We start from the raw sequence: 288358 nt of genomic DNA on the forward strand, positions 1-288358 counted from the left end.
AGTGGCGTGCCATTTGTTCAGCCAGGAAGTTCCCAAGGAGCAGCAGCAGTGACGAAGCTCAGGGTCAAGGAGGGCATCGCCTACAGGTAGATCTGTGGCTCACACCTTAATTAATCTACTGTCCGTGATGCCAGGCTTCCCATTCATCCCCTCACATGCGCAAAGGCGCACGTCAAGCATATGGCCACCCGCTCCAGCACTCCCCGCCCATCCCATAATGCAGTTTGCGTTGGTGTGGCAGCTCGGGATGCATCCCTGACGACGATAGGAAGTGACACACACCAAACTCGGTGTGTCCCCCAGCCAGCTCCGGTGGCTCGGGGCCTGTCAATTCCAGCTCCATCAGTGGCACTGGCTCAATGGCAGTGCCTGTGACACATGTCACAAAGTTTTAAATGTCTGCTCTTTTCAGCAGGATGGCTGGGCGCGCGCCGCAGCCAGGGGAAGGATGACATTTTGTGTCGTGCGGGGGGGAACTCGTTGTGGCTCCCCTCTTCCTGCCTCCTCCGGCTGTCAGCCCCAGTTTCCTCTGAGCATATCAAAACACAGACAAATAAACCTTGTCATTTTGAAACGCCGGCACTAGTGACCAGGCTCCTGAACGGCATGTCAGCTGGAATATGGTCACACAGTCCTGGAAGAAGTCCTGTGTATAAGCACATGCAAGCATGCACGCATACTCTCACGCACACACAATCTTGTAAATGTTTAAGTGAATACAAAGAAAGATATAAACAGATAGAGACATAGTGGACAAACATTGCATGAGGCTATCTCTGACCTTTTGTTCATCTGTCTGTGTATGATTGACACGCGGGATTGAAACTCAACATGGTTTCTTTCAAATCCCAAATACAGCAATACATGGTTCACTCAGCTACTTCATGTCTAAAGAAGTGCGTAATGTAATCAAGCCTCACCACTTGCCATGAGGTCCACCAGCCAGTCTTTTTAACTACTTTAACAGGTGTAGTGACGAGTAACAGGGCTATTAAAATGCTGATTGGCTATATTGATTGGCTCACATGAGAAAATATTAATGTGATGGAGATTTGATCATTAGGAAACAGAGTATTGTGGTGGCAGAAGGAACTAATGTGAAAGCACCAGAGTACCTTAAGCTTTGTATCAATCTGACAAGAGACACATGTTAGTTAAACCCTTTAATCATTTGAAGACATCCAGCTAATACAATTTTAGCTCTAGCCTGAGAACTTGAATAAGATGTTGAAAAATGGTCACACTTGTTGTGATAAGGCATTAAATATCATCATAAACAGTGCAAAACCATGACGATAATATAAAAGCATTAAAAAGTAACATGTAAAAAACAATCTGAACTAGTCATTGTGAAATCTTAGATTTTGTAATGCATCACAATGCAAATGTTGAGGGGAATGTTTCAGTATTAAGCAGAAGGTTACACAGAGAGAAAGGCAAACAGCACAAGATAATGTCACTATAATATTCCACAAAGATATACCTAGAATGCACAATAGCTCATAAGTGCTCTTCATTAAAGCTGACACTGGAATGTTTTTGACTTTAAAATCTGCATTTGATACATCTCGTCCATAAAATTACACATGCCAACATATTCACACAAGCAACAGAAACTCATTAAATCATTGCTCGGACTAAGAGACACAAGATAAAACTGATTCACTAAAATCCATCCGACAAAAAACAGACAAGCTTTCTTCCATAAACTGAACACACTGATCATGCCTCAAGTTTGGACTGAAAATCTGAGGAATGTTTAACCGGGCTGTATAAACCTTTGTCTGTCAAATTCTTTGCAACATCTTAATGTTTTAAACAGCAGTAAGATGTGTGTGAGAGTGTGTGTGTGTAAAAATGAATGAGAGAGATGAGTCCATGTCAGGCCCCAGGTGTGTGACCGTCACCCCTTTCACCCTTGATTAGTGGCGGCAGTGGATGGGTGATCCATCATGGCTGTCAAAGAATAGGATGCAATTGGCTGGGTCTGTTTGTCACTGACTGTGTGTGTGAGGGATAGAGAGAGGGAGAGGGGAGAGAGAGAGAGAGAGAGAGAGAGAGAGAGAGAGAGAGAGAGAGAGAGAGAGAGAGAGAGAGAGAGAGAGACGCGCCCTTGCGTGTGTGTTGTGTGTGTCTGGTGTTGTGCGGTCGCTGATGCTTACAGGCAGTCATGTCAGTGGGAGTGTCATCTCTGACTCTGACTCTAAGCTGGAAGCAGGGAGACAGAGGCAGACCAGCTCAGCAGAGGAGGCTGCATCTATGAGGCTCGAATATGAACTTTACTAACTTAAAAAAAAAAAATTCCCCTTCCATAACCATAACACCAAGTTTAAATTTTTTTTTTTTTTTTCTAGTGAGGAGATGAGGTGACTCAAGTGTCACCAGTGGTTTGAATAAATAGGAGACCGGTTTGATCCTCTCTCCGTCTGGTAACGTCCATTGTCATTCACATCCCTCTTCACGCCTGACCAGCTGTCCATCAGAGCTGATCATTTCGGATGAATCTGTTTCCTTCTGAGTGCTTGCCGTAGTAGACGTAGCGACACTTGGTCAATACCCCTAAAAACATAATGAGAGAAAGTCAGGTGAGGTGCTGGTGGTACATGCAGGATTAAAAATAAATAAGACAACATTTATTGTTAAAAACAGAGAACAATAACTTGAATGTATTCACCTCCTTTACAGCATTTAGCACTTGAGACTAAAAGTGTGTTCAGACTGCCGGTGACAACAGGTTACAAGTCACTTTCATTGGAAGCCGGCGTTATGAAGGTCCAAACCGACACTTGTTGCTGCATGACGGGCTACAACTGCCTTCAGCGCTTCCATGATGCGGTGAAGCATCAACCAATGATATGCTTTTTTTTTTACTGAAACTTTAACCAAAAAAATGTAGCAGAGGGTGGTCGTGACTGAGGGAGCATCAGTGATGTAACATGCATTTTTAAACACACAATGGCTAGCTGTGGTAGAGTGTTATTAAGCTAGCTGATGCTAAATATTGTAAATGAATGAAACAATGATGGTGATGACGAACGATAGCTATCTCCACAAGTGCTCTCGACTGACCATGATCCATGCTGGCAGACGTCAACGAGCGCTTGAGCAGCAGTTCAGCTGTGACTCAGTGAAAGCGTAGCTGGCCATGCTTGGTCATTTTGTAGCTTTGTGACTCCTCTATCTGGACTGTTTGACTGCGTTGACAACTGGCTTCATTTATGTATGTGCCGCATCAATATGCAGTGACCATTTGTGACTGGATTTGTGTCTTCGAATATTTCAGCAAGAGACAGACAAACTCGCATCTCGGCATTCACTGATCAGTAATTTCTTAAACATAGAAATTTGAGCCATGTTCACAGTTCCCAAAATGTAGGGCGGAAGCCTCACAAGGAATCACAAGATAAATGTGAGGGGTTGCCAGCTGATCAGCAGGAAGGCAGAAACAAAGAAAGATATTTTTTGCGATACAAGTTTCTTCCTCTTTTTAAAAAAATTCCAATTAAACAAACTTGTTGAAAACGGACAGCAATAACACAAACATAAAAGAAGTGCTTTGTTTAATGGGGTCATGAGCCGAAAAGGTTGCTAAAGGCCTGTGTTAAACGGTTCTAACTGAAAATACAGGCCTCTTTGATTGCTGTGAATGTGTGGAAATTGTGGAAATGCATGATGTGATGAGGCTTTTCCTCGTGGAAAATGAAAGACGAGAGTTTGTAGCAACAAACAGCAGCCAGGAAGTTCAGTTACATTGTAACTACTAGTAATGTACAGCACACCCACACACACGCTGAACCATCACGGCAAGCAATTATTCAACCATCAGCAGGCACGGGTGTGGCAAGCCCATGTGTGTTCGCTTGTAACAAGATAATGCACATCATTTCTGGAGTTGAGATGCAATATCTTGCCACTAAATGAACAGTGTTTCATTCGATTAACTTGCTGGAAAAGCCTGATCAAGAGCAGACTAATGCTTTGGAGAGGACTTTGGTTTTCTCTTATTATCTCCAGTTAAGGGGAGGAAGTAGAAATGGAGTAGTTCTCCTGATTTTAACTGAGATTAAACAGCTAAAACTAGTCATACTAGCAAAAGAAAGTCAGAGTCAGTATGCTATAATAGTTCATCACAACTAAGGAAAATACCTGGAATTATTCTATCAGAGAGGCTTATATATGTCTTGTATCTATTTTATAGTAGTAGTTTTATAGTATGAACAGCGTAAGTTCAGCTAAGGTCAGCTCCTGGAGTTACATTTACAGAAATCATTAACCTGAATGCTGAAAAAGAAGCCACCGAAAACACCGCAGAGGATAAAACCAAGATGGCCAGCAGTGCTTTCTTGTTGTAATGAGAGAAGCTGCTGGCCAGGGAGAGGGCTGCCCAGCTCTGGCTTTGATGTCACAGCGCTCCCACTGCCACTTGATGAATGTGGTGGGCTGCAGCTTGGTGTCACCTCTCACCAAATGAGGCAAGGACAAGTGGCATTAGTGCCGTCAATGATCCTCTGACAGCAGAACAGATACAGCTTTCGCCAGGCTTTTTAAATAGACATCAAGTGCATTATAGGAGGAGGAGGAGGGGGCCGGACCAGAGACAGGGCAGGAAAGGAGAGACTTATGGGAAAGGCGGTGTCGCAGAGGGATGAGGGGTGCTCCGAGCACTAAGTCCAATCACATAATCCAAAGAGACATTGTCAAGGGCGGGAAGAGAATGGCAACTAAGTGACAGAAAGCAGAGACAGGGACAGAGATACTGGTGCCATATTAGTGCCAAGCATATTCTGATGCCACCCTCAATTCTAACCAAACCTGACACATCGCTCTCTTTCCCCCACTCTCTCTGACTCTTCAAAGTAGGCTCTACCAAGTCACACACACACACACACGCGCATATACGCAGATGTACACACAAAAACACACACCAGTCCCTCGCAGCAGTAGTGGGTGTTCTGTCAGGCGGAGGAGCAGTACAGCAGCAGCAGCAGCAGCAGCAGCAGCAGCAGCAGCAGCAGCAGCAGCAGCAGCAGCAGTGGCGGCGGCGGCTCCAGCAGCAGCCCACAGGCCCGAGGACAAGCTCAGTCAATCTAAATCTGGACTTTGTAGTGGAGCAGTGCTCATTTCCCCTCATAGCCCAGCTACTTGAGGTGATCCAAACACTGAAGTGTGAGGAGCTGTCACCTCCGATAAAATCCGGGACCAGCTCCATGCCTGCCTGTTCCCCCGGTGTGTGAGGGATACATATACGTGTGTGTCTGTGTGCGCATGTGTGTGTATGTGCTTCTCTGACAGTGAGGAGGTTGGGGCAGGAGGGGGAATTCCAGCTGCCGTGATTCGCCTGGGGATATAGGTGCCACGGCTGGAGACTGGGCTTGACACCACAGGACTTGGGGTGTCTCACAGCGCTCTGATCACATGGGCGCCGGGGCCTTTCACATATTCACAGCTTACCCGGCGAGAAACTCACTCTCTCCAGGACTGGGGCCCTTAAAGAGATTACCCACTCAGGTTCCAGAAGCAAGGCTCCTATAAGACATTACCTGGAGGGGATATATTTGTAGGTTGCAACCAAAGCCTTTCAGAGATAACCTTCACAGATGAAGGAACTAAAGCTAAAGGCCCCTCAAGCCTTCACACTCTGCTGAGCTCGCCACTAGCCCGTGGGGACTGAGAAGGATTGGAGGGGAACACATTCTGAGATTCTAAAGCACCAATCAGAAAGCTCTGGCGATGTGTGACCTGTAACTCTCCAACAGCACTTTAAAAAAAAAAAAAAAAAAAAAAAAAAAAAAAAAAAGAAGCCATATCTGCGATCAAAGGAGAAGAGGAAGAGTAAATTAAGGGAATGAGCAGAAGAAAGAACAGGGATGAGGTCTGGTTCCCATTGGGTGAAGAAGTGCGCGAATGCATCTTTTAATTTCCTGTGCAACCTGGCTCAAGCTCCAGATACATTTCAGCATTACATGAAGTAGTGTGCTTTGTGCATAAACACATTCCAGTTGACTGCATTCCCTTCACAGCGAGAGTTCGCTCTTATTACGAGACAAACCAGGAGAAAGATGGGGCGGATGGAGATAGAGCAGGGAATAACTAAGCCACACTCACTCTTACATAACGCCTTCTGAGGCCATGCTCACGCCTGTGGGGTTCCGCCTGATGAACTGATACTTAATAACAAGTGGTACAGTGCCAAACCCAGTAGTCTACAATATCCTCTGTGTATCCTAAGCCACGGATGAGCACACTTGAATCAACACCCACATTCTCAACCATATACACATTATCGTGAACCCATACACACTTTCACCTCATGCACACAAACACAACACGCAGTGAGAACAGTGTGGGAGCAGCCATTAAAGTGACACATTAACAAGTGATGTGGAGGCTAATGTTTCCATCATGCCCTGGTGGAGGAACAATCAGGCCTTTGTTCTGCATATGTAACACAGCACCTTGTTGTTTTTAAGGGGAGTAGCTAACCCTCTTGTCTTTATTAAAGGGATGTACAGTCTGTATCTTGCATCTTCCTCTTGGTTAATGCTGCAGTGTGAGCTCATCGTCAAACAGTCTGGTCTTTTCAGAGCTGATTACCCAAAGCATGTGTCCTCTCTACGGGGGCTTGATGGGCCACTCTGCCACACTGTGAGTAAGCCAGCTGTACAAAGCCTCCTATGTACAGTGCTCTGCTCTGAAATCAACACATATGGCAACATTTTCTTTTTCTACTGAATATATAATTTTCTTTAGTAAGTATAAGCAATAATGGTCGGACAGAAATCAGCTCTATAAATTACTAAGACCACTGAACCAATACCTACAGACAAACAACTGAGGACTCCTTACTCGAGGTCTGTCAATGGTGCATTCAGTGATACTTTACTGTCTTGTTGTTGATCAATACAGTGTAAGTCACTCAGTGCTTCCTGAGACGTCAAGGAGTCTGGTTGCAGCAGTTTAGCTCACACTCTTGGTTCTGACGGACATACTTCTGTTTCCTGGGCATCTAAGCAGATTTACTGTATATCTCCTAAAAATGTGCTTTCCACTGGATATTCAATTTTCAAGGACACTTAGAATTTAGTAGAAAGACTGTCTAATACCATCCAATGACAGAAAGCAGGAGTCCTGTCTCTTTCAGCTAGCCTCTGTTCCTCTAGCCTTAGTGCATTTGTTCATAGGTGGCTTCTTTTTGGCAAAGCTGAAATGTCAATGGGTGAAAGTAAGTGAACATCAATTACCAGTAATGGTGGTAACTGATGGCGGGGGTTGTGAGTTAGGAAAGTTAGGCTGCGGATGGGCGAGATATGACACACTGGATTCGTTTGATGGATGTCAAGTCGATGGGTCCATTTTCTATGGAGAGCAGGAGAAGCAGCTGCACGGTGCATGATGGCCAGCCGACATAAATGAACTCGCATAAACATGACTCAACCTCAACTTGATGCAAATGACCCGGTCCAGCACAACAGATCAGGAAAAATCTGACTGAACTGTCAAACTAGGCACTGCTGGTTCTGTCACTGCATTGTCTATTTTTCACTTAAAACATTCATAGAGAGATTTCTGAAGTGTAATGTTTCATTGTAATCAGAAAGTTCTATATTCAGGAGAACTACTACTACCTGGTGGACATCCAGGTATTTTTCTACCTTGACACACATTTCTGCAAGTTAAAAAAAAAAAAAGTCAAGTCAAGGTACAATCATCTTAAAAATTACAGTGATGGCCTCTGCTTGTCCGAGTGCACCTGCAGGGATTCTTAGCCATATTAGCTCACACAGCCTGCTTAAAAACTGTATTTAATCATAACACACACAATTGTGCGCACACACACACACACACACACACACACACACACACACACACACACACACACACACACACACACACACACACACACACACACACACACACACACACACACAGACACTTAAAAGAACGAGAAAGAGTCAGAGAGAGAAGGAAGATGGAGTGGGTTTAATGATTGTTCCCTGCATACAATCAGCTTGACTCTTTTCAAGGGCCATCAATATGTCACAGAAAGACACATCCGACGGATGTAGCTTTTAACATCAAGGTTATCTATTCGCAGCATGAATCCACTCCCTCCACTCCTAGTTTCTTGTCCTGCCCCCTTTTCACATCTATCCTCCCCTCTCGTCTCAACTGCTTCCACTCTGTCTTTCTCCCTCTCCTCACACTTAACTCTCTTATTTGCTCTCTTTGAGCCCTCTCTCTCAGTTCTCTTGTTTGCTCTATTTTTTTTTGCCTCCTCTCCTTTTCTGTCCCACCCTCTAGTTTGGCCACTTAGCCAACAATTCCATCAGTGCTGCTATCCATCAAAGAAATAATGCAATGAGGAAAAAAAGCCAATTAACAAGGCAATTACACTTTCTGTATTATCTGCAAGGGCTGAAATAACAGTGCCGGGCAGGTGGGGGATGGGGTCAGATGGAGCTGGGGGCAGGCATCCATAAGAGTTGGTGCAAGAGTGACTTATGAGCTTGGGGCGTAGGCTGCTGTGAGCCAGGGCTATTATTGTGGACACAATCCATCTCCGGCTGTCCTTTTATCAGTTCAGCCCAACGTCATGAGATGGAGTCGCCACCTCCTCTCTATAGGGAGGCCTGCAGATAGATAACCCCCCTGCGTCCCATAAACCAACAGCCAGTGGACTGTGATTCAGCCTACTGAGAGGCGGGCTGGCACACACAGCACACATGGAGAGAAATGGAATTGTTTCACTTAGCATTGGTATGCTGGATACGTGTGTCAGCGTGTGTGTGTGTGTGTGTGTGTGTGTGTGTGTGTGTGTGTGTGTGTGTGTGTGTGCTAATTTCTATATTTTTATTATTCTATTTAATTGAATATGCATTTACTCTGTGCTTGATTTCACAGAATCAGGATGTTTGAGGCCAATCAAATGCCCACTGAAAACAATTATGCGACTAAAGCTGGGGTCAATTTGGCTAAAAAATGCCAGGAGAAATGGAATGTAAGGCCTTGTTAATGCGGGACATATTTGCTTCATTTCCACACGCCATGCAGCAGTACAGTCCTTACAGTAAAAGGCACCACAGAAACACTGGAATAAACTGTGAAAACTGGCTCGACTGACTTTGCTCTCAAAGCAGGCAAAGCAACAACATCCAATGTTCTCTTTGTAAAAACAACGCTGACAGTTTGTTGTACTTTCCTTCTTCCAGGATCAGCTAAATCGTCTAATTTCCTAAACGTCTTTACGGTATATGAAAATGGTCAAAACACCGCTCTCTTACTAAATATGCATTTCTGCTGAGTCAAAAATAGCCACCTACTGTGTATTTTTTCAGTATTTCAGGGAAGCTCGCAATGAGCAAACTGAGAAATCATGCTCTGCTCTGTGAGAACAAATCTTAACAGATATACGACCCACAGTTCCAGACCAGCTGGGACACTTACTGTACCAATTTATCCATTAAAATTTTAACATTTTCCACCAGTTGATTTACGTTTTTTTCTGGTGTAGTTTTTCATACTAAAAACAGTGTATGCTATGTTTTGTTTAAAAAAACCACACAATTTACACATTTCTTCTTCTTCTATAGGCGGTGACAAAGAAAACATTGTCACTTCAAACAGTGGCGTAGAATTATGCTTCTGCTGTGATGCTACTTGTCTTATTTTCCATCAATATGTCATACAAGTGATGAGCTGTTTTATTGCATTGAAAAGTAGAGCTGGTGAAAAATGTTGAGAAAGGCTTAAGTTCATGTAACACATTGCATATGTGCAAGTGTGTGGGAGTGAAGGAGAGGTTGTAGAGCAAGAGGGAACATCAATTAAGTAAAACACACTGATGGCACAAGCATGAGGTCCGTGTTATTATCATTTTTATGATGCACATTTCTCACAAAAGGGAAGGCTACATATGACATGTTGGAACTAAATCCATCCTTCCTCCATCTTTATTCTACTAATAGACTCCTCTGTCAATTAGTTATGCATTTTAACAACTGAGATGTCCCCTGTCTCTCTTGGGTCTCAAACAAAACTCCTGTGTGTAACTTTGAAAATGAAAGTGACATTTGTTCTCTCCCAATAAAAAATATTTAGTCCATTAAACATGAATAGCTGTCATTATGATGCATGCCCTGGGCTCAGGCCTTCCCTGTTCCCCTCCTGGCTGTTTACTGCAGCCAAACAACTGCAGCGCCTGCATGTTCTCAACTTCAGTGTATTGATTAAACTTTTAAATAGCTGCCATATAACCCTGGGACATCAGGAAGATTAATTTGCGTCAATGTTCATCTGTAATTCATTAGCCATTTATACTCTCCACATCCACACAGGCTATCAGGGAAATGCGCCCCATTTTTCACCCAGGCAGAGGCTGGGGAGAAGGCAGAGAGGAAGAGGGATGGAAGGAGGGCAGGAGAGACAGGAAGGAGCGGATTATACTGCCTACAACGCAAGAACTACTCTAACGAGGCATCGCAAGGCATGCAGGACAGTAAAACATCCAGTAGCTTTGCACAAACACTAAAAAAATACATGTTTAAATACAGGACATTGTGCAATTTCAGATTAAAGCAAAGGCACCCACCTATGAGCTATCAGCTAATGAAATGATTAGAAATTCTGGTAACAGTGTTGGCTTAACAAGCCCCCACAATGAAATGCCTGTCCATCACAGTGGAGAAAGACAACATAACTCTTTCTCTCTTGACACTTGATGAGGCTTGGACGTCAGACTTTCCAAATACTTCTCACCAGGCAGCCCGGCGTGTTGTATACTTCCTGTCAGTCACTCAGTGGTTGGTCTGTCACCCATTCAAACATCATGTTTCTCCACCGCAGTATATATACGAACACACAATGTATACAAACACATTGTTGAGCTTTAATTCTGCGTGATGTATTTTTGCTTCCGCTGTTGCAGGGCAAACTTTCAATAGGTGTTTGTTTGGGACTTCATAGTTCGGTGTGGGGTGTTAAATTATTGGGGTGGAAGAGTCCAAGATCGGGGATCGAAAGAGAGAGGAGGAGAGATTTAAGAACTGCGTGCATGACTCAGATAAAAACAACACACACACACACACATACATACACACACACGCACACACACAGAGGGCCAACAAAGGATGAAAAAATGTGAGGGGTGGGAGAGAGAGAGAGAGAGAGAGAGAGAGAGAGAGAGAGAGAGAGAGAGAGAGAGAGAGTCTGTGTGTGTGTGTGTGTGTGTGTGTGTGTGTGCAGGAGATGGAGAGTTGAAAGATGTGCTGTTGCCACAGGCTGATAGGCTGTCAGGGGAAGGTTGCTGGGTCGTGGCTCAACCAGCTCTGATCAATACCAGGTTGATTTTGCCACATGATTCTCCTTAATGCAACAATTACACATTCTGTATGTTTTTAGACGCTTCAGGAACTGAGAGCTACTATTATAGAACAGGATATGTGTGAGATTAGGGTCAACATTGATAGAATAAACATAAACCAAATGAATGTGAGGAGGAAAACATATAAATCAATAATCAGACATGCGATGGAGTGCACACTTTATGTTTTGAGCTTATCGGCAACATTGGTGGGAGTATGAAAAATAGCACTCCATCACTGTCAGTTCACTAAATGGCCTTAATCAAACACTTTAAATTGAGGATGGCATTATTCATTGATGGGTGAATTACAGTTAGAAGCAGATGAATGCCTATCAGTCTTTGTACTTCCAACTTATGAGGATGAGAAGGAAATTGAATTCTGGGGCACATAAATTTTGACTGAAGAACGAGATTACCGTTGTGGGGGGTCTAATGAAAAAAAAATGGTGGAATTAATTTCAGTGACATTTATTCCACATACAGCCAGGAGAGAACAGTGGTTACAGTAGCTCTGGAGTCTGAAGATAAGAGGGGGGTGGTTTAAGGTGGGGGACACTTTACAAAGTCCTAAGTCCCCTTGGAGCGCCTTTCTCGAGACATCCTCTAGCCAAGGCGCTGACAACACAGACCCTGCATGTGAAAAAAACAAAAACCCTCCTGTAAGCGCAATAACGACAAGCTGGTTATTTATGGCTGGAGTTATTGAAAGGGTTCGTCTCCCCTTAAGGGCACATGAAACCACTAATGATGCCAGTAATCATAAGCGCTCATTTTCTCCGTCAACATGTGGATCACAAATCACCACGCATGCACACCGCACACCCTGACACTGATCGATTGTGTTCTTCATTACACCCAGGATTTCTAATTAAAAGAAAAGCACAGATAAGTGGTTCAAACCTCTGACCGAAATGGAAAGAAAAAGTGAAAATCGCAATTAGAGGTTTGGCTGTGTTCAGTAATGGTGCTGTTAATAAGAGCGGCTGGTGAGTCACTCAATGAAGGTTTAATCACTGGGACAGGATTCAATAACAAAAGAGCATAATATTAATCACCAGAGAGTGATAACTTCACTGTTCATCTCTTTGACATTGGAGGAAGGGATGAATTAATGATGCTCTCCATCCGAACACATTAAATAATAATTATCAGGCAAAACAGCATGAAAGGGACTGCATAATGAACCCCATTGTCAGGTCAATTACAACCACATAAAACTGTTCAAAGGGAAGTAGCTTGTTACCAGATAGCCATACTAGAAAGGACAGCAGTGGCTTTATCAGTGGAAGGTGTTGGGCAACCTATTCCCTCTGATATCAGGGTTTAAAATGTGTTGAGGGGTTGAAATATAGTTTATACTTGGAGGGCACCGAAACTCTGTCTGGCTGAACAAGCCTACTGTAAAAAGCCAGAAGCGTTCATCGAGGCATTCAGTGAGGAAAGCATCAAAAATTGGTTAGCAAAAGATAAGTGACATGACAATGACAGTGTTTTGCCGGCTCTGAAGCAATGTCAGTCGCTAAGTGCCATGTTAACTAAACTCAACTACACAGACAATGATGGACTTCACGGATCAGTGGACAAAATGGCACCTCGCTACCTGTCAGTGGCAATTTCCATCAAATCAAAGATGGCCAACAAAATTTGGCCATGGAAGGAACTGCTGCTGGAGTTACACACATGCATAAAAACATGCACAGATAATACAGGTGCACATCGTGCAGCATTTTCTTCCTTCATCACACCATAAAATTGACAATGGTTGTTTCACAAAGGTCTCGCCCTTCACTCAGCAGCAGGCACATCAGGTTGTCCTCTAGCTTCTCTCTTTGAGTTAGACATCAATTACTGCATGGCCGCTACCACTCTGAGACACTCTCTTAAACAAACAGCCTGGCAACCTTCAGCGTGACACATATCAATACTAATCTGACGTCTTGCTCCACAGTCGCTCCCCTCAGACCCCGGCTGGCTGCACCTGCCTGACCGGAGTGCCCTAGGTTGGCTGTACTCCTTCACACTTCCTTCCCCTGCAGACATCCAACACTTATTACTCCCCATCCTGGCCCTGCTAACTGACTGGCCTGTCTGGGCCACACGGGGACCCCATTATTAGAGTCATTTCAGTGCCCATCCTGACGCCTGTTAGGCAGTTCTCTACCTGGGGCTCCTGCTCCCTGCCTGCCCGACTGAGTGCCTGGCCAGCCAAACAGTGATTGGACATGACATGGTGACAGAAAACAGGGTAGAAGGGCAATAGAAATAAAAGAACAGAGTGATGCAGACAGAGATGGGGAAAGAGGAAGGTGGGTATGTTAGCCAGGGCCCTCATGGCGTAGGGTGTGCCCATCAACACGGATGAGCGTTAGCCAAGAGCTGCATGTCACAATGATGGAGAGGCTGGATCACTCACATCAGAGCTTCATCTGACTGGAAGATATCAATCTCCAGACCTAATCCAAAAGGACATGGTAAAATATCCTTTAACATTGCTCTCCCACCCTGCCTTTGTGTGTCCCCTGCTCCCGTCTCTCTCGCAGCTGAAAACGTGCGTAACCTTCATCGTTGGACCTCAATCGACCACACTCATTTTCACATCTCATTTCCTCTGTCTCTAGCACTGACAGTCAAATTATGATGGACAAAACAGTACCTTGAGATATTGCATTTAGCACAATTTGTCATTTCGTGTGACAAGGAAAAGGAAAAGGAAAAGGAAAAAAGTACAGATGACTACACAGGTGCACCGTGGTGATCAGAGTTTCTTCCTTTATGCTTTGAAACAAAAACATGAAGTGAATTTCACGTATCTTGTTCTTTTTACAAAAACATGTGTCTCGTACTGCATGGGTGATGTGGTAGGCGAAAATTATGATATGAGCATAAACTGTTAGCATTTACAGATTATTTTGTAAATCTTTTGACCGAGGTAAGAAAGTAAGAAGTGTGCTTTCTTTTTTTGGGGGTTGTTTTATTCTAGGTGGAGCATTTGGAAATCATGACATTGGGGTGACACACATGTACAGTACGCACACATGTACAGTATGTTGATTGATCAGTGCATCTGTGAATATAAACATGCGTATACAATGTGTATATGCGCACTAATTCCTGTAATTGCTACTTACGTCGGCTATCTGTTTGACAAGATGTAGTTTAATGCATTCATTTATTCATACATACTGCATACACAGCATGCGTGTACATAAAGCATGTATATATTGGTACTACATTGATATATTGCCTAAGGACGGCAGTTGAAAACTGGCAAAAACTTGCACATTTATGGAAACACTGATTAACGTGTATGGTTCTTGTACACAAGAACCATGTTTGTGTGATTACTGGTAAAATGATTTCCAGTTGTTCTAAAGTGCATTTGGCCAAAAATATAAGACTGATGTGATGAAAAATGTACTCTTTGCGACATCACGTGCTGCTCAAAATTATGGTTGTGCCAAACGACATGCCGTCATTTCCTGTCAGCATTTAAACTGATGAACCCACGGTAGCCAATCAGGTGTGAGGCACAGGTGATGATAGGTTTGTGTTGCGTGGAATATTTCATGTCCCTCTGGCCTCCCAGTGCCCCATCCAGACGGATGGCTCCACTGTAACTCTACTCCTCTTAATTAATATGACATATCCCCTGTTCATATGCAGAAAGTGAGGGAGGGGACAGAAAGATGAAGGTATGAGGGAATGATTAACTGTGGATCTGTCCCCCTCGTGTAAGAAATGATCTCGCCTCTCCAGCTCTCCCCAGTCCTCCCTCCTCCTCCTCCCTTCATTTCCGTCTCTCTCACTCTCCCTTCTCAGTGTCTCTCTTTGGCTCACTTCATTTCTTTCTGCACCCTCCCCTCTCTTTTGCCTTATCTCTGTCTCCCTCTCTCTCCCTCCCTTCCTCCCCGGCCTCTCTTCTCTCCTCTCCTTTCCCCTCTGACACTCTCGGACTGTCCCCAGCCCCCTGCACATCTACTGACAGGTAGAATAATAACGCTCGTACATCACTGCCCCGAAAAGTCCAATAACCTAAATCTTCACTTGCCACACACCCCGGGACTCAATTACTTTATTGACATGTAATCTTCATAAGGGGAGAAATATTGAGCATGTAAGGTCAGCCGGTTATGAAGACATATTATCATATTATCTGCATGAGGGTTGTAGGGGCTAGGACCTGACAAAGCTAATTATAATGGTACATGTTTCAGAGCTCAGAGCGTATTATCTGCTTGGCTGCTTGGTTGAGCCACAGCTGAGGTATAGAGGAGAAGGGGATGAGATTTCAAACCTAATAGGGGCTGGATGTCATCTCAGGGCATGGGAATTAATGAAGCCAAATATTATCGACTGCACATCACAGCGCTAATATCCTTGATTTGTTCGTTGTATTTGTCAGGATTACCTCGCCATAGTCTAATGGCTAACAGCACATCACAATACAAGCTGACTGAGGAGGCAATTTCTAAAACTTTATGATAAAAAAAGAAGCTATCCCTCCAAGTATTGTGTAAAAAGTACAAATAAGCTGTTCGTGCTGTAGCTTGAGCAGTTCCTCAGCCAATATGTCACAGCAGGTTAGGGATGGCAGGAAGGACAGATGCCCATGGCTGTGTTATCGCTTCTCTCCCAAGGTTATTGTAATATCATCCTTTCAGCTATTACAATCTACCACCTTCTGCATAAAACAAAACAATAAAACAGGCGATGGTACAACATATGTGTATTCACGTCAAAATCAACTTCTTTTTTTTTCCATGAGGGTATAAAGCAAAGGAAGAAAAATATAGCCAAGCTTGTTATTTAAGCCAGAACATTATGGCTCAGAGGGCACAAAACAAACAGCTGGCTAGCCCTGAGACATTGCATCTCAGGGTCATAGAGTGTAAACAAAGAATCCCACTGCTAGACATGTGAACATGTTCATTTCACTTTGTCTAATATCATGCCCTCTTCCCCACTTCTCTGTTATCCAACTGTCCAAATCCTTCGCTCAGAACTGCTGCTGCAGAAGATGCCTAAAACGGTGAGAGCGGTCAGCCAGTGCTGCCAAAGGTTATGTGTTAACGCTTGCTAATGGTGTCAAATGGAGAGACATATTTTAGCTTTCTTTCAAGGGTCTCCAGGCACTCAACACTGCAAAGAATGGAAATTCTCTATTTACTTGCACTTTAAAAAAAAAAGTTTAAAAGTTTTCAGGTTTTTAATGAAATTTTACCGTACTCAGTCTTTCTGTTCCCCTGCATTTTTTAATAAAGCACGTGTATTGCAGCAGTTCATAACAGTTAGCTCATACGCTCAACAAACACATACTGCATACAAATGCATAATCAAAGAATTACATCTTTCCGAGCAGATATGATACGGTTTGATGGCTACCAATTCTGAAGGTTTAGTTTTGGATGCGTGTTTGTCCTGAGGGAGGGGAATGAAGCAAACAGACTTTTAAATCACAACAATCTGGGATAAATTCATGTGTTTGACCAAAATGACTCAGTCAATCCAATCATCTTGCGCTGCAGCGACATAACATGCCAGAAACTATCTACAAATCAAATTATGATGGTGAAATAACTTGTCCGCTCGCATTATCATGACAGAGAAACCTGCTCCGTTTGTTTAAAGTGACTTAATCAGCAAATCAAAGTGACAGATTAAAAGGTTGTTTTGGACTTCCTAGCATTTCAGTGACCTCGCTCTTTTCATTCTGGTTGAGCTGGATTGTTGATGCCAGTACAAACCGTAAAAGATTGGCTCCTTCCTGTGACTGAGGCGCCTCTTTATTTTTTAAGAGATAAAATGCATGTCAGTTCAACAAAATCCCTCTGAAACTCATATCCAGTTGACCTTATGGACTTTAAGGCAGGACTGGACAAGCTGACCCATAAAATTCACGACACCAAACAGATAGTGTTTGGTTCGGCTCATTCAGTTGGATAGTGAATGTGAAAGTAAAGAGATGCTCAGATCCATAGGACTGGAATCCCAGCACATGGGATAATGGCCTCCTCACAGCCCGACGCAATGAATAATCTAAATGGCACTTAATGTGAGCTATGCTGATACTCTGACAATAGTTTGTGTTCAGACATCACAGCTTAGTGTCTCCCAATTGTATATTGATGCCGAGGCAGTTGACAATAAATCACTGGATTCACCAGTGAGTGAGAAAACAGTTTAGACAATGGCCCAATGGAGCTTGCGGTAATTGACAGATGAGTTCAGCTCTTTCCACCACAATAGCTTTGGAGCATTGAGGATACCTGGGAATGAGTGTGTCTGCGTGTGAGTGTCTGATGTTTCAGGACCCACAATACTCTGGAGAAATCGTATTTACAGTCATTCCCACTTTGAAAGGCTGCACTACAGTCTTGACACTATCCTTGACAAGTTTATGCATTACCATGTTTTAGTAATTTAGTAACATCTGCACATCTGCATTGTTGCCTTGAAGAGAATAACTACTGGCTCAATACGATGTACTGTCAAACTCACTTGAGAATGTTCATAGAGCTTACTCAGACCCTCGGGAAATTTCCAGGTATCCTAATTTGAACAGTAGTATAATACCTAAAACTGCTTTGACACCAAAATTAGCCTTGCTGTGTTTTTTTTCTGGGGTCTCTCATTTGATGTCATGAACTTGTGAGAAAACAGGCAAGGCAGAGGCAATATTATGGTGGTTACTCCTTTACATCTTATGAGATGGTGATGAGATGGAAACAGAGTGTGACAAGTTGACAATTCTGTCTGATACTAGGAAATATTTATGCGCAAACGTCCGGGAATTGCACCGAAAAAAAGTCAATTCAAACTGAAGACAAAAGCCAGATGTTAGTGGGCATTAGGGTTAGGGTTTTTTGTCCAGTGTGACTAAAGGCTTAAGAGAGAACACCAATGGGTCTTTTCATAGTTTCTGACATCACTCCTATGCATTCAGTTCAATTAAATTTTATTTATATCACGCCAAATCACAACAGAAATGATCTCAGGACTCTTTCCATATAGAGTAGGTCAAGACCATTCTCAACAGTTCCATCAAGAGCAAGCACTTGGTGACAGTGGCCAGGAAAAGCTTTCCTTTAACAGCAGAAACCTCAAACTGAACCAGGCTCTGGGTGGATGATAGTAACATTATACTCATCAAGTTAATGGCGGAGATCTGTGAATGTGGCAGCCATACTAAAAACAAGTCTGACAGGGCAAGAAACAACTTTCTAGAGAAGAAAATGAGAGCAACCAGTAAAATTATGAGCCATAGTGTTTACTGTAAACATCCATCACATTTGCCAGACCAACTTCCCGGATCAACGTTGATCTACTGTACCTGTTGGTACCTGAAGAGACTTCCTTTGCAATGACGGATAATTACCAACATTTTAGGCTGGCTCACTTCGAGTTTCACCTCCAAAAAATGGTTTCGCTAATCTGCCTAAACTGTTGGCCTGTTTCAAAGCTGTCACTGCATAACTGCTCATGATTTTGGCTCTGTTGTTGTGTTGCTGTGCTCCCAGACACCATCAGAAATATTGGACATAACTAAAAAAGTAAAACTGGGATCATCCCTGGTCTGATACTTGAATGTATGTGAAATTATGATCCAGCACCTGGAGTTTCAGATTCTTCCAGGACTGATGTGTGCTGTCATTCATCTTCTGATGCAAAATACCAACAGGCATTGGTGATTTGTCTATGTGAGGAGAGTAGACCTACAGCATGTCAGCATCCTAGCTTTGGCGCATGAATTTTGTGCCTCTGGCTTTATTGTACATTTCTATAAACTGTGGTGTAAACCTTTGCCTAAGTATAATGATATGCATATGTAAGCACTGGCTCCACGTGGCATGCATATGTGGATGCGTGTGTGCATGTCGGTTTATACTATATAAACACATTTATCTTCATGTTTGTGTTTATATTCTGTACGACACAGCTAACCAGGGAAGGTAGCTGTTTCAGTGTGTGATTTGCCACTTGGAGCCTGTCCTTTAACAGGCCACTTTATGTTGCCATGTAAATTATCACTGGTAGCTCCTTTTCTCACTGCATATTAGTGAATCCATGGCATGTATAGCTCTGTTACGATCATGCCTGACAGAAAGGTTTAGTGATGTAGCACAGCTGTTAAGCCATGCAGAATGTGTTGTCACCCAGCATGATAAACTGGCCACCGAGTGAATTGGAATCTAATTTGTTGGAGCCATTAACCAGACTAGCATTAAGGCATGTTTTCATCTTGAATGATTACTGCGTGAGATCAGTTACCGTAGAATTACGATCTACAGTCTACTCAAAAAATAATTTATTAAAAACACTCTGATTGAGATATATGATCCTACATAAACCAATGAGACAAATATAGTAAGTACTGCATCTAATTGTGTGAACTTGCTGTATCATACATATCTAAAATAAGAGACATTTTGTATTTTTGTGTTTCATCCCTGGTAACATACAATAATTACAAAGCTACAAGGACTTATTGAGGTCTGATCCTGCCTCCTTTAGCATGACAAGTTGTCCAGCATCTGCCAGCATGTTAGTAGCTATTCATCAGAATGAAGGGTAGCGAGCCCCCTCACATAGACAGACTCCGCCTGCTCACCGAGCAATTTGTTTCAAGGGGTACTGACACAGAAGAAAACTGGTGGACCCAACATCCATCCTGCTGTAAAAATATCCAAAACCATCTGGCAGCTAACCCCCATCTTAAATTACTAAGATGGACTCCCACCTTTGGGAACCATGAAGGCAACAGAAACCTGCTCCAACTTCTGACTGAAAGTATGGCTGCAAAGCACAAGGCCGCATCTCACTTGTCTCGAACCACAACTACAAATCATGGTAGAAAATGAATAACAGCATGGCTGCATTAGCAATACCAGAATTTCAGAGCTGATTCTAGCAGTAAGACCTATCCACTTTGGCTGATTTATGTCCTGCTACTTTCCTGAAAATGACCAGTGCAACTGGGAAGTAGACCAAGGTCCAGAGCACCAGCGGTATGTTTTTCCAAGAGGGCTGGGCCAGCTTGGCAGAAACTCATGTCCTTGTCTATCAGTCTGACACGTTCGGAGCGGAAGCCAACATATTGCTTCAAACTTGTGTCTCTTTGTGCCTGAGCAAGTTGAAACGGGTGAGTCCAGTTGGGTTTGTGTCACCATAAATAACTAAGGTTTGTCTGCAATGGTCACGGACGGTAAAGATTTAGGAGGCTACATATTTTCCTGCTGCTGAGGAAATGGTTCAAAGTTTGTGGTAATCATCATATTTCAGTGGTGATGGATGGAGGAGTTCAAAAGTATGACCATAAGCTTTCAGGCTCAGTGTTCAAAATGCTCAATGGTCATTATTAAGTTATATACAGTAGCATTCAAAAAATACAGCATGGATTTGTGCAGTGACTTTAGCTTCATAGGTAGAAAATGTCTAATTTGATCTATGAACTCTTTGTGGCATCATAATGAACCTGCTTGGATCACTTCAGTCAAAACAATTCCAGCATACTTGACTGTGAAACATGCCTTATTAAGGCAGAATATCACAGGGAGAAATATTGACTTTTATGCTACGATTAAGAAGAACTAACAAACAAATATCTTAGAGTAGCTCAAAAGCTGACAGTTGTATCTTTTCACTTTAAGTTTTTGCTGTGTACATCCAACATCAGTTTAAGAACTCAAGACACTCAGGAGACTCTCTCAGCTACATCAAACAGCGAGGTAAAAACAATAGTGTCACTGACATATCCCCAAACCCAGCACAAACAGAATTATTCACACACTGTGAAAGGAGTGCCATCCGATAACGGAGAGATAATGACACTTGGTGGAAGGCAGCTTTCTCAAAGCAGTTTAGAGCTGGCATGTCAGAGTACGGCAGTTAAGCCTGTCATGGAAGTTGAGGAGGTTATCCTGGCATTTTAATCTGGCTTGCTTCTGAAGGAGAAAACGTAGAGGTGATTTCTAGGGCTAGTAATAACAAGGACAGGCCTGCATCCAAAAATGAGCTCTCATCACTTTGGATGCGGACAGTGCAGTGTTATGTGAAGTCGCGGTGAAGGATTGCAGGCCCAGTTTGCCTCGTCCCCTCTCCCCTCATCCATCTCCATAGGCCGCCTTTAATGGATATTCATGTTGCTGAGCCAATCCACTCCTGGGAGGAATAATATCACATCATCTGACTCGCATAAAGGAAATACAGCCTGTCCTCTTACACACGGAGTATATACCACTGTGAGGTGCTGTGATATGCAGCAGGAGCTGCCTCCCCGAAGAGGAGATTGATGTAACTGTGACTGAATTTTCAGGTTCTTGTTCATTCAATACAAGTCCGGGTAAGTGAAATGTATTATGGAACAGGTTTAGCAATTAGTGTCCTGTTTTTGTCTGTTGGATCACACACATACCACGAAAGCAGGTGCTTACACTCACACATGGACACACACAAAATAGATTTTCTTTATCTTTTTTTTTTTTTTTTTTTGTATTTTTCTTTTCTTTTTTCCCTCTTAGAGCAAAATGACCAAACAGGGATCAGTGTGTATAATAGATTAAGAAAGCATGCTTACTCACAGTAGAAGTAATACTTAGGATATTGACTTAAATAAAATGGATAATACCATGATGTAAAAATACTTCAATACAAGTCAAAATCCAGCATTCAAATATTAGCTTAAGTAAAAGTACATAAGTAGTATCAGCAATAAGTACACATACGCATCAAAAGCATACACACTAGTACCATTCAGAGCCTTAAACACATATTCAAAAAGACCATCTTTTGTGGTTGTAATTTTTGTGGCTATATGTGGAGGAAAAGTTTACACAGGGTCATTAGAAACTAATCTTACACACTTCATCAGCTTACAAACTGGCAAACGTCGCAAAGAAATAAAACCTTCATGCAGTGACGAGTGCTTGGGAAACATTTTTATGAACTCAGTGCCCGGGAAGAAGGCCACGTCTTTACTTTGTCAATTCACCTCGTAGAGTTTGGTGCAGAGGCTCACTCAACACGATCTCATGGTATATAGCTGGCAGTGAGATCTGTATATATCATTCTCATGACAATATTTCATCATCTGTCATTTCTCAATGCTGAACGCACGCATTGTGTATAGTTTAGTTTATCATAAAAACTTTATAGAAAGCAGCCCTGCAAATGCTACTCTGGACCAGTGTGGAGGAAAAGCTTACACTTTGTTCTTTCCATATGCCTCATTTTAGTTGTTTGGGGGCCAGTACAAGTCTTTGTGTTTAAGAGTGATGTTTATCAGGGGACAGATCCTGCTGGTATAATCATTACGAGTCTGAGTGAAATGTCTTGCAGAGCACGTACACATGTGTCTAATGGGAAACGTCAAAGGTGCTCTGTCTTTTCTCAGCGCCTTCCAGAGAGGACATTTCCATACTCGTGGAACATGCCGAGGTAGTCCAAACCAGGATGGGAAGATTATCGGCGGAAAGATGAGAGCTTTCATTCTAACGACAGAGTGACATCAAACAAAAAGAACAGAATCAGTGCTAAGACGAGCACGGGGAACATCTCAGGAGTAAAGAAACAGATGTCTGATGTAATATACCAATTAATTTAACAAACAATTCCATAGCCAGTAGCACATGTTCCCTTTAAAGAACAGGACTTTATGAAAAGTTAATATTTGTATTCACAACACCATCTGATCCATGCAGTTATAAATAATTTAATCAACCCTGGTTATTATACAAGCAACAATAAACAGACATTGGGGAACTGCATATCGGTTTTGATGCAGTAACATTTTTTAAAGCTGCCAAATTAATTTTTAGCTTTACTAAGTGCGCCGTGTGAAGAACATTAAGTCATCAGTCAAACCAACAACCTTTCCCTTCATATTGACAACAGCTAAGTTTCAGCACTAGCAGTTTAGTCATCCATTAGTCATGTATTCCATCCAGATGTCTGATGGAGGAAAGGAGGGGAGGAGGAGATAGCAGCAGGTGTAGATCTCTCTGAGCCCAGCTGAGCTCTAAAAGGCAGTGCTTAGCACCCACAGCTCCGTCATCTGGCCTCTCCCCTGTCTCCGCCAGCCTTTCGACAGCCCATTCCTCATCATTTACCCCTTTTTGGCAAAGCCCAGAGCCCTTCTAATGGGCCACTCTGAATGCTTCCAGATGTTTGTTTATTTGTTGTGCAGCAACTATAAAACAGTTTACTCTTAGTTTGGATCTTTTCCCATTGCTTCATTTTTTGGGGGGCTGAGAGAGGTAGGAGGAGTGTAGCAGGAGCTGCGGTGCAGATAACCCTGACATGTAATGAAAGCGAACCGCCAAACAAATGTGAGACACCCCACGAGTGTCATTAGGAAAGAGGGGTTTTTTTTTTTGCTTTGAAGGCTGCTTTCCTCCTGGGATTTTAATAACAGTTGTGCACCATTTAAGATACATACATACAAAGTAGCTGGAAGCAGGCCCAGAACAACAAGATTAAAAGGGCCCAAGGCTCATACTGTAAGGCAGATTTCAGGCATTTTTCCTTGTCTGTTTACTCTGCTTGTACAAAGATATCCCTTTCATTTAGTGCTGTCATTGCTGAGGGATGGCCTACTCAAATTTAATCTGATACCTGTAAAAAAGCAGTTACTAGAGCCTGGCCTATTTATTGAAATATACGGCGGAAATGAAAGGTATTTCATTAAAATCTCCTCTGTGCACATGGATATATCAATCAAGTCTGAAGCATCTTCTTTACATACTTCTGATATATAGTTATAATTAGATCTATGAAATAAACTTGTGACTCTCACTTCAAAATGTGTCATCCTAAGAAAGTGACAAGCTGGCAATAAATAACCCAGCATATTGTTCTGCATATTGACATGATAAATCATCATGGTAAGGCACAAGAGCGTGGTACGTCAGTAGCTGTGGCTTAATAGTGCGGTGTGGACCAGGCTTCATGAAAACACACAGTACTTAAGGCTGGGACTCCATTTTGGCCTGTTGGATTTAGAGTTGAGTTGACAGTTGGACCAGCACTGAGAGTCAGAGCCAAGGTGACAGTAGTGGAGGATCCTCAGGCCCCTCTGCCAGACTATATACTCCACTCCACTCTGTGTCACGCCTTCACTAAGACACACTGGAGGCCCCACCATCCCTCACTTTGTCTTTTGTCTTGCTTTCTCTTGTTTTCAAGTTACCTTCTTTAGCTGTTTAATGGTGCTCCTCTTACTGACTTTTCCTCCCTCCTTTGTCCTCCCCTTTTCACTCCGTCTATCCATCTGTTGTCAGATCTGCTCCATGAAATCTTGATTTAGATTTCGCTAACACAACAGCACATATTTCCCTTTCCTCCCTCCTCTCCCTCCTGCTCTTCTCCTTCCTGCCTTGTTTTGCTCTGTCTCCTCCAGGTTGACTCCTCCGCCAACCAAGCTTACACAAGCTTATCCTGGAGTTCTGTCCTTGGTTTCCACCCCTCTCTCCCTGGGCAGTGACCTGCCAGCGCTGCCCTCCTCTGGGATCTCAAAGCTGCTGTAATTACCTCTGGCACCCAGGCTCTGGGGCTTCCACACAGGTGACACAGTGGGGGGTGGGGGTGGGTGCAGAGGGTTGAAAGGAAGAAAGGGAGGTTCTTTCTGTGCAGCCGACAGGGCGATGTCAGAAGTGCTGCTGATCTGCCTGCTACTGCAGGAGTCAGGAAAAAAAAAAAAAAAAAACTATACGGCCTCCCTTGAACCCTCATTAAAAAAGGCTACTTCATTAACCCTTACAAAATCCACTGTCCCAATCAGTGTGTACTGTGTATCGTGTACTTAAAAACACTTCACTATGTTCACGGTCTGATTCAATATATTTTTCCTTTTATCTCATGCACTGAGTGTAATTTCTCAGCATTATGGTACAAAACAAAAGCAATACTTCACAGACAAAAAAACAACAAAAACAAGCAGCACAGCATCGCCAGAGCATCTCTCATTTCCAGCAGATTTTGAACAAACCTGCATAGTGAATTGTTTAATTTACCATGCGTATTGAAATGGGAGTGTTGCACTGAACTCCATAAAATCCCGCAGTATATTGTTTCACCCCTATTGTTTATATCCTGAATTTAACTCAGTAAATGCTCAGTTGTTTGGAATTACTGTCTGAAAAATGTCGTCTGTTGCTTTGCCACAGCTTTGTTCTCTTTGAAAGAGAAGTTACTGTGACCGTCTCTACCACATAAAGAACACTCAAGTATTTTTAAGAAGTATAAATAAAAGAAAAAAAATCAAAGACCTAGGGTAGGGGCTGGAGGCAGGGACATAAAGAGGAGGTGAAGGGCGAAGATGAGGGCTGTGTTATCTAAGACTGCAGCGCTGCATCATAAAAATAACAAATAGAGACTGTCGCCGCTGCTCAGATCTTAGACGGAGGGGAAAATATTTCATGTGTCAGATCCCCTCACCTTTAAATGGGCTGTTCTTAGCCAGGTCTGATTTTGACAAAGCACGGGGCACTTCCTGTCCCTACATCCGGTGAAAGCTGCCACCGTCCACACTTTCATGACATAGATCTGTCCTTGGCACCATAAACGGAGGGTAGAGATATGTTGCGTCACCATAGTGGTGGTCAACCTGCCACACGTGTTTTGCATTGTGAAGACAGTGATGAATGTTTCAGGTATAAGATCTGCAGGGCGGGGGGTTCAGGAACTACCCCTGAGATAAGTGGCCATTGTTTTGAAAAGCCTATGATGGTTTTGGCCGACTCGGTCAGTCGAAACTGTCAATTGCACATTCAAAAAACAGTCTCAAGATGTGACCACACTTAATCTTTTTTGTTTAGCCAGAAAGAAACCCTACATTTGAGTAGCGTGAAATTTGGTGAGCAGTTTCATTTTGTTAGCCTGTGTGGCATTTCCAGTAAATGGTTACAATGCTACTTTTACAATGTACTGACATCTATTGTGTGAAATTATCTTCACTTGCTTCATGTTAATGCAATTGAGTGACTCTTAAGACAGCCAATGAAACATATTTAAGTAGTCCAAGAGCACAAACTGACTAAATACTACACATGGACTTTATGTTTACATGCACACATAATATTCTTTTTGACTTTGATTCGGTTTAATGGAGCATTTTCCATTTAAGACACGTGGGATACATTGATATCATTTGGGTTTAAGGAGCGTTCTTTGGAAACGTCTACAATGCATCTGGTTTTTACTGCAGTTTGTGACACATGGCCTCTTGCCTGTTGATAGTCAGCTCTGTGGACTGCCTAGCCAACAGTTTGCAGGGCTGGGGTGGAGATGCATGCACAAAAGAAAAGCCAAATTTTTTAATCGGAAGGAGATATACACCTACTTTTAACCTTTATGAAAGACTTGGATATCAACAGGTTTTTGGATAGGTGTAAATATCACAACGTCGACCTTTTCAAGAAGGTGGCTGAGAGAGGGAGGCTGTGTTTGTTAATCGGAGTATGTATAGCTGCATGCAAAAGGGAATATTAGCAATGTAAACAGCATTTTGTTTTGTATAATCATAACACATGGGGGGCTGTGTAATAAAAAAGACTATATAGACGTTTACTAAAACCCCAGCTGGGTATCTTTTGAATGATTTTGATGCATTCTTACTACAGTGTTTGATGTTGAGAAGTTGCTGCACAATTACATCTACTGACAACACAGGGTCAACATGAGGCCTAATCAATGTCTAGCATCAACAGATCAAGGATGTTTCATCTTGTTTATGCACTGTGTGCTCCCACGCACACATTCAGATCAGAGTTAACCTAGATTACTCTGATTTATTAGCACTATGAACGCATCACACAGATGAGATGAGATCAATAAGAACAGATAACCTAACTTCAACTCAATCTCAAGGTCAATAGATTCCCACTCTCTGTAGCCGTTCGGGTTATGACTTATATTTACATAATCCATGTGCCCCGGTTATGATTGAATGTATGAGAATATATCTTGCTTCTTGTTTATTTTGAGGAATATCTGAACAGATGTGTGTACGTACCACCTGACTCAAGTCCAAAGGTCTTTTCCTTACCTTTGTGGTTCCTGGCGTCTCTGGATCCTTGGGGTAGAGGAGTGTAGGGCAGAGATTGACCCTCAGGTCCAGGCTCATTATGTGACTAGAGAAAGGAAACATACAAATAGAATCAGTATTTAGAGGGGGAAAAAAAGGTCTGACAAGTTTTCAAATGACAACTACCGCAGCTGACTGTGAGCGCCATAAATCCTTTGGGATTGCTGCAGGAAATGTTGGAAACACTGCTCATGTTTTATGACATAATGTGGCAGGTCATGTTTTATTGCTTCTCGCATGCTAAGGAGCTACATTCCTGGCTTTGATGAACTGATCTACAACCCGGCTCAGGAGGAGAAGTCTTAACCTTCACTCAGCCATGACCTCCTGCAGTGGTCAACTCAAGGGTAGACGTCGCTCACTCTGATCAGCCAAATGTAGCGTGGTTATGTGAGGGTAGCCTGGCAGTTGGTACAAAATGACTTCTCTACACTGGCTTTAAAGCTACCTGGCTATCGTATTTAATAACACATTATTGAAATATGTGGTAAAATGTGCATGGATTGCTGGCTGCACAACTAGAATGAGCCATTGATTGTAGGCACAGTCAGAGGTTCAGGCTAAACAAGTGTGACAAATGCTGCTGTGAGACAAAGAGAAAACAGAGGTCTGAATCTCAGAGCATGTTCCCAAACAGGTCAAGAGTTTCTTGTGTTGTTGTTCTTTGGTGCACTTTCAAGGTCCAAAACATCCTCTTCCTTCCCTTAGCCTTTTAGCTGGTGGAGCAGGCAGTTTATCATGACACAGCGATATCTGATGCCTTTGCAGAAATACTTTCCTTTCCTGCAGGAAGGAATTCACTGGGCCTTTAATCATAGCAAGAGACTCAACTGACAAATACATATTAGAGATGGTTTGGAGCTCCATTTTTCCCCACTTTTATTGTTGTTCCTCTACATGCCCATGCATAACCTTGAGAAATGGAATGGTCTGCACTGTTAAATGGAACCATATTCTTCATGGGCAAAGAGAGCACGGTGAATTGAAAACGATCACATAATGTGCTTTCAGATAGCATCTCTGAAAGGCATTAAGGTCTGGCCAGCATGTGTCTCACATTACACCAAAGGGGAAAATGGCAAAATAAGCTTATTTTGAGACCTCACTACATATATGCTGGTGGACCATGCTTTCGAAAGAAACAGCCTGGAATAGAAATATTGTTTTGACAGCAGACCTGCTGCTCTCAGCCTCTGGAGTGGCTGAAACCTGTTAAGAAATATCACAGATCACTCCCAGCTTGTATGCTGCATGGAATGTGTAATACACGAAGTAAAACAACCCAAAATAAGAACATACTGTACTCAGTGAAAACTGACATGTCCCATTTGAGGAAAAACAATCAGGTAGCCGTACTTTATATTTTCTTTCACTACAGCTGCAGCAAAATAGATAGTGGAAAGGGCCAATGAGAGACCCTGAATCAATATTCTCACTACACCTCTTATCTACAAAAAAGTGTCTTTATTGCCCTGATTATGCACTTTGCCATTTGGTTTTGGGTATATAATTGATATTGGCTGTCATAACAGACACACAAAGAGTCTGTCTGTGACAATTATTACAGGCTATCAGAGCAGCTCAAGCATTAAGACAAGAATTGTGAGTCCTCTTTATGTGATCTACCTCCATGGTCGTCTCAGCCACCACACCGCGCCTCTGCTTGCCTCATTTCCTGGCCCGCTTGAAAGATCACAAGCCTGGGCCTCTTCTAGCCCGCTTGGCCCCCAAAAGCCCCTCCTAATCCTGCTGCTTGCCCACAATTAATCTTCCTAGTTGCCACATTATTAACAGCACCACCCACAGACTATGTTAGGGGTGTGTTGGAGGAGATGGAGGAGACGGGGGACTGCTGGGGTTCGCTGGATACTGGATAGAGCCTCGGGCTGCCTCCACACCCTGGTTTTGGTCTTGTGGGACGTTCGTCACCTTGCTTTCAGTATCACCACCCACCCAGTCCCCATGCTATGCATGACACCACCTCTTCACCTCCTCAGTATCATGGCTGCTGATCAAACACCCAACCCATTCAACATCTGTGGTTGTCACTTCCTGTCCTATCCAGCGCAACCATTGTACCCCACCCACAGAACATCAATCAGCCAGCTTTCCCGTGCCCTGATCCTCCCTTTTCTCCTCTCAGACCTTCTTGTGTACCCCTCCACATGTGTACTCTTTCACTTTAGCCAATGACCTGTCCAGAGGATAAGAAAGCAGCAATGCTTCTGAGGAGAAAGCATGTGGAACAAATGAAGTGAAATTTCTCTTTTTGTTCTGGCTTTAAGAGGGCCGATGGATTGATGACTTCGACTATTTTAAGTTTCATACAAAAGAGCTACAGAGAAATAATAAAAATATTACAGCTACTATCACATGCATGCAGGGACTGAAATAAATTTTCAAAATAATATCCGATGATAAATTAATAATTGATATTTAACTCTTTTTTAGTTACTAGATAATAACTGGAGAACACAGTTCTGGGTATGTTGATTATGGCATGGTATTACTAGTCCTAGGAGCTTGATAGGACCTCCAACAATAAAGTGACAGAATTTCCTGCTTTCCTTCATTTATTGCACAATATAGAAGCATTATACATGCTGAACACAGTGTTTGTTCATACAAAGCTAAGCCCCCTAAGGTCTAGAATGACAAAAATACAAAAATAAAAAGGTAATGATCGTCTCATGATGTCCTCGCACATTGCATCCCTTTTGTGTTTCCAAAACAGGCGCTTTATCGCTCCTACTTTCTTAATTCCCCCTTTTCTGCATGCTTTCTCTCTCTCCGTCTCCCTCGCTTTCTAAAGTTGTACCTACACTGAACAGAGGGAGGTGCTGCTGTGTCGTATATTTAAGATGCTCCTGGAACCCCTTTTCCTCTCTCCCTCTCTCTCAGTCTCTCTGCTGTCCAGATTAGTCTGCTCATCAAGCTGAGCATTGTTTTAATTTGCTAGGCCCGGGGCATATGCTGAGTGTTCACATCATTATTGTCTCTGTGCAATGTGAGTTATCACCACAGCTTATGATAATGCGGCACAAATTTACAGGCTGGGGAGCACCATGGATTCTGTGATAATAAAGGGTGGACAGAGGGGAGTGGAGAGAGGGAGAGAGAAATGAAGAAAGTGTGCATGTGTGTGTGTGTGTGTGTGTGTGTGTGTGTGTGTGTGTGTGTGTGTGTGTGTGTGTGAGAGAGAGAGAGAGAGAGAGAGAGAGAGAGAGAGAGAGAAATGGGTGGTGGCAGAGAGGGGAAGCTCTGTTGGATGTCATTATGAAAGATGATTCCCGTACTGGATAATATATCACACCAGTGCTGTCTGTCTTCTCCTTTTCTGTGTTGCTATGCGAATAAATGCTGATAAACCCAGAGGCAATAGTGATTATTACTTCCAACATATCACCATGAGAGAGGGGAGCAGGAGGAGAGAGACAGGGGAGGGATGGAAAGACAAGAACAGCAAAACACAAAGACAGCCACATGGAGCACATAACCACCTCCACAGTGGGGTTCCTGAAAATACGAGATACCGAGAAGTGAGTCGGGGAAGGTTGACACATATCTGGGTGTTTTTCAGATGCAACTGCAACAAAGTTTACAAAGTTTTGCAAGCTTGGCTGTCAATTTCAAATCTAGATGGGTGTTATATTACAGGACATTACTCTGACATCAACTGATCTGGAGACATTTCACTAGAATGTGATTATGATCTTGGCTGCCAGGGTGTGATGTACAAAAGTGCATCAAATAACAGTTTGGCCCTGTGTTGCACACACTGTTTCCCTCTCTTGCAGCCTGGCTCTAAGTTCTCACCCTGACCAGCTCATCTTGACACAGGTGGTTCCTGCTTTGCCTCACCTCTCCTCCCTCCTTAAGACTGACCAGCAATACAATCTAATTACAGCCGCGCTACAGAGGGAGACCAGTGTAAACACCAGCCCTTTTTATCTCCTTATACATCTGGACAAGTAGACAAAGTGCTAAAAGGAAATAAATGTGGCCTGACAGCCACATCAAAGAGTTCAGCCAGAGGCTTACTGCTACTTAGGGCACAGGAATGTTGTTGCTAAGCATCAGCCCGCAACCTATCAGGGTGCAAAGAGGGCCCTGTCCTGCCTTAGAGAGGGAAAAGGGGAAAAGAGAGAAACGAAGAGGAGAGAGGGGGAGGGAGGGCGAGGGGAGGGGGGCTGACATTGAGGGGAGGCTAGGGACTCAAGGAGATTTTTGTAGCTTAAAGCAATTGTTGGAAGAAACAAGCCTTCTGTTTTGTTTTCTCTTGACACCATTTCTGCTTTTTGTGCTTGCAAAAGACATGTATAAAAATGTCTTTTGATATGTTTTCTCTTTGGGTCTATATCAAAATATTTCTTTTGTGTCTGTGCATGGAACTTTTTTCACGTCTTGTCTCTGTAAACTGGTGCTGCCTTCTGATCATGTTAGAGATCAGAGGAGACACAACTTGTGAACTTATTTGAGTCAACATTTAATGCTGGCATGACACGTTTATTTCTTCACTAGATAGAATTTTTTTATGATTCATGTCTCGTACTTCTGAAGTTAGGGGTTACGAACAATACAACACTTTTCCAAATAAACAATGAAAAAGGGAATAAGTAGCACCAGCTTGCAGTGTCTTACAGCATGTAATGGCAATGATAAAATGAGAAATGCTCCAATTCGCTGCCTAATATATATGCACACACAGGATGGAAAAAAAACAAAAAAACACTTGTGCTGGCTGAGGTGAAATCTTTTAGAAGCATTTTTCACAACCTGCATGGCGGAAGGTAGAAGAGTTGTTTAGTCATCGATATCCTTTTTTTTCCATATATATCAGGCCTTAACGAGTGCTGCTTACTGGACTAGAGAAACATGTTTTAAATCGCCGTTGTGCACATGAAAAGTATTAATCCTGTTTTCTTAGGTAATGGCAGGGGGAAGAACATTTGATGTAATGGTGCCTGCACTTGTGGGTAGTACAGCAGTCTTTTGCTCAGCGGGAAGACTGCTGAGCGTGTGTTTAATGATTTACCAGTTCTACTCCAATGAACTTGCTCTGAGTAAATGTATCATATGATCACTGATCACAAGAACAACCGTTCAGACGTTTCACTCGGGGCACGAGGCACACGGAGCGAACCAGCAACAGTGAACATCGCCGTTTTGTGTACGGCTCAGCGTCAGACAGGCAAAGGTTCAGTGCTGCTGGACGTTAATCATCCGTAGCGATGACTCATAGATGGTAATAAGGCTGTATTTGTTTTTAGGTTGAAATTTAAGAAGCCATTCGACCTTTTCTTTGAGTGTCTTGCAGAGTAAGTGTAGGTGATTCAAAGCGGAAATGTAAGCCTACATTACAGGTACACAGCGCAATTAGCTTGAGGCTATTTCTTATTTTGGTCTGGTATGACCTTTCCATCGGTACTGCTTCTGAAGCTGCAAAGTTACAAAGAATCAAAAAAGTTGAATATATTAGTTAAAACAATGATTAAATATCTCATTCAAACTTTTACACAAAGCATAACTGATTGTTTTATATATTTTCATAAGTACAAACAATTTCTTTTATCTCTAAAACAGGAGAAAAAAGGATGATGTGAACATTCTGATCTACCTGTGACAAAAATCATTTTTGTCAGAGTTTTGCCTTATTTAACTGGTGTGAAAAGAAATATTTTCATCTTTCCCCGCACAAACTGTGAACTACACAAACACACACGTACACAAAACCACAGCGAGCAAGGAGTGTGACATATCATGAGGCTTTCTGTTCTGATTAGGGGCTGTAGCTAACGTCAGGGCTGTTTTCTAGAGTGTTGGATGTTTAATAATTGAAGACTCTGAGAGCGGGCCTGTCACACCGGCTTGTCTAGAATGTTTCCTATGCAATTAGACGCCGAGAGACATTTGAAGAGGACCCACAAAAAGAGGCACAAAAAGTGACACGTGAACTTAAAGGAAATTAGCTCTTCACACGAGTGAAATGTGAAGGTTACTTAGCAATGCTTAACTCAGACTGCGGCTGTGTGAAGTGTGTGTTTGACTCAGCCTCGCTACGAAGATACGAAGACTGCGATTTTCTTTACTTTGAGCCGGCTTCAGTCAGTAAGATCACAGAGGGAATGAAAACTAATTTTGACTCAAGGCATACGGGAAGAAAAAAGAGGAGGAAAAAAAAAAAAAAAACCTGAGATGTGTCGAAATAATGAGATCTCTTGATGTTTTCTGGGAAGATATGGGATGATGCAGACAGATGCGCAACTCACATCTTCACCCAAGGACACAAACACACACACACGGAACATTTAATCACAACCTCAAAACACACAAATTTGAATGTGTGCGTGCACTCACGTTAAAAAGCTCACACACACAGACCCGCTCACATTAAAAGAATGCATGAAACACTGATGCACGTGTACTTACACACTCACTTAGGTTCATGCACAGACACAGACTGATTAGTTGATTAGCTCACATGCAGACTTGTATGATGTAAATACAACACAACCACAGTCACCCAAATGTAAGAACTCAGACCTCAGCTCAAAATGTTCAGTGGTATGAAGATTAGAAAAATAATAATTTGGCCTTTTTCTTTGTGTTTTTACACCTAGTTTTGAACTACAGCACATATTTCAAGATGAATAAACAACACTAAAAACATATGTACTGATAATAATTAAGCTATATTATGTCTGTTGGAAAATATTACATGCCGATCTGTAAACACAGATCATTAATAAGCTCCCTATTAATCTCTGCTCACCGCCAAACCCCTGACAACCTTTCACAAGAAATTTCCACCATCCACATCTCTGAGTTCCACGTCGCAATGATAACACTGTCATCCTCCACACCTATCATAAGTCACGGGCAAACGACTCAGATCCTCCGTCGCGAGACAGAACCCTCTGCGGGCCTGTAAGCTGTATCATTACACCATGTCATCTTTATGGCACGGAGCAAAGCCCAGCTCTCTAATTACACTCTGCCTACTCCATTTACCCAGACAGGGACAGAGCAGCAGGCAAACAATGCATTAAAAATGGAGTGCCTCCCCCTGCTCTATGGATGCCCGTGTTGTTCTGCCGGTGGCCGTCGTTGTCCCCTGGTTGTTGTTGTTGTTGTTTCTCTAAAAGCTGTGGAGGGGAGATAGCAGAGGGCCCACGCCACTGCGCCTTCCCCTTCGTGACTTCCCCACCTCCTCTCGTCTTCAACCCTTTCCTCAGAAGGACTTATGAAGGTGAGTGGCTATGTGACAGGCCAGGAATAAAAGAGACAAACCAGGGATAAAAATTAAATAAAAAGTAGCTGTCTTAAACAGTAATTGCACTCCTTTGCTGAGCATGCTTTCAGATATATAAACCTGATTTACTGTCGGCGTTGCTGCCACAAATCAGAGGGCCCTCTGAGAAACACTCGTGCTATGAAATTGTTTAATCTCATCAAGTTCTGCTTTCACAGCAGGCCATAAATCACATAGTCTTTGTTATCATAGACCTCCATGAGCGCCTCTGAGGCAGGCAATGGATCGTGGGTATATATAATCTTGACTGCACAAACAGCAGGGTCTGAGCAGCCTGAAATACTTTCATATTAGCCGCGGTGCAGCTGGCGGAACACAAGCGCCCTGATGGATATCTCATTTCCTGCACTCTGCATCTATTTCGAGCAAATTATTACTGCATAAATTTCTTGTCAACAGAAACGGCCAATTAATTAAGTTAAAAATGCACTCGTGATCACATCAACACACCAAACAGGGGAGCCGGGGCAATTTTCCACTAAGTGAATTTACCGCAGGGGTCACTGTAATGAATGATTTTAAACTTTGTCATAAAGTCGCAGACAGGCCAATATCTACACAGGAGCTGCGGCGCGGGCTACCCCGCGACATATTTGCATGAAGCATATTTATGTGAAAATGCTGGAGGACGACAGCCGGGTCGAGGAAATAAAGTTTACAACTAGGAAACAAAATGTCCGCCACCCTCTGCCTCTCCTGTATTTCATCAAAGACACGCAAGACGGATTGGATAGAGATCATAGAAGCACCTTTGCCATTTAAGATACAACGTATACGCATTTAACGGAGCTCGCAATCTGAATGAATTATTCATAATGTATGAGGGGTTGGGTGTTTGTGGGGGTGGGGGTGCGGCGGTTGTTTATTCAGCTTGGGCCGTTTATCAGACAGTGAGGATCCCACGGCGGGGATGAGCTCGGAGATTTATCTGTGTTTGGGCTCCAAAGCAGATAAATCAAGGGGTGTAATCATGCTCTGAGTGGCCCAGCTGTGACCCCGTGGTGAACTAATGACACAGGGATATCTAAGCCCCTTTTCCTGTTTCTGGGTTAGGCCCTTAGGTTAGTCCCCCGTCAGACACGAAGCTAAAGAAAGACACGGCCGCACAGAGAAACCAAGGGGAAACTTAAGGCCCTTCATGTCCCTTTGTCCTGTTTACACAACAGCGCCAGGCAGGATTGTTCACCCACAACTAAAAATAACAGTGTCAGAACAAAGCAACGGCAGAAGGCTACTGTATAACAATGTTTGCTCAAACAATAGCAATGAGTATCGATTGCAAGCATACACGTAGCGAGTTCACGAGCTGCTATTCACAACAGTCAATGTAAAAGATACTGCTGTTTGGCTGTGGATGTCTCCCGTTCCCTCCCAGAGCAAAGGCTTTCTCCTGGACTGAGCCTGCTCTGATTTATCATGTCTTCTGCTAGCAGGCTGTCCGCTGATTAAGCCAGTGGAACTTTGTTTCACTCTCCTCTCTCTTTAATCTGTCTCTCAGCGAGATAAATTAGCCAGTGCCGTGCCAGCTCCTGCTCTCTTTACCTCCCCTCCCTCTCTTCCTCTCTCTCTCTCTCTGCTCTTCCCTCTGTTTATCTTTTCTGTCTGTCACACATTGAGAAGAGAGCAGACACATCTGCTCCTGCGCCGCTGCAGGAGATAGGGCCGGGCTACATCCCTGGTCAGATTTAGCTAAGAGGGTCTGTGAGTGAGAGCGAGTGTGTTTTTCCTCTCTTTTTCTCTCCTTGACAACATTCTGTCAAACAATCTCCCTCTCCTTTGCCGGGCTTATGCTCTTTGTTGTTAGCTAATAAATCAGGGAGTATTTATGATCTGCAATCCCTATTCTTAGTCTTTTAATGGCGACACGTTTGTGGGTGAATTAAAGCTGGGTTTTATTCACTAGGCTGTGGGCCAAAGTGAGGCCTGGGTGCCTCTGTCTGTGAATGTTTTCCCTTCTCCACTCTTGCCCGGGTGGTAAATCACACTCATTGTCAGGCAGTGCTAAGTTAGTATGCGTCATTGGGGAGAGCAGGAAGCACTGGGCATAATTCTGTCCATCAGTTTAATTTATTGTATCGGTAGCTTTGTAATCTCCGCCCCATAAATTATAGGGGCTGACAGACAAGAATTTGGTTTTAAAGGCAGCGTTCATCAGGATTTTGGCCGGCTATGTTCTTTATTTTTCTGTCAGCTTACTGCTCTCATACTCAGCCATGAAAAGAATTAAAACCTCCACAGTACCGTGCCATATCCTATGCTATTTCTCCAACTGGAATCAGATGTAATATTTTTGTCAGGCTATGATTTATAAGACTATTAAGGGTGCTTGTTAGAAATGTGAAAAGAGTCAAAAAAAAAAAAAAAAAGAGGAAGAAAGACAGAGAAGAGGGGGTTCGAGGACATGACCTTGTTTGGAGGTTTTATTTCAGGTGAAATATAAAACCCAATACAAGGGCACTGCTGCAGCATCTGCTTTGCAGATAGTGCACTTGGCTCCCCTTCCATGCCAGTGAATATAAATCAGGCGAGGCATCTCAATGCTAGGCCTGACTTCTAGAGGCCAACAAATCTTTAGCATGAGATTAAGGCCTCAGTGGAGTCATCTATCTTTGGGTGATAGAGGAAAATATCAGAGCACTCTATGGGCAATATGGTTTCACTGAGTCAGGACTGATGTGCAGTAGAATGTACAGAATGCCATGTGTAATGGTCTAACAATTCATTATCCTCATACACTGAATTGCTTTCCACAGTGAGGCTGACTAGATGGTTGCAATCAGAAAAAAGCGGCCAAATCAAAAACCATTAGCTAATTATTTTAGATAAACAACTAGAAATAAAAAAAACAATACTGAAATATAATACATCTCTTCATAAGGAAATGAGGAGAACACTGCTAGGAATATAATTACCCCGTTGTATTTTCTGCAGTAAGTAAGCAGGACAAATATACTGAACTCATAAGACATGTGTTACGGGTATTTTCATTTAATTGTAGTAAATCTAAACGGTGTCAGCTGCTATGTGTCGACAACAAAGACAGCAGACCAAAGCAAAGCTGCCAATTATCCTATAAAACATGCATACCTTCCAAAGCATGGGTCTCCTTTGTGGGTTTAACCTACCAAAGGCGACGGGCGGTTTACAAGATGCTCGCTCAGTGGATACAATTGTGCTTAGCATAAAAGGGAACACAGACTGTGAAGACCTAACAATGAACCATATCTCCCTGTAGCCTTTTCAACGCGCTGCATTTACATATCAAGCCACTAGCCTGATATGTAAACACATTCCATCAGATGCCGCCATCGCAGCCAATGAGAGCCATTTCGATCCTCCTATAGCTCACACACTGTGTAGCATCAGACAAAGGGAGAGAGGCCTGAAAGAGACATCTCATGTCATCACCCAAGAGAGATAATGGAATTGTTATACATCCTTGATCACAGACACTCTCACGGCATCTTGCTCTCTTTTTCACTTATTCTTTGTCTCAGTGCTCTTAAAGTCTCTCTATCGCTCTCGCTCTCTCACAAGTGCACGCACACACACACACACACACACACACACACACACAGAGCACACGAGTGAAAAATTCCAGCACACTTCAGTGCGATAGCTCCTCTTCTCTTTCAGGGTTTCATCTCAATAGCTTTTTTATCTGAGGACTTCAATTTGCAAGCCTAGCTGGAAGGCAGCTCCTCCTGATATGTTAATTGCAGGGTACTTAAGCGCTAAAAGATTAACATAAAACCCTTTGGAAACAAGCTAATAGTTTATGATAATTCGTGCATGGCCTTTGTCTGTCTATCATTACATTGCCTCTAGCGGTAATTTTATCAAGGGGCTGTAAAATATCATTTAAACAAGTTCACTTTCAGATAATTAATAGTAGAAACTGTACTATTCAATTGAGCCACACTGGCACCATTAACAATATGGCAACTAAGCTATAATTAAAGTATTTTATTTTATTAACCTATTCATAACGTTGTGTAAATGATGACACAGAGACACAGACAGGCCTTTTTTTTTTCTTTTTTTTTTCCCGCCGAAGCACTGTCACCAGGGCAATTACAGGCACCCAGGGTTGTCTCCTCAGTTAGCAGAGCTGATTGAAGCTTTTAAATTAGCAGGTGGGTGCATGGCTAGCATACCTCCCACACGCAGAGAGACACGGCACACATGCAGGAGTCGTGCACACCAGCGCGAGGAATCTGCTGAGCTGACAGATTGGAATTTGTGCTGTTTGCCAGGGCCGTGAGATTTAGATTGAGACAAAGGTTTTAACCTGGATTTGAACCTGCGCTGGGTGAGATGAAAAGATTCAAAGAGAAGAGAGGGAGAAGATCACAGGGGAATGATCTCCCTCGGGATAACCTTACTGAAATACTGCCATGCTGTGTGGTGTGGGGTGACAGCGGGTCCTCTTGATTCAAAAATAAAGAATCTAGCATTAAAACTCTCATAAATTAGCCAAGCAGCTGTTAGAAAAGTCAACTCTCAAACCATAGCACTCACACATCCATCGCCGTCTGAAATATTTGAGCACGACCGTGTAGGACGTGTGTGACGGCTGATGCGGGCGCGCTTGTACAATGCATGTACGCTGTACTTGTCTGTGAATGTATGTGTGTTTGATAGAGACACATTGGCCCCTTCACACACATGCGCATGCACAAACACACTTCCAGACACACCATCCCTCTCATGAATAATACAAAAACCCCTTTCACCAAACAGCTCAAATAGCTATTCATTCATCTGCATACCTGGAGCCTTGCAAAATGATTGGCCCGCCATTACTGCTGGAAAAAAAAAAGAGAAATGTTCCCCAAACAATTTGCTTCAAAATGTGACAGGAATGATTCTGTTCTTTTCAACGACAGAGACAGGCCCCTGTGCATAATGATGTTAGCGTAATGGGGTGACAGATAGACTGGGAGACCATGACATTAGCATGAGAGACGCACCAGTGAGCAGCCGCTCAACTGTGGTCTCAGAGGGCCCTCAAACATACACTCTCAACATCGTTTGTCTCACAGCCCTATGAGCCTGACAAATGAAGACGCGCCATGTTTTATGCCAAGCAATATACCATTCCACTTTAGCAAACACACGACTTAATGACAGAGGGGGACCCGTCTCTGCATTACACAAACCCACTATCTCTTGTCTTATTAGTGAAGAATAACCGCGTTCAAGGTTGGATGGAGAGCAGGGACACGGTCTCTGCCTTAAGGATATGAGATGACAACATTTACAATTAAAAGATACAGAAGTTAGATGAATTGAATAATGAGAAGCAGTAACCAATTATGTCTTTGGATGGACTCTTTGAACAGGTTACGCGCTGAAAGTTGCCTGAATCTACAGCTTTGCTCGGTCGAGATCTGACCTACAGTAAAAGCTATTTCCAGGCCTAATAAACTTCAGGCAGGCGTGACAGTCAGGTGGAGAGGACCACTGCAGGGCTTTGCATCTTTATCAGTGTGACAAATTCACAACCCCACCTTTCCAAATTAAAATTACAGCCACAATTTTTGTTTTACCGGGTGTGGAGAGACATGGGAAGATGTTGGAAGGCCAATCAGCAGCACACACTGAGAACTGCACTCCTCTGAAATCTAATCTGAGAAACCAGAACATGGCTATATTTTTTCCACATGGCCTTTACCAGTGCGGCTAACTGTCAGAGTCTGTTAAGGCAGGCTAACAATATTTTTTTATGAAACTGCAGAAGCATCTCAAAGTGAGGGGAATGTAATCATATGTTCATAAGAAGCGATGCGCAGCATATAACATGCTGTCAAAATGTAGATGCTGCAGACATGAGCCACAGCCTAAAAATGGCAGAGGTCTGACAGGCCCGCCGTCCACGGCACGACACTGTCGAAGGCTGAATGCCTCCTGTAAACATTTATCTTCCCTGTGAGTGTATGTCTGTGTGTGGTGCGGCCCGGCGACAGGAGCTTCTCTGAGGCTTTATCTGCGGGATGACAAGACAACCTGTAATATACGAGCATCTGGAGCTCCTCTTCAAACACAGCCTTATCTCACGCCAAACATTCCCTGAGGCCAGAGCAGAGCAAGACTGGCCCAGACCAGACCAGACAGGACCTCACACCGTCTCACCGTATCCCACCCAACCCGTGAGTCGAGCGCACAAGCTGGGAGCAGTCCATCAAAGTGCATGTGCGTGTGTTTACAGCCGGCGTTCTATGAGCGCAGCCTCGACAGCTGAGAACAACAGTGTGACATTATAGTGACGGAAATCATCTGCTCAGAGTTTTTCTTCCGTCCTGCTAATCGGGCTAGAGGTTAATGGCGTTGCACTCAACACAAATGGACACGATCCCTCTTCATCCACTGACTTAAACATAACTGTTGAGACTGGAACTAAACACCGATCACTCATGTTGCTGTTTGGAGGAATTTATTTTACATCAATCTTAAGATAAATAGTGAAGGCCATTACAGATCTTTCAGAGGGCAACTTGAATGAGCTGCATGCTATCACTTTCAAAGTGACTGATAGCCACATTCACTGGTTGTTAGAAAATCTTTAAAACAACTTTATCAAGACCACTGGGCTGTTATACAACTGGTCAAAAAAAAATAAAAAAATAAAAATCACACAGAACCACTCCCTTAAAAGCCACGTTTCCACCCAAAGTACCATGAACTTCTAGTCCCAGGAACCACTTTTCGAGGAACTACAAGGTTCCTTCAGCCAGCTGTTTTTCTGTTTTTTTTCCACAAAGATTGAGCAAATAAGTCAGCTGACGGCTAAAAAACGGCTAATTTCACACATTATTTTACTTTCCAACTCCCTCATCCTCAGTATAAATGCTCAGTGAGACCCGGGCTTTAGCATTGGTCCATCTGTCACAAGTCCATGTTGACGCGTCAAAGCATCATGAACAAAAACCAAACTGGTGTGTGGCTGCAGATTTTTAACAATGCTGGCTGAAATAAAATGCTGCGAATACTCAACCAGTCAGAAATGCCCTGCACCATAGCACCCCACCCCCAAAAGTTCCTGTACTTCTGGAAAGTACTAGTCCTTGGCTAAAAAGGTGGCTAAATTGCATCTTACATGCTTAAAACATTGCAAACATTAAAATCAAGTAAAGCGAGTTCGGTTGCCCTGAGCAGTGTCTCGCTTTCAACAAAATCGCTCTGGTGTTTGGTGAAGAAAGTGTGTGAAGAGAAAGCAGCCCAGTTAGGAAGCTCCATTCTTTTCTCTGTGTTGTGTGCCCCGCTCAGACCGCTGCCTTCAGCCAGCCTATGGGGGGGAAGCAGACATGCCCCTCTCTGGGGCCTGTACATACGGCCTGTGCCTCACTTCAAAGAGAGGCCATAAGGGCAGCGTACTCCCCCTCCAACTCAGATCCATTCGGCTCACAGCTGATTCCTCTATGTGTGTGAATGTTTATGTGTGTCTCACTTTGACTCTCTCTAGGCCCCTCTAGCTTTCATTTCAGACCGCTTTCTATCCTCTCGTCTTTTTGGTTTTTTTTTTCTATCTGGAAGATGGATAAAGGAAGACGTGGATGTACAACCCATAGCTTGTGTATGGGTGAGTGCGTTTGTGTGTCTTTCTTTGATGTCTGATAATGAAGGGCAATACTGTGCAATCTCTAAACACGCTGTCGCACAAACCCTCGTCATGATTCACAGCTTAACGCAAAGCATACTGCTAATGCAATGAAACCGGAGCGCTCAGCAAAAATCACAACAAAGGGCTGTATCGCCGACCTCCGCGTACCTTGTGACCCATGAACAACACTGGTGTGAAAACGACAAAAAGAAACAGAGGGAGGACGGAGTGTGTGAGAGAGACAGAGGAAGTGCATTTGAAAAGGAGAGTGAATGCTGGGGAGAGCAGCTGAGCTCAGTGGCCGTGGCACAGGGAGGTCTGGCCTTTACAAATCCCTTCTTTTTTGATCTCTTCATCCAGATGAAAGAGCAGCGGCGGGCAGGATTACGCAGGACAATCACACTCTCTCCCCAAACCATGACTTGATCGGCTTTTACGAGGGCCCTAATCATTTTCAATTAAGCATATTTTCTGACATCCTGTAATAGCTGTGGCGCTGCTCTTAAACTCTCGCGCCGGCCCAGCGCTCCCCTGCAGCCCCCTGCTTGCTAAGCCCCTCATTCTCAGACAGCGTGCCTGTAGTGTCTGCTGACAATCTGAAAGGGCCTGGACTGCAACTTGTTGTTAAGGTGCCAAATAACCCATTTACCAGATGCTTGACAAGGATGTTATTTGGTTTGCTTTGACTGAATGTGCTTTTGTGTCAGCAAAGCATTAAATTAGTGCTGTTTGTTTGTGGAAGTCCCCTGGGACCATCCTCAGTTTCAATGGTATTTGTGTTTTTCTCCTGTTTTTTTTGGTGGGAGCTCCTTTTGGTGTGATAATCAATACCTAATCCAACAAGCATAAGGCACACAAGGAATTACTGTGTACTAACGCCCTTTTTGCAAATCCACTGGTTCACAAAATGATTAATCCTGACATTCAGCATGGTAAAAGTGCATGACAACCTCTTCAAATACAGCCTCTTAAGAAATAAACTGTACTTGTAATGTCAAAATGATTTCATCCATGACAGCTCAGTTGCCCTCTGTTCATTCACCTGGTGCTTAAATCCAGTCAAACCTCAGATCCACGTCTCTCATGAGGGACTCCAGGTCTCAGGGACTTGACTGGAGAGACAGCACCATTAGGCCCTGGACCAGCCGCAACCCTGACAACCACTCACAGCTGGCAATGCCCGGCAGATGACCGGGTCTCCTTTTCTTCAGTTTAGTCAGAGAGAAGCGAAACAAATGTCCATCACTCACTCACTCAGCACCCAGCAGGGTGGCTAGCATTATTTTGAGGATGAACAAGTAGGGATGGAGAGACAGAGGAACAATAGCATTCAGTCTGAAGTGAACTGGGTTAGATTTGACAGTGTGGGAGCTGGTAGCTTCCACTCAGATGTTACAGGATGATCTGAAAAGTTATCAGAATCAAAAGGATGATGCATATTTTCAAATGAAAGATTAAATATCTGGCAAACCCAAAGCACTCTGATTAAAGAACTAAGGTATCCCTGCTAATTAGATGCTCTCACTAATACAGCCATCCCCAATCCATGCCCAGTACCATACTACACACTGTACTGTCTTTAATCACTATTTTCTTGGTCAAGGGCACTGACAGGAGAATTAACCCCACGTGCATGTTTTTGATGGCGAGGGAAACTGGAGCACCCGCAGGAAACCCACACAAACACGGGGAGAACATGCAACCTCCTCACAGAAATCAAACCCAGGACCTCCTCACTGTGAGACGACGGTACTAACCACTGAGCCACCGTGCTGCCCAAATACTAATTTTCGGTATTTTTCTTGCAGTAGGTATAAAAGAAAGCACTGTACTGTTTTGTAGGAACAGAAAATGATGTAAGACGTGCCCCTGATGCATGCCCCAAATTAATACTTGTACCTTGTACACAGTATGTGCTATAGTAACGACTAATGTATATAACTCCTAATATAACAACATTACTATAATATACACTAACTACTGCAGTTACATACTGACTACAAAAACAATATACTATAATGTTTTGTACTAACAGGAAATAATACAATACATGAACTGATAAATGTCAATCAAACTGCAGTTTGACTGACAGCTGGACTTCATAAAGAGAAAGCAACATGTTTTCCAAAGATTTTAAACAAATGCTTTGTTTTTCTGAGGCTTTCTGTCCAGTAGCTGTCTCACAACCGTCCATCTTTGGAGCTGTGAGGAGCTCCTCCCTTTCCTGTCTGCACAGCATTGTAGTTTACAACTAAATATAGGCGAAATTAAGCATTTTTATCAACATGCATGCTGACTTTCGATGTATTTAGTTTTGTCACTTTTCCAGAACTCACTGCATACTCAAAATCTGCTTAAAAGAGCGTGTAGTAAGCAACTGGGACACAGTTAATGACTTTAGGACAACATTGAAACACACAGGCAAAATGTTTTACAAAGATTTAATACTTAATTAGCACTGATCGTGATTAATTCATTTGTTCCGCCTGTGAGCAACTTCTCAATGTTGTTCGACATTGCATTATGGAACAACTGTGCCCTCAACACCGGCGTTGAATTATTATGTGTCATTATTATTGGGACGGAGCTTAAAAAGTAAACCTTGCAAACCTGTTTCAAACCTCACCCCAAACATAAACACTTTCCCGTCAGCACCTTCAAAACATTCCCATTACTGTTGATGTGTAAAGTTAATGAAAAACATTCTGTCTCACAGGCATGCACACACAAACACACGTGCACACACCGGCAGACACACACACACACACACACACACACACACACACACACACACACACACACACACACACACACACACACACACACACACACACACACACACACACACACACACACACACACACACACACACACACAGACATTGATCTAGCATAGTTTTGAGTCATGTCTGTCTGCCAGTGACTGTCTGTCATTATCAGCTTTGATAATGTCTAATAGTGTCTTCAACAGAGAACCCTACCAGGATGAGTTTGTTTCTCCAGCTCTCTGCAGCTCATTGGCTGGGGCCTCTACTTCTAATCACCTTTCATTACAGCCTTCTGATCCCCAGCTTTCCTTTGTGCGCCGCACTTCGTCGTCTTTATTTTCCGCTCTAATTGCATGTGAGAGATGCCCCCTTTGATTCTGCCTGCATGCCAAAGTGCTATCAGGGAGAGAGTGTCGAAAAGTGTCATGCGTGTCTGTCTGCTTGGAGGATGAGGGAGCCGCATATTCACCTGCTGAGGACAAACCCGTTTTCTCCCCAAGATATGACGCATCTATCACCAGCTCAGAGGATATCAGCGCTGTCTGTCAACATAATAGCAAAGGGTAGGGGGTAACAGGATTGGAGAGGGGAGGGGTGAAAGGAAAAACATGGAGATAGGTGCTTTGAATTGCGCACTTGTAGCAAAGCACTCAGCTGTGTGTGTGTGTGTGTGTGTGTGTGTGTGTGTGTGTGTGTGTGTGTGTGTGTGTGTGTGTGTGTGTGTGTGTGTGTGTGTGTGTGTGCTTTATTTTCTGAGCAACGTGATGCACCAGCCTTGTCAAGTGTGGCTTGTTTTCTTTTTGTTTTTTTTAACCCATTCTCTTTTAATTCTTGTCCAAAATATTAATAAAAAACACTGACTTTTCTCCTCTACCTTTTTTTTTTTCTTTTTCAAATGCCATCATTTGTTGCTGTTCCGTGGAGGTTGTGTACCCACCATGTTAGGCTTGTTCACTGTCAGCGTTTAACCTTTTCAATATGATGTCTTGAGGACCTTTGGTGGCCACTGTACGGTTATAGAAAGGCTTACCGTCTGCAGGTTTTATATCTTCTGAAAGAACTCATTAAATGTCCCCCTCAGAGCAGGAAAATACACTGAACATGAGACACAATTAGACAATTCTGTGGCTCACCCTTTGAGGAAGTATCACTCTAACAAGGGTTTTATTTTGGTAACAAATTCACGGAGGGGCCCTTGAGTGGCCTGATATCTGTTCATTGTTAAGCTAGTGTTCCAGGATGTGGAGACCGGAGCAGGAGAGACACAGAAGACCTCACTCTGATGGAATCTAATCAAGAGTTGTCCTACCATATTACAACTGACTTAAGCTCTATCTTTCCTCCCGGTTAAGTCTCACTCACTCTGAATCAAAATAACCAGGGAGACAGAGACGAGGAGGGAAAGCGAGACAGGGAGAGGGAAGATTAGGAGATGGTGGGGGAAAAAACCACACTGAAATGGAAGACTACTTCCGGCTCCAATTTCGGCATATGCCAGGGCGAGCTGCAGAAAGATAAATGAGCTCTCCAGTACCAAGAGGAAACTGATTCTTTATCTGGCATGGCACTATTTACTGACATTAAGAATGATAATATCAATCAGCAAGCTGTCAGCAACCCAAGTGGCCTGTGAGGAGAACAAAGGTGCCACTGTCTCTCCTTTGATGCGTTTACAAGGAGATGTTGATGTACCTGCCATTCAGGTGCAAATAATGTCATCGCCACACACCCGGATCAGGACCTGCTGCTCCACCTTGGTGATGAGTAAAACTGCCCAGGGGCCTTTCCCAAAGCTAGCGTTCATAGCTGGGAAAAATAAACCTGACGGGTTAATGAGCTAGCAATCAACACAACAAGAGGAGCACCGGAGCACCAACAAGTCTGCACTCCTCGTTTCCCTGTGAAATATAGCTTTGGGTAACAGATTTTTTTTCTACCTTTAGTGGTGATGAGCGAGAGAAAACACATGGCAACAGCATCAGGGAAGCGTCTGTGTAATTACTTTTGGCCATCTTTCAAACCTTTCTCTCTCAGGAGAGAGATGTGTGACAACATATGACAAGAAAGCCAACAGGCTTTCCATACAGAATAATGGAATCCATCATCACTGAGGCAGACACACCTGTCTGGCTTTGAGAACAATGCCACACTGCCTATTTATTAGGTGCCAGAAAAGTTTATGTTTGTTCGGTGACAGTGACAGCAACTTGATCCTTTTCATTTTTGGAAGGGGGATCTCAAGCTTTGGGGAAAGGAGGGAGGAGGGGAAAGTCTGACTCACATATTTTCTTCTCTCGGTGGTGCACAGTGAGTTCTCTTTCTTCCTGATAGCTGTCTGCTAAGAAGTCAAAAGACAAATAACAAAGACTGTCATTCTCCAGGAGGCTTTCACTAATTCTTTTTTTCCCCTCGCCACAAAATGATAGATATTATATCCTTTTGACACTTCAAGTCCAGCGCCATCTCAATCTTTCTTGGATTTGCAAGATGCAGAATTGCGTAGCAAAGCAGGGACTGAGTTAATTATTCATAATGGTTTTATATCTGTACCCAGCATGAACATCACTGATTAATAATAGGAAAACAGACTTCATGACTGGCAGCCGCTGCCAGAACCATGTCACACAACATTACTATGAAATTTTGAGGTACATTACTATGAAATTCTACCACATAATGACACCTGCAATTTTCATTAACATCTAACTGAGAATAAATAATTACTTGTTTAAGCAAGCGCGTATGTTTACTAAACATTTGATGGTTGTTTTGAGACAAACATTAGTTCGATCAATTTTTTCAGTGTTTTTTCATCAGGCAATTTTCATACAACAGGTTTTTAAAAAAGGCAAGCTCTAATTCAAAGTATCAAAATATACTTCTAAGATCAAGACAATTAGATTGAGCCATACAGTTTGTTGTTTGGGCATGGCTGCTCAGTGGGCTATCACTTCAGTCTGACTGTCAGCCAGCCCTGTTGACAGAACAGGGCTGGCTGTCATCTTAACAGTTAATAATTAGGCTTCCTCCTGCCACAAAACAGAGTGCCACGGTGACAAAAGCCAATGGCAACTGAGGTGGCGGCTTGGCTGCCGCATTATAAATAGTCTGACCGGATGATTAATGAGAGGGGCCACTGAGCTAAAGCAGCAATCTCGCACACAGACAAAGGCTGCCTGCACAGCTGCCTGCACACAAAAAAAATTAAACAAAACACAACAAGACAAGCCCTGTCCCCGCATAGAAACAAGAATTGAGGCAGAGTGGCAGGGAAAGTGGAAACATGCCAAGTAAATAAATTATTGAATTTCGACCGACAGCGTATGAAGACTTTATTTAACCTCTAAGCGCTTTTGGGGGGATCCTCATTAACATTTTGACACACTCGGTTGAATGGCGGGGTCAGGCAGGTTCCAGGGGGAAGTTCAGGAGTGACAGGCAAATTCTTTTGTGATGATCGTGGAGTAGACATGGGAGAAAATGTGAGAAAAAAAAAAAGAACAGAGAGCCTTAGATAATTCAGGAATTTGAGAAGATTGAATTTTTGCCAACGTAAGCCACGTCGAAATCTAATTTGTTTAGAAGAGATCTTTAGTTGGCAAACAAAGGTTGGCTGAGGAGGATTCTGTGGCAGCACAGGGGCCGCTCTCAGATCCACACAGAAATCCTGGCAATGTGTATTATTCTTGGTAAAATCAGGCAAATTCAAAATAAATGCAAGTTCTAGGAAAAGTTTAGGTGTTGTCAACTCAAACTTAAAAGGCTGATAATGTCACATTCCATAGAGTAAAACCACCAAAACCAAATGATAAAATCTTGTCGGCTTGTTTCCTTTAAACATTTCGGCTCCGTTCGTTTTGAGCCGTATTTTTGTCCCTGTTCCCGTCACCTGCCTTCATGTCACTCCACAGTAATAAGGGTTGAGCACTTCTACTGTTAATGTTACCCTTTACCATTTTCAAATTACACTCATCAAAGCAGACATGCCAAATCAATCAAAGCGTGATAGCGAATGGATAACAACAATGACAACAGTGACAAATATCTGTTTTTCTCTGGAGGCAAAGTTCCACAAACAAACATGGATGCTCTATTCCTCCACCGGCCAACAATTATCTTGAATATTTGGATGTACGGTTGCTCCAAGCAGGTTTTCCATTTGATGGGCCTTATTCTTCCCCTCCACTTTGCTGTGCTCAGCTGGCAGGGCTCTCAGTCGTCACAACATCTCCTTTTAATGCCCCTGACAGGGGGTTATTTGCTCCCATATATGTTTTCTCTCCAATTACACCATGGCAGGCTGCAGGCTGCCAAGCCACGCTGCTGAGATGCTGATGGTCACCTCTTTGACTAGTCCTTCCTGCCTCCTGCACTATATTTTTCATCTTTTTAGATTCTATTAGAGAGGAGGACACTCTCATTTGTCTGTCCTTGGCCCAAAGTGTTGTTTAACACCTGACAAGCAGCAGCACCACAATGCCAACTACTATTTGGTGAGAAAGGTAATATTGGACTCCTATTCTCAATTTTTCCTTCAAGGTGTATGTCTGCTAAGAATACGGTATGAACATTTTAAAATAAGAGTATAGAAATATGCTGAAGAAAAAAGATTCTGCACATTCAACCCGTCTGTAACACTGACAAAGAGTGTTTCTAGTCCAAATAATTGTCCGGACAAACAAAGCAGCTGCAGTATCACGAGCAGGGGGATTTTAATTACCACACACTTTCTTTATTATGTCAAAGTGCTTCCACTTGAATATTTAATGCAAAGCACAACACTAATCACCACCAAAACACATTAATTAGAATAATTTGCTTGATTTTTGTGTCTGCTTACTGCAATCAGGGTGATCAAAGTCAAAGTAAAATGATACCAAGGGACTGATTCTCAAATATACACGATGCAAACCCTCTGAATCAATAGAGCAAAACAGACAGCATTTGTGAGTATAGCTTTAAGCTAAGTGGGATGCCAAATGCAAAGGCTGCCATTGATACCACAATGAAAAATGCATGATTTCAGAGAGAGAGTGCTCTTTTATCTACCAGGCAAGATCAATAGTGGGAAGGGGTTATGGAATCAAAGTTGTTTTGCTGATGCAGTAGTTAACTGACACTCTTAAAAACATCTGAACACAATTTGAGAGAACAAAGCGTGCTAAAAGACAATTGGAGGAGAGTAAGGTGAAGTTCTGGGGGTTGATAAACTTTCTTTTCACATTCAGGAAGGCGATATCAAACACTGAGTGTACAGGGCAACAGAAGTCAGATTCATTTACCACTGACAAGCTCTCTGCAGGATCACTGATATATTCCTTTGTTTCTTGGCTTGAACCGCAGTAACATAAAAATAAAAACCACAATAGTAACGACCACAAACTCTAAATCAACAAGACGCTGTACTTGTTTTTATCAGGAAGACATTCTTCTGTTACTTGTGAAACAATGACCCTCTAATCATCCATTAAATTAGACTACTGTAGAGCTGTCAAACAAATTCTCTCTTAAAAAATAATACCAAAAATGGACCAAATACAGTGTGACAATTGCAAGTCCTTCCTCTTGCCCTACTAAAAGTATCAATGGATTTTCATTTCCGCCAGGTGTAGGGTAGTTCATGGGTGTATCTGTGTGCAGCTAATCTCACATACGACATAATCTCACACACCGTTTGCTCTCATATTGGCGGTAATCTTTGAAAAACCTGCTTTATTGACTGTTCTGTTTTATACTGCCATTGACTGCTGATTCTTTGCTCGTCTCGAAGTTAACATTTTACATCACCGGTGTTCTGGAAGGTGCCACGTCGTCTCCCGTTTATTCCACTACTCTCATGCGTATTTGCTGCCCTGCACTCCCTGTTCTCCACCCACATGTCCACAAACACACCTGGTGGGGATCTGCATTCCACTGAGTGCGCTCGTCTAGTTTCAATACACAGAACATAAATCTGACAATGTTAATTCCGAAGCAATCCTGCCTGCGCTGGACTAAAATAATTCATACGGCCCACCCCCACACAACATCTGAACATTGATTTCAACATGACGCTGACAGAGCTAATTATTCTGTAACTCAAGCCTTGCCTCTGTCCTGACCTTTGCGTTGCAAGTGGACTGAGGAAGAGCCAGCAGCTTTCAGCAGAGGCTTGGGGCTGTCTGGCCTGAGTATGTGACAAGAGATGGACAGAGGAGAGAGAGACAGAGACAGAGACAGAGAGAGAGAGAGAGAGAGAGAGAGAGAGAGAGAGAGAGAGAGAGAGAGAGAGAGAGAGAGAGAGAGAGAGAGAGGTCACAGAATAGAGATATAAAGACACAAGAGAGCGAGACAGAGGAGAGCAAAGGAGACACAAGAGAGAGGGAAACATGAGACAGAGAGAGACAGAGAGAGACAGAGAGAGAGAGAGAGAGAGAGCGAGAGAGAGAGAGAGAGAGAGAGAGAGAGAGAGAGAGAGAGAGAGAGAGATGACAGTGAGAGACTGACTGACAGACAGAGGATTCGTCACAGGCAAAGAGTGAAGGCTCTGGCCACAGAGGGACCTGGTGAGAAAGCTAACAGATAGCAATCTGAGTTATCACTCTGTGGCACGGCTAACAGCTAGCAGCTACCCTGTCACCGCTGCCTAAACAAGCCCAGTGTTTTCATCTCCATATACACAACGCGGCACTCTGTCTTTTCTTCTGATGGAGATAAGATGTATAAATTATGAGCAGCTGACAAAGTCTACTCCAGCGCCCCCGGCGTCTCATCAATCACTAGCCTGTGTGTCAGCAGGTAACTGACGTGGCCCCCGGAGGCACAGCCCCCTCTTTAGGTGTGTGAGTGTTTCTGTGTGCAAAAAAGAATGTGTGTTTGCAACTGTGCAATTGGGCTTTTGTACATGTCTGAGTATTGTGTATGTGTGTGTGTGTGTGTGTGTGTGTGTGTGTGTGTGTGTGTGTGTGTGTGTGTGTGCATGTGCTATGTGAGAAGGTTGTGTGAACAGCTGATTCAGTCTTAACTCCACGCTGTAAGAGACAAAAAAGAAAAAGAAACGCACACAACCTGCACACACCAGTCAGACAAAAACAACTCCTGAGTGTGTGTGTATGTGAACTCAAGGTTTTACTGTTATACCTTGGGGTTATCTGATGTGCTGATGTATTCCAAAGAGAAACCTAAATGTTAAAAAGAAGGAGAAGCGTGAAGGACTGAAATAGGGAACAAAAAAACCGTGAAACCAGGAGCTGACTTGCTGGGTGGAGTCCTAGAGGCCTTAGACGTCCAGTGGCAGACCACCCGGTATGATTATTGGTATTAACAACTTTCCATGAACCACAGTTTCCCCCGTCTACAAACAAAACATGGTCTAGGCCTTTGGTTGTGAGGGAAGCCATGACAGATATACGGGCAAAAATACACTGAAGCTGCATTTTCAAGCTACAGAACTCCTATTTATTTTGCATTACAAATGGCAACACTTGAGCGTTTAACACATCATTGCTAAAGTAAGCAACATAATTACACTGTGTCAGCATAATTACAAGCTATGAGTTGTTGGTGTCTGATTTCACATCATTCCCATTTACAGGCCAATCACGGTCTTTTCTCCACTCACGTTTACCAGAATTAGAGCTTTATTTCATTGCAATAATTACAAGCTGCAGTGTCCAAACAGTGTGGATTACATGGCAATTACGCAGCGTTAATGAAAATGATAGCAAATAAAATAATATTTGAAATTTGGGGATTTTGTACCACTGATTTGCTTTTGCTGCAGCTTGTAAATTTTTTGCCTCTAGCATCCATATGATAATGAGCCTGTTTTAGTTCATACTGAATTTCCATTCAAGGACAGTTTATGTGTGGAGAAAATACTTAGAAATAACTGCATTCAATGAAACATTCATTCCTCTCGGACTGAAAAGGTACATAACCTCGAACCACACCACTGCAAAATTACACAATGTTTGTGTACACGGCCCAAAGCAGGTAGTGTTTGCTCGCGCACACAGTATCGATCCGCTGTCTTGAAGTGAAGTTCAAGAAGGAGAGCGAAGCAGAAAATTTTGACTCCCCATGGGGACGGGAGAAACAGCTCCTCATCTCAGCACCAAAGAGAAGGAGGGCTGTCATGTTCTGTGTGATGAGCTGAAAGACTAGAGGCGGCCTGGAGCAGCGGGGTATTCCTTCCCCCCATAAACAAACCTCCAAAAACAAACAGTTCCACCCCACCGAGAAGGAGATGGGACAGCGAGACAAGAGGGAGGGCCAGACAGGTGTCAGGGAAGAGTGACATCTGTGACAGAGGGCACTCCGAGAGAGGCTGGAGGAGATGAGAGGGGGAGCTGAAGACATGGGTGTCTTCATGAAGGGAAGATCAGACTTGTCGTCTCCCTCTTTCTGGCCTGCTGGTTTGGTTTGGATTCTAGGCTAGGACGTCATATTTTGATCACCCTGATATCTCATGAATTATGTACCATACGCCATTAACATTAGTTAGAACCATCACGGTATCAATGATACCATTGTTTCGAGGGGGGTCAAGTCCTGAGACACATTATCTTTGAAAACCCTTCTAGAGGGAAAGAAAGAAGATGTCTGGAATTCAGCTGACAAAAGCACTCAGTTGTCCTGAAATCTGATGAGTCTGACAGGATGTGAGCCCATCTGATCCACTGCTGTCTCAATATTCCCTTACAGGAGGGGGAGATAGGACGGACAGGCTGCTCCTCACCGCGCTTTTAGCACAGGTGTGATGAAAGTCAGAGCCGCCGCAGCTCGGCCCGCCTCTCGGATTACCCCGAACACGTCTGGTGACGGACGCTGCCAGTTGGCAGGCAAAACGCTGGGAAGTGATGCCCGTCGTACCCTACCCATCTGCCTGCTGCATGGAAACAGCATATCAGGTGATCCCGGGGGATCCGTATTATCATATCATATTAAATGTCTGGGCTATGGGTTACAGTTGTACGTCTTAACAAAATGAAAGATACATCGTAGAGAATGGCACAAAGTGGGCTGGTGATACAAGGTCAACGCTGTCAGTCTGACAGACAAATGGTGATAAAGAGAAATAGAGATCCACTGTCTGTCCGAATGGCTTTGTTTGCCACCCACTACCGAAGTACAGCACTTCCTGTACTCACTTAATCAGACGTGATGAAATGACAAACCTTTGTTCCGCGCTGCCTGGAGAAGTTATCCTTGAAACAAAATATGTGTTACTAATTGTGACTTACAGTACATCTCACAGGATATCTTATTACAGATCTCTGCAGCTCATTGGCTCTGACTGAATTTCTTAAGTATAGTACAGTGCATAGATGTCAGACCTATTCTGGGAAGTGGCATTAAGAAGTCTGTCAGCTCGCAACTGAACGCCAACTGCAAATGGAAAATGAATGAAACTGTCAGAGGTCAGAACGCCTTTGATAACCACTGAAAGATGCAAATAATTTGACACCAAACAAAAAAAGAAATGTGACCGCAATACTTTTTGTTTTACCATATAAAGGATTCAGATATTGTACTTTAATCAGGCGATTAAGCAGATGGAAGCTTGTAACTTCACTAAGCTCTCAAAGATGATAAATTCTTTGCAGATTGGTGACACTGAAGCATTGTGGCATTAAGGATCTTCACCCACTTCACTGCCCATCTGTGCCCTGCGCCAATCCTTCACAGCCCTCTCCAACACTCCCATGAATGACAGAGGAATGCTATTTGAGTGTCACTTGACCCCTCTGCTCCCGGAGTGACCTCTGCTGCACCCTGGGCAGCATTCACTCTTTCACATATTTCCACTGCTAACCAAGAATGTCTCCCTCTCCTCCTCTGTCTCAACGTAATTTCCTCTTTGCCTCTGTCCAGTTCTCCCATCGTCCTGTTTCCTGTCTCCTCCCTTTATTCTCTGTCTATTCAAAAAGAGAAAAACCTCTCCACCAGTAAAAAAAAACACACGGATGAGTGGCTATTCAGAGTGTGATTGTTGTGAAAAGGGGGCTGTTGTGTTTGTGAGATGGCAGAGATTGTGTGGATTTTGGACACATGCATATGAGAGGTGCATAGTCTAAGGGCACACTTCAAACTTATATACAAACAGACAGGCTAAGCTGTCTCTCAAGTCTTTCGAAAGCAACGTGAGAGGCAGCACAAAACAAAATGTGATGCGGAATTCACATCGAGCCTGTTATGCAAACTTTTGACTGCCTGAACATTTGGCCCAGATGCAATAAAGTCTTTATTTATTTGCCTTTGCACAAGTTCGGTGCTCTTTAAAAATCTACCGTGTTCACTATCAACCATCCCAGAACAATCCAACTCAAAACATAAGGTCTTCCTTAGGCTAAACGCGTGTGGTGCTGATATTATTGAAACAGTACGTTCCCTCTCTGTCACTCAAATGTGAGGCTCCTGACAGACTAAGCCCTTAATGCACCAGATTTGACTGGTTAATCCTGTGAAAAACCATCCTTTCTGTTCCTCAGGTGGAAAGGTCGCACAGCGAGACCTGTCTTCCTTCAACCTACAGTATTTCTCCTGTCTTAGCCTCCAACCTAAACATGCTCTAGCCCTCATCATTGGCCTCTCTCACCCCTCCTCAGCCGTCTACCCACCCGCATGCATAAGCTACAAAGCTGGAGGTGTCAAGACTACCTGTCTCAACAGCACCCCCCTTGCCTGACCTGCGGATAGCCCTCAGGGACATTAATTATAGAGTAGTCTGACTTGTTGAGAGGGAAGAGACAGACAGACAGACAGACAGACAGACAGACAGACAGAGACAGAGAGAGAGAGGGAGAGAGAGAGACACAGAGTGAAAGATAGAGGGAGCAGAAAAAGATAAATGCAGAGATGTTGTTACAGAAGCTGTCACCTCCTAATCATGTCATCCTGCTGTACAGAGGTGATGCTGAGGCTTTACTTGATCGGGTTTCCCATTCACCACCAGGGCTGGTGGTGTTGGAGGATGTGGAGGGCCAATGTAGAATGGTAACACTAAATTTCCCACAGGGTTCAAATTGTAAACTATCTATGGCCAAACCTGACGATGTCCCAAAACTCACCGGGATGCTAGTCGAGAGATTTTAATCTTGAGCTGCTCTGTCCTGCCTGCTGAGCTCAGACTGTCCCTGTCATCTAAAATTTGAAATATACATCAGCTCGTCCTTTCACATACCAGAGTCAGATCATTGAGTACGCGCAGTGGCTGTTTACACAAGGTGAGGATAAAACGTTGCATAGCTGCTGTTTCTGTTTGAGGACCACTTAAAAGGAACACACAACATAAGATTTTCTGGGTGTGCGATGCTGTGCTTGCAGGCAAAAAACATGGATCTATGATATAAAAATGACACTTCTGCATGTTTTAAAGATACCGTGTGGACAGCAGTGTCTCGTCCTCAAGCGCGGATAGACACTGAGCTGCCACCGCGTGATCAGAGCAATCTGTCCAAACAAATGGAGGCTTCTCTTGCGGATTACCGTGTTAGATTAGAGAGACTCTTGGTCATTTGATTCCCGACTGTCTCGACAGCTCCCATTTCTAATGGACCGAGTGGGATTTCACAAATCGCGAAACAGGGAGAGGTCAACGTGTTTGAAGGTTACCCCTGTCGGGGGAATCAAAATAAATAACGTTCAGGTGTGCTGTTCTCTGTCAGGTGAGTGTCTTAATGATGCCAAGTTAACACATACTAAATAACAGTGTCTTCCTACGCACTGACAGCCTCAGAAATAATTGACCAGCGTGCTCCAAACTGAGACGCAGTAGGCAGAGAATTCAATCCTGCAGCTGACAGAACCCATTGAGCATGTCACTAGATTTTGCATTATACACAAAGCAATGTCAGGTCAGGGATGCGGCCTCCTGCTAGTTATTTGCGATTGCATCTCTGAGGGTAAATTACCTGGCTCTCCATAATATGGTCTAGTTAACTAATTTCCTGACAGCACGCTGCCTCATAAGAAAAGTCTCAGATTTACTGCCTGTCAAAAACATGATGGACTGTTTTTTTTGCCTCTTTTCTTTCCTCCAAATGCTTGGCAGCCTCTCAACCAAGAGCTCATATTCAATATCCTCTCTCAGTGTGCCGAGGACATCTCTAATTCCAGACAAAGACGTTACGGCTGAAAATGAACAAAAAAGAAACATAACCTTATTATGTTTGAAGGCTACCAGCCGTGTGTCATTTCATCCACAAGTTCCCATGCAAAAAATTACTGCTGGGGGGGTTGTAAAGCGATGTAGCATGGTTCTAAGGCTCTTAGCAAGGAAACAGGGAAATCCATTATCCATTATCCTGTCGACCTCTGCACATTGACAAGAATACACATACAGTATATGGTGTCCTGTCATTTTGTTGTTATACATGTGTAAATCACTCACTTTCTGTCAGAAAAGAGGCTTTGACAACAAAACCTCACCTCACCAACGGGGTCACGGGGAAACCGAATCCCACCGCAGACAAAGCATAGTTTTACCTGCAAGAGCACGGCCTGCCACTGATAGCGACAAAGATGACAATAGCTCAGTGATGGTGTGAAGACTGCCTTCAAGCTATACCGTGCGGGGGGAACAATACAGCCGAGCAGAATTCCCCCACCGCACACGCACCACCACCACGGAGCTCCACAGCGTCTGTTTTAAAGTTCACAATGCAGCGCCAAGGTCTGCCTACCCTTTCTTTCCTCCCCGTCTCTTTTTATACGTGTTCCCATTCAGCTGGACGGTGTGGCCTATCATCGTCTCGACAATGACAGTAGGTGGAAACGCTAGCTTTCATTACACAAAGTATAAATAGTGTAATCTATCAGCCCTGCCAATCAGGATGATTGATTATGGGCTGTCAGGGAGGAGAGTGACACATTAGAAAAGTTTGGTTAACAATGCCTGTAGCTGGTGCGGGGCTGCTGCCACCCAGCCCAGTGATTAATGTGTTGTCAGCCTGTAATCCCACACCCACGCTTAATGAGGCAAGAATTTATCATCTCGGCAGAGTGGCAGATGTCAGGGGGAAAGGAATCCAAGTGGCTGGAAACAATATACTTTTTCTAGCCTGCGCTTGACATGTCTGACAAGCTCTAAAAACCACAAAGAAGGTCTGTGTAAGCACAAACTTCAGTGGAGGGACTTTCGGCTCTGGCTTCGTCCTCCGCTGCATGCTCATGAAAGTCACTGCTGAAAGAAGACTCTATCTCCTTTAACACTGTACCGAGGAACAGACACAACTGGTATAATGGATTAAAGCTCAAATGATCCGGCGAACTGAGGGACTTTGTGCATACTTGAGGAGAAATACATTTACAGAGCCACACAAATCAACTACAACTTTCCCTGTGGTCCCCACGGTGAATCATAAACAAAAGTGACACTTCGGTATAGACTGTATCTGCCTCATCTAGCATAGATTTTAAGCTCTAACGTTCATTAACTTTTTTTTTCAACAGCATATCAACATCTGCACGTCATAAACAACAACAACTTTACTTGAATTATCTGATAAAAATCTGAAGGCGAATTAAAGCGAGGCTGCCTCCAGAGGGTGCACATGACAATCAGCTTCAAAGTAAATGGTAAATGCGAGTGCTGAAATAGTGATTAATGTGTACTGTCAACATCAACTAAAAGAGACAGGCAAAGAAATAACTGATCTCTTTGAGAGATTTAAAGTTTTGGCACATTTCTGTGGAAACACCCGTTGGGGTAGGGGTTGAGAAAGAAAAACGGATTTTTTTTTTTGTGATTTTTTTTTTTTTACTCAGAGCGCGGAAAACCCTAAGCCAGCTGTCTCTCATTAGGCTAGCAGCATCTTCCTGTCACCAAAGAGACCAACAGGGAGGATTAGCTCTGATTGGACTGATAGGCCAACGCACTGGGACGCCGCACTATGTAATAGCTAAAAGCATCATTTGATAAGAAGCATAATTGAAGAGATGCCTTAGTGGCTATCACGTTGTTGCTTCAGTACATGTGCAGGGATTGTGGAGTTTTGCAACCCCATGGCATGCAATGAAAGGAGCATAATGACAGTGAGACCTGTGTGCAGAATTAGTTTTACGTGCGTCTAAAAAAAATTAAAAGTGCAGAATGATACTGGAAGGTGGAAGTGTGTTATTTCCCTGTACTTTTCTAAGTCTAAAAGGAACATTGAAAATAGCAGAATTATTATAAAACTTGGCCCTTCCCAAAGGCTTATAAAGGATATAGTTGGAGCAGTATGTGTAAAAAGCAAAGGCTTTGTAGCTTGCCAATCCCAGGCACTCAAAATTATTACACTAATAAAACCCTAACAAAGACTTACATTTTACAGATATAAAAAGAGAAAAGTTAGGTGAACGATGGCATGATTTGTCAAAGTTTAGGAAAACTTTATATCAAAATGGGAGAGGGAGACATCTCATTATTGCTGGCCAGCCTTGGCCTGTTTTCTGACAGGCCTCAAACTCCACTGCTAAACACAAGAGACGTCGAGACAACAAATGCTTCACCACAAAGGCGTTCCTTCTCTGTACTGGATGCCAGCAGAAGGAGAGGAAAATCAGTTAATGCGACGCGGCCACTTCGGTGTCTCATAAAAGCCCTTACAAAAACACATGTTTGTTTTTATGCTCTGCATTTTTGCCAAAAATGAATAATACATCTATCATTTTTGCTTGCGAGAGTGACGTGACACTCGGGTCACGCACCCCATGTCTCCAGGCTTTGAAAGAGGCAATAAATCAATCTTGGCACTATTACTTACAATTAATTGTGCTTTAAAGTTTTACAGTGTGTTTATGATATGCAGGGCCTGGATGATTTATGTGGACAGTGTGAGTCACTCCCTCTAATTGCTGTTGTTTTCCCGGCTTATGACCCCTGCGTGACCTCGCATATTAAGCTGCCAGAGCGCTCCGAACCGGGCCTGTCGCACCGGTCCAAACAATGCACAGGCTTATGCTTCAGCAATCCAAAAATGTAATAATAAATAAATAAAACGAAGTGAAACATTTACAGAAAAATACACACATGGAGGCAAACACCACTGACAGATACTGACAGACACACATACCTGAGAGAATGAACACGCAGCTCCCTGGAAATATCTGACACAAACACGCAGGGTATTTCATCTATCACACAAACTAAACATGTCCAAAGAATTATAAACAGCTGTTTTAACATTTTGAATATGTTTTCATTAAAAGACGGAGCACAGCGGTGCCACAATGATGCAATAAACAGATAACGAGACGTTATGTGAGAGAATGGACATGATCTGAAGGCAAGCAGATCACAATATGTCAGTGGGTTTATTTGTCATTTGTCATTTGTTTGTCATTTGAACATAAAGCAGACAGGCACTCAGTTTGGTTACATTTAGCCAACGACTCCTACTCGATCCGCAGCACTGTCCTTATACGACCTACTGTGTGTATAATGAATCGGGAATGTGTCATAAAAGAAAGGTGAAAAATCACGCTTCTGTACGTACAACGGCTGGTGCAAATACAGAATGTAGCAGAGAGCGAAGAGCGGTAATAAACTTGCTTCCACAGCAATCTGTTGGGTTACATTTCCTTCCCCTGTTGAAAACCATATTCTCTGAGTTTTCTCTGAGGACACATTTGTTCAGTAAAATGATTCAGCAAACCCACTGAAGGCACATTCACAAAGCGCTATATTGCATGCTGTTTGTTATGTTTGAGAGCTTCGGGGAACTCATAACTCTCAAGCACAGAGATGAACGTGGCACCGTAATTTACAGGGTACATTTGAGACTTGAAAAGGAAGCAAAACAACCAACCTATAGCAAAATGCCTCCTCTTTTTCCGGCGTTGCATTGCAAAAAAACAGCCACAATCATGCATCACATAATGCACAATCGCGAGTCTAAAACCATGCAGTCTATCTTCGATTTGGACTGCTCCCTTCTGCGCAAACTTAAAATGAACTGCTGTCTGCTGCAGAGTAAAACAGGTTAGTGTCTGGGGAAGAAAAAACAGAACTGAAAAGATCCACTTGAGGACTTTCCTGGCTCTGTCACTGTCAATTCCCCTGAAGAACCGTTACCCTGTGTGCAGAGGCTCATGGGACCCCGGAGCTGGCTCAAGCCACCCTGCAATGCAGTCTGCTTTACATTATACGCAGAAGGATGTGGGGAAGAAAAACTTGTGTTCATGCTAGAAAATCAAGTCAAATACTTCGTCCAGGCAAAATCTAAGTGACATCCGAGGAACATTTATACCCGCTGACGTAGCTACCAAGCTGTGCTTAGTGAGGGGGACCATGGAGTTACTTCATTCACTGTGAAACACTCTTAAACATGTGGCAAGGAGTAAATGTTATTCTACTAGTTAAATTTGCTATGCACTTTTTTTTTTTTTTTAAGCGGTGCTTGGGATCTGAAAACAGAATGTGCTGTCACAGTGTTTTGATAGACATGGCCAGTTTAACCCAAGGGTTCGACGGCATAATGTGGGCTCCGTGGCGGTGTGGAGGGAGGTTGAGGAACCGAGCCAAAAAGTACCACATGTATTTTCCGAAAGCAGCCCAACACAGTCCAAATGGCTCTGCGTGGTTTAACGCCATTTCATTCCATGACCTCTAAGTCCTCAAAGAGAATTATCACATTATAGCATTCCAACACACCCAATTTCCCAAAATACAGCTCAAGGCCTTTCCACTCTGACTCTGCTTAGTGTTGTGGTTTTGGGAAAACACTTCAATCGTCCCCGCTGTTTTTTTTTTCTTGTTTGTTTACTTCAGGTATTTATAGATATTTTCTCTCTCTTTCTCTTGTCTTTTTCATTTTGCATCTGTTTCTGTCCAACTGCTTGTCCTTTCCACTCAGAAATGCAATATAGCAAAAAAAAAACCAAAGGAGAAAATTACCCCCCTTTTGGGTTTGAAGCAAGCGGTGAAACATACAGACATGTCAGGGACAGCTCATCGTCACCCACTTACGGTGTCATGCCCACTAATGCATGAAGACACAAAATAACAATTAAAGAAGGGACAAAATTATCCACAGCATGTGAACATGGGTTTCTTATTTGAGTACAATTCTTTGTTTTCTTCTTCGTCACAATGCGTGTCCTTGCAGGGAAGGTTATACTCTGTGACCTGAAGCTGTACACTTTTCTAAAGGATACAAACTTTTTTGTTAATTCTGCACTCGCACATGTCGTCGCAGGCTTGCGTGTGTGCATGCGTCGGTCTCTTTTCCCGCAAACGACCGGGTATTGACTGTCTGGTTGTGATTTAGGCAACACGGAAAACATTTGAAATGTACGAAAAGTTATGGTGTTCGGATTGTGCTAAAGACCATAACTGTTTTATCAGAACCATGTGGCGTCGCTCAGCGCCATGCCATAATGGCATGATTGAAAAGGAGTTAAAACTGTGGTCGCAATCCACTCCGATATGACTCAAGAGGGGTCTCCAAAGTTCAGCGCTGTCTCATTCATAGCAAGTCCATTAACTATTCCAACACGCACATCATGCAATGGGAATGATCTGATAGAAAAGGCGCTCTTTCTTCAGATTTATGCTGTCATAAGTGGGCATGTATCACCGTAACCCTGCTGCAGTTGCTGCCGTTTCTATGGTTTCAATTTATCTACTGTAAACAGCAGGAAGGAGATTTGTCATATAAGGGAAAGAGGAAGAATTATTGTGTGTAGAGGAAAAAAAGTTTAAAAGATTGAGCCAGATTCGAGTAATTTAATAATAAAAAAAACCTTTTAGATCATGTCTGTGGTCCTATATTTTTTTTCCTCCAATTCTTGCACTAATTGAGACTCAAATGGCGGCACAAGCGACAGCGAGACAGCTAATTACCATCTTTTGTAATGAAGCAAATGGCAGACACTGTACCACGAGCTACTGTTATGAGCAACACCCTGCTGTACCTGACATAAAAGCAAACACAAATATCTAATTATGCCATCATCTCTCCTCGCTTTCCCGTTCTGTTGCAGACGTTTCATTAATTGGTGGCCTGCACTATTGGTCAGCTTACAATCACTCTGATGATGTGGACAATTAGAGCCGGGAGGTACTCATGGCTCATCAAGTCTGTGGTAGTTGACACATCACATCTCATCTAACTCAAAACAAATGTTGTGGAAATGCTGCTGCTGTGACATCCCAGGGCCCAGACATGGGATGTGTCCAGGCAAAAAACTCTCTTCACTGTGTGGACTCAAACACCGCTAATGATAAGGAACTGCGGATAGAGCAGCAGAAGTATGTTCAGGCGTACAAAATACTGTGTGCAGTGGGGGGTAGACGCCTTTTCATCAAAGCTGTAACCTTTTACTTTGCATAGAGAATAAATAATCATATACAGCAGGTTCAAAGACACAAAGACACAAAAACACACACATCATGTCAGCTAGAATCAGTGATTATCTCTCCTTTCATCTAAGGCTGTGGCGACAAAGGCAAACATTTCTTTTTCACTGACAAGCTATGTAAATAATATCTTATAAAGTGACTTTACCCTGCCAAAAAGCATTGTAGAGGTCCTTAGTTTCTTTTTATATAAAGTGGATGAACAGTGTTTTCATTCCACTTTTCTCCAGCTACCAAACATGCCAGACTGAGGTTAAATTATTTCAGTGTTTTGCTTTCTCGCTTGCCACTTGCATGAAGAATCAAGAACAAAGCATAGCATGAACTGACACTGAAAGAGTACACTATCTTAGCTGATTGTCTGAAACAATAAATATTTTGTTTTCCTCGTGCACTTTTAAACCCAACATCGACTCACATGCTTCTGATTTGTCATTGGATGCCTTTGCTCCTGCTACTCTGGATCCATTTTTACCTCCCAGGCTCACTGTCAGAGCCCCAGAGACCTTGAAACGACAAAGCTTAGCTGATCCAAACAGTAAATATTTCATGACCTTACAATTACATGAAATCAAATCTAGGCAAAAGCCGTTCATTTATATTGCATTATCAAAGGGGTAGAAGAAGGGAAAAAAAAGGGGGTGAAAAGGGTTGAAGTGGTTGTATCTATGCACCTCCCGAACTCTAATTAGTCTGTGTGGCCCAAAACAACAGAGGGAGGAATAAGTGCACGGGCTCGGGATAATTAAGTGATTGTGAGCGGCATGTACGTGAGCTGTCACTCCAATCGCCAGCCATGTCACACTTGGCAACACAACCGCGACCGGACAGCCGGCCGTCGTCTTTGATCTGGGGCTCATGCATACGGAATCAGGTCAGGCCGTGGTCACACACATTTACACACAGGCGCTCGCATACGACTCACACATGCACACTTGAAGCGATAGTAAAGAGACACTCTTTACAAAGGGCCACAGTGCTAGGACCTCTGCAAAGGGAGACTGACAGTCAGGCATGCACAGGAAGAAAGGGAGGATAAAGGAAAAGAATAGGAAAGGGAAGAAAGGGATGAATGTGACAAATCCACTCAAGACTTCAGAGGGACTACTACTTAAAACAGTGTTTAAAAAAAACAAAAAAACAAAAAAGAGCTTAACTTACAGCTTCTGACTTGGGTTTGACCACTTTCATGAATGCTCCTCTTTCCTGTGCCTCCATCACTTCTTTTTTGGTTACTTTCCTGGTGTCCAGAAACTTCAGCCTGGGCAACTTGTGCAGAACAAAGTGCCTAAGAGGAAACAACAGTTCAGCTTCAGCTGTGGCGTACTGTACGGCCACCTTGAAAGGTCTCCTTTTAGGCCTGTTCTTGACAAAGAGACAAACAGAGAATCTGAGGAAGTCTGTTAACAGTGATACACTAATCAAACTGACACACATTCTAATATGTAAATGCACGCATCAACAAAACTTGAAAAGAAGCCGTGTTTACTGAGATTTAATGGTGATGCAGATTTAATGGTGATATTTTTCTTGTATGTAATAACCTTCAAAGCTGATAAGAATAAGTACGACATATAAATAGCACGAAAGGAGATACAACCCGTCTGCCAGAGCTGTCATTCTGGCAGCATCACAGATATCTCTCTAAGCTTTCAGACACACTCTGTCTTTCATTGGGAGGGAGAGAAACGTCAAAAGATAATGGCTGGAATACATAGATGACAACAGATCCTTTCACAGGCAGGCAGGGATAGAGGAACCAGTATGTCAGGGCTGAGCTGGTAGCCAAAAAGAACGTGCATGCAGCACCTAAGTGGAGGGTGAGAAAGGACGGGGGATATGGGCACAGACACGACCTGTGCGCAAAGAGCCGTGACAAATTGATGATGGCGATGGCGATGGCAATGAGGGGAGATGGCAAAGCCCGTGTCAAGTTTTCAACACCTGAGGATTATAAGGAGGGGATACAGGGATCACATTTAGACTGACGTGGAGCAGAAAATACCTCAAGATGAAGGAAGAAAAACATCTGATAGAATTTGAAAGAAAAATGAAATAGCGTGTTTAACAGCTGAAACAAATGATTAAAACACGAAATGTATCAAATGGCCCGAAATGACATCTTATTGGAACAATATTATAAGGTGAAATGACCTGCTCCTAACCCCTAATAAAGGCTCCTTTTTTGATGAGAGCTCCAGCTCTCAAATCCAAGAGGCCACAGTCCCATCCTGTGTCTCCCTCTCTGCAAAAGGACTTTGTTCGGGGCATTTCCATGATGAAATGTGAAGATGCCCTTGGGAGGCACGCAGAGAGGTCATTCTCCATAGGTAACCTACCATCACAGGGTCAGAGCAGATGACAAGGCTCTGTCAGCCAGTAGGGATATTAATGATTCAACTCAACCAAAGAGGGAGGAGGAGAGCACAGGGGGGTTAGGAGGGGGGGGTGACAGGAAAAAAAAGGCTCATACACTTTATTTAGCAATAGCAAGCATGTTACAACAATAGGATTTGTGCCGTCCTTGGAAGTGGTTGTTGCAGAGCAAGCTCTTAAAGATTTCCTAATACTTCCCTTAAAGGATTTTTAGAAAGAGGAGTATATTTAAACCCATGTAAATAGTGATTATTTTTTGGAAAATGTGTTAACTGTACTGTACTTTTCCTGTAAATTCCAAATACATGGACAGACAAATCTTAGATTTTTGCTCAGCTGACCTGCTCAGCACTTACTCTGGTAAAATAACATTAACTGGAAATATGTGAAAGCACATCAGCTGACTGCCATTTCCATTTTCCTTGTAATTATTACCAAATTACATAATCTCTTCCAGGAACCTTCCAAAGTCATCACATTGACATACCAGTTCCTTTCTGGGACGATATTGGAAAACTATTCGTTCAACCTTTATTTCACCTCGAACACTAACATACAGAATAATAACTTGTTATCAAGAAGATAATCAATAAATAAATACTAAGCTTTAAACTATGGGACCAATAAAATAAAATGCGAACAAACAATCATTATACTTAGCATTACAGCTATGAAAGATAACATAAAAACCTTTAAATATTAACATTTGTAGACATTGTGGGTAATTATTATGCAGCTGCATTTGTGCATTTAAAAAAAAAAAAAAGTTGAGTGAACATTAAGTACAGGTGGGGCACCTCAGGGACAAGCTCTTTGATCTGCCACGAATGGAGATCTGACAGACTGATAACTTTCCTCGAGATAAGAGGTTAAAATGTCACATAAAAATACGTTAATCTTTATACATCATGGCGGCTGAGAGAAAAGACAAGAGGTTGAATTACATCTATTGTCACAACATTTCCAGAGTTCCTCAAACATACAGTTTTCAATAAACTATTCGCTGCATAATCAGTAACCACTGTGAGCATATAATATTACAGCTTCAAACTCTTGTGTTATTGTAATACTACAAACGGCCTCTGAGCGCACGCCTGGTCGGCTAAGAACAGGGCAACATTTAACCTCCCCGCAGACGACACAGCACTGTGTGAATGACTACTATGTTTCTATGTCATTGCACTAATTGGGGCACCGATGCAACGCACCAGGGTATTTCACTTGAGAGACCAAGAGCTCCCGAGGCATTGGGCTGGGTATTTATTGCCCAAGGCCAGTGCTGTCACGACCTGCATACAGCCTAACCTTGTCAGACATGAAATCTGCATCACGCTCAAATTGATGTTTTACTATGTGACACATTATGAATATTACATTACAGGACCCTAGACGTTGTCAGTCAAAACCCAACAGCTTTCCTCACCAGTAAGATAAGCATGCGAGGAGAGGGGGAAAGGGGGAGAAGGAAAAAGTGAAGGAGGGGGGGCAAAAAGAGAGAAGAAAGATTATTCAAGAAAGGCATGGGTGGTAAATGATTAATAGGCAACACAGAGTCAGAAACAAGCACTTAGGGCTAAAACAGACAAAAGAGAGTATGCTTTTCGCCTTTTATCGCATTTCATGTAAAGGACCCTGACAAATGGTGGTCATATTGCATGGCTTGAGGCCTAGCTTGATGTTTAATGCATCATCTGCTCTGGTAAGGCAGGGTAGTAAACACTCATTTGTGGTGGTGACTAGTCACACATGAAATCCATTTTGCAAACTGGAGTGTAGAGGGGGCCAGTTGACAAAGCTTTTAGAGTGATGTGGTTGAATCCACAGTCTGTTTGTGAAATGTAAGGGCTGGATGTTAAAAAAAAAGGAACATCTCCAAATCCATTACACACAAAAAGCTATCATTTTGAACAGTATCAAAACCGTCTGACTGAATATATAAACACGCACATTATCTGTCTGTCTGTCTGTCTGTCTGTCTGTCTGTCTGTCTGTCTGTCTGTCTGTCTGTCTGTCTGTCTGTCTGTCTGTCTGTCTGTCTGTCTGTCTGTCTGTCTGTCAGAGGTCAGAGTAATATCTATTCCTTATTTATGCGTGACATCACAACACAGTTCATGTAGTAGCAGACCTGTATCTCTGGTAGTCGTCCTCGTCCTTATCCGGGCTGACCAGCTGGTTGGGGCAGGCCTCATTTCCCAGCAGGCTTAGGTACTCCAGCGATGGGGTCACATCAGCCAAGTGCTCAAGCAGGGCCTCGATATCAGTCAGGTGTCAAAGGGCGGATGTCAAGGACCTAGCGCTGTTAATTACATTAGCATTTACTACCCGCAAAGCCCCTCCCGGGCCCGTCTGCCCTAAACACGTCACTGTCAAATTTACCGAGGTGCTCAAAGGGGCCAGTCACTGGCTTTGTGAGACTGGGCAGACAGAGGGGCAATTTAAGGTGCAGGCTTTGGCATATAGTAGTGACACAATTTGGCTGCTGCTCTCCCTCCCTTTCTCTCGATCGCTTTCATTTCCTAGGTGGCCGGGTGCAGAACAGTGACAAAATGATGGATGCCCTGTGGTTCAAACAGTCCGTGCTTCCCAGAGCCGTGCTGTGGAAAACTTTTGCGAAACGTGGAAAAAACAAACAGCCCCAAAAGCAGCCACATTCATCACTAATACATTCACTCGGAAAATTGAGCCCCAAAGTGTCAAAATACAACTGCACTAATGCAGTGCTTGAGCTTTAAAATGGCACTGTGCCACGACAGGATGTACATAATTGGCCTATTAGCATGTGCCGACCACTTCACAACCAAACTCAGCACACAGTCCCAGACGCACACTTCAAGGAGCCCCAGTTTTAATGTTGACTCTGGAAGTGTGTGTGTGTGTGTGTGTGTGTGTGTGTGAGAGAGAGAGTGAGCATCGTTACCCAGTAGGATCTGCATAACCAGAGGAAAACAGGACACATTGCTAAACCTGTTCTGAAGCTGAGAGGGGAAGTTCACACATTTCTGACTGATCATAAACAGCCTCGCAATGTGTCTATGTCTTGAATTTAGGGTGGCTGTGCAGAGCTCTGGTTTTAATGTGTTTACTTTGGGTGCTAGAGCAATGGGGCCGTTCTAATCAATGAGCCAAAATGTGAGCGCGCTCTAGTGTGTTTAGTGGCGAATTAAATCGTTTCATGTTGTTTCACTGAAGTAAAGCAGTGTAATAAAGCACCATGCAACAGATGCAAATGTGAAAAATCTCCTCTATAATTTAAAATAATTGATATATCCAAATAGCAAACACATTACGCCGCATTCTACCTCATTCTTGGGATGTATTTTTAATCCAACACTTTTTATTCTGTTTGAAATGTAAAAAAAAAACACACATCTGTTATGTTGACTCTAAAATGTGACTCCACTAGAGGTCCCTGTGGTTCAAAAACTCATCCTGTGTGGAGCTCTGTGACAGCCAAGTTCCTCTACTCTCTCTTGCAACACACAGTCCTCCTGCTAAACCAGGACATTAAAAACTGGTTCTTTGGGACAATAAGCAAAACAAACTGCTCATGCTGACACTGATGTGTGTTATCTGCGCCTGCGTAGGAGCCTGCAAATCAAAACGAGAAAGGGGCTGAGGGATTAGTTTGAAAGGATATTTGGTTCTTATTGAGTGTTAGGGTGTGGAGGTTGGGTAACCTGGGTAACCGGAGGTCATTTCCAAGCAGATTGTTGTCAACGACCAGCTCTTCCAGCTCAGTGAACATTTTGAGGCCTGCCAGTGACCTGCAATGATAAGGCAACAGGAAAACTGTTATGGCTCTAAATCTGGTCAGCCGTTATTGTACAGAAATAAATATTTCAGCCTCCCTCTTTCATACGCCTGGCGAGTTTGGGTCTAGGCCTGTCAGGGAAGTGAATGACAAGAATTAGTGGTGCTGAGCTCCCCTGGCATGGTGAGGCATCCTTCAGCGGCTGGCAGGATGAGGGATGGGGGTCACTTGTGAGTAGCCAGGATTCAAAACAAAAGGCTTCAGAAATGCGGCGGGCAGGATGAATTTGTCAATGTCTTGTGCCTTGAGGCGCCCAGTTTCGCCTGACCCTAACCCTCCATTCCCAAGACAAATCACTCTGTCACAGTTCACCTTCACTCCCCAGACACAAATTTAACTTGTCATCCATCATTTTCACAGAGGAACCGGAATACACTCGCAATCACAGATGGAATGGAAGGGAAACTTTCTTTGCAACCGTGCCACGATAGGGGTTAGTGTTGGGATTTTAACATCAAAGGATGTTCTTTTTGTTGTTGTTTTTTTTTTTTTTTTTTTGGGAGGAAAGAATCCTGCCTTTCCGCTCCTTTTTATGACACACGGCAAAGAGAGGTGAAGGGTCATCTCGGCTCCTTCCTTCTCACACACACGCACATTCACACAGGCATAAAAATGATGGAGGGTGGCGTGAGGAGTAATGTTAGGGCCCTGCAAAGTTCAAGTCATGGAAGGTGCACAAACGCAATGTGTGTGTTGTCTAATCCTTCACACCGTCAACATGCCATGTTAAAGTGTCCTGGGTGACTTCATTGACATTTAAATCTGCCAGAACTTGACGCAGACAGTATACTTCTCAGGATCTGTTTCTCAACCTACTGTACCCAACAGGTATTTTTTTTTTATCAAATATATCTGACTATCCAAGCTCTACATTTTCATAATTCTACATTAAATGTGAAGCACGGCATGTTTCTGGTTTTTAAACCAGACAGATAACCTTGACATGAGGTTACGTAAATATAAATTCCAGTGAACGGTGTCACCTTGCGGCATGACAAACTCAAGGTACAGTGAGGTCTAAACAGCCGCAGCCTGAACTATTGCTCCTCCCTGGATCTGCCTTGTGTCAATGGCTGCTATAATCCACACAAACGTTGAGCTATGTAAATATAACACCTTTATCTTGACAATCTGCAAATGGGTGGCAAGGAGCAGAGAGCAGTGTCAGGGCAGGGCATGATGTACAGTCACATTCATTATGAAAACTTAAGTATGCACTGGCAAAGGAAGCAGGAAAAGACAATTATTTGTAATATAATGTGTAAAAAAAAATACAGTTGGATCTATTATGAACTTGTCAGTGAGTGCTTTTATTACATACTCTTAGTTAGCCAAGTGGATGTGCGGAGTGGACACACCGGCAGCAACTCTGAACTACAAAGCGAAAGGATGAACTATCTTCTCAGGCAGAAAACGACACATCAGCAACTCTTTGTGGACTTGCAAGTGAGGCGGACTGAGCTGCTGCATTTCAAAAGATGTCAACATTTTGCAAACATGCACGCTTAATACCAAGGGCAACAGCTGACAGCACCTAGCCGGCGTGCTGGCAAAGCTGCGAGCTGACAACCTCTTATCAGGTCTGATTAATGCATTGACAAGATGGATGAATGGAGAGATGTGCCAGTTTTATGAAATCCTACTCCTCTGTTTGCTTGGTGTTTTCCCCCATGGTGCTTCTCATTTACGAAAGCAAAAATGCCCATTAAGGTAGTACACTTACTATAGAGCACTGTGCTCTAGAACTACCTACTCTATAATGCTGCCATAAATTTCAGATGTATGTATTTATTTTTACTCTCTGGACATTTATCTTTGATTTAAAAAATTAGCTAGCTCAAACCACCAAAACAATGTTGCGTCTGTGTTGCTCGACTTTCTGAAAATGACATAAAATATGTGAGTAGATGTTTGGTAACATAGGCATGACTGGGCTGCTGGCCCAAACTTGCAATTAGAAAACAATTGTAAATCTTTCAGCGCAGTCACTGCGTGTGCACTGACAGGGAATTCAGTACAACATGCAATTAATCTGTGAGTATAATCTTTAGGTTAGGCACAACCGCTTACCGCATTGGACAAACATTGCATTTTCTGTGAGCTTGCTAACTAACGATTGCCACCTGTAAGTGTGCATGCGTGCGCGTGTGTGATTGTGTGTGCGTATGATGGGCTGCAGTCCTGTGGGTTATGTTATTAGCTGCTCGGTTAAAGGGAGCCTCGTGGCACAGGAGGGAGCCTTATTAATTGTTGTTTTCATGTCACCACTGCTGCGTGCACTGGCTGATTTAATCAGTTAAATTCACAGCCAGGGGAGAGCCACTGAGTCCCATCTAGCATTAACTACAGTGCATGGATTGAACTCCTAATACTCTCCAGCTTTCTGTGCTCCCTCTGCAGATTTCCATAGCTGGTTTCATTACTTTTTATAAGCTTTCTTGTTTTAATGTGCGGCTTGGAAAACTAACAAAGTTTAAGCAGTGCAGTAAAAGTACTTCACTTGTAAAAAAAAAAAAAAGGAAAAAAACAGCTTTGCTTTTAACAAAACTAATGAGCATAATTAAGTCTCAATGCAATACAGATTTGGGAAATGGCAAACACGGGGAAAACACGCATGCAACACAAACATTTTACAAGAAATATACATAAATACTGTTTTTCTAATGTTAACATTTTATTATGTAATTCACCTCAAAAAAATGCTGCAATGATAGTGATAATGAAAATGCACTGTAATGCATCTTTAGCTCTGCTGCAGTGGTAGATGTTGGAATTTCACTGATATACTGCTACTACTACTACTACATCTGCCAGTCTGATTTGAGATGATGCTGTCAGTTTGTTCATGTACGTCATTAAGTTATGAAAAAAGAATGAATGTGAATATGGAAAACAATTTACTCTCACATCATGCTGCATCACCTTATTGTTTGTATTTACAAAAAACATGATTTCTATAGAAACATGTGATCAAACATGTTCTCTTAAACCTCTAACAAAGGAGAGAGAGAGGGAGAGAGAGAGAGGGAGAGAGAGGGAGAGAGGCGGTAGCTTTAACGAGGTGAGGCGATGAATCCCCTCCTTGTTAAGATAATTATGATCAGCCTCATTGTCAGAGCTAATACTTCACACGGACTGTCTTTACGCTTTGACTACCACTTAGCCTGTGTAAGCTCGCCATCATACATCATGTGGCCCTGTGTGCATCAGAATGTGTGCTTTTGGGCTTACATAAGTAGCGCATGTATGTGTTGAAATCTTCATTATCTGCGAAGACCCCCTCTCCCGAATGCACACAGCACACATACTAATATTCAGCTGGAGCGGCGAGTCAGCACAGGAAGCAAAGGAGGATGTGAGAAAGCAGACAAGGACACTGGAGAGGAGACAGTGACCCAGAGAGCAGCCCTGCCAGATCAATACACTAATACTAATGCAGACATAGTGATTGATAAACCGCTGCTGACAACAGAGGAAAGAAAACCCTCGACCATTATTGGCTGAAATGTCAGTCACTCCTGCCAATGGTGTGCGCCAGTGTCATGTCAGATATCCTCAGGCAACACGTGGAAAATAGAGAACGGCAGCACTGGCTCTTTCACATGTGTTACACAGTCCCCCTCCTTATGTCTGCTGCTTTTGAAACTGTCGCCTAAATGAATCACAGAGGTCTGCAATTTTTAGAAACTTGGAAGATGACAGGTCAAATGTGGAGTTTGTCTGAGTCATATATTACCGAGCTATAATGTAAAACAACCTCAAAGCCGGCGTTATTACTGAAATGGTGATAGAGATCACAGAGGCAACATCCCTGCAGCTAGCACTGCATTACTGAAAAAGATACTGAGTCTAATGTAAATTAAAAAAACACACACACACACACAAAGACGTTGAAAAGCTGGAGAGCCTTCGCAGCTGCAATCCACGATTAAAGGGCTGATGTCCTCTCAAGGATCGCAGTGGTGCAGAAAAGCACTGTTATTCTAAGCGGTGGGCCAGAGCTGCAGTGACAGTCATAACGACGTCGTGTTCAGAAGGCAACAGATAAATGTTTGATGAATTGACCAATACTGGGGCCATGATGGCCTTCATATGTGCATAATGGACTATTCAGAGCACACTTCAGATTGCCTGCCAGGATAAGGTACCGTAATGAATGGGAAAAGGAACTGGACCTGGGAAACCCAGTATGTGGACTGGCTTTAATAAACTTAATAAGAAAGGTGAATGGAGGGATGGCTGGGAAGAGAGGGAGGCAGGAGGGACAATAGAGAGCTATTGAGCCTAAAATAGTCAAGAAATATCCTTGTGGTTCTTGCCACTCTGTACACAGCAACATATCTCTAAATCTTAATTAGTAATTCAATAAATTATCCATATTCCCAAATCCTAAAGTCTCACAGTAAGGTTCCACTGAGAGGACACTGACAGAACAGCTTCCAGTACAAATTTCATCCCACAACCACAATTGGTGCAGTTGTAATGCTAAACTGTTTACTGACATGCTAAAGAAGAAAAAAAATGAAGTAGGAAGAGATTTATTTCACCCAATTTTCAGATTTCCTCTTGTATAAAAAAACAAAAACACGTTAAATGCGATACTAAATGGGTAGAACCGATGTTTTTGTAGGGTAAGAACGAGGTGGCGAGTGTGAAAGGTGAACATGTGGTCACAGTTTTGTGACTATAATGCAAAAACTGAGGATAAAACACAACCTATTAATACTCAGTCTCAATCATTTCAACACAGCTGTATTTCATCAGTCTAACCCACAACAGACACACAAATTAACATCAAAAAATACCAAAATACAGCATAAAAACACTATCAGGATTAGCTCACGGTAAATAAGATGACATTATCTGTAAGGCAAATTAATGCCCTGCAACCCCTCAAGCCCCCCGCCTCCCTCCTACCACCTCCACACAGTGCTGATCAGGTCTGTTCCAGCACTCTTCCCTCCAGCTACAGTTTATGGCCTATGTGCGTCTCCGTACATGCATCTGTGATGGCGATGGTGAATTAGACTGTCATTATCTGTCTCTATCTCCCCCACAGCTCTCCCTTTCTCACCCCCTATCTGCCTCACATTTAGACAGTCACTGCTCAGTGTGGCACTCCCCTCTCTGTATTGCCAGGCCTCAGGTGGCAGTCATTTAAAGATCACACGTCCAGGACACACACACAGCCCTCCCTGAATGCATGTCAATTCACACATGGGAAGGGGATTACACGTCTCCTCCTAGGCAGCTGCAAATTACTATTAATGGTGATGCAAATCATTAGAGTACGTTTGGCGCCGCCAGCGAGCCTCTTCTTTATGTGGGTTCACTCTTAATCTGTTTTGAATATTGCGCTATGCTTGCTCCTGACAGCCGATGTGTAAAAGCATCACTAGCTACAAAGCTGTCAATTGGAGGTGGCGTGCCAGATTGAACTTTACACAGGGTTACATCATTTGCAAAACAAAAATATATTTTTAGAGAGCATAAACAAAGTCAAGCAAGAAGAAATCTGTGAAATATAATTAGCAAAGTTCTTTGTTGATGAAGAAGTTAAATATCACCGCTCATTACTTCATGCTATATGAGGTTATTATGTGAGAAGCGCAAATTAAATTGTTGAAAACGTCTACACCATGGCGCGTCTGTCGAACGTTTAAAGCTAGCTCCTGTGTGTTTGAATGATAACGCCGGTGTGGCTCCTGCGGTGTCTGAGTTATAGACTACCCCTGTGGATATTCCTGCTGAGTGTGTGAGGTTAATATTCTCTCTCAATGTCATTAGCGCTGGAAGAGGAGCTGAGAGCACTGTGAATCAGACAGAGACTGATCCTGTCAATTCTCACACACGCGCACACACACACACACACACACACACACACACACACACACACACACACACACACACACACACACACACACACACACACACACACACACACACACACACACACACACACACACACACACACACACAAAGAGCCAGGGCCAGACAAAATCAAAGCCACTGTACTGAGGTCAGCAGCACCTGGCCTCATGCTTCCCCTTGCATCTGCAATCCTGTCTGATTAATGACCCTGGATCAACCCTGGCCAAGGGATAAGGACTTGACAGACATTCCTGTCAGGCCCAGCCTCATAAGCCTTGCTTGACCCTGGTTTGGCCCGGGATGAAGACTAAGCTCCAACAATGACCCGATTGGGAGGTAGGAGAGAGTTGCCTCTTCGCTGGTAACAACAGACGAGGAGAGATCACTGCAGAAAGGTGGACGTCTCTTTTAAAAGTTTCAGGGAGCGAGGTTTGTTACGTGGCCAGACAGAATGACAGCTGCTTCCCATGTACAACACTAAATTGTACACTGTGAAATACATCATCAGAGAAGGGAGGCGAGCGGTACGCCGGTGAAGCCGAGCTCCTTCACAGCCGATACAACACTTCCCTCATGTAGAGCCCGGCCCGCGCTCACAGTACGGCCATGCGTCTTGTGATTGTTTGTACTGAAAGATTAGTTGTCTATCCACATGACAAACACCCTCCTCTCTCAGTGAGCGGGAGCTGAAAATCAATTCACTGATGGCATCTCAGCCAGTGAGGACATCAATGCGGCACAAACAAGCACACGCAAGCTCTCATGCATGCTGCACAGGCTCACACATCTTTAAGTGTGTATAATACTGGAGAATTACACTGACAGGGTCAATCAGCCAAGGCATACTGCGATGAGTACGCTTCCCATTAAACACCGCGTTTTAGCGAATGAAAGAGTGCACGAAAATACAGTGGATGTATACAGAATATGTAACAGGAAATGAACTCATGTACTCTCGCAATAAAATAAAGAAACCATTAAATAATAGATGATGTGATCTGTGAGGAAGAATCCCTCAGTGCCCTGTCTGCCTGTTCGCTCTGTCATTACAGTGTTCAGGCTCAGTGCTTGTCAACATTTCCCTGAGAGGGGGAGCCATCCCGCATTACGTTTGAGTGAGTTCAACTGTCAACTGCCAGCCATTTGTATGCCTCAGCATCCACCTAATAGCAAATAATCACTACCCCGCGCTCTCTTCATGGCAAATGATCGATGTTGTCTTGAAGTCTGATGGATGACCCTGCCACAGTGATGTCCAGGCATGCATTAAAAACCACCTCTATGAAATGCCTGTCAGTCTGATGAAGCGGCGCGCGCAGAATCACACGCGTGTGCACATACCGGCTGAGGAATGCACGCACACAGATAAAGGCGAAAGCGAGCGAAGTGAGGGAAAGCCGTGATTCAGTTCAACAACAACAAGGGAAAAAAAGTTAATTTCTTTATATTAGTGGAAAATTTTATAATGTGACGGGACCTGTGGTGTGATTGGTAGACAGCATTACTAGAGGTAGACTGCTCAAGTACCACCTGGGAAGCCTCTTTTCCTCCTCTCACCCCCTCTCCCTCCTTCCCTCTCTGTAACACACAAACAGCTCCCTATTACCCCTCAGTGTTCAGATTAAAATGCACAGCACCACAATCTTTGATCTCCCACTTGCTGACACAAATCCTTTCAAGCCTCAACATTTTCCTGCAAAGGTAATTAGTGCTAATTAAAAAGTTTCGAAAGCAGTCTACGGCTGCTGCTGTTGATACTGCCGCTGCTGGTGCTCGGGCGCGCCCTCCGTCAGATCACCCATCTACCCCCTCCGCGGGTCTTCCGAATGTGTGTGTCAGCTGTGTTCCTGCCTCTTTTCTGCAGAGGCTCCCATAACTAGACGACAGCAGTCAGCCTCGAACGTTTGTAGAAGCAGGATGAAATCTGGAAGCCCAGTAAGGGGTCTAACCGGTGGTTCTTCCCCCCTGACAAACCTGTGCTCTGCAGGAGAACATGTAATGACACATGTAACAAATACAAATCTCACAAATAGAACAGGTGTAGTCTTTAATTGGGATATCCTAGCTTGGGGGGGCTTGTAAACATGGAGTAATTAACTTGATAAGGGATTCAATTTGCTGAAAATATCACTGCAGAGAAACATACCATTTAGTATCGGCCGTGATTTGCATAACGATAACAAATGCAAAGACTCCAAATCCTTGTGGCATAATGAATAAACACAGTCATGATTAAAGAACTTCCTGTTTGGTGTGATTCCAATAATTTGAGATGAAGATATAACTTGAGCGGCCCAACACTGCTATCATTCATTCACCGGCCTGCCTTATTGCTTTCATCAAGCCATTATTATGATATAATTAGCTGCCTTTCCAGCATATTATTAAGTGGCTTGCTGAGTGTCAGGTACTGAAGCATCTCAGAAATCACACACACACACGCACACACAAAGCAATATGGTTCCACAATGTTTCAAAAAGATAATTACATAATCTCAGCATGGAGAGCACACAGAAAAGTGATAATTAGACAAGTATTCCTGCCAATTAAAGTATCAAGCCTTGTGTTTTTTTCCTGCGTGATACAGAGCTTGCTGAACTTCCATAATACGATTATCCTGGCCATGTAAAATCAACATAAAGATATCAATACAGCTGTGCGTTAAACCTACATGTATGTTTTCAGAGAAGCTCGTAACACTGTTTACTAAAAGCTGGAAGCTCTAAAGCTTGCATGTTGAGCTTCTTCAAGACAAAAATAAAAGCCAGGAGTATGTCTTGGCTCTAATAAGCCTATTAATAGGCTTAATGATTGACATGTAGGTGGTGCCAACAAGAAAAAGCACAGTAACAACAAAGTTATTGATTTGACCTTTGGGATAGTTCCTTCGTTCATCGTTGTTGTTTTTGCCTTGTCTTACACCTCGGAAGGAGATAATAGAACATGTCACCGCACAAGGCAGTTTGAAACTGAATGCCATCATTTTAATTTAAATGTTACATTCTCGGTGACATCTCTGTCAATGCATAATTGGCACTGGATGTACATATTTATCATTCAGCGAGAGACACTCAAAGACACCGACAGATATTTTACTTTGATGGGATGACAGTCAGATGTGGAAAAAAATAGCACTGCAAATCAACTGTCGCGCTGTCAGTTAAGCTTTTTGTCACAAACTTGCACATAAACATGCATGATTAGAAACGGCAAACGAGCTGTAGGCTGGAATCAGTGTTCTTGCTCCAGAAGTGTGTAAATAGGCTTATTTGATGCAAGTAGCGGGAATAAAATTCAGAAGACAGACTTGGAAGAAAATCATAGTAAATGATGGACACTTACTGGGAGAGCACCCTTTAGAGTGTGACAAACTTCACATCAAAGTGCAATTATTTATCATGTTACCTCGCATTTGAAAGCAAGGTACACACTCCCCAAAAGTTACATATTGCAAAAACAAGTTGGATATTTATATTAAGAGTCTGTAAAGATAGAAAAAAAGCTATAACCTAAGATGTAGTGATGCATATGCACACAGCCTTGAAAACATCTTTAACAACGGAGAGCAGACAACCTTGTTGCTCCAGCAGTCTCTGTTTACTGAAGATGGCCTTTCTGTAGTTTCCTGACATGACAGCTTGAAGGGAGGTATGTGATAGCCTATCTGCCCAGTGTAAACTACAGTGCAGCTTCCTGAGATGGAGAAAAAAAAAGAATAAATCCCTCCCACTCTCTCTCACTTTCTCCCCTCCCCGCCCCTCTCCGTGTCTTACCGCTGGCCCATTACCTTTACAGAGTGAGGCTCATTAAAGAAGGCAAGTTGAGTCAAATCTTTCTGTAATTCAGCAGAGGTGAATTGCTGTCAACATCATTAACCGTCATTTCTCCAACTCACTTCAGTACTTATGAAGTGTTCTTTATTGTGTAATGATCCAGATCTCTTCTCTAAATCGGCCCTCTTCAAAGGCCCTGGAGGACATACCACCCATGCAGCCGACTGACATGCTGGAGGGGCCAGATTAAACGTGGCTCCATCATTACGTTCCTCTTTGTGCTTAAACGGATCCAGCATTTCATCCTGAGCGTCAGCTAGCAGGACCCGTTCCTCTGGAGGAGTAGAGCGGAAGTGATCAGTGGAGCCAAAGGAGAGGGGGTAGTGCTTTTCAAACATGGCTGTCTTATCTATGTAGAGCCATATTTTTTACTAATAATGCATCATTTTCAATTTGGTTTGCTGCATCACAAAGCCAAAATTCTGCCAATAACCCTCTCCCCCCTTTTTCTGTTTTTTAAAACTGTTTACTGATAGTTCACTGATCTCATAAGGCCATTGGTCAGGCTGGCTCCATGGCTAATTACAGTGAGAGCTGCCCTGCTTGTCATGCTAGATGTCCTCTGAGCCCTGTCTTAAGAGAAGCCTCCTTTGTGCCTGCGCCATTGTGTGTCCCCTAGTGCTCAGTATCATGCTATGAGATGTCCTCCAGGCCTTGTGTTGGGGGAAGCCTCTTTTGTGCATGCACCATTGTGTGCCCCCAGTGCTGAACCCCCTGCTAGGTAGGAACACAGACAAAGTGCAGCAGGGGGATGCTTCTCAGGGCCGTAAGACCTACAGTAAATCTTCAAACAATTTAGACAAACAAAAACGGCTGCTGTGCTGCGGTGAGAGTAGACAAGGAAAAGCAGATGAATAAGCAACATCAATTACTGGGGCTTTGACCTGCAAGCCCCCACACCATGGCACACATTTCACACCAAATCGCCCCAGATTGAAGTTGACATTGCTGGAGTGGAAACACTGACCCCTCACAAGGCTAGAGCTTCAAACTTAAGAGCAGAGAAAGGCAGGGGGGACTGACAAACTACATAGACCAAGGCCAACGTGGAAGGGAAACAAGGAGGAGGGGTATGAATAAAAAAAAAGAAAACCCACACGCATAATAGGTCCTAGTTTGTTTCAAAGTGAGACAAAATGGCTCAATTTGAGCACTTAGGGCATCGAATTGGCCCAGCTGAGGTACAAGAGGAACATGCGAGGGGACAACCGCATCAGGCCACTGATAAGGAGCCTATAAGAGGAACAAAGCTGGATGTCCAACAGGCTTACCAGTGAACCTGAGTGGGACTGGACCCTCTTTAAAGCTTGTTTTAGCCTTCCAGCTTTACCCCCAAAAAGTGCCGCTTCCCCTGAAGCCTTTTTACTCAGGCACATAAAGCCCCCCCTCTACTTTGTAAGCTTGGACAAAGGCAAAATAAACACATGGGTCACATTTGTTCAACACATAGTACACTGCTCTAATAAAAAAGTTCCTCAAAGACCCTTTTCAAGGAACGAGATATCGCTTTAAGTGTTATCTCTTACTTTCCAATTGTGCACTTCAAAAAAAAAAAAAAAGAAAGAGAAAAAGAGTCTTTTTCATTATCACTCAGATTGAAACACCAAGAAAAAGAGTGTCTCCAAAGGTGAGAAAAGATCATGCAATCCTATCACAGTTTGTCAATACAGTGTTAATTAATCTAATAACAAACTGCTGTGGAAAACATGTCCCAAACTGACTAGAAGACATGTAGTCTCGCAGCAGCATAGCAGCACATTGACACATTTGGGGGCATCAGGCTCTGGATAGAGACAGTCCTAACAATCTCCCAATTAGCCGGGGGGAAAGCAGAAAATATGTCTCAGGTTCACGGAGCAAGCGTGAAACTTAATAATATGACATGGCATACAAAAACAGAGCATGTCTTTTTATAGCCACATGTGAAAATGAAGCAAAAATAAAAGAAAAGGAACAAGGAGGAAAAGGTGCTTGTCTTGCTACTTAAAAAAAAAAAAGGTTTTAAGGGTCTTTCTATTTGATAGTGGATTTAAGTGACATGATAAATGACACACTGAAGCAAGAAAAAACATGAGAGGAACAAATGTAGAATTTATTAAAGGACAGGAAAGGGGACCATCTCGTATCGGGAACAACAACTTGAAAGAACTTGAAACCAGTTCAGTGTTTGCAGTAGATCACGTGTACGCTCATATAAAAACCCTTTGCTCTGTATTAATTTGAGATCAACTGTCAGACTAAAACGCATTCAACTCTGCTCGTACATACAACCCAAAAATTCACTTCACTTTTCCAGTTAGTGCAGAATACTGCAGAATTGGCAATACTGAAAGGTTAAAATGTACATTAAATTCCCACTCTTGATAATTTCCAGTTTAATAATGTGAACATTATGGAGGTCATTAGCAAATCTAATGAAAGCCTAAAACCAATTTTGCCTCCACGAAACCATGACACACTGACAGACGGACAAGGCGGTCTGTCAGACAGAGCAAAGCATTATTCACAAAGAACATAAAATCCTAACATTATCACAAACTATTTAACCCCTTTGAAAGCTCCACGTGCTCGACTAATGTATAGGACTCAAGCGTGAGCACCTGTTTCAAACAATGGAGCCTTTCGCATCTTTTCCCCCCACGATCACAGACATTCAAACAGAATGATAATGGAGCCTATGCCAGTCAGTCAGTCAGCTGTCTTTGCAAATGGAAATCCAGAGAAAGGTGGAGATGGGAATCATTTTATCTAGTTGACACACATTACAACGGAGAATTTCAAAAGAGTAAGATGGAAGCTCTCAGGTCAATTATGGTGTCATGGCTGTCAGCTTGCGATGAAATATATACCTTTGAAGAACACTTTACTCGAGGGATGAGGTAAAAAAGGATGGCAAGACGTACTGTTTAACCCAGAGACCATATAAGAATATCAGAGATGATGGAGTAAAACGTGGCATGATAATGGACCATTTTTACTGAGCACACTTTGTCAAGAGGGACAGACTTACACCCACCTTCTGAAGGGTAGTATCAGGGAATATTATTCTGGTGACCAACGCTGATTAATGGCATCAGCTGAAACAAAGTGCTTGGTCATTAATGAAGTCATTAAGATAACGGGGGAAAGGTGATTTACAATACATATTTTAAGTCAGACAGTAGTTCAACCAGACGGCGCTCAGTTTTTTAAGAATTTTAGTAAAATTAAGCTGGCTAAATAACCACGCTTAGCCATTGAAAAGTCATTTGAATAAGGTTTCAGATACACACACACACACACACACACACACACACACACACACACACACACACACACACACACACACACACACACACACACACACACACACACACACACACACACAAACTTAGTGTTTCCTCAGTCCCTTTTTATTCCAGCCTCCAAATGTAAATGTCCTCACTCTCTGTTCAAGATATAAAATACTAACCTTGAGACAGTGAATGACAGAGGGAATTATGGGTAATTGTAGTGTCAGAAAGGGAGACAGCTGTATGATGAGATTCTGTGTCATTTAGACAATCAGAAACTTAAGAGGCAGTGTGACACATTTCTCCCCCACCATCCGACAGGGCTCCTGACATGGCTGGTGATAATTTCCAGGAGAGAGAAAAGGAGAGGCAGAAAAAAGTGAGCGGAGAGAGCACAAATGAAAATGGAAGTCACAGAAAGAAAGGTGTGATTTCTCCTCTTCCGTATGCAGCGTGGGCCAAGTGATAGCCTGTGTGCTGCATTCATTGCTCGAATCAAGACGAAATATCCCCTTACATGTCAACCTGCCAGCCAGATAAGAGGTGTCTGAAGCTCTGTATGAGATTAATACTTCCCATCCAGAGAAGCCACAGGATGTGAAGGGGGACTTTTGATCTGTGTGGTGAAGCCACTTCAACAACAGTACAAGACTAACCACTGAAGATACATACTTCCTACGGAGGTCAGATATGTGCATGGACAAGCATTGACACATACACAAAACCGCCCTGTGGTATATGTGAACCGCAAACGGAAAATAACAACATTAAGCGTAGTTGTCAGTTTCCACACGTTCACTCGGGCCATAACGAATAGCAGATAAATGAAAGGATGAAGTGCCTGTCAACATAATGAATTCAATAAAAGCAACATTGTCTGCTTTGTCACATTTCAAAAGCGGTGACGTGTAATTACTGTTATTTGTAGAAATAGCCTTCATTATCATCAGTGAGGGCCCTTCCGTTCCAACCACTGGAAAGTAGCTCAACAACCGTTAAATGGAAATATGCTATGATATTGCAGCCTTGTGTAAGAAGTAAAATGTTATATAGAATTACACAGTGGAAAATAGCTTGAGAATACAAAGTTAGTGTGGCTCTATAAAGCTAAATATCAGATAGGAGTAAAGTGTCAGATGACTTGGTCCAAACTGTACATTTTTAGCATGCATTCACCCCCATGTATGGTCGACGTTTTATATGGTCTTTGGAGGGTCTTTGCAAGCTAAGTAGAACTGTTGCTTTCTGGTGCTAATACATTTTGATTTCCACTCCACAATGGACTTGCTAATTGTTTGTTAGGCTACAGCGTAAAGGCTACACAAGCAATTACAACAGCGATCTCTCAAAAGTGAAAACAACTTTAAATCCCATGCAAACGTCTGCTGAATTCCAAGCATACGTTAGAAAACAACAGCAATACCAGATTCAAAACAATGACAATAAAAGGAACTGAATCATGATATAAACAGAGAGATCCACAGAAGTCCCAAACCTGTATTCAGCTAGAAATAATGAGTGGGGTGATGAATTATGAGAATTAATCAATTGTGCTAAATTGGTTAAAACACAATTTAACAGAGACCTGGATACCTGGTACCTTTGTTTCAGCTTGTGGGGATTTCTGTTCTTAACCACGTTATCATCTAACCTGATTTTAGGCTGACGCATGTAAACATCACAGCTCTATTAGACTAATGTAGTTAAGATAGTAAGATTGCGAGAGAAGGCCAGATTTATGCATCTCCATCAGGGTGGCTGCGTTGCTCCTGCAGAGGTACAGTAGCTACATTTACAGTATTTAGTCTATGAAAGCGGTTCATAGATACTGCATGTGGACAAGAGCTGTGATTGGTCAACTTGAGGTGCTTGTGTTTCATTATTGTCTGTCCATGTACATTTATCTTTGTTCCTATCACTGATGTAGCTGTGAAGTCACAACTGTTTTGTTTTGCACCAATAAGAAAAAGAAAGATAGAAAGAAAACAACAAGGAAAATGTTTAAGATGGGCAAAGTAACCACCTCAGTTACACTAAGCAAAACAATGTTTTGGTATCTAGGAGTCGTTTACAGGGAAAATTCAGTGAAATTATTGAGCTCAATCATGAAGAGTTTAATGTAAGAGAATAATGTAAACATGGGATTTTCTAAACTTGCTATTAAAGCAATTTCCAGTTCACATTTTCCCATTTAGCTCTCCACAAAAAACTCAAGGACACAGTAAAACATAATTATTTCGGATACATAATGAACGCACAACGTGGACCGATAGCGTATGCCATTCATCATTCATTAATTCTTATGTCAAAAGCATCAATGGAGACACCTGTCTGACCACTGATGAAAATAAGACTTTTTGCCGTCTGATGGCCCCAGTTACCTTTCAGGTGCATGCATGTTCCATCCTTCCATGACACGTTCACAGGTGCATTTAATGCAGACAAAAAATAATAGTAATACTAATTGTACCATTATTAGTGGAAGCAAGTATTTAGGACACACTTTTAGATTCACTTCATTCATATGTACTGTATGTGGCAGACTATTGTATCTACAGGTATCAAACCACAGGTGGACAGGAATACAGTCAGAGGGTGTCAAATGTGAGTACGTACAGTTACCAACGGTAACAAGAACAGAGAGAGAAAAGCAGACACCACTGTTGGGATATAATGGTTGTTATGAGTCAGGACACACTATTTTATTAAGACAAACATGCTGCTTAATGAGGCCCTTTATGCTAAAACCAGCTGTGTAATTATGTACAGGAATATACTATGAAGCAGTTATTACTAAGGCACTGACATGCAATTGATCTTAGAATAGCAAGAGCCAATTTCAGCAAAAAATGGATTTTAAGACCAAACAAAGGCCTACAAAATATCATCTGACAGTGTGATCTGTTACATTATAATAATCAACATCATCGCCCTCACCATTGTTATTAAAATCACTGAAGTATCTTTAAAAAAAAAAAAGAAAGAAACAGACTACAGGGTCAACTTCACTGTCAAAACCCAAACGTCTGAAGCCCAACACAAAGAGCTGCTGTGGTGAGAGGACAGATAATGCTCTGAGCAGAGAGAGAGAGAGAGAGAGTCCTTCTTTCTTTTCTCCCCGTTTCATTCCCTGCTATTTTTTCTTCCCTCCGTTCTGCAGTTGTGTGTCCTGACCTTGCAGCTTCTATGGCCCATCCATCTTGGGCTGCTTAGCCATTTCGCTGGCTTCATACTGCGCAGATTAACACAATTCATCACCACAATCATCCTCCATTCATCACCCTTTCCAATGAATGTTTTGACATCCAGTTAATTTTCTGCTGATGATTTATCAAATTATAATTACCATGCTCTGAAGGGCTCATTTATTATGTTGATACATGATAATGATGCCAAAGTGGATTGAATTTTAAGTAAGTTCTCCCTGCGATTATAACATATGCGTTATTGTGAATAATGCTGTGCGATTTGATTCTTTACAGCCTAATGACAGTCCTAATGTTATAAAAATCAATGCGAAAAAAAAAAAGGAGACAAAGTGAGACTGTTAATTCAATTTTTTTACAGAACAAATTGTTTGGCTGGGGTGCAGCAAGCATGAAAAAGTTCAATTAGATTCACAGCTCCCATCTTGGATGCTCAGTAATTAAAGAGTGCACTAATTCAATCAGGGGGTAGGACTCTGGCAGAGGGAGTTAGGCTGTTTCTTAATAGGTTATAGGTTATTTCTCACATACTGCCCTCATAGGCACTTCATTAGCCTTCTGCTTTACAATTCACTCAGCTTTTCAGCCTCATTATTATCCAGGTTTATTAAAATCCAATGGCTGCCTATCTGTTTCTATTACTGAGAGCTGACCAGCCTAATGCACTGGGTCACTGTTAAGGGCAAACACACTAACTGCTGTTTATGAGCAGTGAAAGAGGAAAAGTATCGGCTATTGAAGTTGTGTTTTTCCTGCATCTGTATTAGCAAACAGTGTTAGGATCATAAGTAGGCTAGAGTGACCTTAGGAAAGCTTAAACACATATCCAGTTGCCCTCAACAATAGCCTTCTTCCATATGATGGATGATTAAATCTTTTCAACAGAGCAGTGAATTCAACAGGGCAAAATTGGATTTCATTTGGTCAGATTTTTTTCCCCCTTCTGTCACCGCTACTGTTTTTTTTTTTCTTCCTTACAAGTTCTGCACAGGCGCTGGCATTTGATCCTTCGACCTATGCTTCGACGTCCAAGCTAAATCACCGGCCAAAAGATGGAGGCGGTTTGCGCCGAGCTGCAGTGCATTCTGGGGCACAGGCAACCAGCTCAGGGAGATGAGGGCTTAGGAGGTGTTAAAGGTTATTGAATGCTGGAGAATTCTCCTGGCGGCGGAAGCATTGTTTACAGCTATCTATTTTTTTGACTCTTTGCCCTTGGGCTGCGGCCCATAAACAGAGCTGCTATCCTCCACACCCCGGCTAGTGGAGAGTGCAGAGCATAATTGTGAGTCCCCCTTGGATGTCCCAAAAGTGAAAGATGTGTCTGGTAAGTGAGAGAGGTCAAACACGAGCATGGATATTTATTACATGCACTGCAACCAGATGGAGGCGGCCCATCCATCAAGCAGAGCTGTCACGCTGGTCACAAACGTTTCCCATAAAGACACCCCCACCACCCCCACCACCAACCCCTCGCTGCCTCTCGCTCTTGCTCTGTGAAAACAGGAGGTCCTTCCGCATGGGAGGAAAGAGAAAGAAGAGAGTGTGAAAGAGCAAGGAGACTTGTTTTGCACAGTTATGAACTTTATGACCAGCATCCCCAGTTTGACAGCCTTTCCATGACTCCATTGGCTTCACCATGTTTCCCTCATTAGCGCTTTCTCTCTCATTCTCTGAACTGGACTTAGCCTATTTTGTAGCAATAACTTTTACCAATACTGCTGTGACCGGCCTTGTGGACAGTCAGAAAGGGCAGGATGGGAAGGCATGCAGCCAGGCAGCTTAGGCAGATATTAAAGGAGTAGAAGGGGGAGCAGTGGAAGGGCGTTTCTGACACTTGCTCCCTCATTCATCAGGCCCTCATAGGCCCGTCGGTGACAATGAAAAGATTTCACAATACAGCCACGGCAGAAACTCATTCTGGCCCTCATCCATCATGCTCAGCCCGCTAGCCGTTCCACTGACCTAATCTGTGATGCCTCGCTGCCTGCGCCCCGTTCCTTAAAGGCAGGCTTCATTACTGTGAGGGAGAGCCGGAGATAGAGGCCAGGGGCAAAGGGCCAGGAGAAAAAGGGGCCGGGTAGTCAGATACACACTGAGACTTAAGGTGCATAAAACACTGAGACAGCCAACTGTCATGATCACCCACTTCCTACAGCAAAGAGAACTGCAGTGCCCATTGTCACAGATGATACTGGCCTTTGGAGAAAAAAATACGAATATAACAGAGAAGTGGGGTGGAACTGCCGGTCAATTTAGTCTGATTAACTCTGAAAACAATCTCGCTGTCATGGAAATGTCCATCTAACAGCCTTCCTTCCATCCATCAATCAAGTCATTAGACAGCTTGTTACTGTCACAAACAATTTCCAAGTTGACGACTGATAGAACTACAATCAGATATGCCAAACTCACAGAGGCAGTTAAGCAGAGTTTGCTTGAGATGCAATCGCTGCCTGACGTTGAAACAGATACCATTTTCATTCTGACCCTTGTTCTCCCTCCCCTACATCTGCAGTCTGTTGTGCTCCCTCCTCTGGACTGCCAAATGTTACTTAACCAAAAAGGGGTTGGACAGAAGGAGGCTGTCTTCCTGACCCTGGACCTGCTATTATGGAGCTTTATTCCCTAAACCCCTGCTCTGGGTCTGAGGCCAAACTACGCTGGCAGCTCTCCCTCTTATCTCTCTAACTGGTCCGTCCCCAGACCCTGTTGCCCGCTGCCTAATGGAGCCTGTCTCTGCACCCAGGGACAAATTCAATCAAGGCCCTCACTAAACATCTTCAAATAACATTGCTTTAGCTCTGAGGGAAAGTGAACATCGTTGCTTTTGAAATCAAGCGTCTCGGCAGCCGTGCTATTACCGCACGGCCAACACAAGAGATAGAGGAAGACTCTTTGGTCTTTCAAGCAGCATGACACTGTAGCTGTCCAAAGGCATCTAACTCCATGCTAAGCTTTAAAACAGTAAAAACACTACAGTTAAACTACTTAAATATGGATGCATACACATATACATTCACACATGTTCAGTGTCTCTCCATTTTTATCTTTTAAAACATGAGGGCATGTATCAGAATAAAAAAAATACAGAAGTGTGTATATGTTTTTTGTCAGTATGTTAGGGTTAGGGTTAGGGCTCTTTGCTGTTTCCAGCAACTGTTCTGCCGCTGACCAGAGAAACACTGAACAGCCGTACCGTACACACTAAGTGTGTATGTTTTCCAGCTCTGCAGCCACTGTAACAAGTACTAACAGTTATGAAGGTCTGTACACTAAGAGAATAGCAGCTGAAAGAGCTGCAACACCGAATGTTATTTGGGTCTTAGGGAATAATAAACTGATCATAATATTTGGTTATTATGATGTAAACATGTATCGACTAAGTATTTCATACATACAGTCAATAAGTATATTCCTGCTGTTGTGTAGCACCTTATTTTTTTACATGTTTAACATACAGCATAACATAAGACATGGTGTCCAACATTACCCTTAAGAAAGCAGAGAAAATAATCTCCAACCCCGCCCAAATTGCTGTCAACGTTGGCTCGATGATCATATTACCATCAGATCGCTTATTGCATCATATTGTACATCCCATGTTGGGGGCAGGAGATAAAAGAGACAGCTAATTGATAGGCAAGGCTGCCCAGGAAACACCAACAAGACAGATCAAACTGATGGGAAATGTTTACAAGTCTTACATCAGCACAGATAACATCTGAGGAAGGGATTTTCTTTAAAGCTCCCATAAATCAAACATATCAAAATGTATACCATTGTGTATCTTTTAAAAAATAAATCCCAGGATGTTTGCAGTAAGTTGGACGTGTTTGCACTGTATATAAAAAGCAGCACTATCTCTATGATTCCATGATCATTCAAGATTAAATCCTCTCTAAAACTACTACTGACATTAAGATTTTACTCCATCTTAGCATGTTGTTATTAGTTTCCTTTCAGTACTTAGCTTTTGCAATGTTATTGTTACCAAATCTAACCCTCTAGTTAACATTTGTATTGTTCCTATTGTTGCTATACTATTTCTATTTAATCTATTTGCATTTGCTCTGATTTGGTGCAATTGGTAGGTCAGCAATGAAAAAAGAAACAGCATTGGTATCATATAAGAATCCATACACAGCGCGTCCAACCAGATGCAGGGCGAGAAGTCAATAAAAAGCTCTGTAATTCAGTGAGGATGGGAGCATTTCCTGTCTGAGAGATGCTTTTATAGAAAGCCGTTAAGGACGAGCAGAGTCCTCAAGTGATTTTTTTTGACAATTTAACTGGTTCTCCTGACACATTAAATGACTATGCTGACAACTTAACTGCACTGCCAATCAATATTTCCTATTACTCTCATTGTCAGAGAGAAAATAAAAATATGATGTTGAGGTCAACCCAGGAGTGACAAGGCATTAAGGCCCTATCAGTGCTGCTTATTAATGAAGATAGGCCATCAAAAATAGAGATGTATGCCTGATGATGCCCATTCCAGCTTTCTCTTGAGAAATACTAAATGACAACAAATATTAAAATGCAATGAGATATAGATTACAATTTTAGATAGCTAGCAGAGAAAATAATGAATTTTGGAATACTGAAAAAACATTTTTACTCCCTCCATTTGTGTGCAGTGATTTCCTGAAGTAAGGTATGGACTGGAGGCTAACTACTGAATGTCTTTTCCTCTTCAAAGCGCTGTGAGCCCACCTTGCAAAAAAAACAAATGATGCAACAATCTCATCTTAAGTAAGCTGCTTAACTCCACCCACAGCATTACAAGCCAGCAGATTCCACATCAATGTGAGGAGGAGAAGACAATTAAACAGGGGTTTAACCTGCCAATCATGTCCTGTCAACCTATCACACTTGCACTCGCAGGTCCGCCTCCTACTTAACTGCCTCTGTGATATGCTGCTGGCAGTTTGGATGGCTTGACTGACGGCAGTCCTGATCCTGGCACTGGGAGGCGCCGCTGTGGATGTCTTGGACATGAGAGAGGCAGATTGGGGCGGACGTGTGAGGGTGAAGTGAATGGGCCAAAAGGATGGGGGGGGGGGCACAAATTTGCTGTTCTGTCCTAATTAGATGTGCAAAGCAGCATAAGGCTCTGCCACTGTAATGATGGGAGCGAGGGCAGGGCTTGGGCAGAGGCAGATTCGTTCTGTTTTTATTGACCACAGACTTTTTCCATGAGTTCAGCCAAACACTGCATTCAACACAACCAAACACATACAGATATACAAGAAAATATGCAAGATTAGGCGAAGATACCTACACAAAGATCATCTCACAGCATCTCCTGCTGCTCAGTGCAAATTTGTCTGCAAAATGATTCAACATATTTAGCTTGTTCAAACTGGTAAATTTAAAAAAGACCTCTTTCATTGGTTTGCAACCTTTATTCTAGATCTAACAAGACTATTTAAGTGTAGTTTAGGCAGAACAGATGAAAGCTGAAAGACAGAGTGTGTGTTAGATTTGGTGCATGTAGGCAGAAATATAGGCTGAACCCGTTGGCTGTGTATCCCATTACTTTGCTCTCTGCTTCCAACCCTTTGGATTCCATACCGTTCTGTTAACCATCAGCAATTATCTCCCTGTCAGAGCTAAAGGTAACAAATTTCCCCCCATCCAGCCAGCCGCTATCATCCTCTGGACACCAGCATCAACTGACAGCAGCTAAATCACGCCAGCCAGCCAAGACTCCTGACAGACAAATGCACTACCTTGGAAAACCTGGGCCCATCACTCTAAGAAGGGAGGGGTGGAGGAGAGGAGGGGTGGATGGAAGAAGGAGTCTCTCCTGCTGACCTTATACTTCTTTCTTTTTCCCTACCACCCCCCCCCCCCCCCCCCAACCCCCCCATGCTGTAAGAGATGGACTGCCCTGTATTCTGTAAGCACAGGGCCCCGTTCCCAAATAAGAGAATTATTAATGGAGCTTTCCTTGGTGCTGGTTTATCTTGTACCATCACACCAGGTCCAGGTTTCCCTCTTTTACAGATGGACACAGAGAGCTGGGGCTATGAGTTATCCACACAGCACCCGGCAACAACAAAACAACACCAGGGCTCCAACTACAAACACCATATTTCTGCTACTTGGGAAACTTTCCAACACCTGTTTTCTAGAAGGGGGAGAAGCAAAAATGTATGCAAAGTGTCCCCTGAATCATCAGCATTTATATTAGTCACCCTGGACCTGGCAAATGCACAAAATATAGTCCATGCATAGACGAGAAACTATAAGGTTTAGTTTAGCTTTAGCTTTTATAACTGTTTTTGTGGGTAAATTCTTTAGTTTATAATCACTTTCATATAAAATTTTAGAAGCTAAAATAATTGGTTAATTGATTAATTAGTACTGACAGAAAATTAACTGGCAACTACTTGATCAATAGTTTCAGTCATTCATAGAGGGAAAAAAATGCTGAATGTTCTGATTCTTGCTGCTCATATTTGAAGATTTTGCTGTTTCATATTGTAAAGTGATTATATTCGGGATCTGAACTATTGCTTGGACAAAAAAAAGATATTTCAAAACATCATCTTGGGCTTCAGGAAATAATAATGGACATTTTTCACAACTTTCTAGACCCCAATACACAGAACAATAATTGATAATAAAATGTCAGAAGCGTAGCTGATGCTGGTGAGTGTATCCTATTCACAAAACCACTAAAATAACAGCAGTTAATAGGCTGACGAGCAAAATGCGGCTGATCCTAGGTGAGGCAGTGGAATGCAATCTTGTGCAGATTAGTGTGATTAATGTAACAGACTGACAGGTGAGGTTAGGGCGACAAGCTGATTCCTATTCTAAATGACATGACCTTTTTTGCGAGTCAAACATATTCACTATAAAAGTCATCAGCACGTCATTGCTGCTCTGTGTATCACCTTTTCCATCCCTGCTGCCATTCATTTACTTTTTTTTTTCTACTTTAGAATTTAGCACTCCAAATTTGACTGTACGATCCCGCTACACAACTGTGCAAACAATGTAAAATAACATTGGCAGGTAGGTGCAAATCAAGTTTTCTTTGCATTACTGTAAGTGGTTCACAGCTTTAACAGCTCTTCCCATCAGATCACATTAGCATACTCATGCAGGTAGATTTCTGTGTGTGACACTATGTATCAGTCGGGGTGAGAGAGAGGAGGGGAGCTCCACCTGACAGTGACCTGCCAAGCCAGATAGGAAGTGTTTAACGATAAGCTGTCTGCCTGGATCACACACGCACGCACATACACGCACACACTAGTCCAGCACCCAGCTTAAGGAGAGCTCCATGACATTTCAAAACCTCAAAGGTTAGATGTAAGAAGCGGAGCACATGTGATCTGATCTGTTTTCTAAATATCAACTGTCTTTACTTACAGGACATAATTTGATTAAGTACGTATATAAAAGCAAACAAGACACACAAAAATATAAGAAGAATAATCATACACTGACATTTTATTATTGGTAATGAAATTGGGAATGGCTTAGGTCTGCAACTAATGATTCACTGTCAAAATAATGTCTGTTCATTAGTTTTTAGATTTCTTTGATTTATCAATTAGTAGTTTATAAAATGCAAGAAAATATTAGCCTGGACATGATAAGTCCCAGAGCCCACAAAGGTATGGTCAAATGGCTTGTTTTGTCAAACCAGCAGTTCAAAACCAAATACTTTAATTTTGATGATAAGAAACTGAGAAACCTACTCCCACTTGAGATGATGCTTGAACCAGCAAATATTTTCTTTGATATATTACTTAAACAATTGCTTGATTATGAAAACTGTTAAAAAAAATACTGTTCCTATAGATTGTCTGATCAATTACTTTATTATTGCAGCACTAAAATGGTTTATTCTAATCATTAATAGCAGTAGTAAGTGTAATAGAGGTCGTGGCAGCAGCATGACAATATAAAATGTATTTTCAAACGTCATGTCATAATTCAACATCTCACTGTAAAAACGAATCAAAGCTGAGGCAAAATGTTCATCTTGCTGTCGTGGCAATATTTATGAATAATGCAGCGTTACCTGTGGTTACCTTTCAGCCAGAACACTCAAAGTCACAAACTACCAACAAACAACTCAGAGCACAAAAACACAGCTGGCGAGGCAGCGACAATCTCGTTCCATAACAAGCTCAGCAGTTTAACAACAGGGGCCAAATCAAAGGTAACGACAAGGATACAATTGTACTGTAGAACAAGCCTACCAGGGTGAACTGGTTTGGCTATAGTAATTGGAGTTCAACACACACAAAGACACACACACGCGCGCACACACACACACACACACAGCAGGCCCCTAGGCAGGATCAATATTTGTTGGGATTGCACCTTGTTCCAACAATGTAAGATTTACGGCAGGCGTGGGGGATTTACACTTTGTCTTCGAAGCAACTCATCAGTGCAACCCAATTACTAACCCCAGACAGACAGCATTAACATGGGCCCCGCCGCTGCTTTATGGCCCCTCAGCCCGTCTCATTCCAGCCTCTTCAGGCGCTGCCACCGTAACGGATACTACACTTAAAATGTGCTCACAGGAATGAATTCTCAGTCTTTCATTACTCCTACCTTGATTTACTTCATATCATTTCGCAGCTATAGACAAAGATAACACATTGTAAATTACCCCCATCCTGTCTGCTTGTTTCAGCACTCGGGGAGAGTGGCGATGGGGGGGGGGCAGAGGGAAAACAGAGGGGGGTCAGTGGCAGCAAGAGGGGGCTCAGGTGTCTGTGCATCTGCCCCGACAGTCCCAGAAAAATGTTTTGTCCTTGTCAGACTCCTTCCATGCGCTGAATGGTATGAATGCCCACAGAGATGAAGTCGAAAATTACTATGAGAAACTAATATTCAACAAATAAGCACTGAAATTATAATACTGCACCTGTCAACTCACATGATCTGTGCCTCAAAAACTTTGAATACCTGACTGACAGTTGCTCACGTAAGGAAATAAAACAGTAACAGCGGCTCATGTTATTGTGACAGCAACCATCACAAAACTATTGTTTTGTCGAGCAGGTGTCACTTTTAGCCCCCGGGCCATTGGCGCAGGCTTGCAAGTCGCCAAGTCTCCTCTGGCTACTTCTGACGCAACAGTGTGAGTTTAGGGAAGACCATGCCACTGGCCCCAGTTCCCCCTTAAACACACACAGTCGTAGCCACAGGGGCACAATTTCTACCAAAAGCACTTTACAGCCTGTCAATCACGGTGGACTGCATGAAAAACTGCTGCGTCATACACTTTCACAACATGAAGGGTTTCTCTGCAAAATATCAAAATAAAATAAAAATTAATAGTAGTCTGTCATATTCTCTTCACCTTCCGGTCAGCAATGATTGTACAAGAAGGGCACAGCAGAGTAGATAAAAATAACTCTAAAAATATTACGAAATAATCTGCAATTACAACCGAACGTTTTTCTTGAGGTTTACACATGAAGAACAAAAAACTCGTTATGTGAGCGTTCAAATACCATCTGACGGCTACAAATGTTACCACTCCATCTGTTCTTCAATAACATACATCTGTGTGCGGTGTCACTGAGAGAAAACACTGATGTGGGCTGTAGGAAACCCCCCTCGTCCTCCCTGCAATTTCCTCCACCCTCCATCCTATTTCAGTGGTTGATAACTAAGAACATTAGTTTTATGCCACTTGCCAAGCTCAAATGAAAAGAGAGCTAACTTTAATGACACCGCAATTAATCGGCCCAATAGACAGACAGCTAAAAGACGAGATATTGACTTCATTAAGGATAATGTATTATGTCATTAAGTCAGTAGGGTCACCTTGTGTATCATACAAGCCGGTTAATATATTGGCATTTTCCATGAATAAGATAAATTCAGACGTGAGAGATAAAGCTGATTAGAAAATGTTTCATCCAGGGAGGCGGGGATGCCTGCTAGTCAGGGCTGCTGTCGGAGACAAGGGGACCTCCAGAGGGAAAGAAAAGGGATAATGCGCTACCAGTCATACTTATCAGAGCCCAGATTGATTGGCTGCGGCAATTTAATCATTATTGTTTAGCTCTAATCTACAAAGAGGAACACTCCAGGCATGAATGTCTTTATGGGAGCACGTCACCAGCCTCATTCATTTTCTTGTCTTACCATTGTTTTAAGGCCTCAAACAACACATTACAGAGATTAGTACTAACTTTTAGTTATTGGCCTTGAATGCACGAAAGGCACGACTGATATTTCAACCTATCTCGTCTCGTCATAAATCTTTGCTAACACTGTTACGTTTAAAAGAATATCAGCGAGATTGTGAGAACAGGTACTGGATAAGTAATAAATACACACATGTTCATTAAAGATACTGGACCATCTATACCGTTCTACTCATGTCACTGTCCAGCAGAGTGATATTAAAGTCTCCTGCTCAGCTGTATCTGTCTCTTTTCCCAGAACATCTCCCTCTGGAGTATTGAGAGGTATCAGAGCTCCACTGCTCTCTACTGCGACCTTGCTAGTTTCTTTTTTGGGGGTTTGCGTGATTATCGGCAGTTTCTCATCTGGTGGAGGCTCCGCTCATTTGTCATGATTATTGCTGAGTTCTGGCCTGTCATTGGCTGCAAGAGATCAATGGCTTTGGACTCTCCCTCTGTTGTATGGGCAGGCCAAGCAGCCTTTTCTTCACTAAATGAGGCTTTCCCTCGATCCATCCATCCATTCTATCCATACAGCCTTCCTTCTCTCTACGTCTTTTTCTTTCTCCCTCCAGAGTCAGTTCATCAATTTGGTAGTCTATATATCTTTTTTTCCCCAATCAGCACTGACATAGTGTCTCTCCTTCAGGTACTGAAAATACCAAGCTGTGGAGTCACAGCTAGCCATAAGATTTAGTCTAGTTAGCAGTTTAGTTAGCTTAGCGTAAAAACATGGCCACAGTGGAAACAGCTACTGGCAACTAGCAGGGAAGTCAGGCCAAGAAATATTCCAGCGTGGTACCATGTTTTTGAGGTGCTGGGGGGTGGATTTGTCACCTTTGGACAGAGCCAGACAAGCTGTTTCCAGTCTTTTTTGCTAACCTAAGCTAACCTGATGTTGGCTGCAGCAACATATTTGGTATTGAGCTCCTCATCTAACTTTGGGCAAGAAAACGAATAACTGTATTTCCCAAAATGTTAAACTATTCCTTCAGACAACTTGATTTACTGAAGGTGAATTGTTGCATATTACTCTACGCCGACTACACAGACATTCACTAAATGAGCTTCGTTCTCTTTCATCATGGCCTGGATAAGCAACTTTTCATGCATGGCCAAAGATTTACAGGCACCAAATATGAAGAAAAATACTTTTTGGGATTAATTATTTATTCTAACTGCTCTTGGAATTCTAAATAAAAGTAAATGATACCAGTATGCTGGACAAACATCATGTGGAGTGAAACACTTTTCCAAGCCAGAGGACCTGGCTTCAAGGGATGGTTTGGATTTTTTGAAGTGGGGTTGTATGAGTTACACATCCATAGTCAGTGTATTACCAAGAGAAGATGGCGGTCGGTGCGTCCCCACTTGGAAGAAGCAGATGGAGTACTGGCATGGAAGCTAAGCAACGAATGTCATATGCCCCTGGTGATAACTTCAAACTCTCTGGAAGATTTTTAAATAGTACAAGCAAGACGAGCCTCTAACGTCCTCATTAAAATCCATACACAGTCTCTCAATCAATTGCTACTTCTGTAGGCTGCATGGGCCTGACAGAGTACAAAGTTCACAAGTGAACGTATCATTATCGTGATCTGTAATGATAAGTTCTCAGAATAACTCTTTTTTGATTATGTGAATCGGCGGTTAGTGGCCCTTTAAATATCACAGTTTATATTTGTAGAAAATGAGAGTGTAATTTAATGTTCAAAGAAGCTACAGAGAACTTTAATTATGTTCCCTTAATGGAGAATAAATTATGGCAAGACTAATTGCTTATGAATGTGAAGACACAGATCACGGCTCCTGCTGTACCACACATACTGAAACTAGAGCTGGTTTAACTACACCGTTTCTACTGCAGATTACATGTCCACTGCTTTGTCGCCCAGTGTGCGTTTACTCAACATTATGTATGCTTATAAAATACAGCACCCGGTCAACATGCGAGTAAAAGCACATCATGAACATGTCATTAAAATTGGCGTGCATAAAATGAGGCTAAAACCATAACATAACACCAAGACAATGTCAAAAAAGTGACGCTGTCGTTATTGAATCTTGACATGCTCCATCAATCATGTACCGCATCAGCAGAACATACACGGAGCTCCATCACAGAAGCCCTGCACAACAATAGCAATTGCTCCAGTGTGAAAAGCCATTGAGCATATATTCGTGTCAGTAATCAACACACAGGCCTCTCAGCTTCTCCTCATGGGTCACAGAATTAAAGTGCCTTTCACACAAGGTCGACACAGAGCACACAAGCCTTATTAAATATATTCCACCACTTCACGTCAATGGCAAGGGATGACCCACTACAGTAATTATCAGCCTGCCTTTGTCTTTCCTTCAGTCCCATCAGTGGGCTCCAGATCGTACAAAGGCATCGCTTTTTGCATGTCACCCAGATGGTAGATGCAGGGACGTCTAAATGCTTGACAATGAAGAAGTAGCGACACGGGGAGTCCAAGACACAGTATGAGATGTGGTATAGAGTCATACTGACTACAGCTACATGCAAAAGCGGCTCTGCAGATTGTTAACAGCAGCACAGAGCTAGTCCAGTGCCACCTGGAGAGTGAGTAGGAGAGCTGATGAGTTTTATCACCTCGCCAAAGCCTTCCTCAGGAACTTATAATTGACGGCTGGGCCTGTTCCTCTGTCCCACACAATTTCCCATCATGCCTCTCCTGCTGCCACACAGCTCTCGCTACTCGTACCCCTGTTCTCCACGTCCCTCCTCCTTCGGTCTATCCCTCACTCTTCCACTCTCTACCTTTGTTTTCACCCGTATCCGTTCTCCATCTCCTCTCCTTTCTCCCGTTCCTGCCGCGCCTTGGCTTGGCTGAGCAGGCCTGACAGGCGGATTCCTTTGCTTTTCACCGTATTAAAGCCACTTTCTTGCTCTGACAGCCTGCTCTCTCCTGCCACCTCATAGCTCTGGCTTCACACTTCTCTGGGCAGCCACTGCCTCTTGACAGACCACTGTCACTTCCCATCATGCTCTCTGCTGATCGCGCCTCCCTCCTCCGCCGCTCTGACACCCCCCATACCCACCCAACCCCTCCTCGGCAAGCTCGTGCGAGCCCACTTCCATACCAGTGCAATTATTTTTTTGACAAGCCATCCATCAGCCTTAACTTTAAAAGCACTCTCCACTGATATCCATTGTTAAGCCCCCCTTTGCAGCTCCTGCCTCCTCCCTCCAGATAGAGCTTGCATGAGAGAGTATGATATCAGACATCACCAAACCTACCAAACCATGTAAATTTACTTTGTTCTCGGCTATGTTTCCAATTTCACGTCCAATTTTTCGGTACATTATGCGTAGTTGTTGTGCCTAATACATTGTTGTCAAAACCCATTAGAGTTTGCTCTCCTAGTCTCCTTCGAAAAACAGGTTACAATTGGTATTCTATATGTGTAAGGCACTGTCTGCGGTTGAATCTTATTAAAATTATCTGTTCAATTCTCACGTTCTTCGGTCAGCGCAATTTGCAGGCATTAGCAAAGACACATATGAAAATGTCAGCATGTCAACTAATAACAACGAAAGCAAAGGGAATGCATTGCTGCGAGTCAATAACGCTGCCTTGCTGGTGACACAAATTTGATGGTAATCTAAGAAAATGAATAAGGAGGAAAAGCTATGCGCTGTTTGAATGGGAATCTTGTCCTGTGTTGAATCATTTGGTGCTCTTCCACTTGGCCTACATCTTAGCCTTGCAGTAGAAAAAAAGGGGGGCATGACAACAAAGTGCTCTCCCATCACTGCTGTCTGGTGCGTTCAAACAGCACACATTACATGTGCATGATGAACTGGCTGCGTTACACACCACTCAAACGACTCTGTTAATCTGACCAATGCCTCCATTTGATGCCTCCATGATGCTACGAGTAGGTACTGAATATGGCTGCCGAAGCCCCCAAAAGCACAATTAAAAGCACTGTCAGTGGCTTCCTGTCATGAATATTCCAACTTATGAACTGTACAGTATATTCTGCATGCACTAATAAAGCAGCTGTTTAAATGACACGAGGAAGAGTCTATGGATCAAACGCAATTACGTTGTGGTTAATAATGCCAATTTACTGTGGCAGACATGAAAATAAGAATCAGTATGCAGTGTAAATCATTTAGCAACCTATTACCTCGTGACGCTCATCAGACAGAAGAGGAACAAAAAGCCTCTGATGTCAGTTAGTTGCACACTTAATGGTGACACAATACAGGTTATCCACTCCAAACTGAAGTAAAACGGGGCTGGGCCAAAGGACTGCACAATACCAGCAGCAGTTCATGAAGAATATTGAAAACAGGCAAATCAGAAGTGGCAAAATTGCTATAGCAGCACAATGGTGCTCGGCTGCCACGCTCCAGAATCTCTCAGCCAAGTGAGTTTGAAAACTTCAGGCCAATTGCATTCAAAAGCCACCCTTCAACGGAAAGGAAACACAATTAACAAGCTGATACCAGCGTGTGTCTGGCTGACTTAATGAATATCAAATTATACACAAACACTTATAAATCATCATTATCCTCCAAATCTTAATTGATCCCACAATTAAACATGACAAATGCTACGTATGGCAAGTCTTGACTTTCTTCTTTCCCTATAAGGGACTATTTATCTTTCTATTTTCCAAGTGCGTCATAGCTAATTTCACATTGCGTGTGCTGCTAATTAACAGGGACAGACAGACAATTTTAGTGCAAGGTAATTTCTTTTGTTTACAGCAGGGAGCCTTCTGTTTTGAATAATTTCCAAGGCTCTAAGGGAACTCTATTTTGCTCCTAATGGCATCTATTCCAATCTTCCCTTAAGTTTTGGAACGACAATTTCCTTGCTGTCAATTTTCTCTAATAACTGTGTGCAACATTTAAAGTGTACATTCCTTTTCAATAATAAGAGTTTGTTATTCAAACCTGTGAAGGGAAATCAAGCCTGATATCAATATAAAAAGACGCTCTTTTAACAGTGTGCATTCTTTTAAACTGAATACGCTAAGTCTGCAAACAATTAATTACATGCTTGCAAGAGGGCAGCCGAGTGTTTGATTGAGCATGCATCTGAATGTTTCTGTGTGTTTCTGTGTGTGTGTGTGTGTGTGTGTGTGCACTGACATGTTTATTTGAGCTGTGTTGTGTTTACACCTTGTGCAGATGCTGAGTCTAATGCACTGCAGGCACCTGCCACTGTCGGTGGCCCTGACAGCTCTGGTCCCAGCAAAGCGAAGCAAGGCACCAGCATATGGTTATCAATGATCCAGATGGCTCCTGCTTGTCTCTAGACTGACAACTTTGCTCCTCCATTATCAAACACTAGTAATTAACCACAATCAAGTAGGTGTTAATTAGACATAATGAAACAATTTCTGTTTAGTCAGAGCCTACTATTTGCCAATTACTTGTAATTATATGCACTAAGCACTTCAGTGTAATCTCTGCCAGTCAAGCAGCAGGGCTGTGTCTGTTTGTTAGACTGAAGAGCCTTTTGTTTTGTTGAAAAATTTGGCAGATTTAAACCTGCAGCCCTCTGATTGGCCAGCCTGTCATAGCTGCCTGAGGGGGGAACAAAGGGAGCGTCATACTTCTTGGTGACAGCACCAGGAAAGTTTGTCATTCCAGGGAGAGGACGACTGTTAATCAGAGTGACCCTTGACCTCAACCCACGGGTCCCAGCACCACCGCTGGTCGCACACACCTGGAAGCGATGCATGTTTCTCGGGAAATTAAAGCTGTAAATTTGCTTAGTGGAGATCAGGGAAGAGATAGAGCTTAGAGTGGAGGAGGGACAAGCACAGAAGATAAAAGCTGGGAGTAAAGGAGGAATCGGTGACAAACTTTGAGTAATTTCAGAATAAGAAGGAGACAGAAGTGGCACAGTAACAACTGAGGAAGAAAGAGGAAGAAAGCTGCTTTGGGCAGACTGACACTGCAACTGGTGTTGCTCTGCATCTTTGTATGCCTGAGGAGAACGATAGGTGAGAGAGTTCAACTTAGACATGCAGTAATAAGAAAATAGAGGAATGGACAATATTTATGTATTTTTTTGGAAGCAGAGTTTATGATAGCCCATCATGGTACCAAGAAAAACTTCCTCTGTTGGAGATTTACTGTGCTGAGGTGTTAATTGTGGAGGACTGGGCATCGTTTGACATCTTTAAAAACTACTGCCAATCAACACCTGTACAAAGACTTAGTTTCTCAAAAGTCTTCATCTGCTCCCTTTATCTGAGGAAGAGGACACCCAGTGGATTAGCTTCATGGAAACGTCCCCACAACAACAACTGGAAAACTCTTAGGCTATATGTGTGTGTGCTAATCATTTGACTTCAGACTGCTTTGAGAGCTAATGCAAAGCATTAAAAACTGAAGCTCAAAGATGGATCAGGATTGACTTCAAACTTAGAAGTCGCCAATAAAAAAAAAAAAAAAGCTTAGATATAAATTTGATGTCATATCGTCCACTCCCGAAAAGACTACACTTTGTTACATACTTTAATTTGAGGAACAAGTGTTTAAGTGTAAGATCTCTAAATAATGCAACAAAAGCCACATGCAATTAAACATCAATAGTAGCTGTTCAGAATTTAGCTGCTGCAACCAGTGCAACTATACAGTATGTAAGATAGAAAAACAATGAATAACTCAAGTTCACAATGCATTTAGTGTACTGACTGTGTTACTCAGTCTTTTTCTAGCATAGATCTGTGTGGCAGCTTCATCAAAACCAATACAATACGAGAGCACCAATATGGTTGTTATTCAAACTGAGGACAAAAACAAGAGGGAGACAAAGCCTTCCATGATACTATTGGACACGGCCATGTAATTCAATATCAGATAAAATCCTTTATGAAGACAGGATATGACATTCCTGTTATTATTTGCCTGATAGAGGACTGGGTTTTCATCTTTTTTTTTCTCCTCAGATGAGCGAATAATTGCTTTTCTCCGTAGGCCAGAGCTAGATTGATATATGTGCTTTCATAGCATGTCAGGAAGGGAGTCGAAATTCTGAGATGGAACCATAGAGAAGATGGAAAATAACAGCAATGCAAATATATTAATAATATTAAATTATAATGTGTAAACTAGATCTTAAACTCAATGAAGGGTGTAGAGTTTGCTGTGAAAACTGCGGGTTTTAAAAGTTTCTAAACTGGGATATTATTTAAAAGATACAATCATAGTTCAAGTTATTTTCTGCATTAACAAAATGTTTACCTTGGGAACAGGGATGTTAATTATAAGCTATGCGGGTACTTAATGTGGGCCATAATATGAAAGCCTTGTACTGCCCTGTATGCACAATAAGCTGTTGACATGTCACTTTCTACAAAAGTTACACTGTTTAGGAAGCTGCAGAAGACAGATCAAAGCTAAAGGAAAGAGCGGTATTTAAGCTAACAGCAAAACAACCTCCGCACTGTGCAGCCATCCTCATTCAAGGGCCATACTGTATGTTTTTCAACTGATCTGTCATCTTGTGCCGGCTGGGTGTCTAAATCCAAATTCCACACAAGTCCACTGTAAATTTGAGTGTCACCAAAGTCGTCCTAATTAAAGAGGACCATAGCTGTAAAAGAACCCGTTTGTGTGCGGAGTTAGTCATTTCTCTAAAGAGGCATCAACAACACTGTAAATAAGTCATTTACAGTGAGGCGGTAATCACAGAGGCCATAGCCCAGGACCAGCCCTCGCCCATAATTACTGCGGTCCAGCGTAATCAACAGCACATCATCTGCTACAAGCTGGAAAACTACTCACACTTACTCCACCCGGCAACACAACACTGTCTCCAGAGACTGAGGACACAGCCACCCAGTGTGTGTGTGTGTGTGTGTAAATATATGAACATGTTCATTTCAGAGCTGAGAGGCTATACATAAGCATCACACTGAATCTAATATAATGTTGTCAATAACTGTACTGACGCTGATGATGGAAGGATTAATTGAGTCTGGACTGGGTTACAGAAACAAATCCACCCACGCACGCTGTTGAGCGGCACACTTTTACATACTAATGCTTTTTGATGTTGGGTGCCTGAATCCACACGTTTGCTGAAAACCTCTGGTTCTTATGATAAAAGATACCTACTATGCCACACCTTGAGCCACATTTTACTTATTAGCATTATATTTTAGTGGATGAGTCACATAAGTGACATGGCCAGGAAAACTGAGCAGTGTGAGCCATTGATAACGCTGTGTGGTGGAACGCTTCCGAAACAGCGACCAAAGTTGGATCTTGTGTTGAGAGTTTTTGCCTTGATGGACTTGACTCGGGCCATGAGTATAGGAAGTGAGGTCTATTCAGTTTTGAGTATCTGGTATTAGACAGCTTTGAACGTGTCTGCACTGTAACATCTCAACATGTCTGAACGGCTCTTTGAGTGCAATAATAAGAAGCCATAGTATCAATAAATCAAACATATGAGGTAAGAAATGCAAAATATCCCAACATGTCTTATAGCTGTATGAAAAGCACAGATTTTCCCTTTAAGTTGCTGTATAATGACTGTACCAAGGCATCAAACCTTAGGGATACAGAGATAAATAACATGTCTTGCTATATGTGAAAAATGGAGTCAACCTAAATTCTTACTCTGGACTGAAGCCTCTCTCCGCTCCTCCTTTGTGATGACATAGAGTCATGAGGAGGAGTGGATGGAGGGTTGCTGAGGTGCTCAGGCCTGAGCTGCTTGTCAGTGGCATGACTGATCACCAAGGCCAACTCTAAAAGGATTGCTGGTGGAAATAAAGACACCAGCATGTCAGCTGTAAGCTCCTCAGAAGGACCCATCAGACAAGTGGATGTGTATTGACAGGCCAGAGACAGAAAGAGAGAGACATGTAGAGATGAAGGGGAAGACAGAGAGAGAGAGAGAGAGAGAGAGAGAGAGAGGAAGGAAGTGTCCTGAAGTCGCTCACCTTGGCACAGGCTGCAATGTCAGCCGACCCGGTGGCCATCACTCTCCGGCCCTGTCCAGGGTATTATTTAAAGCCAAACAAATATCAGGGGCTGAATGTCACCACAAGGACACCCAAGCCTCATCTCCACCAATCAGTGTCCAGGGTTTCAAATCACCCTTTCTCCTTCGCTAGCCGACAAATCCATCTTCCTCATTCCTATACCCTGCTTCACACCCCCATTCGACCCCTGACTACCACATTGAGGGGCGGCACTGAGCAACAGATTTACGATCCCCCCATTTCAGGCTGAGCACGATTTATTGACATTAGTTGTCAGCTTTCTTTTTGAGAAATTGCACATAGAATTAATTTTAACTACGTCTTAATGTTAAATATCCTGGAAACACTAAATTTCATGGTAGGTGATGCTCAGAGCCGCATAAGCATATATCAAGTTCTTGGGCTTCAGTGAAAGACCCTTTTTTTTAGACTTTAATTTAATAAGAAGCAGCTCATAACCGCTTCATCTCAGCTGTTAATTACACATCCTTTATGCTGAGGAATGATCTTGGGACACTATTTAATGCATCAAAAGTTTAAGTAATTTAATTTAATTGTTTTTATTACTTAATCATGTCCAAGGCCACATAACTTGACGGAGAACAACCTGAACAAGGTATCTCAGAGTGTCATTTTGAAAGGAGAACAAAAAATGGACTGCTGTTCAGCTATTTTGCCCTTCAGACGATTATGACCCCAAAAAAAAGACAGGAAACTGAAACCATTACAGCTCAATGATCATGTTTTGTTGTGGATCATATTTTATCTCCAGTGCAATGCAAACAGCCAAATGAGACTCAATGAATCTGTTTGCCCTGTAATTTAAGGGAAATAAATCCCACACATCACAGAAATGCAATTTGAAAATCACTGCAGGATGTTTCCTCTCTGATGACACTTCAACAGATAGGCTTGTTTACTGTCTTAAGACGTTACTTGGGTCATAAACTGTGCCTTTCTAACATGAAAAATAATGTAAAGATGATATATCAGTCACCCATGACTTTTAATTTTTGCTTACACAACACATTAATACACATACAACATGAAAAGACAGTGTGACCCAATGCACAATAGAGAGTTGGAGTAAAATATAGGGGCTGTGAAAATATTTGCATCAGGTTTCTTGGTGCCTTTGACAAGTGACTGAAAAGCAGTTCTGCCCAAACAGGAAAAACAGTAAAATAAATCACAATCTTGGCAATAAACATGTAAATCTTGATCGATATGTACTTGCCTTTTTCTCTTTTTCAATAACAGCTGCCGTAAAGGCCTGCTGAGCACAAGCGGCCATAAAAGTATGTAAAATAAATTAGGAGAGCATAATGAGAGGCTCCAGCAATTCCCCCATAAATATAACATAACGACCACAACTAAAATGTCAGGGAATCCAATAAATCAATTTCTCAGGGACAGGCCGGCCTTTATGTGCGGAGCACACAGTCATATTTATAATTCTTTTTTTTTTTTTCTTCTTCTTTTTTTTTTCGTCAATGGATCTCATTTTTTGGAGAGAGGGCAGCCAGGGAAAGGGTGCAGCTCAACACAGGTCCCTCTCACATGAGGAAGGTTTAATATGTGTTCTATGTGATTCATCACCATGACACGGACACCTGAGGCCTGGGCCCGCTCCATTTCTACTGCCTAAATGGTTTCTTGGGGACTTTCCTACACACACACACACACACACACACACACACACACACACACACACACACACACACACACACACACACACACACACACACACACACACACACACACACACACACACACACACACACACACACACACACACACACAGCACAAGGTACAGAGCTGAGAGAGACGGGGGGGGAACAGAGAGATGGTTAATGGATTGACAGAGAAGGCCTCATTTAAAAAGCGAGAGCTATTTTGTCCTAGCCATGTAATAGATTGTGAGTCCAGAGTCATCCGGTGTCACCGGTGCAGGAACTAATTCACTCGTGATGTAAAGAGAGCGGGAAAATCCAGGGGAAAATGAGATGATTGAGATTACAAGCCCATTTCAGATAACCAACACACTAAGAGAGGAGTATTCATAGAGGCACAGGGGTTACAGACCCATTACACCTGCTGAGAGTTACTTCAAACTAAATAACGCTATTATTTACCCCGCCGACTCTTTAAAACTTCACATGTCCACAGTGAGCGTGAGGACACCCGGCAGTTCAGCCTGGTGACATCAAAGCAAAATATCTGCGACCCTGGAAACACTAAACAATCTTGTCCTATTGTAGCTCTGCTCCATTACATTACTGACATCTCCACACAGATGTTTATAGGCAGCATCACAACTTGTTGTCTGACCTCATAAGAGCTCTGTGTTGTAAAAACAAATAAATCCAGCAGAACAGCCAACTGCATAGGAATGCAATTATTCTAATAGCATCCCCTGCAAAATAAGTCCAGTCAGTTATAGACAACCTAATAAGGAGTGGGTGATTGATGGTGGGATCATGGAGCCTTTATAGAGGACCATGCACGCATATCCGTGCCTCTGTTTCCATTGGGAAGAAGCAATGCTCCACACTCACAACTCACATGAAATGTGATATTTTTGAAAGCGTGGCTGGATGTCAAAGGTACCACCAGGGTAAAGAAAACTGCATCAGTTCGGTAAGACATGGAGAGAACAAAGAAGTGACCTGATACGGTACAAAATCTGCTGCTGTGATTCTCTTTGACCTGATGCACACGTCTGAACCAGATCCAGAATGGTTTGTTTTCATCATTTATCAAAATCCAATGATTTTCACTGAGTTGGATGCATCATACCCAAGAATACATTAATTCAGAAGTGATAAATATCTAAAAGAGTATCTGAAGACTTCATTTGGAGGAACAGATAAAAGCCATTCTTAAAATGAATAAACCAACATCAGTTTGATTGATAGTTCTTTGACTGAACAATAAAAAACACAATATAGGAAAAAATATCTTATTGAAACAACCCAACACCAGTTTGACTGCTTTCCCCTGGAGTGCACAATTAAAAAAAACACAATTTAGTAAAGTAAATCAAAATGGAGATAACCGTTTTTCCAAATGAACCCTTCGTCTTTAATTAAATATGACCAAGATTAATTTTCACACAAGACTTTTCATAACGTTGTCATACCTTATGTTTAACCATAAAATGAGTTTAAATGTTTAGCGTAGGTCAATCCTGCCAAAGAGCCACTGCTGGGGAATGGAAGACAGACATTTTAAAGATGAATCAGTTTGAGCCTAAAGTGGAGCCAGAGAGCTCATCTGAGCTTCACATGGGACGTTCACATTTACTCCACGTAACACCTTTGCAAACATCAGAAAATATCATATATATATACAATGAGTCTTTGGGATGCTCTTAAAGAGTGTTGGAACAATTCGGCCCAAATTCTTCAAGAACATGCAGCGTTTCTGGCAGACGGACTAGAAGCCATGATAAAAGTACTCTGGCTATCGGACAAACGTTTGAACAAACTCTTTAAGCTCCATCATGAAAACATTATGTAATCCTGTCAAAGAAACTCACGATGCTTTATGTTAGTTTTTAATAAACGATGAAATAAAAGAGTTCTTGTTGTGGACGCACACTTGTGGACTCTAATGTAACTGTCCAAACTAAATACAGTGAAACCTTCTCCTTCGTTTTCCATTCTGGTCTTAAACTCTGTCCATCAGCCACAACCTCTTGAGGTGGCTTGTTTAAGAAACAATTAGGGGGGTACACAGAGCCATTTGCAGGCAGCAGGCCTTGCTGGGTAGGCCAGCCGGCAGGAGTACCTTTCACAACTGATTTATAACACTGTCGCCTTGGCAAGGCAACATAATTAATAGGAGCATGGACTTCTAATTCCAATGACTTCCACACCAAGTGGTTTTCATTTGATTTATGATGGCCAGCAACTTTGCATTTTATCAGTTCATTCAGTCATTATTTATGCTGATGATCAATTTCAATGGGTCGCTATCATCTAACTTGCCACTAATCAAAGAGAATTAGGGTTCACTGCATTATTTAGAAGCTGCTAATTTATCTTTGAACCAGGCAAGAGGAATAGTTGTGGAGGCACCACAGCACAGCGATTCTGAAGACACATTCAGTGATCGCTGCGCTGTGAATGAATGTGTTCACGATCGTATGGGAATACAGTCCAGAGCGGTTTGCTGTGAGCGTTTCCTTAAACAAGGCATGCATGGTATGTGGATGCAAAAATAAGTGCAGTCCTGATACAGATCAAAAAAGGATTATTGGGATTAAATGAAAGCAGAATCTTGAGTGAAGTCAAGATTTTTGAGGCACTAGGCCTTTCATTAAGTTCTGTAAATGACTCATAAAATGCATTTACACAGCAAAAACATTTTCACAAGAGGGTGATAACAGCATCACACAAAAGAGAACCGAGCCCATCAACAATAGCAAGCCAACCTTTGGCTTTGTAAAACAGCAGTTCAATCAGCTGGTTATCTATTAAGCTTGACTCGTCAACATAATCAGAAGTAAATTGGGGTGGAGTAGTGAAATAGTGGATCCAAAAAAATCCACCTCCTCAGCATGCACTGTAATTGCACTTCAAAGGTGACATATTCCCAATTTATGAATGATGAATCTAAAGCAGGCTCAATTTGGTGAATCAGTGGGCATCATGTTGACCAGCCTCAGCCCAAAGGCACAGATGGACATATCAAAGCAAGAGGTCTCTCAAAGTGTCAATATCTGTGCTCATCATACCACACACACCCAATCTTGGTTAAGATGATGCACAGCATTCTTGATGACTGTCTGCTGTGTGAGAAACTTGATATACATGAGATCAGTTGATTTATAAGTATATTTTCCTTCACTTCAAAGCCAGTTAACATAACTCAGTTGGCGAGCATGAAAAATGCAACATGTAATTCATATCAGGCTGAGTGCTGCAGCTCGGGCTTGAGGGTCAAGCAACGACACAGAGGGAATACTTTAGAGGAATGACTGCTTTGTGTTTTTGTTTTGATTTTAAATGAATATAGTAACATGCTAAGATCACAGCTATACTCATGGCTAAAACATAAATAATTTAACATATTTCAGTAAAATAAAAAGAAAGAATTCTTTAAATAGCCCTGTAGTATGACAATCCCTTTAATGATTTGGGAATGGCAGTAAACACAACACAGCAGTTCATGAAAGCACAGGTTTCATACTAAATGCAGAAAGCAGGGACTCCACTAGTCCCTTTGAAACGAACACACAACCAATTTACTGTACAGAAAATGAAAAATGCACTCTTCTAGTACAACAGGTCCAGTGCAAATGATCAGACTCCATTTGTTAGCCCATTCCCTTCCTGTGATTCCCTGAGTGATAAATTGCATTTAGCAAACCGCGGGAGGCTAAGCATTCTTGACATTTTTTTATTGATTTGCATGAGCTATATGCATGTAATCCTGTTTGTAGGTAAATCATGGCATGGGCAAATTCAAGTCACTGTGGGTTTACTTTGGGGAGAGAAAATTGGAGACTCCGCATGGGAGGTGGAATAGAGCTAGGCAGGGCGGGAAAGAGATGTGGCCGCCCATTGGAATCTGGGAACCTCTATTAAGATTTATAGGTGTTGGGATTCTACGGACCTGAGGCATTATTCATGGTAAAGCTTCTCTGTCTGGGCCTGTTTATAAGATGAGACAAGGCTGACAAAGATGGAGGCCCTCTACAACAGGGCCAAGCTGCTTGAACATGGGGCTCAGTCACCTGACATACCCATGGCATCAGCTGCAACCATTCAGCAGCTCACAGACAAACACACAGTCCACCTAGAGATTGACACAGTATTGTACACCACCAAGCACAACTGTCAGTTTCTATCACAGAACCAGATCCATGTTCTGAGCATCGTCTGGAATTGAAAAGTGTGGCCTCGCAGGTAAACTCCACATATCAACTATATGCACCTTTTCCTTTCCCAAAACATAAGATTTTTCCTTTTAAGGGATCAAATTTTTGAACTTATGGGACTATTACTAGTGATACTACAGGTACCGGTAAAACACTTTTAGTATGTTCAGTTCATCCCTTTTCTACACACATAGCATTCGCTACAGTGCTGGGAGATGGGCTTGATGCATGCAAATCCACTACAGATGGGGTGGGGGAAATCTTTGAAAAATGGTCAAATAGTTCACAATGAATACTGAATTGTAACGTTGCTTGAAATGGCCACAGTCGTAGTATAACCCTCCTTTTTCTGCTAGAATCTGCTCCTTTGAGGACCTCATAAGCATTGGCTGACTCATATACTTTATACTCACATTCCTAACTACAGTGTCATGCACCCAAGACTTAATTCAAATCCAGACAGAGGACCTTGGGTCCTTGTTTAAGAAGCCATGGCAATATTCAGTTTATTCAGCAATTTCCTCAGGATCCCACCATACTTTATTTGGTCTTATTAGATGAAAACACGAGGATCACCTTCAACTTTATTAATGATGGTACTCTGGATGAAAGATGCTGGTGAAAATCTGCAACATCTGTTTGCTGCATTCACTTCTCAGCGGGCTCCACCTATTCCTCATGCCTAATGATGCTGATCCACACTGCAAGTTTTACGGACAAATGTGTATTTGGCTACATTCATCATCCTGAATGAGTGTTCCTGATGAGCCATCCCCTGGCCTGTTTCACTCTTTCTACCATACGTTAACAAATGACAACTCCTGCCACATGTTTTCCATTTGGGAGATACAGAGAGAGGCAGGGAAAAAAAGGGTCGAGGGATTCTGAGGGCTAAAAGATGGGCAGCTTCAAGGGAAAAGAGTCAATGATGCCTGCTCTTAACGGAATCACCCCCCATGTGCCATCAACTAACCGCAGCACCATGAAAATACATCAATTATGTAATGCCTTCAAGGAACAGTTACAGAACTGATCCATGTCACCGCCATGGCCCAGACCCGAATCCTTCATGAGTGACATTAGCAGCCGACATACTTTCACTGTAGGTGGACTATAACCCCAGCAGCCAGTGGATGTATGCCCGCAGAACCACATGAAAGGGCAAACAGAAAATACATGGATATGGCCAGGAATGTTAACTTGGATAAACAAGTCGATGGTCGTTCAAAGTCCCGGGGAGTTGCACCCCTAATAAATCATATTCCTTTTGATGTGCAGCTGGTTACAAGTTTAGAAAGGGGGGGATGGTTAGAACAGACGTGAGTCAGGCACCAGGACACACCGCCTGCTTTTCTCAAAGCCTGGGAATCCAAGTTTAGTGAAACTCCAGGGACATGTGAGAGTAGTAAATAAGTTATAAATAAGGTCATGAGTGAAAACAGACTGTCAAATGTCTTTGGATCCAGCTGTAGTCAATGAGAGAAAACAATGCCCGGGTAGCTAACGCTGTGAATTGTGCTGACAAAATTAGATAAAGGTGACTCAACTAATGCACATGAAGGTTACAAACCTATCACTGCATAACACCAGCTCACATTAAGAGTATCTGATCCGGAAAGATTTACAATGACCATTGGGTGTCGCTCACTCAATCTTGTATTGCAAAGACATAATGCATTCAGTCCAACAATACAATCCAAAACCATGATCTTCATCTTACTTTTGGCTCTTAGTACTTGCATCCATGGACACAAGACAGATGCTCATGGGGATGGGAGGGCTACAAACACACGCATTTGTGCCTGAATGTTCTGCGGCTTAAGAAAAGCCAAACGGTCCTTCAGCAGTGGAGATGAATGCTCTCAAAGAGCAAAACATATTCAGCACAGGCCAGCGTAAAAGTATCCATCACACAAACAGCTGGATAACCTCAGCTGGACTGATGGGGATAAATCATATGCAGGAAGCCAAAACAGGCACAGCTTGATGCCGAGCCCTAGGCTAAGACTCTTCACAAATGTACAGTAAACGCAGACAAGCTAGTAATTGTCAGCTGCTACCACCCGTTAATCCAGAATCTTACTCTCATTTTCAAGACCGGAGCTAGTCAACTGATGTCAGATTGTTTGCTTCTGCACTATGAGTGATTGTGTCAACATTGTACAACATATTTTACTGAACAGTGGTACCAAAAGCATTAAGACAAAGAAAGAAAAGACAAAAGAAGATGACTGCTCTCATTTTACAGCATGGTCGTAACGACAGACTGCGGGGCCCTTTCTGTTCAGTTTGAAAGAAGCAGTTTGTTTTGGTAATCTAAATCATTGGGACCGGTTGGCCTTATTGACAAGGTCTTTCTGCGTACGTGGAGGCTGATGTTGGTTACTTCACCCTGTTACAGGTGATATCACATGTTTAATTAACATTTGTTCATGGAAATGTTGTTTGTTTAATACTGTGTCCCTTATTTTTTTTAAACCTGCAGCATGTCAGAATATGAAATAATTTACATGTATTAATAGCTATGCATTGCCAACATGTGAAAGGATTGTAACCCAACTTAAAAAATGGGACATTACCTGACTTTCTCTGTTGCTTGTAAGAGCCTATTGACTGCTCTCTATGTAAAGGATGTTTTTTTCTTGGAAAACAGGGACTGTTTGCCTGCTAAAATCCAAAGGATGTGACATTATGCGTACTCCTGAGTCCGCTACAGCATCAACAGTTGTCAGCACTAGCCAGCATTAGCTTAGAAACGGAGCATGATAACGTCCACAAATGACGAGCACACACCACAACATCAAGTCCAACACAAAGACCAAAGTCTAAGCTAACATTAAAGTTTGTGAAATCTATTACTATGCAGTGGTTTTAGCTGGCTAATGTTAGCCAATGTTAGCTTACTTGCTAATACTAATAATTTTCCTCAGTGTTAACTTCAGCCTTCAGTCTTGTGTAAGTGATGTCATGTTTTGTCCAATGCCCAGGATGATGCTCTCTCGCACCTATGGAGCGCAATGGATGCTAACTGCAGTTCACTGAACGGCCACCGGTGTCATAAATAAGGAGGGATTTCTGAAAGTTACAGATAGAACCTTTAAATATATGTTTTCCCTAAAAGCCTAATGGGTACAGCAATTTAAAGTCTGAAAACTTATGAATGTAAGTTCACACTGCATCGCTCTCTCTCATCTATTCCATTTCCCACATGATAACAAAGATGGCAGACGCTGGTTGGTGCAATTCCCCAAATACATCAGAGTAAATTAGAGGCCTCTCTCTATCTAAAGTAATAACGCTAGAAACAATTATTGTTGGGGGAAAAAAAAGAACATGTGCACTCAGCTGACCTCTAAACCCTTTTGCATCTTGAAGAAAACCCCAGTCTGCCTGTGATGTCTGACAGTAGCATATGTCATCCCTGCTGGATATCTAACGAGTAGCCCTATTATGACAAAGTCATTCTCATGCATAAATATTCAAACCGACTGTTTGACAGTAAATTCATTAATGGTGAAACAAACACAATCTCAAAGTAATACATGAAGGTGGAGATGTTTATTATGGCATGTTCTGCATTATGGGCTGTGAATGATGAATCACAGAGAGAGCGTATTACTCCAATTTTCTCTGGGCCTTGTAACAACAAAGTTCATAGACACCAAATCAGTTTCAAGGGAACCCGGGGGCTACAAGTGCAAGACTGCTATATGAGACATTCATAATTTATGTGCACTTGATGTAGTGATATGTAAAAAAAACTTCAGAGGAATTTTAATGGGCTTAAGGCTGAGAGAGGAGAGAAAAATCTTTGAGATGGTTGTTTGGCCTTTTTTTAGCGAATCACTTCTACACCAAAAGGAAAATGAAAAGTTTTTGAAATCCAACAAATTCAGCCACCGAGCCTGTAATCATTGAGAAAAAGGGAATTTCATCTTCTTATTTCAATGCTTTATTGATCTGGTGGCTTAGTTCTCATGAACTCCATTACATGGCCCGAGCAGTGGCCAGCAGCACTGTCCAATTCAGTCAACAAAGGAAAGCTATTTCCATTGATCAATGTTCTTCCACACATAACAGATAGAGATTGATAATACACTTCAGCAAAATCCTGCAGTCAATTAGGGCGTGATGAAAAAACAGACCTGCGCAGGGACAACACAAGGAGTTAATAAGCAAGAGCAAAATAAATGGCCAAAACTGAAAAGTCTATCCCCTCTCTAAGAATGAAACCATAATTTATTCATCTTTCAGACAGACGGGTTGTGTTTGTGTAGGCTATTGATCAGCAGTAACCTTTTATTATTTGTTTTCTCCATTAGAAGCGCAGATTAAAACAGATGAGAGTTGTTTAGCTCGCTAACACACAGTATTAGGGTGCACTCTCTTTACTCTGGAAGACCAAATGTTTTCACTGATGCTCATGTAGAACAAATCATTGCAGAGATGGTCGAGCTTGCACATTAACCTGTCAGTCCAATGGGAAAACCCTCTGCTGATGGCGATCCAATCTAGACGGTGGGAGTGTCCATGCCCACTGAGCAGCCTTATTTGAATCAACTCAACGCCAGGTCTGATAAAGAGCAAGGAGAGCGAGGCCAGGTTAAAAGAAAAAGACAGGCGAGAGGACAAGATGGAGAAGAAATCAAGCAGACATGTGATGAGATGGGGCTGTGGTCCGAACACACCCAATACAGAACACAAATCCTTCAAAACGAACGTCTTAAAAACCTGAATCTCAGCACAAAAGATAATGCTGACACTTTATATTGAGGTGCACATAGTCACCACTCACTGTTGATTAGCATGCACATTAGTAGCATATTGGCTTATATTTATCTATTTTTTTTATTTAGTATTTATAAGGCACTTCTTAACGTCTTATTCTGGAGGTTAGAGGGTTATTAAGGGTGAGGGATGGTTATTAAAATCATAATTCATGTACAAGTCCCCTACTTATTATCAACAACAAGCAGTTATTACGAGCTAAACTCTCAGTCAGCGGCCTAGTAGTTAGAATAAGGCATTAATACGTGCATTGATAAAGAGCCATTATGCTACTAATATGCATGTTAATAAGGAACCAGTTGATAGTGAATATATGGAATGAAATATAGTGTTACCCAGATAACTGACTAAAAGAGACAGCTCTATTTTTGCTGTCCTAAACTCTCATTTACATGGGAAGAAAGTTCAGACTGTTAAACCATATACAAGCAGTTGTCTTTGTGATTTGCATGACATGCAATCCTGCTGTATTTTCAGATAATTGGACTGGCCTTAATACTGTACTGTACAGCAGGGCCAGCAAAGTCCCACAGCCAATATCCACAAAAATTGGTCTACAAAGACACAAGGGACTATACGTCAAAAATAGGCCTTGATTGTGCCATGTGGGACAAAAAGCATCACTCAAGCTAACCATTCCTCCATCTTTCACTGATAAAACCCACTTTCCATTCATTACCCTTTATCATAAACACAAGTCTATGGGGAAGCAGGGCTTAGAAGTGGTTAAGCCTGTCCCTGGTTTCTTATTTCTAGGGAGCATTTATCTGATGATATATATTCCTTTTGGTAAGTGAAAGGAGGTATTCTGTTTCCAACAGGAAGGACATTGATAGGGCATTAGGGATTTGTTTATTTCAACTCAAAGCCATAGCATTTATCCAAGTATATATTTCGCTGCGGGCTCAGACCAAATTATGTCTCAAGGCAAGATAAATCACAAGGCACAAGTCAAAATGCCAAGCGTTTCATGATCCTACACAGAGCCCTGATGGCAGGCTACACTTTATTGAAAGCTATGTTGCACTGTGAATTTCCAGACACAACAGCCTACGTGTTCCTGCTTGTTTGTGACTAGACTGTGATGAATGTGACAGCTGTCATATGCACGTCAACTGTCTAGGTTTTAGACGTTCAACAGAATGATGGGATTTGAAAAGAAGTTCATCTGTCTCCCTAATAAATCCATTGTCTTGTCTTCCTTGAACAAGAAATGTAGTGATGGACACATCCAACATTGCCAAACGGGCTTGGTGAAATATTGCAGATGCAGAAAGCTCATTCAGTTTAAGTGAGAGTGAAAAGTGAGTTGATGTGCTTGAGTAAACAACTCAACATCACTCTAGCAGAAAATTGACAGACAGGACAGGGTGTGTTGACAATTTAGATGATATAAATTACCTACAAACATTCTAAAACAAGTTTGTAAAAAAAGTAGATGTTTTTAATTCTGTGTGTGTGTGTGTGTGTGTGTGTGTGTGTGTGTGTGTGTGTGTGTGTGTGTGTGTGTGTGTGTGTATGTGTGTGTGTGTGTGTTTGTTTATGACAAGCAAGTGTGCAGTCGTACAAACATCAAGGACTTCTTTTCTCAAATAGGTATTTTGCACTTGCTCAGATGGCAAGCAAAAATATATCCCTGCATGTTGCCACATTAAGTGTTGTTGTTGTGGCCTGATGTCTCTCACATGATCCGTCAAGAGACTGAGCGAGGCTGAGCCAGTTAGAAAGACCTTACGTAAACTCCTAAACTTAGCATCCCTCTGCTGTGACCCAGGCAACAATCCCTCCTTATATGCCCAAACAGAAGCTGCTGAACAAAACTCAACAGCTTGTGTGGAGAGGAATTGAGGGGTCATGTAAACTTGCAGCGGACTAGAAGGCTCCACAGTGAAAAGAAGAAGAATCCTCTTTTCAATCTCCACATTGTTTGTTGAGAGGGATCCCTGCCATCACAAACATCAACCCAAATTTCTTTACAGACGGGGCAAAGAGAGGGGTATTATGTATTATGTTAAAGAGGTCTTCTTTGCAGCCTGAACTCACTAACTACTGAGAACCCGCTGTGGTTTCTGGAGGGATTTTCTCCATAGAGGGACGCACACGCTGGGGAACACCTTTTAACAACCGGATGGCACAGAAGTCACTTGACCCTGATAAGCTTCAGTCAAGCATAAAATAGATGTCACAAAACATCCTGGTAGCTCAGCTGGTCATGGTACACATGTAGAGTAACTATAATGTTGAATGTCATCGCCCCGGCAAAATGTTTGAGGACTGGCTTCATTGAGGCTAAGCGCTAGATTTTTCTGATGCTGCACAGACTGCTGAGCTTTGAAATGGACTTTGCCCATTCGAGGTAGTACAAGGTGAAATGACGGTAAAACGGTAAAAGTGTTATTTCCTTTGTTTCCACTAATCTGGCAAAGTCTTGACAGTCAACAGGATGATTTGGAAATTTTTGCTTATAAAACCATGTAAATAAACCATTTCCTCAATCAAGAGTTTTGGCATTGAAATGTCACCAAAACTAAGAGAATGTAAACTTAAGCAAAACAAAGTAACAGGGCAAACACCATATTTCAATCATTATACTTTTGTTGATCTACAGTTGCTTGACCATTGTCTTTTCAAATAAAACTGCGCTGCACCAATCTGACTTTTGTTATCTCCACAAACATAAACTCAATCGACAAAGGCACCTCTGCCTTTGGCAGCATATTTATGGTGCTGTGTATCAGGCTTGACATTCTGCACCTCCTGGACAACAATATTATTTTACTACTCAGAAAAGCCAGTCTGCACTCATTCACTCTCCCATCTTCATCAAGCAGCACTGTGATTGGCACAGCTGTTTGAAACGTATGAGCCGAGTAACGACCTGGATGAAAAGATAATGATTAATCAAAACCTGTCTATGTTCCCCTTCATCCACCCTCTTGTGTATGGCGCACATACACATATTTACTTGGTTTACACAGATATTTATACATACACACACATTGGCCCCTTCATTTGGGAACACTTTTTAATATCATATCACAGCAAACTACACCCTCAATAATGAACATGTCAACATGCTGCATAATATGGTTTTTGCATGAAAACGGGCAGACAGAAGGAAAGTTTCAAAGTAGTAATCATTTGTGCCAGGCTTTAGAGCCGCTGACTTCTCAAAACAATCTGAACAAGTGTTCTGGCAAAACTTTGTGCTAAAAAGGCTGGATAATACCTTGAAGCACATAATATGTTGTGTGAAGAGATTTCATGTTGTTAAGTTTTTCAGAACTTGATTCTATCCAGCAACATCAGTTGGATGTCTGACATGTGGTGCACGCTTGTGGTCAAATCTATACTTGCATTTTCAATCCTCACAAGTGCTAGAAATACCCATGGCTAACTTAAAATTGTATGGCATTACATGACACTGTAACCCATGTAAGAGGTCATAAAGAAAATGAGGATTAGAGCAACTTAAAAAAACCTTCCGCCCACTTCTCTCTGCCATATGTTACAGAGTTCCCGGTGTCCACAGAGAGCCAGACATCTCGCTGCTCTGATCACTAACTAGCCAGCCAATCAAAGCCTTCTGGCCATGAAGCAATTATCTGCTCTCCATAGCATAGGTGGAGAATGAACCAGCAACCCCTGCAGCTCTCGCTCTGTGCCTCTTGAAATAACTTCAAATGCCTTACACACTCTTACACTTGTATGTAAAACAGAGGGAAAAAGGGATTTGTTTTCCTCGGACTCAGCTGAGATCACATTACATGCCATGCCAAGTGCAAAGCCTGAAATTGCAGGGGTGGATTTTCACCTCTCACAGTTGCAAGGCATGAAGTTCTTGTCATTACATCAATTTATTTCAGTGTCATTTGTGTGGGCTAGAGTTTGTCTAATTGAATGAAAGACGACATGACTCACATTGGACATGACTTTATTGCCCTTTCCAAGCCACCTACTGTACCGACGGAAAATAGCAGTTTTGAGCGCAGGTAGCTCTCTTCACAGACAATCTGAAGGCTGAAATCATTTGGAAGACTGAAGAAACAATTAAGACAGTGCACGCTTTGTCATATACTGCTGAGAGGTGCTCAGAAATCAGACTTGCAACACGATATGCTATCCTTTCTGTTCCTCAACAGACACTTCAGCAGCATATAGAGGCATGGGAGGTGAGAACAACATTCAAAGTTTGAATTTCTCTACGGTGGATTGTGTCCAGTTGTGACATAGTGAGGTAGGGAAAGACAGACAAGTGTCTTGGTGCTTGTATTTGGCTGCATCACATTCGTCATATTACACACACACATAGTTTTTGTCTAATCCTAACCCTGGGGGTGGGATTCAATTCCCATACCCTAACCCTCAGAAAGACACCTGGTGGACATGAAGATATATTATTTAGTATACTATTACTACTATTAAAAAATTACGCAGACAAGATATAAATGAACAGTTTAGAGGCAAAGATGCAAATACATTCCTTAGAAACAATGACAGCGTTTTCCACACATAGACGTCACTTGGGCAGGCCACCCAGGTTTATGAATGGCAGCCAAAGTAGCCTACTTTTGGCAAACCCTTCTAGCGTGTTTTATTTTCATAGAACGCTATCCGTGATCGATTAGCTAGCGGACAATCTCCCCTTGCTCTACTCCTCCAGTCTACTGACATTCGCAAAATGCTCAACAGAGAAACACACACAGAGATGTTCTATGAAATGTTTTTTGGGCAACTTCATAAAAGGTGGAGAAGTAGATGGTGAAATAAATAATCTAGGAGAAATAGAAGTTATTTGAAGGGGTAGCATACTCTTACTTTACATTTCAACTTTTCAACTTGTTCAACCAGTGAAGATGAAAGACGTAGCAACAGTCTATATTTTGTTAAGGGATGCGGCTAGTTTCATGTTTTTTTGATCTCGCTGTGAGGAAAGAGGTGTTTGCCTGTTTCCTAAGGAACACAGTGTCCAGGAGCCCTTGGCTGCTCCAGACCTGATCGTGGGGCCTGTGTGAAATCCAAACTGACTGATCCAGGACAGAGCCAGGATTACACCACTTCCCCCCTGAATTCTGTCCTTCCCAACAAAGGGCTTCCTGTAACCACAGTCAAGTGAGCTGTTAGTTAGCCAGTGGAGCCGCAGAGTGGTGGTTCAGGGCCACTGTGGGAAAAGGCAGGGGACTCCAGCATCATGTTACTATTCCTCCAACATAAAGGCCAAAGGCCCCCACCATCAGCATCACCACCTACCACTTTGCTCCCAGTGCCTTCAGGAGGTGTCAGGTTCTGGCACCTGCTGGAGGCCCTGGCAGGTTCGTGGCCCTGGCAGGTTCAGATGTCATTCCAGCAAAGAGCCTGTCAGTGTCTCACTGGTCAACGGGGGTGAACTTGCAGTAGTTTATTTCAGCCATTGAAAGCACTACCATAAACTGGAAAAACTCACACTGTAAAGTTCACAGGACACAGTGACAAGAAAGGGAAGTTATGCAAATGCATGATATTCCTTTTGAAATAATACCATGCTGATCAAATTGCCAAACCATTTATTGAGGGGGAGAGGTTAAACTGATGATTTATTTCTAATAAATTCTTATCCCAAGTCCATATTAATAGTGATACCAGAGATTCATTGATACTGTAAATCATTTGAGCAAGAGGTCAATGCCATGTCACTAAATTATCTCAATATGCCTTTCATAAAATTGCTTCTATAGCGAAAACTTGATTTTCATGCATAGCAAAACGGAGAAGAGGGAAGGAGAGGAGAGAAGTAGAAAAAAGGGCAGTGGGCTATTCAGTTGAAGAAGGAGTGAAAAGTCCCTCAGCACAAAGGCCATCAACAACACAGATCTTTTCTTCAGTGATGTCTTTAGCAGTCTGGGAGCAGTCCATACCAGGTTTAATTATGCCACACAAAAAAAAGAATGTTCTCTGTTATGTCCTAAATCACAGTGCAGTGACACCCAGCTCAATAAGTCTTTCTAGAACAATGCACCCGGTGCCATCGACATCCTCTCACAGAATACAAAGGTGTATCGTTTGGCCAGGAATGATAATTAGATGTGGAATTTACTGAAACTGTCAATGGTAACATCAATGGAGGAGCTCTTAGCATCTGTCATCCTGCAAATCAATGACAATTTTCAGCTATGAATTCAAGAAAATGATAGCTTTCAAATAAACTGCAGGAGAGGAAATCTGAGTCACTTCAAAGCAATCTTCTCTTAGCATCTTTTCTTTCTTCCTTTTCAGAATTTTATCACCGGTTTATTATTTCACTTGGTTTAACAGCATTTCCGTCAGCTACGTTGTTGTTGCCTGTCCTCAATCAGAACATATTAGGTTCCATTCATTTGAAGCATTTTACACTTTCTACTTTCTGTGGTGAATATATAATCATACATGGACGGGCGTCATGAGAGCTATAAATATGAAGTAGCAATATGAATACAAGGAAGAAAATACAAGCATTAGACATGAGAAGGGTGTTAATGATGACCTTGCACAGTAACTATATCTTACATAGAATTTCCTTCAGTTTTATGGGAATTTTTTCCAAATGGTGAATGATTTTTTTTTTACATTCTACATTCAAAACAGACATTTATTTAAGAATACTGAGCATGTTCACTGTATTTAAAACAGAAAAGACTTAAATGATGATGCTTCAAAGTGACACTGAACCTGACAGATTGATGTGAAGTGGTCACAAACATTCATTGATGTTTAAAAAATAAAATAAAATTGATACTCATGTACAATCATTTATAGTTTGTAGACTAAGAATGTATTTAGAACCTGTAGTGAACTAAAAACAGTTTAGTAATAATAGTAGTATCAGTAATATTTGTCCACTACGCTGATGAAACTCAACTTTATTTGACAATATTACTTATGTAGTCATGCAAGTGGCACCGATGTTTCAACTTTTGAAGGTGAGAAACACTCTGGGCCCTGCATTCACTGGTTCCAGTAGCTCAGATGTGATGCTTTTCTTCTGTTTCTTTATCATATATGTTAGCTAACTGAATATTTTTGGGTTTTGAACTGTGAAGATGTCACCTTGGGCTCAGGGAAAGTAAAGTTTTCACTACGTTCTGAGATTTTATCAACAGAAGAATTGATCAGTCCAGGCAACATTCAGCAGATTAATTGACAAAATAATTGTCAGTTGCAGCCCTAGGATTGTCGATACTATTGTCTTCTCTGTTATCTCTCCATCATTTCCTCTTTCACTGTTGTAAGGCTGCCTAAAAAAGAAAAGGTCAAGGAATATTACTGGCAGAGTATATAAAAGAAAATGTATAACAGCGCTGAAGCATGAGCTGGGCTGGACAGAGGCAGTTCAAAGAGCACTTATTTATCTCCATCTCTGGCAAATTTAGGGCTGGGGTCAGCAGGTGTTGGACTCAGCAGGAACTGAAGGTCAACGACACGGATTTGGACACTGAAAATAAATGCGTAACTGCTGGTTACATCACAAAGAACAAATTAACACTGCAGCAATGCAACACTGTAATCTTCAGAGAGTTATAAAGACCAGTTAGTCAGGCCTGGAATCTCACAGAGAAAATGAGAGCCACTTATCCAATAACGAGAGCTTAATGAGGGTCCCTTTAACTAGCTACAATGTCTCTCTTTCCCTTGGAGAAACATTTGTCTTACAGTACAAATGTGATTCATGCATCATTTCTATTGTGAGAGAGAGAGTGCTGTAATAACGGTATAAATCACAAAGGGCCTAAGTTGGGGTAATGAGACTTAAATCTCTTAAAACAACACCATGAACTCAGCTGAATGATAAAATGATGTGGTGGAGGAAAATACTACCTTCTTCGGGTAAGGCTACACCACTCTCCGCATAGGCACGTATGGCTTTTGGCAGTGCAGAAGCCCTACTTCATTTAGCTCTGACAGGCAATTTAATACCACAAAATTACTAACCTTAGCTTTGCAATTACTTTTCCAGCTCTGAACATTTTCAACCCCTCTGTAGATGTAATCTTAAGGCTAAGGCCTCTGGATAGGGCAAACCCCAAGGTCTTAACTTACACTTTTACTGGGGCTCTGATCAGACAAAACATGGAGAGCATAGGAAATGAGAGAGGATAATAGGTCACCCATTTAAAGGGCAGCTCTACGTTAGATCGAGCCTACCATGTTCCTCTGCTGCCTGCCAACATGATGTAAGATGAAAAGCACAGATCGTGATCGTGTATCTGAAAGCGAAGGTATGATGATCCAAGCTCTGATCTCATCATAAAGAGGTTATCAAGTGCGACTGTGACGGTAGCCTGATAAACTATCATTATTCTGCCGTTAATGATGTTATACGCACTCGTTTGACTCCTCCGGTCAAGACAGGAGATGAACTTTCTTCATTTTAACCACACAAGCACAAAAAAAATGAACGGAGGAAGAAAGAACAGACTAAAGGGCTTAATTAATTAACTTGTGCGCTTTTCTTAAATATGCGCTCTTTAAATCCAGCCTTTACCTTTACTGCAGCTGATATGCCTCATCCACCACAAAAACTACTTATAGTAACATTCCCACACGTCTAATGTAATTTCCTATCAGGCTGCAGTAATCATCTCACTTTATCATCTTAGCATCCAGACAACAACCTTAGAAAAGTCATATTTAATTCCCTGGCGGCCTTTTCACATTTAGGCCTGTTTTGTCAGCGGGTTGAAAAGGGAAATGATTTGTACTGATCAGTCTCTGCTCTCCTTGGCTCCTAACTGCAGCTTTAGTGAGCTTCTGACAGATGTGTCCCCTGCTGTCTGATTAAAAATGGTCATTTCTCCAGCACACAATGTGGTGCGGTAACCTTTCATTTGAAGGATGATTGCTGCACAGTGACAGACACTCCTCCGTTTGTTCATTTTGTATGTCCACGGCGAGGATATTGACATTCAGATTTTGCCTATGCTTTCATCTTAGAACAGATGTCACAGTTGGCAAGTAGTCTAGACAGGAACAGCAGGTAGGACAGAGCTCAAGGGGCAACAGGAGACATGAGGCGAACGTGACAATGTGCAAAACAAGTGTATGTTTTACATCAGTCTGTCCTCTTTCCCTTGCTGCAGCTTACAATGACCCTCATAGAACATCTGCCTGCTGTGCTGGGCAGGTATTTGTGCCCTCCCCTCTCCTTGGCCTGTTTCTCATTCTCACAGGCTGGTCTAGTTCGAGAGGGAACACTAGCCAAATTATGGAAACCTTCGCTCATCTACGACGGGCAGAAACACAAACCTCAAACCCCTGCGGTGAGCCAAATCCCCTTGCTTGCACAAATGAGGATATTCTAATGCCGGGCCTGTTTGCCAGGGTGTAAACTTGTGGACGTGCTGGTATCAGATAGGATATCAAAGTCAACAAGCTTGTTGCTTTAAGCTGATCCTTCTGTCCCCAGGAAAACTTCTGCTCTGTGAAAGCCCAGAGGAGCCTTCAAATGTTTCCCCAAGTGCAACCTGATCCATAACAGACACAGTCATGCAGCTCCCTGTGCTATCAACACTCCATGCACAGCAGGGCCTCTCTAATACCCCATTCCAACATGGCAGCCAGGAAGCACTTGAAAAATCACACAGCCAAGCAGTAAAAGCCGATGCTACACATCTGCTGAATGTAGCTGCATTACCACCTGTTGAACTACAGTTAAAACTATCCACAATATTAAAAGAAGCAAACCTCTAGTAATACGGAATTTAGGAAAATATGAAATGATAAAAGCTACAGAAAGTCAGACAAGTTATACTGCCGATGCACTGCTGCAAATTATTTATAGACAGAACATGGTACTAAATGTGCAGATTTTTCCGCAAGCCAGCAAATCTGTTATAAAATGCCAACGCCATAAAAAGTAAAAACAACAACTGTGATATAAATTTTAGGTCATATCGCCCTCCCTCACTGTTGAGATGAGCTGTTTTAGGAAATTTCCTGAACCCGTTTTTCTGGGAATTAGTCAGTGCCCCATAAACGACCCCAACTACAGAAAAGTTGGGACTCTGTGTAAAATGTAAATAAAACAGAATGTGATACTTTGCTAATGTTTTTGACATATACTCAATTGAAAACAACTACTTAACCAGTTACTACTTTGTAAAGTGTCCACTGTCCAGTAGTATTTTGCCGTGTGAGGACTACCACTCTGTTTTGGAACGAAGGGTTTGGACAGGATTTGGACACCCTGTTTTTATCAAGATGCCAGTGTAGATATCATCATTGAGACTGCTGACGGCTGCTGTTTATGTGTTTGTGCCACGCTGAGCACTAAGAGTAGGTTTCACCGTTTTAACATTGTGCAGTGAGGCATTTTAGCAGCTGGTCTGCCTACGGTGCAAAGTAATGATATATGTTTTGAACATGAAGCTGACAGGTTCAAACTGGAATAATGTGGATCAGCTGATCAGCATCTGATCTACCAACTGTTGGTAGAGTACCAAGCCTTGGTCCATCATATTGCTATACAGAAACTACTGATGCACACTTGACCTATACTTACAACATTTAGCATGTTGAGATATGTTTACAGATAACACTGAACACAACTATCATGCTGTCACTCCATTCACTCTCCTCCACTGAAAGTTTTACTTTTGCCCTGCTCAATCTGAGGTGAGACTCTGATTGGATGGACAGAGGTGATTTGGTGGACTAAAGCAAATTTCTGTCAATCAAGCTCAACAGGGGAGTTGTCACACCATCATATCACTGTTGCTCCACACAGTGACAACTGTGCAGCTCTTTGGCTTGCAGTGTCCACACAAAGGGAGCCCTCCGTTGAGAAACAGCCACCGGAGCACAGCGGGCCACATCATGTGGAAAAGCTCCTTGGGTGATAAAGGTACTTATAACCCTACATATATTTATGGATACCATTAAAAACAAAACTGCTATAAAGAAAATAGCTGACTGCAGAGCAAAAAGCCCGAAGGACCCAATTTCCTCCTGAAGCACCTGATGGACACACTGACAAGCAGATTGCTTTCCAGTACCAATTTTTGGAGCATGTGAAAAATGGTCCGCGCAGCCGGTATGTGGTCTGAGATGAGTCATAAATCTTGTTTTATCTCCTCCGTGGTGGTAGCAGAAAAGGATGAGTTGCTTTTTTTTTCATCTCATTCACATGTCTATCTGTCTGTTATCTGTGCCCTTGAGCAAAGATTACTGATGCCCTGTCTTTGATATATGACACATCACACAGAGCAGCTTTTCATCCTGTGAATTAACCCAGAGAGGGAGGGAAAAAAATGCAAACCTGACTGCCATCACCCAGGGGGGCTCTCTCACTGTTCCTTTGTGCTCCTCTGCCCCCCCCTTTCCTTACTCATATGATCCTTCCCACCTTCCTTCTTTGAGAACCGAGGATCCCCTCTTCTTCCCTCCCTTCTGATATTGAGCAGCCGGGGAGCAGGGAGCATCATGGGTAGCCAAGTTTGGTGGCAAATTGTTTATCTGACCTCTGCACGTCTGTGCATTTTATAATCTAGTGTGTGTCACCCCTGTCTCATCCCAATAACAAATAGCCCCTGTCAGTTCCTGCTTCCTTTATCAGAAGCAAGAGGTAAGGAGAGGGCCACTGTAAGTAAGTGCGCAGGAGGAAATCTCCTGCAGAAAAACAAAAATGGGATTTCGAGTGAGTGATGAAAACACAGATTCTCATAATGATGCCTCAAGAGCAGAAAAAAGGATAAAAGGCAGAGATTAAAGAAACAAATGGTGGCATATTATGTGTTAACAGCTTATGTGTGTCATGGAGGAAGAAAAAGACTGCGATAGGCTTTCAGGAGAATATTACCGCTGTGTTACTGTCTCCTGCGAGGAATATTTTATTATTCGGTAACCAGGAAGGCAAGAAGCATTGAGTGCAGCCTAATGTATCATCCCCTAATACATCTGAATAATGGTGATTTAAATGAGTAAGACAAATAGCAGTGACCACTTTGTGCAATCTAAAATAGAATGTAAAATAACACATTAGGTCTGACTGCCACAGTGGAAATTAAAAGACTCTACATTACAGAGTCAAACCCATCTCTCTCCTGACTCCAGACTTCATTAACCCAAAGCTAATCTCCCACTCACACTCCCTGATCTTCACGTGTCACGGCGAAAAATGTGTTCAGTAAATACTGGTTGTTTTGTGTTTGGATAAAAGGCCACAGAGCAGAACGCTGTCTACATCTTTTTCATCGAAGTAATCCAAAAAGGTCATAAATAAAATATTACGCCACAAGGAAAGTGCTGTAATCCATTATCATAATGGCAATGTTCATGATCTATTTCATTAACATGCAGTCTTTAACCCAAACAAATGTGTTCCTCACCCCAGTGTTGCATACCCATTTGCAAGATACAAATGTGCTCGTGTGTCTTAACCGAGAGAGCTGCAGGTGTGATGCATCACCAGTGAGCAACCAGAATGTAGCAAGATTTGCCATACTGTGCACTGTCTAGCTGAACATTACATTGAAATAATACACTTTATTTCGGGGCAACATGGTGTCACACAACATGTTTTTTAATAGATAAGGTTTGTATCGCGCCATTTGTACCGGCATACAGTACAATGGGAAAAGTCTTTATAGCCGACATAGGTGCTGCATAGAGTACTTCCGTGCATGAATATGATATGATCAAAGAAAAATCAAGGTCAGGCAACATGTGAATAACGTGTCAGGTGACAGTGGGAGTCATGTGATGGCAGTATGCCCCATGTCACACGCACTGAGAGCAACACTAACTGTGTTTATTCCTCACACTGACATTCACACAGCCCCATTTAAAAGATGATGTGGACAGCGGCGTCCATATGTGTGAATGACTGCAACATAAAGCTGGAGGGCACGGAGGCCTACTTTCTGCCTCCTGTAAGTGTTAATATAACCTTTTCATCTGCTCACCCAATGGCTCTCCTGAATCAATTCCCCCACAGTGTCCCTCAGCGTCTGTACAACTGGCACCTCCGCAACTTGTTCCATTTGTTATATTGGGCTCCATCTGGCCTCGGTCATTTGGCTTTTTAATTTAGTTGTCTCCCGCTCTCTAATTTGTCTCACATTTACAAATGGCATTGGCCGCCCGTTCCAAGCTGCCCCTCGTCAGCGTCAGGAATACATTTTCACCAGCCGTCGGGACAGCCGTAAATCTGTAATGCCGGGTTATTAATAGATAGTAACAGATGTTTACTGATTGTTGATTACCAGTCTTGTTGACCAGTGAAATCTGTTCATAAATGGAATGGAATTTATAGCAGAGTGGAATCTGCCCCTCTCCCTGGGAATATGGAGAAACAATGGCAACTCTTTTTAAGAGACAATAAACAGAGACTCCATAGTCTCTTTCTTATTCTTCTTTTAAATCGGCCCAAAACAGTTTATGTTCAAATGAAGATCTAATGAATTCAATGAGTTTTATTGAAATGAATCTGGGTATTTGTAAAGCTGAATTTAAGGACCTGCAGATACCATGGAAACTGTTTTCTCTGCCACAGTCTAATTCCTCTTCCTTTTTACTGCTTATTACAGTGCAGCTAGAAGGAAACGGTTTGGCCACAAACACTCTCCTGACAAACACATCGCTGTAAAGCGACATGACACATCTCACTTGTCACTCATCAGCAGTCACAGCTGGCAGGCTGGTGATCAATCCTTCAGTAAGCAGGTGACATGACTGACTTCTAACAGTCTGCACATCACTTTGGAGAGAAAGTTGCCATACAACTGTGATTAAATGTCACCACGGTAAGGAGGCACAAATGCTAGCCAATGCTAGTCGTCCACCTTGTTTCATATATTTCTATAAAGCTGAAAAATGATTTCAAGTGTTGCATTTGTTTGTAGCATATTTCTTTTTGAAAAGGTTTTCGGGGACATGATGGCAGTTCAGGTTTTTGAGACAACTAGTGCATTACTCCTTCATTAACTGTGTTTTCCTGTTGCCGAGTCCTGATTTCTCTGCTTCTCCTCTTAAAAGAGAAATCATTTCTGTGTACGATTTTCTATTTACAGACACTGCGTCGAGAAATTGGGGAGCCACAGACAACAAGTTGCAAACTGTGACAAGTTATAAAACTTTAAAGCAGGCAGTAAATAGCTCTGTCACTCTATCCCCAGCGTTATATTACCTGGACACATTTATCTGACGGGTGGTAAATCTCAATTCCCCTTACCCCCCTCCAAAAAAAGGCAAGAGGATACACAGGAAAGTAAACTGCAGATAGAGGGACAAAAACATATGACTAGTTAATCAAATGAACATGATGTTTCGAAAGGGAATATCATTAATAATGTCAGCTAGGAGTGACAGCAGGTTTTGGGAAAAAGAAGAAAGAGTCTAAAAAAAATGAATTCAATAATACTTGCCTCCTGCTGCACAGTTTATAACACTCCCTGGAAACAGTTTGTATTCCCTAATATTTTTTTTTTTTACAGTTGCTTCACCTGCCTGATATCCTTCAGCCCTTTCCTTCAGAAGCTGTCAAAGCCGCCAAGTATAATATATGGCCTCTCCAATGAGAACAGCTGTAGCCACTCTCTCTGCTGCTGCTGCTACCCTGCCCTGCATGAAATAATACATCAAGATTAATTGATTTCCCGTCACACTCTTAGAGAAAAGAAAATTAATTTTCATGTATCTTCCCCCCCCACCCCCAAACCCGCAGCATATGAATTTTGTACATGGCAAGTAATTTAAGTTTTTAATTATTCATAAGGACTAAAAACATGATAAAGTGTTTTACAGAAGGCCCCAAGGCCTTAGCCAAAAGCTCAATGTGTTCTGAGACAACAATAGCAGTTCATGATGCCTATATAAATAATAAATGTATTTACATATATTTTAGGTCAACCCCCGCCTCTCTCTCTCGCTCTCTCTTTCTTTCTTGGCTCAAGGAGAGTGAATGTTGGCTTAAGGAATGAGTACGATGAGTCACCAGACCAGATGTCTGCATACATGCACACATCAATCATCATCAACATTACTGTTCCCTGTATTAATGCTGTGAAGGATAGTTGCCTTTTATACAATTTGTACACACATTTGATCTTACTCACTAAACTATATTCACTGCAAGTCCCATAGTGTCTTGCTCTGCTGGGTTGAGGCACCATCCACTACCAACAAACAGGAAACTGTCAGAATAAAACACATGCACTGTTTCATACTGTATGTTGACTCCAAGGACACAAATATTACTGACACCCATATGTTAAAGCAAACAAATACTAGTACTACTAAGACAACTACTACTACTGCTGCTGCTGCTGCTGCTGTTGCTGCTGCTGCTGTTTTTGCAGGTGCATTATTTGAAGTAGTGTTTTCTGTAAGATGATCATTTGTATCACCTATGGTGGAAAAATGGTTTTAAAGAAAAAATAAATCATATTTTGTAGTTTTCTTCTTTTGCAGATGAAAGTACCAAACAGTACGAAAATGTGTTATATCAGCTCCGACATTAAAATGCTGCTTACACAGTCATAGCTGGAGAGGATTAATAGTAATCATCTGGGAGTAGCCATTCTCTACATTGAGTACTTGTAGATTTAATTCTCAAGTACATTTTGCTGACGATACTTCAGCAATTTCAAAGTATTGTGTCATGTAACCCTTGTACCTTCTCAGCGGTTTGTGGCCACTAAGCTCATAGATATTCTTCCACAAAAAATACAATTACTATTTGTTTTACTAATGAAGACTAAATCAGACCGTAAGATAGTCATGATGTGTGAGTGTGAGTAGACAGTGAATACCCACTGGAGTCTTGTTTGCTCTGCTATGTGTTTCATCATTGTCCAACTGTGTGTCAGTGGATGACTGAGAAGTATGTCTGCTGTGAGAGGCAAGAATTCTGCCCACAGCCGCGAGTTTTATGTGCAAGCCAAAGGAGGATGCCATGCCACTGAAACCGTGGCATCACGCAGGCCTGACTGGCAGGCGAGGCTGCAGAATGATGTGCACGCTGCTGTCTGATCCTCCATATTACGGGACACGGCAACAGTGATGAACACGAGGCAATTACACTGACTGAGAGTCACGCTTCTGCATGCATGTTTGCATATTTGCATGCGAGAGCCAGAGTTTATTGAGTAAAAGCAGTTATTGTACGAATAAGGAATTTTCAAAAGTGTAGCCTGCCAACAACAACTGAACAATGTGTTCCACGTCATAGCAGCTTCAACCTGTATTTATCTGTTTAACACACTTTTCTAACTTAGAGTACCCCATAAAATGCCCAATAAGACCACACACACTTTCTAAAAGCTCGCAAGAACAAAGGAATGATTAACGTATTAGGGGAAAGGAGCCCCTGCAACCCCCACATTTGTCTTGTCTGATAGTTAGCAAGAGTGTAATTATAACGTGAGATGTTTGTGTATGCATGTGTGACATCACGTGTGTATGAAAGTGTGTGAGCATGTGTGCATGTGTGTTCGTCACCTTGATGCTCTTACTGTGGTTCTAGTTAAATTGGTCTGTCTAGCAAAAGGTTCTAATTATAGCTGTAGAGCCTAATTAGCATTTAGTATAACACCACAACAAATGCCGCAAAATCACACTAATTCCACAATAAAGTGCTCAATGCTACACCATCAAGCTGCTTTGCTGTACAATAAGAATTAACCACAACACACTGCAATGGGCCAATCCTACACTCCTGCTGAGTGTGTTAAATCATTTTTCACTCCTTCCAGATTGTTCCCATTAACAACTATTCCCAGGAACCCTAATAAGCACATATCCTCATTAATATCATAAAGCTTAAATGGTCTGCAATCTCAAAACATGCTTTAACAAATGATTAGGCCACTGACCCCACAGATACTGGTGGGGAGTTTTTCCACAGGGGAAAGGATATACTGGTGGGACTGATGGTGAAACATTGGAGATCTTTGAAATGGGGATGGGAATTCTTGGGAATTTTGCTTCCAAATTCAATTTCAATTTGTTGGATTACCATTAAAACCCCTTCCCTTTAAAATTAGAATACAAATATAGAAGTCAGAACATGCTGAAGCAGACAGTTTTTATATCCTCCTGAATATGTTTCTGCAATGTCTATATCTGGGCCTTGTTAGCTGGAAAACACAATAGGACCACAGCATGAAGCCTTACTCCAGTCCAAATTCAGATAATCTTAATTCAAGGACCACTTACTTGCATTTTCTCCTCGAAAAAATGCAGTAGTGGACCTTAAGTTGTCGTCAAACTATAATTCTATAACATATAAGAGTGCATTTCTGGAATTGTGAGTTTGATACAAGACAACGGCCACAGAAGTCTAACTCCTGTACAATACACATGTCCTCACATAATCTAACTCCAAAACCAATAACAAATGTCCAGAATGGGCTGCAACGAATATAGATCCCTGTTAGAAGAGAACTGTACACCTTCCTCCCTTTAACATACGTTAAATGACAACCCTGTCTAATGAAATTGTATGTTGTAAGGCAATAAATTCACACTAATGACCGGATGCACAGGGCCCATCTGTTCTGAAATGGTAAGAAACACAGATGTGGTCTGAAAACCATGGGGGAATACGGATAATATTTGATATGGATGGTTGGTTACATATATGTGCATATGGAAGATGAAGATTGGTGGAAGAACGCAGATATTGATAGATGACAGTTCTAAGAAATAAAAATCTCCATTTGGTTCTCCAGCACATGGCATATAGTGCAGCCGACTGATATATTATTTACTTTCTTTGACATCTGGAGTTAATGTTCCTTATCTTGGTAACAAAAACAATTTAGAAAGGCAACTTCCACAAGTCAAACCATGCCATTTCCCAGGCTCCTCTCTGCTATCTGTCTCCATTGAAATATTCTCTATTTATTTTGGAAAACTTAAACAACTGCTGTTATGTCCGCCTAGAGCTGGCATAAGCCAGAGTAGCAGATTCATCATTATAATACTTAGCACTGAGGGAGAAAAATGCAGAGCTGCACTATATCGCAAGCATGATTTAGGCCCTACAGGGGCCACAGGAATTCAAGCTGTCAGAGTCTGAAGTAAATTCAGTTCCTGTAAATAAATTGGGGTGTCCAACGCTTGCACATGCTATCTGCTTCTATAAACCAAAGGGGGGATCCTTGACTACAGTTGTGCGCTGGTGCATTAGTGAGTGTGTGAGGCAGAAATAAAAACAGAACGAGCAAATATGGCCATAGTTTCCTTCTGTAACAAATCACAATAAAAAGGGAAATGCGTAAATGTAATGCCCTCAAACGTATTCAGTCCTTTTAAAACAAACTGTCATGTCACCAGAATGACATCTCACTTATTTAGATACATCTAAATTGACAAATATTGACATTGCTATGCAACAAAGAAAAGGTGGCAGCCCCTGTGCTCTGCTGGGTCATGATGGCAAGGTTTCAAACACAATGTGTCTGTAACTCAGGAGGCACACTGCCTGACTCCCTATATTAACATTGTGAGGACACGTGTATGAGAAAGCACTGATGTAGACGGTATTCCAGTTGCCTAACATTGCTATAAACGCTTGGTTTATGATTCATCATCTGCGGGAAGTCCAAGGGCTAGAACATAAAACTGCTCAGCTCTGAGAGGTCCGGTAGAGACATACAGAGGTTACACTGCAATCTACAAGCTTGACTGAATCATTGAGCACAAGGTCACAGGACTGATACCACAGTTAACAGCAATATTAAAACCAAACAGGGGTGTTATTCGGGAGTGATATACTTTTGATCAGACAGTCCATGCTTGGCCTGCAGTAATCCTGAGATAAAGCTCTTATGTTAATGTTTTCTGATTATGAGGTCATTAACTTGACCGTTGCATTTATCGCAGAGTTTGAACATTTAACTTCATTGCACAGACAGACGAGGGGTTTATCTGAACATAGAGACCCAACAAACCACAGTGAGGCTATTTCTACAGCTAGAAATAGCTGCATTTCAACTTATTGGTGAAGCTGGAAGGGAGGAGATGTGCTTTGGAAATAATTTGTATTAAAAATACATAATAGGCAGTGCAAAAAACAATGGCTCAAACTATCTAGATGCTGGCTGTTCAACAAGAAAATTTGCACATTTCTAAAAAGTACATAATATAAAATCATTTGCTTGGTTTCTGACCTTACTTGTATCCAATAGACCAGCACAGCTCCTTACCTTAAAATGTAAGTTAACAAGGTATCTAGGTGTAGTACTATACATTTATTTTCTGGAGAACTCTGCAAAGAGACCCTCCCACTCCCATTTATCTGTATGAGACACCAGTAATGCTGAAATACCTGCATGAAAACTGATAACCTAAACTTTACAGCCTTCAGAGCATACTAAAGGAAAACAAAGCGACCCAAGAGACTTCCCTGTGGGAACTGCTAATGAGTACACAGCAATCAGCCACCTTAACACCCTTTAATGCTGCTAGGTATCCAATTCAATGTGTTATGTGGTCACGCACCCATATGTCAACTTCAACATCTAATGGACAACGCTGTGGCTTTAAATAAATGTGGCATATTGATTTACACATGCAGCACAGGCTCGTGTAACCCATATAAACACTGCACATGTACAGTACATATTACTGTATAAGGTTTGTCCTTAGCATCATGTACTAATATGGAGAAAAACAATGCTCTTTACTTATTAATTACACCTCTGAGGTTTGTGGTGTGACAAATAATGACCGAAGGTAAAAAAAAACCAAAAAAAAAAAAAAACCTGTTCATAAACCATGCTATTATCTAGCTCCACTTTATAGCAATGTAACTTCTAATAACTACATCAGTATCCACATAGGCTTTTAAGAGAACATCAACCAATCAAACGATGTTTGCATACTGTTAGTTATAGAAAAAAACGCTATCAAACAATGTGGTAACAGAAGTGAAATCTGTACATACTGCAAAGAGGACACATATAATGGACATTGGGCTTTTATGTGAGTGCTGTATTCAATAGACTGGAAATATAAGATTTCAAATGAAGGAAATAAGGGGAATAATAAAGCTTCTCTTTCTGCCATCTCATCATAATGATTTACAGTGTTCTCTATGCAAACATGTTATCTTTTCATTTCTCATGGTGAAACAAATAGCCACTAAACCCTCCCTTTGCATTACACGGGTCCCTTAAAAAAGCAGAATTGAAAAATGTGAGGCTGCAAGCTAGCCTGCTTCTCACTACTAGCTGACACAGGCATTTATAACCTTAAAAATGACTTCTGGGTACCAGGTATCCAATTATTCCTTACCCAGGAAGCAGTGCTAAATGGAGCACTGCAATGATTTACTCGCAACCTCTCCTTTTATTAAAACACTTTGTCTTATTGTTTTATTGATTTACAATCCGTCCTACTTTTTTGGCATCTGAAAACAATCAAGGCACAGGGCAGCAGAATGTTTGGACATTAATCGTTAAAAGACAGTGTTTTATTCCTGGCCTGGGGTTTGCTGCACCAGCTGCTGTGCATTCTGGTAAGAGGCAGTGATTTATGACCCGGCAGCAATAACGATGAGGCGTGCTCATTAACATATCGACAGGCTCCAAGATGGATCATCAGCATTGATTATTTCATGGCCTGTTGATGCCATTTGTTAAGAGAGAGAGAAAGGGGGAGTGGGAAAGTAGGGAAAACAGGAGGAGGGAAGTGATGGGCTGTCTCAGAAGGTGTGAGGATTTCTCGCTTGAATCCTTGCAGCACAGTGGAGAAAGACAAAACCCTGACTCCTTCAATCACCACAGCCATCAGTCTACTGTCAGAGGGAAAAATCAATGATTGACAGCATTTAACCAGTCCTCAGCACTTGGCAGATCCATACAGAAGAAAGGTGCTCGGTAGGGAGGGCCATACAGATCTGTCTTAACGCGTGCTGTAAAACATTACTTCACAGCCAGAATTACAATATCAATCAGTCAATGCCATTCTCTATTCAAACAGGGAGAGAGCATACAGTAGGTGTCATTCATGTTCAGTACGCTCTACGATAGAAAAGTCTTAATCCATCATTGAAATGTCATGGAGGGTAAAAATGGGGACTAATGGTCGTGGGATGGTGAATAACACTTATGTAACACTAGTGTTTACAAGATAAAAGAAAGCTTCATCACAGGCTGCATTAAATTCAACTCTGTAATTTCTACAAACTCCCATTTTCTATCAAAACACTGAAGGTGTGCCATTTTCTTTTTATTTCACAAATTTAATGGTGGCATACATTTCGCAGTGAAATTAAACATGTAAAATGTGTGTTTTCCACTTCACAATCACACCAATGTGAACAAGTCATATGCTGCTCTTAACACATCCGCTTAGATTTGACAGCAGCTGTCTGATGTCGAGTCCACACACATGGGAATTTGTTAAAAAGTAGCTTTTTCTATGCTTTTTGGCCTTTCATCCACACACAAACACAGTTTTAGGTCACTGGAAAGTGAGCTTGTGGAAAAATTCTTTTCAGGGCTTTTCTGTTTGCAGTGTTGATGTGTAGACAGGGGAAATGGAGTTTTTGGCTCGAGACAACAGAGTTTGTGCCGTGATCTTCTTTGTTTGCATGAGGAGATTTTCTGCAATGGCAGACATGGCCAAAATGGTGGCCTGCTGCTAACCTCGCGAACAGGTTTTTTCCACGTTTACACAAAAATGTCCAGTTCCTCTTCAAGTTATGTACGCACATAATCTAGCAGCTCCCAAGACACAGACTCCGCCACCACCATGGCTGATTTTGGACAGGATCCAGTCGTGAATTTACAAATCCTAGGTGGGTTGGGGTCATACCTCTAGTAGCCTAATGGAAATAGATTTCAGGTTTCTGATTGACTAGACGGCTTTAGGGCTAGGGCTATATCACCACCTGCCTGCTTGGCATGATCCTGACTTGTTAACAAAGATGAGCCTCTTCAATGATTTGTGTACATGTTTCATTGTGTTCCTATTTCATTTCTGTCTCCCCTTGTTTGGCCAATAGAGAACAGCAGCAGCTTCTAGCTTGTAGCAACAGCACTGAACATCAGTTACTGTATATGTGAGTCATCGAAAAGCAAGATATTTACAGTAAAACTACACGACGATCAATGCACAACTTTATCAATATACTATGCTGTAGAGTTCCTTTACAGGAGCAAGGATACAACTCTCCCCTCTCTCCTCCGGCCTGAGCAGTGCTGTCACTGCTATGATAGAGTTGCCATGGTGACAGGTGCTAATTGATGGGCCTATCATTCACTACTGAGTGGCAGCCAACCTGGTGCTGGCCCTGACTGGCATTCGTCTGGACGGCTGTCACAGAGTTACTCAAAGCAGCTGTAACCTTACTGCTGAGGTGAGTCACAAACACAAAATCTCACATTCACACACACACACACACACACACACACACACACACACACACACACACACACACACACACACACACACACACACACACACACACACACACACACACAAACACACACACACACAAACAAAGACCAGCATGTGCAGACTTGCACAGACACACCCAAACGCTCTCTAAGCTCAGACTGATGTGCACATGCATAACCTACAAAAACCTTTTCAGAAACAGCAACACACACCAAGCCACAAACGCACACTCAGACAGTACACACTCACTCAATCAGTCTCAATGACATGCGACTGACACATATTGACCGTCTAATCTTAGTCGGGGGTCTGCTGTAGTGTGAAACCACCTCTCTCACACACACACACTTCTCCTAACTCAACTGTACAAACACATCTCCAAGACAGACCCACCAATATCGGGCCTTTGTGTTTTGTAGGCAATGAGCAACATGCAAGTTGAAGCAGTCTGCTCCATTCTCGTTTCTCCACAGGTTAAATGAATTAAAAGCCACGAGGAAAGAGACCCAGTCAATTAAGCTGCTATGGGTCTGGCCTTCAGGTGTCCTTGGAGGACAGGAAGGAGCTGTGCAGTTGTATTACTGTGTGTTGATGTGTGTGTGTGTGTGTGTGTGTGTGTGTGTGTGTGTGTGTGTGTGTGTGTGTGTGTGTGTGTGTGTGTGTGTGTGTGTGTGTGTGTGTGTGTGTGCGTGTGTGTGCGCGCGCACGCGCACACGGAGGGCAGTGTCTCCCCTCCTTTGACAGTGGGGGCTTGCCCTGCCTCTTGTACTGTAAAGACGAGGGCTTTAAATTGCTTCCGTCACCGGGCCCTGAGTAATGAGTGTGATTCTAATCGCAGTTCCTGGGGCCATCGACATTAGTCTTAATCTGAGCGGGGCGCTCCAACACCACTGACAAGTAATGCAGAGCAGGTAGGGGCATAATGAGAGGACGCACGCACACGCACACACATACACAGGTTACCCCACCCAAGATGCAGAGGAAGGCTTTTGTAATAAGAACACAGTTACTAGATTCTCTCTCCCATCTTTCTCGTCCAGGGCTGGTTAGGTATGCAGGGGCTGTGAAAAATGGCTTAAGCCTCCTACACTCCTCGAGTAGTACATACTACTGCAGGGGGACTTGGGTCTTGGGCATACACAGATGAAAAGCCAATTCAAATCATAGCCTGGTGTCATTTAATAAAAAAAATAAATAAATAAAAAAGCTGCGATATTGAATGGCCGCACTCTAGAACTGTTAAATTATACATGTGGTTTGTTCGGAATAAAAGGGAAATGTATCCAAACTATTTCATTTTAGGTGTTTTCAGAAAGAAAAGGTCAAGTAAATCAAGTTTTCATCAAGTCTTGACAGTAAAATCACAAGTACGCAGCGTGTTTTTATTCTTTGGGTACATGCAGGAATGTGTTTATTGTTCTTTGTGGGTACCAAATTCCTCTAGCCTCTGCATGCTGTCACAGTTGTTCATATGCACTGTGAACAAACAGGTAGCGAGGCTGAGAGTCCACTGGCACTGGGTTAGTGGAGGGCTAAATTGCTGTGGGGCTGTGAGTGGCTGCATAGCCGAGCAGGTCGTTCCTCTCTGTCTCTCTGTGTTTGCCTGTGTTAAACTCCCTCCTCTGCCCTCATCCATCCTCTCATCCAGTCTCCAGCTCTGTCCATCTATCAATCCCAGCACTTTGTCAGAGCCCACTCCATCCTTACTGCTGCAATAACAAAGGAGAGAGGGCTGGGGGGAGAGGCAGAGAGAGAGAGAGAGCAAGAAAGTGTGCATGTGTGTGCGTGTGAAAGAGAGGTATACGCAATAAAGCAGACAGATTCAGAGGGGACAGAGGAGGAAGGAGGGGAGGGCGGCCCTGCCTCTACCGTCGGCCAGTGCCTCCAAGCCCTCGTCACTGGGGAGCTTTTCACCTCCCATCTGCATCGGTGCTGATCTGCTGACAGAGGCCCTGACACGCGTCGCCTTCTATTGCACAGGCAAGCAGAAACACTAATGCCGCGCCCCACCCTACCTAGACCACTCACCTCAGCTCAGACAGCCCAAGACAGGCAGCTGGCAAAGAGGAGTTGGAAGGTGGCAGGAGCTGAATGGGTGACAGAGGCAAGGACAGGTAGCAGGAGGAAGAAGAAAGAACTTGAGAAGGATGGTGGAGAGGATAAAGAGCAGAGGCTTGGTTATATAATAACCTGAGTGCAGACTTGGTTGCAGATGTAGTTGGAGAGACAAGTACCAGCAGGTAGAGGTTGGAGGGAGCTGTATACTCAATTTTCCTGCAGTCCAGTAGCAAAGTGGCTCAGTTTGTTTTTTTTCTTCGCTGCGCATCGATAGAAATCACAGGGAGAAAATGTCTCCTTAATTAGGGCTTGATCAGCTGCATGTCAGTGGTGGTTTGGAGGCTGAGCAGAGTTGTGGGGCTTCACTGCCCTAACCACTCAGTCTCGCTAAGACACAAATGAGAAGAGGTTTCTTACACTCCATCGGCAACAGTGCAAACATAAAGGCAAGTCATGTGATAATACACTATTATATATATAATATATTTAATCATCAGAAGTGTAAGACATAGTGACATGCTCTTCATGCTTTTTGCCTCTGATCCAAGTCCTGTAATACTGAGTAGAAGCCAAAATACCAACTCGGATGTCCTCAGCTGCACAGTCCACTTAGCCGACAGTTAATATTATATAAGACTATATTATATCATTAGAAATGAGTTAAGCTATGTAAATATGCCTGGCAGCCGACTGGCTACAGTAAGAAAATGTACTACAGTTTTTTTTAATAGTTATCTACATTGTGTTTAAAGTCCCAAATTGTTCTCTTTGATAATGGAAAGAGGACCGTCACAGTGGATCTAATGTGGCAGGAAGCTTTGGAGAGGACTTGGTCGGCCCAAGTGTTAAGAAAATACTGAAGTTCAAATCAGATTGAACTGAACTACAGAACTTCAAACACATACAGAGAAACTGAGGTAAAACAACAGTTTTCTGTTTTGTTTGTTAAACTCCACAAAGCTGGTCTCATAACACAAGCTGATGTATAATTAACTGAAATTGCTGGGTGCTGCATGATCTGCGATTGTTGTTCCAGTGTTGTATCGAAGCTTACTGGCATATTTGACAGCTGCAGTTCATGATGCAAACAAACAAATGACTGGAAACTAATCTCTATACAAATGTTTGGATGGGTCCAGATCCAGATTCTGGATGTTTGGCTCAGGACATCCCAAAGTAAAAAGGTTCAACTATGATATCATATTTTATAGTGGTGTTAAATGACTCATTCAAACCATCTATTCTGGACACAGTAAAACTAATAATTATGGGGTTAGAACAGTCAGTTATCATTTCCTCACTTAGGAACATGCACATAAGCTTAGGATTCCACTCATACAGCAAAGCCAGCGCATGTGTTTTTAATTCATACAAACATCTCGGCCTAATTTTGCTTTACAGGTTGTTACTGTTAATGAAAACAGCAGAATCGCAGACCAAGCACCACGAGGAATGATCACACTTGAGTCTGTGCATCTTCAAAGGCAGAATCTGGTGATGCTGATGACGTTTTAATGGCTGATCAAAGGGGAGTTACAACATAAGTTTATGGTAAGATTACTAGTAGCATACAGATAAGGCGATATGTTGAATGTCGACCTGACACCGAATGTGTCTGCAAAAAAGAGTAACATAAAAGGAAATGAAAAGGTCAGATGCATGGTACTGATGGTTGGAGGATTTAGCCTTGTGCTTTCATACATTAAAAAAAACACCCTTTTTACTGCAGGGAACATTACTCACTTTCAGAAACGACCAATTCGGCTGATTTTAGCCTCCCAACGCTACGCACACTAAAACAAAGCAAGCAAGTCTCTCTCCCGCTCCTGACGCAGTTTCCAATCAGCCGACACTAATTAGACAGCAATAAACTGTTATTAATCGGCTGGACAGCACACAACGAGCCAGATATAAATGGTGGCTGTCAAGGCCTTATTCAGGAACCAAATGAGTATTCTCAGTTCACTGCATGTGTGAGGCATCACCACCTATGTCCTCTAACAAATGTTCACTGTTCACTGTACTGTTAACAGTGTTGGTCCCGCACACACACATATACACACTCCCGCTATAATATGCTGTCTCTGAATGTAATGTTACTGTGAATAGTGTGTGTGAGTCTTTCAGAGGACACAGAGAGCAAAGCCATCACAGTCCCAGCTTTACAGACTCTGAAAACAGGTCCTACTATTAATCAGCTGGCCAAAATAAATGTCTCATAATTATCCTCCTTCTTCCTCTGTCTGGGTGATGTGGGCTGAGCATCTTCTCTGAGACCTCTCTGAGTCGGGCTTGCAGATAACGGCCCTAATAAATGAGAGCCCTATTTACAAAGTCAGCCCCACTTTAGCCAATCTGTGCCTGGAGAGAGCAGTTAGGGCCGGAGAAATGAAAATGTGTATCGACAGAGAGGAGTGGGACAAGCTCCTCTAAAGCAGCCAAGACAATCTATTAAGGCCATGTTTTTCAACATCTTGATTTCTACCAGTTTATCAGGTCTGTGAATAGCCTCACAAGAGGGGCATTTATGATGGAATGTGATTGGATTACACTGAGCACTGACCATGCGTGATTGGTTTAGCTGAAAAATATTAAATTCCTGTCTAAAAGGACCAGGGGTCGATATTATGTCTTCTGCTCTGGAAGACCTTGTGGGGGGGGGTTGAAGTTAGGGGATTTGATATTTTATCACTCATTTCATGCTTTAGTGCAGCATGGAGACTGACACTAATGCATTGGAAGGACGTGGTGCTGACAGCACACCAACATATTCATGTCCGATCACCCCTGGCTCAAGAATCTTCCGGACTGAGAATAATCCATTCTGAAAAGATGAAGTGGAAGTGGGTGTGTTCAGCTGTTCTTCTCATAAGTGGTTTTGAGAAGAAAAATGAAGTCATGGCCAAAAGGATCGGAAATGACAATGAAACCGGAGCAGATGGGGGAAAACTGCACGGGCGTGGGATTTCTTCACTGTCAAAAACTACGCATTCAGAAAATCCCTGAATGTGGAAAACAAAAACAACACCTAATATGGAGTGGAGGGAAGGCGATAAAGGGAGAGAAAAAAAGAGAAAATCTGTGAATAAATTCAAACTTCGTGTCCTGTGAAGAGCAAATATGGAAAAAAAAGGCTTAGGAGTAATGAAAGATTGTTTATGTATTCTGGCATGAAATGGCGGCAGGCGCAGGGAGACGGATGGACGGGAGTGACAGGCCGGTATTCATCCTGCACGCCCCAGCGGCCGGACTGCTACTGGCGCTCGACAGAGCAATAAATCACCAGCTCTCCAGTCTGTACCTACAGCTTATTACATCCAAGATGACAAATAAATAATAATCCCTGTCACGCCAGGCCTTTGCTCAAGGATTGAGCCAGAAACCTTTTGCTCATCACTCCTGATCTTAAGTGAAAACACTAGAACAAGGGAATTGAAGGCCATGCTTTACTGGGCTTATGAAAGTTGGAGTGAAAGAGAGACGGGGGGGGGGGGGAAGGAAAGGGAGACAAAAATGAAGGGAGAGGGAAAGTGAGGCTAGGAGAATGATGCTGCCACTACAAAGCCTTTCTGGGTGTGAAGGGAAATGATCCAGTAAAGAGGGGGAGAGAAAGTGGAAGTGGGAGGGGTGGAGGGGTGGAGGAATTGCCCTTGTGCTCTGCAGGATGAGTGTCGCTCATTCAGTTGAATAGGGCTCTGGAGGATAAAGTAAATCAAAAGCCTTCATCACTAAACAGGACCAGCGAAGTGGCTGTGAACAGCGTTTGCCATTTAGGTTGGAACAGCTTACCATGCCCATTACAATCCTCATCAGCTGCTCGAATTCAAACCGCGAGATCTTGCTGTTATTGTGATTGACAATTTAGATGAGAGTTTAATTAAAAAGCACATGTTGACAATGAAGAAAACAATAAGGCACAGGAAACACTGGCACAGGCAAGTAAGCAAATGACCTCAATACAGACTCTACTGCGAATGGCTGAAAACTGACTAAGTATGGTATAAAATTATGTGTAAAAATACTCTTACATAATCAGCTTAGAACTACTTCACTGTGTCATCATGCAACAAAACTTCTACCTTTTTTGTCACGAGCACGCTCCTACAAATGGCAACGAGACACTAGTTAATTGTACATTTCACTGCACAGGCATGTTCAGAGAATAGAAAAGAGAATAGTGCAAATAGAATAGCTTGATTGTTCAATGCCGTCCCCTCTACTATCCTTTTAAAAAACAAGCCTTCTCTCTTAAACAAGACACAATTTACTTAGTGCTGTGCGCCATAAAAATTAAAAGCCTTCAACAACAACAAATGAAACAGCGTCGGGGTATTGTAAATCAGATACATCACTTTCACCAGCTCACCCAGCCTGGCAGAGTCCACACTGTGTGTATGTGTGTTTGTGTGCTACTCTACAAAGGAAATAGGGGCCTCTGATTAAAGAGTGCACTGTCATAAAGGTTACTGAATTGCAAATGGTCCTCTCCATCTTCCCTGTAATGGAGCCTGGTTAAGAGGGAGAAAGAGTGTGTGTGTGAGAGAGAGAGAGGCAAAGAGAAAGGGGGGAGAGAGAGGTGCAACCATGATAGGAATATAAACAGGGAGTCTCAGCCAGTCCCCCAGTCTCAGACTAAGTCCCAATCCCTTCACAACCACCACAAGAGACATTAATCACTGGATCACCAAGCCATGCTTAATTGCGAGTTGTATATCAAGGTGCATACAGTGGCTAAAGGGGGAAGGAAACTCATTATTTCGGTTTGCTGGATGCAGGGTTGGGTGCGCCTCATCTGGACCCCACCACCTCTCCCTCTCTGTCACAGTACACCTGGGACCAAGCTCAATGTGACAAGGAAAAATGGAGTATGCAGTCACCTCCTAATTAATATAGCGCTGCCACTATTGTTGTACCACTAAGGACATTCAGGACTGATCATAAACGTACTCAACCGATTGCAGGCAGGCACATCAGTGGCGGCCAAGGGCTGACGCAATGTGACTTGGGTATGAGTGATCATTCTATTCGCCACCTACGTGCAATCTTTTTGCTTATCACCTATGGCAGAGACATCAAGATCTCTGGCTTATAAGTGGTAGCATTTGCACTGTCAATAGTAGGAGTCCACATTAAAGTCAAGGTCGCAAAGGCTTCTGAGAGAGGCTTTTTTCAGCAACAAGAAAAATGGAACCAACTCCCAATCGGCCACTTTTATTTAGATTTCTGCTAGTGCTTCTGTAGGCAATATGCTAATGAGAGGGACTTGATAAATGACTCGTAATATTTCCCAGACATTTTGCTTTCCCTCAGAAGTTTGCCAATCTGATGTAGCTTGAAGATAATAAGGCATACTCCGTCATTATATCAATTTTTGTTACCCAGATATTTCAGCCCATGTTAGTAATGATGAGCAAAAAGCAAACGAACCAAGGGCAGAGCCTGGCACCATTGATCAAACACTGTCATTTAAGCACTGCTAATCCCACAGACAGAGAGGGACACACACACACACACACACACACACACACACACACACACACACACACACACACACACACACACACACACACACACACACACACACACACACACACACACACACACACACACACACACACACACACAATGTATGCACAAATCTGTGCATGCATGTAAACACATGCATGAATGCGCCGAAATACATGCATAAGCGCACATATAACACAGAGAGAAACACACAAGCAAAGAAATGAAACGTAATGGGGTGTGATTATGGAAAATTATATTCACCATGTACACTGGCTTGGATAAAGGCATTTCAATGTTTCCCAGAAATACACCATTGGTTTATATGTTTCCTTAGCAAGCAAAATATGCAGTTTCTCATTTTAATGACTTTCACTGACATTAAGTCTGTTCAGATCTAGTTAATAGTCCATAAATAGGCTATTATTCAAAACTGCCAGGGCTTTGGACTCATACATGATATTTTCCTCTTGTTCACTGTATACTGTATTCAGGCATTGGGGAATAAGTTTAATGAATGCACGCCCCATGAACACTATTGTTTTGTTCAATGCATTTTTTGACTAAGTGTATATATTTGTTGTATTCATCACTTGTTCTTTTCATGGGACCCTCTAGTTAAGCAGTCAAGTAGAAAAGCTCCGACTTGTTTGCAATAATTAAATAGCATGAATTTAAAAGTGGCATTGTAATAGCTGATGTTTGTTCAAACCCCCATCTAAACTACCTCTGGAGATGGTCACGAAAATCTTCACACCAGTGCACTTGGCTGTGGTCAGGACTTCCTGACTCCAAGAACTATGCCTGACCCCTTCCCAAGTTTAGCTTTTTGCTCTGAGCTGTAAAACTCCCTGACCTGGGAGGGAAGAGGACAGATAAAGGGTCAAACAACTGCTTCGTGGTTAGGCAACAGTTGAGGGACAGGTTCCATATAGATGTAAAAAATGTAAAGGCCAAAATGCCAAAGAAGTAGTCACTGAGAGGTCAAAGTGCACAGAGAGTTCACTGAGGCGGCAAAGGATACAGAGGGGAGGAGTGAAACAGACACAAAGGAGACACAACAAAGAATGCAAAACTGACACGCAGAGCATCCTTCACCTTAGTTTCCCTCCAATTAGGGACGCTGGAATGGGAAGAGGAGATGATAAGATTAAAAAGAATGAGGTGGAAGTTCTTGCCCCCCTGCCAGACGTGATCTTTGATCGGCGCAGACAGAGATCCTGTTGTTGAGTCCATGCTGTCCATTGCTAACTATATGTGGACAAAACAAACTCCAAGCCCGGGCAGCTCTGCTGCAGCTTACAACAACAATGTGTTTTCTCCTGAGATCCAACAAATTCATAACAGCCTTTCAACACTTGTCAAGCCAGACTGACCAAAGGCAACCTCAAACACAAAGTCAGAAATGAAACATAATGGTTTTTAAGTAAAAAGAGGTTGACGAAAATAAGATCAAGAACGGGAAGAATGCAATACAACCCGAGGGAGCTACAGTACACATTCCCAGTGGCCAAGGACAACCTTATTTCACCATAACAAAACATTCTGCTTTCCGAGAAAATTATCGAAATGCATGACCATAGCTGATGAGGTGGAAAGGTGCAGCAGGATAGCACGGCATTGTGAGATTCTTACAGTCTCTTTATCCTCAAAAAATAATGACAAAAAATATACAAATCAGCAACTAATACATGACAACTAATGAAGATATAAAACACGTTCAGGAACAGTTGGGACTAGGTTGAGATATTTAGGTGGAAATTAAAAAGAGAGGAACTTTTTGACAGCAAGGGGGCGCTAAGGCGATAAATTAATGCTGATCCTGAAAACTAAGAATTCAAATATGTCTAGAGCAGTTGCAATTTAAATCAAAGAGAGGAACTGCACAAATATTAGAGAAGCCACTTTAAATGGTACAAAAATAAATGAGACTGCCAATGCATTTAAAAGGCGAAAATGCATTCGGTGTCACCACCATAGTCTATAAAACGAAAAGATATTTCAAGTGTTTGCTTGTGCAGAATGTCAAGTAAAGCGCTGCAGTGGCAATCATTCAGGCAAAGTGCACAGATTTAGGTCCCAGGTCTTTGTGATGCAATTGATAGTTCATCATCTCCCTTTTAATGAAAGAAGCCACTTAACAAGCCAAGTATACTCCGCGGAACAGGATACAGCAAAGGAAATATCTTTTCAGCATATTATTAAAAGAAATGCATCAACAGAGCAGGAGCACAATGGGCAATTAACAAAGCTCCAAGAAGCCATAAATCCTTCATTAGCAAACAATCCTGTCACACAGTGCTGTGGTTGCAAGCAAGGCCTAAATTCCTCACCAGTCAGCCAGGCTTATTTTGTTAACACAAGTGTATGTTAGGAACCTAGAAGCGAATGTAAACACCATTCTATGAGATCTCTGAGCTGTCACTTACAGGGGAGATTGCCCCTTCTGATTAGAACCACAGCAATACTGGCTTAGCTGAACTAATATTTGTACGGCCAAGATAAATCACTCAAGCTTTGTTTTACCACATGCTAGTCACTCCGTAGTAAAAGACCCAGCCTCTCCGCCCGCCAGGCTTAATGTCCTGTCTGACGAGGAAATACTGCATGTACAAAGTAATGAGCACGGACACCAGAGCAGATCATCTGGACCCGCTAAGAAGACGATAACCCCAAAACATACAGCCGTGGCTTTGTGTTGCATTTGCATGCCATTTTCATCAAGGTGTCCCCTCCACAGCAACTTTTAGATTCAAAAAACAGCTCCTTTTACTCGAAGCTTTGCAAAGATTTACCAAAACGCATAGAGATGAAAGCCCTCTCAAAAATCTGCTGTGCTGTTGTAGAGCTGATGCTGTATTACACCACACTCACAAACTTTGTCAGGTAGTAAATCAGTCAACAGTAAATGCCATCTTTTATCAGATCATAAAATCTGCTTGTAGGCATTTAATTTTCCCCCCTCTTGTTTTAACAGCGAAACAGGCAGCCTAGAGAAACCGTGTTTTGTTTTTATAGAGGTTACAGGAAAACAGGGCTAAGCCAAGCACTTCTTATGGATTTGTTTTTGCCTGCGAGCGACAACAACGTGGGGAAGTGCCACTCTTGTGAAAGCAGGTATGAGTGTTCAACAGACTTTACTTGACAGATGAATGAGGGAAGATCGCAAATGAATGTTTGTTTTCAGACAGTTACTATGCTAATGCTTCAAAGCAATATCTATACTGCCATCGAGACGACTCGCAGGAAGCCTTCGCTTTAATTCAGGCTTAAAGCGTTGTCATATAGTGTTAAATTAACCCTTATATTTAACCCTAATTAGGATACAACAAAATACCAAAACACTAGTTTCTCTGTGTTTGACCCAGTCTTGCAGATAGTTTGATCTGTGTTAATTAGAGGGCAACGCACTGATAGAGGCATCAGTCAAACTGCCTCACATCTCAGACAGTGCTGTACCCCTCCTTGGCCTTAAGGGGCAGTCTTTACTTACTTCACTCCCATTAAAGGCCTCTGTGTCTGGGGTAAACTGGCTAAGGAGTGGGCCTTGCCCCAGCCACTGCATCGCCCTACCCTTTACTGAACCCCTCTGGCCTCTCAGAATGGCAGCCCTTATAAACACTATTCACTGAGCTCCCTTTTACACTAGGTGAGGTCAGAAGTTCAGCCCCGAGGTTTTAACAGTTAAGGCCGAGCTGTGAACTTGTGACCTCCTGGAGTGAGCAGGAAGGGGGGGAGAACAAGAGGGAAGAAAGGGGGGGGTACCTCTCTTCAATGCAGAATGGCTGGATTTACAGCTGCATGCTGACTGCATTGCAAGCACAGCAGAAAACACCTGATAGCATCTCCTTGGGGGAGGAACAGCCCGACCCCTTTGTTGTCTCACTAACAGTCATCCCAGCACCATAAATCATGTTAATTACTTGACTGATGGAATAAATCTTTAAAAAAGTCAGTCTGTGGCAGTGAGGCTTGGAACAGGAGGTTCCCGCAGCACAGTTCTTGCTTGCTCTGCGCTATCTGTCATCCCATAGTCACTGTGTAATCTGTCCATTTGTTGTTGTCTGAGCAGGACTTTTGAAGACGTGGACAGGCCGAGGGAGGGCTGGGTGTTTGTGACACAGACATCTTCCAGCAATCCATCTTCCTACGGGTGGTCTCCAAGGATGCATTTCATAAAACAAGCTAATGTTAAACTGGGGATCAGCAGGTTGTGTTGAAATGCAAACTAGGCGACAGTCTTCACTTAAGTCGTAAGCCACAGAGACATAGGAAGTATTAAGCCTGTGTTAAAATGATGCTTTTGACAACATTATTTGTCTGCTTTTGAGAGAAAAGTCTAAAATCACTACAAGTAAAGACTACAGGAAACTATCATTGTATGAAAACGAGGATAAAGTTATTTCTGAGAACCATTTCTTGTGAAAGCTTCCATAAATGACATATTTATTTCCTATTGCTCCATGCTGCCTGATTACATGGAACGGCAACAGTCCGACTCAGAGCCACAGAGAAGCATGCCAAAGACATGAAAGGTCATTCACACACAATAACAATCCCTCTAAGAGTGCACTCACAGGCTTGTGGGTAATTACAGTTCTTTCGCTGGAGTGTTTTGTGTTTCGCTTTGCTTGTTCTGTCTCAAAAGCTAACAACCACTCATTATTCACGGTTTGAGTTGGGCTCTTTTTTTCCCTTCAGCAGGGCAAATTACACACGAGAGTGACAGCTCTCAGAGAAAGACAGGACCAACAGCCTCGCCGGGTTCTGGTAAGTGCAGTCTTAAATCAAGGGGGCAGGGACGCTGACTACAGCCCTGCAGTCTGTTGACTTTGTGGCAAGGGCAGCAAAGGGTTGGAGACATGGATATACTGTACTCTTACAGTGCCCACTACAATAAACTGCCTTCCATAGCAGCCATAAAGTCTCCATGATATACTATTCTAAGATACGTGTCCAACACTTCATATCTTAAAAAAACTGTGCAATCTATCCACTGCAGGAGCTTCTGGTCCAAACATTGAGAGGGCTGTCCTAATTCCAACACAGAGAGTTTATTGAGGCATGTATACTATCTCTGAGTGTGCAAAGACTTCGAGCCCTTCAGGCCTTCACTGGCACCACACCGGGAGGTTAGCACACACAATCAGAACTCACACATGCTTGCACATGCACACACACACACAGCCACGCACACACAAACACACGCAGATCTACCTGCATGGCTAGTTTGGGGAATGCTTCTCCTTGGGAAGGATTTATGACGGCAAACAGAGGGTAATGAAACCCAGAGAGATATTTACTGTCAGTGTCAGAGCTTATTATGCCTAAGAGGAAACTGGGGTCAACAGGAAATACTTGCTGAAAACTGGGTTTTGTCTCTTATCTGAAACGCAAAAACAGCTCAGTCTTTCCCCCGTGCCACCCGAGTTCTAAGATCTCAAACAGTGAGGTCTGTGTCAAAGCATCAAACACCAGTAAGGCAGGGAAAAATGAGCAATTCACAGAAAACGTCTGATGTCCCAATAATTCTACCGCAGCATTTTGCCCATGGTGCACTGTTCAATTAATTTGCCATGGTCCATAACCTTCACTGTGCAGCTGATGTGGCATCTCCCTCTATTTAAAGTGTACACAAGACCACCATGTGAACATCAAGATGATTTATACTCCATACAGAAGAAGGGACTTGGTCTGACGCATACGCCACTGTCTGGTATCAAATTTAAAGACAGAGATTTTATTATAAAGCAGCCATTTCATGACTAACGCCATTTAACTTCCAAAATAACACTACACAAGCTTGCTGTGTGGCCCACCATAACAAAGTGGGATCACATTTTAATAGCAATTCACTAAAACCTCACTGTGGGGCTTGCTTGGTTATAAGCAGCCATTGATCACCTTCCTCAAATGCAGAACAATGACCACAAGGTGCAGACAAGATTTACCCTCAAAAACTGATCGAACAGACTGAGGGAAGTTTAAATCAACAACATGTTTGGAGGAAAATTTATCATACTACCATTTCATCTCATAGGACTACAAAGCCATTATTACTATACATTTATTCTTACCTGTCAGACCTTCAAATGGATATTTCACCCTTACAAAGTCACTCACCTGCTCCCCTTTAGTTTCCCTTGCCATTTTCACATACAAGGATTATAGTGATAATGCAAGCCAATGCTGGGGTATTGATCATGGCATTTACCTTGACTGCTTAAGAAAGGCTTGTCAATACAATCAAGCAAAAATGAATGAGCTGTCCAAACTAGCTCCTCTGCAGATAATTAATACATCCAGATCAGAAAAGCACACAACTGGACTGGATGTGCTCACAGTTCAACGGCAAACACTCCTGCCATGCTCAGTGTGAAGAGGAACACAGTGGTATAACACTAACACCAGAAGAGTGTTGATGCATTCCCATTCACGCACGGCTCCGCTGAACCAGAGCCCATGAGCGCATTCAATTATTCTTCTCCTAAGCCATTACAGGGAGAATGGCTGATATTATTCCCGCCTAATGGCAGATAATACACAATATTCGGGAGTTCAGTGTACTAAGCATTTGCACAAGCCTTAGTAAAGTCCCATTCTTAATCATCCATCTGGTCCTCTGGGGAGTAGGTTGGAAAAAACCAGAGACAACATTTCTGTTGGCACCGAGGCCAAGTTACAGCAGAACTGCACATGTTCATCAGAGAAGCGTGAGGAGGAGGCAGGGATACGGCCGCAGTTTCTGTTCCCGCAGAAGTTGTAAGATTAGAAATTGAGCAAAGGTTTTTCTGTTGTGATGGTCGGCATAAGCTGCATTAGCAACATCCTTTAACAGAGGACAACAAAACCTAAAGAAGGAGAATTGAGGAAGTTGTTACACAACATTAACATAAACAACAAAGATTGCGACTGACCTAAGTTAGGCAAAGCGCTTCATGAATAACAAACAGCTCCTCTGGAACTTGTATCCTTAATTCTGCACCATCATTTCCTCTGGGGAATAAACTTAAATAGATCACATTGGTTGAGATCCATTATCCATCACAGCATCCCCATTCATCTCAAATACATAATTTCTATGGGTGATGTGTTGCAGTTCCCAATGCATCAACATTATTTATGGTTTGACATTATAAAAGTAAGTGCATAATTTATGGGACTAAATTAATGCACTACCTTCCGTGTGCTGTCTGTTTTTCAGAGATCCAAAGCCAGATTGCAGCATGCCAAAACTATGGAGCAATCCCATTTAGAGCAGAGAGCCCACAGCAGCCTTGATTTATGACAGTAAATTAAAAAGAATGAAAAATTTATGACAGCAATTTGAGGGCAGTCATAAAACTATTATAGAACTTTGAAGTGGCGTTTTGTCCTTTTGCATGTAAGTGATGCAAGATGATCTGATGTTACAGAAATATCGTAACTCCTCTCATCTGAAAAAGATCACCAGTGACTAGTTGTGCTAACAATGCGTATCAAAGCTGGGAAGTTTCCTGACAGACGATTTTAATGACCTCTTAACGAATTGTAATGAAGAACAGTGTTTTAGACATCAACAGGTCACTACAGCTATGCCAGCTAAGTGTGTTCAACTTCTCCTGTGCATGAAATCGAAGCCCCAGCTGGCATTTGAGTGGATGCCAAGCCATGATTGAATGAAAGCCCATCCTTGACTGACAAATGACATATTAAGCTTTCAGTCAGCAGGGGGGAGAAGCCAGGCATGTCAGTTACCTGCTACAGCAGAAACTCCACTTGTCAATCTGCCATTGGCAGGGCTAAACAAGATCTGAAATGTTAAAAGCCCTGCACACCGTAGTTTTTCACTTCCTTGTGCGTCCCAGGCACTTAGACATATCAGCCATGTGACGGCTATGAATCACTGTCTGCCATGAATGTCAGAGTATCGCATTCATAAGTGAAATACCATTTGTTAGGCCTGTGGGCATGCTCCTCCGGTTTCATGCAGGATATGAGAGAACATCAAAATGACAGACAATTGACTCCTGAATATTAATGGAAAAGTGACCTTCATGAGGAAGGATACATCATCGGGTATATCGTCACGACATGTTTAATACAGGAAACATACAACCCTGATTCTAAAAAAGCTGGGACGCTGTGTGAAACATAAATAAAACAGAATGCGATAACTTGCTAATCCTTTTTGACATGTACTCAACAGAAAACAGTACAAAGACAATATATTCAATGTTTGACCTCAGCTTCATTGATTTTTGTAAATATCTGCTTATTCTGAATTTGATGCAGCAACATATCTCAAACACCTTGGGACAGGAGCCATGAAAGACTGGGAAACGTTGTGGAATGCTCCAAAAACACCTGTTTGGGATATTCCACAGGTAAACAGGTGATAGTATCATGATTGGGTATGAAAGAGGCGTCCTGGAAAGGCTCAGTCATTCATGAGCGAGGATGGAGGGAGGTTCACCACATTTCTGTATAAAGGATGTTACTACATGAGCTCAGGAACACTTTGTAAACACAGTTTGTTTGCAAATGATTTAATTCTATTTTCATTTACATTTTACACAGCGTCCCAGCTGTTCATCAGGGGTGGAGACATATCCATTTAAGTGGCAGTGTTAAAGTTAGTGTTTGTGTGTGTAATTATGTTTGTGTCTGGTCCACGTGTGGGCCATTAATAAAGATCGGAGCCTGCATGTGACAGAGGTCTGTGGGCAGTGTTGGGCAACTCTGAGTGGCCCTCTCCTTGACTCTGAAGGTGTTGATTATGGATGATTAATGGCATAAAGGAACAGGGAAAGAAAGGTCATCTCCTGGGTTTTAGAGGGAGCAGCTACTCTGGGAGTAATTAAGACACTTGCGTATGCATGATTAATACGCACACACTGACGCTGAGCACGGTAAACAAGGCAACCAGATGGTTGAGCTATGGACTTGAAATTTCAGTGGTACAGGAGTACAGCAAGATGTATGAGTGACCAGCTTACCTATTTTGAAGAAATTGGCCCAAACAGCATCGTGCAGGATCCAGCAAAACAGGTAGACATGAAAAAGAGAAAGTAGTATTTAGTATTAATATCCATTACAGCATTTTGCAATCTTAAGCTCTAAGAGTTATCAGTCTGTTTGTGTTTTTAAATGTCTGACATGTTCCCACATACTTGATTAATGCATCTGATAGGCCTGGGCTAGATTACACGGCTATAGCAGTTCAGAGCAACGTTTGAAAATGAAGACGAGCCAACCTAAGATGACCCACTGGCTCAGAAAATCAATCAACATCAATATGCTCCCACCGCAGTCTTTTTCAAGACAGAACACATCAGCACATCCTGTAACCAGCTTTTACTCATATTACACCAGTCTTGATGTATCATATAGCGTGTACTCATGGGCAACACATCGGGCTGCACTTAAGCGACAGCTAAGCTGTCAAATTATTATCCGATGTCTTGATGGATGATAACACTAACCACAGACATGGTGACAGCAGAGCCAAAACTGATCACACTATTTTTATCTTTAATTACAGCCTCACGGGCTTTTAATAACAAATAACATGGTTGCTTCAAACTCATGGAACTGGTTTGAAAATCTGACGCCCCCATTCAGGGCTCTCCGCCTGTGGTCTTCCCTGTCATGTGACAGGTTTCTACAGAAGGATTAACTGCAGAGTGCACATGGGTTAGGGCAGTCTGGGAGACAGGTGTCACTTCAGTCCAGTAAGCAAAGCTAACTTCTGCTCATTCTTCTGTCTCATGTCTCTATGTCCGATTTGTAAGTCCCCATCTTGCAGGTCAATGACTTACTGCAGAGGTTCGTTGGACAGACAATGACATAGCTGTGTGGGATCTTAAGTTTAGTTTATGAAGAGACACAGAGAGAAATTGTGATGCCCCTTTATCTGCAGAACTGACAATTACACTCATCACACTGTTGTAACAGCAAAAATACACTGCATTGGTAATGGTTACACTATCTACGTGCACAACACAATTAGGTTTATGATGACTGATGAATATGATGGTCACCAAGGACTCATACTAATAGCGCTATTAAAATAATAGCTGACAAAGGTCTTCAGCGTTAGCTCTCGTCTAATAATCACTGACAGTAGAATAGTACAGCTATAATCACTCTGACTAAACTCATTATGAAGGCACGGGGGCTTGGGGGCTGTAGTTGTTGAGAAGTTAGAGCAAAGCTTGGGGAAGCGGGGACACTGAGGAGAAGGAGAGCCAAGTGGAGGGAAGTGTTGATACATGCCCAGTGAGACAGGGTGCAGCTGGGAGAGACACCACCATTCTCCACACTGTTCGTACACCGCCTCTGTCCTTCACTTCCTGTTACTCATCGGTATTCTGCTCATACATGCAAAAAAAAAAAAAAAAAAATTAAGTTCATGCATTCTTGTAATGTTAGGTCAACATCCATATAACGTCCCCTTAAATAAGCACGGTAATAACTGATTTATGCTCTATGGGAGAACACGCAGCTGTCTCCTCCTGATACTTGTTGGGACAGAAGGCCCTGTTGTCAGCGTCTTCTCAAGTTAATTGTAAGTGAGTTCCAACATCAGGCCTACAGTATGCTGCCCGGCTTCACATGTCAACAAACAGAGGACTACCAGGGCTGACAGTCACCAAGCAGCTCCACACGCTAACCCAGCCTCCACCAGAGGCCCTGCGATGTGATAGCACCGTGGAAGACAAAGGGATGGGCTCCATATGGCCAGGAATCACAGCCTTCAAAAAGAAAAAGAAAGGAACCGTGAAGAGAATCTGCATGACAGCGCCAAGAAGCAAGCAGCATGGAAATGGGATCGTGGCCAATACAACACTGATTTGGTGCTAAAGCTGTTTATAATATAAAAAGTACAAGGAAGATCACACTGCTTGAATAATTCTTTGTTTAAAATCCGGGACAATAAATTCTAAGTATGAGTGCATTTTGTGTTTTTACTTTGTTTTTTTGTCATCGCACTTTCTAGGTCAAAGTTTTGTGGGTTTCCAGCATGATTGGAGGGGGTCTGAATTCATTTAGAAACAGTTTTAACCACTCATTCATCAAGTGCAGTCCTGCTTTGTGCATATTTGGACAATCTGGAAAACTCTTATTCCTGAGTAAGATAGAAAGCAGGACTTTTCACTTCCTAACACAAAGTGCACACAAATGTTGGCAGCATATTTCCTGTTGGAACCCAGTGTCTCCTTTGTCCCATCCAAGTTTGTTAAACCGCTGTCATTTCAATTGTTCTGCTATAGAAAAATTATAATCCACCTGTCAACAATGACAGGGTGTTGGAAAACTTGGAGAATGGATAGCGTAGGGCCCTGAAATTCCAAGCAGGCCACTTACTGCCAACTAAAACCATTACAGAATGACAATTCTTTTTCAGTTTATTTGAAAATTGCACTGAATCACCACTGCCTCCCTGACCATCTAACCACAATCAATTTCCACAGCCAGACCCAGATACGAATGAGAGGGAAAATGAAATATTGACTTGTTTGGTAAGGGGTTTAATCTCTTTCTATTGTTGACAACACCATAAACACTCCGTCCAGCACGCTTAACTATTTCACCAAAGTGCGAATAATAAGAGTGCGACTCAGAGATAGCGGCCCTGTATTTGGGGTTACACTGACATTGAATTAATAATTTGATTCATGAGGCCATTCCAAGCTATTTCCATAGGTAATCAACCTTAAAAGAGAAACAGTAGCGTCCACAATTAGAGATTAATGCCGTCTTTGGCCAACTTGCTCGCTGGCGTCATCAAGGTAATTAAGAAAAGACAAATTTCCACAGTTTAACATAACAATGAAAGTCAAGTAAAAGACTTAGAATAGGTTGCGCTTGGCAAGGACTACATTTTGTTGTACAAAAGAAAAATATGAAATGGGGAAAAAAAACCTTTTGAAAAAAATCTGTTAAAACTCAACACAGTGACCTCTCCACAGTGAGCATGCTGTTAGCTCACGGGCGATGCGTTGGATAGGTTTTGTTCACACTCTGAGCCTACACACCAACAGCCCACTGACAAAAGCCGAGAGGGATCGCTTTGATCTCTGTGCCTCACTAAATCAACACCAGACAAGGTTCACGAAAAGGTCGGCAAAGTCATCTGATCGTCACATTCCAAAACCAAGTATTTCATGACAGCCATGCACTGGTACAGGTTAAATGTCACCAAAAGTTCAGGCACGACAACGGAAGACGGACAAATTTAACGCGCCCCCGACACAAAAAGAGAAGTAGACCGAGCAAAGCTAATAAAAGGCAGAAATGTGTTTCTGCTAGTGCAGTCAGTGGATTTAAAGCTATAAGACATGAGGCATTTATTCATCATTAACACCAGTTATCGTACTAATTTTGCCTGACACTGTTCAATTAAAAAAGTGACAATAGAGCATGACAGCGGTGATTTTACAGAACAAGACGAAAGGTAGTTTTGTTCTTTTCAAATACTTCAGCTCCGCATATATGATAAACATAAAAACTCAGGCTAAAGTGGGTCTGGGTTTACATCACTTCACACCATTTACGCATCCTGTATACACACTTTCCAAGCTCTGACACTGAGCAGAGACGAGGATAGCAACAGTAATACAGTCCATGTTCGGATCACACAAACACAGAGGTTCCCTGTACTATACAGCCATTTACACAGGGTCACTAGTCTTCACAGGAGACCAAACCTATCATAACACAGCTGCGAGCACAGACCTCCTTTGTATTCTGAGAAAAGAGAGGGGGGTAAAAAGATGATCCAATTAAAATTGTATATCATTCGGCTCTCCTCTGTCAGTGCATATTCCTCTGGCTCTATTAGAAGCCAGCTCCTCCCAGGCAGGCCAGTGTAGCTCTGTAATTACACCTCTTCCTCTGACAACCTGCATGATTGTTTTCCTAACACTGTATTACTTCGTTAGTACTTTCCAGTGCGCGTTATTTTTAAACTGTCAGTCTGGCCCGACTCATCCCCCCGATCTGCACTCGTCTGTTTATCATAACAATCATTAATAACTGTCACTTGCCAACAACCGTAGAACAAACTCATTGCCTCATTACCATGTTGCAGCGTTTGTTCCGGCGCAGCGCCTGTGTATCGCTCACAACAGGGCCAAGCCAATTACTTTGCTGAAATGGAATCACATTAATCAAAACTTAACAAGGTGGCAAATTTAAAGATATCACACTGCAAAAGACAGCATAACTAATATGTCACTGTCATGGTTGCTGTGGAGGCATGCAGCAGGCAGGGACTAAATATATCGCCTTCCAGGATCCAAATGAATTTTGACGTTTCATGTGATCTGAGAAGTACTACAGACAGAGTGGACTGCATACAGAGCCGAACTGTGGCTGATTCTGAGGACTTCCTCGTCTCTCTACTAAACAAATGGACATTTAGAGGGCAGGAAAGGTGGAGGGGTGCAAGAGAGTGAACGAGAGAGAAATAATCGTACAGACAGAAGAATGACACAACAAAAGTGAGTTAAATAAACCTGAATAAAAGAGGGAGGACAGAAGTGGAAGTCAAGGGGGCAGTAGAGGGACAGGAAGAGAGTGCAAGAGGAGAAAAGTGGGAGGAACAGAGAAGAAGAGCAGACGGCAGGGGAGGCGCTTAAAGACTCAGAAATGGTAAAGAAGAAAAGAAGGTGAAGAAAAAGAAGCATAAATGGAGAGAGAGGTAGAAGGATGGACAGGGGGGCAGTGAAGGAGAAACGAGGAGAGGGGAAAAGGGAGAGGGAGGAGGAAGCGCTGAGCGTGTCTCTGAGAGCGCCAGCAGGCGGCAGTTCATCATGTCTCCCTTCACAGAGACGTTTTCTTTTACACTTTAAATGATGATACTCATCAATCATGGGCTGACAGCTGCATCAAGCCAGCTGCAAACATGCAAAGGCCAGCAGTGTGAAACCTGCTGACGCCACCCATCGCTGCATACAGGAGGAATCAGTCAGCCACTCGGCCTCCGCCCAGGATTTATCTGCTCTCACAACACACCAGCTTGCTTTTCTCTCCGGCAAACCTAGAGTAAATACGATCCATTTTAACAAAAGCACCTCACTCGGGCTTGAGAAGTGACATGTAGGCTTACTTTCACTGAGCATGCAATTTGAAATGGTTTTAATTAATATAGACGTATTATATAAGACACAAATACTTATTTTTATAACAATAGTACAAATAAATAATAACACTAAAATAAAAACTTGTTAACTCATTTAAATAAAACAAGTTCCACATCTATTTTATTGAACACTACTATCTGGGAGCATGCAGTAAAGACAAATTTTGGTGTTTTTTGTAAATAAGACTGAAGTCAAGACACATTTGACCACTGACTGACTGGACAAGGCATGAATCTGTACTGGCTCACTGGCCGCACTTTTCCTTTATAAGAAAACAATAGTGGCAGGCTTTGACGCCACTGTCACAACAGATGGCTGCAGCTCACCATCAAACACAACAAGTCAAAGACGCGGATTCTCTGAAATCCCTATTTTGATCAATGAATGCTTTGATGGATTTATTGATGTGAGAAATGGATCCATACTCAGATGGACGACTGTAGAAAATGTAAAAATGTGTTGCATAATCCAGCTGCCTGACTGAATGACTAAGACTAAAATCATAGTTACATAGTTAGTTATAGTATCTGCAATTCATCTGCATGTGAATCTATCATTCAGGAAGACAAAAGGCAGTCCTTGGTGCCAGAGGTTATCCATACACAGCTCATGCACACTACTGGTCTTAGATTACTCCCTTCAGCCATCCTTCACTTTCTCCTCCTCCTCCTCCTCCTCCTCCCTTTTATTTAGCGTTCTTAGTGACTGCTCATTTCTAGCACTCAGACAGAGGGGGGGCTGGGCTGAACAGAGCCAAGCAGATGGATGCGAATTCAAAGTTTCCTGATCTTTAGCAGAAGTTATGGAGGGTTATCTTTGGCTGTATATCTGGGCCCTGGCAGCTCTCCCCTGGTGATGAAGGATTAAGCAGCACAGCTGTCTCTTCCCAGAATGATGCAGTGCAGTGCTCCCCGACACGACAGCATCACTTAATCTTAATGTCCGCTCCTCCAGCGCAGACGCACAGGACAAAGCCAATCAGCATCACATGCCACGGGGATGGACCCTGCTGCCTGGCCCGGGAGTCTCTCACCCTCACAGGCCGATTAATCAACTTCAGACAGCCCAGTTCAATCCCGACCAGAGCTCCCCCTGCTCTGATCTGCTCACTCTCTCTCTCTCTCACACACATTTACACACTCAAACTGTTGTGATGTATAGAGCAGAGGAGGGCTACTATGCAGGAACACTTATCAGATTGCAGTCCACATTATGCATGTCTTTGTGTTACGCTGAGAGGAAAAAGGTAGTGAACAAAGAGGGAGGGGGTAGAGAGGGGGTGGGATATTGAATGCTTACACCTTATTTCTGTCACAGGCCACCTTTTCGTTGTGAGATCCATGAGCTCCAATAAGGGCTTAAAGAATAATGACTAATGCTCATTTGAACAAATGACTCTCTGGGAGGTCCTGAGCAAGGATTTAAACCCGATATGACACCAGAGCCTTTACGAGGAGACAACATGCTCCCTTGCATCGCTGTCTTAACGTCTCATTTCATATGATAGCTTAACAACCTGGATCCAGATCAGAGGATTGCATTAACGCACGCTGCACACAGGCAAACCATAGAAAATGGCTTACACTGCCCCGAAGAAAGGAAATCCTCAGAGAATCTGTTCTGACATATCAAATGCAATTCATCAAGTCGCCCCAACAATTACACCACAACCATGAAGACAGACAGGGAAATAATATGCATGGCAGAATGATGTTTGGAAAACACACCCAAGTGTATGTTTATGACGTCCTGTAGAGCCCTGGTTATGCGCAGATATAGAATATTAGCTCCATAAGTTATTCTCAATTGCAGTCAGTCTCATTACCCACGGGCATTTCCCTGTTTCATGGAATGATGAAGAGCATTTCTGCTTCAAGTGGAATAGTGGGGTGTATACAACATTAACACATGCGGGACTCTCAGGCGTCCTATCCGAAAGGCCACTATGATTTAAGAGAGCTAATTTAGAGCAATAAGCATTGAACAACATGAAAGCATCACTGCGCTACTAGTATACAGTATGACCTTGAATAAGTAGTAAACCAACATAATGGGGTTCTTTATCTGAAGAATACTCTAATCTTTCTTTCACACAGTACCACTGTATCTAATATATGTGTGCTTATGTAGCGCCTTAATAAAAGACATAAAAAGGGAGATGTTTACATTATTGTATCTGTTTCACTGCTGAACTGCAATTCATAACAGAAAACCACTCTTAGGTTTGACAATAAGGACTTGTTTTTATTGCAATAGGGTTCATGGTAATAAACAAAAGGAATTCATCTTATTAGTCAAGTGATGTTATGAAACAACTCCTGGTCAGATCTACAGCGCAATCTGGGCTTGATTTCTTCATCTGTCCTCTCCAATCTCTTCACAGCCTCTTAATCTAATAAGATATTCAGGAAATATGATCGTCACCAGGCAGCAGTGGTCATTTACACATAGCTAAGTTGTTTCTACCAGGGTAATTGCTGTTGGCAACAAGTCAGCACATCGCTTGGGCAGTTTGTGATGGCATCTAAGAGTGATTCTGCCACATTATCATCCAGGTTAGTGGAAGCATTCAGAGCCCTTGGTAAATCCCAATCAGAGCTTTTCCATGAAGAGCTCAAACAGAGCAAAAGCCAGAACAAGGCTGGGAAAAATCAATCTTTTTAACTATGGGACAGTCTGCTGCCAAACTGGGCATAGCCAGCTTTCTGTGCATTATTTCAATTTCATGAGCGGAGACACCGGATTGGAAAAAAGAGAAGACTTAGCAACACCATGATGGAGGATGTTGTGGTCTTTTCCATCGCAGGGCTTGCGTGATGATCCACAGAGAGGCGTGCAGATGAGAGATTACAGGACGACAGGTTGTAGTGAGCGTACCAAATCTCATTACTGATTTGTGATAACTGTGTTAGTCATGGAGATTTCGAAGTAAGTCAGCCCCATTAAAACAGGAAGCTGAACCTTACTTGATATTTGTTTTGAAACGTCCTTGCCACATATCCTCATCGACAGCCTGTTGTTTCCTCTCAGCTCCCCGTCCAGCTTGCATTCACACTGCAGTTCTTTGTGATGTGGGTTAACAGTGGGCTGAGTCCCCAAAAACCTGGTGTTTAGTAAATGTGCCCTTTCAGACTGCTTCTAAGTCAAGTCTCTATCATAAACAGATGCAGATAACTTGGAACTGCTGAATAATTTGGGAGCAAAATAAGAGCAGAGAAAAAAAAGTCAATAAAACTGGCATCTTTTTAAAACACATACAGTATAGACAGACAAGACCTGCACTCATTGACTCAGTTTATCCATGTTAGAGAAAAAAAAGGCTGTAGCCATGTTTGTGTGCCAGGAAAAATGGTGAAACAGGTCTCTGCTTAGTCCACAATCCCACAATTCCCAGGTCACTTGAGTGCTCATGGAGAATGTGAAACTGCACCCCATGATATAGTGCAGATAATATAAGCTGCTGCCTAAATATTACTGTGCCATTACACTGTTATAGATTTCTACCTGTGGTGTGAAACCATCAATGGTCTTCTAATGATATGATGATAGAGCCAGGACATAGTTCCATTAATTCATCATTCTATATTCTCCTCCACAGCTTCCAGAAACCCTGCTAATACAGACATCATCTCCTGTCCCACGCACATAATAAAGGCCTGTCAGATCCACAGCGTTATTAATTAGCACTTCTCTGAGGTGAAATTCAATCAATTGCGGGCCCTGATAGCTTTTTAGCAGGTTATGCAAATCGAATGTGACCAAGCCCTGTCACTGCCACGGAGGCAGCCGAGGAGAGAGCGTTGCCGCACTGCACACTCACTCCTCTTACTCCTTTCCTCCTCCTTTCTCTTTCTTCTTGCTGCTGTCATGCTGCTAACGCATTCATTACTTTAACATTTGAGCTCTCCTAGTTCTGATAGCATCAGGGAGGGTGAGAAAGAGAAAGGGATAGAAGGAGAAAGGGGGGGTCTTAATGTTCATTTAATTAGAATTAGACATATGGCGTATGGAGCAGAGAGGGTGACAGGCCCCGCAATGACTCACCTGAGGGGAATGGAGAGGCAGCACTCAGACGCCATGAGATCATAGAAGTACAATAATGGATGGATGGAGGCATCTGATCTGAGTGGCTTGACTACAGCTACAGGCTTTCAATTAGTATGGATTTCTGTATCATAACAGGTTTACTTAAGTAAATGTAATACTAAAGCATGTCTAGCATGCAGGTGAACTGTGATATAGTTTCTGTAGTTGTACAGCAATGATAAGGACGCCTATCCCTGTCCTTCCTCTTTTAGTTCTATAAAAATTAACGAGTACACTCTTTTAAAATGCTGTGCCAAAAGACCAAAAGATGCAAAAAGAATGTCATGGTTCTGCTGTGATTATAAAGACAGACTTAAGCTTTGGCTACTGTACAGTCATACATCACTGCAAATGCACACTTACACGAAAACATGTGAGGATGAGGACAGCTAATGGCTCCAAAATCTCTCCTAGGAACCGATGCATTTTTCATGTCGCCGTAAAAGGACTGTCTGTGGCAAAGCTAACGGCGTCGGACGCTAATTGATCTGTGCCTTTAATGCGTGTGAAACAAGGGAGTGCCGAGCAATGCTGCAAAACTGTCATCTCAGCCTTTTCCCTCTAATGCAGCCATAAATCCTGTAGCCGTCGCCCCCTCAGTCAGATGTTTTCATTACTACCATATCAGTTTTATTGAAATTACTGACATCTGCATGTTTCAATAATTGTAGGTCCTGCAAAGCCGTTGTAGCAATTTTAAAGGGGGAGGCCCCGCTCTGCATTCTGGATCAATTTTCTGCTCTCGAGGGACAAGAGAGGGAATGTGGTATTGGAAAAGGCACAGAGGCCCTGATAGATTGTGTGGTTACCCTGTGACGGAGACAAACAGTTTAATCCGGCGTAAATCGGCAGGCGCAGTGTGAGATTGTTTTATACAGAGATGTAAATTGCATTGTCAAAATCAGTCATCTTCCAGGTATGGGGCTTAACAGGAGCCACTTTAGAATGAGAAAGACAAACGCTTATCTCACTCCGCAAACCCTGGGGGGAGGCACGGAGCCACCTGGAGCTAGCTAGCTCTTTGTGAGGACAAAACACCGTCAAATGAGAGGAAGCACAAATACCTGCTGAATAAGGTGTTTGGGATTTATCAAAGCTGAAAACTATGACACAAATTTGTACATGTAGCCGGCTGCACTGTAGGTTCTTATCATTTCACTGTAATGGGATCCCGGTGCAGCGCAAAACAAACAACACCACAACCTAATATAATAGACAGTATGAGACTGGGAGGTTACAGCGCCGAGGTAATGCATGTGTTCCTCCTGTTTGAATTATCTATGGTCTATCTATGCATAATGCATACTGGGATGGGTCCCATTATTATGGCGTAGCCAGGCAAATGAAATATCCCTGGAGTCTTCTCTGCAACACAGTCCACTAAATCAATGCAGCATTTTGATAAAGCTGTGTGTCTAGATAATAAGTCAGCAATAACTACTTGCAATCATTTCATTAGGTATAGTATGGATGATACAGTTAGGGAAATGAGAAAAAGAGGGTTGAGTCCCTAATGTGGAAAGTGCTGGCTCTGAGCCTGCGTGTGTGCGTGCGCGCGTGCACACAAGTGGATATGTGAGCTGTGACTGCACTGGGTCTGTGCTGCTTCACTTGTGAGCTTGGGCTCTGGTTGCGTGTGTATGTTCCCGTATGACACACAAGCATGTGTCCCGTTGTAAATGTGCGTGTGTGTTTGGTGTGACTGGGACTAGACTGATGAGGCTTTAGTATATCTGTCAGGCACAGTTTGGGGATGGGAGGAGTAGGCGCGCAGGAGCCGGTGGCCATACATCTCTATTACACTAGATGGTCACCACAGTGGCCAGCTGTTTATTCTCATTAGCTCACACGTTGGCCGTCCAAACCGACTCTCTACAGCCTCGCACAAAACCAAGTCCATTGTGGTCCAGCTCAAACCAGTCCAAAATAGATGTAGGCACATTTGAAGTGTTTGGTTTTTTGTTTTTTTTTACTGTTTAGTCAATGCGCATTTTAACAGTCAGTATGTTAGAAGAAAACTGCACTGCAAAGGCAGAGAAAATGCCCACAAAGGCACACAGAGCAGAAAGTATATCGGCAAAAATCAATATTGACGATCAATTCTACCTTACAGCCGCTCAATAACTCGTCCCGTATTTCCCTGTCCTGCTTGGTGAAGAATCATAGCTTTTGGATGTAATATCCATTTTCTACATTACAATGGTTGTCTGTCGTGTGCTGAAAATGCAGCTGTGTGACAGTGAGGCAGAAGTATTAGCAGCCTCTCTTGGTGTGGGATATGAGAGAAAAGGCTGCTTTTTCATAGCGGTGCACAGACAAGGCTGCAGTGAGAAAAGCTAATGGCTATGATTAATGACAAAGGGCCAGAGGAGAGCCGGGACACAGACGCTACATATATCATCCTCTCCCATCAGTCAGTGCACCTCCCAGGACCCTCTCGGCAGAGGGGGGAGAGAGGAGAAGGAGGAGGGGAGGTGAGAGAGGGAGAAACAGAAAGCAGGAGGAGAGAGGGATAGAGAGAGAGAGCTATCTACTCCCGGTACTTTACACACAGGAATTGCTTCTCTCTTTCTTCTTGCGGGAAAGTGAAAAAAACAAGTGACAAAGAGGTGATAAGGTGAACAAGAAAATGGCGTGTAAAATAACTGGGAGATATTCTGTGAGAGAGGAGGAGAGAGGGGGAAGAGGGAGAGAGCATTCTGTGATCGTTCCTGATTTCAAGCAACTTGACTCTTCGCATGCCGAAGCCACATTTCCAAGGTCTTATCTGCCATATGGTCTGCCCTGTTTAGATGATTTATTAGGTGAGGAAAAGCGCACTGATAAATTTTACTGTGTTTCCCTGCATAGGCAACCCGTGGTGTCAATAACAAAACTCAGGCGTCTTTAATGAAAACTTTTAGTACCGAAAGGGTAACCATCTATTTATGAGTCACTATAATATTACACCGGCAAAAAGAAATTATCTGTGCTTCTCACGCACTCGACAAAAAAAAAAAAGGGAGAAAAGAAAGGCCTGAATCGGAGCAGGGGGGAAAGCACAGATCATATCCATATGTCAGCAGCTCCCAAGCGCCCTGCATTTAAAATGGCGCGGGTGTATTTCTGCTTAATTGAAGCATTCAGCTGTTTACAGCTCACACAAAAACAGCAAGGGTTTATTTATGGCCAATTATAGAGTAGTGTTTTGAGTGAAGGAGGCCCATTATGGATTCCAGCCCTTTTGATTCTAATTAGTCACTGTGTTCAGGTTTTTGGTTTACATGCCTGATTTACTGGGGGGTAGGCGGTGGGGGTGAGAATTAATTTCCTATTAAACAACATATGCCCCTTACTAAATCAGACAAAAGCTTGCTGAGAAACAAGACATGAAAACAATAACTGGAGAACAACCTGCTCTAGTGCGGCAGTGTTTACCTCTCAATTCTCCCTTTTGTGCGAAGAAATTAAGAACTAAAAAGCTATCAGAACAACAAAAATCTGGCTCCTCTGATCTCGTTGAGCTTTATTTAGTGTATCATTTAATTATTTCATGACAGTCTCATATCTTAAACTCATGGGAAAGTTTTGGTTGTTTTTCTTATACATTATAAGACACTGCAATATAATAAGATAATTCAAACAACTGTGCAGCCCTGTCTCCTCGAAATTAAGTTTATATACAACAAACTGAATTTAATTTAACTGAGCTGAATTGACAATTATGTTATGTTGACAAATGTAATTGCTGCCCGGATTACGTTCAGAGTCGAGTTTTGTTTGAGTGAATGAAACACTACATTTTATGTAATGTGCTGGAGTTGCAGGGAGGTGGTCGGGGTGGTTGGCAGACATACATGGTGCAGGACTGTGACACCGGAATGACCGAGTTAGCGTCCCCTCCTTTCTGTGGTTAGCTTTCGGCAACAAAACGGTTTTGGTTAAGCTAAAGGAAAGATTGTGATTGTTGCTGACTTTCTCTGTATTAAAATACTCCACGATCTTTCCCTAACATGATCTTTCCCTAACATGAACCAAGCGCCACCAGTGCCTGAACATGCAGTCACCACGAGTGGATAGTGCGCTGAAAGATCGGCTGCTATAGCGGAAAACAAATACAATGTCAGTAAACATACGTTCGGTATCAACATTTCTGTAACTTGCCAGATGCGTTACATTTCCTCGTTATGTTAATATGAAAGTAATTCAGATAGCATTATGTTTGCTTCAAAATGTAGCTGCTGTTGCTAATTAGTTCTATATAAATGAAATCTCAAGAAGACAGGGCTAAAAACACTACAAAGACTATGCAGAATACTACAAAGACGCCACATGTTACATTATGAACTACACCAAAGAGATCACGTACACATAGGTTTGTAAGAAAGTTATAAAAACGGTTATTAACTTATGACTTTATAACTGCAAATATGAAGACTCAATGCTTTCTTTTCACTCTCCATGCCTCATAAAGTCATGACATGTTTAAGCTATTCATTACATGAAAACGGTTTGCCTAACATGTGCCAGCAGCTTCCCAACAATGACCTGTTAATTTACAACTAAATGGGAGACCAGAGCACATTTAAGATTTCATTTGCAAACCAAAGCTGGCCCTTTGAAGTACGAATGTCCTACATTTAACAAGGTAGAGTCACAAAGGTCACAGAGGACAAAAGGACTCATTCACAGCATCAATGTCAATATGTTACTAAAATCCTTAAACAGCCACCAGTTTTCATAATAAAACAATAGCCATCAGTGAGGTGAGTGAGATACAATGATGCAGCGCAAACATAAAATTTGATCTAAAATCTAATTACTAAGAAAAGAAGATAATAAAAATAGTGGCGCATAAGATTTAACGTTGTTCTCTTGTTTTATGATCAATGGATAACCAGCACTGTTCTGCTTCGTTCCTCTCTTAAAGCTTTTTGACTTATTTATGGTGACTGTGTAGCAATTAATATTGCACAGGCTGCATTGTCATTTTTCAAGCCATTTCCCAGGAAATGTTCTACACCCCGTAATGGCCCCTCTAACGCTGTAGCTGTCATGTCCTGGACAGCTGCATTTTTACAAGACAAACTCAGACACGTCACACTCATCTCTCTGTGGACTAACTTGCTGCTCACTGCCACACAGTAAACACACACACATACACAGACCCACACAGAGGCCAAGGCCAGCAGCTGTTAATAGCTGCATGGAAAACTTTGATTAATATTTCACCCCTTGTTGCAGGGCTGCTGAGCGGGTGTCACCTTCCAAACAGTGTCCCATGAGACCTTTTCTTTCAGGGACCCCGCTTTGCCAGGTGAGGATGATAAATCTGTGAGAAGGATCCCCCAAAACCTCATCAGGCTAATTACAGTGTAGCCATGCAGCTCTGATGCATGTCTATGTCTGTGCCTGTGTGCACACATGTTTAGGTGGAGGTTTGGACTGCATCCAGGTTAGCAGTGCAGGGGCACGCTATGTAAAGGAATTGAGTCCTCAGCTTTCAAATTAGCTAGCTCTCGAGCAGAATTCAAATAGCCTCCCTCGTGTTCACGCTCAGCCTCCACGTGCTTTGGTCAAACCTTTGACTGAGATTCAGCGGGCCATACTTGGTCTATCTCAGGGGAGGGAGTTTGGCAGTGATACACAACAAACACAGGCATGAAGGGTGTGAAAGCAAACTTGGCAGACACACCTGGATGTAAACAATTCTGATCCGCTGAGAGTGTTTTTTTTTTTTCTCTCACTGTTGCCATTAAATTGGAGGGGCAAGGTGACAAAAACCTTGAATATCAACATCATGTACTGTTGCACAACTGCAAAATGCTAACAACGAATGTGACAACATCATTAAGTCAAAACACAGCCTTTGCATACAATAGTTTTTAGTGTTTAGTGAGAAAGAAAATATATGCTTGTAGAAAAAGGAGATAAATTACACCAATAGGATGAGTAAATCAAATGAAATAGAAATAAAAAACTTGATTCAGATAACCCAAAATATCTATTTTGCCTAATTGAGCAGATGAATACAGGAAAAATTAAAATGCTATATACTATTCATATGCATTATCATACTTTTAAACAGTTACTAAAAATCCAAGCTAATGATCACAGACATCAAATCACAGACTTCAGACAGTGTACTAATAATGTGTTATCAATAATACCGCATTTGCCTCCATCTGCTCATACAGACTGAATATGACACCAAACACCAATAAGACCACAAAGGCACGTGTATGAGAGAAATATGAGCATATTTGTGTCATCCCACACCTCAGCGTGTTCACTGCCGAATGGCACAGCTTCTCTGTCAGCTGTTGTCTTTTGTTTCCACACACCTCACACTGGTTGCAGCACCTGTCTTTCCCATTCCTCTGTGAAGACTGTGTGGAAGGATAGAGGATAGAGAAGGTGTGTGTCACCTGGGGTCCTCTGACTGAGAGAGGCTGTCATGCCCATCACTGCCCCAGCAGGCCCGCCAATCACACACAGGCAGGCCCACGCTGAGACTAGGCCAGAGAAAACAAGCAAACAAGACAACAATCGACAACAATCTTTAAACACGCTTGTCATTCTCCTCTGAGAGATTTCCATTTCAGCTACTTAAGCGGCACATAAAAACACGACAGCCATGCCGACAATCTCTAAACACAACTCTGGTGTTCTCCCTCCTCGGAGAGATTACAGATTTCCAGCCATTTAGTAGAGAATGAGAAGCATCTGCAGATTGAGGGGATTGGCACAGCACGCGTTGGCATGTCGCAGCCTGACTGGGTTGAGCGCGGTGTGGCGTGTCATTTTTGGGCGCGCTGTTGCTCAACATCAAGAGAAATCGATGGCGTCTCCACAGGGGCAGGGAGGCCTGTGGAATAGAGGAGCTTCTCAGGTCTGTTTGAACTCATTTTCTTTTCTGGGCGGTTGCCCCCTCGCTCAGCCCCCTAAGGCATCTACCTCACAGCAGGCCCTGACAGCTTGACACATTGACAGCTGCCGCTGAATGACAACTGATTTGTACAAATTTCAAGCCTTATAAATCTACCTGTCACAACAAGAGCATAAAAGAGCTCGGACCCAGCAGGTAATTCGGAAGTGGTGGGGGAAGAAGAAAAAAGGCCTGCTTCCTCCTCCTCCTCTTCCTCACACCTGACAGCCCAGTCTGAGAGGGAAAAAGAAAAAGATAGGAGAGTGAAAAAAAAGACAATATGGCTTTTCTTTTCCTTTCCTGCCAGTACACCATCATCCTCTCCTCAGGTCCACTTTGAATAAGAACTGGTGAAACCATTTTCCTGCCAACAGGCGATCAATCGTCTCATTTAGAGATTATAAAGAGCAGACTGAAAATGGAAAAGTGCAATTTTGTTTTACACCAATATTAAAGCAGCGCCACCTGCTACTCACAGGATTATCACACCGGCCTGCTTCTCAAGGCTCTCACTGGGTAAATGAGGAGGCTCTTTTTACAGTATTTAAACAACGCTGCACTGCTGTAGTGCCCCTGCCTCACGACCCCCCGCCTTTCAGCTGCTGGTAATGGCAGACCTGGCGGGCAAGGACTATAGCGGCAATAAATCCTCTTCGGGAGTATATCTTATAGCTAGATATAAACTATGAGAGACAGGGGCAGAAGAAAATCAATAGAAGTGACAAACAGAGAAAAGGGTTTATAACTCTAAATGACTTGTCTTTCTCATTTTTACAGGCATGAAGGCTTGTCTGTCCTGGCCAGTAACAGCAAATTACCTCCAATTCTTCATAAATGTAAACATAATTGTAATGACTGCTCTTCTGTAAATCTACCTGTTAACCCTTTAAATTCAAAAATATAACGTGGCATGGTGCTGACATATGAGTATTATAGCTGTTAACCCCCCCATGCTCCCATGCTTTCTGTAAACACTTCATTAAGATAAAACAGTGATCTAACACTACAGGCAAACACGCTCGACTCTACCTGTGTTTGGCTTCACTTTAAGGAACAATGAGAAGCAGATCAGGTGATAATAGGGAAGAGGTCATCCGGTCTATCTGTGACAGCTCATCCACGCTGGGCTCGGCATGATCCCACTGTTAAACAGGAATCACACAACTGACTGATGGCAGTTCTTGTGCTTGTTTACCTCTGGTTGTCTTGGTGTCGGATTGCTATAGGCAATGACTGGGACCAGACTGAATCTGCAGGGCAGGCTGTTTTATGTGTGCTGCTTGCATGCAATCTGACCGTTGGTAATATGCATTTTGCGGAAGGGCATGAGTCATTAAACTAAGATTGACTGCCTTATCAGGAAGTCAGCATATCCAACAGCACTGAGTAGATGCACATTTTGGTTAGCTGCGTGGAAGTGGAAGTCAGACCTGTGTGGAAGAGAACAACTCCCTGCTTTCTTAAACTCTTTCACTATTGTAGAAAAGCCTGCTAAACCTCTCCTATTTGCAAGTAGGCAAAACACTCTAATCCTCCATTTGTGTGTATTCATCCCTGTCCTAAATGTGCCCTTCCGCACTCTAACCCTCAAAGACCCTTCCCTTCATGCAGCCACCGACCCTGCTGTTTGATTAAGACTTAGCCCGATGCTTTATCCCTGAACAGGACCCCGGCTGGGCCAAAAAGCACGAGTTAAGCAAAGGGATTATCAGTGCCACTCCCATCAAGGCAGTCAAACTGTCACACAGATCAAAGCGGTTCCCAGCTGACCCTCAGTCATTTAAGGCAGGTGTCCTCTCATATTCTAATGCGGCGACAAGTGCATGAACTCAGCTATTGAAAAAGGTACGGCAGGATTGTTTGCCTGCCATAATCAGAATCGCTGCCGTACATCATCTGAGGATTTGTTTCTAGTAAGTCATGCTGAATGAAGTGCAATGTGTAAAGCTGAAAGGGATCGTTATTTATCCCTCATTAATCTATTCTACATTTATCAGCACGACGTATAATATATGTGTGCGCCTTTGTTAAGACATTTATTTTAAATATCAAGTACATCACACCACAGTCTGTAACAATGACTATTTTAAACAGTAAAACTTGAAATTTTAAATAGTTTTACAACAAAATGACAAAATAAAATGAGAATTTAGTATCCATTTATTTAAAATGACAGTCAACATGTAGAATTTACTTCAATTTATGATGAAAAAAGTGTAAAATGAATGCTGTAACGTGTTTTTGACAGCTGTTATTTACCCAAAACAGAACAGCAGTCGAGCAATAGTCAGATGTTTTTACTATGAGATCACAGTTGACAAGAGTCCTGTTATGTCTTGATAATCTGGGAACATTGGCATGGCAGGCATCAGTGCCATAAATAAGTGAACACAGACTGTGGCGTGACACCGCTCCAGCGGGAAGATAGCCCAAATTCTACATGTCCCTCAAGATCTTCCAAATAACACTGGCGCTTCCCTCAGCACCCCAAAACATCAGAGACAGCAAAGGGGCGGGTAGGAGGGAGGGAACAACAAAGAAATGAAAAGCAAATGAGATAAGGAAAGATGGCTAAAAAGATAACCAAAGAGATAAAGAGAAAGGGCGATAGAGAAGCCTGCCCAATAGTCAGACAATCATTTAAGGCCCTGAATGGTTCTTATTATGGCATCTGAAGCCCAGCTGGCCCTGGATCCAGCAGGTCGGCTGTAGTTCAGCTGAGGGTCTTGTGATCCACAGTGGGGGAGGGACTTGGCTCGAACGGGAGGAGTTGGGACCGAGGGGCTTGGTAGGGGCAAAGGGATGACGGATGGGCCTAGGGGTGAATGCCAAAACCATAAATCCAACCTCAGCCTGACCCCAAGTTCCTATAAAGTTTATTTACATTTTCACATTGCGTCCACCTCTAAAACGTCTATGTTTAGACATTTCAAAGCAGCGTGACGCGCCCATCTATCTTGCCACCGAGCTCTCACAGAGGACAGGGAGCGGGGACCAGTTTATCCCACCATGACCTGACTGTCTCCTCATATCCTCCCCTGTTCAAAGATCACTCAAAGGATCTTTTATTAATTGTGGGTTTGTGTTGGGAGTTTCTATTTATAATATCCGGCAGCTGCCTTTACAGCTCGCTTCCTGAGCTGTGGGTATGCTTTGAGGCATTTATGGACTTTTAACCTTCTTCATATTGTGTTTGATATCTTTCCCACATGTTATTCCTAGAGTCATTTACCAATGTTTATTTGCATTGATTTAAGCCGTCATTTAAAGATTAAATTAGATTAACTGGAAGACATTGGCAGTAAAGTACTAACCACAGTATCACATTTCCTACTGCGGGGTGTCATGGGGATCGTGTCTATTTACACTTCAATTCCTTTAATGATTTTCATTCAGAAATCAGTTTAGTGTTTACTCTCATCAGTCCTGACTAGGAATGATTTCTGGCAACTTTGAACGCAAAACTACTCAACTGCAATTAGCAGTAGCAAGAATTCACTGTTTTACTGCCAAAACACTGAACAAAACAAAACAAAAAAAAAACCTTGCCACGCCAAAGGAGCTCACATGCTTTTAACTCTTTTCTTCTGTTTGTGAAAAGCAAGATAAATAAATAACTAAAGGCAACATCCTGCCGTTTCACTTTCCTGCAGCCCCCATACACTGCTCTTTTTGATTTGGGCGCCTGTTGAGAAACCTTGTTTGGACAGCCATGGGGTGGAGCTGCCAGGCTTATAAGTCTGCCACAGAACACAGGCGCAAACAGGGCAGCCCGCAGGGGTCCTCTCATCGGCAGAGGGAGGGGATTCTACCACCTTAGCGGGTGAGAAAGGCACAGTATTATTACACCCCATCAAGGAAACTCCAGCTGACAATAAATCCCTGAGTGCTTTACAGTGCAGACAGTGAGCATGGAAGAGTGCCACTGAGAGCGAGAGGGGAGGAGGGAGAGGAGACAAGGAGATGAGGGGAGGGAAGGGGGAAGAGGACCATCCCTCAAAAGGCCATAAACCCTTCAGGCTGTCATTCAGGGCATGAGCCATGGCAACGGAAAGTGTTTGGAAATTCCTTTTTTCTTTTTTTTGTGTGTGTGATTTTGTGAACACAGTTGATCGGTCACAGTAACTACATTCCTTTTAAGGCTAATAAATGTCTGATTTCACGAGGCAATTAGAAATGAAAAGAACTCCGTTACATCTATTGGTTTTTCACAGGCTCCACTGAATGCTTGCTGTCTTGCAAACGCATGCTACAATATACTAATTTTATTACCGACAATTTCATTCTACTTAAACAAAAAAAATAAAATAAATAAATCACAGTGGAAAACAATGTACAGGGCACTTGGCTGCAGGCTAAACCATTACTTGAAGAGTGTCCTGTCAGAAAAATCTGCCAAGAGCTAAAAGAAAAATACACATATAAAATAATCACTGATGATTCTGGGCTGGTTCTGTGGTGGAGACAGCGCTGTACGGCCTTGTGTGAGAAAACAGGGAACATGCCTAAGTTATTACTGCAGGAAGGCAATCTGTCAAAGCCAGGCTGTTCTGGCATAGCCAATACCACTGGTGAGATCAGAGAGTCAGATTCTGCTTGCAATTACTGCTAAAGGACCTTGGATGCAGGCAGCCTGCTATCAATTATTTCCCTGGCCCTAGACACTTGGAGCTGTCAAAGCCCTACTGTCTTCTGTTTTGTAACAGAGGGCCCTCTGAGGCTCGGAGGAAGCCTAGCCTCTTTTCAACAGCAAGGGAAGATAGTTTGTGTCATTAAGTGGCTCTATTACAGATTCGCACACTTCAGAGTATGTTTTCCTCCTCCACTTCTTGCTCTTTCCGATCTTTTACTGCACTATACCATGTCGTCTCTGCCTGTATCTGCTGCTCTCTCACTCTCACCCCACGACGAGTGGATTAAAGCTTAAAAGAGAAGACAGAGCATGAAGAGAAGTGTTCTGGCTGACAGCTCTGACCTGGGTATTTATGGTGAGGTTTTCGACTCTGATATTCACCGTGGGTGCTTTATGTGTAGTGCACACGACCCCTCAAAGGGGACAGACTCAGATCCCCTGTGCCCAGCTGAACATTTCCATGGTAACTGATATTCGGACCAAACTGTGTCCAGAAAATGTGTAGCTCAACACACACACACACAAATAAACAAAAAAAAAGTGTTTATCTCACATTATTTCACAAAATTAAATATATATAATATGTTTATTTCCCTTGGCTCAATTTTCCATTACCCCTAAATTATAATGATGAGGCAATTTAGCATTAGCCTAATGTGATATAAATGAAATTTACATATGCACCATTGAGCCACTTATCCGGCTGCATGTTGTTGTGCATCCTTCTTTCCTTGTGGAATAAAGGATAGACAAGGATAGATTAATCATTTTTCCACAGGATGACATTACTTTGGCCCACGCAGCCCTGAGCTGTCCCCCAGGGCAAGCCCCTGGATCATCCAGGACCAAGGCTTTGGCACAGAACGACAGATTCCCCCCCACAGCCCCTGCCAAGTTTCAGGACCTTATCACTGAAAATTACATTCTTATGGTAAGCAAATGTGCTCTAAAGCAATACTGCAGTTGCCAGTTGCATGAAATTGTCAGAGAAGGGAGGAAAGGTCATTTGCTGTGTGGGTTTCAGCAAGTAAAATATGGCGCATACACAGTGTGTGTGTGTGTGCGCGCGCATGCATACACATGCACATAGCTGGAAGAACTGGGGTTCAAGGGATGATATAGCAAGGTTATTGTCATCTAAGCTCCTCAAGGTCAGCTGCCATCATCAGCACAGGTATTATCTCCTCACACAGACAACTAATGTACTGCAGCTTTGTCCTTGAAATGAAAGGTGGTGAAGAGGTGGTCAAGCCATTTTTTATTTGCTTTGCAAAGATGAAACTGGACTGATGACTTCTACATGTGTGTCTTAAACAGTTTGAACTCTAAAAAAAAAAGGGATTGTCTGTTTATCATACAAGCCAGATTCAAAAAAGTCGGGATGCAGTGTGAAACATAAAGAAAACAGAATGTGATCATATGCTAATTTCTTTTTTCTTTATCTTTTTTTTCCTTTTTTTTTTTACATATAATTAACAGGAACTGAGGATTGCTCAAAAACACCTGTTTGGAACATTCCACAGGTAAACAGGTTCAATGGTACCAGGTGATAGTATCATGATTGGGTATGAAAGGGGCATCCTCGAAAGGCTCAGCCCAGGTTCACCACTTTGTGAACACGTGATTATACAACAGGTACTACTACATAGGCTCGGGAATACTTTCCAAACTGTAAACACATTTTGTTCGCAAATGACTGCATTCTGATTTTATTTACGTTTTCCACAGCGCTCCAACATTTCTGCAATCTGGGATGTAAGTTAAACCAGAGAGATCTTGATAGTAAAAGAAAAGAATTCCAATGTCTTGCCTAAATGTTAATATGTTACCAGCCTTTGAGATACAGAGACAATGGAAATGGAAAATTGTCTAACCCTACAAAATGCTCAACAGCTTCAACGGCTGATCAGCTCCATTGTTTCCCTCATCTTTGTCAATGAGACAATGAAAATGTTTACCACAGCAAAGTGATATGCCCCAGTTCTCCGATTAAAGTCTCCTGCCTTACCTACCCCAAGAACAACTCTGTATATATAAGAAGTAAAATCAGCTGAATCAAGGCTTTCCACATAATATCCAGACAAAACGTCAGGCAATTTCATCATCGTCTTGGGATAAGATACCAAGAAGCCCCAAATACTACCAACAATTAATGTTGACAAAATTATAAGAGACGAGTGCCAGTCACAATCAGGTAGCTATTTACTTCATGCAGGGGAATTTTGACAAACATGGACCAGGTGAGAGGATTAAACTCCACCTCGTTGATTGATACCAGATATTTGTTTTCGTAGGGAAATTAAACTTTGGCTTTTAAGCCACAGACTTCCCTTATCTCTCTATTCTTCAGTAGGTTTAGTCATGCACGGAAAAGGTGCTCAGAACTTTCCAAATACACTCAGAGAGATTGGGAGGAACTCACTCTGTCACAACCTTTTGTGAGGGGTTTACAGCTTAAAACCGTTGCCCTATACACTGGTGACCCCCTTTTCCCCTCCGACTCAAAAGTTTCTCCAAACATCAAACTTAGGATTATCTTTTGATTTCCTTTTAGGTGAAAAGAGTTCTTAAACCCACAGCTGTGGGGGCTGACAGACAAAGGGGGAGGAGGAGAGACTGTTAAGTCACCATATTTATCATGACTGGGTTACCTCTGCTGTCAGAACCTTTTTTCTTCCACATGCTAATTGGCAATATCTTCCACACCCCTTCCCTCCACTATCCACCCTGCAATACGCCCCTTTTTTAACTCGCTTTTCCCTTTTCTCTGCTCCCCCTCCTTTCCCCTGCTTACCCCCATGCAGAACCCCTCTCCCTGGCTCGAGGCTGTCCCTCTCCGGGGGGAAGCAAGGTCTGTCAAATCAAGTCGAAAGCCTATTAGCATGCTAATCCACAATAAAAGCTCAAGATCTCCTGGGTTATATTTGTCACTTCCCCTAGGTCCAATCAGACATATAAGGAGGTGTTGATAACTTGTACCAAATTTAACTGATTTGCTTTAACGCTACACTCCGTATATAAGCTTGTGGTGTTCAAACACATAACAAATCCAATAAAGAGGTGGACTATTTCAAAGTGAAAGCTCCTCAAATGCTCAAAGAAAATAAATTAGTAATGTACTGTGTGTATGTGTGTCTGATGAAAGGGTGGTTGCTAGAAATACGGCGACATTCATGGCAGGCCTACGGAAAGAGAGAAGGGTCAAATGAATCCAAGAGGAGACATCGTGGTTCTTATGCAGACCCTAAGCCCAGGGGGGCTCTTTATTGACAGCACCAGCCTTGTATCTGCGCTGAAGGCCGTGACTACATCCACATCTGTAGCGCTATAAATCTTAAAAAAGGCCAGATTCACTGGCATCAAGCTCGGTGGAAAAAAACAGTTGCTATTCAGTGGAACTGCGTGATGTGCGAAACATGCAATTATGTGATTTGGGCTATATCTTATAAATCATTCAGCTTATATCTACACAACCTGACATGAAAATAAAATCCGATGCTTACACATGCATGCATGCCAACTGAATTATGAGTACAATTATTAAGTCAAGTCAAAAATAGATATATAGTACATTATCTGAGCCACAGTAACCAAGATTTTGATAGTTGCATCAATGGTTTCTTTGTTTTTTTTTCCACTTTTCTTCCAAAGCCAGTTCATCTTCTCAAATGATAAACATTTCACTCATCCCAATTCATCATCTATTTTCTGAAACACTGACACAGATATGTTGAGAAATATAATGCAATGTGTCTGGCAGCAGCATTAACTTTTAAAAAAACTTCTCCCGTTTCTCAGAGAGCGCCAGGCACGGCTTGCACATAGGGAGATCAGAGAACATGGCCGCTGTGGTTCGCCTGCTACCATCAATCAGACCCCAAATGGCTTCCCTGACACCACCACTACTCATTTTCCAGTGTGCCTTATGTGGCCACCATCTTGCTTTTTGAAGAAAGGGGCAGGGAGGGCTGGCTAAAATCACCGCCAAATATTCTCAAACAATATGTTTCCAAACACATCATCTGGAGAGGTGGGCCGTCGATGCAGTCCAGGTGCACGCCAGCAGTGAGTGAATGAGTTCTCTTGTCAATTTTGTACGTTTGAAATTTCTGACTCACTCTCACCCCTACCTTACCCCTCCCTTGTTAATGCAGTCCTCCCTCTTCACACTCCTCTCCATATCTTTACTCGTCTCTCCTTTCTCCCCCCTCTACCCCCTCCCTTCCCTTCCGTGTGCTGAGGCCAGAGTCAAATTTACAACAACTGTCAAAGTCAGGGATGACAGATAAATTAATCTTCTCTTCATGAGTTTACATCCCAGGCATCTGGGCTGCTGATCTGGCCCCTAACAAGCGCGGGGTCTCAGCGAGCTGTCTTTTAAAGCTGATGTTTTCATGGCCAGAGATGAATTACCCTGTCACGAGAATCTATTTATACAGCAGTTAGAGGGTGGGGCTCTGGATGCAGGACAGCGTGATTTCATGGGTTAAGGTCCCCTTGAAGCATCTCTTAAATCTGGTTCTGTCAGACACACATCAGCACCTGGTCCATTTTTGGAGTCGTTTTGGTTATGGAGCTTCTTTACATATGCAGACTTGTTGTTTTTAATCAGACTAGTCTGCTGTCCAGAGTTTGCGGCTGGCTTGTCCTTTGAACACTCCTCTCTACAAAGCTCCAAAAGTAAACTTTGATAGTGGCTCCATTAGAGAAATTACATTACTGTAGAGTGTAAAAGCATAGTAAGCAAATGTAAATTCACATTCATCATCCCAAAGTCAGAGAGGAGATGGAGTACAGGGAAGTAAGTTGCCCCTGAGGATCATGGACCCATTATCCAACGCAAACAAATCCAGAGGCTGTAAAGTCCCACAGACACTAAATGAGCCTTAACTGACAGACAGGTATATTTTGACAAGGCATGAGGGCTTTTTCATTTACTAGTTATATTCATAGAGTACATTTTTAGGGGTCTATTTTTGTCATCAACATAAACGCATCAGCATTGGGAGTGCAGGGCAGACGACGACAAGGAAGAACAAGAAGATAATGTGCTTTATTAATCCCCTTAGTGGAAATTAAAGTTTCACATTATTATCATTATACATACACATGGAATACACAAGAAAAAAGTGCTGACTTATCTTTTAGTAAAGAGTGGAATTGTCAATTTTTTTCCCTTAACAATATATTTTTATTTAGTTTAGAATGTACACATATATATAGCTGCTACTGTTGCTGCCGTCTGTGATACTGGGTGATATGAAAAAAAAAAAGAATAAAGAACGATGTTGAGCAACAATAACAAAAAGCCTGCACCTCAAGGCTTGTTTCAAAAATATAGGTTATCCCATACAGTCACCACTAGATGCTTCAACTAAATCAAGCACGGACAAACACCTTAACCGACAGCTTCAGCACAGACAGAGCAGAAAATACAGCACACTGATTCATCTGTTCCTGTAATTTGTTTAAAAGAAAAAAAAGAAAATCTGACAGCAGAATTTTCGTGCTGTTTATTTAACAGCCATGGGTTCAGCTCTCGTAGTCAGATGACGGCTCATTAACAAATTCAAGCCAAGAGCACAGATCAGCATGCGTAAATGTGACCCTTAAATTCACACATTCAAAGAGCCAGAACGAGCTGGCCTCTTGTCGTTTGGAAATTTTCACTGTGTGGAAATCTGTCACATCATGCGAAAACAAAGTTTCAAATGAACTGAATGAACTCAATATTGCCCAACCACACTATGGCCATGTTAACAGATCTATTTCTTTTCATTTTGATTAGCAATCCACTGTTATGTTGCAAAAATGTTAAAAAGAAATATATATATCTTTCACCTAAAAATGTGTTTATAAAGAGTCGTTTTTCATGTCAACATAGCCAGTGCAAACTATGCAGTTTTTATTGCAGTACCACAGCTGGCCACTGGGACAGTTAGACATTTTCTTCCTAATTTGTTCACTATGTCATACATCCCGTTTACAGTACCTCGCTGTTTTTTTAAATCATTGACAGGTCAACATCGTCTCTGACCGTATACAGTAGGTGTGGCACTGAATGACTGTTTCGATGCACATGGACCTCCACAGTCCCACTATTAGAAAGCAAAAATGACCTCAGGGGATGACTGGGGGAATCAAGCAGTGGGAAATGATAATGCCCATTGGGATCTTATTCCCAACATAAAAATGGCCAACTACAATATGAGACGCTCAGTGGTTTCTGCTCTTGCCCAGCACTGTGGGTACTGGTGCTAAAATTGTCATATGACCCACATTACCTAAAGCAGGAAAGCAATGTGTGTGTATTCCGCTTGAAAGCCTGTGATCACGAAACTAGAGTTACAAACGTGTAACTCGTTCCTGAAAGTGATGATGACTTTCCTGTTTCAGTCTCTCTCTCTCCCTGCCTCTCTCTCTTTCACTCTCTCTCTCATTCATCTTAAAATGGATTGCTCTGTCACCTGGACTAACACTTTACTGAGAGCAGCCATCAATACTTTTTGTCAAAAACTGCAGGCTGCGCCAGACATGTCATCAATCACCATTTACATAAAACAAAGAGCTTTCTATGACTGCCAGTCAGAGGCAGGACTGCTCTGACTTTGCTGAAGATAAAAGGAGCTGTTTCATAGGTCCGTGGAGACACTGACTGCACCACAGTTCTACATGTGTTGTCAATCTCAAACCAATCACTATTGGTTTGCAAATAGCAAGCAATAAATCACTGAACCAGAGCCATTTGATCTCATCCATAAGACTTGAGGTGAGCCTACGGCATTTAAGGACTTCTCCGAATGAACAGACAGGTTAATGTTTAAATGGATGACAACAGCACCAATGGGGAAATCACTGTTATTTTACTTTAAAAAATTCCATAATGAGAGGAATGTTAAATCTATCGCAATCAAGACAGAGTCCTGATGACAAAATGCAACTGTAACACTTGATTGCTTCACCAGCATCTGCGGCATGTCAATGTCCACCTGTGTTTGGACGAGTTCATAAGTCAAGAGATATGAACGGCATCCTCTCCCCCGCCTCGCATTCATCCCTGGTAGACAAAAATAAGCCGGCACTGATATGAAACACACACCAGCAACGGAGGCCTGGCTCATACACTCACAGTTTCTGACACTCAGAGGAAAGCAAGATTTCCTATCATATATTTAACAGAAGAAATATGGTAATCTTCCTTATAATTGTCCCCACTCCGATCCATATTTTCCAGACAAATACAGTAAGCAGGCCAAAAAGTCTGAGATAATCTATTCAGCCGATATGGCTTGTTACTTTGGAAATAATGTATTGCATAAGCACTAAAAACTGATTCACTAGAAACTAACAAGATTTCTTCTGTTTTCTTCTCACCTAAGGTTTAGCAAAGACGCACACACGCGTGCTCTGTGAGTGTGCGTGCATACATACACGAGCACGCACAGAAAGAATTCAATTTGGAAACCATCATTGGAGCGCAGAGGAGAACTGGAAAGTCATATTGCTATAATGCTCAGATTATCAATCATTCTGACATTTTATTGGCTTTATCACTGTACATACCATTAAAATGATGTCTGGCCCAGATTGTCAGGGGGCAAACATTAAACAGGCCAGGATTAAAATGCAGATCCCAAACACCTTCCTCTCTGCTGCTGAAATTGCACGGGACTAGGCAGCTGACTTTGGATGTGCTGTCAGAGGAGACATCGCATCAACACGGAGCTGGGCTGACGAGTAGATAGATAGTGTCACACTCAGGAAATGCAGAGGCTTCCCTCTATTTATCACAAGCTGTAGTCAGTCAATGCACTAAAAGAGTGATAACAAATGAGGGGAAGAAACATCTATTAATCTCCCCTTGCACTCCTAATCAGACATCACTGGCGAACTCCTTTGCACTAGAATGACATGCGGCTAGCCTACTGCTCATGAAGGAACATATTAATACCAACACTTGTGTTATTCAAAGTAATTTTGGTGGCTCTGAAGCAGCGAGGAAAGCAAACATCCATATTTCAAAAGATCTTGACAGTTAAAAGGTTGTTAATGGGCATTTAAATGCTAGTGCTGCTGCCAAGCTGGCAAAGAGAGCCATAAAGGAAAAGAAATGTCTCCTCTCTCTCAAAACCTTTAATCAAAGCCATGTAAAGCAAAAATATACCACTCTGTCAGCGGCTGTACGGCAAAGAAGGACAACTTTTCACAAAAATTCTTCAACTACTTTCTTTCTTCAAAGTTTGTGCCCCCCCAAAAATAAGCTTTGTTTTGTTAGTTTGGTAACCAAGTAATTATGAACTTGGTTACACCAAAACTAAAATTAAAAAGGCTATTATTTTCAAACGAGAAGAGATTTTGAGTAATTCTTTACAACTGTCGACAATTGGGACATTTTTATTTCTGATTGATGAGCACAGGCCACAAACAATTCTCAAAAAGATACGATAATGTGCCTGGAAATTGCAACACACTGGGTGCTTTCTTAAAAATGTGGCAAGTTACCAGTTCAACAAACAAGGGATGTTTGGTTTACATCCATATTTGTCTCAACTGTCTCATTGTGGGAGAGGTCCAGACATAAAGTCAGAAAGTCTGTTACAACATGTCTGACAACTTGCATGAAGTGCTAAGAATGAGCGAATGAGTTATGAGAATGACTGAATGGTGGAATGTACGGCGGTTATATCTGGATAACTCTCAGCCAGCCGACAGTGACAGTCTGCGCATACTGTCGGCTTTCTGCAGTAACCTGATGTAACAAAACAAGTTTCATTAACCACAGTAATGGAGAAACACAGTTAGCAAAACAAGCCAAGTATACAATTAACGTTTAAGCCTTTATCTGAAATTAAGTTAAGCAATTTTAGAGACTAATATTAAGGTGCAAGACGCTGCATGCACAGAGTCAACCTTTCACTGAAGGGAAATCTCAGGGGAAAATCTGACAGTAAGGATGACTGTTTGATTTTGTTTGCTGTGTCGGCCATATGATAAGAAATTGGCACAGTTCTTACTGTCACAGGAGAGCCTTCACTGGTATTTAATAGACTACATGGAGTTGTAGCAGCAGATGAACAGCTGCACAACTCAGGGTTCTGTTCAATTTCAAGATTTCATATGTAGTTAAATTTATAGTTACGGGACTTCATGATACATGCAGCACTATAGAGGGCCTGCTGAGGTTGCATTATTCATCTTCCCTCCCTTTTTTTCAGGACACATATTACATATCACTTTTTTTCCACAATGCAGCCTTGTAGCTCTTAAGTTAATCATTATGTAGAATATGAAACAATGTGATTCAAATCATTGTACATGTGAAAATATTTCAGGTCTCTACACGAGAACATCCATTGTTAACATGTGAAACATCATTTAAATATCGAAATCATGGGCATTATTGGAAAAGGTTGGATGGACCGACAGTGTATCCAATGCCTGAGTGATAGAAGTCAGAATATTAAATGCTCCTGACAGTGAATGTCTCACTGTGCTCTAGATAAGAAGTGGAAGCAAACGGTCAAACCCAAAGGTCTCATGACTAAGCACAAGACCTTTCTAACTACGTCATTTCGTTATTAATGGCACCCCTCACCAGAGCGAACATTCAGACCACAAGGGTTCACTTCATGGCATCAAATTCACATCAAACAACATTTAGCATTTAGGTCAGCTGTTGTAAACAGCCATAAATCACTTGCTCAGTGAGTTCAACTCCAAATAAACTCTTATCAATGGTATCATCTGATCACAGGGTTCAACAAAATTGGCCACAATCGTTTAGATAATTGTAGCATATAGTTTTGATCATGCGCTAGCCTCTCCAATGAACTGTCACACTGTGAACTCCACAGACGAACAGGCACGGGTCCTCCTGCACAGGGACTTTGAAGCCTGTCACAAAAGGCTTGAGACAGCACTGTTCCTCTCATTAATCTCCCAATAGAAGAAATGAATAGACTGACTGCGCTCAACACTTTTTGTTCTCTCATAAAGAGAAACACAGAAGAGCTTGGAATGAAAACTCCACACATTATGAAAGCCATTATCCTCAGCTGCCAGTCTTGGTGAGAGAGGGAAAGCTGGTAATCCAAAACTAATAGGCAGAATGAGAGGTGCAAAAAAGTAGGGGACTGGGTCAGATCATCTCTCTCTCTCCCCTCCAATTACTGACAGACAGTCGAGAATATGAAATGAGACTGCAGAATGAGAAATATTCAGATTTTCCCTGAATGGTATTAAACCCTGACAAAGTAGAAGGAAATGGAGGGTGGTTTCAATTTTGACAATGTATTGAATCTGACAAGATATTAAACTGATCTCAAAACACAGACTGTCTGTATCATTGCCGAGGCAAAATAGGATGTTCTCATCTTGGGCCATAAAAAAAAAAAAAAAAAAGATTCATTACTAAAAAGACACAAATTGACATTTTCAAAGTGACTGTTTCAATCCCTTCCTTTCATCAAATTACCAGTCAAACAGCATAGTCTGATGTTTACAGCAAGACTCAACTGGCACCGATCCTCAGCCACCAAACCAGTGAAAATAGCAAGCATGACATAACTCAAACTACTTGCAGTGACTGCAGTCAGTCACTGCAAACAAAATCCCTTTAAATCCTTGATGACTGCAGGACACACACATCCATCATCACAGAGGTTGCCAGAAGGTCATTGATGGATCTAATATAGCAGACTACCCAACATCCAGCAATGACTATGTTTTGACAACCATACAGCATGCAGTGACAGGAGCTTTTTATCAGGGCCAATTCTTACTCTTATCATTGTGATAGATATTGTAATTCTAAGCTTTCTTTATGCACTTATTTACCACAAATCTATTCAACTCTATTTGTGACAGCATGAGCTTTCTTCGAGATCTCACTCATTTTCCATTAAAATAATGCACAAAAACCACACACTTGCATCACCAACACCCCATGAGAAATTTGGTCATACAAGCCTTTTCTCGCTTCCGGATATTCTTTTCAATTCTGGGTACCTCGAGCATCCTCCACTGGATATACCACTTCAAAAACACACCTCATGAAAAAATCAGGAGGCCTGTCTGACATGTGTCCCTGTGCCCTGATGGCATGCCAACACCAAAGACCAGCATTGATTTTCTGTAACGCGGGGTCGGATTAGCCCTCTACAGGGATTAGCTGCCTGTGCAAGGCCTCAGGGTTCGCTATAAAACTAATAATTAATTTAAACAGCGGGGCCCATGGAAGGATACACTCACTACACGTTCCCAGCATGAGGAGGTGAGTATGAGTGACAGACTGTCTGGCACTCCCAGAAAAGAACAGCTGTATGTATGTATGTATGTATGTATGTATGTATGTATGTATGTATGTATGTATGTATGTATGTATGTATGTATGTATGTATGTATGTATGTATGTATGTATAGATAGATAGATAGATAGATAGATAGATATATAGATATATAGATATAGAGAGAGGACTACTGTATGTTCAACTTGGTTCTGATGATTACCTTTGTAGTTGCACTCAGTGACCATCACTACACATCTATAAATGTTTTGGCTGCAGATTAATTTGGAGTGTTAATTAATCATTTGGCTTGGTTGAAAGACTTAAATTGTTGTATGAACTCCTCAGCAGCCAATTAAGATTAACAGGGAGGCATTCAGCTGATAATATCAAGCTGACAAGAACACATGCTCCTACTGTACACTCACACGGTTCTGAAATTACAACAAAAGGTCATAAAGATAGAGTATGCCGTCAATAAGAGCCATAAATGTCTGCAAAAGATGTACAACACAGACAACAGGGAACTGTAGCAATCAGCACCACACCTGAGAAAAAACAACGCACTGCTATGAAAGCCTTTCTTTATCCCAAATCCCAAATCCTGCATATTCTGAGCTGAATCTCTTTAAGAGGACCTTGATTACCCTAACAGCAACATTTCAATGCATGTTTACGTATTAGCATAGTTAGCTTAGACAAGGAAAAAATACTCAAGTTGTATAATGATAGCAGGAATAAATGCACAGGCTAAAGGTACAAAGTAAAGGAGCTAAAATTTAGAAAAAAAACAAGATCCGTGATAATAAATGTGGTATGCTGGTACAATTACTATGGTATGTGATGACTGACAACAAATATTATATCTCACACTAGTGATACAATGTGTCTCAAAATGTAGAAAAAACCCTTGAATCTCTTCATCAGTTCACCTTTGTAGAATGCTTTCAACAACATCTCCTTTAACAAGAGTGACTTATTACCAGTCAACCAAACAATCAAAATATGAAAACATTAACTCAGTGTGACAGCGTCTGTCTTCTTTTTTTAATACATTAAGACAATATTCCTTTGTGCGGTAAAGCAGGTGTATTATGTGAAATAGGGTAAAGATTCCTTGGCAGTGCTCTTGTTTGTTTACAGCTGGTATATTTCTGTATTCAAATGCCAAAAGCTTAATGTGGTAGTATTCATAAAACGGTAGTATATACATTTAAGACTAACCAAAACAACAGGCCTAAAGCTGTGTGAATAAAAATGTCTTAGGACAGATGTGTGTTTTACTTGAAGTGAAACAAAAACAATGAAAACCATCACGACTTGAAGCATTTTACTGTAGCCCTCTGTTATCCTCCCCCCTCCTTTTACCTTGCTGCCAATAAGGGTTGCCATAGTCAGAGAAGGTAAAGGGATTTCTCCTTCTCTTCAAAAGACTTTGATCTGACTGACACACAAACGGCCCTCAGATCACAAGTCTACAGACCCTGTTGGGCCTCTCTGCCTGGTCTGCTTGTACATGTACACTTCGTCCCTATGAGGATTCCTTACCCTCCTCCCATTTCCCTTCGTCTTTCCTTTATCCCTTCTTCTTCCTCCTCCTCTACCTCCTCCTTCTACTCCTCTTCCTCCGCTGTTTGGTGTTTTGAAACATCTGAGTACAGACATGTTCTGAGCTTTGGAGCACCCAGGGGCCCGAGATCCAGACAGAGGGAGAAAATAAAGAAACTCCACAGTGCCCACGGTGCAAAAGCTATCTCACCATTACCACTGGGGAGAAACTCTTAAACATCACCAAACGTCTGGACAGACAGAGAAGATCAGAAGACTGTTTGGTTTGTTGTTCACGTAATCATACTGTCAGCTAATGGTGCACTCGGCAGCTCACAGTGGAACCAGTGTGATGGGAGTCAATGCATTTATCCTAATGGATAGACAGTGTTTTATGAGGGAAAACAGAGAATAAGAATACTGTACTACACAGACTGCTGGCCCCAAAATGGAAGGGTTGCTCCTTGTAGTTTTCCAGCACAGACGTGTCAGCAGCACCGACATGAAACATGCCGTCACTGTTTCTTATCTCAATATGTCCCTGGGTGGAAAAGTGAGGCAACAGCTTACTGATGTCTTGCAGCCTGCCTGACCATTAAAACATATTTCCATGCTGATGGATGTCAGATGTAGCCTAAAAAAAAAAAAACATAGTTCGCCCTTGATTTCTGAGCTCATTCCCAACTACAGTTTTCTAAACTTATTCTTCATGATTCACAAATGGAACAAGCAAATGCAGACTATAAACAAGTAAAAATAATAGAGGAAAGGGGAGAACAAGAGTGCAGCCGGGTGAGAGCACAGGGGCCATTATCTCCCACAAATCTTCCTGTCTGACCAATATCAAGTTCTTGGGATGGCGGCTTGGAAGGACAGTCAGTGGTTTTTATAAGTGAAAGCTGTGAAAGATGTGAGTAAGTTTATCTGAAATGGAAACAGGAAATGAGTTACAGCTGTGCTGAGAATGTGGCACAGCTGTCCAGGGCCAGAGATGGTTTAAGCATTCTACAGGAGTATAGGGAAAAAAAGAAAAGTGGACTCGCCCACGAACGCTGTTAGGGACCTGAAACTGCAGAGCAAGCAAATACGATGACCTGCATGTTCTGCAGTTCATCACTTCATGAGTGGCAAACCCTGATTAAACCTGACTTAAATCAGAGAGGTTAAAAGATTATTATATTAGTCCCCCGTTTTCCCCAAGATGTAACAGCAAATACCTTTCGAAATCGTGAGGCCTTCAAGAGCTGCTATCTCTAATAACAGCTTCCAACTGCATTTTACGGTCATAGGATTTATTCATCTACTGTCAACATTTATCATGCAGCCCTCTTAAAAAATCATCCCCTAAAACTCAAAACATGGCAAAAACTGCAATCATCCTCTAAAATCTTGGCATGAATCACCCATGTATCTGTCTTCACTTTTCACCCCTGGGCCCTCTAGGAAAGACTGTGGGAGATTGAAAGCCATGAAGCGACCAAAACTGCCTAGACCATACCAAAGGAAGCTCCTTTGTTCCTCGTCCAAAACAGGCTCCAAACCTTTTTTTCCTTTTTTTTCCATTTGGGACCCAGCCGAGGGAAGTAGAAGTATGGCCGCCCCTCTCCATGCTCTGTTCTAATATGTTCCATGCCTTCCAGTTGCTTACATCATCAATCTTTGAGATGGCTAAGTGTGATGGGGTGAACATAAACAGTGCTTGAGTTATGGGCTAAAAGAGACACAGGTTGTGTCTCAAACATAAGTTGGCGCCCTCTTCCCTTTTTTTTTTTTTAACAAGAAAATGCTCATACAGAAAGGTCCTAATCGCTGGCGGGCACCCTGAATGGGTTTGCATGTGTTATGTGCTTTAAACCCAGTGCCGCAGAGGGAGAGGATTGAAAAGGAAGCGGCCTTGCAATATTGAAATTCGCCCACATCATCAACTTCAAGCAGCAAGCTTGTTATTGACAGCTGAGTGCCAGTCCTAATCATCTCCCTTTTAATGCTTGCTTAAAAATGCACACCCTCACGTCAAAACCTGAGTACACATTAACGCTCCCCAAATGGTCTACTTACTAAACATGTCACTAATGAATTATACATCTGACTTTTTCCCTCTCTCATATTTACATGGTGTTTCGGCAGAATTTGTGTAGTAGTTGTAAAGTATTTAATAAGTATTTAAATATGTAGGAGAGTCAAGATCTTAGCCTGTCCGTGCACTGTACAGTAGATGTTTACCCAATATCAAAAGGCTCTGCTATGTCTATCAAAATGAGTAAGACATATGGATGGTTTGTTTTTCACTTGCCAAAATAGAAAAGGGAGTATGTCCACTTGGGCCCCATCAGGTCAAATCATAAAGATCCATCACTGGCTTTGCACTCTGCTAAAACGCCAAGGAAACATATTGTAGATTTTAAGACCCTTTTTATTCAGCCAGACTGTGTACTAAAACTAATTGGATTTCTGTCAATGGAAAAAATATATCCCTGGGACAGCTTTGAACTCAATAGCTCTGACTATCCAACTGCACATGAGGGAGTGGGACCTTGCCACATGCCAAGCACCAGGGAGGAAATTTAAATCGGTGGTCAACATAAAATATTAAAATAGCATGGTATCGAATTTTTGAAAAATGATGTCAGGGCTCATTATGGCCAGCAAGGCAGTGAATTAAGCTATATTTAGTGGGTGATAATTGAAATCATAGCTGTAGTCATTACCACTGACAAGTTTCTAAATAATACCCAATAAATCCCCTCTTTTTAGCAAGGTCCCCATGACAGCTGGCAGTGCTGAAAAATATAAAGTAGAGAAACAGAATCTCTTTTCCTTTCTTTCCTCTATCCCCCCCCAAACTCCTCACTCTCTCTCCCTCTCTCTCTTAGAGCCAATAAAATGTCAGCTTTTATTCTCCTCCTCCAAAGTGTTGGCTAGATGTCAGCAGACCCTTCTAAAGCTCTGCCACTGCAAGCTGAAGGCCTGTAAATCTCTGTGTCAGTGGCACGCCATCCGTCTTGGGATATACAATAAAAAATGTGACGCAGTCATAAAAGGAATGGCATCACTGCCCAGTATATATAATGTGAACAAAAGGAACATAAAGATGTTCCTTTCCATTCACAATCCAAAACCACAAGATGGCCTTATATTGAAAAAGAGAGGAGGAATGCACGAGAAGGCTGATGGCAGCTCCTGACAGTGATTAACAGATGGTTCCCCTGCCATCACTGGGCTTTTGTTGTGTTTTAACAAAGAGATAAAGATTTATACTATGTTACACTGAGGCTAAAGGAACTGTGCAGCGGGAAGCCGATAGACTGCCTGCTCGACTGGCTGAAAGGATAAGGATGACAATATTCTATATTTTCATTGTCAACAAATGCCATGAAAAGACCAAATCATCAACAATGAATTAATCCTGTGAGCAAGTATTGGCTGTGTAGCCAAAGCCTGATTAGCTTACTCCTCTGTGCCACAGACTTCCATTGTCATCCAAAAACTATTAAAAACACATCAGTGAACAGCACTGTTGCACTGGTTGACATGTCCCTTCATTGCCATGAACACAGGCACTGCAGTTTATTTTGAATCAATCCCCGCACTTTGACCTGCTCCTGTAGCTACTTGGAGCACCAAATGTGTAGTAATCCACCAGTGAAAATAGTCCCTAAGAAATGCTCTATTGCTCCTATTTTAACAATGTTTGCTTAAAACTGCAGCACTCAACTGTTTAAGTAAATTACTGACCCATTTGTTGTCTTGTTTGCAGACACTCTTGACAGCTGTCTCTTGAAAAAAACGGATGTATAACTATCTTACATACATGTAGGACACTTACGCAATCCTGTGGGCAAGGACTATTGCGCAAGGTCACTGTGCTGTTAGTTGCCATGGTCATACTCACCGCTTGCTTAAACAAGACTAGCAGAAGTACAAAAAAAAATGTTCACTTTATATGGCTTCTCCATGAGCGAAAGCACAGCAACCGTGCATGAACAAGCAGGGTGGACGACTTTGACTGTAAGATTACTCCACTTAGCCTCTTCATTTAGTTGCCTTTCTTCTTACCTGCACAGATGCATAAATGCTGGATGTGGTGTGATATAATATGCTTGGTAAAAACTTGAGTGACATGGGTATGAGAGATCAAGCACAAAGCTGAAAATCAGAGCATCAAGACCTGCAGTGATTATGTCAGGCGATACCTTTGGTTCATTTTAAAAAATCTGTGGCTGAATCTGTGGAGTCATGTGGGATTGTCTTTGGGAGTATTTCATCCAGGTGTGTTTGATATGAATGTTGGGCTTTTACCTGTGGATCAGAATATAATACACTGTTTGTAAACTATTTGGGTGAAGGTGTCCCTTTAAAACCTACTTAAATCCTTAAATTTTCATTAAGAAGAAGGACATGTCTTTGCCAACTGAAGATCTAATTCAGTCGATCCTGTTTATGTCGTTTACTATACAACATGTGTTCAAAATGTAAATTTGCTGGTTTGGTTAGATTTGTCTGTTGGATTGTTTGTCTATTTGTCAGCAGGATTATGGAAAAACTATTCGATTTTCTTGAAACTTGGTGGAAGGGGGTAGCATTGGCCAAAGGGTGCAGAACGGGCCAAGGAAGAACCCATTAAATCCTGGAGCAGATCCGACTCAAAAGACAGCTATACAAATTATTTTTTACTTTCGTTAGCATTGTGAGACAGGGCATTTGGCTTTGGGGAATAAATGCCACACATATTAAAATCCAGTTGAAGGCAGTAAAGTTCAGTAGTTACAAAACAATTGTAGAAACACGATGACACTATATCATAATCCACATTCACAGGCATGAGTAATCCTCTGGTGTTGCTCAACCTTCTTACAGAAAGGAGTCATTATGGAGCCCTCGGGACAGTGGTTTCATGGGAAATCTGGAACAATTGTAATATCAACACAACTGCAACAACAATTCTTTTTTCTCACTCTAAGGTGTGGCTATTCAGGCTGTCAAAGCCGGCCAAAAATTACAATTATTCCCTCTTAAAAAACACAGCTTCAAACCATTCGAACATCTATTTTTGCACATATATCCAAAGGAGGGCAAACCAATATGAGATACAGCCATATTTATTTCAACATGAACATGTTTAAGAAGATCTATATACCTACACATTATGAAACAAACACAATAATGTCCTATGCAGGGTTGTTGAATTACTTGCATATTTCAGGTTGACCTACATTTCATTGTCAATCTATGAAGGTAATGTGTGCACGAAAAAGGCTGCAATGTAATCTCTCCAGGCTTTTGTGCACTGTCAATGTACATCCAGTGAAAGTGTTTGTTTTCCACTGACAGGCTCAGATTATTATTCTAAAAGTCTGACAACATGATGGAAAGGATCCATACAGAGATAGACCTTTTTGTTAAAGAGTAAGATCATTTTTGTTTAACCAGAAAAAGCCACTATATCATTCTGGCCAAAGCCACCAGACTCCTTTTACACAAACGGTAATTTTAGCATCATAAAACACACTTCATTCAAACTTGAAAGGGACAAAATAAAACTCACCAAAAAGTTATTGGTTTGTCTTTCACTGTACCAACAATCATCACCAACTCTGGTATGGTCAAAATAAACCCTTAATTCACCAAACTGGAACAAGAGCGAGAGAGTGTGGCCATCAGAGAAGCTGAGCAAGTAGAGCCAAAATATTTTCACATCTAACTCAGGAATTATTTTCACTGGACATTATGACCCAAGAGATTTAAATATCTTAGACTTCAATAGATAGCGAAAACGATAATTAATGGAAAATGAGAACTCTGATTGTGTTACTCATCCCAATCATACATCAAAAATAAACCTACTTAAAACGGACAAAAAAAAATAAACCATTTAACTACAAAGCCTACATACTTGTGGTAGAAGCACAAGCATCATTTCCAATGAGGAAGTACATAATAAATACACAGCTGAGATGATGAAGCTTAAGCTTTCTTCTGCCTTTATAGTTCCAAATGCAAATGTGGTTAAATACATATACATTATATATGTATGTGTGCGTGTGTGTGTGTGTGTGTGTACCACTTTTAATGAGATCCATTGGTGAGGATGAAATATGCAGTTTATCCGCAAACATCATCTGCCCGTCAGGCAAATCTATATTAAAGCAAATGTATCTCAAGTGAAAATGCATTGCTGGACACAGAAAACACAAAAACAAACATGTAATGAAGGGCCACATTAGAGCAGTTCAGTTGTGGGAGCGAGTTTTCAATCATACACAACTTGTCCATTTGGTACAAAAAAGAAAAACAGATTTTAGCTGTTACATGAGAAGACCGTTGTCTTTACTGAGCCGATGCAGTGAGAAGATCGGTGTCAGATGCCTACACTGTCACCTTTAATAGATTTATCCAAAGACATTACAATTGAAACTGTCCAAAATATAAGCTCATCTAAATGACTTGAGCCATCACATACAATTTTGATAAATATAAGAAATTACTCTTTACTTCTTCAGCTGACTTCTCTCAGTGACTCGGGCGCTCTGCTGGCGCTGTTTTAACTGTCCTCAACATTGAGAGAAGTGCTTGCAGCAATCACATAAAGGAAAATTCTGATAAAACCTCAAATTGGTGAGATGGAGAAACAAGACAAGCCATCCATTATGCATAACATCCTTAGCTCCATGTCATTCCATCACTTCCCCAGGAGTAGTACATCATTAAAAAAAACATCCCTGTGAAAATTAAAAAGGTTGCTTTTCGTCAAAACCACAGAATGATACAAAATATCAATGTCCTTGATATGAATAAGTTATTTCCTGGCAGACCTTGTCCCTCTCATCTATATGGTTTAAATCTCTTAGGGCTGGGAGAGTTCTGCATCCTCCTTAATTTATGAGACACATATCAGGTTATCCTAGAATATGGGCCTAAACAGGCCTGATAGATCAGATATGGAATATATTTCCTCAGCAGGACAGAGTACGCCACCACTATTACCAGACACAGACACACTCTGTGCTCCCTGTTAAGTGATTTGAGGACTTCATACTGCCAATGTTTCATATCCTCTCCTCCTAACTGACACTTTATCTGCATACCGGCATCTCTGAAGATTGAACACTTAGGCAAGACAATGACAGGCTCTCTTGCCGTTGTCACTTCTCATTCTAGGACCAGTCTAATGCCTCTTACTGGGCCTCTGCCAATAACAGAGCCCCCCACCCCCACACCTCCTACTCCCCTCACCATCAAACAACCAGTCTACCTAGCTTGGATAGAAAAGGAGCACTTGATGTCTGTGACATTCATTTGTCAATTAGCAGGCCTCTTCCCGTGTTGACACACAGCAACTTGAAAGACACAGCGGTGCCTGTGACGAATTAAGAGAGACAGATGAGTGAGGCATGAGCGGTGGAGTAATACTATAATGTTCTTTAGATATGAATATAAAATGACACAGCTGACAGGCCATACAAGGTTTTATTTCATTTCTCAGTGTACCAGGCCTCCCTACTTTGTCTTCTTTGTTCTCTTTTCATCAGACCGCTTACATCTCATTTTGACAGCCGGGCGACATTTAGAGCACTTTCGTTTTAAAATGCAAGTTAGCATACTTGATTTGTCATTAAAATGCAAAACGCCTGCCATCACCAACATAGCCCGGGTGAGCACATAGCCCCTTAAGACACACACATACTGTACATGCACACACATACACAGGTAGCTGAGATTCATCTGCAATGCAAAAGTCCAACACATGGAAGGCTTAAAAGTCTAATGTCAGAGTTTGGAGCTCATCTGATGCACATTATCCTCAGTACAAATTAATTGAAGATCTATGTGGTCAGAGATCTAATCAAATAATTCAACCAGTTCAACACCAAACTCCTTTCCATTTTAGGTGTGCATACAGTATGAGTGAGTACACAGTGAAGGTAGAGGTCAAACAAATAACACAGATCACCTTTTGGCCAGTCTCTTGATGAATCGATTAGTCAATTGAAAAAAAAATGAATTGCCAACTATTTTGAGGAGCGATTTATCGTTTCAGTCATTTTCCAAGCAAAAATGTCAAACATTTGCTTGTTTCAACTTCCGAAACGTAAGGATTTGCTGCTTTTCTTTGTCATTGACAATAGTAAATAAAGACTCTTTAGGACTGCTGGTTGGACAAAAAACACAAAAATTCAGACATCACTTTGGGCTCTGGGAAATTATGATTGTGATTGTGTTTTAAAGACACAATTAATCGATTAATTGTGAAAATAACGGGCAGGCTAATCAATAATGAAAACAAACCTTAGCTGCAGCCCTAGTCTCAAAACATTTGCAGGGGATCAATTTGGACCTTTCACACCAACATATTGCTGGAAATACCTTTAACATAATGTAATTCAATACAGCACTAGCACAAACTACAGCTACCACTGCAAGGCTGGTGGATTGTACTGGTTTGTACAGGTGTTCAACATTTTACGCTTACAAAGACATTTTAAGCACCATACTTCAATACTGCTGTATATAGCATTTGTGCAACAGATGATGTGGTTTGTAAAAATGCAGAACAACTGGAACAACAAACGTTGCCATCAACTGAGCAACATTTTCACGTGTAGTGATCTAATCAGCGTGCCATGCGTCGACGGGATCGGGACTGATCTGCGTAAAACAGAGCAGGCCTAATTTTCAGGTATGGTTTAAGGTAACTTTGCTTGTCAACATGCCATGTCAGATCTGAGAAGAAATGTCATCAGTGCGCTCACATTTTTAGGATGTGTTCCTGTGACTCACAGACATGTATCCTCCTCAAAACCTCATGCGTCCAGGGCAGTAACACTGCACGCAACAGATGCAGGCACCCCAAGTCACAGAGCAGAATCATGTCATGACAGCACATGCCCACTCATTGCATTGTGTACACACCTGACCTGGAACAAAGTGGACAACACAATACAATCCAAAGCCGTCCTCAGACAGAAATCTCACGGTGAGCCACACTCCTCAACACATTGATGAGACAGCTTGACACTGCAGCACACAGAGGGAGAGGTGTGGGTGTGACAGCCCACTACCATAATTTCATCCTGCCATTACCTGCCCAGCCACTCACAGTTATGCTCACAGCGACAGATGCACAAACACTGCATGCAATGAAAACATACACAAGCATACACACAAACATAAACATGTGTGTAACACACACCATAACACACAGAACTCAGTTAAAGGTGGTGCCAGTACATTGCTCCCCGCAGTGACTCATTGTCAGGTTGCAGGATGAGTGTTGTCAATTGAGCTGACAGAAATAAGCATATTAGCTACAACAAACTCTGGCAATGTCTCTCTCTCGATTTGAGTCAAGCAGCGTGAAGAAGTGCAGGGTGCTGAAGGCAGTCCACCGAGTTTCACAAACATGTGCATCTGTTTACACCTGGTTTGCTTGAGCTGACACTGAAGCGAGGTCATGGTGTCAATACACAAATGTCTCTACTATCTGACATGTAACGTCAGATAGTAGATTCCTGAATGTTGAGGCTAGGAGATACAAAATTACTGGATTTGGGGGTATAAGGCTTAATATAATCTGTGATTTTGGACAATATTGTGCTTAAACTTGAACGTTGTTTTTGTTTGATATTTAAGGCTCAATTATAGGAAACAGTACACATTGGTCATCTCATCAGTATCTAGCAATTGGCAATAATTATACAGTGTCAGGTGTGCCCTTCCATTCATGTTAGCAATAGTGTGCTCCGTCTGTCTATTTTAATATGACATTTAATAGCCAAAATCCAGCTTTCAAAGCGTTTACAATACATTTTTCTTTTTACAGAGGAGACTTTGCACCATGAACCTGTGAGTCACTTCTTAGATGCATTCTTATGGGGATCAAAGCGACTGCAGGGATGGCTATGCCTTACTTAGCATGTAACTTTATCACATGTTGAGCTGCTTATTGAATTTCATGGCTCCACCCACCCAACCCACAATGTTTAGACATCTAACATTGGGAGTTATTGTATCAAGACGACTCATTTGTGGGAATCAGCTTTAAAACATCTTACAAACGTCTGTAAAAGTATCTTCACAACATGCAGGAGATGAAATGAAAAACTATCTCTCCAGGCGGGTTTTGTTAGTTTGTTTACAGATTTTCAATGTGGACCATTCTAACAAACTGTCTGCAGGAGGAAAAAGATGAAGCAATATAACAGATCACTTTGCGCACTACCACACCATCAATCAATAGTCCTCCGATATGAGCTCCAAATGTTCCGAGTACCACTTCATTACTTCTGCACCGCATCTCTGCCCATACCACCCTTTGAAGTTCAGTAATGATATCTGACATGTGAGATTAGCCAAACTGAAAATTAATAATGAATTAGTAATATTTGAGTCATAAATATTTGATTCTAAACATCAAGTCCTTAATGTGACAGGTTCAAGCGAGAGAAACATAATGTCAGCCTTGATCTCCCTGAAAGTAATGCACACAAGGGTTGTTTCAGTCAGATTTCATGAAGCTGTTCGTGAGACATAACAGGCTTTCACTTCCTCTGAGGTAACGTCTGCTATTTCACTGTCCGAGTATTTTGTATGGTGCATGTAGCAATCATGATCTGATTGCATCATTCTGTGCAAATAATAAGGTTTTACTAAATCACATGTTTAGATATTTTATTTATTTCTTTGCAAGTTAACATCACATGAGCATCTTCCTTACTGTTAACGGTTTGACACTACGTACGCACCCCAACACTAATGAAGCTCGAGCAGAAGTTCAGTGAGAAGGACTATTCTTCCTGCTTTCACTCCTTTCACGCATGCTCGCAGAATGTCTTTGCTGTCTTTGTCCATGGCTGTCAACTGAGATATCAGTTCTCATCAGCTGGTCACAGCTATCCAATAGCACAGCAACATCTTCCCTGTTAGCCTATCATCTCTCTGCTGTCTTTTTAAATGACTCTCTCTCTCTGCCTTAGTTCTTTCATTCTGCTGTTATGCGCACCCTTCCACCTCCCCCACACCACCGAGTCTGATCTCCAGCATCATCATTTCATCATCCCATAAGTCACCAGAGTCATCAGCCACCACCACCATTGGACTCCATAGGGGGGATTTATCTCGCTGTTGCTCAGGGAGATGCCCCTCGATTAAAAAGTCTCCCTGTGGAGTCTAAGCGCCAAAGACTTTCAGATAAGACTTAATTATCAGATATCATCTACCATAATAAGCAATTATCCGTACTTCATTCACTTGTCTCTCCTGCTTACCTATGTTAGTCACTTAAGTGGCGACAGTAGTAAACTACAGTATGATGCTTTTGACCAAAGAAAAACAGACTACAATTTCAGTCAGCAAATGTCTCTTTTTCAATTGCAGACCTTCCAAAAAATATATAAAAAATATTTCTGCACACCTGAATGTGTGACAGGTGTGTCAGAGTGCAGCATGACTAATAGAAGCAAAACACACACACATCATCTCCCTTACTGCTGGTAAATTTTAAAAACATTGTCACTCCACACAACTTTCATCAGGTATAAGAAAAAGCATCACAACAGTTCCTTCTGCATAGACGCTGGGTAAATCATCCAATCAGAGGACAGCTGACAAAACTGTGTGATGAAGGTCGTGCAGACCAAAGTGTTGGATCAGTAAATATACCAGCAGTAAGGGAGACATTGTGCGTTGTTTCACTCTTATTGAAGTATTTACCGTCATAACATCCAGGCAGCATGTCTGTTAGTTATGATGACATTTTACTCAGCGGCCTCACTATAGATTAGGAACAAGGTGACACTGCTACACACAGTATACAAACAAATATATTGGGCCAGTGGGACATTAGCAAAGACGGGCTTTAGACGAGTCAAATTTGACCAAATTATCTAAATGACATAAAAGAAGAAGAAAGAAAAATGCTTCCTCCTTTTTTTGTTTATTCATATTTATGCCTATATCTTGTGCCTTTATCTGTGTTTTCAGGTTCAACTAAGCAAGGGCAGCTTTCAAACTAGAAAATCCTTTTACTAGTCTGAATAACTCCCCATTGGAGCATATTTACAATGACTGAACATCTTGTGTAAAGGTGAGCCCCATTCAAAGCAACACACGTGTTCATATTAGGTCAGTGGGTCAAAGGTCACATATTTCCTGGGAATAATGCATCACAGTTACACACATTCACAGTGCCTTGCTCACAGGCACTTCAACAATGGCTTAATTCATTAATCTATACATTCACCTCAAACTGATTTTTTCAGCTGGTCTGAACACTGTGAGCAAATGACGGATCTTGTAATGTGACTAAATGTCGATCAGCTAAATTGAAGACTCCACATTTCCAGCACAGACAACTGCCTCAAGACAACAATTTTCAACAAAAAAATTGCCTCTATTCAGACGGCTTCATGGCATGACAGTCATGAAAAGGGTTCAGAGACAAAAGCACCTCATAACCATCATCTCCTTTCTATTGCTTGCCAGATCAACTGTGCTAGTCCTGCTGCTCAAATGGCAGCCCCCTCTGAAGCTGCTGCCACAAGGTGTTCCTTCATGTCCTGACAGAGGAATCTTTTCTTCTATTTGCCCCTGAATTAGCATGTCACATTTATCGATCGGGCCTTTTATCCTGCCCCAGCATGGCATCAGCCCAGCTCTAACACTCATTCAGCTCTTTGATGTTCTGATGACACTCTGACCACCTATAGACAAATTCAATTGCACCTGATGTAAAGATGCACATCTCCCAGTAGCAGACAGAGAGGGAGAGGAAGGGAGACATACTATGTGCAGGTATATGTATGCATCCATGTGACTGCATGTTTGTGGACTGTGCATCAGTCATCTACCTGAGCTGATTGAAGCTGAGATCCAGCCTTCTTGCAAAGTGGCCATATGAGTCTCCAAGGAAGCCTGGGATGTCCTTACAGTCATGTCCAATGAAGGAAATCTGTCAGAATTTAAAAAAAAGAGAGAAGAGAGAGAGAGATAAGTATAAGATAAGCAGCAATACTTATTCAGTTTCAGGATGCTCCACCTTTAAAATCCTGATGATTTGGGACCACCATTTGAATTAATTTTGAATGATAAAGGTTGCCACATAATCAGCAGTTTTCTTTTACGGCTTATTACGATTCATGTAAGATTAATGTAGTGTGGTGAAAGAATTTGCCTCTGAAACGTAGAAAATGTTAATACTCAAGTCAAGCAAAAGTACCTCAAGTTTGTACTTAAGTTGTGCAATGATAATTGTGCATATTACATAATACTTTAACAGTGTCAACATACTGCCATGCACTAGTCAGCAAACTTTATGTTTATGACATGACATTTGTGCACCTAGTAAGCATGATTCCCTCCACTGAAGCTGTGGGAGGGACTACAAAACTGAAAGTCATGACTGTAACGTTAGCAACAGTGTGTCACATGACACCGGTAATGTCGATGAAAAAAAAAACAAAACGAATACATTTAAAGCCGGTAAACACGTAAACTTTTAAAAACAGTCACTCGCACACCACCGCCTAAACATGCAGGGGGGGGCAAATCCACCAGAAACAGTTTCCAAAACAAACTTACTTGAGTTCCATTCAAAGCGACCAACGACTCGTCATGTGCCATAACTTTCTGCTGAGGATGACAACCCAGCGGCTGCGTGTTTTTAGATAAGCTGAGCTGATATCTGAAATCCTGCTCACGTAAGAAACCCGCTGTTGTCACCATGAAACGGTGCCGTTAATGTTTGTGAATGAAGCCCGGTCTGCTCGCGCTTTCCAGTCGACTTTACAGTTTCCGCGTGCCGTCTCAATCAGCTGACCTGCTGTTGTGCGGAAGCACGCGGACGCTGCTTGACACTCATAAAGTCACAGTGCTGACGGTTTGGGTGAGGGCTGTGCTCGCTGCTTCCCCGTGAAGAAACTGATTTCCCCGTACATGTATGAATCTTTAGCACAAAAAACTGCATTCAAACTTTCTTCACTTTCACGTTTTCAATAAAGCACTTCCGCAGGAAATAAACTTTTTGTATAACAAACAGTTCAAAACCAGGTAAGACCATCAACACCTGCTGAAAAGCATCAATAATACACTTACACACAATATCCACGGGACTGAGAAGTCATGAATATCTAGCATGTTCCACCACTCTTAATATAAATCTGAAGTCCAGTGGACTGAATTCGGCACCTTCGTATTTACCTATGTTAGCTTAAGAAGCTACTTTAGCTTTATTAGCAGAGTTTACGCTCTGCTCCTTCGTCGGTCGTTTACCTGAAATATACTTGCCTAACTCATCTGTTAATCCCCATTCTTGAAGGAATTTGACTTGTAAATCTAAAACATATTGCTTGGAAATACTTACATTAAAGCACATATCTCCCTTTTGTGTGGTTCGTCCATGAAAGCCTGGTTAACGATGTTTGTAGAGATAACATCTTCATCTCCTCTTTTGTCAGAGCGCCATGACGTGATGGGCTCATTACTGCCCCCTGTGTCCGTAAAATAAACTCCGCTCAAAGGGTCCACTAACAAAGTTAGAAAAACGAACACATACTCCACTTACCTGAGTGCTATCGCCAGCAATGAAGCTTTGGTTAGTTTTGATTTTATTAGCTCAGGTTTTGAGACAGTCTGCAGTTTTTACTGGAACTACTTTCTATCAAATAAATTCTCAGTGTGCTCTTCAGTGTAACTGGGATGTTGTTTCTGAAGATAGCTTATGTTGAGTTGGTTGTTTTGTTTCATATAATCAGTAAAAACCCTACTAAAAACAAAATTGTATTCACCTCCGTTGTCCTACAAGTTTGAGGTGTAGATCTAAGTTGCTGTGTTGTGCATGACTGGAGTCCTCTTCAAGGTTATGCAGATATATTACTAATGCTATAGTGAGCTAGTCGCACAAGAATCACTGAGATAATCAGCCAATGCTAACATGCTAACTTGATTGCTGTGAGGACTAACAATAGCCATGTCCATTGTTTACATACATTATGATAATATTAGGTGTTTTCTTACATGTAAATGAGACATGAGGTAGTTGGATACAGTTAGCGATGACAACAGTGTGCTGTGCTCGTAGCAATCCTGTCCCCAACGTTCACTTGTGAGTAGTCAGACATTGTCCATTCATGTGTTTTGGGGGACTGGCTTTGGCAGGAGACCCACTCAACACCTCCTGTGATGTGTGATATACAGTATCTCTCTTATTAGTTCTAGGACTAAACATTATACCTACCAAAGGTTTGTGACATGCAAAGTTTGGGAATGTGAGATTTAACCTTTAATTGTGCCTAAAAGGCTATTTAAAAGGAATGCAAAACAAAATGGCAGAATATACGTTAGAACACACACAGAGGAACACACACTGCCTCTGGAGCACGGTGGGGAAAAAATATAGGTGTGATATGAGCTTTGCCCTTGGTTTTATGGTTGTATGTCACTATCACGCATGTGCAACAGGTGCACTGCCCCTGATCCCAATCATATTTTGTCTGTGACACTGCTGTCTTGTTAAATAAGGTACATGTATAACAGTATGTGTTCTCTGAAGAGAATAGTCATGACTTCAGAGCTTGGAGCTTGTGTGTTGAGCTTTTATTAAAAGATACTTATTGATACTGTTTCAACTATCTGAAATTTTTCTCTAATTTGCATGTCTTAGTCAAATTGTCAGATTAAATGTACAGCTGATGTTAGTATAGACTGGGTGTTTGTGTACAATAGTGCCCGGAAGTTTAATTTTGTTGTAATTTCATGTATCTGAGTGCAAAAAAAAAAAATCAAATCATCATAAGAGTAGAAGACGATTATGCAACTCTTAATTGCTCAGTGTGGAGACAACTGGATAAAGATATAACAGCACTGGGTGATCATTAAATTACCTATATGGGTCTTACTGCTATGGTGAAATTGTAATTGAAATATTATCACATCTATTTGACCCTCACTTATCTTTCTACTCACATTGTGACCCTGCTGCCACAGGAAATCCAAGCGGTGCAAAAGAAATCTTCAGATATGGAGGCTTTGAATGTGACAAGTCTGCCACCTTACCTGTACCTCAAAGGGTGGTAACAAGATTATTTTATTAAGATTTGGAAATAAAATAAAATTTAGCTTCAGATGAAATATGAAAAGATAAAATGACTTGCATTGGACCACTTTTCTCCTACCTGCTAACTTGTTGTCAGAAATATATAGAAAATGTGTAACTTTGTTGGTCAACTACACAATAAGAGCACAGTGTAGTTCATTCATTCATTCATTCATTCATTCATTCATGACGTGCCACTGTGCCCTGAGAGCATGCATGTGGGCAGACATTGCAACCATTCAGCCAGCAGCTTACTTCATTGCTGTGTTTATCCCTCTGATTGAAGCTGTGCTAATGAGTGAAAATAGCGCCTTGATAAAGTATGTGGGGTCAAATAAGCACATTTGGGGGTCGCAGTGGCAGAAAGTTTGGGGACACTAAGTTGTTCCTGCGTCTGTGTGTGTGTGTGTGTGTGTGTGTGTGTGTGTGTGTGTGTGTGTGTGTGTGTGTGTGTGTGTGTGTGTTGGGTGTGACGTCACGCGGGACCTCCCATACGCGGAAAAGCTCACTTTCTTCCTGCTGCCCGCCCGGAGAGAGCGCGAGAGCCTGCATGGCTTCAGTCTCCACCGCGCGCCTCGCAGTGTTTTACATTTGACAGAGTCTAATGTTTGCTGTGTGTCTGTGATGCAAAACTGTTCCTTTTAGACAGGAGGACTACTGAATGTTGTTACAGTGTTATTTTTATTTTTATTTTTAACCCTTTTACCTCTCTGACGTTTCACATCGGAGCTTAGTAGGCAATGATTGCAGGTAATGTGTCACGGACTTTCCTGTAAACCCGTCCTTCCTCTTTGGAGTTTTAGAAATATTCTTTTCGACTTCGTGCTTGCGTTTTAATTGGTTTAATCCTGTCCTGTGCAGCCGATATTCTCTTCCATCTGTTACTGGCTATTTAGAGAATACGTGCTCTCTTTAAAACACAGGCTTTTATAGCTGGGATATTGTCTTAAAGCAGCCTAATTAATAACGTGAGATCGGACTGGCATTAAATAATAAGAATAACTAATTTTGTGAAAAGCTCCAAATCAGTCAAAGCCTAGAAGCAAAAAACTTTCTAAATTATAAATATAGTTAAGATTTGACTTTGGTTGTTTTCTATTTTACGTGGCTTTACCTTTATATACATGTAAATCAAGAGTGAAATGTGCTCCTCCTCGCTACTTCGAAAGAAGTCGGCCCAACATGTCACAGAAATCCTGAAAGTCCACCATATTTCCTCACGAGATGTAAATAGTTGCATTTGCATGCGGAGAGTGATTCATAAACATGTCAGTGTTATGAAATATATGGGGATATTAAAACTTTCTATTTAAATATCATGAATTATGGTCGCAAAAATGTGTTCCCATTTAAGGGGAAGGCCGAGTATTTTGGTGTCTGGTGCAGAAGCCCATTCGTCATACGGACAATAAAGAGGGTTTTCGCCTGACAGTGAAAATTTATGGTTGCCCTTCTTTGCCCTAATAACTCACATATTGTGTCACGGACTGACAGCCCTTGCAGAAAACAGCAAGCCTGTTATCAATCACACATCTTTGCATATTGTGAAACGTCCCCCCTCCTTTTTCTGCCAGACAAAAACACTGAGAACGTTTGAAGGAAGAGAGCTGCGCTCATTTTGACTTTTCCCCCTCTTACAAACTCCTATTAAATTGAAAAGAACTGTTGGTCTATTTTATAGCAGTTTATTTATATTATACATGATCTCAAAATTATGACCAAAGTGTCCACAGAGAAGACAATTACTGTTTGTTTTTATTTATTCATACACAGTTTACAAAGCTGTAGTCAGCCATGCAGAACAGTGTAGGCCCATAAACTGAAGTCAATCTTTTTCAGCTGGGAGCTGAAAAACGGCTTTTTTCGTCTTGACATACACTCAGTTTAATTTCTAAATCGTTGCTTTTTTACCATGTGGACAAAATGTCTGTTTTATTTTATTTTATCCAACCTACCCTTCATCCCGAATTACATTTCCGGCAGATTATGAACTAAAATTGATTTAATTGACTTTTGATTTCTGCAAGGGAGCCTACAGTTTGTAGTTTTTCCACCCAAAAACATATTTTGCCCCTTGACCGTCCACTCCAGGTTTTCTTGCTCTCCAAGTTGACCTGTCAAGCAGATTACCACAGAAAGAGATTAATGGCAGAGGCGGGTTGCAATAATAATCGTTTTGTTTGATGTGACAACTTTGATAGGCGTTGATTTACTTACAAACTGATAGGCTTTTAATTGAGCGCCTCCATCCCGATTGAGATGAAAGGAAAACCGCATTGAAAAGCTGCCCGATTGCCCTGGAGCCTCAATACTGATTAGCCATCTCAGCGGTGAATAGTTCAAGGCATTTTAAACTTCTTTTCTCAACGGCCTGACAGACCATTTCTCTTCTTTTCTTTCTCCCTGTCCGCTTTTCTACCTCTTAAAGAAAATAAATCATTTTCATTGTATGTAAATAAAATCGAGCTGACATCAATATAAAATGTCTGGATTTCTTTTTTGTTCCCTGGCTTTGTTATTCTTGTTGCAGATGACAGTGTGCCCGAGGCAGATGACAGGTTTTAACAACACAATAGCAGATGCGTTCAGCCAAAATGGACAGGGCTCTGTTTTGAGAGACCGTGATGTTTCCCCGGGTTGCAACACATTATCATTTCTGAATGAATGTTTACTCTCGCAGATTGTCTGGTCTAACTTCAGACGGATAGGCGACATTTAATATAGCAGATAATGGAAACATAAATTATGAATGTGTCCCTATTAAATTTCAATTTTGTTAATCGTGTGGCATTTTGTTATTGTTTATTTTATTTTATTTTATTTTAGATATATCTTAACTACAGGCGTTATTTTTTTCCCGAGGCAACGGTGTTTTTCTCAAAGCTTTATGTTCACACCCTAATCGGCCGATTAAAGCAGTTAAGCACTTTTAAGCACTAACAGCTACTCCACAGAACATGTGAACTGGACTGTCTGCAAGTTATTAAAGTTTCATGTGTGCCACCTCCGAGGTGTCTGATGATGAACTCCAAAAGTTAGAGACTTGGTCGAAAAGCCGACATAATGTACTTTAGTCCGCAGCTTTTCCTGTCTGGACTGTGGATGTCGGCTATTAGTCGATGCATCTAAAAATTAAATCTTAAGTCGAGAATCGATTTATTTCCTGTGAAAACTAGGTGTCTCTTGCGGAATGTCTCTCTCCCCATTTGTTCTTTTCCCGTAGTCGCACTGGCATGTAATCAGCCACAATAGCTGACATAAATCAAGCGTCGGATTGACAGCGTCTGACAAATAACTGATTGATTGCGGTGGAGCAGAATTGACACTTGACGGAGGGGTGGAGATAGAAATAGAAGGGCGGTGTATATTATACTGAAAACATGTGACATTCACATCCCTCCATCACTACATTGGTCTATTCCTGTCAACGCTTGTCTGTTTAGGGAATTCAAGCTGGAGTGGTTGGTTTTATGTTTGCCAGCGGAAAAAAGTCTCACTGGTGGACGTGCGTAATATGCGCACACTTTGCGCGTCTCCCGGGTTACAGACCGTTGGAGTGAATGGGCACTTCAAATGAGCAAATGAACAAACAAAGTACTCGTTAAGATACGACAGAGCTCTGAAAAACACAATAAACTCTATGAATGAGTGTTTTCGGGGCTATTTTCATGGTAAGGCAGCAGTGAGGGGTCACTAACGTGTAAGTTTCCACATCGTGCCATCACAACTTAGCTACAAACTAAGATGACAATTCATGCCAATAAAAAAAAATAAAAAGACTTAATACTCATCCAACGGCGTGAATAAACTGTTTGATTTAACGTTCTTACAAAAAAACGCGATGGTATCTTATCAAAGATAGACTGACAAATTGGAGACATTAAAGCGAGTAAGTTATGTTTTATAAACCTAAGAGTGGAGTGAATAGTCATTAGTTAGACACTACTCTGAATCCTGGCGTGCACAGAGCCCACAGCTCCACATCTAAAACAGTGCAAGCGTTCACAGGAAGCAAAATATTGAAGTCTCTCTCCTCCCCCGAGCTGTCGAAATAGAGGCGCTTACAAAGAGGAGAACGTCACATCCCCTTGACCCTCCAATCACCTCAGGGTCCCATTTGATTGGAAGGCGGCAAAGGCTTTAATCTCGGACTAATTCAGCTGCTTTTGAAGTGAAAATTTCTACCAGTTCGTACTTCGGGAGTACAGAGCGAGGACCGGCAGACAGACGCACTCCAGGCGCAGCGCTCATGGTGCAAGGCGCAGCCACGGATCCGCGATAACCTCGCACAGTCTGCTTCCAGCTGCCGCGCCTTGCTGCTTTACCACCAGGATTACCTATTATTGAAACATTTTACGATTTTTTTTCCCGAGAGAGAGAGCTTCGATGCTGTTTTGATTTTCTTAATGAATCTGACGAAAGCATCGCCGTTTAATTTCCTGACAATTGGGACATGATCACGTCGCCCTCGGCGTCTGCCCTGAAAAATAGTGATATTTGTGTAGCCTGGGAAAGCAGCAGTTCTCGGAATAGCAGCTCAGCGAGCATCAACAAGCCTTTTCTCCACTCCGCACCTCCGTCTGATCCACTACGGCAAGCGAACCGACTTCCTATCAAGGTCTTGAAAATGCTTACCGCACGGTCGGGACACATTTTGCACCCGGAGTACCTGCAGCCTTTGCCTTCTACTCCGGTTAGTCCCATAGAGGTAAGGAAATTTCCAACATTTAATGTCGGTCTAATTACAGTGTCTGGTAGTTTAGTTTTCGGTGCTTCGTGTGACAGCGTTTTGGGTGCTTATTATCTCGTGATCTGTCCCACCAAACAGATCCCGGTGTTTAGAACAGTTATGTGAAGTATAAAGCCTCACACTTTGTTTGTAATAATCTACATGATCGTAGTTTTGATCACGTAAGTGCCGTGCGTAATTACCGGGCGACACGTACATTTCCGTTTGGAAATGTAAGCGAGTACCACATTTAAAAGGTTTATTCTCAAGATGTACATTTTGTAATCGTAAAATTTGCGTTTAGAAGCATTCATCAACATCTATTTCATCTTTTTTGCAGCTAGATGCCAAGAAAAGTCCGTTGGCTCTGCTGGCGCAGACCTGCTCTCAGATCGGCAAACCGGACCCACCGCCCTCCTCCAAATTATCCTCCGTAACATCAATTGGATCTAGTGAGAAGGAATCTAAATCTGGTCCTTTGAAATTGAGTGACATCGGTGTGGATGACAAATCTAGCTTCAAACCTTATTCTAAACCTTCAGATAAAAAGGACTCGTCTTCGGGCGTCTCAAGCGGAGAGAAGTCTGGTTTCCGAGTGCCGAGCGCCACCTGCCAGCCGTTTACGCCGCGGACAGGCAGCCCCCACTCCAGCACTTCAGCCTCTCCCATGCCATCAGATGGGAAATGTGGGGACAGGGATGAAAAGAAAGAGTCTGATTGCAATAAAAATGGCACTACGGACGGCTCTGGCACCACGAGCCACAGCAGGATAAGCGTGAGTTGTGGTGGAATTAACGTGGAGGTCAACCAACACCAGGAGACGACGCCTGGCACTAAAACCTCCTCCAGCTCGGAGTCCCCATCTGTAACTTCTGTATCATCCGCATCCGTTCTCGGGTCAGGACTTGTGGCGCCGGTTTCTCCTTACAAACCGGGGCAGACAGTTTTCCCTTTGCCGCCTGCTGGCATGACGTACCCGGGCAGCTTGGCTGGGGCCTATGCCGGTTACCCTCAACACTTCCTGCCCCACGGAGGGAGCTTGGTAAACGCACAGCTGGCTAGTTCTCTGGGCTGCAGTAAGGCTGGATCCAGCCCTTTGGCTGGGGCTTCTCCACCGTCCATCATGTCAGCCAGCCTGTGCAGAGACCCGTACTGCCTCAGTTACCATTGTGCCAGCCACTTAGCGGGCGCAGCCAGTGCTTCCTGCACGCACGATTCTGCAGCTGCGGCGGCCGCTAACGCCCTCAAATCCAGCTACCCACTAATGTACCCGACACATCCCATACATGGCGTTCATTCCTCGGCGCCGTCATTTAGCGGACACCCTCTCTACCCTTACGGTTTCATGCTCCCCAACGACCCTCTCCCTCATGTTTGTAACTGGGTGTCGGCAAATGGACCGTGCGACAAGCGCTTCTCCACCTCAGAAGAGCTCCTGAATCACCTGAGGACACACACTGCTTTTACTGGGGCGGAGAAGTTGATATCTGGTTATCCCGGATCTTCATCACTGGCCAGCGCTGCAGCAGCGGCCATGGCCTGCCATATGCACATGCCACCGTCAGGAGCACCCGGGAGCCCCGGAACTTTGGCTTTAAGGAGCCCGCATCACGCGTTAGGACTCAGCAGCCGCTACCATCCCTACTCCAAAAGCCCCCTGCCAACCCCTGGTGCCCCTGTTCCCGTCCCCGCTGCCACCGGCCCTTACTACTCCCCTTATGCACTGTACGGTCAGAGACTCACCACAGCATCGGCGCTTGGATACCAGTGAGGAAAAAAAAAGACTTTGAAAAGTTTATAGTACTAAGAATGCAAATATAAAGACTTTTATATTAACAGCGCTAAACTTATGGGCGGGAACCGTGGACTTCAACTGTATTTATTTATATGTCGGCTTAAAAGCAGGCGATTAGCTGCAAATGAAAATATTTGAGCAACTCAAAAAGTGCATTATGTTGAAACTGAACTCTATAGGTAAAGTGAAAACACACACGTTAGAGTACTAATTAAAGTAGGGGTCTTCATTTCGATGTTAATTTGAAATTGCTATGATTGTATTTGTTCTTATTTAATGTCTCATTGAGAAGAAAATAATTTACATGCATGTTTGTTTCTTAAATTTCAGAAATTGTCCACATTTTAAATTGCCGTTATTTTTCAGGTGTACACCTTGGAAAGAGAATTGGTATTTTTTTGTATGTATTCTGGAAAAAATAAGAAACAATTCTGTTCCATATCTCCGTGTGCCTCATTTTCTTTAGTATTAGCATTGTTCAGTTTAAAATGATAGTTGAAGTTATACACCACTGACGGTTTTTAAAATCGCTCTGTTAAATTAATGGGGTGAAGAAAACCCCATTTGACCATTTCCGCGACATACAGGCCTACAGATTTTCCAAAGCTGTCACACTTTTTTAAAAACAATTCATTTCCATTTTAAGTAATATGTCTTTTTCTTCATTCCTTTCCTTCTTCCTGTTCATAATATTAGTTTCTATGCCAAATAACTGAAAAGCTTTAAACCTTTATCAGAGCACACGTGTTACAAAGTTTAAATTAAACGCAACCTGAGTGAGAGTGGGAATTCGCTCTGTGTGTGTGTGAGTGAGTGTGTGTGTGTGTGTGTGTGTGTACTCAGTTCAACGGGCTTTATAAAGTGAACCTGTATGAGAGAAATTAGTTTGCTGGTGGCTGAATTTTGTCAAAAAAGTTTGAGGTTGTTTTCTCCCAGGTGTTGTAGACTCACTCGCTACGTTACCTGCGTGCGTAAAAAAGGAGGCCAACGTTTGTGAAATACGCCAAAAAGAAACAGAAACGTTGGAGTAGGACAGCTGATTTTTTTTTTTTTTCTGTGGGTTTGAAAAACATGAGCACAGCTATGTTGCCTAATATAAATTGCTGCATTAAAATGTCAAAAAATCAATTTTACAACCTTAAGAGAAGACGAACGTTGAATGGAATAAGTCGCTGGCTTTCAGGTTTAATGCACTAGAAATTTTACAAGCGTCTTCGACTGTGTCTTTTTTTTTTTAAATTTATGATAAAGCTGTGGGCTAAGAGCAACACTAATGCTCCACCAGGGTGACATTTCGACGTGGAGGCCATTAACTGCTTAATATATAAAACTGACTGGGTTACTTTTGATTGGATGATCATTAAGTGGGCGCTACTATTTAATTTGCATTTGATAATCTCATCCCCTGTAAATCTAATGTACACAGCACTAACTTTTTATTAAAAAAAACGACAAAACAAACGTGATTGTACCAAGTTGTGGGATTTTCATGCAGGTACAAACGCCTACAAATCGTACTTGGAAAAAGATCAGGCGCATATTGATTGCGCTTATTTAGATATTTCACATTTCGAACAACATCCCACATGCACAGTTTAAATCTGTCTATTCTGTCGTCGTTGTTCTATTTTTCTTGCACAGATAATGGAAATGCACATGTATTGACACAGCTGGTTTTGGTCAGGGCGTTCGCAAAATCGGATGCATGATCGAGATTTATGGTGTTTTAATATATAGGAAACCTCACAGATCAGAATCGGTGCACCCGTAGATATCTGCACTCAGCCACAATTAATTATCCAGCGTGTCTTCATAGTGCGTGGCTTTAAATCCACACAGCAATTAGAAGGGCCTACATATTCTGTATGTATGCATGTATGTAAAATGTATATATATATATGCCATCGTCGGCTCTACACAACTTTGCCTTTCAGCTCGTTTGGACCCCCTGTTGACCCAGCTGTATTACAGTTATTATTATTTATGCAGAATAACCTATCAGCTATACTGTCGCACAGCGGTTAGTCAGACGAAACAAACTCCTCTCATAGTGTGTATAAGGCCCACACGCGTCCTAAACTGATGTAATGACGGTGAAAGGGAGCAATTTCCATTTCTACCCACATCATGGTGGCTGTGCTCGGAGGGTCCCGATGGAAGGCAATTTATCATGTGCCCCTCCCCCTGGCCCTGTCACTGGAGGAACAGGCAGGCACATGTGTGCATGAATTACCAACCCTCCCACCTACCCAGCCCTCCCTCCCTCCCTCCCTCACTGTGGAGATTTGACACAGAGGAGAGGGAACATGGGGGATTAGAGTATGCAAGAGAATTAAAGTGCATGTTCACTTTGTCCATCAAAGCCTCAAAGTGCTTAAGTGTGCAAAAGTAGACATCGAACCACCCCATAATGAGGAGAGTGGAGATTTAATCGTTTGACTGTAACAATCAGAAAGAAATATTCTCAAACGGTGAAATTAAGTGGATTTTGGTGATTGTTACTTGTATCTGTTTGATATGATTTTATGGATTTCACAGGAATCTTATTAACCAAATTAATAGTCAGGTGAGGGTCAATGAGCATGAAGTTTAATGGAGGTGTCGTGCCTAAGCAGGCCCGGTAAACGTTCACAGTGTTAGTTTAAAGGTTTTAGACGGATCAGAGCTGCTCTAAATGAAAGCTGGTCTGAATCTGGAATCACGAACACTGCACGGTGCAGCAGTAACTTTACTGCTCAATTTTGGTCGTTTTGGGAGTTGACACAAGACAATTAAAAGAAAGTCTTCATGACGGAGACGTTAAGTTTCAGATTTTCTAAAGATTATAAGGACAAATTTCCCATTCTTTAATGAAAACAGCCGCTCATTCCGCTGCCTCACCGAATGCGCTGTGCTTCTTTAGATTTCTGGTCAAGACCTAAAGCAGCCATTTTAGATGCTTTGGACACACTTGCATCCTCGGGGGGAGAGAGAGAGACACTGCAGGAAACCTGGCAGGACATCTGGCGAGAGGGGGGAGCCCGGGACATGACTCACACACCTAACCCCATATTCAACCCTCCTGAATTACCACCACTAAAGCTGTCATTAGTGGGTGTGTGGCACAATATAAAGACATGCCATCGTCTGCAGTGGCAAGTCTATAGTTTGGGTAACAGCTGTGTCAATAAGGGGAAGCTGCTATAATGTTCAACCCCATGCCAGAGATAAGTCAAAGAGCGATTATTATCTTTTATGTATGTGTAGTTGTTTTATCAGGCTGCAATTACAATATAAAAGCTCTCAGTGATGGGAAAAAGAGACCTATCAATAATGGCTTTGTTTGCACTGTTTACTTTATGGGCACTTGATATTTTCTTACTTGCAATTATGTTTTACAAGTATAGATTGCTACTTTTCAAATACAATTTGATTATACGCATACTTATACACCACAGAGGATGGTCTTTGTGTGCGTTCACTACTGTGCATTGCATGTACCTTTATCTCCACTACGCCTGTGCACTCCAATTGCAGTAAAAGGTGTCATCTTAGCTGGAACACCCGACTGCCATTATCTCAGTGTGTGATTTATGGTGATACGGGCTGTTGAGGTGTCCACAGCTTTGTGATTGTAGTAATGAAGCCATAAAGTAAGCAGCGTGAAACAAAGCAGGGACTCAGTGGTCATAACCAGATCCACCGGTTTAGGCAAATCTGCACTAAATCTGCCTATTATCTGGGAGATTAAAAAAAATCAACATTGTTGTTGGTCACATGTCATTTCCATCAACGCTAAAACACGCTTTTCTGACAGATTGATCCTAGAATGTAGAGCCGTACTAGAGGTAATTTGGTTCTCAAAATCTGCACCGAGGCAGACAGGAGTCCCTCCCAGCTCCTCTACATGTGGTTACCCTCCTCATTGATTTACAAATGTAAAGTGCTCATCCGGGTGATGTGAGAGAAGTGGCTGTGTTGATCTATCCGTGCCACTCAGATCTCTAACCAGTGAGACACTTTCTTGTGCTTAGACAGCCTAAATGAGGTCATTTCTGTCTGCTTTTGGGATCTACGGTGCGATGGGGTGTTTTAGTGTTCAGATAATTTGCCCATTTTCTGATTCTGACAAAGAATATTTTATGGAAATGCACCCTTATTCCAGGCACCTTAATGGAGTATGTTGGAGTAGTACACGAGCTGATGAGGTTGTTGTCTGTCACTGATAAATGCAAAAAGCAGATAAAATGTCACGGATGGGCTCAGCTCCAAAGGGCTTTTTGCCTTCATTTGAAATCAGCAATGCCTAAGCGCTGTATCTTCAGGCCTTTATAGCACACAATCACAAGGTTATTCTAATTGTTTGAAGCTGTGTGAGTCGAATACGAGACGTCTTACAGCAGCATTTGTCTTTGTGTAGCGGACTACCAAAGACAGTCATCCAGCTTAATTTGAGACAAAGGCGTCGGCTTTCCAAGTTTTTTTTTTTTTTTTGACAGGTTGAGGTTTCAGTCTACCACATAATTGCTGTCTTGTGCTGTTCTCTCCCTTCTTTGAGTAAATCCTGATGGTGTGTCACCGGCCTTACATGACAGTATGAGTACATGATGTCATTTCCATGGGTGTGGACCACCAATTACCATGACTCACATGCTTACTAACTGCATAAACCCAGGTCTTCTGTTGTAGTGGATGAAGATAAAATGGCTGGTCAATATTTAATATCTCCTCCAGGGAATGTCCACAATTTACATTCATTTAAGTGATTAATAACTTTATGCAAACACAAAGGTATGTTATTGGATGAGTGTGTGCAGGTTAGGCATGCATTTTATTGTTACTGTATTATGTACATAGACATGCGCATATATTATGTACAACAACAAAAGGATCCTAAAACTGGTTCATCTTTGAATTGTCATTTTGGGGTCCTTATGTTTGGTGTTATATGGCTACCAGCACTAAAGGTTCCTACTATATGTGATGCATTTGTTCAAATTTCTTACCAAGTGATTGCTAAAATGACTCAAAAGCGCAAACCAAATGTTTAAGAATGAAAAGGTCTTTCAAACTTTAGCTTTATTTTTGTTAATTGCTAACAGCCAAGGTCTAAAAAAAAAAAACATACATTGTCCCATTTGACCATATAAAAAATAATATACAGTAGTGATTATAACTGAGGAGTACAATAGATTTTGAAAAAGACATTGCACACATGGCTATAAAAATAACCATATAAGCAAATAAAAAAGTTAAATTACAATGAACATGCAATAAAATAGAGTTTTATTCATTTATATTTTTTAATAAATAAGTACAGTAATACAGAGATGGTTGCAAGTAAGACGTGAAACAACACACTCCATGTGCTGAAGGAACTTTTTAGCTGAAAACTCATTTTACATAACAGGATACACTTTATTAAAAATGTTAAGGCTGGCCTGGCAGGACTTGTCTTTCACATCCTGGCAGAAACACATGAAAGATACAGGCCCTGAGCAAATCTCAAAATCTTTGCGCACTAGCTGCATATCAGTTAGCTTGAGGACAAAACAAGCATCTTAGTGACTGAACTCGACATGAAAGCTACTTAAAGTTACCCTGTGGAGTTTTCATTGCAAACAAATGCAGATTCATGTCGGTGTATGTGATTCCTACCCAACACTAAATGTCTATGTACAGTTTTACTATTAATAATGCACCAAGTACTCCTGGGTGGATTTTTGGATGGAGGATTTTTTTCAGTGAGAAATACATGATGGATGCCATTTGCACCATCAACAGTGAAAAAGAGCGCTGTATAGCCACAACCTGTGTTGGATTTGACTGTTTGGCGTCATGATTTTTTCATTAGTGGACAGTCATGGAAGTCATCATTTCTTGATCCACCTACGCAGAAAAACTAATGGCTGGATGCAGCAAGCTCAGGCACTTTCTCAAAGGGATTTTCAAAGAGAGTCACAAACTGAGGTGGGCGTAGATCGAGTCAAGATGAAGGAAACTGCATTCAGCCAAAAGTTGCATTATAAAATATCACATTTTTGGCAGTGGTAGCCACGAGGTTCAGCTAATGGGGGATTCGTTTTTCTGTTTTCAAAATGTTTTAAGGGACACTGCAGGTGAATAGGCTACTAATTTTACTAATATTACAATTCAATATCACCACAAAACTTCCTCAGATGATTACTTATAAGAAGACGATTGTTTTTGTATTATAGGTTTTTATGACATTTTATGCTTGAGTATCCAAATGAGGTATTGGTATGGAGGCGAAAATAGCTCAAAATCTTAAAATTGACCAGTGAATGAAAAAGCAGTGTTCTCCCTGTAGTGTCTGGCTTTAAAAAGCAAATGAAAACCTTTTGTTTTCACACTGTCCTTATCTATCGTTTTGCCGTGTAAGCAAATTAAATGATAGCCAAAAATGAATAACAGTTTAAGTCTTCGTAGATCTTGTTTTAAGAGTTTTGCTTGAGCTTGATGGGTTCTAACAGAAGTGTAGTGTGGTGTTTTGTTTATGCATTGAAATAAATCAAGAAGAAATTGAACCTGAAGTGATTAACACGATTAACACAGTGTGACTTCTGTACGCAACCAATTACCACTATTAAACTGTCACAAACAAGAGCCATTCTCCTGCTGTCAGCTAAGGTTAGCATATTTCCTAGCTCCCACCACCTTCTCTGACACAGCTAACATCAGTGCTGCTATTAGATTTTGTTTATTCAAAATATGACTGATTTTAACCAAGTAGCGGGATTATAATACTAACATTAAAACCTTCTTTTGTCAAGCAAGTTCTCTGCTAACGCTTAAAAATGAGTAATCACACACATCTGCCTTTGTGTTTGCCTCCATTTCCGACCTCAGCAGCTGTTTTTAGAGAAGCAGAATCAGTCATCAACCTGTAAAGAACCATATGGGGGCATTAATGGTTCTCTGTATAATGGCAGTACTCCATAGGACCATTATCCACTTTAAGGAACCACTGAAGACCCAGAACTTTCTGTATACAGAAAAAAAGGAAGTGCACACTCCACTATGATATTCTCCAGAGTTTCCTGGTCGGAGCCAAGTGTGAAAAACAGTAATATATAACACTTATGTGATTTATGAGAGCTATATTTATCACTTTGATATAAACTATTCAACTATTACCAGCCTCCATATTACTCCAGCAATTCATTCATGTCAGTGGCCCAAACAATTCCCTCCCCTCTACACCGCCAACCCCAAACCAAACTACTTCTCTCTGCCTGTGCCCATATGACTTTCAATAGAGACTTCTCCAAGGAAATAAGAGGAGAGGGGGACATTTCTCAACTCATCCACATGCAATAAGTGATGATGCCGCGATGTATCACACATTGATCTGAGGCATTTGGGGGAGCCGGGCGTATTAAGAAGGGAGCGCAGTAGACTAATGGGCCTGACTGGGAGACAAATTAGGCCAGACATACAGCAACACAGCCCCAGGAAATATGGGGGCTCGCATCACTTTTATTACTTTAATGCATTTTAGTGTTAACTGAGAAATTGAACCTCAAATTACCTACAATCCATTTGTTTTTTCCTTTTTTTTTTCCCTACACCTTCTGTCCTGCAGAAGGTGTAGGGAAACATTATAGGTCGGACGCTGAACTAGCAAGTTTCTCTGTCCTGGAAAAAGTTGCTTATTCAAAATATTAGACTGTATTACTGAGCAAAAAACTCAAGACAAGGAACATCAGGAAAGACTCTTTTGAATTACCTTGCGAGTAAATATGATTATAGTGACATTATGTCATAAGAAAAAGGAGGAATGTAACAGATTTAACAATATAACCACTGCATGTTTTTTTTAGGTGATTACATTCACAAGAAAGCAAACAAGAAAAAGAGAACAATAATCTAAAGTAGCTATAAATCTTGTTTTAATTTAGCCTGAGTTCCAGTTAGTGGTCTCATGGTTTCTTCAGAAGCTCACCGATCTTGCCATTAAAATGTGTTGCTCCACAACTTTTAAAGATAGTGCTGCACTGTGCAAGGTACACCATGTGGGCACACACCTGAGCCCCACGCCATGGGGGTCTCATGTTGGTGACAAGACTGTGTGTGGAAAAATCTCCTTGTAAGAGAGCCATCTACGGTACATCTGTCCAAATGTGCCATGTCCCGTGATAGATAAAGAAGACATGTGCTGTCTATCTTCATTTCCTGTGGCCAGTCAAACGGATGTTCGGACAGTCAGTCCATCTCGGCCGCAGATCACATGGTGCAGCGTCTGCATGTGAGATATGGCCTCTGTCTGGCAGCGGACATGGTAACGCCTCATGCAGTGAGTTTGATGAGAGCAGTTGCAGTAGCATGCCCGGAGGACTCCTCTTTGCTAGTTCTAATTATTTATATTTGCTTTTATTTGGTTTCAACTGACTGCAGAGAAGGCACTCCAAATAACAAGCTAAAAGCTAAAAGTCACTCATATAATGAACAGTGTTTAAACAGCCGAGATTTATGTGTGATGCTCGACATCCCCCAGAGTTTGGATTAACTGCAGCTGTTTTATGTGACAAGGAACTGGCTTTTCTCTCTGCATTGTGTGACTTGAGGTTACAGAGCTCTCTGAAAGCCAGAAGTGTTGTGACAGTCATATGCTGAACTGCTCCCCCTATAGACATGCAGTATGTGAGTGAGCTGAGAAGGAGCCTGCAGAGTGTTTCCAATGAGGAGATAATTGTTAATTTTCTTTAAGATGGAAGCTGGCAAATGCAAGCTATCAACCTTTAAGGCTTTGAATATTACAAGAGAAGAAGCACACATTTGCACATGCACACACCCGAGGAGTCAATCAAAAAATAAACAGATGAAATCTACTGAAAATTTGAAGATAGAAAAACTGTCATGAGGATGATTCTCACCACAAAGAAACCGGCAAAGACAAGTGAAGGGATCTTTTGAAACCTTAGGTAAATAAGAGGAATCAGGCGTTGAACATCCAGGTAATAACTGATGTTAGGACTTGGCATTTGCTCTGACATGCATTTGAGACAGGAACATTAAAAGATATCCACCATTTGACAGGTATCACAGTTCCCCCAGGCAACAAGGATTCTCATTTTGATGAGTGTGTCAGTCACAGTGAAGCCTGTCGACAAGCCAGATCTCAAGCACTGACGTTCAGGAATAACTCTTGCCTCAAAAATTACAAATGGAATATTTGAATAGCTGTGTGAAGGAAGACTTGATTGTGGCTGAACTACAAAATGTTTAGTTTGGGGTGTTGAGGCTTTAGCATTTATGAAAACACAAATTTCAGCATAGCCATTAATACCATGAAATGCTCCAAGTCAGAATTCTGCTCGTCGTATGCTTCAGACTGAACATACTTTTCCCTTTACGATGCACTGGAGAGCTTTTCTGCTTGCCTCATTCTTTGAAATAACAATGCGGAAAAGCATTGATTTGAAACGTAACATAAACCACCGCTTTCTGTGTACATAAGCTCAATACTCAGCAGTGCAATTGTACAAATTCCCAAAATGGATCATTCATAATCAACTTCAATGAATTAGTTGTGACTGAAGTTGACAGGGCTGCGGAGAGACGGCGGACGACACAGGGTTTTAAATGCCACGCTCAGCGCCATGTGTGAATAGTCGCTCTGTATGCATTTTTCACTCCAGCGTGTGCTATGTTCAGTATATGACACTCACACTGATTTACTACCCTCTCCCAGCTAAATAATTTACAGGGATATGGCTCTCTGTGCTTTTAATGGTTGTTGTATAGACCTGCTTGCCTTTAAAATGTTCCACAGGCAAACAGCCATATGCCTGGATGGATGGGAGACCTCTCAGCACAGATTAATAAGCTGTTCGGTACTTCAGTGCAAACAGGGTGTCGTGAAACACTGCATAACCAGAAGCAGCCGAGGTGCAGCTGAATGCCTCGTGTGCTTTACATGCATTTGCGAGTAGGCCTCAGACCAGGGCTCCACAGGTAATACGAGCGATCTGATGTTGTGAGTATGAAAAATAGATCCGTTTTAAATTTTGATGTGTGGTTTACCCTCAGTGCTCACATGGGAGCCCTATTATGAAATATGAATGCATCTGTTTTGTTTTTTTTTTGGCAAATGCCTGTGTTTGCTGGTCTAAATGCTAGTTCAAAGAAACACCGTCGGTTCTTTGTGGGAGGCCACTCTGCAAACAAAGCCGAAGAATATTATTCACTACTCTGTCATTCAGACTCCATTTCATGGATGCCGCCAATCAAAAGGCATTGTTCTTTTAAATATTATTCTTCTGTTAATGTTTAATGTGTCTGGCACTACGCTGACTTTTGTGCACACTCTTTTGGAAAAGCAGACTTGATATGCAGATGATTAATTATCCAAGTGTTTGCTTTCGAGCACCTGTTGATTATGCCCTCTGATAAGAGCTGAGCCACCCATTCTTTTGATGAATGTGGTTCAACTCATAACTGCTAATGGCATTAATCTCATTTACTTTTAGACCAGTGGCTTGCTTAAGAGCAAGTTCTAGGATTTTTTTTGCAGGGCTGGTGAAGAAATTATCTCACATTTGTAGCACACAGACTGCAGGCAGTTATTCAACTCAGTATTGTACAGTGGCAAAGATTTTACCATATGGGAGGCAAGGGGATGAAATCTTACTGGCTGCACATTATGTGGCCTAATGTGTGTCTATCCAGGGCTCTGTGACATGAAAATGTTTGAGTACCACTGTTTCAGACAGTCCAGAACTGCAGGGAGGCAGCCAGCATTTTCCAGTTCAGAGCTCAACACAGACCAGCGTGGTTTCGACAGGTTGAGTGCCTGCATGCTTTCACTCTGAAGCGATAGAACAATATCCCCTTGTTCCTGAGCGAAAAAGAAAGAGAATCAATGTGACAGCTGTGAACAAATACGAAGATGATGGGGAAGTCAGCCATGTGAGATGCAAAATGCTTTTTTCCCCCTTAAATCTCATGAACTTTGAGGCTGTAATTGCTAATTTGATCCACGAGCTGTGTGATACAGCGTTGCATGGTAAAGTGCTCTGCTGTCTGTCAGTGTGTCGAGTTCAACATTTCAGTACAGCTGCTGTGGCATGCATCACACTGACTGCATTGTAGGCATCTTCTCAGATCCAGAAAGCTGCTTTTAATTAATAACAATTATCATGACAACACTCAATCGTCCGTTTAATCATACATGCATCGCTTCTGCATCGGCCACTAATGGGGAAACAAAGTATTCGTGTCCGTATATTAATATCCCTCAACACTGTATTGTGCAGACAAAAGAGGTGCAACTACCTGCAATTCTCCTAATTTTGTTTTGTGTTGCTGAACCAGTTATTACTTACACTACATGTTTTGCATGTTCACACTCGACACCCTCCTCACACACACGCAAGATTCTGCATGTCAGGTTTTTAATAAGCACTCACAGGGGTATATCTCTCTTGTCCTATCTTTCCTCATTACTTTTTAGTTCCTCTGCAGACATCTCTTTGACTATATTTGGCTGAAACACACATTAAAATCCAAGTGAAAGCTGCAGACTTCGCACACGGTCAACACACAGTTGTGCCCGTATTTTCTGTGTGCTATTTAATGGTTCATCCACCTCATCTGTTCAGCTAAATGTGCTTGTTGAAAACTATCTGAGCCCAGGCTCTGTTGCAGATTTAATTTCCATCCTCACTGTGTGCTGTGAGCTTTTAGCTGTTCTCGTAGCTGAGTCTCTTTGGAGTGAAACCTGGCTCTTGGCCACAAAAAGTCTATCGTTTGAGTATCACATGGTTAGTGGTGTTTCCTACGGCTATATTTATGTACTCTAACTGTATCCCCTTTCATTGAAACCCAAACCAGTGGGTGATTTGTCTCCATAAGAGAGTGCCATTTACAAGCAGCCATGCTGGGGTGGGACCCCAGCCGGAGGACTTGTTAATAGCACACATCCACTTCTCACCAGATGCTGTCCAGAACAAACCAACATGTACCGAGAGAGACGTCGAAACCAATTTTCAGTGAATGCTGGACCACAGTGTTAAACTTTTAAGGAATCCTAATGTAACGTGCATGTTTTCTTTTCCTTTTTTCATCAGGCGGCGTCACACAGTGAAATAGAAAGTAGCTGAGAAGTGCCATGTTCTTTCAAATTACTTTCATTTTATTTAGGACTTCAAAGACAAACAAGAGAATTACACCATGTTATTGACCTTATCGTAAATATGTAAATTGTCAGACAGATGATTTGTTATGTTTGAAACTTGGTGCAGATGAATGATCAAAAACTTTTTAATGATCCAACTTTTTATGGAATCTAAAATAATTCAAAAAATAATAACAATTTAAGTATTGATCAGACTTCAACACTTTAAACAATATGTAATTAGCCAGAAAAAAGGAGAGCTTACGTCACTGTTTACTTACAGTCAAATGTCAAAAGTATTTTCCTGTCAACTGCAAGAACAATAAAGTCATGGATGACCTTTTGACCCTGTCAATTTTAACTGCTGTTATTCTGTGTCAGTTGTATGTAATTCACAATTATGTTTCACAACTCTTTGAATTATTTATATTTCTATCTCTAAATTGGAGTCACAACTGCTATTTTCTTTTTGGAGACACTGACATTAAAGACGTCTTGAATCTCTTGAATAAACTACCCTGCAGTTGAGAACGCTTACAGTGATTGTATTTGGCTTTGTGATCAGTGTTGCAGCCAACATCTGTAGTGCTTGTTTATTGGTGTATGCAGGCTGAGGTGGCAGGAGTTTACGTCTGATGGCAACTCACTCTTGGTTTTCTTTACTCCTACTGTTTGAATTGTTTGTCATTCTTTCACTCTGTTTGTCATATATTGATCAGATTAGTGAGGTTTTAGTCATCAGCCAGCACTAATGGGAATTCATTCGAGTCTGTGTGGACATATTTTCTTCCTTTCACCCCCAGTAGATGAGCTCCTGACCCATTAAGAGATGATAGTCCATTTTCTTAAATATGTGGGGCACATACTGTAAATTGGAAGCTTTTTAGATTCACCAAAAGCCACCGAGGGCAGTCTCAGACAGTATACATGCCACTCTCCACGACTCGGATCAATTCTGAAAGTCTCTCTCTCGATGTAATTGCCCTCCATTTCATAAAACAAAAAAAAAGATTTATTGAAAATCAGATCTCAGGTTATGGGCCCTGATGACAGCAAAAGAAAAATGCAGAATTTACTGTCTGCTTTTACAGCCGGATTTCAGGAGTAATTGTTGCGGGACATGACGGTGAGTTAGCAGTTATAAACCTGTCCTCCATATAAATTACCTAATCAGGAGATCCCAGTGGTTATATAAATTGAGCTACTCATTCGTCTTCAATGGCCTGTGTGTGCATATAAAACCACAACGACCATCATATACTTCACAGGAAAGGGGGTAGCCGTTGCTGTTTACAGAGTTAGGGGGAAATGGATGACTTTTTGCATGCTCAATCAACTGTGAAATGTCCATTTAATCATCCCCAGAAACCCCCCTGGTTTATTTGTGCTGCAGCACAGATTTACATTTCCAAACATCCCCCATATTAATCATTACTTCATCACGCCCTCCAACTGACAAGAAGCATAAACCACCTCAGTGTACTGCCCTGTCAACTAATGTGTGTATGTTTCTGTCTCGGAGCATGTGTGTACGCGAGCGCTTTGAATGTATGCGTGTGGGCGGGTTGGTGTGAGGGAAAAACCTGCCCTTTGATTCACTCACCACTCACTGTGTCCAGCAGAAATATTGAGTTTTAGTGGCATGATTGCATTTTTTTTGTCCGCTGAGATTTTTTTAAAATACAACTTTTCAGGGCCGGGAAGCCAAATGGGAGTCAGTCACATGGACTTTTTCTTCTGGAGAGGAAATCAGAATGATTGATGTTATTTTTCAGGAAACAACATCAAAGAAAAACACATGAAGTGAAAATGTCACATGCTATCATGTTTTTTTTAAAGGGGTGAACTGGCTTTTAAAGTAGCGAGGGTTCAGTTTGACTTTCGGATAAAACACTGCGAACTTTAACAAAGTGCCTGTAGAAAACGTCGAGGGCTGATTTTAACTTGCTGAAAAAAAAAAAAAAAGAAACAAACAGCATTTTGGTCTGTCCTCAGCATAAGACAGCTTGAGTGATTTACACATACTGTGCTGCTGCAGGAGTACCTTGGCAGAGCTTCTCTACCTGCCACCGTAATGAAATTCAGGACGTTTCACCATCAACAATGAATCCTTCATAAAAGAGTGAAGTATGAGTTTATCACCCAGGATGAGAAGCATGTTACATTTGCCACTTTAAACAAGATGAATGGGTCACTCAGCCATTTACATTCTCATACATTTTTATGACTCTGCCATGAAGTGAATTTGATCTATTGGTAACAAGATAAATGATGGGCATAAAGCTTTGGCAGTTCTGACTTTAAACAATCTTTCATTTGATGCCGGTCTTTTACTTTTACATGACGCACCGTCTGTCTTCACAACCTTGTGCTCAAATAGTTGAAGACTTAAACGCAAGAGGAAACGCAACCTTGCTTTCTTCCTGACAAAAGCCTGCACATCCAACAGAAAGACTTTCACTTAACGTCGCATTTTTTTGAGCGCTAATGTATGTGCTATTTGTGATGGGAAACAGGTTGACCTCCACGGTGCACAAAGGGATGTTTTGTTCAACCTGGTCGATGGAGACGTTCAGCCAACCATGGGAGTTTGCCACGCAGTAGCATGAAAAGCAGCTGAAAGCTTCATTTTGCAGTTGCCAGCGCCTTTCCAACATCTTTTTTTCGTTGGAATGATGCTCGTATGTGTACGTTTGAGCATAGGATTTCAGTAGCACGGAAACAGAGTTGGGTCGCTTGAAATACCCCCTGTCAAAGAGTGATGGAGGACAGTGAATGGAGCTGTCCGAGGGATCAGAGTGATGGAAGAAGACATCCTCTCTGCTGTCCTTCGTCTCCTTCTTCCTCTCGTACTTGCTGTCCTGTTATTTTGCGCATGGCGTTGACTGGTTGCATGCACCCATTGGAAACACTTCAGCAGAACAATCCGTCTCTAACTGTCACATAGATGAACCTTTTAGCTGCATGGACGGCAGATTAAAAATGTTGCCGTCAGAGCACCATGGATGGATCCTTGTGGAGACCTCAGCACCTCTGTGTTGTAATTTGAAAACAGCCCAGGCCCATTTAGTCACTGGTGAGTGAGGGCGTTGCAGTGCAGACAGAATGATGTATCACCTGGTCCAGATAAATGACAATTTTATTTCTCACCTCCACTTTCACTGCAAAATATTACTGGCGCACTTTTCTCCATGGCAACTTTCGACTGAACCTAACGTCAGACGAGCTAACTAGCCAATGAAACGCTGACATCATCCTGTAGCACCGATTTGTTGAGTGACAATGCATCCACAGACAAACGTGGCACATGTATCTCACTGTGAGTTTTGTCTAAGTAAGGCTGAAGTCATCTTTTGTAAAAGAGGCAGGGAGAGGGCCGCTGGGAAGAGAAACAGGAAGTACAACAGACGGCTTTTGTTTGGGTATCTATGACGAGGCCTGTAATTCACACCCTAATAGGCAACGCCATTGCCACTAGAGGCATCGCCACTCTGAGGGAGTCAGGGAGAGAAGGAGAGAGAGGGAAAGAGCTCCATCATGGAAAAGGGAGCTCCTGTCTGCTGCAGTGGTCCGGGACAAAGCTGAGCGCTCCCAGACGCCCTGTATGATTAATGACTTATGGCCATGCTGTGTGGAAACCTGGTAATTAGCTACAGGCTGATTAAAGACAAGTAAACTTCTGCTGATAACCCGATTCTGTTTCTCCCCAGCGCCGACACTGGCATGTGGAAGCTCTTACTGCCAGGGTTGCAAGAAACAGACCAACATTGAGTATGATGAATGTAGTCTCCAACAGGCGTATACAGGCTCTAATTTAAAACTATTTAGCGTGTGACATATTGGCATTGTGCTCTCTCTGTCTCCCTCAGTTCATGTTCGCGGTTTGCGATGGCGTCCAAGTTTCAGGGGGCTGTTGTTTTGAGTCTGCGCCTGGCATATTCATGAATAAAGTTTTGTGCTGGCTGCCTCCCTTTGCTCCCTCAGGTCTTTTCCCTGCTCAAAGATTTTCCTCCAAACATTTGCATTTTCTGTATTAGCGAACAAGGAGAGTGGCAGCCTGCCACGAGAGTTCATCAGCCTCCAGATTTTACAGTTCTGGCTGTCCAGAAACAGACAGGACAGCTATAGCTGGGCCAGAAAGTGGACAGCATTACACTGGATTTACCTTATGAGACAAAATGTAAGCAGAGTCAGCTCAGGCATGAAAAGGGTGAAAGGGCCTCCAAGTACTCCAGCAGCAGCCAAAACGACCCACACAACTGTCCAAAGTCTTGTCTCTGGATTTTCATGAGGTGGGACTATTCCCCATAAAGTAAACAGATGGAGCAAAAGAATAATGGATAGCAACATTAAATAAGGCTGATGTCAGTTGTTTTGCAGTTGAGCTTAGAGAACCCCGCAGATACTGAAATTAGCATCAGTGTTACTTAATAAATACGGTGCACTGTCATCATCCCACTCTGATGGGAATATAATGTCATAACAAGATGTTATACAGCAGATGTATCCATTTCTCCTCTAAAAACACAGCATTAGAGACAGAAGCCAGGTCTGCAGTGGATCGTTTGCTACAACTAATCGTGCTACCCAATTTGTCTTTGGCAAGTGAGGAATGGGTTGTCCTCGAGATGAAATACGGGACTGGATGTGTGTGTGTATACGTGTGTGAGGGTCTCTGGTAGAGAAAGGACAGTGCCACGGGGCAACCGTATGTGTGCTGAGATGAAATGCCCGGCCACCCACTCCTCTCCTTTTATCACCCCTCTCATAATTAGGTTGGTTAACATACTGCCGTGTATGCAGTCATATTGACTGGAAGCTTAATCATATTAGTATTGAGTTCCCGTCCCTGCCTGCCCCAGGTGACGCTTGTAAGTCCAGAGTTATGGCCTTAACCTATGGGAGGAAATTAGCTGTGGACACAAGTTTGCTCTTGCTCTCCACCCTGTGTGTGAAAATATTTAGCAGTCAGGGCGGGCGACAACATGGTGAGAAATGGAAGGGGAAGCACAATGTTCTACATAGAGCACCAGTCTAAGGCATGAAAAATGCAGGAAGAGCAGAAAGAGGTGCAGCGTGTGTTAGTTTGGCTGGCAGTCCATTAGGCCTGATAGACATTTCACTTACCAAAGTCAAATATAACAGTCTAGCATTCATTAATATGAGGAAGGGTCCGGGGAATCAAACCCACCATCTGGTTAAGACGACAGTATAATCTACAACTCATGATTAGGTCTAAGGAGTGGAATTTCACTTTAATCTTTTTCAGGGCTTGAAATTTCCATCTGCACCGCGCGGCACATCATTTTTCTTCAAGACAAATGTGCTGTTTTTCATGTTCCAAAATTAGATCAGAAGAAAACGATTAATCATGTCATGGCCTGGGAAAGGAAACAAAGATCTGATTTTCCTCTCTTCCCTCGCTCGCGCTGCACTCACACCCCTCCCCTTTCCTCACCTCTTCCTTTTCTTCCCCTCTAGCCTCCTCTAAGACCTCCCTCCTCCCCACCCCCTTCCTGTATCTCTTATCCTCTGCCTCCCCTTCGCTCTATTTTCCCCCATGTTCTGGACAGCGTTCCTGAGCCATATCTTCCTCCCTGTCGTCGTGTGAGACAGAGTTATTTTTCTCTTCATCGCTCGGCCCTGACTTCAAAAGAGAGGATATGTAGGTTCGATGATTAATACGAGATGACGAGGCGTCTTCAATTAGCATAGCCTTCCCTCCTCTCCTCTGCCCTCCCTATGGTGGCGAACAACAGATGGCGGCCTGTTTGTATGTGACACCACAACCAAATCTAAACCGGGAAGAGTGCAAGTCACCGGGACTGCAAATTAGTGAGGCCACACAACTGTCAGGTGCTGGCCTCCGCTGACAGTTGTAGCCCATTACGGGAACATTGATGTTTTCACAGTGTGACAAAAAGGATTCCTTTTTTCTCCCTCCTTACAGAGGACCTGTCTGTCAGCCAGCTCTCAAGTCATAACAAATCACTGGCACTCAGCTGAGGCTGAGCATTGGGAGCGTCAGGGGAAGATAAATGACCTGCAGGCCTTTGAAGTGCTTTGGCAGTTCAGATGGCTCGGCGGCGCTGACAGAGAAATATACACAACAGCGTAACCAATAATGAGAACATTAAACATTCCTGCCTCCTGACAGGCTGACAGGAAAGCCCAGCCTGGCATCAATCATCTTCCGAGGCATAACCTTGACAATTAGTCTCCTCTCTGCCTCCAGCTCTCACCCCGCGCTCTCCAGACTCCAATACCCAGACTGCACTAGCTGCCAGGCTCAAGGCGGATAGGGATGGTGGGGTGAGGATGACAGCAGGAGGTAAGAAAGGAATGAAGGCCGCAATCAGTGGACCAAGACAGATTCCCTATCTATGTAGGTGACAGCGGATGTGGGCCCAAACGTGTCAGGGCATCACTTTGGATTTATGGTGTCATCGTAGCTAGGATGGCAGTGAATACTCTGCCTTCTGCTCACTTTTCATTCACCTTGTGTTCGCTGTCTCCTGCCTGTCATTTTAGTCACAAATAAGAACACATTTTGAGAGTGTACACTATACATGTATGATAGTTTTGTTTGCTTTGAATATATGTCGTAAGATCATCCTCATAAAGTCATTTTAGTTCAGTTTTTACTTTTTTAAGTGATCACTAATTGTGGCACTAATCATACAGTGAGAATATGTCACTCTGCTTATTGCTATTAAGCACAATTGTGTAAAAGAACTCAAATAAACACAACTGTGTCATTTATGTTTCTCATTTCTTTTAAATGTAACTAAGTTGTGTTAGGATTAAACATATTCTGCTGTATTTAGTCTTCATTAGTAGCAGATTACCTGCAAATATTTGGGTTTGTTCTCCAAATAAGTATATTTAGTGTGACAATGAAACTAATGCATTTCATAGCTGAGCAGCACAATCCAAACATGCATGTATCCCCAATAATAGGTACTGAAACAGCAGGAGCGGGCCAAAGTCCCGCAGTCATACCCTTACCGAGTACAGTATTTCACTTGTGTTTCCTCCATTAGCCATCCGCATGTAAATCAGCACAGACAAGCTGACCCCCAAAATGTTTATGTTCTCCGGTTTCCAGCACTTGCGCACTGCTCTGGCCGAACATTTTGTTGCCACACCAGAAGAGATGATTTATGTGGAATGAAGACATTTCCCCTTTGACTAGCACATTTGCGAAAAGGTATGTCAAGGATGTGAGGTGCCTGGTATAGGCAACCTTTCAAGAGAGTATTTTTTTACCCGCTTATTGGAAGAGCAATAAATATCTGGGCGACAGGGCCTTCTCATGGTTACAAAGCTTACCTGCAACTGAGCTGGATAATTAGCAGGCCCTGAAGATGATGTATGACTTTCATTACCCTTTGGGACGGGGCAAACTAAATGAGGACACAGCTAATTGCCGTGCAAAGCAGTCTGGCATGATGGGGAAAAATGCAGGCCCTGGCTCTCTCTCTCTCTCTCTCTCTCTCTCTCTCTCTCTCTCTCTCTCTCTCTCTCTCTCTCTCTCTCTCTCTCTCTCTCTCTCTCTCTTTCAGTCCTGCTGAAAAAAGGAGGGCCTGTTGCGGTTGTGGGGCTGTGATCTCCCTCTCCTCCCTACCTTGCTGCCCGCAGGAGTTCACTGACTGTCCATAAATCAGGGGCTGCTTACAGCTGAAACTACCCTGAGTCATCAACATGCAATAAGCTGAGTGACAGATTCCACCCTGACTACATTACACTTTCAGTTCAAACAGCTTTGTTCTCCACTCTCTCCGCTGCATGTGTGCGAGTATGTCGAGTGGTGACTTTTGTGATGTTGTGATGAAATACCATGTGATTGTGCTGCAAGTCAATTTCCCCACAGGGACAAATAAAGCATAAAGCATCTGAGTAAGTAAAGTATACTCTGCTCTCTTTTTCCTCTCGCCTTATCTCGGTCTCTCTATCTCCCCATCTGTCTGCCACATCTTGAACTTCTTAGAAATCCAAACCCATCCAGCCACAGTGAGGATGAAAACAAAAGCTGGTATAATCATAAGATCTCGCTGTCTGCCAAGTGTTCGAGGGGAGAGAGAGGGAGAGAGAGAGAGAGAGAGAGGGAGAGGCTATAAGCGAAGCGGGAAGGAAAAGTGTTTCCAGAAGCAGCCTTCTCAGGAGTCCCAGTGGTGGAAGCTAATGTCTAAAATGGTGGGGTTAAGTATGTTGGCATCCGTTACAACGACAAAGCCCTGCTCTCCTGCTGACATGCCAATTCAGTTCAAGGAGGCCTCTCATTCATTACGGGATAGTGTGAGGGCTGGGTAATGATGGTTGTGCTTGTAGATGTGTACAAGTTTTTACATCTGCATCAGCTCAAGTGCGGACAGTTGCCAGGTTCAGGATGTGAATGAAGTTATTGTTAAGTGACCTATGAAATTATCAAACAAGGAGATGTATTGTTGAGAAAGTTGTTTAGTTCAGTTTAAAGTTAGAATCCGTAAACTTGCATTAATTGATTTTTTTGGCCATTTGGGAGCAGCACAACAAGCCGTAACGATAAATATCGACATTATCGCTTGTTAAGTTTTTATGGCACATTTTCCACCCGCCAAATGTAATTCCACCACTTGTGGTAACGCCAAGTTGATTAATCCACATCCCAGAGGCCTTGAACTCGCCTCGAGCAGCTGCTCTGGTAGACATGCAACAGAAAACGAGTGACTCAAGTATCTGATTACAGTGCATCCAAACAAACTGTGGGCTGAGAGGGTTCATTAGTGTGTTTGAACAAAAAAAGAAAGAAAGAAAGAAGACTGTCAACAACGTCACCTGACACCAAAGTGCTGAACTCAGTGACTGGCAGTGCATCAACTGTGTGCATGCACAGGCTTCCTTTAACACATCTGTGTATTTATGTTTTAATCCATATCTCAGCCTCTCTTGGCATTAGTAACTGACTGTAGCAAATGCAACATTATTGTAATTGTTCCTCTGTAGGTGTCAGCAGAGTAATATGTGGTCTATTTGATCAGATTTATACTTTTTGATGTGACACCTCCCCGGTGCTTTACCCTCAATTAATCTAATTTTCATCATTTTACATGCTAATGGAGGTCAATCCACGCATAACAGTCGCTGCCCTTTTCGTCAGCAATGCCAAAGACCTATAAAATACAGAGAAGCAGCTCCATCACCAAATGATTTTGTCAGCCATGAACTTAATTTACTTCACTTGAAGCAGCAATCTGGAGCCTATTAATTTCTTCTCAGCGCAGCGAACGAGGTCTTTTTGAAACTATTTCACCTCTTTCTAATGAAGCAATTGTTTCCTGTACTGTGTGTCAGCTCGCGGAGCGTCACTAACCTCAGACAGACATGGAAAGGCTTTTGAGCTGTCAGGAGGGGTTTTGTTTGTTTCCGTCAGTTGTGCCGATCTGAGACTTGAAAGGTACAGCTCGGTTTAGATCCAGATGAAACAGGCAGAGTCCAGTGATGTGAGGGCGTGTCTGCTCGCTGCTCGGGAGACGCTCGCTCAAGTCAAACCACCGGCCTGCTCTTATCGTTTGCCTGAATTAATTCCGGTTTTGATAAAATATCGAGTTAAATGTTAATTGTTCCTAAGAGCATAAGTATTTTATTCTGCATGGCAGTTCCAACTTCACCAAACAAAATCAGGATTTTGTTGTGTTTCAAGAGAACAAAGCTTTTCTTCAACTATGCAAACAAGTTTATGACTTCTTTCTTTCATTTTTGCTTCAAGTATCTGTTTTATTTGTTCTATCGATTCCAACTTTATCTCCTCATCTACGCCCACAGACATCAAATCCCATTACGCACTGCTTTGTCAGAACTCATTGGATCTAGTTTTTTTTATTTATGCTGACAGTGGGTGAACTCCACCGTTGGCTGAATTCCTCGTTGTCCTGGATGGAACTGTGCGCTGCGCTGAGCGCAGCAGGAAGGGAGCAGGCCTCGGTGATGCCTCTTGTTTATCTCAAGGTGAGAATTGTTTTTGTTCTCGCAATTCTCACAACATATCTCCCGTCTTGGCCTGCAGCTCCGAGGGGCACATATGAAGGGGAGGCGAATGATTCAGATGATTCTCTGTCTGTCTCTTGGTTTTTTTATGTGTGCATTTCTTTTTTTTTTTTATCTGTGAAGAAATGAAAAGTCTTTCAGGGTCTCAACGTCCAATAGTACGTCTGGTCCTAACAAAGATGTATAGTTTGCTTTTGGCTCACCACTCAATTCCAGCTTTGCTCTTTACCTAAGAGCATGCCTTTGTTAGATAACATAAAAAGTAGCACAGCACAAACTCTCTAATAACTTGTAACACGATGTACTGTTTGGATGTTTACAGTGAGGCTGTGCTGCATATTCTTTTGGTTTAAGAGGCGGCGCGCCTCAAAAAACTCTCATTCAGCAGGTGTCTTTTAATTGAAGACATTTTGACATGCCACAGCAGCAAGTGCACGGGTGTGAATAATAAAATGAGTGATGACTGAATTCCATTTACTATAGTTGCTTCAGTTTCAGGTTTCTGGTATTAAGCATGCTGGCTCACTATCACGACTTACTGGGAACTGGAATGGAACAGAGCCATCGTTAATGTTATGAGTGACACCGGTGCTTCGCCTACTATGACAAGTCAAAATGTCTGCTGTGAAAAAGGCCCGTTAGAGCAGTCTGACACCTGTGCACCTATAGGAAAGAAGCAACCTGCAAGCAATCTTTTGTGTGGTTTTACTTCAGTATAAGTATAATTAGGCAAAATTAGGCAAAACACCTGTGTGAGAGGAGTGCAGGACTTTTAAATATGCAAAGGGAACTACACTTAACACAAAATGTTAGACTTTAGAGAAAGATTTAGCCTTTATTTACATTTCTTAACCTCTTTGACCTGGGATTAGCATGAAGCTCAGAGACGTATAAAGGCAGACAAAGTGGCCCAGTTAACAAAACATTTTGCAGACTCAAAATGTAAAACGTACAATTCCAAAAGCACAGACTTAGAAAAACAGCAGCCATTTAAAAAAACAAAACATCCATTGTACAGCTACAGCTCTAAACTGCTGCTGCTTTTACTTTTCTTGCCAAGAGTTGGTGCAGGTTGAAGTCTGAATGTGCAGTTTGATGATATTGGCTGAGCCTGATATCAACTGATTTGCATCAGTGACGGGATTTGTTCATGTTCATCTTCATGAGGAAAAACACAGAACTGATGTGAAAGTGAAAACCATAAAAAAAAGCCATGTTATGGAAAGTTAAGCTGACCCCTTTTACATTTTGAGACTTTTAATCCTGAGATATTTCTTCCAAATTTGAACCATATGTTGGGCTAATATCAGTGCTAACCTTTATGTTCCCAGACGTCCAGAGGCAGTAGATTTAATGATGTTTGCTGTAGGAACAAAACAGCTTCCTAACAAATCCTCTAGAGAGAGACGCATAACCTAACCTAACTGCTGTTCCTGATCATATGTTAATATTATGTTCCTACCTGACCACACTGAACTTTAAACACTGTCTGAACTTGGAGGGATTTTGACGTTTTCCCATCAGCATTTCCATTACAAAGTGTTTCTTGACTGATATTTTATTCTAGAACATTTCATTTTATTGTTGTTGGCGATGAGGAAATAACAGGAACAAATGAATTACAGCGAGGCACCATTTGAATCCAGCCAAGGCTGTTATGTAATAATGTACAAATGAAACTGTATCCACACATCGCCCAACTTTGTTTAGATTTTTCATAAACTCTGGGCCTGCTGCTGAAATAAAACTGGTGGAGTTCTGAATGAAATCTGACAAGCACCAATAAATCACTCTAAATCATGAATCGATAACAAATGCATTCTAAATTATGAATAATGGCCAGGCAGTCATAAACTAACACAAGCACAACTCAGCAGGTCATTCATTTCATGGCAGCACAAAATAAACAGACACATTTCTTTCACGCCGCTAATAAATTTCCCTGAAAAACTCAAAGAACAGTCCATCTGCTGCGAATAATTTTTAATTTCCCTTTCTGTCCTATCCCCATTAGGTATTCCACGGAGATATTCTCAAAATTCTTTCATTTACCTCCTCCCATATGCATCCAATTATCTTCCTCCCTGTGCCGGGCCGGTGCCTGGTCTCTCTTGAGCATGGTGCAAAATACCCCCACCTGTACCTTAAGCAAACTTTATGCTTGTTTTATTATCTGCGAGAGGCTGTGAGTCATTCAGCCTGTGCTCTGGTGGATTTGGCCTGGGTTTTTGGTTTGATGTCTTCTGGCTCTGGCCTGGAACACCTGCACCTCTTCTGCTCTCCCTCTCCCTCCCTCTTTCCAGGCTGATCTATTAGCTGGCTAAATGGCCCAGCAGATGTTCGCAGGCCAGCGAGGGAATCCGTTCGTATCCTGGTGACCGCTTCCGCAGCGATGCCGAGAGGATTTACACGCGGAGTGGAGGACGACGACACATTTGAGTTCATTCATCACTAAATCATATTTAGGTAAACAATTCCACTGAGTGTCATCAGCGCTCACTGCGTTTAAAACGACCCCTCATTTCCCATGGAAAAGATCATGCTCGGCTCTTTTAAAACAGTTGACCTTGATGATTTTAAGGGTGCAGCAACCTGCAGCAAGCTCAGATCGACTATGTGTTCCATGTATTTTAAACTTTTTATGTTAAAGGTGACATTTTGAATAAGATCAGAAAAATGTGTTGTATGCCTAATTTAAGGCATAGTTCTAGTTCTAGATAATGCTGACACTGTAACATATCGATAAATTTCAGCAGAGTAAACATTAAAATGGGTTTGCTTGTCCAAATGTGTCCAATTTGTTTGTTTCTATATAACTGTGTGCTTCACATACTGTGTTTGCTGTCCCATGATGCATGGAGATGATCTGTAAAAAGTTTATGAGTGGACAAGAAAAGTTAAATTCTACTTTGACTGACATTGAATTTGTACTTTCAAAAGTCTGGGCTCAATCAATTTCTCCAAAAGGAAAACAGTTTACTCTGTTAGACAGCATGCGACAACCAGAGGTAGGTGAGAAAATCCATCTTTTTGTAATCTGGGTTAAATGACCTTTTGAAAACATCAAGAAATTAGTAAATTGTGAAAAACAGCTGTTACAAACTATTTGTATGTCATAATAATTGGAAAAAATGTAAAGTAGGTCAGTGTGATTTATGAGCTACATAATGCCACCAGTATCAACCAAATTAGATTAATTGCTAATTGCATAGCTACATGCTTTTCTGTCCCCCACAAAGTATCTGATAACAGTTCAGCTTCATAAAAACATACAAACTGGCTGATCTATGCTGAAATATACCTTCGACTTTCAGCTTTTGGTCGCTGTAATCTCTGAAGTTCCGCCTGTATGAGCTGCAGCTGCACGAGGCCATGCTATTCGCAGGGTGATCTGGTGTTCACACAATGCCAGTCCTTTCCGTCACACTTTTCACTCATCCTCAACTGACCTCAGGTCATCCCAGCTCAGAATAGACTCCTGGGTATCTGTTTTTAACTCATGTTGTAACAGGCTGGACAACAGGATGTGGCAGCAAATGAATGCCTTAGACATAAAGTGACTTAATTAAACAGTTGGAAAAGTGGATGCCAGTTACAGAACAGAGGTCAGCGAGGAGGACAAAAAACAGTATCTCTCTGACTCAAATTGACAGGCGTGGGGTTTGATTGATAAGTTGATTTGGCAATTGCTGAGCCCGTAGATTTGGAATATTTCCTGAGGTCGAACATATGGTTTGATTTACAGGGCAGTTCAAGAGGACAAGCCTGACAAGTAGAGGTAAGGCTTGAATGACATTTTTGGTAAGAGAGCAATAATTTATGTTTTCCCATGCCAACTATTAATAGCATCTGGCCTTAGCACAGCACCACTTATGTAGGCTTAAAGGCCAAGCAGGACGTGTTGTCACGGGTGTTTTAATAAATCTTGCCCACAGGAACGCAGCTCTAAACAAGGGACTGGAAATGGAGCTGTGAGTGACGTGAATATGTGTGCAATGTGCATGTGTGTATGTTGTCAATATGATCTACAGCACCTCGCTTTATGGCTTTGATTTCTTGTGGCACCCTCAACTCTCATTACACAGGATCACAAATTTCTCTGTAACTTTTGCAGAGAAACTGGGCTCGGGAGATGATATCAAGACTCGGGTGAGTTATCACTGCTGTGAGCTGCAGAGCATTCATGCTGAAATGAGAGTGAAGGAACAAACTGTGCAGGGGAATATACACAACTTTGTTTCCATCTATTTTAGAGTGTTTTCAACCAAAATTACACTGAGTGCTGAGCGTGTGTCACCTCATCCCTGACTGTTTAATTAATATGTCTCTTAAAGATTTACAAGAGAAGCTATTATATGCATGTAAGTTGAGAGAAGGAGGAGGGCTGTGATAGCTGTCAGTGCAACACTAAAAGATTGCAGTAAAGAAGTCTTTGCTCTTTATAGAATTTACTGGCACAGCAAGGGATGAGAAGACACTAAAGGGTAGATGCCTGTTCCCGGACCTGACAGTTTGATGGTCGTGTGAAACTCAAGAAAGGCCAAGCTGGTTTGTTTTCAAGCCGTTTATAAACTCTACCAACATGCTCCCTGAACACTGGAGCTGCTAATTCATTGCTGACTTTAGTCACTCATCTTGTGATCGGTCCCAACAGGCTTTGTGTACTTATGCGCGCACACATCTACTGAAGCTGTCAAGTGGGACTGTGAGGTGGCACACAAATGCTACAAAGTGCTCACGTGGGTGGCTTAAAGGAATAGCTGGACATTTTGGGAAACACATTAATTAGCTTTCTTGCCAAGAGTTACATGAGAAGGTCAATACCGCTCTTGTACTTGAATACAAAGATAGAGATAAGAAGCAATTAGCATAGCTTAGCATAAAGACCACATGTAGGGGGAATAGATACCTTGGCTCTCCCCAAAGTTAAAAACATCCACCTACCAGCACCTCTAAAGCTCACTAAATAAACTTAAACATTTCATAAAGTCTGTTTCAATAAGAATAAATCATTGATCATCCATCGGATGCTGAACAATGATGTCTGTACGGTGGCCCCGAAGGCTCAGTGCATTGCTAAGAGAACATGTGGAAAACACAACCACATACAGAAACACGCTACCAATATCAGATATCAGAACGATGATGTATGTATGTACGTGTGATGAGTTTGTGGTATGGATGCTATAAATAGCCACAGCCGTACATAATGGCTATTGGTGACACAGTGACGGCTGTTTTGGTGCTGTTGGACAACCTCACCGATGCGACACAATCAGGGAACTTGTATTTCTTCTTTGCTGTTCTACTCGCTGACAGGTCTAATGAGTGGCACGAGTATCAGTATGAAAACTGGCAATTAAGGGTGTTTCTACGTCTATTAATGGCTAACTGTGGGAGTGGAAATGACGCTGCTGCACATGCTGCTTCCACAAGGACTGACATTAAGAGAACAGCACCTGATGTACATCCGGGTTTGGGAATCTGACCAAGTATTTCTGTCCATACAGAGTTTTAGGCGTGAATCTACACAGATTTTTTTACACGTGGTCCATGGACTTTGGTACTTGCTCCACTTACTCATTTGCTTGATTTCACACGGCTTCTAATGACTGATTTGATTTCTATTAAAGTGACACAGCCCAGATAATCTTTGACATTTCACAGACTGAAAAACTGACTAATAACTGCTTCTAAAGAGCTACTAGACAAAGACCTTTAAGTAGCATCATCCTGAGCTTTGGATAATAAGTAAATCAGCATCCACAACAGCAGTGTTTAATCCCCAGTCAACAACAAAACATTATCAGCTTGACTCTGATGTGTATCAAAGTCCTTCACTGGACAGTCAGTAATTGAACCCAACCCTGGCCATTTTTAACCGCCAGTGCTCCAAGCTGTCTTCAAGCTCACAGCCCACAGAACGTCCTCATTGTGGGCCATGGTGCTAATCTGGGGTCCCAGCATTCCTGTTTGGTTCACAGGACACTTGTCAGCTCCTGGGGGCACAGATGCTTGCCTGTCAGAGCCACTTCAGGGCGATGGATGGAAGAACAGGTCGCATAGTGCTCTCCCTCTGCTCAGTGTTAACTTACAGTGGAAAATGCTCGACACCCCTGACCCTCTGTCTATCAATGAGCTAGTTAGGTGTCAGGGAGGGTTGAGAACAAGACCTTTAAATGAGGATCTTTGGGTGTGTGATGGGTTGATGGTTTAAAGTGGAGCCATGGTGGTTAACATTCATATTATACTAAATTATCTTTTGAAATGTGGTATTAGGTACAGTAAAGTCTTTGCAGGTAAATATATTGAACAAACCAATTGGCAGCCTTGTATCTTAACAGGAAATGTAGTCTTTTTTTTTCCTTTTCGCCCATTACGATTATTGATCATAATGACATTTTACTCACCGCCTTCATTTTAGCGATTTGGGAAATGCTGACTTTGGCAAGAACAATGCTGAGCTCAAGCTTCCCACAGCTTTTCATCTCAGACACTTTGAGTAAAAGTAAGAACATAAAGATAGTCCCCGTGAAATCCCTGTAACGCTTGTAGCAGACTGCACAACAGTTGTACAGTAAAGCAGCTAACCACAACTTTATTGCTGAGCAGAAGTCGGTGAACGCTGTGTTTTCCTGGTGATTTCACTTCTGCAATGCGGATGCAAACCACTGTTGTGTTTGCTAGGAACCTCGTGAATGCGAGCCGATAACCTCACGCATGCGTGAAATCAGGTGGATCAGTTGGCAAGTTGACCAGGAAGTAGGTTTGCTACAACAGCTACAGGATTTTCCTGTGTTTCCTGTTTTCTGCATTCAGTCAGACTCAAAGACAGGTGCTTGTGATGATTCATCCTGAACTGGATTTTTTTGGAGAGCTGTGGGAAGCTCAAGCTCCCTGATCAGCATTGTTGGTAGAGTACAAAACCTGTACACTGGAGAAAATCTTATCATGACTGGCTGTCATAATAGACAGAAATATGAGGGTAATAGCCAGAGTTTCCTTTTAAAGTCACAGTATAGAGAAATATATCCAATTCCACAGGCTAGTGAATTAATCCAACTCATGTTTTGCTGTTACGAAACAAGAGACATAATGAAAACATGTCCTCTTTTTCAATTTTATGTGTCTGTTTATTGGGATTTAATTTCCGCTCTTGGGCAGGTTCAACACACTGGATTGTAATCTAAAGTATCAGTCAAAATAGCACTTGGTAAGCACCAGTTGACGCGGGACTTCAGAGACACCAAGGGCATGGCCGTCCCTGAGGGCCCAGGGGCTCCAGTTTCAGTTCTGCATGATTGAGGCTGCCAACCTGACAGGCCCACCTGCCCAGTGGCTACAGCCAGCTGGCCCAGACAATGATTAACGGCTAGCGTAAACTTACTCAGCAGGGTCTCAGACACATTTGCGCATTCACTCACACGCAGGAGTGTTACATGACGCTAAAAGCTATTACAGAGCAGGGGCCCAGACCAAGGCAGCACTGACATCCATAAATGTTTAGTGGTACTGCCCCATGCAGTTATCACTTTTCAAAAAGAGAGACTCGCTCTTGTCAATAGAAGCATGATTCTAGAGATCAATGGAGCAGATTTATGCACTGTGGTATATGGGAGATTACCCCCAAACCTGAATCCCATATCTGCCTTGAGCTTTCACCCCCTGCTTCCTCCATAAAAAGAAAATGACATCATAAAGAGTAAACTGGGCTTGATATCAGACTCCCCGGCTCTAATCCCTGGGAGCTTTTTGATACCTTTGATTTTCATTTTTCAAGGGCGGCGTACCATTAATGTTTCGGTGGGGTGTAAAAACTAGCTCTGGGAAAGCTCTTCAAAAACCTGCAAGCTCTCCTCCGAAGAGCAAGGTCTTTGACTGGAGCATTATCAGTGCTACAAAATGCATACCACTCCTCATGCCTCAGTCTCCTTGGAAGGGCTTGTTTGGTATGAACTATTCAGTGAGTAAACAAACAATTTCAGGGGCAGGAATGCAGCTTCATGCAGCTGAACGGAATCGAGCTGAAGACGACGACTCATACTGATAATCTGCAACATTTTGTGAAATGCCAACATTGCTCCTCCACAGCTCTGATTTGGATAGCATCTTACACTGATCCTTATTGATCACTTGGCGCTGCAGCCAAAAAGTCAAAGCAGATAGGTCAACACACACCAGCCAAGATTCTTTACAACCTGGCAACACAAAAAATGCTCCTTTCAAGGGCTTTTTTGGCCAATCCATGATTCATAATTTAGTGTCATCAATGATTTAATTTGATACAACTTTTAAACCCCTTACAAGGTATGCCTTGTTAGAAAAGGGTACCATGAGCTTTGTACATCAGTGTTGCTACTTGATGGCAGCTACCACAACCAGCTGAAGTCTGAACAACTGTCTTATTGCAGTTAGATTGTTTGAAAAGAGCTTTAGATAAGATAACTTAAGCGATTTCTTAAGAGATGCTTAATATGTTGCCTTTTTATGTTTCTGACAGCAACATCAGAGGTTGGCTTGGAATGAGAAAGAAGCGGCTTCAGGACGACAACAACAAATAGTATTTGTTTAGCCATCAGATGTACAGTTTGGACCACATTGTGTAATAGTAATGAGTGTTTTTTAACGCTTTTATCACAAAAACATGTCACTTTACAAACTTTATCAGATTTGCAAGACAGCAATTAATTCTAATCCCTGTTTAACATAATGATATTTGTTGTAAATGCAAATACATGATTATAGGAAGTAGATATTAATTGCAGTATGGATGGAACTCTAATGACTCGTCTAAAAGACAGAAGGATGGTATTGACCATTTTTCAACAAGGGCGAGAGTTAAACCCTAAGATTTCAATTTCATCTTTGACTTAAATCATTGCTCCTCATTTTTTCTGCACCTTCATTATAGAGACTTGGAATTGTGCAATATAACAAACAGTTCTGTAGAGCTTGTCCTGATGATGCATACTATGTGCAGGGGATGAATCTGCTTTTGCAGCAATGACTGTTATCCCATTATTTCCCAGCTAATGATGTACTAAAACCACGACGGGTGATGTATAGAGCCATGCGTCTAAACAGCAATAAAATGAAACACTTCACAAGAATTCCTAATGCACATTATCACCGTCTTTTAATTTCAGAGTGCAAACCTACATTTGGAAAAGAGAAGAGGCAGGAGGCCATTTTTTAGGCCAGCCATTTGTTAGTTATGTAGATATCGATAAGGAAACTCAGCGTGCAGAGGATAGTTAGTATTCTGGATAGGGCTCTTGGAATAATAGGCTGTTTTTTATCCCTCCTGTGAAACACCGCAGGCAACACCATTGCTCCAACTCCAATTAATTTCTACACCCCATTCATATTACTCTTCTATGTAAGTGCAACGTTTTCTAATTGCATTCATCACCAAAACCCTCACTTAAGTTCCCCCAGTATATTTATTATCACGCTAACTGGGTCTAAATTATTAAACCTTAATGATGTGGGCTCTGAAAATATGTTGTCCTTTATTTTCCCCACAGAGAATCAATGTTATACATTAGCAGTATAAATTAAGTAATACTTTACGTAGGCATGTTGCCGCCTTCAATATTCCTTCTCTGTGAAATGTATTCTCACAGTCCGGTGGCTTGCGGGTGCCTCTGGGGAGGGGATGATATAGTTCATTCTAATGAAAGAGCTAGGTGCCGCTAATGGTTTAAATGATACATTTGTGCAAGAACAGCAGAGAAAATACATATGAGAGATCTGGCGAAAACAAGATAATTCACACTCCCGTGGGGATATGATGTCATCGGACACAATAGTGTATGCCAAGGCTCCTGGGAGGCCTTGAATGCAAGGTAAGGCTGCATATTCTGGTGTGATATATGTGGGTCAGTAATAGAAATGGGCAATATACGGTAAAGTCCATCACATTTAAAGGTTAATTACAATAGCTACAGTAGTCCTACCTCTTTATGACGAAATTGGTTGCTATTAATCAACTTTAGAGTGCCTTGTAACATTATAAGGTGTGGAAAAGCATAATGGTCTGACACAATGTAATCTCTGTCTTTTTAGGATACTTAAATAAGCCCTTTATTTGAAAATTATTGCAGAGAAAGTGCCAATTAACAAACGAAATCAAAATTTCAAATAAGCTGCTGTAAAAGACAGTTTGGTCTGTTTTTGCTTAATCAGTGCAGTTAAAGGTGGTTTTAGATTGACCCGTTGGCATAATTTGAAATAACTGATGTCTTTAATTTAAAACCTTCTTTATTATTATCTTTTCAACAAATCTAAATGGATTCCCGTGCTAGCTCTCTTTCTCAAGGTGGGAAGTAGCCTCTAGATAAACGGAGATTAGGGAGCATTGTCTCATTGCAAGAGCATCATCCATAACGCCTTCCCTCAGAGTGACTTCAATTACATTAACAAGTTAAATGCAAGTGTGAGGGGGCATTTACTGTAGGTGAAAACACAGAGGGCTGCTACAAAGGCAAAGGCGGTGACTGATGACACGCGGGCCGAGGAAATACAGAAGAAAGAGCACATCTGAGTGAGGTAGCCTTGATATTTGCCAGACAGAGAAAAGGACTAAGCTCCTCCTGCCCTCTGTCTCCTTCAACCAGGATAAATCCCCACTGATCGCTAATTGTGTGATTCTTCTTTTCTACATCAACTTCAGCCCGACAGGTTATTTCAGCTTGTTATCGGGAAAACATTTATCCACTTGGAATTATTACTGTGCTAGAGCCTCTGGTGAAACACAAACAGTAGTGAATCTTGTAGAGTTATGGTAAGGCCTCTCCTCATTAGATGGCCAATCGACTGGCGGAGCGGAGGGCCCAATCCCAGCCCTTTATTGAGTGTTAAGGAGACACAGACTGACATTTACATCTCTTGCTTCTTCATGACTGGCTAGAGAGAAAATGGCTGCCATAGATCCTGGCTCTGAGGAGCGGCATGTAAGGTCAGACAGTGAGACGCATCTTCATCTCCGAGCAATGCTTCATGGACGAGATAGCACATTTGCTACACAGAAGAAAATCAGATGTAGGCAGAAAATAGAATACAGTGAGTGCTTGAGAAGTAATATGTCATTTTGATGAGTGCGCAGGTTGGTCGCATAGAACAAACGCTATCCTCTCAGGGCAACAGAACTCCTCAAAAACAAACCTAAAAGATGTAAACAAGACAAGTCACCCAATCTCATCTTGTCTGTATTGACGTATTGAGCTGAAACTGAGGAAAACACTGCTGTGGATAAAGCACCCACATAACCCCAACAAACCACAACGGCCCCACAGCGCTGGGGTGCTCTTTTCATTCAGTGGCAATTACAATCTGCACCTGGCAACACAGAAGACATCCCAATGCCTAACAATGTCGCAGAGGAACTCTCCTCCAAACTACCCTCCCAAATTGGCTCTGTAGCTTCGACCCAATTAGGGCTGAAATATGGTAACTGCATCAGCCATTACAGAGCCGAAGAGATTGTGCTGGGGGAACTCTTGAAGGTTAGGAGGGGGTATGCTTCAGGAGTGATATGTTGCATGGACTTATGCTTACACAGCAGAAAAAAGCAACATGACGAGGGGACAGCAGAAAGAAGCAAGAGCAAAGGAGGGATGATAAATAAACACTCCTGGATAGTTATCCCATGGACATATATTAGAGGAGCAGGGAACCCAAGAAAGATTAGTGTTTCGGCCAAGGATGAGAGTCATTCATATCAACCTTTCTTCTGCATCTTACGGTTATAGGGAGTCTATTGTTAAATGCTAATATGGTCTGTTCAGAACCTAATGTAATGAGCCATAGCCTTAGCATCATTTTGCTGAATTTGCATTATAATGTGCAGTATTTTACCAATTTATTATGAAAGATTTTTGTAATTTGCAATCCAGTTCTTGCCACTACATTTATAAAAAACAAAACCACATCTTTTTTTATTTAAGAATTAAATAAAACACAAATTGCAAAAGCCAAGGCTTTAAATATGCTTTTATTATGCAAAGAGAAGAATGATGTTTTACAGTAGCTCATCAATATCTCAGGACACTTTAGCAGACCTGCATAAAATAACAAACCGCCCTCTCCCTCTTTCTTCCTGGATGGCTGGCTGTGGCCTACATGTGCTCCTGACACCAGGGTAACTAATGTTCCCTGTGCCAGCAAAGGATTCTGATTTGATATAAGCATTCAAACCTGTCTGCCTTGAGATATGGCGTCTGTCACCCTCCGCTACGATTGATTCTCCCTTGCCCTTAAATGCAGTGCTTGCAATGCAAGCCAAGGACACTCGCCTGCCTGGTCAAGTAATGACAATCGTCTTTAAGGAATAATGGCCCGAATGCTGCTTTTGAAAAGTTACCAGGCCGCATCCAATAATGAACTCCCGGTCGATGACACATTGATAGATTCCTATTCTTCAAATGGGACACTGTAGCTGCAGTTTAATTGACAAGAAATGAATTCAGGGGGTTGGGAAGGAAAGGCAGGGATGAGATGGCGGGAGGGAGGAAGCAAGAGGGGGGACTAAATTCTGTGTGATCAGCAAGGTTTCAAACAATCATTGGCGAAGTGAAGTCTCTGCCATATCTATAAGTCATCATGTTTTATAGACCATTAGGATCTCCAGAGAAGGGCCGTGTGGAGACCGTGGCTTTTTGTCGAAATTAAAATGTCAGAGAGGAAGAAATAGAACAAAACAGGGAATCTGCAATTAATTACCTGGCCATAAAAATTCAATAATCGGGAAGCAATGCTGTTTTCCGTGCAGCAGTACTCCTGATCACAGCAAACTGGAATAGAATGCATTCATCTCCCCAAATTACATTTCTAATCTAAAAGGGGAAATACTAGAGAGGGAAAAAGCCTTCAGGGTGAGCGGAGTACTACACACAGCCTGTGGCTTACTGTCCTGGGTAAGCTTAAAGGCACACAGATATCCAAAGAATCCGGTATTCTCAAAAATGTAGAGGACCAAAGAGGCAAGTTATTTAGAATTTAAAAGCAGAAATGACAAAAAAATAATTGGATGTATGCATGTATTTAACTTTCTGTAAATGTGTAGCCAGTTTTACATTTGTACTCAGATGTAAAAGGATGTTGGACCCCATCTTTTACCCCATTGGTGAATAATATACAAGAGATATTAGCATGAGGTAATTGCTAATGATTTTCAGAATGATACATGCCGTCAGAGCATGCCAATGGAAATTCAATAGCATAAGTGTTGTTAATGCGAGAGAATATACAGTGTAATGTAAGTTTCATTGACTTATTTGTCAACTGAAGTGAAGAGAAAGATACTGCTAACGCGGTGCTCACACTGGACTAAATATAGGGAGAGAAATTCCTGGTGGGATAATGAATACATCCTGAGAGCCAGCATAGTCCATTAAAATATAATTACTCAATATCAATATGTTAGATATCATACTGACAGATACACTGCCTGCATGTACAGTATGTACTACAGTATGTAAACTTATTATCCTCTCTGCACAACACAAATGTAGTGTTCCAGGTTACAGAAACGCTGATGGTGTTGGTACGCTCCAACTGAAGTGCTTGATGCTTAAAATCCCTCTGTCCTACAATTTCTGCAACTTTTTGAAAAGGACAATCCGACAAACATTTCCTCCACGCAGCGATTGGCCAGGTGTGCTGAGGTGAGCGAGTAAGCAGGGTTTGACCTTATCTGTCAAGGTCTCTTTCATTTTTTACTATTTCTGGAACGCAGCATCATAAATGCCTTCCAGAAAAAACTGCCTTAAGGTTTAGGCCATTTTCCCCATCTCTAAACCATTATCACATCCTGCTCCTGTCTACGATGGTTGGCCCTTTTCCCTTTGCCTTCCAGTGTGACTGCTCTGAACAGCTGCGAACACTTTTGTCTTCTCTATGGGGACATGGTGTACTAACTCGTCGCCTTTAGTCAGTGATGTGTTGTTAATGTCAATTTTAGTTCATCTTTGAAGCAAGCTTCAAGTTGTCACCACAGATGTATATTAAGGTGCATGGTTTGAAAATTCAGAAAACTATAATTACTTGTGCTTGTGAGTGAATCAAGGTGTAGTGTCTACAGGTTTACAGATTCACACTGATAATCTGCAGTGCGCTACATACAGTGTGCTGCAGTACCACATTTGGCCACTGGGACAAATTACAATGGTAACACACACAATGGGGGCATTGGAGCTCCAAGTGGCACATGGGCAAGTAACTCAACTGCAGTTCAACACTGACAGACTTCTTATCTTATTCAATAATAACATGGCAGCAAGTCAAAACTCTATGAAACTATAGATTGAAGATATTTGACCATGAAAAAAAAAATCATCAAGGGAGCAATATAGAAAATGGAAGAAAAGAAAGAAGAGTGAAATATAGATGTGCAGTATCAAAGGTCTGTTCACACAATGATGAATAATTGCTGGAATATTGAGGAGGGATATCTGCTGATCAGAATCTGGGCCAGTCAAGACTTTCTATCATAAATCAATATTGGCTCTATCAAGCCCAATTAATTTCTGATCCTTAGTTTATTGTAACCCGCTGTGCTCTGGATTGGGCGTCTGGCAAGTGGCCACAGAATAGATAGAAATGACATCACTGTGATTTTAATTGAGGTGTTTTAAATCTAATCTTAAAAAAAGTTGTGCATCTACCACCATAACGGTTACTGTTATTTAAAAATATAGACCTAATGCTTCCATGTCTTTATGTCCAGTATATGCAAGGCCCATTCAACACAACACGCAATGTGCATATTGTGCACCTGTGGTGAACCCTGCGCTACACCAGCTGCTTCAGCTCTCTTTGGTTGAGTGTGTCGCCTCCTTTCCAAAGTTAGTAACAAATCAAGGTGAGAGAAGGGTAAGGACACATGGGCAGAGTCCTCAGGACTCCTTGTAGACATGAGACAGTCTCCCACAGGGGAGGGTGGTCTGAAGGGTAGGAGGAGTGGTTTTAATTTAAGGAATGCAGTGCTACTATATTTCACCCTCTGCTGTTGTCTCACATTATCTTGGTAAACATCCCTGGTACTAATATGATATATTTTCCAGCAGGCGGTGTTTCATCCTGCTCCCTGCGTGATTGATGAATGACGGAGGGATGAAACAGGGACAGAGATTTATGGCGCTCTGGCGCATAGAATATGTATGATTATCAGCTGTGTGGTGAAAGCAGCTCGGTTTGAGTGATAGGCACATGGAGAGAAATCTACTAAATGACTCCATTCCCCCCCGAGAAGTCACGGGAGGAAGGTTTTTTATCTCTGTCTATCTCATTCTGGCCCTCTCTCAAACATTTGTAGATGTGTTCTTGGAGATGAGTGGAAATACTGTGACAGAAAACCTACAAAGCATCACAGAACAGAAATCAAGGTATGCGCATTATGCAACATAGGCTGTTATTATATATTTGACATGCACGTTTGATGTTTAAGAGATTTCCAGAAGAGTTTTTTTTTCCAGGTTTAATGGATTATTCTTGCCTTTAGATCCAGCTTTGACTCATTACATTTAAACCAATTTTACTAAGCTAACAGCTTTTGACTTATGGAGACGCAACAAAGTGACTTTGTCCATCAGCAGACAGTGCTGGATCACACTCACTTTGTCTTTGTCTACACTCATAAGCCTCTGAAAAGGTGCGACAGTAATTGTCAGAGTGAAATGCTGTAGTTTATCTTCTGTTATACAGTAATTCTGTCTAAGCTCTCATTTAGTTATAATACCCATTGGCACCTCTGAGTGCCTCAAACAGTCAGCACCTAATTGATCGATAGGATGTCATCATAAATCCCAAATCCTACGCACTTTATTGATCCTTCCGGAGCGCTTGCTGCTTCTCTGCATATGTGATTGTCTAAGCCCACACACATGCCAAGTATCAGGCATATTTTATCCAACAAAAGCATTATCATATGCAGAATGTACTGTTTTTACATCTGAGAATTACTGCTTGCCAGCATGACGTGAATGACACCCCAGAGAGGACTTCATTTCCTATTCACCTCAATTTATATTTACACGTGGGTCATAAATAATGCTAATGCACCGAGGTAGTTTGGTCGGAGTAACTGTTTATTTGCTTCCTAGCAGACATGCTTGACAATATTGCTAATGAACACCTCAGAGTCTAGCTTTGAATTTCATCAGCAGGACTGTTGCATGCCGAACATGTGTGAGAACTTCCCTTTTGTTTTTTAAGTCAACTGTGTGTCAACTTCTATTCATGTTAAAAACCCGAATTCATGAAACACAGACATTAAAGAGTTGGGAATAGCCCATTGAAACTTTGAGCTGGCTGTGGCACAGTGGAACGGTGGAAACACTGTCGCTTCACAGCTAGAAGGTCCCGGTTCGATTCCCGCTGTGGGCGCTGGTGACGTGTCCTTCACCATGCCTTCGGTGCCTGCTGCTCGAGGAAAAAGGAGCCTTTCTGTGTGGAGTTTGCATGTTCTCCCATGTATGTACCCTCCATAAAATATACCCCCACTAAAAACATGCAGGAAGATCACCACCTGACCAATGGTGACGAAGAGAGCTGGGTCCCCGGGCGCCACTGTCGGCTGGCAGCCCACCGCCCCTGGTCTGCCGCGGAGGAAGTACGGACCAAGGATGGGTTAAACAGGGAGAAAATAATTTCACGAGAAGCATAGCGAGTGCATGTAATTGTGCATGTGTGTGATGTGATAATAAAAGTACATTTCTTCTTCTTCTTCTTGGTAGCTAGCCAACTAGCTTCTTTAGCCTATAAAATAAAGGATGCAACTAAAGTATTTACACTTCCGTTACACGGTGAGATGTTACAGTACTGTGGGAAACTTGGTCTATCTTCCATTTTACGTACCCGTAACCTTGATAGGATGTTCCTGTTTGTCCTGTTTGCTTGACCTCAGGGGGAGACAGATTTGACTCACCCATGGCTGCTGGACTGGACTCACTCATGCAACGCCACGTCCTCCAAGGATGGTGGTGATAGAGGCTGTCTGGCTTTCAGCGTAGGCAGTTCAGGTTTTAGTGTGTGGCTAAAAAAGCAGATGGCAAAATTTGTCATACAGACTGAAACAACATTAAATTAACTAGTGTCCTTCTTGTGTCTCTATGCCCTCTAAGATTTGTTTTAATGGGCTAAAGAAGCTAATTAGCTGTAGGTAGCGTTACAACATGCAGGCAGTCACTTACCATCTACTTTCTCTCATGTTCAATCAGCAGGACATCTTAAAGGCTTGATTTCTACACGTTTGATAGGTTCTCAGCGCAGCACTGGTTCACATTTGTCCTCCCTTCATTCGTGCCACGCACACAGTTTTTCTCTTTAGAAAGACCTGGCATAGAAGCATGCTTGTAGCCCGTGAAACAAACCCTTTTCACAGCAGACATTTTGACTTGGCAGCAGGAGAAGCACAGGTGTTTCTAATACTGCTAATGATAACTTGGTTCATCAAGTGCCCCACAAGGCCAGTGAGCCAGGACTGGAATTACTTCACCTAAATGGCTGAAAGTAAAACTACCAAAAATAAGCAGCCTACAACACAGTGGTGCCACAAAAGTATGTTTTTTGTCTAAGAAAATGAATTAGCTTCTCTTACAAATCTAATTGTGTTAAACATAGCATGCAGTCACTTCATTTCTCCCAGGAGCTTTGTTCCTATGGAGGACAGGACACCAGAGGGGTAAAGACCTGTTCCTGAGAAATGACTCAGTCTGCGCTCATGTGACAGTGGCACGTGTCCAAGCACGGTCCATAAGGTGGAACAATGAGAGGATTTGTCGTCTCATAATTGTAATTTAATAAAGATCTCACATGGTATCAGCGGAGCCTGACAGCCAGGGCCTTCCGGCGCTTGTTAATGCAATTGTTCTGGTCAGACGGTGCTGTCACAAATCATGCTGAAAGTTGGGTGACAGGTAGCAGAGCTCATGGATACTTCCTGAGGAGCTCAGACAGGTTTTGGATAGAGGCCAGGCTGCGCATGCCTTTGTGTTGTCTGGTTGAAAATCTGCAGAATATTTGTTGAGGAAGATGTGATTTCAAAGAGATTTTACTGAGAATAGGAAACTTTGAAAATTTTTACGGAGGGCTATAAAGTAATTTGGGATGTTTTAAGGACCATTGTGTAAGTATAGAGGGATCTATTGGCAGAATATGGCAGAAGTGGAACAGAATATTTTTGTCATTAGTGTCTTATCACCTGAAAATAAGAATCATTGTGATTTACTTTAGAACGAGCCCTTCTTATCTACAGAGGGAGCGGGTTCTTTTCCATGGAGTCCGCCATGTTTCTACAGTAACCCAGAGATTTGCGACCTCCTCCGTCCACTTGGAAAGGACAGGGTGAGGCGAGGGGTATTCAGTTGTGTGCAATCTGCAACCTCACCACAAGATGCCACTAAATCCTACACACTGGGCCTTTAAGAGCCATATTTTAGAAATGTCCGATCTAAACATCAGAACACATGCTAGCAATAAACATCGCAGTATTTAAAACTGAACACGAAGGACAGTGAAGGTAAAAGATAATTTCAGGCCTCATCTAGTGTTTGTCCCTAAAAAATATGGGGTGTTGACAGTTTGAGGGAAACCATTTCCAAAATGGAGGCTTTTGAGGATTAAACAATGCCCTCCCTCAGCACCGCCACCGCCACCCTCCCTCTGCTGCTCTTGTTTTACCTCTCTCTTTCAGTGCTGATGTATGGGTGATGTGTGACAGGGAGAGCGCCAGTAAAACCCTGCATACATGCCAAAATACATTTTACAAGCACTGCTCTAATCAGCTTGCAGCCAGAGGCTCATAAATTGCCTCAGTGTGTCTGGAGCTGGGGAACAAACGCAGCTTATGGTCACTGTTGAGCGTTGGATATACAGCAGGCCATGCTCTCTGGGCAGAACCAACTCCTGAGTGCTGCTGGTGATGTTTGTGAGTCAATTCAATAGAGGGAGGAACAACCCAGAGCGTTTATATCAAAAAAATGACAAGCAACAATAATTTATGCGCCTGTTTAATCAGCTGAGTGCATGTAGGCAAATGTTTGCATACTGCTGCCTGTTTTCTGTCAGATGTAAGTGCGTAAGCACACGTCGCCATGCTTGGATGCTCTCACTCATGTGGAAAGTCTCAAATATGTTAAAAGCTGTCATTACATCCATATTTAGGGACCACTGGAGGATTCATCAAGGGTTCATCCACTTTTTCCCCTCTGAATTATCAAAATGAGCGGGTAGAATGTGTCACCACTCCAGTTGGGAGGTTGTTTTGTTCTTTTTAATCTCAGCTGTAACCTTCAGTGTCCTCCACTGACAGGAAATGCAGTTTATCAACTGGGGATGACACCGGCGGAGGTGATATATGCAGGACTGTACTTCCCCAGATAACTCTAATAGCGTGAAGCCCTGTTCCTGCTCTGTTCCTCATTTTCAACCAACAGGGAAATTCCTGAAGTAGGAGAGGTTGATCAAATGAAATGATACTTTGAAGTATGCGCTTGAGTCCCACGATGACTTCGCCAAGTCCTCAAATGACATCTCGGAATTAAATAAAGGCACCCTGTCATCGCGGGGGGGGGGGGGGGGGGGCAGCCTCTATCTCTGCCAGGTGTCTCCTTTTGAAGAACAATTTTTAGATGTTTTTTCATGCCATAGTTTTATAATTAAAGGTGCGCCGCACATACACACACAGACGCACACACAGGCTGGGGAAGTGTGGACTGACATTATCTGAGAGTGTTGCTTAATAAAAGAACAGCAATGGTGTGTGTTATAGCCAAGGCCAACATGTGTCTTTTGGCCTCAGGCCATAAGCGCTTGTGCAGAAAGGGTGAGCACATGGCAGAAGTATGTGTGTCCTGCACTAAAGAGAGGCAGATGCAGTTCCTACTGTATGCACCGTGTTCTGGATTGGAAATACTACACAGTCATTGTTCAACAAATATCGCATCTGAGAAGCTTCTTTATTTCTACTCCTATAATACTGTAATTTAATGCATGTCTGGGTGAGTTCAGAGAAAAGTCAGGGGCCCTTTTCTCACTTTTCTGCATCTACTGAGTTACATTTAATCCAATTGGGATCCATTGGATGGCAGCACTGAGCATGACCTAAAACTGCAGGTGTTTCTGTAAAACATATTGATGAAAAGAGGTGTATTATACTCACAAATCAAGTGTGAAAGAGGGGAAATTTGATATGAAGTAGCCACTAGCTAGGAAAGAAAAGCGAAAATATGTCAAGCAGCTTCCTGTCATATATCAATCAAAATCAAATGCCATCCTGTGGATGTACATTGAAGCAAGGCAGATTTTGTGTTGAGCAATGTTCAGAATACACAGTCTTTAATGACACATTTATGGTCTTCACCTTCAACATTTCCTCACTTTTACATTGCTGTCGAATAAAACCCCTGCAGAGGAAGGCTCATAACCGCTCTGAGAGTATAGCCTGTGTCTATGAAATCCAAGATTTGTTGCTTTTTATTCTGAGAGAGAATAAGGTTGGGTTTATATACTGACTCACACACACACACATACACATAGACACCAACTTCTGCTCGAGCAGTCAATAAGCAGACTGTGGCTTTGGCAGTGCTCTGTCTTATTTACAGGACGTTTGTTGCACTTGACATTTATCGTGGCTCCGGGGCCGTGAACTTCATGCAAACGCCATCGAAGCATTCAATGCCAAGGGCCCGGGGCCTCCTGCCTCAGCGTCATCACAAGTCTTTTCACGCTAAGATAAATCACTTCCACTGGACCCCGAGCACGGGGAAGGAGAGGGATGGAGGTGGGGGATGAGAGGAGGGAGAGTTACATGAGGGGAGTAGGGAGGGATTGAGGTTCAGGGAGAGGGGTGTTAACATCCAAGGAATACCCAGAGGTTAACGGCAGCCCCATTTCTCCTTCGTTAATTGCTGAGTGCGTTCACACAAATATCACTAACCATTATGAAGGCAGCATATGGTTTGGGTAAATGCTCTTTAGATCTCAGAGGGATGTAAATACTGTCACCACATGACTGTCCTTGGTCTGCTCATGGCCACAGGACATGAAAGCCCTCGTTCTTAACCATCTAATACATGCAATATCTCGACCTGGAGGCTTGTGTGGAGGAATGTGTACTCTTCTGAGAGACAAATGCTTGTAGCTCTTACGGTTCAACCGTAATCAAACAAAGAGAATAAAGTCAAAGATCAATAAAACAGCGTCTTGTGCAGAGTTCTCCAGGTCGCTGGCTGTCATGCTAGCATGGTACCACCTCATAGTCGCTGCTAATTATTCATGACTCTGTCGGTTTAAAGTGTTTTATAGATTGTTAAGAACTTGAAATATATCCATATATGTGATTATCAGAGGTGGAACTGTTGTGGTACATTTACTGACAGTAAGTAAAGGATCTAAGTACTTCTACCTTCATTAGTGACCATAATGATATCATCAGATGCTATCCATCATCCATTAACTTTTATTTGCTTTGCACACTATAGATCTTTTCTGCATTCATCAATGTTTAGAAATGCATGCACACACACTTAAAATATATCCTTAAATGTGCATACAGCAATGTTAAAATGGGATATAATGTGAGCTTTCAGTCTGCATACTGCTGGAAGAGTATTTTCAACAAATCAAAGGAAAGAGGGTTAGTCTTCAATCTCATCTTGTAGTCATCATCAGTAGATGAAGTTTTGCTCAGCTTTGGAAAAAGAGAGATGATAGTTGTTACGTATGCATTAATATCTTCAGCTGATGAGAAACAATAACAGAAAAACGCACAATATAAGGCAGTTTTAGGTACAACGGCTGACAGTCAGGAGGCAGTATATGGTCCTATTATAGGTAGAACAGTACAAGACCTAATAGTGGTACAAACTAAAAAATGGCTTCAGTATAGAATGATGGATGTGCCTACAGCGACCGCTGAATCCTCCCAGCAGCTCTCATGGCAATATATCTTCAAGTCGTCAGCCCCAAATTATAAATCAAACTTCTTGCACGTCCATATGATTCATTACAATTTATCGACAATAATTTACAGAAGTGGTTTTCAGATGCTTTTAACTTTGCCGCGGTAGTAATTTACAAACTGAGAGAGAGAGAGAGAGAGAGAGAGAGAGAGAGAGAGAGAGAGAGAGAGAGAGAGAGAGAGAGAAAATAATGAAAACAACACTGCTGTATTTTTTCTGTTTGACTGGCAGTGCAGTAGCTAAGCGATATGGAGGGGTAAAAAATTAGATAGCTGATGAAAGCTCATTGATTCAAATGCTTGATGTTCTTGGAAAGGCAAAATGATGACAATGAAGAATTTGCTCCAGGCTGCCTTCTGAGCGTCTTACAGCCACAGAGTGCCACGGAGGTACTCTGACTCAGATCCAATGCAAAAATGTGATAATCATTTCAGTAGAAACACACCCAAGGCAAACAACTAACAGAGAGCCCAAAGAACACCCTACAAAAACCTTTCTTATTCCCGCCACCAAGGTTTATTTGCTTAATCTAACCGCACACAAAACACACTGGCAGACACAGCACACAATAGGTTTGTATAGTCCAAATAACTTAATGATAGTATTAATGATAATTATATGTGACTCATGGCAGTGCCATGTAGACATAATGTCACTAATGTTTGTGTCTGTTTCCTAAGGCTTTGCAGCATTCGACATGATATTTGGATTTTACATCATAATCTGTGCCGCTCATGATAGCCTGCTCTTCCAAAGGTACTGCTGATCTCCACAGAGGCTATTTCTGGTGCCATGTGACACTGATGATGCTGACAGCAATCACCTTCCCACATCACAGGCACCGCAAAGGTCAGACCAAATGAAAGGGATGTGTAAGGAAGGCCTGTCCTCCTGAAACAGCCTGATCTGGCCTCAGGCACTCCGGCTGATGAGGCCTAAACATCAGCACAGGGTCATTATTTCAACTAGAAAAGCTCTTCTTCACTCCCCGTCTCTGAGGACGCTGCTGCAGCAAGGTGGACGAGTGGGAAAGAAAGGGAGGGCGCAGTGTTGGTTTTTCCCGCAAAGTATGCGGAATGACTTTTTTTCTTCCTCCCGTGTCTCTTGGTGAAGGCAATTCCTGCACATCCTGGGTGAATTAATTAATTACAAAGCTGGCTGGGTATCAAAGGTAAATGATTTAATTATATTCCCTGCGTCTTTGTTAAGAAGCCAACTGTCAGGCAGCGGTAAGTGAGGCTGTGGCCCTGTGTGGCGCCTGAGGGGTGCGTAGGTATGTGTGTGTGTGTGTGTGTGTGTGTGTGTGTGTGTGTGTGTGTGTGTGTGTGTGTGTGTGTGTGTTTGTGTTTCTGTGAGAGAAAGAAAATGAAAAAAGAGAGGGAGAGTGTGTATGTGTGCATACTTTATAGAACATACATGTGGACGCCTATTTGCTAGTTTGAGACTGACGTCAGCACGAGATCTACAGAATTTGCCACGAAGACAGAAGCAGTGTCACATTGTTGCCACTAAACCTCTTAAATGGAGTGTTTGACACCAGAGGCTGCACAGTCCATCTCTTACCAACAGTCAATACAGCTTTCTTTAAACCATGACCACAGTCTCTTTCTTACCTTAACCAAGCTGTTTTAGTTGCCTAAACTTAGCCACACCTTAAACCTGTGTTAAGTGACATAAACATAGCGTATCAAGTTACAAACATTTTATGACTTTACAAGTGAATATGGTGCATGTGCCTATTTACACATCCAGCCAATAAGGAGCAACTTCAGCATTCGTGTCTCTGGAAATCCAATTTTCATTCAACTTTTAACTCTGTTTTTTTTTTCCAACTCCGAATGGAAATATCAGACTCCTCAGGTGCTAAATGCTCCACTATGTTCACCAGCTAGTTAATAACTTTGTCTTCTGTTTAGTGCTGGGTGGGTACTATACACTCAGTTTATCAGAGGTTTTTTTTTTTTTTTTTGCTGAAAACAGCTTCTGCTGCTGGAAAAGGATCCATCAGATAAAGATTGAACCAAAACAGTAAATCTCCTGTATAATCCTGTGTGGGTTCGTTACTGATGGACCCTGTTTAAGTAACACTTAATAATTTTATTCAGTGTTAATGTAGAAATATTGATTAGCGCAGCTTTAATCACAGAGACGGTAGATCAGAAACGGTCATATGAGTGTTTTTTGCAATGGTCGAATGGATGTTCTTGGAAAGCAGTGAGAACCAAATTATTTTATCTTTGAGGTATGAGGGCTTGTTGCTTGTTGTTGCTTAGCGAAACCAAACACAAAAAAATATCAAATGCTGGTGTTTTCCTTTATTTGGAACAGGCTGCCTCTGGTCTCTCACAAACCTGAGAAATGACAGTGATTAACATTTGCAAATGTATGCTCTTTAAGGTGACAAACAATATTATCCACGGTGAGTGAAATCGTCACTTTGAGGAAAATGTTTCATTTCATACTTTTAATTTTTTTTTTTTTTTACCATCATACTTTATCATACAATTTTTTTTTTCTAAATTACCAAACTGAAGTTGGAGGAACATGAGAAAACCTGTTATCTAGTTTGCCCTTTTATACATATTTTCAGAGGTGCTTGCACACAACAAACATGACATTTTCTTACCTTTAGAAGGAGCCATTTGCTGCTTTTCTTTATTTCTTCCTGCTCAGGCTAGATAGTCCATCAAGGTTAACATAAAACCTCCTGAGTGTCCCTGCTTTGTTTTCTCACAATGCCGAAGTTGACATGACTTCTTAATTGGGGAGTCTGTATTACCCTGTGCAGCAGGTAATTTAAGGCTTGGTTGAACATCGCATTTTACAAAACTGAGTGAGTGTTACAGTTAAAATGACAAAGTGGGCAGATCAAGGCTCCCAAAATGACATAAATGCCATATATTCAAGTACACACATGCACGTACAGACACAAGTGTTTTGTTTATTTATCGCCACAGGAGAAATAATTCTGAATTCTCCTGTTCTCGATCAGTTTAGAGGTCTGCTGTGGATTGCATGTATTGATGACCTGCTGTTTCAGGTGCCTTGTTCAAGCATATATCACACACACAGGCAGAAGAACAGGATTACGTTCTGTCTTCAGGCCAAAGGTTTATAGTGAAGGCAAAGCTTTCATAATGCAGGGATAAACAGCAGCACTTGTCAGTTGATCTTGATTTTAATGGAGATGCTCTGTTGATGTCGGATATGCAGCAGAGATATGTCCTTAATGATGAAACCGTGTGACAAAATCCTTCTATCCACGCGGCTGAAGGATTGCTGAAGAATCGGGGCCCTGCATTCAACATAAATAGAGCTGTTACTGCGGTTTTGTCACCACACAAAGAAGCTGTTTATAGCACAGAGGCCTAGAAAAACCATTTTCTGGCCAAACAAGGTAAATGAAGCATAATTGGAAGCCCATTACTAAATTGAAAAACGGGTGCCTTTTGTTTTAACTGTGTTAGAATCGAACTGAGGGCGCCTCTCCTACTCTGTAAACCTGCATCAAACTGCAGGGCTCAATAATTATAATGTTCAGGATCCTTCTGAGGGGCGAAGAAAATCAATAGACTAAGGACAAAGAACCTATAGCTATCACTTAATTCTCTTATCACTGTGATTTAGGGGAAGAGGAGGATGTTAAATAACTGTAAATCTTCAGCTATGACTTTGAGGGTGCTTTATGGCAGTTCTTACAGCGTCTCCCAGACAGAATGTCCATACCTTCCGCAGACCACACAATTTATAGCTTTATTACCCTTTGTCTTAAAGAGCAGGGAGACATAGCAGGGAGGAAGGAGATAACAGCCCAGCACAGGGGCGGCCGGGCTGAAAAAAAAAAGTCGGATGCCATCATCGACATAGACATATCTCTGTGACAGGTTTACGGCTCAGGAGCAGGGCTTCTATTTGGGGGTGGAAAATGAGAAAGCGTCGGTGTCCCACTCCACCCAAGCACCCCTCCCTTTACTCCCACCTGTGCATCCCCAAACCGCAGCACGTGCCCCCCGTGGACCAAGCTGAATTCAGTTACTGACTCATCCCCTGATGATCAGATTTACTCTGCTGTTCTGTTGCCTCCACGCCACCGCCGCCACCCTGCCACTACGCCTTCCCAGAGGTCACAGGGAGGACTGACAGAGGGGGAGGGCTGAAGCGAGGGAGGGCAGACAGAAGGAGAGAGGCGGAGCGCTTTTTCACCACAGAGTCATGAGTTCCTCTGGACCGGGCAGATGCTTCCTCATATTTTCTAGCTGCGCTGACAAGTGGCTTATTGTTTCCCTTGATAAGGGTACAGTGTTCCCGGTAATGGGAATTAGAGGGAGGCGTAAGTCACCGAGACACAGGGTGAGACTGAGTCAATAGATAATGGGAGATTTCTCATGGATGCAAAAGGCATGTTATATTATCAGTGGTGTTTAAAAGAGCAAGGCCTCTTATTTGTCAGGCTACGCTCATGGGTAGTGTGAAGGCTAGAAATAAAATTTACGCTTTGCTTGAACCCTGTGAGATGTGTCTCCAGTCAAATGCCGCTGACACCATGTTGTCAGCTCATGACTGACTGATGTTCAGTAAGTTAACTGGTTAATGTACAAAACCTTGCAATTACGGTGCGAAATGGAAAAAAGCGATAGTGCGGCAGGACTCATGATGAATCTGGATTTATGTGTGTGATTTATTAGGAATGCATTCACATGCTCCTCAGATGTCCCATTTCACGAGTTGGGAAGCTGTTTTTCTGACTTCGCTGTGCTCATGAGTAATGTGGAAACAACATGGACGCTACAAAGAAGGTGTGTTGTATTTTGACTTTTCAAACTAATCTAGTCACTCTACGTGGACAGCAACGGTGACAACCTAAAACCATATGTACAACTAAAACTGTAGTTATAAACTTGCCGAACTGAGGAAACTCTCTGGAGGAAACAGAATTAAACTTTCATTTTAATTGAATTTAAGCTCAGGATTCATCAGGAGGACAACTGCTTTACTGCAAACAATTTCGGTGTATGAACCTGAACTGTGTGTGTGTGTGTGTGTGTGTGTGTGTGTGTGTGTGTGTGTGTGTGTGTGTGTGTGTGTGTGTGTGTGTGACCTTTTGGATGTGTGGAAGAACATTAATTAACATCAGACCCTGACTGATCGTGCCGGGAGATTTAAATAATCAATGAAGTTACGCTGCTGTCCCTCCTGCACACCAGTCTCCCTTAATGTGGAGCACTCCCCAGAAACACCATTGTTTCTGCTGTGAGGGATCGCAGCAGGTAATGTAATTAATATTTCCCTCATTAATGATATATTATTTCACCCATCTGCAACCCATCTGCTCTTAATTATAAAGTTAATTTTTATGGCCTGATCAGATCAGAGCTGTGGGCCGTGCATCGCTGCCTGGCTGAGATCCACACTGAGTGAACTCTTCTAGTTTGATTTGCTTTTGGTGCAGATGGAGCATTTTCTAAAAGATCTGCCAATAATATGAAATAGGACATTTCTGAACTTTTTTTAATTTCAATATTCAACTTCTCTAAAGATTGTCCATCATTCTGTTTGCAGTCCGTATGTTAACGCACGTGTTCTCGATGCTGATTGTGTGCGGTGTTTTGGTCTGCTTGGAGGCAGCGGAACACGCTCTGTCAACACTCCGCTCACATATCATCACCTTTTAAGTTGATACGCCATGCAAGCAGTAGCTAATTTTCACATCCAGCTGACACAGAGCAACATTACCATTTATTTGACACTGTGATGAATATAAGTCTAATATTCACTCTCCTTTTAGCTCTCTCCACTTTGTTCACCGGTTAGTCGCTAGCTTTGTGTGTCTGCAGTGAGAGAGAACCAAAACAGTGACGCCATGGACCCTGAAAGCAGAACAATATCTGTGGACTCGTGTCTATGAGCCAGCTTTCAGCACTCATTCACATTTGAACTGCTAATAATATAAAAATACAGTAGTGATGACAGCATCTTTAACCTTGTGGAAAGATAATTACATGACAAAATGCAAGAATGTTATAAACAGTAGGTGCGCTGTGGCCAAGCAAACGTGGCAAATTTAACTAAAACCTAGAAAAATCAATGCTGAACCTCTGTATTAGAGCACTAAAATCCACCTATGCAGCACCATAAGTGTGTTACAAGAGAAGCAGAAGCATTTGTAAGCACAGTTTGACCCACTTACTGACCCTCTCCCCCAAACAATGCTGACATCAAAGAGAACGCTTGTATTCTGCTGCTTGATAAGTTATTGTCAACAGCTGCTCAGACAAGAAATGACTTTTTGTCAGAACCTCACACTGAACGGCAGACAGGAAGTCAACAAAACAATGGTCTTCTCGAGTGATAAACACAAATGTTTGATGGCTCAGACTTCAAAACCAACAGCAAATCTCTAATCGCTTCCCTCTCTGAAAAAACAGGTATACAAAAACCTGCTAAATTGTCTCTTTGGCATTTGAGAACCATCGAGCAGTTGTTGGTTGTACTTGTCAAGCAGGAATAAGTATCTGCATTTCCACCAGGCAGTCCGGTTCAGTTCAGTTCATTAGAACGGTTATTTTCCTGTTTCCGCTGGTAAAAGTTGTGCATGGTACCAATAGACGTATTTAATTTCATCCCGTCCGAGATTTAAGCCAGGAGCCCCGGCAACAACACTGCTTACATCTAAGAGTACTGTCTGTGGTGGATACACAAAGCAGATCTGGGTTAAGGTACATGTAAGAACAGGTTTTCAAGGGTCCCGTATCCAAAGTGTTTGGTAGAAACACGCCTCGAGCAGATCTGGCTTAGTATGATGCTTCACTTCAGCCAGTGTCTGCTCAGTCTAAGTATGAGCAATCTCATTTCTCAGTGGAAACGGACATAAGAAAGTGGTTTAGCAACACTCCATAATGAGGACGGTCACTCAGCAGGATCGGCTCCAGTTTGCAGTAATGAAACAGGAACAAGTGGTGACGTTACCAACAAGCTAGCAACCACAGCAGAGCAAGTGCAGCCCATCATGCCATCTCCTCCACCATCTCCACCACTGGAGGAGCGTGGCTTGATGTTTTCACCACCGCAAGCTACCCCTGAACTGGAGAGCAGTTGTGCATCTATGAGCAGCCCTTCTCCCAACCCTCATCCTGGAGAATTTAGCAATGTAATTCCAGATGACCTTGCACGGGGTGGATAAACCCAAACAGGTGCTCCTGGATAGTTTTCCAGTTCTGCTAATTTAATTCAATTTGCTTTTGAGAGGGATCTTACCAAGAAATGCAAGACAGAGTTGAAAGACAGTTTACTGAGGAGATTCCAGTTATCTGAGAAATGCCGGTTGCGGCTTTATTAGGCCCAGCCTGAGCCACTGAAGTGTAGTAAGTAGACCACAATCATATTGGTCGTATCATTTTTCTGTTAGTTTTCCGGAATTATCTTCCAGCTTTTAGGTGGTTAAAAATATTGGGTTTCATGGTATGTCTGCCAATATCAAGTAATGGATATGAGAGGAAACAGTGAATAAAATGTGCCCTGGGCTGCACGCTGTCATAGTCTTGCTTGTTTGATGTGCTGTAAATGGTGCTCACGCAACTGTCTCAATGTCGCTGTTTGAGTGGCTTTGTTTTGTACTTGTGACTGACTTGAGCCTTGGACTGTTTGTGCATGAATTGTGAGGTTAAATAGCCGGGTGAGACCGCACAACCTTAGCATACTTTGCCAATCTTGTAAATAACAGGCTGCATTCTTGAGTCGCAATTGATTCATACTGACTGAACCAAATCATCAAAACATGCAGTAAATAAGCACATCATTTCACGCTAGTCTCTTAACATATAAACATGACAGTCAACAACTGTTCAATAAAGATTGCTGCATTCAAAGTCTGAAAGAAAAAATGTCTATAATTGTCAGGACCGGCCCATAAAAACCAAATGCCGGGCCAGTTACTTTCCTCTTTAGAAACTTTAGCAAACAATAACCCAAGCAACATAAAATCTGCATCTTACGGGTGATGCACAAACTGAAAGATTTAGATTTAGGGGGGAAAAAGCACAATTACATACCCTCAGAGAGTGATTTGGAGCTGTGTGTTGAGAATCTTGAATCCTGAACCATCCAACATGGCCAGCGAGCAGAGCAGCAGTGAGGGTGTCCTCTTCCTGACAGCTCCCCCTAGGGCCCTGGAATACATTAACCACTGTGGTCCACAGGGGTGCCGGGAGTAATTACTCACTCCTGCCATGTGACACTCTCGATAAATTAAACTCCCCTTTTAAGTTTTAAAGGCAAATGCATATTGTGGCCATCACTTAGAGGCTGGCCCGTCCGTGCTTGTGCATAATTCGCTGTAACAATGTGTTACCACAACTTGGTAACTTGACCCAGCAGCTGACCACAGATGAGTGAGCAATGTGCCGATGAAGTCGGAGGGAAAAGAGGAAGTGTGGAGAAAAATTGCATCGAAGGCTCTGCGTATGTGTCCTCATAATAAATTCTAGTCCATCAAGCTGTAATCTAATTATGAAGTATGCCTTCATCTGCCATGAATCATTCCTGCACTTTGTTAGCTAAATTGGGGGAAAGAATCCAGACACATCATTGAGATTTAAATGACTATTTCTTCTTTGTGGAAAAGCACAGAAAAAGTTAGAGGCCTAACACAAAATGATTGTTACACCCCCTGTAGCTAATGGCTTCAAAGAAAATGTAATTATGATTTAATAATGGACAAATTAAGCCCAGGGTGCTTACATTTTTTGGCAATGGCCACGATCCATAAAATCAGTTTTTCTAACAGCTGCATGTCTAAAAGAGGTAATTACCTTCTCTGTAAACACATATAAAACCTAAGCAAACACACCCAGCAGACGGCTGCGGATTAGGGGTGAGATGGAGATGTCATCCCGTCCTCATGATGGCACATCTGGAAGATAACTCTGAAAAATACAGCTGGTGATAGGTTCTTTCAATAAAAAGTCTCTCTAAATAAATTTCCAGCGTGCAGAAGTTTCTACGGGAGTGACAAGCCAAAGACAAACTCGCAGAGCTGTGCTGGGAAACATCAACACCTCCGCTGAAAAAAAAACACGACGTCAGAAACTAATTACGTGTCACACTGAGCTTACATTGAGATCATTTTAGTTGCTTCAGTACAATACGATCTTATTTGCAGAACACTCCAGACACAAGTAAATACCTTGAAGATAACAGCTTGAAATAAGTCAGTCGCTTCCCTTTTTTCAGCCGCTGTGAATTGTTTTTGTTTTCGCAGTGCTGACATATAACAATACTGGAACATTTGTGAACATCCATGCCAGGTTTCCAGAGTAGAAAGACATTTACCTCAAGGCCTCCCCCTCCTCCTCCTCCGTCCAATGAGGAACGTGACAATTCCCGTCTTATTAGACTCCCCGGAGCCAGTCTACTGTCGTTAGACGAAGAGACCACCAGCTTCAGGCTTGAGTGAAATTTTAGATTTCCTTTCTGTCTGTGCTCTTTTCAACATACACTAATGATCTCGATGAGTAACACGTACGCTAGTGAGACACAGAGCGGGTGAGAGAGGGAGACACGGATATAGAAACCAACATGATTAGTCAAGTCCCCGACCAAGGCCTTCAGTCAAAGGCAGCAACGGTAAAGATCACAAGACACATTAAGAGACTCTGCGTCATGATGTGAAAGAACATCTGAGTTCTCAGCTGCCGCCATTCATTTTCATAATGACAGTGAATGCAGCTGAAAGCAGTGGGATCTCTGAATGGCATTAAGCTTTCAACTTTGATTAGGTGACTTACAGAAGATGAAGAGAAATCATTTAGAGGAGGATAAGTGTGTCAGGAGATAATGGCTCCACAGGTTGAGTATGGTGAGGAAACACTGGCTCCGACTGAAGCTGATGAAACAAAGCAACAACCTGAGAAATCCAGGTGCCTGCGTGTTTGTCTGCGTGCTTGCGCGGATGCGCGCATGAACGCGCCGTACCGTTTGTGTGAGTGCAGCTTTTTTTGTGTGTGAGTGGTGTGTGCATGCTTGTGCATATCTGCCTGCCAAAGACCTCACATTCTTTGTGTTTCATGTCAGGCATCTCAGTCTCTGTGACAGCATTTCACATCGAGGTGGCATGTCTTGGAAAACAAAACTAAGAAGGCTAAATATCTCAAGTAAATACTTTGTCTCAGCATATTTAGCCAAATGAATGTCAAAAATTAATTACTGTTTGATCGTTCGCATGGAAAAATGTCGGCTCAGGAGCTTGTGAGAATTCTCGCGCACAAACATTTCTACTTAACCGTCACCTGATGGCCAAAAGCAACATAAGCCAGTATGAGGGACTGAGTACATCACCTGGAGATTCAAATTGAAGCTGTGAAAGTACAAAATCCTTCAAAATGTCTTTTAAAACTTTACGAATGTTCTCCGTGCCCTGACCAAAACAAAACATGATGACAGGTGCCAGTTTACGACATCCCTCTCTTTATCTCTGAGTCTCCTCAATTTCCCCCGACAGAGAGAGAAAAGACAGAGAGGAGGGGGGGGCGCGCAGGGGACCTGAAGTGTGTTTAGGAGGAAGATGGCTGTCAGTAGCTGTCAATCGTGGGCTTTTTGATGCCATCGTCTTGGCACAGGCCTGTCTGTCTCACAGTGTAACAGCTATCAAAGACTCACTCACAGCAGAGACAGGCGCTGGGGTGGAAACACGAGGAAATCCACACACTCTCTCATTTACACCTGGCATATAAACTTTGTGAAATCTGGGTCTGTGAATTATGATGGAGCCTAGGATTCTCACCTGGCCTTGAAGCAAAAAAAAAAAGAAAATGTTGAAGTGATATGGCAGTCCCGTTAGTGTGTGGAATATGATTATTGGTAGATATTTGGGAAAGATCTTGCACATCATTTTGCTCTGTTTCTTTTATTCCTGTTTGGTTGCACGGTGCCACATTCTAATAATGCACAAGCTCTAACTCATGGCTTCATTAATGGTTAAAAAAATCATTTCATTTAGTCTTCATTGATCAGCAGAAAGCTACAGAACAACATTCATGTTTCCAGGCTGCAAAATCCTTTTGGTTGGTGCATATTCTTGCTTTATCTCTTTAGCTCTTTAATTCATCTTGACACCTTATTAGGAAGCAACTCATTATTTAACAGACGTCAGCCATCATGTCTGCAGTTACAAATGTAAGTAAATCATTAGGGTGGTGCCAGTCACATTCATGCTACCAGGAAACGGACAGGTGTGATTGTGGAGTTAATAGAGAAAACACACAATGCGATCGTGGAGTACGACATGACTGTTCCCAGTACAAACAATGGTTCTAATGATCTGCTTTGTTTGCTTACCTTTGGTCAATTTTAGCAACTCCAAGTGACGAATGATCATTCTACAGCACACGTTTGGCTGGTTAGTCATGCATCCAGAGCGCTTCAGCAGGGAAACTTCTCAACAGAGAGCAGCACACTGGCGTATTCCCAATGGTCGATATCGTGATCGATTGGGCAGTGATCTATTAAAAGAGAGCCCCACACTGGCTGCTTTTATTTTCTTATCATTGCCTGCAACATTTTGAAGTGAGCGTGTCACCATGCGCTGCTTTGGTGATGACATCAATCTGTCCTGCTGTCCTTGGGTGGACTGTCTGCTTTTTATCTTGTTCTAGACAGATCACTTACACGGCCCACAGTTCCCACACCACACTTCAGACAACATCAAGATGACTGTGTCCAGATGACCGGATCACAACTGGACGCAGAAAGTGGAAGAGGAGCTGCTGGCCTCTCCTGCCAAACGCTGACGTTCTGTTTGGCCTGTAGCTCTGCTTCACTCTGTCCGTCTGGCAGGTACACATGCAGGCAGAGCAACGAAATATGACAGGATCCCCACTCAAGCACGCAGCTCAATCTCCGTCCTGTGCCTGCAGTGTGTAGCTGCCTTTGGGAAGTCCTGTCAGCGCTTACCATTTGGCCTTGAACCTGCGCTAAACTATTGAGTTCATCATGCATAAAACATTAAAGATGTACATCCAAAAGGCTGTGGCTGCCTGTTTATTGGCACTCACAGCTCCATAAACCATTTTCATCCCTTGCAGGATGAGACACACATGCTCTGCAGTCCTATTGATGGCGTTTAACACAGAATATAAACCATAAAACACAATAATAAACATAAGCGGAGCAAATAAATCAGATTCATAATAACCCTGAGGTGGGATTTATGTAAGCAAAGATGGAGTCTTTGTGCAAATTGATGGTACGAGCTCTATCAAAGCACCAGTGAGACACTAATACAGTCTTATAAACACACCAGCAACACTCTAAAGTAGCTTCATCTCTCCTCTTTGGCTGGCCTAAGTGCTTAAGTAATGTATTGCTTTCATAAGTGTGCAACTTCGTGGCACTTTCTTCAGTGGAAATATGTCTCCATCCTCTGGGTAGTGTGATTAAGAATAAAATACAAAGAGCATTACTATGGAATAAATTCAAACTGTGACATAAAGCAGGAAAGTGTTAGCCGTGCTGAGCTGAGCAGTAGCAGATCTCTCTCTGAGAGGCCCCTGTGACACCGGCAGGGAGCTCCATCACCGGCACACACTGTCCCCCTGGCACCCGAGCTAATGTATCACCTCAGGATTACAGTAATATCTGTCTGATGGATGTTTTCTGAGTGGAGCGGGCCACATGTACCCCAGACAGGAGCCTAAGTCGCTGGGTGTAGCTCTGAGGAGATGGTGCCTCTGCTCCTGGAGGTCTGTTACATTTCTATCCCCCTGCTCTCCAGAGCCTTAGTCCTGAATCCTGCAGCTCCTCCCAGTCCATTCATCCTGCCTTCTCGCCCCATCCTTCAGCTAGCTGTGTGTGTATGTACATGCATTCATGTCTGCTCACATGTGTTACTCACAGGTCTCCACCGAGACGTCGACCGCCATCCTGGGGCGATGCCTGGGCTCCTCCAGTCAACTTTACTGCCTTCATTTGGCCTGATGAATGGCTAGCTGCCTTATCAGTCCCTCTGCCTGCAATCCGAAGTGGTTCCCTGGAGCCTCACACCGCCTGCAGGTTCGGTCGCTCTCTCCAGCACGCGCTCCTTCTGCTTCTTTTACATACTGTAAATGCCACACACTCAGAGACATGGCAAACAGAGGAGCACAATTACACACAGATAATAGTATTCTAGATGTAGAGTTCAGAAAACGACATTCACCTGAACAAAAACAATGCACCAATTGTAGCAGCCAAAAACTCTGCAGAGCCCAAACACACACAAACACACACTTACACAAGGCACACAAGCATACGCACACGTCAGCCAGCAAATCCATCATCTTTATTTCTTCCCAATGTGCTCATATTTTTCTTGTGGCTGCACCAAGCGCACAAAAATATTTATTTTTGCTGATTTTTTTTCTTCAGGAAACACAAAAGAAATCACACCTCTCTTTCTCCCTGGCTCATGCCAAAATAATCAATGCTTTCCAGAGAGGGACTTGTGGCGCGACATGCGTGGAGGGAAGGCAGAAGGATGCAGACATAGCTCCAGGGCTCTGGTTGTAGATAATAAGTGAGGAGCAGTCCTTGGGTATGTTTTACAGCTATCAAGACTCATCATATTTGACATGCATTCTGGTGTTTACACAGTCTCCTCCGTAAAATCCTCTCCAGCTATAGAAGGGAACAGGGTGCAGGGAGCACACACAACGCAGCAGCACGTACACATTCTGCACGCAGAAGTGCTTAGAAAAGAGGAGCCGGTTGTTGCCTTTCCTTTCTCTCTCTCTCACTCCCTCTTTTCTCCACGTCCCATCTCTTATCCACGGCACAATTGGCGGCGTTAGCACCTGTCAGCTGACTGACTTCTTGTTCCCGGTGGCTTATGAAAAAATCATGGCTGCTGGGCTTCAGAGGCTGCTTTCCCATCAATATGAATTCACCATGGTCTTCATGCAACATTAGGCCAGGCCCTGTTTTCATACAGCAAGCCACACGCTCCTTCGTCTGTAATACACAAGAGGAAATGAAAAGAGTAAATAGTCCTTTTAGAATGTTGCATTCGATCATGGGTGGAACCAAGTCGCCTATGAAAGGGACCAGTATACTTGGCTCTCAAAAGCACATTTGCTTTCCATCCCCAGATATTACAGCAGTGTGCTCTGTGTCCCTTATTAGTGTGTCCCGTTTTACTGTAAATGAAACAGGACAAGTCTCAGCACAGCTATCGCCCTGTTATGTTCCAAACAAATGTTTCTACATTAAAGATGCGTAACTCTGTTTATGTACTTTTAGTGTAAGTGCTAAAGCAGTCGTGTGGCAGAATTAGAGAGTGACATGTGTGAGGACTTTGCAGAGCTGAGTGAAGCAAAGCGTGGGACGGACAATCGCAGCTCTCACCTATAAGCTGAATTAATATGTTAGTTTTTACTCATATAAAGAAAATACATCTAAAAATGTTTCCTATCTGTCTGTGCTTTCATTTCTCTAGTGGTTCCCAGCGTCCAGGAGCAGCACAACACAAGCTGAATCTGAAAAGCTGCGAGAAAAAAGAAAACTTTTATCCACAAAACTGTGTTCGATTTTTCTTTTACTACTTTTTTAAAAAAACAAAACAAAACAAAAAAAAACAAACAGTATTTCTTTTGAGATATCTTATAGTTATGCCTGCAAAGTTTATGTCTTCAAACCTGCTAAAAATGATTCTCAGAAGGTAAAATCAGTCTCCAAACGAGCTAATTTTTGCATAAAAGTTCTATGATACTAGATTTTATGGAACATAAATAATTTCTCTGTCTACACAAAAACTAAAACTGTAGTAAAACTTTGATATAAATGTAAAACTACATGATCAAAGAATAAGTAAACATAATAACAAATCTGTCCATGCATTTCACGCTTCTTGGTATTTGACGTTTTTCAGTACTGTTAAAAAAGAGCATTGATGTCCGATGCCTAGTCATAGTCATGAGGGGTTGCAAGTATATTGGTTTGTATTAAAGGGTCACAAGCAGCTGCTCTGAATAAAAACAGAAAAGACGGTCAAAGTTACACTGAAATGTTTATTTCAACCTGCTAATAAAAGACTCATCTGGCCTTCGTTTCACATCTGCTGCAGAGCTTCTGCTTTGCTTCAGCTCTATCTCTCTTAAACATGCTGAAAGTCAATTAACTACACCACTTCTCCCTGACATCATCGCACTAATACAAGCTGCTCTTGACCTTATGTTTGTGTGTGTTGTCTTGATTGGATTAACTTCAGATGTGGTGTGTGTCCGGGTCTATTACAGAGGGTGTGCTGTGATTTCAAACCCAGAGCCCCCCCGCCCGAAGCCCTCCTCTTCCTCCAGCCACTGTCCCACCCCTCTTCCTTTACACCTCCCTGAAGGTCTGCTCTCCCAACACGCCATCTCCCAACACCCCACACATGAAGAATTGTCACACACACACACACACACACACACACACACACACACACACACACACACACACACACACACACACACACACACACACACGCCTCTGCTCGCGCCTCCCAACAGTCATATCCCATGCGAATCCTGCACAGTGATGGAACGCCTGAAGAAATCCATCCCTGCATCCACACCCTCCATCTCTCCCTTCCCTTTTTCCAAGTCCGGAGGGGTCATCTCAGACAGAGGGCTCATAATCAACTCAATTAAGTGAGTCTGATTGCCGTGGCAAATTGTTCTGGGTTATAACATTATCGTTAGCGCCTCGAGTGCGGTCACAATGGGACACAGCAGTCAGATGAGAGTGAGACTAATAGGAGGGGAGGATGTCGGGACAGAAACTGAGGCAGGGGTTGTCTTTGCACACAAAACACTAGAGGGTGTAGATTGTGTGAAAGAGGACGGGGCAGTTAAAATGTAAGAATTCAGTACAAAGACAGAGCCTCTGACTGACAACCACTGCGTGGTGTTGTGGGAGCAGCTCTGCCGTATGCAGAATGATATAGCTGCAGACCTGCTGGCTTTAAAACCAGTGGTTCACCCAGTAATTGTTTCTCAGGATATGACATTTGTCTCTTTTTGTGGCTTGCTCAAGGTGTCAACACCTTTCATATACCCAAGGCTTTTTTCGCTGTGGCTCACGTGCCCTGAAGCAGCCTGTTTGATCTTTTTGAGGACTGTCAACTTATCGCGTGACTCCATGGAAATTGAATTCTGTATTTATTTGCACGCCAGGTTAATGGTACAGATGCCGAGGTGATTTGAAAGTCAAACAACCGCACCTGTCATTCATTTCTGTTTATTTTATTTTATTTTTTTTTCCTGAAGCAGATCCTCTGTTTTGTTCTGCGCGGCTTGAATACACAAAGAGAGGATGATAATGAAATGAATGGCTTATCCTCGACACTCACGCTCCAAAATACACTGTAGACTAATGCAGCGGTGATAAATCCATATTCCCATGATTGAAAAAGCAGTTTTTGGGGGGCAAATATGTTTATTATGTCCTCATCTACATTCTGCAACTCTCCAAGTGGCCTACATAAACTGATGCTCTTCGTATGCGTGTGGATAAACACTTGTTTGGGTCTTGCACAATGGCCCAGTTTGAGCAGAATCGGTGTCAGTGCGTCTCCAATCGCGCGCACGGGTGGGAGCCTCTTCCGGAAGCTTTAAACAGACTTGTCATGTCGCGAGACGCTGCTGTCAAGCGGAGGACAAATCTGAGGATGTCAATTGAATGCCGAGAAATGTCTGTCAGTCGTTTTGACGTTGGCCTCTCCATTGTGATTAGCATCACTTAATATTCATGCGCGCTTATCTGCCTGCTGAGACGATGCCAAACTGACTGCTGCTATTAGAGTGCGCCGAAAAGCCCTGTGATGGAAACACACATGATGTAACAGCCATGAGGCGTTACAGGCATGTCAGCATGTGCAGCCCTGTGCGCCCTGTGTCACAGGTCAGTGCAACAAGAGCAGAAGTGATGTTTGTTCCCGGACAGGGGAGTGAAGGCCTGGCTCTTTGCGCCTGGTGTTTGCATAGAGAGGAAGGCTGCGGATTAGCTAAACAACACTGCCACTTGCTGTTCACATTTAGGTACTAAATAGAATGAGGGGCAAACGCAGCAAGGATGAGCTCATGAGTGCTGAAAACTACTCACTAAGTATATTTTGTGCATTTATTTTAGGAGTTTTGCCTCTCTAGTTAAGGCTCGAATCAAAGACAGACCAGCGCACAAGTTTAGACGGACCTGCTTTCAAAATCTGCATTTCTCCTCTGCATGGTTTGCAGAATTTAAAAGCCTTTCCCCCCCTCAGCCGTACAGTGTCTTCCCTCCCGCACGCTAAATGCATCAAAACAGGAACCTCTTGAATTATTTTGTTTCATATTAGCAGTTGTATGTGTCAGTTTTGTTTTCTTGTTTCTCCACCACATAGTTTTTTTTTTTCTTCTCTACCTCTGAGAGAGTGTGTGAATGCGGATCATTGTGGCACCCTGACAGTCACGGCCGGGAGGAGGAACAGTGGTGCGCTCGCTGCAGATGGCAGCACACATTTTTTCATTCCTTAAACAGACACAAAAAGCAGCTGAGGGACCAGGGCCTGTCTGTAGAATGTGCTGGGGAAGAGTAGGTACTTGGCACAAGTAGCAGAAACAATTAGCGTCACATAAGCAGAGGCCTGAAGCAGCTGGAGAGAGGGAGAGGGAGGGAGAGGATGGTGGAAAAACACGGCATCTCATTTTCACCGAGAGGACCTTGGCAGAACCGTGCGCGCACTCTGAGACATCCCCTTCCTCTCCTCGTCACAACTCCAACATTTCTCTTAAGAGACAGTTCGTGTCATGGCTCATTTAATTGATGCGCGCTTGTCGTGTTTTTGTTTGTATCCGTGCATTCTTAATTAGGGAACAGACAGAGGAAGCTCCATGTCCTTGGAGAGACCTCGCATCCCACTCACGTCCCCAAAACTTCTTTTTGAGCACTCCTGGCTACCGTCTTTCCCGTTTTGAAGTTGGGGCTCGTGGAAAACACTCCACCAGCGTCACTTGACAAAACACTACTCATTAAACTTCGCCTGAGCTCAAAGGAAATGTTAAATGTTAAATCACTTTTGACAGAAGGAGCTGGATATTTCCTGTAAAGCGCCTGAAAACCTGGTTTCAAGTCTAAAAGAATATTTTTTTTTTTTTAAGTCTGTCTTAATGCAACACTCATCATCACTTGTGCATATGACTTTCCAGGCTCTGCTCTTACATATTTGTCTGTCTCCTTGATTTCTTGCAGTCTTTGCAGTCCCATGTTGGCCTCTCCCTGTGTATCTGCGTCCAGCTCCTTTCTCACACACAGCAGAGCTGCTGTAAGTGGCAATAATGGTACAATGTTTATCTCTAACAGGAGCACATATGCAGCTGACAAAACAGAAATATCTATGTACAGTCTGCCGGCCCTGGATAACATAAACCACATTACGCCATTTGTCATAGTCTCTCCTCGAGTCTCCCTTTTGCATTTGAACACACTTGTTCTTTGTGAGGCGTCCGGCTGCACGTGCTGGTTTGAGTTGTTTGCCTTTGAAATAAGTGCTGCGGGTGCAAATGGCCTGTGGTGGAGGAAGTACTCACAGATTGTATCTAAGTAAAAGCAGTCATACCACAGCGTAAGTAAGTCCTGCCGGCAGAAGGATGCAGATTTAGCCTTATTATACACAATGGCCCATTTCACAATCATATATTATTGTTTTCTAATTATTGGTGCATGTATGTGTTCATCACTGTAATATAATGTATATTGTAATTTATTAGTTTGTTTGTATTTTGTGATCTAAATCTGCAAAGTAACTTAAGTTCTAGAATAACTGGTGGAGTAAAAGCAGAAAGTGACGCAAAATAGAAATAAGTAAAGCACAAGTACCTCAAATAATACCCCAGTACAGTACTTGAGTAAATGTGCTTTGTTACATTCCACCACTACAAATGGCATCAGACACACTGACTGATTCCTGTCCCTCAAAGATCACCTCTTTTATGAATTCACATTTTAGGAGCTTAAATCTGGCTCTTTGATCTCAGTTTAGTGCAAACATGAAGCGTCCACATGAGTTTTAACTTTCCTTTCACCAGTGTTAAAATATGGATTCCAGTCAGTGGGAAAGCTTGACTCTGAATTGCAAAACTGGATTTTACATCTGTGCCAGAGGGAAAAAAAAGTTTTCAGCGGTTTTTCTCTAATTTTTGGACGCTCGCACACAGTAACTGTAATATCCAGGAGAAAAGGAATCACACAAGTTAAATGGTCTCAAATCAGCATTCCTCTTCACTGCTGTTAATTTCTCTACGCATTGCTGTGGATCTCCACATATTCATAGATGCAAATGTAGTAAAACACAGAGGACTACACCAGAAAATAAACAAACAATTCATCCTTTTACCACTAGGGGGCAGTAGTGTGCAGCAGTGATGGAGTGTGACGTGATGAAATTTATTCAGATATCCAGCCACATTTTAGACACTTGTTTGATACTTTCAAAAGCTTTTGTCAACACAGAAGGAGATTTCAGTTGAAAACAACTTAAAGTTATTTTTATCACTTAGCAAATTTGGAGAGTTTCGTAGTTATCATCTTCTCACGCAGGAATTTCCACAGTGAGGAAAGTGTCATCTTATGAAATACACAAATGTTTACCTTTCACTCATGAGTTGCAGCGTAGTGCTGAATAATAGTGTAAATTCAGAAATACAGTGAGATCAACATACACAGATAAAACTGTTCAAAGTGCTTGTTTGGATTGCAAAATAACTGGCACACCATGTGTGGTATTTTGAGATTTATGGCTTAAGCAAATAAAAAGAAAAAACTCAGCTGAAAATAATTGGGTCAGTGAGAGGCTGTTGTCCTGGGACTCTACTTTGATTTTAGTGATTTAATCATATTATTGTATGTCTTTTAAAAATAATAGTCCTACAAAAGAATACATTTCCAGTTTGATATAAAAATCAGGTCATCTATCTGACAAAAAAATGTGCTGACTTTTGTACTTTAACTCTTCAGTCAGAATCAATAACTTGAGCTTCCCTCTCAAAGGTCATGCCGAGCAAACACACTCAGCAGTGTACAAAAAGGGACTGACAGAGAGATTCAGTGGGTTTAAAATAAAACTGCTCAGCCTCTCTCTAGCAAGAAAGGGCCCGGAACACAATGGCTGCAGATATTAAAGTGCTTCTCTGCATCGGACTTGCTGTTGTACTAACAGGTATGAGATGCTGGTTTTATAATCAGGAGGGTAACAGACAGTCTGGGATTGCTGGTGACAGTAGCTGCTGTTTCTCATCGGTCAGGTGTGGGAAAGTCTGCCTTAATGGGGAAGAGCCACAGCGGAGGGAAGAGCGATCCTGTGCTGCAGTATGTTCTTAACAACTCACTGAGGGAGCACCAGGTCCTCGCCAAACTCAGACTGGTAAGACAACCAGAGAACCAGCAAGCCCTCATACACTAGTGTCTCATTCTGCAGGTGATAACTTTAGCATTCACACATTGATCATTGCTATTCCCTTGTTACTTGTCTCGTGTTGAAGTATGACGCTGCTCGACCTCAAACCAAAAGATCCCATTTTAGCCCCAAGTTGATTTCTTAAAATTTGAAATTCTTTTGATCACCTTTAGCTTAACATGGGCAGGCGCCTGCCGACATTGATCAACATGCCGGAGCCACCAGCAGTTTATTCAGGTCAGATGAACGCTGGCTGGTCATCCGCTGCTCCAGGCTGAAAACTAAAGATGACTTTGAAGTTGGGTGCTTCTAAAGTTTGGATCTGCCTGCCACTGGATTTCAGATCAAGCCTCTGGAAACTTTTAAAAAGTGACTGAAGACACGCCTGCTTAGAATTTGATTTGTGTTTTGTGTCATGTTTACCTTCTATTATCTTCATTTCTATACAACTACAACAAATTTATAAAGAATACACGATCTACCAGTGTAGATCATTTCAGGATCTAAGCAGTTTACTTTTTGACCACTAGAGGGCGGCACATAGCCACACAACACACAGCTACAACCAGTGAGGAGCACCGGGATATGTTGTTTACCCTTTAGTCAGACAATACAATAATATATGTTCAATTGTTTTCTATTTTCCTTTCAGAAAACCCTTGAAGACCGGTGGAGTGGCATGATGGTCGCCAGTGAACAAGCCCAGTTAATGGCAAATCTCATTAAATTGATGAATGCAACTAAAGCCATTGAAATTGGTGAGATCAAATAGAAGACTATGGGAGTAAAAAAAGGCCATAATGATTGGGGTTTCAAATGCAGATGGATATGTAAGTGTGAAATTAAACCACTACTGAATACTTAATGTTGAAAATCAAATCCTGCAGACCTTACAGCTCTGAAACATTTTTAAATAACCTGGCAGGGATCTGATTGATTCCCTTCAGGCTCAGTTGCTGATTGATAGAAGCATTGATGTTTAAGTTTCCATTTTTGTCTGAATTCACCCAATCCAATGAGAGCAGCTGGGTTTTCTGAACTGAAATGAATGAGTGAAACTGTAGAACCCAAAATTGCTCTGTGTTTTATGTGTGTTTCAGTGCTCTAAATGGTATTGGAAGTATTGAAATTCCTCTGTTAAGTATTGATTAAATCTTAGAAGTCAGTATTCAGCTGTTTATGAGATTCAAATCTACATATGGTCCTGTCTTTGCTCCCATAGTGGACTATCTTATCCTTAAATCATCTTGAAAGGTCTAACTAAGACTAACTTTTTTTTTTATTATTATTAAATCTTATTCAGTTAACATTGCATTTATTGTGCAGGGATGTACACAGGGTACAATGCATTGAGCATGGCGTTGGCCATGCCAGAGAATGGAACTGTGGTGGCTTGTGAAATAGAAGAAACCTACGTGAACATTGCCAAACCGTTCTTTAAAGAGGTGAGAGAATTTCTTTCTAAACAGCTGCCATAAAGCATCATTTTCTACACATGATAAAAGGAGATACTGTAAAACTTTGTTCATGAAACCTTCAATCTTACATCTGTAATAGTACAGATTGCATTACACAAGCTGGCACTTGTGCAACATTTGAATGTGGCATTTTGCAAGTACAGTAGGATTGATTGTTGCTTCTGTCAGATGCAGGTTGTGCAGCAGACAGCATGCTGTACATCTGCCCTCTGTCAGTAAGACAGCATGCTGCCGGCTGGAGAGCAAAAAGGTGTCTGCTCAGGAAACGGTGTCACGTCAAGATGCAAAGCCAAGCAGTAAAATCAACCCCTGTTTTAGCCTCGCCTGACATTCATTTTAAATCTTTGCAAAATTCTCAGTCCACACAATTTAACCTTTTGTGCAGGCTGGAGTTGAAAACAAGATAGATATACGGCATGAGATAGCCATGAAGACGCTGGGTAAGTGCTTTAATCTGAGTCAAGACTTCTGCTAAAAAGCACTTTTGCATTTTCATTTTCACCTCTGTTTCATCAGATGCACTGATCGCAGCTGGGGAAGCTGGGACATTTGACTTTGTGTTCATCGATGCTGATAAGTTAAACTATGACAAGTACTATGAAAAGTCCCTTGAGCTCATCCGAAAAGGGGGCGTCATCGCGATCGACAATGTAAGTGCACCTTACACGAGCCGGCTGAGCATCTGTCATGGAACATACTGAGGGGTGTACAGTATGAAGCAGCTCTGTTGTCACTGTGTTTGAAGGTGCTGTGGGGCGGAAGGGTAGTGAATCCTGCGCCCAATGACATCACCTCCCAGAGTCTGGATGCTCTCAATAAGAAGCTACACAAGGATCAGAGGGTTGATCTGAGCATGCTCACTGTGGGCGACGGGCTGACCATTGCCATCAAACGCTAAAAGTTACACATTTGTCTTAATGCTGCTTTGGTTTTGATGTTAAATTTAAATAAATTTAACATTGCATGTGGACTACATTACCTTCTCAACTTGTTTGTCAGCTACAACAATCATTGCATGAAACATTTCAACTCCTGCTCGGTGTTTACAGCCTTTACAAGAACAGTGATCATAAAATAAGTGTTAAAAAAAACAACAACATATAAACAAATATACAGTTTCAAGTGTCAAAGTGACATTATTCCAAGATCAGTAAACACCACAGTACTACAGCTCAGGATCAGATAAACATTTAAAACTCGTGGTTTGTTTTTCTTTGTCACAGAACATGTCATTTTGTTTACATGCTGATGTGATCAGCTTCATTTGTAGCTACATTAACGCAGCAGCTCACGCATCAAAATAGCAAAATGATGTAAGTGGAATAAAGCCGATGGAAGCTAAAGACATTTGAAGAAGCTTCGGTTAAGCTCTTTATAGTGAGATGAAAACAGAAGCCTTTATTGGTGTGTTATCACACTGCTGAGTGTCTTAAATTGTTGTGATCTAATGGTTTTTCTGTACGTGACACTCTTCAGGGCTGTGTTAAAGAAATGGTAAAAGATTCCACTTTAACATGCGGCTTGATTGTAAAACATTCTTGTTCTAGTTGTGGCTGAAGGAAGCAGCACTCCCTTTCTATAACGACAGTTAAAGAGGCTGCAGCGAACAAACAAGAAGGTTGTTATTCAAGTCTGCATCAGCCTGAGGTGTCAAACTGTAATAGTCTAGACAGAAAAAAAACATGTAGGAGCCCCATACAACATGAGGATTGTGTGAAATGTGGTTTTTCTATATGTTTTACTAGCAAAATGGCTGCAGGAAAAAGTGAAAACATGATTTGATGCTTTCAAAAAGTCATATTATGAGATGAACGGAACAATTCAGCCTGTAAAAGCTCAAATAACATAACATATTTCATGTGTTACACAAGTTTAATCATGAGTTTGGCATGCAAATGACCACCAAATCTACATGCTGGCATTAAATTAAAACACATACAGTGGTGGAAAAGTACTTGGATCCTTTAATTGCCTGAAAGTGGAAGTACTACAGAGTAGAAATACTTTGTTAAAGTCACAAGCAGGCTGAGCATATTGCTGTGGTGTATATGTTTGCCTGTGGTATTCAGATCCTTTAGTCAAAAAAAAAACTCCATTAGAAGTAAAAGCCCTGCATTCTAAATACTACTGAAAGGTACAGACATATTACCAGCAGAGTGAACTTAAGGTGGAGTAAAAAAGTGCAACACCTCCCTTCAAACTGTAGTGAAGTACTCTAAAACAGCACAAAATGAAAACACAGCACATGTCAAAAGTGCGTCTTAGTACTTGAGTACACAGAACTGAACAAGCTGTGCATACAGAGTGAATGCTGCACTGCTGGAAGCAAACCAGTGACTTGATTTCAGGCTCTATGTTCAATGCCTACGGTGAGTTTAAACCTGTCCAGGAAGTACCTGTCATATGACGTCATCCGCTAAATGCAGTAAAACAAGGTGATGGTGAAACTGCGGGACGTGCTATTAATGAGGGACTTCAACACCTTAAGCTTCCCGACACAATAATAATAATAATGTTAGTAATAATAATAACGGAGGGAGGGCTGAGTGTCTTGTCATCTCCTGTCAGCTGAGCCACGTCACTGCTGCCTGCGACAAACTGTAGTGTAAGCGCTCATTAACGCATCAGCTGACGCTACACCTTTTCAGCACCGCGGACAGCTCCGTTCTGCATACCGAGCAGATGGCGACGGTTATAAAAGTCCGCATGGAGCTACTCTGCGCCGGAGATTCATCCGGTCAGCACGACTCAAGGCATGGATAACGGATTCGCCTTCCCGCGCAGGATCACTCCAGATGAGTATTTGCCTCACAAAGCGAAGCGGTCGACGTTAGATAGCGGTGTCGTGATTAGAGACGCGTCCACGGGCATGAATCTGACCAACCCGTTATCTGGAAAGTTTAATGAGAAGGAGCTGATGCACGGCCTGAACGATCGTCTTGCGGGGTTCATAGAGAAGGTGCGCCATCTGGAGCACCACAATCATCTGCTTGAGAGAGAGATCGAGGAGATCAGGGGCAAAGCGAAACCCGCATCCTGTTTGGAGGAGGAGTACGGACCCGAGCTCAGGAAACTGAGGCAACTGGTTCAGGATATTACTCACCAGAAGCATCAGATTGAAATTGAGCGTGTAAATTTAGAGGACGAGCTGTCCAGCCTGAGAAGACAACACGAACAGGAGGCGCGGAGCAAATCAGACGCCGAGAGCAACATTGTGGTCCTGCAGAAGGACATCAGCGACGCGTATCAGGCTAAACTACAGCTGGACAAGAAAGCGCAGGCTCTCGTGGACGAAATCCACCTCCTGAAGAGAAACCATGAGGCCGAGGTGTCAGAGATGTTTGACCAAATCCAGGCTGCGCAGGTGACTGTCAAGGCGCATGAATTTGGCAACCCCGGCGTCACTGCGGCACTCAGGGACATCAGGGCGCAGCTGGAAGGTCATACCGTGTCCGACTTCCAGCAGGTAGGAGAAACTTTCCGATGTCAGTTTGCAAGATTAACGGAGGCAGCTGAGATGAAACGGGAGGCGTTAAAGGCGACCCAGCAGGAGATTCAGGAGTACAGGAGGCGCCTGCAGGCCAAGAACATCGAACTGGACTGCAGCAAAGGCGTCAGGGAAGCGCTGGAGAAGCAACTTCATGACGTCGAGGATCGCCACAAGGAGGAAATGCTTCATTACCAGGTAAGACTTCTTCTTTTTCTCTTTAATAAAACCGCGTTAAGTGTTCACGGGCACGTTTATGTCCAGTAACACGTCGCCCTTTCTCTCTGGCTCCAGAACACAATCAAAGACCTTGAAAATGAGCTCATCAGCTGCAAATTCGACATGTCTGGTTACCTGCGGGAATACCAGGACCTGCTAAATGTGAAGATGGCTTTGGATGTGGAGATCCTGTCTTACAGGTGAGGTGCCTGAGGTTTGGGTCAAATCGTTTACTAGTGCCAGCCCTCAGTATTATTACCAAAGGAAGCATTTTTGGGGTGAAAAGATGATAAAAAATGCAAACAATGAACAACAACAATGTTTCACTATGGGAATAAAAAAAAAATAATAATATAAAACTGTATTTAAAGACAGAAAATTCTCTAAGTTTCACTGATATTATAAGGCCATTGCCCTTCAGTGGTGGCTGCACCTGCCTCAAGTCTTTCTCATTAATAAGGATTAAAATAAATTCAGTTTCAGTAGTGAACATCGGTCATTGCAGATAAAATCAGTGTCTCCTATCTTGCAGGAAACTTCTCTGTGGTGAGGAGGCTCGACTCTCCACGATGTCAGACACCCACATCTCCTTGCCCTACATCTACCACCAGTCCCCCGTTTACACCTTGCCTCGCCTCAGCCGCCCGGGAGGGCCGCACAGACGAGCTGAGCCCCAGTACAAGTTTGTAGAGGAGATCATAACGGAGACCACCAGGGAAATCGAGATGTCAGAGTTTGAGGAGACAGGATCGGAGGAGACAGAGGTGGGAAAAGATGAGCAGGAGTGTACCAAAAGAGATAGAGGGGGCAGTGAGGAAGAGGAGGGTAGTAAAGACGGTCGAGAGGAAGATGGTGAGCAGGTGTCTGATAGTGAGCAGAATCAAGTAGCATCTGTGGGAAATTCAGTGAATGGAGGAGACGACGGGAGTCCTGCAGGGGTGGATGATGGTGAAAAAGGTCAGAAAAGTAAAGAAGAGTCAGAGGAGACTGAAACAGCAGACAGTGAAGGGGAGAGTGGCAGAGATAAAAATACTCAAAGCAAAGTTTTATTAAGTGAGAGCATTGATGAGGGAGAAAATGAACATCAAAAGGTAGCTGAAAACACAAAAGAAGAGAAAGAAGCTGCAGTGACGACGGTAACAGATCAGAGAGATCTCTCTTCAAAAGCAGATGATTTAAAGCCAGACGTCCGTGCAGAGGTGGAACTTCAGGATAAATCTGATGAAGCAAAGAAGTCTGCTGACGAGACCTCGTCCAAAGCGTCAGACAAAACTCAAGAGCTAAGCAGTGTTGTTCAAGTGCAAGATAAGGTTCAGGCTCTGGCTTCGGTAACAGCTGAGAAAACCCGCGATTTTACAGCAGAGACAAGGAGCGCTTTGTCCGTAGAGACAGAGGAGCTTTCGGAAAAGGCTCAAGGATCGTCAAGGTCAACAGCCAAGAGTGAGGAAAAGGAAAACAGCCATACAGAGCCAAAGGAAATCAGTGAATCTAAAGCTGCAGAAGGTGAGGATAAGGTAGCAAAAAGCATTCAAGATGCTAAACACGATAGCAATAAAGGCCAAGATAAAGAGCCATCTCTTAAATCTGAGGTGGAAAGTCTTCCTGAAGTGGATCATCAGAAGCCAAGCGGCAGTGATAAAACCCAGACTGTCCAAGCTGAGATGCCAATGGAGAAGACAAGTGCCAAGGCTGAAATCAAAGAGTTACATCAGGGGGCGCCGGAGAGCAGCCAGGTTCAGAAATCAAAGCTGTCTGAAGTTTCAGAGAAAATAAATGATCCTCAAGGTAAAACCGTCACTGTGGAGAGCAGCAAGCCAGAGAAAAAAGAGGAAAACGCTCCAAAAAGCCAAACAGGGAGAAATATCTGATGAGGTAGAGGAAGCGAGGAAAAAGGACATTCCACCTTAAATTCAATCAGACAGTGTTTGATACCTTGAGATGGATAGTGAAGCTAAAAATAGAGAGAATGGCTTATCAAACGCTGATGCAAATTTAAGGCTTAAACTGAGGCAAGCAATGAGAAGAAAGCTCAACGCTGTAACTTTCCCTTCAGAACGATCAATTTAAAAGGAGAGAGCATGATTCCTCCAATGTTTGCAGCAGCTTCGCCTTTCAACTTTAAATCAGCCCCTGATGTATTCAAATCCTTTGACTTCGCTAATTTAATCATGAATGTAAAAGATGCAATTTGAATTTGTGTCTGTCTTCATTTGCTTTGGTATGTGCTGACAAATAAATGCAACATTAAAAAAACCCTGAAAATTCTGCTTTCTGTTGTGGATAAAACGCTTAGCCTATCTCAAGCCTAATTTTTGTCATTCAAATATGCAAATCTGGTGAAGTGGCTGATACAGATAGATGCACATTACAGGCTAAATGTAGATCACTGCTACCTTAAAACATGTGTAGCCCTGTGGCTCTTATTTTCATTCATTCATATACGGAGATTTAAATTTTTATGTTGGTAAGAAGTAACAGTTCATGAAGTGTAAATATGTTTAAAAAATGTTGGATTATAAGATGTTGAAAAAATGTCATTTTATATACAGTTAAAAGTCAGAGACTAAAGGGTGGTGTTAATTTTAAAAACCGTTTGTAGTTGGTTGTTGGCATAAATGACAGGAGACCACGTTTATTTGTGTGGCAGTGAAGCATCTTTTTATTCTCTCATCTCTGTATGTCTCTAGTCTTTAGTCAATCCTGTCCTCACCTTGTTCAGGTAGGAAGGCGCTTAGCGTCACCGTGCCGGCAAAGTTAGCGGCAGCAGAGTCTGTTTTACTGGCATCCGAAAAGGAGAGCTATAAGCTATAAAAGTAATGTGAAAGCACTCCTAGCTTCCAAGACTAATGGAGAGTTGTCCCGTGGTTGATGTAAGTGAATTTTGAGAAGCTGCCAGAGGTAAATTCATGTGTTTTCATGTACTCTGTGCTGTTGTTTGACTGTAATGTGTAAAAGATGAGCTGAATTGCTAATCGCTGCTAGCCTTTAGCTTAGCCTGCTCCTAAGCTTTCACACTGTTAATTTTGCATTGCAGCTAGCAATTGCTAATTTGTGTAAGCCATACTGTGAGTTTTTTGCAATGAATTAGCCTGTAGCTTATTTATTAAGAGGAATTATGTGATTCAGGACCGGACATTTGCCATAAGAGAGAGAGAGTGAGGACCGGGAGAGCCCTGGGCCGTTGCAGAGAGATGTAGCTGCTGTACTTGAGCGCGGTTTGCCACACCGTGTTGCTGCACGCTCCATTCCCTTGCCGCTGAAACTGCGCCTTTTGCCCCTGTTCCCCCATCTTCATCTATGACTGTTGTCAGACTCGTGAGTACACTTAACATTTTGCACGTGCCTTTTTGTTTGTGCTGGTTAAAGCCAGTGAAGTGGCCATTTGTTTCCCGCCTCCCCGCTCAGGAGCATGGACTGTGCCTGCAACGTTTTTTTTGATTACATTTGTTTACATCCCAGTGGGTGTGGGTGAGTGTGTGAGTGTGGGCTGTGGACACTTGAGTTTCCCTGGTCATTTTTATTTATTTTACATTTTCTTGTTGGATTCATTAGGGATCATTTGTGGGTAAAACCTGCCAGAGCATTATATGAGAGTTTTGAATACTGTTATCAGTGCATACTTAAAGGTCAACAGTGAACCAGTTAACTAATTTGCAGATGACTAATAACTTTGTAATAAATAATTCTTGTTTGGACTAAATCCTGTGTTGTAATTACGAGGGTGATACTTTTTGGATAAATATAAAACAAGTTAATGCAAACTTTTATTTAAAAGGGGAAGTATCAAATTTTGTGTTTACTTCTTAAAAGTTATTGGAGGCACCGCAAAGTTATTTTATATCATTATTACAAGTTATCACAGGTATATAGCGCCATCTCCAGATGAACTCAGGCCCCATCCCATTGTACTACAACACCCCAATAATTTGTCAGTCAGTGTTCATTACCCACGCGGGACTGGGGTTATACATGACAGCGAGTGCTCTTTGATTCATAATCTCCCTGTGTACTGCCCAGTGTCGCTTTTGTGTCCACAGAAACAGTCTCTTTGGGTTTAACTTGAGTTGGTCCGCATTGGGCTTTGTTTCCTTTACAGAGCGGCGTCCATTTCCTTTTAGTTTTTCCCTGCTGCAAGGTTTTAAGCCTGCACACTAGAGACATTCATGAGTGCACACACCTCTATCCATCCAACACTTAAGTATAAACAAATATTCCTAAAATAAAGAGGAGTTTGCAGTGAAGTCATGCATCGTTGTTCCCAAAATATCACTTAAAACACCTCTTACGTAACACTGGCATTTAAGTGAGTTCCTGCTTGAGTGGCACTGGCACGTTTAAAGGACTTGAAAAAGGCAGCTTTGATGCTCCCCGTTAAGTCTGACAAGAGCTGGCTCGCATTGCAAGAAAGTATGGCAGAAACCATGCTTAAATTTAGGTGTGCAAAGCGCATAGATGACTGGGGACTGGGCAACTGTGCTTCTATTAAAGACACTGAACAGTCTGAATATACAGTATGACGACGGTCTTTTACAAAACTAGCAGGATTTCATCTTGTTTCCTCTGTGTACAAAAGTACTTAAACATGCCTAATCATGGTTGTTGTCTATTCATGAATCCCATTAGCACACGTACAACCAATCAGATCCCACTCTACATGATACAGGCCTCTGAAAAGTTAAAGGTCCCATAGTATGGAACTTGAGATTTCCATTTGTTTTTTTAAATTATAATCTGTATCAACATTGTGAAAGTAACAAAACACTCAAGTTAATTATTAGTGGCATGTCGATATCACATATTGAAAATGAGTTTTGTGGAGCTCAAAGACTTTGTTGAAAATTCAAACATACACATAAGGACCTCCAAGATTCCTGTGGGCTCCATCTCTGCCCAAAACAAGGAAGAGCTTTCCGAGTGTGCACAGGTGCAAATTCAATTTACACCTCTTCTGGACAATGATTGTTTGGCATTACTGCGAACGTTGATTATGTAATTGCTAAATTAATGTGCCCATCATCTTCCCTGCTGCTTCATTAGACAGATAATAAACAATAGATTTTTAAAAAATATTTATATATTTGGGGAAACAAATTCTAGATACAAACAGATTGTAAAATCCCATCTTTACGTTAAAGGTACTATACTTACACATTGGTGTGCAACTGGAAGTCTCCTGTCTTGAAGAAGCTGCTGATGGAAGTAGCTAATGTGTGAGCCATCTCACTTCCTTCTCATCTCTGTTGAGTTTCACATGTGCATTTTGATATTTCTTATATCTTCTGTTTCAATATGTTTGAAGATATAAAACAATACAGTTAATGCACCTCAGAGTTTCGTATCACCCGCTTTAGGAAGCACTGCCATAGATTTATGATCCCCCAGAGATAACTCTTTACCAGTGCCCTCTGCTGCTGTCAGCTTAAGTAGCAAACAGTCTAAGAACATTGTTTTTCTTCACAGAACACATCACTAGAACACTGAAAAAAAAATCATCAGCCACTTCCAACACAAACCAGCTTTGAATTAGGACCTTTGAGTCATGGCTGAGTCAAAGGTCCATGAATCCACCATGAATCTTAAATAATCTTCTTTCCTCTGTGTACAAAAGTACTTAAACATGCCTAATCATGGTTGTTGCCAATTCATGAATCCCATTAGCACACTTGCAACCAGTCAGGCCTCTGAAAAGTTAAAGGTCCCATAGTGTGGAAGGTGAGATTTCCATTTTTTTTAAATTATAATCTGTATCAACATTGTGAAAGTAACAAAACACTCTATACACACAGCCTGTTTTTCATAAACTGTGCCTTTAAACAAGCTGTTAGGAGTTCAGTGAGGAAACCATACAGTTACCACGGTCAGCTGTGACCCCAGCATGGCTGTAACTGCATAAACATAGGCAGAGTGGATTTGTAAACATGGTGGGCAGTGCCTGCTCAGGCCTATGAGAGCTGACCAATCAGCAGATGGGCTTTTTGGGAGGGGGATCTTAAAGAGCACAAAACATAAATTGTACTTAATATGGGAGCTTTAACCTCAACCGAACAAGTTACATAAGTTATTAGTGGCATGTCGATATCACATATTGAAAATGAGTTTTGTGGAGTTCAAAGACTTTATTGAAAATTCAAACATACACATAAGGACCTCCAAGATTCCTGTGGGCTCCATCTCTGCCCAAAACAAGGAAGAGCTTTCCGAGTGTGCACAGGTGCAAATTTTATTTACACCTTTTCCGGACAATGACTGTTTGGCATTACTGCGAACGTTAATTATGTGCCCCCCCCCCCCCCCCCAGGTGTCTGTTAGCACAGAATGAACAAAAAGTAATTCTGCTTGGTTGGCCAAATGTACGGGCTTCTCTCAGACTTACAGACCCAGCTTTAAGCAACCCCGAAAACTGCCCAGTTTAAAGGGAGCGCTGACATAACATCACAAACCCTGACGCCCGTCACAAAACAAAACATTACAGAGCTTTAGTACGTCCTTGTGTGCATGAGCAGGAAGGGTGCAGCAGTACTTAAATAATAGCAGAATTAGCCTAGTGTACTTAACATGATTTAAAAAGGAAAACTGTGTTGATGACAAAGGAATATCAGATGGTGGTGACTGTAAAACCAGAAAGGTATGAAAATGCTCACCACACAAAATCGTACACCAACGTCCTCATAAAAAAAAAACAAAAAACAAGAGCGTCTGGGATCATTACAATAAAGCCACACAGACAGATGATGACAGGCAAAGGGATTGTATTGGATTTCATTATTATGGCAGTACTGGAGAGGAACAATGACATGATTTATAAATAATATGCCACCAACTGTCTCTTGAATAGATGCGACTACAAAGTAAAAAGCGACAAAGGTAAAATATATCAATGACAGAAGCACCAACTTGAAGTGGTACTTAACAAGTTAGAGTTTGTTGTCATAAACCTTTGAACCAATCTCGCCAAAGATATCCCCCTTGCTGGTTTGAGTTGGACATACATTTAAGGCCAGATTCTTCTGATATTCCCTAGTCCCTTGCAGTATGAAGAAAGCTTAGGCTTCCAGTTCCAAGCCCAGACCCAGCTTGTGGCCTCCTGCGTTGATGTTCTTGCCATCGACCAGGCCAGACAGGGTGAGTTTCACACCTGCACAGGCGAGAGGAACCAAAATTAGCCTTTACAAGTGCGAACGCAAAATTGCTTTTCTCAAGCTGTTAAAGTGTTGCTATAAATGAATTTATTCTAGGTCAAGTATATGGAGCGTTTGCTTAAAACTGAAGTGCTGTGCACAAGGAAGGACTCTAGACTTGGGTACCAGAAAACAGAGCTATTCAACTGCAGAACTGTGTGTGTGTGTTAACTTCACTGAAAAACATCCTTCAGCTGTCCACAAACCTGTCGGAAAACAACTTACCTGGTCTAAGTGTCTGGGTGTACCCAACACCAACAAGGCTATTGTTGTTCACTTTAGCCTATGAAGAAAAAAAAAAACAAGTCAGTTGGTGACAATTAATAGTCATATTCTTTTGCCTCATCTGCCTTGCTCTGAAAGCCTCTGCTGCCCAACTTACACTGACGGAGGCATCCTTGTCCAGCTGGTATTTGGCTGCAATACCAAAGCGTGTGCTGTTGCTGCCGGCGGTCCAGGCCAGATTGACCGCTGTCTCCAGCTTGTCGCTCACCTTCTGGTAGATGGAGCCTCCAAATTCAGCTCCGTCGTTGCTTTAAAGATCATAAGCATAAGAGAGATGTCATGCCACAGGAGGCAAAATAAGGGATTTCTAACTAAAGGAGGTGTTCATTGTGGAGGTGTTGCCATCAGTTTGTAGAAGCATATTCATCCACTTTCTTTGC

The 288358-nt window shown here is 42.3% G+C and overlaps 5 protein-coding genes across 5 annotated transcripts in view; 3 read left to right on the forward strand and 2 right to left on the reverse strand.

Annotated features, from left to right (window-relative positions):
• Positions 1–2350: 2350 nt before the first annotated feature.
• On the reverse strand, positions 2351–201974 carry lrmda (leucine rich melanocyte differentiation associated). The gene is made up of 7 exons (XM_070978013.1): positions 201750–201974; positions 201020–201120; positions 69461–69587; positions 67949–68088; positions 64609–64735; positions 27402–27486; positions 2351–2559 (listed from the first exon to the last, which is right to left on the reverse strand). The coding sequence occupies exons 1-7, from the start codon at positions 201891–201893 to the stop codon at positions 2480–2482; spliced, it is 804 nt and encodes a 267-aa protein (XP_070834114.1). The 5' UTR covers positions 201894–201974; the 3' UTR covers positions 2351–2479.
• Positions 201975–208447: 6473 nt separating this feature from the next.
• Positions 208448–211225, forward strand: znf503 (zinc finger protein 503). The gene is made up of 2 exons (XM_070976826.1): positions 208448–208969; positions 209331–211225. The coding sequence occupies exons 1-2, from the start codon at positions 208715–208717 to the stop codon at positions 210759–210761; spliced, it is 1686 nt and encodes a 561-aa protein (XP_070832927.1). The 5' UTR covers positions 208448–208714; the 3' UTR covers positions 210762–211225.
• A 63814-nt stretch (positions 211226–275039) lies between these two features.
• On the forward strand, positions 275040–277707 carry comtd1 (catechol-O-methyltransferase domain containing 1). Its single transcript, XM_070978225.1, has 7 exons — positions 275040–275094; positions 275180–275298; positions 275984–276089; positions 276658–276776; positions 277195–277249; positions 277326–277459; positions 277555–277707. The coding sequence occupies exons 1-7, from the start codon at positions 275040–275042 to the stop codon at positions 277705–277707; spliced, it is 741 nt and encodes a 246-aa protein (XP_070834326.1).
• A 1494-nt stretch (positions 277708–279201) lies between these two features.
• LOC139341713 (neurofilament light polypeptide) lies at positions 279202–282773 on the forward strand. The gene is made up of 3 exons (XM_070978358.1): positions 279202–280494; positions 280591–280715; positions 281048–282773. Exons 1-3 carry the CDS (start codon positions 279565–279567, stop codon positions 282381–282383), a joined length of 2391 nt encoding a protein of 796 aa, XP_070834459.1. The 5' UTR covers positions 279202–279564; the 3' UTR covers positions 282384–282773.
• Positions 282774–287247: 4474 nt separating this feature from the next.
• The window catches only part of vdac2 (voltage-dependent anion channel 2), a 7304-nt gene continuing 6193 nt past the window's right edge, over positions 287248–288358 (reverse strand). Inside the window, exons 7-9 of the mRNA XM_070977547.1 lie at positions 288076–288226; positions 287919–287976; positions 287248–287650 (exon numbers count right to left, since the gene is read on the reverse strand). Of these exons, the coding sequence (XP_070833648.1) occupies positions 287559–287650; positions 287919–287976; positions 288076–288226 (301 nt within the window). The 3' untranslated portion in view covers positions 287248–287558. The remainder of the gene's footprint in view (positions 287651–287918; positions 287977–288075; positions 288227–288358) is intronic.

The sequence above is a fragment of the Chaetodon trifascialis genome, chromosome 13, assembly GCF_039877785.1.
Source record: "Chaetodon trifascialis isolate fChaTrf1 chromosome 13, fChaTrf1.hap1, whole genome shotgun sequence".
In the NCBI taxonomy this organism is placed as follows: Eukaryota; Metazoa; Chordata; class Actinopteri; order Chaetodontiformes; family Chaetodontidae; genus Chaetodon; species Chaetodon trifascialis.

What these genes read in the sequence shown, in the direction of transcription:
- lrmda (XM_070978013.1), bottom strand. Translation starts at nt 201,893, where the DNA reads ATGGTGACAACAGCGGGTTTCTTACGTGAGCAGGATTTCAGATATCAG. An exon ending in TAACACTCAATAAGAACCAA is followed by an intron (nt 68,089 to 69,460) that starts ATATCCTTTCAA and finishes GCCCTTTGACAC; the next exon opens with CTGACTGATATCGAGGCCCT. An exon ending in GACGACTACCAGAGATACAG is followed by an intron (nt 64,736 to 67,948) that starts GTCTGCTACTAC and finishes GTTTCCTCTTAG; the next exon opens with GCACTTTGTTCTGCACAAGT.
- znf503 (XM_070976826.1), top strand. Translation starts at nt 208,715, where the DNA reads ATGATCACGTCGCCCTCGGCGTCTGCCCTGAAAAATAGTGATATTTGT. An exon ending in CTCCGGTTAGTCCCATAGAG is followed by an intron (nt 208,970 to 209,330) that starts GTAAGGAAATTT and finishes TCTTTTTTGCAG; the next exon opens with CTAGATGCCAAGAAAAGTCC.
- comtd1 (XM_070978225.1), top strand. Translation starts at nt 275,040, where the DNA reads ATGGCTGCAGATATTAAAGTGCTTCTCTGCATCGGACTTGCTGTTGTA. An exon ending in CCAAACCGTTCTTTAAAGAG is followed by an intron (nt 276,777 to 277,194) that starts GTGAGAGAATTT and finishes CCTTTTGTGCAG; the next exon opens with GCTGGAGTTGAAAACAAGAT. An exon ending in GCGTCATCGCGATCGACAAT is followed by an intron (nt 277,460 to 277,554) that starts GTAAGTGCACCT and finishes CTGTGTTTGAAG; the next exon opens with GTGCTGTGGGGCGGAAGGGT.
- LOC139341713 (XM_070978358.1), top strand. Translation starts at nt 279,565, where the DNA reads ATGGATAACGGATTCGCCTTCCCGCGCAGGATCACTCCAGATGAGTAT. An exon ending in AGGAAATGCTTCATTACCAG is followed by an intron (nt 280,495 to 280,590) that starts GTAAGACTTCTT and finishes CTCTGGCTCCAG; the next exon opens with AACACAATCAAAGACCTTGA. An exon ending in GTGGAGATCCTGTCTTACAG is followed by an intron (nt 280,716 to 281,047) that starts GTGAGGTGCCTG and finishes CCTATCTTGCAG; the next exon opens with GAAACTTCTCTGTGGTGAGG.